Source organism: Dasypus novemcinctus, chromosome 5 (genome assembly GCF_030445035.2).
Source record: "Dasypus novemcinctus isolate mDasNov1 chromosome 5, mDasNov1.1.hap2, whole genome shotgun sequence".
Lineage (NCBI taxonomy): Eukaryota > Metazoa > Chordata > Mammalia > Cingulata > Dasypodidae > Dasypus > Dasypus novemcinctus.
This window is the reverse complement of record NC_080677.1, coordinates 14,618,173-14,847,702: the sequence shown is the minus strand read 5'-3', so window position 1 is coordinate 14,847,702 and position 229,530 is coordinate 14,618,173. Positions and strand designations below refer to the sequence as shown.

Sequence of the window (229,530 nt, the reverse complement as noted above, 5' to 3'; positions counted from 1 at the left end):
TAAATTAGAAATTATGTATTGGACTACTCATTTAAATTTTCAAAATCAAATTTTCCTAAGAAAATTTGCCTGGGGACATCCATGATTCAGGATTTACTTCGTTTGGTAGGTCTCTTTTTCTCTTGGCTGGGAATTAATGTTAATGAAGCTAAGATTAGAAATTTATCTGCAACCCTAAGTGCATTTGCTGATGATACCAATAAAGCCATAGCTGCCTAACAAAAGTCTCTTGACCTCCTTGCTCAAGTAGTATTGAACAACAGGACAGCCTTAGACTATTTATTGGATGAATGGGGAGATTCTATGCTGTGGCTAACACTGCTTGTACCTTGACAAACACTTTTGGTACTGTAGAAATTCAATTGCACAAAATTGCTGACCAGGCCATCTGGTTATCCAAGGTCCCTACCTCCATATCCTTTGATATGCTCAGAAATAGTTGACTTGGAAGTTGGGGGCCTTGATTGAGGAATCTCCTTCTGTCTTTCTTGGTCTTACCTTCCTTTCAGTCATCATAGTAGCCTCCCTGATGCTCCATATACCCTCAAGAGCCTTAAATGCCTTTTAGCAGTCACTGACCCATCAAATGGCTGTGATGTGACCTGAACAACAGAAACAAGAAGAAAGACAAAGAATGGATACCACTAATGAAACTGACATCGTTGCCTGCAACTTCTACAGGGAAACCAACTATTAATAAAACAGTGGTGACAGAAATGAGAGGAAGTCCAAAAGGTGGGAAATTATTCAAATAAAATAAAGGAGGCCATTACATTGGGTTGATTAACTTTAAACAAACTATGACCAACAAACAAACCCAAGTAATGAGATAGAAATTTGGGTGAAGTAGACTTTCTGGAAAGAAAAAGTCTGCTGTACTAGGAAGTAGAGCTTTAACATCAGCCAATAACAAACAGGCAACTTAGGAAGGGGTTTTCCATTAGAAACAGCCCAAAAAAGTCATGTAGCTTAGATATCCAATCAGGAAATTTTCCTCACTTGCTTCTGCATTTACCCTTTATTAGTCTTCCTTTCCATTCCCTCAGTAGAGCTCCTTACCACTTTTGATTTGATGCTGGTCAATTCACAAATCATTTGTTGCCCAAATAAACTTTAACAAAACTTCTAAATTGCCTCAGTTTATCTTTTGCAAGTCATAAGAGATAATGGGGGAAATTATTCCATTTGCAAGAGTAACAAATCATACAGTATGTAGATACAACCCCAACAAAAAATGCTCAGTTTATATTTTATTTAAAAGAATATAATTATTCTAAGAGACATAAAAGAAGCTTTCAATAAATGGAGAAATGAAGCAAGTTCTCAGATGAAAAGATTAGATACTGTGATTCTTTGTAAGTGAATCAATATATTTAACAAAATTTTAATAAATTTCAAAAAGATGTCTTTTGGAACTTGTTAAAATTATCCCAAAGTTCACATCAAGAATGTTCAAATAAGAATATGTAGGGAAATGCTGGAAAAGAAAATTTATAAAGAGAGATGTTTAAATGTACTATGAAGTATGATAGCTCAACATAATTGAAAAGAAAGTCTTGGAATAGAATTATAATATATAACAAACCAAAATAAGCCAAAATCTTTTAAATCATTAAATTTAAAAAAGACTATAAAATCTAGAAAGAAATAACATGTAAAAATTAGCTGATTTCTGAAAGAAATTAGCAGTAAAACAGTATTTAAAACATCAAAGAAAAATATTTTACTACTTAAAAATTTTAAAAATGTTATATACATATGCTAAAAGTGAAAAGACAACCTACAGAATAGGAGATAATAGCTTCAAACTATATATTATATAAGGGCTTAATATTCAGAATATATAAAGAACTTTTACAACATAACAACAAAAGGACAACCCAATTAATAAATGGGCAAAGGACTTGAATAGATATTTCCCCAAAGATAGACATTTATGGTGAATAAGCATATGAAAAGATGCCCAACATCATTAGCCATTAAGGAAATGCAAATCAAAACCACAATGAGATACCACTTCACATCCACTAGGACAGCTATTACTTTAAAAAAGGAAAATAAGTGTTAGAGAGGGTGCAGAGAAATTGGATCTCTGGTGCTCTATTGGGAATGTAAAACAGTTGTAATCACTGTGAAAAGCAATATGGCACTTGTTTAAAAAGTTAAATATAGAATTACCATATGTCATGGCAATTCCACTTCTAGGTATATACTGAAAGAAAGTGAGGGAAGCGGATTTGGTCCAACAGATAGGGTGTCCGCCTACCACATGGGAGGTCCAAGGTTCAAACCCAGGGCCTCCTGACCCATGTGATGAGCTGGCCCACACGCAGTGCTGATGTGCACAAAAAGTGCTGTGCCACACAGGGGTGTCCCCCGTGTAGGGGAGACCCATGCGCAAGGAGTGCGCCCTGTAAGGAGAGCCACCCAGCAGGAAAAAGGTGCAGCCTACCCAGGAGTGGCACCACACACACGGAGAGCTGACACAGCAAGATGACAAAACAATACGAGTCACAGATTCCAGGTGCCACTGACAAGAATCCAAGTGGACACAGAAGAACACACAGCGAATGGACACAGCAGATAAGTGGCGGAGGGGGGGAGGAAGGGAGGGCGAGGAAGGGGAGAGAAATAAATAAAAAACAAATCTTTTTTAAAAAAAAAGAAAGTGAAAACAGGATCTCAGACAGATACTTGTACAACAGTGTTTATAGCAGCATTATTCACAATAGTCAAAGTTAGAAAAAACCTAAGCATCCATCATCAAATGAGTGGATAAACAAAATGTGGTAAATACAAACAATGGAATATCATTTGGGCAAAGCAAAGAATGAAGTTCTGGACATGCTGCAACATGGAAGAACCTTAAAAACATAATGTTCAGTGAAATAAGTAAGACACACAAGGACAAATATTGTATGATGTCGCTTATAAGAGATGTCTAGAAATAGGAAATCCACAGAGACAGAAAGTAGATTAGTGGTTACAAGGAAACAGAGGAAGAGGAAAATGGAGATTGTATATTAGATGAATATGGAGTAAGTGTAACATCTTTTAAAAAAAAGAAAAAAGTGTTATATATAAGATTAAAAGACAAACTGGGAAACAGATAAAATGTATATCCTAAATATATAAGAAATGTGGAGGTTTCTTTGTGGATGTTTAATAATTGATTCACTTAGTTTTATAAAGATAGGACAAATAAGATTTTCTATGTTTTATTGTGTAAGTTTTGGAAGTTTTATTCTTGCAGGAATTTGGTCATTTTATCTAAATTTTCAAACTTATTGGCATAACGTCTCTTGTAATAGCTTCTCATTGTCTTTTTATTTGTTGATAATAGCAATTTGTGTCTTTATCTTTTTTTCTTGATAATTCTTGTCAGAGATTTACAAATTTTACTAGTTTTTTAAAAAACAAATTTTAGGATGTGTGATGCTTATTTTTATTTAATTTCTGCTTTGATTTTTATTATGTTTTTCTTTACACATTTTGGGGTTTAACTTGCTGTTCATTTTCTTACTTTTTGAGAAGAATGTTTAGATCATTAATTCTTAGTTTTTCTTTATATATATATGGCTATAGTTATCCTTCTATGAATGGCTTTTCCTGAATCCTATAAGTTTTTATATGCTGTATTTCATTACACATAGTTTAAAATATTTTCTAATTTCTATTGTGATTTTTTTCTTTGATACATGTTTGTTTAAAAGTTAATTGACTATTTTTCAAACATTTGGGCATTTTGTAGAGCTTTTTTGTTCATTGTTTTATATCAAAATGATGGGTAGTATATTAGTCAGCCAAAGAGGTGCTGATTTAAAGTACCAGGACTTTGTTGCCTTTTATAAAGGGTATTTTTTTTGGGTAGAAGTTTACAGTCACAGCGCCTAAAGAGTCCGACTCAAGGTACCATAAGAGGTACATTATCACCCAGAGTCATTGGCCACTTGTTGGAGCAAGATGGTGGGCAATGACTGCAAGGATTCAGCCTTCCTTCTTCCTCTTAAGGCTCTGTGGTCCCTGCTTCTTCCAATCTTACCTATAAGCTGGTATAAGGCTGGTCTCTCCCTGGGGCTCCTTTCTTTCCAGACTCAGCTGCTCAGGTCTGTTCACAAGGTCAGTTGTAGACTATCAGGCTCATTTCTCTTCCTGGGGCCTCTGTCATGTCTAATAAGCTGTCTCACTTCCTCTGTGTCTTTACCTCCATGTGTGCATCTGTTTTATCCCCAAGTGGGCTGTGACTCAACAATGAGTCACACTCTAATGACTAAATTATCTTAACATAATTTAATCAGATGGCTCAGCTGAATCTAATTCAATCAAAGGGTTATCATGCCAGAGGAACCAACCGGTTTACAGACATAATCTATATTTCTTTTTGGAATTCATAAATAATTCAAACTGCTACAGGTAGCATTTGATATGAGATTTGAGCTTAATTCCACTATGCTAATAGAATATACTCTACAGAATTTCAATCCTTTGAAACTGTTGAAATTTGCTTTATGATCCAGGACATAGTAAATAAATACTCTCTTTGCACCAAAAAGAATGTGATTGATATATGTATATAAATACACACACAAATTACATGGTTTATTAATTGTGTTATTTAAATCTTCTATACCAATTCCATTTAATTTTTTGTCTGTTTGTTCTATCAGTAAAACAAAGAAGTGTGGTTTAGAATTCTTCAGTTATCCACCCCTGTGGGAACTAGGGTTGGCAATTTATACCAAACCCAGCAAGTCTACCACAGTCTCTCCCTAGACTTAACCAACAGCATAAAAGAACTCAAGGAAGAACGCTGTTTCCCATCAACTTTGGGAGGATGCAGCCTCTGATGGCACCTGGCCTTTCTCACACTCATGGTCCAGTATGTCATGGATGGCCCCCTTTTGAGGCCTGCTTACCACCATCTTCTTTATCCTTTTAATGGGACCATGTACATTCAAAATTCTGATGAAGAATCAATGCCTTACTAGTCATCTGGCTCCAACCAGGGTGCTGCACCTATCTTCCTTCAACCACAAAAAATATCCAGGTTTTATACCTTGTCAGGTAGGCCCCACTCCCTCTAACCAGTAGGAAGTAGCTACAGAAAAATGACCATTGCCCTTCAGAGCTCCCTTAAGAATAAGGGTGTAAAACTCTCTGAGGGAGGAGTTGAGACATGTTAGCATATGAAAGGGGGAAGGTGGCTAAGACCGGCAGACAGCATGGCTGGCAGACAACATGGCCATGAAGCCCCACCCAGAAACCTCTGGAGGGATCTCCCAAGACCCTGTCCATAAGAATGTCATTTGGAATGAGAGGAAAAGCCCCAGATATCCTGAAAAGGCCTTACTGTTGGACCCTGAGAACTGACAGGTGGGGAAACCAATCAGAACAGCAACCAGCTGGGGCCCCACCCCCAATATTATGAAGGGGGAGGAGGAAAGACTTTAAAAAGGTCTGACCTGGGGCCCCAAGCACAGTTCACCCTGCAGTATGCCCACGGTCCATGACTCGTTCCATGTATTTCTCTTTTTCTTGTTTCTTAATGAACTCTTTACTCCCTTGCCTACCAAAAAACAAAAACAAAAACAAAACTTAGGTTATGATTATGGTTTTGTCTATTTCTCCTTTTAGCTTTGCTATTATGCTTTGTATATTTTGATAATATATTTTTAGAAGCATAAAAACTTAGAATTCTCATTACTTTCTATGGATTGGTTCTTTTATGATTAGGAAACATATTTCTTTATCCCTAGTAATGATTCTTGCCTTAAAATCTACTTTGTCTAATATTCTATAGCTATGCCAGCTTTCTATTAAGTGCTACTTACATGACATAATTTCCCCCATATTTTTACTTCAACCTTCTGTAACCTTCTATTTAAGGTAAAACAGGAAACATTTTTTAAATCCTGTCTACAACATTTGTCTTTTAATTAGGGGTATTTATTCCACTTATATTTAGTGCAAATAATACAAAAAAAAACCCTCTGTTTGTTGAAATTTACCATCTTACTATTTGGTTTCTACCTGCTCTATGTTTTTTTCTTGCTGTTTTTTATTAAATGGGTTTTAGTATTCCTTTTCCCCAATCTATTAACTTATTATTTGTCCTTATCCTGTTTTAGTTGTCACCCCAGAAATTATAATATGTATATTTTATTTGTTAAAGGCAAGTACTTTTATCAATTCCCAGGCAATGCTAGAACTTTAGGACATTTCTAACTCCATTTATTCTCTCCTATTTTGTGCTGTTATAGCATTTTAGTTCTATATATATTTAGGACCCACAAGAGATTTTTTTTTTATTTAGTTTCTATTAATTTATATTTACACTCATATTTACCTCGTGCATTGCTCTTCATTCCTTCAGACATCTTCATGATTCCATTTGGAATCATTTTCCATCTTCATAAACTACTCCTTTTAGAATTTCTGCTAAGGAAACAGCTTAGTCTTGTTATTAAAATATCTGGATTTTACTTTCAATTTTGAGGAATACTTAGATTTGCTATATAATCTAGATAGGCAGTTAATTTCATTCAGCACTTTGAAGATATTTGAAATTTCTAGGCGTCCACTGTTTCTTTGATAATAAGCTCTCAATCTTACTATTGCCTCTTTTAAAAGTAAATATATCTTCTTCCTCAGCATTTTTTTAAGATTTTCTTTTTGTCTTTGATTACCAATTCTTTACTATGTCTGCCTAAGTATGGTTTTGTTTATGTGAAATCCTCTTTTCACAGTATTTCTTGATCCTATGCATGTCCTTCATTAATGGGATGGTTAAGTTAATGTGTCAAAATGGACTTAAATCAGTCAGTTGATTGCTTCTAAGGTTGATTACATCTACAAACAACAAAGGAGACTGCCTTCAGCAATGAGAGAAGTCTCAATCAATTATTTGAAGGACTTAAAGGGAGAAGTAATGAGTTCAGTAGTCAGAAAGGAGAATTTCTATCTCTATTTCAGCCAACAAGCCTCTCTTGGGGAATTTCCTTCAAAACCTTCATCAGAGTTCCCAACCTGTAGCCTGTCCTACAGACAGGCTTGTCAAATCAGAATATGAGCCAACTCCTATAATAAATCTCATAATATTTACATACATACACATTTATATCCTATGAGTTCTTTTCCCAGCAAAACTCTAATACAGATTTTGGTACAGAGAATGGTTTTTGAGAAAAAGACTCTTAGGGATGAAATTTCTGCATTGATTCTGGGATTTGGGGAATTGGCTTTCTAATTGGATTAGATTAAAACCACTAATAACTGCATTTCCAATAATCAAGATGGCACTTATAGTCCATGGTGTGAAATGATAATAGAGATATGCAAAATATTATCATTGGATACAGCTATGCAAATGCTTATAAAGGACAAGGTTTTGAATGACAGTATATTTGATACCTTAACAGAGTTTTGTGGAGTTAAAAAGTATAATGATGCAGGATGGTTGTTCCTAAATATACTTGTTAAAGAAAAGGTTGAGCTTAAGGTTTCAAATTCCCAGCTCAAAGTGCCACATAAAAGACATTAAAGTTTCTATTTGTGTCCTGAAAGAAACTCTTATTTCTTATAGATGCAGACTTGAGATTTCTAGAAAAAAAATACAAAGCCTCATTGTGCAAATCGTTGAATTACAATATAAATTGAATTACCAACATTACAGATCTCTGCTGTTAAAGTGAGGGCATCAATCACCTTTCCCTTCCACAAGACATCACAACAGTACACTATAATGATGACATTACGCTGACTAGACCTAGTAAGAAAGATGTAGCAACTATGCTAGACTTAATGGTAAAGCATTTGTGTGTTAGAGGATAGGAGATAAATCCAACAAAAATTCAGTAAATTTACCTCAGTAAAGTTTCTAGGCATCCAGTGATACGGGGCATGCATCTGGTCCCCCCTAAAATCAAAACAGAGGCACAACATCTTGTTGGCCTCTGAATTTTGGAGGCAATATATTCCTCTTTTGTTTGTTTACTCTAGGCCATTTACTGAGTGACCAGAAAAGCTGCTAATTTTGAGTGGGTACTGGAACAAAAGGAAGCTCTGCAACAAGTCCAGGTTACTGTGCAAACCGCTTTGCCACTTGGGCCATAAGATCCGGTATATCCAATGGTGATGGAGGTCCCAGTGACAAATAGAGGTGTTGTTTGGAGCCTTTGGTAGACTCTTATAGGATAATCACAATATAGACCTTAGGATTAGAGAACAAAGCACTGAAATCCTATGCAGAAAAACACTCTCCTTTTGAGGAAAAGCTTTTGGCCTCATATTGGCCTTAATAGAGACAAATGCCTAACCATGAGCCACCAAGTTACCATGAGACCTGAGCTGTCCACCATGACCTGAATGATGTCTGACCACCAAGCTATAAAGTTGGGTGTGCACAACAGCACTCCATTATCAAATATAAGTGATACATACAAGACTGGGCTTGAGCAGGCCCTGAAGGTATAAGAAAGTTGTAAGAAGAAGTGGCCCAAATGCCCATAACCCCTACTCCTGCCACATTTCTCAGCCTGCAGCTATGACCTCTTGGGGAATTCTCTATAATCTGTTGGCTGAGGAAGGGGAAACCTGAGCCTGGTTTAGAGATGGTTCTGCGTGATATACTGGTACTACTGGAAAGTGGACAGCTATAGTACCACAGCCCCTTTCTGGGACACCCCCCAAGGACAGTGGCAAAGGGAAATCCTTCAGTGGGCAGAACTTTGAGCAGTGCTCTGGGTTGTTCATTTTGCATTTTGGAAGAAGAAATGGCCGGAGATGATTTTGTATACTGAATCATGGGCTGTGGCCAATGGCTTGTCTGGATGGTCAGGGACTTGAAAGAAATGATTGGAAAATTGGTTACAAAAATGTCTGGGGGAGCGGGGTGGGGCAAGATGGTGGCTGAGTGAGCGCACCTGATAATCTCTCCTGCAAAGAAGCGGCTGGGCAGCATTGGAAATTCTTCGGGACCAGGCTATTTCGGGATTTTGCAGGGCCGGAGGTGCCTGGACATCGATTTGGTGGGAAGGTAACAGAGAAAATTCGTGTATAAGATAAAATTGAGACTCTATTACACGGAGGTGGGGGCTGCGCGCGGGACGCTCCCTCCTGGGGTGGGCGGAGCTGCGGCACCGGCACTGCAGCGGCGATTCCTGGAGGCTCTGCAGTACTGGGGAATTCATAAGCCCTGAGCGGGCTATTGGGGGGCTAACACGGCAGGAGGCCTTCACAGACCGATTTGGGGAGACAGATGGGGAGTTTTATTGCGAGGTGGGGAATTTTTGATTGTGGACACAAATAATAGTGCTTCTGGCTAGAGCCTGGCCCCCAAGGCTGGCTGCCGATCTGCAGCGGCCTTAAATTGCTCGCAATAAAGAGACATCACCAGGAGGCTGTTTCAGGGACTGGCAGAGTGGGAACATCTGGAAGCCGATCAGGGGAATATTTTGCGAAGCGTGGGAATTTCTGTTTCAGACTCTGATATTGGCGTTTCTGACTGGAGCCCCGCCTCCGGGCCTGGCTACTGATCTGCAGCGTCATTAAATTGGATGCAGTGTAGAGGCGCACCCAGGTGGCTGTTTCGGGGGCTTACAGGGAGGGAGGTGTCTTGAAGTCGAACTGGTGATACAGCCACAGAAGAGACCCGAGTGAGAGGGTGAATTGCGGGGTTCTGACACATAGGTCAGAGTTTGTGGATGTGACCTCCCCCATAGGGCTGGCACCCAGCTGCAGGGATCCCTGAAGGCTGTGTTGCACTGCGGTGCTTCCAGGCTCCCTGTTAACCAGATTTGAGGTTGCCAGGTCTGTGTCCCCTAAACCCTGGTGGCCCACACCCCAGAGACTCACACCTCTTGAGTTTGCAATATCACAGACTTTCCATCCCTGAATCCATCACGCCCTGAGGTCCTTGAATGTCCTAGCCCTCAACGTTTGTGTTTTTTCTTTTTCATTTTTTTGTTTTGTTTTGTTTTTTATTTTATTTTTTATTGTTTTGATTGCTAACATTGCATTATCTCCTAGTCTTTTCTCCCATCGTATCCCCCAAAGTATTTTTTTGTTGTTGTTGTTATTTAGGGGGGTTTTTTGTTGTTGCTGTTGTCGTTGTTCTACTTCTTTTTTTCTTTTCCTTACTTGTTCCCCTCCCTTTACCCAACCCCTTTTTCTTTCTTTCTTTCTTCTCTCTTTTTTTTTTTCTCTCTTGTCCCTCATTTTCTTCTTATTTAAATTTATCTTAATTATACAATAGGTGCTGCAGGGAACACCTCACATTTGCTAGGTTTCCTCATCCTCCATTGCCTCATTTCTGTGTGAATTGATTTTGGCTACCTACACTATCCCCTTTCCCCCACATCTTGATATCCTCCATCATCTACTGTCTCTCCTATATTCTACTTCCCTTTCTTTGATCCCCAAATTGTCTAACTCTTAATTTCTAATACCTTTGTTTTGTTTTCTGTCTTTTATCCACTCTAGAAACTACTGCCTTTCTTTTCTCTTTCCCTCCTCACGAAAACACTAGCTTTTTACTTCATACCATATTCCCCCCATATTCAGTCGACTACCTCATTATAGGTACTCTACCTACTGCTATAACTCTACACAACTTACATGAATCTAATATCCATCCTCCAGGTCTCATATTGTTGCTCTGTTAACATTTATTACCAATACTACTTTACACATTTTCCTTTCTTACACAATTGCCTTTCCCTGGCCCTAATACTTTCCTTCAAAGTGAACTCAGCCAGCAATAAGAAATTAGAATAAGAAGAACAAAGTGACAAAGAGAAGATATAACACTTATGCAAAAACAACAGCTAATTAATCCCCAAGACTAGACAAAGAAGCTAAGGAACTGATTAAACCCATCAAGATAAAATGATGATCAGACAGCAACAAAAATCTACAAACCAAACCAGTAATCAGGAAAACATGGCTGAATCCAATGAACAAACTAAAAACCAGGAAGGGGAGCAGAACTTCACACAAGTAATTAAAGATCTCAGAACATATATCACAGACAAATTTAATGAAGGAAAGGAAGAGGTTAACAATATGAAGACAACACTTGGAGGGGAAATTGCAGACATATGCAAAAAGATAACAGATATGATGGGAATAAACACCACAGCTCAAGAAATCAAAAATACACTCACAGCAAATAACAGCAGATTAGAAGAGGCAGAGCAGAGAATTAGTGATGTGGAAGACAGTACATCGGAAATCAAACAGATAGTAGAATTGATCGATAAAAGGATAGAAAAAATCCAGCTAGGACTTAGGGACCTGAATGACAATGCAAAATGCATAAACATACATATAGGCATCCCAGAAGGAGAAGAGAAGGGAAATGGGTCAGAAGGAGTGTTGCAGGAAATAATGGCTGAAAGCTTCCCAAATCTACTGAAAGAGACAGATGTACATATCCAAGAAGCACAGCGTACCCAAACATCATAAACCCCAAAAGGCCCACCCCAAGACATATACTTGTCAAATTATCCAACACTCAAGAGAAAGAGAAAATTCTAAAAGCAGCAAGAGAAAAGAAAACCATCACATACAAGGGAAGCTCCATAAGATTAAGTGCTGATTTCTCATCTGAAACCATGGAGGCAAGAAGGCAGTGGTATGATATAGTCAAGGTACTAAAAGAAAAAAATTTCCAACCAAGAATACTCTATCCAGCTAAACTAGCATTCAAAAATTATGCAGAGTTCAAAATATTCACAGATAAACAGAAATTGAAAGAGTATGCTAACAAGAAACCTCCCCTTCAAGAAATTCTAAAGGGAGTTCTGCAGGAAGAAAGGAAAAAACAGGACAGGCAGAGTTGGAGGAGAGTGTAAGAGCAACAAAAAAGACAAAAAGAGAAGAAAAAAACAAGCAAAATATGACAAACACAAGTTTGTCAATCAAAATATGGCTAACATAAATAATTCCTTGAAAGTAATAACATTGAATGTCAACGGATTAAACTCACCTATCAAAAGATTCAGACTGGGACATTGGACAAGGAAATATGACCCATCTATATACTGTCTACAAGAGACACATCTTAGACCCAGAGATTCATGGAGGCTGAAAGTGAATGGTTGGAAAACAATCTTACAAGCAAACAATAACCAAAAAAAGGCAGGAGTAGCTATATTAATATCAGACAAAATAGACTTTAAATGAGAAACAACTGTGAGAGACAAAGAAGGATACTACTTATTAGTGAAAGGGACAATCTGGGACAAAAGAAGAACGAACAATCATAAATATTTATGTTCCTAACAAGGGCACCTCTAAATACGTGAGGCAAATGCTGGAAAAACTAAGTGAAAGAACAGATGCATCTACAATTATAGTGGGGGATTTTAATACACCACTATCAACTCTGGACAGAACATCTCAAAAGAGAATCACTAAAGAAATGAAATATTTGAACAGTATATTAGAGGAGCTGGATCTAATAGACATATACAGATCATTACAGCCAAACACAGCAGGATATACATTTTTCTCAAATGCACATGGATCATTCTCCAAGATAGACCATATGCTAGGCCACAAAGAAAGGTTTAATGAATTCAGAAAGATCGAAATCATACAAAATAATATCTCTGATCACAGTGGAGTGAAGCTGGAAATCCGCAAGGGCCAGAGTCCCAGATTTCACACCAAGATATGGAAATTAAACAGCACACTCTGAGAAAAACAATGGGTCAAAGAGGAAATCTCAAAAGAAATCAATGACTACCTTGAAACAAATGATAATAACACAACATACCAAAAGTTATGGGATGCAGCAAAAGCAGTACTGACAGGGAAATTTATAGCCATAAATTCATACATCAAAAAAGAAGAAAGAGCAAAAATTGAAGAACTAACTGCACATTTGGAGGAATTAGAAAAAAAACAACAAAGTAATCCAACGGGAAGAAGAAGGAAGGAAATAACAAAGATAAAAGCAAAACTAAATGAAATAGAAAATAAGAAAGCACTTGAAAAGATAAACAAGACCAAGAGCTGGTTTTTTGAGAAGATCAATAAAATTGACCAACCTTTAGTGAGACTAACAAAGAAAAAAAGAGAGAAGATGCAAATACACAAAATAAGAAATGAGAAAGGAGATATCACCACTGACCCCACAGAAATAAAGACAATCATAAGAGGATACTTTGAAAAACTATATTCCAACAAAAATGACAATTCAGAGGAAATGGACAAATTCCTAGAAACACATAAGCAGCCTATATTGTTGAAAGAAGAAATTGAAGATCTCAACAAACCAATCACAAGTAAAGAGACAGAATCAGTCATTAAAAACCTCCCAACTAAGAAGAGCCCAGGGCCAGACGGCTTCACAGGTGAATTCTATAAAACATTTTGAAAAGAACTAACACCAATCCTGCTGAAATTCTTCCAAAAAATCGAAACAGAAGGAACATTGCCTAACTCCTTCTATGATGCCAACATTACCCTGGTACCAAAGCCAAAGACACCACAAGAAAGGAAAATTACAGACCAATTTCTCTAATGAACCTAGACGCAAAAATACTTAACAAAATACTTGCTAATCGTATTCAACAACACATGAAACGAATTATACACCATGACCAAGTGGGATTCATTCCAGATATGCAAGGATGGTTCAACATAAGAAAATCAATCAACGTAATACACCATATAAACAGATTGACAGGAAAAAATCACATGATTATACCTATAGATGCAGAAAAAGTATTTGACAAAATACAGCACCCTTTCTTGATAAAAACACTCCAAAAGATTGGAATACAAGGAAATTTTTTGAACATGATAAAGAGCATATATGAAAAACCTACAGCCAACATTGTTTTCAACAGAGAAATCCTAAAATCCTTCCCTCTAAAGCCAGAAACAAGACAAGGATGCCCACTGTCTCCCCTTCTATTTAACATTGTCTTAGAAGTACTTGCTCGAGTACTGAGCAAGAACCAGATATAAAAGGCATTCAAATTGGAAAGGAAGAAGTCAAAATTTCATTATTTGCAGATGACATGATCCTATACATAGAAAACCCTGAGAAGTCTACAACAAAGCTTCTAGAACTCATAAATGAGTTTAGTAAAGTCGCGGGTTATAAGATCAATGCGCAAAAATCAGTAGCATTTCTGCACACCAATAATGAGCAAGCTCAGGAGGAAATCAAGAAACAAATACCATTCACCATAGTAAATAAAAAAATCAAATATTTAGGAATAAATTTAACTAAAGATGTAAAAAACTTATACACTGAGAACGATAGAAGACTGTTCAAGGAAATCAAAGAAGACCTAAATAAATGGAAGAATATTCCCTGTTCATGGATAGGAAGACTAAATATTATTAAGATGTCTATCCTACCAAAACTGATCTACACATTCAATGCAATCCCAATAAAAATCAACACAGCCTTCTTTAAGGAACTAGAAAAACTATGAAATTTATTTGGTAAGGAAAGAGGCCCCAAATAGCCAAAGACATATTGAAAAAGAAAAACGAAATTGGAGGAATCACACTACCTGACTTCAAAACATACGACAAAGCTATAGTAGTGAAAAAAGCATGGTATTGTCATAAGGAGAGACACACAGACCAATGGAATCGAATTGCAAGTTCTGATATAGAACCTCATATATATAGCCATATATTCGATAAAGCCACCAAACCCTCTCAACTGCGAGAGAATGGCCTATTCAACAAATGGTGCCTGGAGAACTGGATATCCATATGTAGAAGAATGAGAGAGGATTACCATCTCACACCTTATACAAAGATCAACTCAAGATGGATCAAAGACCTAAATATAAGAGCCAAGACCATAAAGAACTTGGAAAGCAGTGTAGGAAAACATCTACAAGACCTTGTATTAGGAAATGGCTTCATGAACATCACACCAAAAGCACGAGCAGCAAAAGAACAAATAGATAAATGGGACTTCCTCAAAATTAAAGCCTTCTGCACCTCAAAGGAGTTTGTCAAGAAAGTAAAAAGGGAACCTTCATAATGGTAGAAAATATTTGGCAACCATATATCCGATAAGAGACTTACAACTTGCATATATAAAGAACTCCTATATCTTGAAAATAAAAAGATAAACAACCCATTTAAAAAATGGGAAAAAGATTTGAACAGACACTTCTCCAAAGAAGAAATACAAATGGCTAAAAAGCACATGAAAAAATGCTCCAAATCTTTAGCTATCAAGGAAATGCAAATCAAAACTACAATGAGATACCATCTTACTCCCATAAGATTGCCAGCTATGAAAAAAACAGAAGAATATGCTGGAGAGGATGTGAAGAAATGGGAACACTCATCCACTGCTGGTGGGAATGCAGAAGGATCCAACCATTCTGGAGGACACTTTGGCGGTTTCTCAAAAATCTAACCATAGATTTGCCATATGACCCAGCAATACCACTGCTGGGTATATACCCAGCAGAACTGAAAACAAGGACACAAACCAATATATGCACACCAATGTTCACAGTAGCAGTGTTCACTATCGCCAAAAGTTGGAATCAACCCAAATGCCCATCAACAGATGAGTGGATCAATAAAATGTGGTATATACATACAATGGAATACTACTCGGCTTTAAGAACAAATACACTACAAACACTCGTGATAACATGGATGAATCTTGAGAACCTTATGTTGAGTGAAGCAACCCAGGCATTGAAGGACAAATGCTACATGACCTCAATGATATGAAATAAGCAAGCTGCCTCAGAGAACTAGAGACTGGAAGATAGGCTTACAGGAAATCGGGGGGTAGAGGAAGGATGTAAGCTGACATCTACATGGGTGAAATCTATGATAAGCTGGTGGTAAGTATGTACACAAGGAAGAGATAAAATGGGGGCATAGGGTTGCCTTTGGATGGGGCGTTGCAGGTTTGAGGGGGGCTGGGGATGGGCGGATGGGTAATATTGCCCAAGAAATTGGGAGGAGGGAGGGGCAGCATACAAACATAGGAGATTGTTAGATGTTCGTTGAAAGTAAAATGCTGAGAAAACCTTTTCAAAATATAATTAGGAAAATTACCTGTTTAAGATACTCAAAGGGGATAATCTGATGCAGGACAGACTCCTAGGGAATATCTGAATGCTCATTTTGCCAGAGTGGGTTATACCATTGGGTAGAGATCCATATAATAAGAGTGAAGGTAGACCCACATCCTGGGGAGGACTAATGCCATCAAAGAGAGGGAACTGTATCTCTCAAGAGAAATGGTGGTTCCCAGGGCATTAGGGCAGTTGAGCAAGTCAAGCCCACAACACTATTGCAAGTATCTCTGAACATGGCTCCTCAAGAAATGAACATTGACTGTTACTGTGGGGCCCAAGGGGAGGGGGAAATAGATATTGAATAGAAGGAACCAAAGTAAATGTGAGGGCAAAAGAAGTGTTTCACAAGAGTACACAAGGATGGATATAAAACATGTAATATTACACCAAAAACATATAGGGGATGACAGACTAATAATGTAAACCATAATGTAAAACATAGGATAACTAAAAAATTTAGAAAACTGTATAGCTTAATGTATAAACCACAATGTAAACACAAATGTTACCTTGTTAGAAAGCTATTGTCTCAATATCTGTACATCAGTTTCAGTAAATATGATATGAATAAGTTAAAAGATTATCGCTGTGGAAGGGAAAAAGTTTTATAATGGATATGTGGGAGTAATGTATATTGTATATATGAATTACTGTGATCTAAGGCTCTTGTGAAGAGAAGTTCAATAATTAGGAAAAAAGAAAAGAAAAAAATAGGATGTAGAATTTTTCCAAATCAATATGTATTCAATATCTAACCTTTAAACTCATCGCTATATTCCATTTTACTAGTAAGGGAACCTGACATTATATTGGGCTTCACTTTTCAGGAAGTTTTGGACCACAGAGTGGTTCAACAATGGCAGCTGAGAAATACTGGTATGGGATGTTATTGACAGGCAATGCATGGTTGACAGGGAGTTATACATGGCATGTGTCTAGGGTGCATGGAAATGTTTGGATATACTCATAGTAGAAACAATTAAAAACAACAGCTGGGGGGGTACTGGGTTCCTGGCCGGGGGGGGGAGGGGCTCTGTCGTGGTCCATAGGGGAGCAGCGGCAGTCCCTCAGGTGCAACGGTAAGGACCAGGAAGGAATGAGGGTCCAACAGTGAGCCCCTGATACTAATGACTATGCTTGTGGGCCTATACACCTGAAATAAGAACAAGGCCTAGAGCAGCACTGTGCCTAAGAGTTCCCTCCTGACAGCCTCTGTGTTACTCAAATTTGGCCAGTCTCGAAGCCAAACTCAGCATGTAAATGCCAATGCCTTCCCCCCAGCGTGGGACATGACACCCGGGGATGAGCCTCCCTGGCACCAAGGGATCACTACCAAGTACCGCTGATGACGTAACTAGAAAACGACTTTGAATTAAAGGTTCAACATGGACCAGCAGAATATCCCTGTCTACATATAATAACAGGAGTTAAAAATGCTGTTTGACCTAAAGTAATGGGGAAATGGGAAGGACAAATGAGTTCATATGGCTATGAGTCTCTAAAAAAGAGTCTGGAGGTTGTCAGGATTGCCCTTATGCACACCTGAGCAGAGTATCAGAGACAGATAAAGTAGATACAACCCCAGGTATTGGTTCTTTTGAGGGCTAAAGAGACCCACAGGTTCTATGGTCGTGGCAGATGGGGTTCACTGCCATGTCAATTGGCCCTTCTTTGGAGGTGGTGTTTCTGCGTGATAGAGCTGGACTCAGATGAGATCTCTTTTCACAAGCCTTTCATGCTACTTTACTGGAATTGTAGTTGGTGCTGGGGTTTAAGATATATCTAGGGGATTTGAATCTCTGGACTGACAATATGATAGCCAGGCCCTGAGCCTCAAAAGACTTCAGCTCCTACACTCTGATTTATTGGACTTACCCCACTCAGCTAACATGGAGTTGAAGAATGTCAACCACCACACCATGGAGCCTAGAGTGCCTACAACTGAAAGCAGGAGGATTGTATCCAGTATCCATGTGGAATCTAAGCCCCCTCTTGACATAGATGTGGAATGGACACAACCAAGCCAAGGTCCACAGGAAGGAGGAATACAGTAAGGATTAGAGTGGACTTAATGATATCCTATTCATGAACTACTGTGGTTAATAATCGAGAAAATGTGGCATTGGTGTGGAAAAAGTGGCCATGGTGGCTGCTGGGTGCAGGGAATGGGAGGAAGACATGAGATGTGGAGGCATTTTCGGGACTTGGAGTTGTCCTGGGTGGTGCTCCAGGGACAATTGCCGGACATTGAATGTCCTCCCATGGCCCACTGGATGGAATGTGGGAGAGTGTGTGCTATGGTGTGGACCACAGGCCATGGGGTGCAGCGATGCCCAGAGATGTACTCACCAGATGCAATGGATGTGTCATGATGATGGGGAAGAATGTTACTGTGGGGGGAGTGGTGGGGTGGGGGCAGTGGGGGTGAATGGGGACCTCATATTTTTTGAATGTAATATTTTTTAAAAAATAAATAAATTGAGTAGAATTTGGGAAAAAAACTATGTTTCTAGGAAGAAATCTAAAAATTAAAAAAAAAAAAGTCTGGGGGAGAGGTATGTGGATAGACTTTTCTGAATGGGCAAAAATATGAAGACATTTGTTTTTCCTGTGAATGTTCACCAAAGGGTAACTTCAGCAGAGGAGGATTTTAATAATCAAGTAGTTAGGATGACCCATTCTGTGGATACCAGTCAACTTCTTCCCCCAGCCACTCCAGTCATTACCCAACGGACTCATGAAAAAAGTGGCCATGGTGATAGGGATGGAGTTTACGCATGGGCTCAACAACATGGACTTCCCCTCACCAAGGCCAACCTGATTACAAATATTCCTGCATGTCCAATCTGCCAGCAGCAGGGACCAACACCCAATCCCCAATATTACTCCATTCCCCCAGGTGATCAGCCTGGTAGTAGGTTGACTACATTGGACTATTCCCATCACAGAAGGGGCGGTGAATGTTTCTTACTGGAATGTATACATGCTTCAGATTTGGATCTGTCTTCCCTGCATACAATGCTTCTGCCAGAACTACCATCCAGGGACTTACAGATGAGTAAACCATCATCATGATATTCTACACAGCATTGCTTCTTATTAAGAAACCCACTTCACAGCAAATAGAGTGTGGGAATGGGCACATGTTCATGGAATTGACTGATCTTACTATGTTCCCCAGTATCCTGAGAAAGATGGACTAATAAAATGGTGAAGGGAAGCAGATTTGGCTCAACTGATAGAGCATCTGCCTACCATATGGGAGGTCCAGGGTTCAAACCCAGGGCCTCCTGACCCATGTGGTGATCTGGCCCACATGCAGTGTTGATGCACACAACAAGTACCATGCCACGCAGGGGTGTCCTCTGCGTGGGGAAGTTCCATGTGCAAGGAGTGTGCCCTGCAAGGGGGGCCGCACTGTGCAAAAAAGGCACAGCCTGCCCAGGAGTGGCGCTACACACATGGAGAGCTGATGCAGCAAGATGACGCAACAAAAAAGAGACGCAGTTTCCCAGTGCCTCTGATAATGCAAGCGGACACAGAAGAACACACAGTGAATGGACACAGAGAACAAACAACAGGGAAGAGAAGAGAGAAATAAATAATAAACAAATAAGTAAATAAATAAAATGGTGGAAAGGCCTTTGGGAGACTGAATTATGGTGCCCAACTGGGTGGCAATACTATGCAGGGCTGGGGTAATGTTCTCCAGGAGGCAGTCCACTTTATGTGCTATTTCTCCCATAGCCAGGATTCATGGTCCAGGAATCAAGGGGTGGAAATGGGAGTGACACTCACTATTATCCCTTGTCATATGCTAGAAATATTTTTGCTTCCTGTCTCTGCGATCTTGTGCTCTGCTGGTCTACAGTTCTTAGTTCCAGAAGCAGAAGTGCTTGAATCAGGAGACACCACAATGTTCCACTCAACTGGAAGTTAAGACTGCCACCTGGCCACTTTGGGTTCCTCATGTCTCTGAATTACTGTACTGGCTGGGGTGATTAATATTGGTTATCAAGGGTAAACAGGATTGCAATTATACAATGGAGGTAAAGAAGAATTTACCTGGAATATAGAAAATCTCTTACAGTGTCTTTTAGTACTCCTATGCCTGTGATTAAAGTCAATGGCAAACTGATACGACCCAGTCCAGACAGGACTACTAACAGCTCAGAATCTTCAGGAACTAAGAGTTAGGTCACACTACCAGGCAAAGACCCACAGGCAGCTGAGGTGCTTGCTGAGGGTTAAGGGGATATGGAATGACTAGGGGAAGAAGGTAATGATAAATACAAGCTACAACCACAAAACATGTTACAGAAACAAGGATTGTAATGGTTATGTTATGTTATGAATGTTTTTATGTATACATAAACAAATACCTTTGTTTTCTTCCCTATCTGACCCCCTTATCATTAAACAAAAGTTGTATTAAACCTATGTCATAGTATTTAAGTTACAATAGATGAAGTTTAAAAATGACTATTACCCAAGGGCTTGCATCCTCTTCCGGGGAAAAAGTTAGTGCATTTTTGGTTGTACATAGGACAGCTGAATTATGTTAGGCAAAAGTATGGCTGTTAATGTTTTTATTAGGAAAATAAGTATGGTTTAAGGGGATATATATGGGTGCCAAGTGGACAAAGGGTGGACTATGATGGTTAAGCTCATGAGTCAATTTGGCTAGGTTATGGTGTTCTGTTGTTTGGTCACCACACACTTACCTGATTGTAACAGATATTTCATGGATTAAAATTAATAGTCAATTGATTGCATCTATGGTTACCACATCTACATTCAACAAAGGAGAGTGCCTTCAGCAATGAGAGAAGTCTCACCCAATCACTTCTGAAGTCAGAAAGAAGAATTTTTATCTCTACTTGGCTCTCAAGTTTCTCCTGGGGAATTATTGAACTCTTCATCAGAGTTCCAAACTTCTGGCCTGCCCTATGGAATATGGGCTTGCCAATCCCCATGGTCACATAAGCCAATTCCTGTATATATATACAGTCAGTTCTGTTTCCCTGGAGAGCCCTAATCAATACAATTAGTTTTGAAAAATGTTCAGACATTTTAAATATTGCTTATCTTTTCTGTCTCTCCTCTCTTTTGGTGTACCAATTACATGTCTGTTAGAACATGTGACCACATCTTATGTTTGTTTTATTCTCTTTTCTGAACTTTATGCCCTTCTATCTCCTGTTCATTTTGCATATTTTGTTTGACTTATTAGATTAACTAAGTAGGTCTATTAATTTTTTCTTTTTTACTAGAGAAGTTATAGATTTCAGAAGAATTATGCACAAAATACAGAATTCCCGTATACCTGCCCCCATTTTTAAAATTTTGTATTAGTGTGGTACCTTTGTTACAACTTATGAGAATATTATTATAATGTATTTTTAGCTATAGTCTATAGTTTACACTAGGGTTCACTTAGTGTTGTACAGCCTATAGTTGTTTTGGTTTTATAAAATTTTTGTTCTAATGGTGTTTATGTGTGATGAATCTGGACTCAGATGGGATCTCCCTTCATAAGACTTTCATGCTAATGTGCTGGAGGTGCAGTTAATGTTGGGGTTTAAGATATATTTAGGGGATTTGAATCTCTGGACTGACAATGTGATAGCCAGATCCTGAGCCTCAACAGACTCCAGCACCTACAATCTGATTTATTGGACTTACCACACTCAGCTAAGATGGAGGTGAAGAAGGACAACCACCACACCATGGAGCCTAGAGTGATTACAACTGAAAATGGGAGGATTGCATCCAGCATCCAGGTGGAATCTGAGCCTCCTCTTGACATAAAGGTGCAATGGACACAACCAATCCAGTGTCCACATAGAAGAGGTGGCATTGGATTGGGAAAAGTGGTCATAATGGACAAAGGGTATGGGGAAAGGCAGGAAGAGATGAGAGGTGGAGGCGTCTTCGGGACATGGAGCTGCCCTGGATGGTGCTTCAGAGGTAATTACCGGACATTGTAAATCCTCACAGGGCCTACTTGATGGAATAGAGGAGAGTATGGGCCATGATGTGAACCAATGTATATGAGGTGCAGAGGTGCCCAAAGATGTACTTACCAAATCCAATGGATGTGTCATGATGATGGGAACGAGTGTTGTTGGGGGTGGGGGAGAGGGGGGGTGGGGGGGTGGGGTTGAATGGGACCTCACATATATATTTTTAATGTAATATTATTACAAAGTCAATAAAAAAAAAAAATTTTTGTTCTAGCAACATATATACCACCTAAAATCTCCCACATTCAGATATATAATTCAGTAGTGTTAATTACATTCACAATTTTGTATTACTATCACCACCATCCATCACCAAAACTTCCATAACCTCAAACAGAAATTCTGCCCCAATGAAGAATTAAAGTGCCATTCCCTGCCTGCGTCCCAGCCCAGTAACATGTATTCTAGTTTCTGACTCTGAATTTGCTTATTCTAATTATTTATAACAGTGAAATCATAAAATATTTGTCCTTTTATGTCTGGTTTATTTCACACAAAATGATTTCTTCAAGGTTCACTATATTCTTTAACTGCATTTAATTGTTATTAAACCCATCCACTCTGAAGTAATTTTAGTTAGAAATTAAATTTCTTTTTAATTACAAAATTGCATCTTATTCTTCTTTGGACTTTTTAGTTCTCTGCTGAAATTCTCCATCTTGTCATTTAATTTCTTGAAGATATTAAACAAAATTATTTTTAAATTTGTCTTTAAACTTCCATATCTGGATTTGATGTTTTCTTTTTCCCTTAATTTTTAAGACAATGTGTAGGAGTTTGATATTGTTTATGACTTCCAAAAATAGATATTGGATTATGTTTGTAAACTGATCTGTTTCTCTGGGCATAGCAGATTTCATTAAACTAGAGGTTTCACTCTTACTTGATTAAATTATGATTAGGGCTTTGATTGGGCCACATCAGTAGGACCCACAGAGAAAACCACACTGCAGAGGAAAGAAAAGATTTGGAGTTTTGATGTTGGAGCCCTGGGAAGTAAACACACAGGAGAAGAACACAGAGGAATAAAGATGGCTCCATAGATATGGCAGAGGCCCCAGGAAGAAAGAAAGCCTGAGAGTCTACAGCTGACCTTGTGGAGAGAACAGAGCAGCTGAGCCGGGAGAGAAATGAACCTCAGGAGAGAGACAGACTTATCCCTGCCTACAGCTGAGATTGGAAGAAGCTAGGACCAAGGAGCCTTAAGAGGAAGACAAAGGCTAAACCCTTGCAGATGCTGGCAGTTATCTTGCTCCAACATGGGGCAATAGACTTTGGTGAGGGAAGTAACTTACACTTTATGGCTGGTACTTTGCATCAGCACCCCTTTGGCTGACTAAGACACATGCTTTGCATGTGTATTTTATTATAAAGTGCCAGACATGGTGTATGACAAATTGTATGATAATGTGTGACTCCACACAACACTGTTTTACTGCAAAGGGGATTACTTTTGTAGCTAGTTTTCAGTCCCTGTGAAGGCTGCTCTATTTCCCTTTTTCCCATGCTGTTAGGGTGTAGTCCTTCAAGGTTACTGAAAGCTTATAGAGTTGACCAACTCCTCTTTCTTAATAGGTCCTGTATTAGTCAGGTAAAAGGGGTGCTGATGCAAAGTACCAGAAATCTGTTGGCTTTTATAAAGGGTATTTATTTGGGGTAAAAGCTTATACTTACAAGGCCTTAAAGAGTTCAACTCAAAGTTCCTCAACAAAGTCTATTGCCATGTGTTGAAACAAGATGGCAGGCAACATCTGCAAAGGTTCAGCCTTCCTCTTTCCTCTTAAGGCTCCTGGGCCCAGCTTCTTCCCATCTCAGCTGTAGGCTGGAGGGCTTGTTTCTTTCTGGACTCAGCTGCTCTGGTCTCTTCACAAGGTCAGCTGTAAACTTTCAGGTGAATGGCTCATCTCTCTTCCCAGGGCTGCAGGATCAAGGCTGGCAAGTTTTCTCCTCTTCCATGTCTATGGAGTTCTCCCTCTATTCCTGTGCATCTTATTCTGTGTATCTACTTCTGTGGGTCCTTGATTGAATGTCTGTTTATATAGCCCACCAAGGGGATGGGGACTGAACCCTGCACACCCTAATGATGCAGTCAAATCAAAGGCCTAATCTTGATTTAATCAAGTAAATGTAAAGCCTTTGAATTTAAATCTATCAAAGGGAATCAGGCCCAGAGGAACAGATGAATTTACAAACATAATCAGTATCTCTTTTTGGAATTCATGAATAATATCAAACTGCTGCAAGTCCTAAACTCCAGTTGTTTTTGACTCCCCAACCCCATGAGACTGCTGAAAGATTCTTATTGTACGCATTTATTGAGTTCTTGTACTTTTCCTTTCTAGCAATTATTGCTGTTTTCAATTGTGTATTTTTTCAATTATTTGACTCATGGTCTGCCTCCCCCAATAAACCCCATGAGTGCATGGATTTCATTGATTTTGCTTACATTGCACTTCAGTCACTAGCTCAGTGTCTGCAGACATGTCAACTTGGCATTTAATAGTTGTTGAATGAATGAATGAAGTGAATGGATTATTAGGCCTAATTATTCCAACAAAACATTATCATAATGAAAGTTTCAAGGCACAACTACTCTGTTCAGTCCCTTTAACATGCTAAGCAGTTTCTTTTCTCAGGGCCTAAAAAGAGGTACTATTTTCTCTGTCTGAACCTCTTTCTACAATCTTTCCTGCAATAATTACTTCTCTTCCTTTCAGTCTCAACTTAAATGCCACTTTCTCAGAGAAATTTTTCCCAACTCTATATCTCACCCTGTGCTATTACCTTGATTTATGATATTCATCATGGATTTATTTCTACAGTTATATGGTTAATGTTCATGTCTCCTATTAACAAGAACTGTTTCTGTGTTAACTGCTGTGTCACTAGTGTCTAACCTGGTGCTGGTCACATATAGTAGATGCTCCGCAAATATTTGCCTCATAAAGCCTGGCACTAAAGAAAGCCTAAAAAACAGAAACTGCTGTTACCCAGGGGCTGAAGTGTGAGAAAGCAAGAGGGAAGAAGAGAGAACTTTAAAGTGACTCATGCTAAAAACAAACTGACAGACAAAACCATATTCACATATTCCTGACCATGTATTTTTCTTAGTCCTCTCACATGATCATTGGGGCAGCCCCCTTCCATTGGGCACCTTCTAGATGATTCTCATTTCTCTGAGCAAAAACACCTAGAGAGAGAGAAAGAGACTTGCTCTCTTAGCTAATCTCCCAAGTGTCAACCTAAAAGGTATTAATCATTAAGGCTTCCCGATCCCCTATCCCCAGTCCAGAAGCTCAGCCTCCTCCCACATACTCTTTCAACCAGAATGGTTAAGAGTTGATTCATCTTGAGCTATGTCAGGATGCAAAAACCTGTGCCCCATCTTATAGAATTAAGAATGGAAACAGTAAGTATTAGAAAGAACATCCTATGCTGTGTTGGTATAAGCAAGGATTAGGTAATAAAAATTATTATATTTCTCTTATGGGACATTTAATGAACCATTAAAAATATTAAAATTAGACACCAAGAAGCGTCCATGGCTTTATGTCAGTGGTCTGTGGCTTAACCTGCCCTCTTTGTATTTTTGTACAAGGTTTGAGAATTCTAATGATTTGCCTGATACTGTAGAAATTTAGCTGACTAGCTTATGGATTTCCCTTCTGTTTAGTGATTTCACTACAACCTGTGGGCTCTCAAATATTAATGTGTGAATCTTTAAACTCTGAGAACTATAGAATTAGTATACAATCAATGCTAACCTTGATTATTGGCTAACGTCATTTAGAAAAGGTGTTTTGTACTTTATAGGTAGCTCCATGCGAATAACATGGTTATTAAATTGACTTCAGTTGAAGGGGTATATCTACATTTGAGTGACTTAATTGAAGTGAATTTTCTATATAAAAGCAGGGTTTTGTAGGTGTCTCAAACGATCAATAATTCTCAAAACACAGTTTTCAGCAAAACAGCTGACTAAAATGGACTTTAGAAAGATGTCCTGTTTTTTTTTCCTAGGCATCTTGGTAAAGGTTCTGTAATCCTGGGCATATGAAAAATAGGCTCCTATGAGGAAAGAGACAAGGCTTCTAGAATATATCTAAGGGGATAATGTGTGGGAGTCAGAAAAATAGTAATAACCATAAGAACAGGTGATAAGGGTAGAAGGGAAAAAACATTTCCCCTGCTTCGCCTCTGTTATCTTTCACAGGACCACAAGAGAATGAGTTTTCCTAATTTCAAACCCTCCCTGTTTTCAAGGAGTGTGGCAAAAGTGCTGCCTCCAGATTCCCCTCTGGAGGAAGCGGCTTCGCGGAGCAACTTCCTAACCCACCCGGATCAGGGTCTCATCACACTTTCCCCCACACGGCCCAAGGACGCTCACAGCTCATACCACTTTGATTAACCAAAGGGTCAGCTTTGGGAACGCTCGGATGCTCAACAGGTACGCCAAAACCGACCGACACAATCCATCTTCCTGGCCCAAGGTTGGTGGTCTTCGGTGCTGCCGGGCGGCGGTGGCCGCAGCGCTCCTCGCTCCTTCTCCGGCTACAGAGGGCGCGCGTCAGACGCCGGGTGTGCGGAACCCGAGAGACGCCCGGCTAGGGGGCGGAGCCGGTCGGTAGGGCGAGGAGGGCCGAGCGGGGGCGGGGCCGAGCAGGGGGCGGGGCCGAGCAGGGGGCGGGGCCGAGCAGGGGGGCGGCTCGCAACCCACCCGGCGCCGGCAGAGCGCCGCGCGAGGGTGAGCCGGTGGCCGCAGGGTTCCCCGTCGGACGCGAGGCAGCCGGAGTTGGGACCGTTACCCGCCCGCAGCCCGAGGAGCCGAGCGGCAGGGGAGGAAGTGCGCCCGAGTACCATGATCCCTCTGGAGAAGCCGGGCGGTGGCGGTGCTTCCCCGTCCGCCGCCTCAGGCTCGGGTCCGGCGGTGCGGTGTCCCAGCGCGCTGCGCCGACCGCCGCCGCCCCAGGCCCGCGGACTGCTGACGGAGATCCGCGCCGCGGTGCGCACCGAGCCCTTCCAGGACTGCTACAGCCTAAGCCCCGGCCGGGAGCTGGGCAGGTGAGAGCGATCGGGGGCGGGGAGGGCGGGCCCCGGACGCGGACCCCGACCCGCCGGCGCCTCGGTCCGGCCCGCGCGGGTCCGGGGGACTCCGCCGGAGGCGCGTTGGTCGAGCCCAGCCCGGACGCAGCCTCTGGAAGTACCGGCAGCTGTCGGCGTGTTTGAAGGTGGTGGTGCCGGGGCCGATAAGGCGCGTAGTGACTAGGCACAAACTTAGCTGCTGGAGGCGATTAGGGCAGCTGAGGCTCCCCAGCTCCCCTCCGCCCGCCAGGCGGCTCGTCCCGGCGGCCCCGGCGGCCCGGCAGGCCGGAACCCGAGAGCTTGTGCGAGGGACAGTCTCTAACGACCGGGTGAGAAAAGAGGAAGGATTCCTTTCAGCCGGGGCCCTAGAACCTTGACGCCTTCCTCCGCTCAGGCCCCTACTTCATCTGTGGGGCTTTAAATGGTGATTGAACGTGCGGAGCAATTACGTGTGAACCACGTTCCTTACGGGGTGACCGTAGTATCACCTCTGAAATAAAACCGGAGGTTTGGAGTCAGCTTTTGTTTCTGCCTTTAAACTCTTGAGCATCTCTCCCTCTCCTTATGCTCCTTGATAAAATATATCGCAGTCGTGACAGCTTCCTTTGCACCAGTGTGGCGTTAACTTCTGTCAGCTTCCTTCTGCTGGCTTCATGATTTTCGTTTTCTTCGTTTTGTGCTATTTTAATCCTAGAGTTAAGCTTGGCTTCCTTCACAGTCTGGACCTTTTCTCACTTTTTTCTGCTTTGCTGTGAACCCGCTCTTGTTTTCTCCTCCCCACCCCAGCCCACGCTTTTTTTTTTGGTGGGGGTGGGGAAAGCTTACAACTTGTCCCCCCCCCCCCCCCCTTTTTTTTTTTAAGTGGAGAAAGAAGGTTGTTTGCATACTCTGCATTTTGTATGTTGAAAGGGGGGTGATGGAGTGATTTTTGTGGAGTTTGGATACTGGTTTTTCTTCCTTGAGAACCGTTTGGAGGTGTCAGAAGCGCAGGCTTTGGGGTCAGATTTGAGCTCATAGGCCATGTGTGCTTTGGGCTACTTACTTAGACGCAGTCCCCAGCCTCACTTTCCCTTTCTCATCTGTGGAATCTGTATAGTGTCAGCACATGCGTCATGGGATACTGTGAAGATTTCATGCCTGTAAAGCTGATACCACCCCACCATGCCCATAGCACTCTTTTAGCTAGTATCAAATGTTTGTCATGGTTGGCCAATAGTACCATGTAGTAATGAGGAAAGGGCTTGAAAATGACGACATCCTTCAACTTGAGTCTTGGAAGAGGCATTGGTTAAAACCAATGTTGATGAAAAATACTGCGCCTTACAAATTTTTAACTTTGAGTAATAGTTTTTTGGAGGAAGTGCCTATCTAGAAAATGTCTTAACTTTTTCCAAATGCTCATGAAGTAAAGATACTTTTCAGGAATAAGATTTACTTCAAGATGCTAGGTACTAATTGCTAACAAAGAAAGCAAGGTGGGCTACTCAGCTAGGTATTCTAATTTGTCAAAATTCCAGACATTCTAAAGTAACCCTGATTACTTGAAAAAGGAAATCTAAGACTTTCCATTATTTGGTTGAGTTGCCTGGCTTCATTCCACATAAAGGAAAACTGGTATTTCTTAACAGAAATGTCTTCAGGTGGCAAGCACTGTCTTGTAGACTTTATAACAAATGATTTCATCTGAAAAACCAATTTGCACCGTTCCAGGTGTTGTGGTACTGATTCCTCCAGGAATGTCCTTTTAAACTTTTGTTTTAATCTCTATTATAAAATTAGTTTGCCTGTAAAGGTTTGTATGTTTTCTTTTTGTTTAGTTTTATTAAAGGTTGTGATGTCTTCTACATAGTTTTTCTTAAGTAAGTTTCTTTACAAGAGCCTGAAACTGAAAAATAAAATTAATGTTTTTTTGTTTGTTTGCTTGCTTTTTGTTTTGCGCCTCCTTTTCATGAAGGAGGTATTTAATGCAGTCAGTGGTTAAGAACATGGGCTTTGGAATGAGAGAGTCTGGGATTGAATCTTGGCACTTTACTTAGTAGTTAAGTGGATTTGAGTAATTTACCCTTTATCAATTGACGGTCTCATAGGGCTGTTAAATAAAATACATCTAAAGCCTTAGGGCTATGTGTAGCACAGGGTAAGGACGAATAAATGTAACTCATTGTGTAGCTCAAATTATTATTTTACGTATAACCAAAAAGCAAAAATAAGACAACCTGCACAATCTCAAAAATATGCCTGTATCTCTGGTAAACAAAAGATGTGGGAACTGCTTAGAAGTCTCAGGAAGTAAAAAAGCTCTGTTTTGTGTTATAAGCAGGCCTTCTTAAATATTACAAATTTTGCCTGTATTTTATGGTTTTGAAATAATTGTGCTTATGCATACTCTTTTCTCTGGTAAGAGAAAATTTACCTGTTTTTACAACTATTAACTTCAGATGCATCTCTGATGTAACTCAATTGATCTCATATTGATATAGAACTTGCAAAATTACCCACATATTTTAATGATGTGGGAGGAATGAAAAAGGATCTATTCATTTTATGCTATGCCCTTTCCTTTAGTAAAATGGGGAAGAGTGTAAGAAGTCAACTGTTCAAACACAGACACAGATTTCTTTCAGGAGTACCCATTATTTTATCTTATCAGAAACATAAAACATTCCATGAATTGCTTGTTCTAAGAGAATTTTTAAGTGGTCATTATTGATTATGGAGTAATGACAGGATGTGATGTTAATCATGTTAAGAAATGTCAGAGCCTTTCATGTCTCCAGCGGTGTCCATAGCAACCTAAGTGTGGGTAAATATATGATGTAAAACTTCCTTTTATTGGTTAAAGCTGGACTTGTTATTCCTAAGACATGTTACCTTTCTTCGAGTCAGGATGTGTGCCAATGTAAACTACATTAAGATTGCATTACTGAGGCACAGGAGAAATGACCTTGGGTTCTGAGAATTTTTTCATAATGTTGTTTTCCCTTGAAGATATTGATAATACAGGACCAGAAAGATGTCTTTAGAAACTTCAGTTTATACTAACATCATATCAAATGTGTTTTATTCAACCTCCAACTTTTAAAATTCACAATATATTAATTTTATCTTAAGAAGGAAGAACTGATTTTTTAAGCCAAAAGAATAGCCTTTGTAGTATTTTTTTTTAATACTACATAATCATAATTGAATTTTCCTATGGGGGAAAAAGTGTAAATATGAGCTCCCTGCTGGAATGAGTACTTCATGATTGTATAGGGCTTTATGGTTTTATGAGTGCATTCATATGCATTTTCTGATTCAGTTCTCACCACAAGCCTTTTTAGAATGCCTCATTTTTTTTCAGGTGAGAAAACTGAAATGGGTTGAGTCTTACGAGAGAACTGAGTCAGGACTCTTCTAACTTTGAGTTTACTACCTTTATGCCACAACTGTTTCTCAAACAATCTGTAGTCTATCTTGTAGCTAAAAGCAGTTTGCCATTGTTTTTATGAGAGGATATGTTAATGAGTTCCAAATTGGAACAAATCCTTCAATCTCGTATAGTTCCATCCCCATTGGGTCTTATTGTAGAAAGGGGATGTCAGAGCAGTTGGAGATAAAAGAGGCAAGAAAGGATTTGCATCATAGAATAATAGAATGTTTAAGCTGAAAGGGCTTCTGGGGTGGGCATATTTTAGGAACTCTGTATTCTTTACCTACTTTGGTGGAAGTTGGTAATGATATCAAGTTTTGTACCTTACAACTATTAAATATTTAACTATATAGCATAAATTTTTAGTTATAATTTTAATAGTATGAATAAGGACAAGCCTTTTTAAAATGAAATCCCATGAAATAAAAGCCCATAGAACTAATTTTATTAATACCATAATTGAAATCAAAGTCTTTATACTCTTGCTGTTGCTGTAATTTAATACTTAGTGAGCAATGAGTTCTTTAGAAATAATCATCCTTATTAAATAATACTATCCATGTAGAAATTGACTTGTTTTAAGATGAATATTAAGATTTCTTGAGTGAATTATATTTAAAAACAATTTTGGGTAGTCTCATAATTTTGGATGGATAAAAGAAAATTCACTATGTTTGTGTTTAGCAGCAGAAATTACTTAGTAAGGATATCTTATGCTTCAAGGCAGATACCTCATTAAGTGAGTCAACTATTATAATTTTTAAAAGTTAGGACTTATATTAAAATTAAAATCTTGATTTTAACACACAGTAAACTATTATTCAACTATAAAATGGAATGGAGTTCTGGTATATGCAACTATATGGATTAAACTTGTTATTTTTCAAAGCAAATCATTTCTAAAGAGATTAAAAACAAGCAAAATAAATTTGATATTTCCCTTTATTTAAAATCTTAATTTAAAATGCACAAATTTAAGGATTTAATGAATTTCAGCCTCTGCAAAACTATAAATGGCAATATTTTATAAACTGCAATTATTGAACCAAATGCATTAGAAGACTAGCTACAATCATTAATTTGCTTATTTAGATAAGTAAGAAAAACTAGATTTATTGAGGGAATTCATGAATCAGAGAATTTGAATTAAATTACCTTCCAAACTCCTGTTCTAAATTTCTGTTTACAAATTACTATTGGTTGTATTGTAGCCCTGAAATTAGTTCCCAAAACAATAAGAAATAGCTACTATTTACTGATTATTGATCTTTTATCAAATGCCAGACACTTTAATGATCTACTTTTGTTTGAAACTGATGGCAGAGTGAGTTCAAGTGCCATTGACTTCACTTTACAGATGAGGAATCCAAGGCTCAGAAAGGATGAGTAAATTGTCCAAGATTGGACACTTCTAGGGAGAATTTAAAACCAAGTATGGGGAGCGGGTATAACTCAGTGACTGAGTGCCTGCTTCCCATGTACAAGGTCCCGGGTTCAATTCTCAGTACCTCCTAAAAATAAAAAAATAAAGCCAAGTATGATATCACAGCCCACCCCCCACACACACTCCCCTCACCTGCCCTCATCACTCATGTTATTTAATTTGAATGTGTTCACTGAGTTTTACACTTAAGGTCGACAGATAATTTTGTTTTTAGTTTTTTTGATCCTTTCAGGGCTAAGGAAGGCAGATAGTCTCTATTCTGGCTCTTGAATGGAACTTCTTCCTATTAAAGGCATCGCCCCAGTTTTATTTAGATATCAAACAAATATTTGTGTGCATAAGGCACTAAGCTAGATTCTGGAAGTTATTCTCAAACGTAACACATCAGTCACTGCCCCCTTTATAGTCAAAATGACACACCACAGGGAAAGATTAAATGCCACAGGAGAAGTTTTTATGGAAAAATAGTACTTGAGCTGAGCCTTAAAGAATAAATGTTAGTAGTAGTAAGGAAAGGTACTCCAGCCTTGACAATCCAACAAATAATGCACAGTAACATAAAAATTAAGTTAAAGAGAGAATGGCAAGTAGTCCAGTGTGTCTGGAATATTAAACTTCAAAGTGGTTAAAATTGCCATGAAACTTTTATTTAAGAACACAAGGAAAGGATATATATATATATGTGTGTGTGTGTGTGTGTGTGTGTGTGTGTGTTTAGAGATTTATTTAATTTATATCTCTCCCCTCCCCCCCTTCCCCATTGTCTGCTCTGTGTCCATTTGCTGTGTGATCTTCTGTGTCCACTTGCATTCTCGGTGGCACCGGGAATCTGTGTCTCTTTTCTGTTGCGTCATCTTGCTGTGTCAGGTCTCCGTGTGTGTGGTGCCACTCCTGAGTGAGCTGAGCTTTTTTCGTGCAGGGCTGCTCAATGTGGGATGCACTCCTTTTGTGTGGGGCTCCCGCCCTGCCAGGCATGGCACTCCTTGTGAGCACGTGTGGGCAAGCTCACCACACAGGCCAGGAGCCCCTGGGTTCGAACTCTGGACCTCCCATATGGTAGGCGGATGCTTTGTCAGTTAAACCATGTCTGCTTCCCAGGAAAGCATATATATACTTGGTGTGTTATTTCTATCATATTTGAGCATGTACCATGCTCATAGTGCATGTTACTATGACATACAAAGATGAAAAAGCAAGGAACTCACAGTCTAGCCGGGGAGAAGACTGTCATAATTATGACAAATTGCAACGTATCAGGCTAAGGTAAATAATATATAACAGAGATCTAAGCAGTGCACTTTATTGTAACCTAGACTCAGACAACATCCCGAAGATCTTTTTAATTTTGTTTCCTCTACATGCCACCCAAATTAGTGCCTACAGTTTCTGATCTTTCCCTGAACCTTATATATGCTATTATATGTTTGCCTTTTATTTGTAACTGAACACTGGAACTTATGTTTGGAGTCCATCCCATAAATAGGATTCTCTTTCCAGAGAAAGGTACTTTCACCTTCTCTTATCCAAAATATAATACTATTAACTTCCTCCCAAAACCTGGTATCATTCATATAATCCTTTTGTCAGTTGAAAGTACCAATTTACCCAGTAGCCAAGATTAAAAATCTAGAAGTCATTCTCAGCTTTCACCTCTCCCTTCTCTCTCATCTCTCCCTGCAACTTAATCTGTCAGGGACTGCTAATGAATCTTGACCTTAAATATCTTTTAAATGCATTCTCTCTTCCCATTCTCCTCTGCTGCTACTTTAGTTCATGCTCACCACCTTGAACTATTTCACTGGCTTCCCCATTTCTGTGTATCACTTGGCTATCTACTTTTCACAACATTATTAAAATTATCTTTTTAAAACAATTATCTTATTTCAAAAATTCTAATAGGTCCCCAGTTTTACTCTGATAAAGCCAAACTCCTTAGCAAGTCATACCTACCTAGAGATGCTCACCTGCCCTTCTAAGCATTATATTAAGAACTGGTAGTATTAAGCATTATATTAAGAACTGGTAGTACAGAGATGAATAAAAACCTAGTCCTGTATCTAGTGAGCTTGGACTGCTGGATTCAAGGCAAATACAACCTCCTCTTATTCTTTATGTAGCTTTCTTTTCCTACCACCTTGGAATATGTTTATTTTATTGATTAGTTCTGAATTGTATTCGTTTTTTATGCCCTCCCCCCACATGCTTAATGACCTGAATTCTCATGTTTTTTGTGGAGTAGTGTACTATAAATGTTTGTGAAATGAAAGAATAACCCAGAAAATGCTTTTAAGTCAACAAAGAAGACAGATAGACAGCGTAGCTCTTATTCTCTTGACTCTCATCAGCCCCAAGTCTCTATGTAACTGTAACTCTAGTGTCAGAAGAACATAATTTTGAAAGATGATAGTATTCTTTGGAATTAGTGACAATGAAATTCATTATATTAGGAATTCTGGTAACCCTATTAATACTAAAAAATCAACTGGCTTTTTCTAAGATTTAAATCATTTTTATGTACAAATGTGCAAAATTGTCATTTTTATGTATAACTGCAAAAATATTGACTAATCACTACTTAGAAGAGTGAATTTTGCAAATTTGCATTTTATTTGATTATAAATGTATACTATATAAATTCTTAAATGGTATTGCTACTTTAGTGATTCAATATGACCTAAATTTGAATCTCCACCAATGGGTATTCAGAAATTTTATTAAAATTTACCATCTCTGGGAAGCTGTCAACTTTAATGGTGAATGTTTTCATTTAATTCTAGGGGCAAGTTTGCAGTGGTGAGGAAATGTGTAAAGAAAGAGTCTGGAAAAGAATTTGCAGCAAAGTTCATGAGAAAAAGAAGAAAAGGTCAAGACTGTCGGATGGAAATAATTCATGAGATTGCTGTACTTGAACTAGCACAGGATAATCCTTGGGTCATTAATTTACATGAAGTTTATGAGACTCCATCAGAAATGATCTTGGTTCTGGAATAGTAAGTACTGTTTTCCTTAAGTTGCATTTGATTTTCTGTATAATTCCTTTACAGCAGGAGTTCTTAACAAGGGATCTGTAAGCTTGAATTGAAATTCAAAAAAAATACTATTCCTGTGGGGATGTGTTGGTGTGGGTATGATATATTTATTAAATAATACACAGTATAGTGTGGATTTAGTAAGGGATTTGTGGTTTTCACCTGACCGGCAAAGAGTTTAGTGGAATGAAAAACGTAAGAATTTCTGTTTCACAGGATGCCACTCACCTGTGAAAATGTGGCAGGACCTAGTTCCCTGGAAGTCTGAAAGGTTTTTCAGACCTACTTCATGTATTTCTCTTATTAATTTGACATGTTCCAAATTTGTATGAATGGAAGTATGTTAGATTTTTCATTTTCATTCTTCAATGAAATTCTTCTGTTAATATGGTCTTTTTAGAGGTATTCTGAAGAAGGTAAGTGGTACCAAGATAATATTAAAATAAAAAGCATTTTACAATCCCTTACGCTTTCATACAGTCTGAGTCAGTAATCTGTTTTGGAAACAAATGTCTTGATCCACATCATGTTTTCAATTTGTGTAAAGCATAGAAAACCACTTTAGAAAATGAAGAACAGTTCTTTCTCCTTACAAAATTGTGCTTTCCTTGCCAAAGGAAAATATTGATAGATTTGAGTATATTAAAAAGTTTAATACATCAAAAAACATAAAATGAAAAGATTAATTTGGGAAAAGGGTTCTAATATGCATTCAGTTAAAATAATTAAAATATCTTTATTATAACTAGTTCTTAAAAATTACACAAAAACACATCAACTTCTCAGTTTAAAAGAAGGTGTGTGTGGGGGGCAAAGTACATGAAAATAAATTCCATGTATATATATATACACAAATGTAAATGGCCTATACAAATGTGAAGAAATATTGATTCTTACAGTGTTATATTAATAAAAAATAAACTGCTAATTCTACCTAGAATATTGGAAAAATTACCACTGGATAAAAGATCTCATTTATATTATAGGTGGAAGTGTTAATTGGTATAACTTCTGAAGAGCATTGAGAAGAATGTATCAAAAGTCATAAAAAATATATATAATCTTTTTTTTTCTTTTTTAAAAGATACTTAGATTACATAAATGTTACAGAGACTATATAGGGGATTCCCATATGCCTGCTTCCCACACCTCCCACATTTTCCCACATTAGCAACATTTTTCATTAGTGTGGTACATTCATTGCAACTGATAAACATTAAGATGGATTGTAGTTTACACTCTCTCCCACTCAATTCTATAGGTTATGGCAAGATATATAATGGCCTGTATCTGGCATTGTAATGTCATTCAGGACGATTCCCAAGTCCTGAAAATGCCCCTGTATTATCCCTATTTTTCCCTCTCTCTACCCTCAGAACCTCCACTTATATATATATATATTTTTCAAAAGGATATAATCAGGCAGTTGTGCAAAGATGTGTTGGAAAGATATTCATGTAGCATTATCTATATGGCAAAAAGTAGAAACAGTCTAAATGTTTAATAGGAAAGGAATGGCTAAATAAGTGATAATGTCATAAAATTACTCTGTAGCCATTGAAAAAAATAAGATCTAAATGTATTGACATGGAAAAAAATTTTTTAAAAGAATGTTAAATAAGAGTTTGTTAAGCTCCTTATCTGCAAATTCATTCATCTATCATTTCTGGGTCTGTTTTTATTGATTTTACTATTGATTAAGAGTTGCAATTTGCACCTTTTTCAGATGTCTACTAATTTTTTAGATGATGCCATACAAAAATAGTTCAGTGGGAATATCTTCATTAGGTGATATAGATTCAAATGCACTATTGTCCTGTTTATTTTTTCCTTGATTTTTCTCCTTTTTTATTATCTTTTTTTTAAAAGATACATAGATCACACAAAATGTTACATTAAAAAATATAAGATGTTCCCATATACCCCCACTTCCTACCCGACCCCCACCCCTTCCACATCAACAACCTCTTTCATCAGTGTGGCACATTCATACATTCTGGAGCACTGCTACACAGCATGGATTATAGTTTACATTGTACGTTACACTCTCTCCCAGTCCATTCAGTGGGTTATGGCAGGATATATAATGTCCTGCATCTGTCCCTGCAATATCATTCAGGACAACTCCAAGTCCCGAAGATGCCCCCATATCATACCTCTTCTTCCCTCTCCCTCCCCTCAGCAACTCCCCTGGCCACTGTCTCCACATCAATGATAACAATTTCTTCCATTGCTAAAGTACAATAATTCTATAGTAGAATATCAGTAAGAGCACTCTAATCCATATTTTATTCCTCAATCCTGAGAACCCTGGGATGGCAATGTCTACTCCAACTCTAAATTGAGAGGGGGCTTATATCCCACATGACTGAATAACGGGATTCTCCTGCTTGCAGTTGTAGACTTACTTGGTTCCCTGGTGTGGTTGACCATCCTCACTTCCCTGTTAGCTGACCTGGATAAGTTCAACGAACCGGAGAGTAGGTGTTGCAACTCTGCTGAGGCTCAGGGCACACATGGCACATGGATGGTTCAGAGAGTCAAGTCTCCTGAGCATATAGCAACCCCAGCGCCAACCATAGGTTCAGTAAAAGTGACAAAAGAGGCATGTGTAGAGAGGTCACATCTGAGTCCAACTCCATCACACTCAGGAGCACAAATTCCAAAGTAGGGCCCACTGGCAAGAGCCATCTGTCATGACCATAGGACCTGGGTGTGTTTGTTGCCCTCAGGAGCACCACTACCTGGGGTTGTATCTGCTTTGGCTGTCTCTGAGATCCTGCTGAGACGTGTATAAGCATGACCCCTCTGATGACCTCCCGACTCATTTTGAAGTCTCTTAGCCATATTAACTCATTTCTCTTTACCATTTCCCCCTCTTATTCAATGTCTTTTTCTAGTTGTATCGCCAGCTGGTGCTTGGTAGAAGTATCTTAGCATTAGGGAGGCTCATCCCTGGGAGTCATGTCCCATGCTGGGGGAAAGGTAATGCATTTACATGCTGAGTTTGGCTTAGAGAGTGGGTGTCATATATATATATATATATATATATATATGTTTTTTTTTTAAAGATTTATTTATTTCTCTCCCCCTCCTCCCCCACTGTTGTCTGCTCTCTGTGTCCATTCACTGTGTGTTCTTCTGTGTCCGCTTATATTCTCATCAGGTGGCGTTGGGGATCTGTGTCTCTTTTTGTTGTGTGTCATCTTGCTGCATCAGCTCTCCGTGTGTGCAGCACCACTCCTGGGTAGGCTGCGGTTTCACACAGGGCAACTCTCCTTGTGCAGGGGCCACTCCTTGTGCAGGGGCACCCTTACGTGGGGGCACAATTCTGGGAATTGTTTACGTTATATTTCCCCACCAGTTCTTTGCCTAACCTGGTAGTTTTACCCTATGCATATACATGTAATTATTTTGCTTAAGTTTCTCGAGACCACTAAGGAGATTTCTGGAACTCTTCCTCTGTATAACTCCCTTCTTTCCAGTAGTACTCTTCCTATAAATTCCAATCACTCAGCCTCGCCAAACTCATATCTGGCTCCTCAGTTTAGCAAGGCTGCCATATTCGGCTTCAGTCTCCTCTTCCTGGACTGCAGTACACAAATTGCCTCCAAATAGGAAGCCAGGAAGTATAGTAAGGCTCACCTCATTTGTTTCCCTTCTCTCAGGGATCAGAGTCCTGCACTGCCTATTGTTCCAATGTCTGAAAAGAGTTGCTTCATATGCTTGGTAGCTTATGACCAAAGGTTATGGAAGGGGAGGTAGCTACTTGTCTTTTTGTGAGTGTACTGTATGTTTGTCACACCAGATGTCCTTCCTTACACGTGTCTTTACCCTGGCCAGGATTCACTCTTTACCATGTCATCTAATAGATTCCTATTCATCTTTTAAGGCCCTGAATAAATATCATCTTTCTAAAATTTGTTTCCTCTTCTTCCTTGCCAGTTAATCACCCAACAGCTAAGCTACCAAATCACTTGATATATAATTTCACACACATATTTTTATGCATATATATATATATTTTTCTCTCTCCCTCTGGTGTATGAAAGCTCAGACATACTTGTTTGCAATTCATTTCTCTATCTCCACCACAATGCCTAACATATTCAATCAATGTTTGTTGAATGTGAATAGTGAGGCAGTAAAAATCCAAGGTAGGCCCCTAAGCTGGATAGAAATGGAAATGCTAGTTCAGCTATTAATGAAAAAAAAAGAGTGTTTGGTGTCTCAAATTGTGAGCTATGATCTAGCCAAGACATGGACAACCAGGGAAATTTAGTGTCAGCCACTAAGCACCCTTTATAGGGCTATGAATAAGATTGACCAAGAAATACTTACAAAAAGAAAAAAAGAAAAAAAATACTTATCACATAACTTTCTAATAACTTTTCACATGTTGAAATTTAATAGTTCATAGTATTTTTGATAAAAATAGTTTTTGTATAAAATTTTTAAAAACTGATAAAACCTTATGGATTAACTTAATTTCTGGGTAATTTTAAAGTTCTGGAAAATAAGCACTACTAGAATATAACTATAATATAGTAGTAATAACCTTGCTATATTTCAGGTAGGTACAGCAAAACTTTTAGTGTTTAGCTTTTATTTGAAGGAAGGTGCTTTGTGTGAAGTAAAGTTAATATTCTTATATTTTCTGATACCCTACTTGATAATTGCGTTTAACATCTCAAATTATTTTTTTAGTAAAATTGTATTTAGCTCCATCAGTTAATATGACATTAGTTTAGTTAATAGGTAAAGCTTACATTTAGGCAGGATAAAATTATGTAATTACGTATTGTATCAAGAGGTCTTACAGATCATTTTAAGGCTAGTTTCTAAAGCTTATTATAATAGTCTGCTTTTGGAGTACATCCTTGACAATGTTCAGAAAACTGTATAGTTAGCAATATCTTTTTTGTGTATTTGTGTGATGTACTTAAATTTGGAAGAAAACAAGAAGAGGAAACCCTTTTGTTAAAACAAAAATTGTATACATTATAGTGGAAAGACTAGTAATAAATAGCCTTTAAATTTTAGATAAAAGAAATCCTTATATTTATGCAAATTGATTTCAAATGAATTTTATTATGGCTGCTAGTAATGAGCCAAAGGCCTCAGGTGAAAAATTGTGATTGGGAAACTTTCTGAACCAAAATGTGGTTCTTTGTTTCAGTTGAGGGACTTAGTACTGATAGCTGGCAAATTCTGGCCTGTATGTGCAGAGAGCTCTGTGGATTGTACATTACATCATGGAGCATCCCTAGCTGCTTGGGACTGAGTTGATGCGGATCATACTGTATTTTGCTTGAGGTGATGAAATTCCTATTGACAGTATATAGCACTGCCAGGCTATAATTTACTCTTTAATTTTGTTGTAAATGTTCACCATTTCCTTTAATATGAGTTGTGTATTACTTTAACTTTGCCTGGCCATTTATAGTTAATTACTTAGACATCTTTTTGATGCTTACAAATATGACTTTTTCATAATATAAATAAAATATAATAAGTCAGGTGTATAAGTGAACAAAATTGTATCAGTAGGTCTTATCAACCAATGAATTGTTTTCTTTTACCTTCATCACCTACAACTTTTCAGCTAAACTTCAATAGGTTCTTATCCAATTTTGATCTTTAAAATTGTGTTTTCTTATATGAACAGAATTTGGAAAATAGGTTGCCTGAAGCAAAAAAAGAAAAAAAGAGAGAAAAGCACTAAATTTTTTCATGAAAAGGAAATTAATATGTAGCTTTTGTTATAGTTACCTGACTTTTGGGTTATATATTTCATGTTAATTTTATGTCATCTTCATGGAGGCATTCCAGTATGTTTGTTTGTTTTTAACACATGAAGGAAGTTTTTAGTTAAGATATTGTTTGTCATTTATGGCAAGAAAAAATTTTTTAAGTATATAATTTCTGCTGAAGAGAAATGCAAATTAAATGAATGATGATTTAATTGGCAAAATTATTTAAAACACACACACACCCCTAACTGAGAATCTTTGGCCAGAATGTGGAGAAAAGTATAAAAATCTATATAGCTCTTTTAGCTATATAGCAATTATAATCTTTTTAATCTATTTAATCTATAAATCTAAATTTATATAGCAATTTGGCTCTATAGATTAAAATATTAAATGTACATACTCATTAGTCCAGCAGTTTCATTGCAGTTATCTGCCCTTGAGAACTACTGGCACATAGACAAAAAGAAACATGAATGTGCATTCTCATCACAAGATTATTTATAATAGTGAAAAATTGGAATAAACTAAATGTCCTTCAAAGGAAAATAGTTAAATAAATGTTGATGTATCTATTTGCTGGGATACTGTACAAGAGCTAAACAAATAATGACATAGGTAGGTAAATGTGATAAATATAAAATCATCATGGAAAAACACTAAGACATGTTAAGTAGGGAAAAAGAAGTAAAACAGTACATACTATATGTTACCATTTTTAAAAAATCCTTAAACTCATATTTATAAGCATTTAAATATATACAAAAGGCTCTAGAAGAATAGAGTACACCAAAGTGATAAAAGTGCACTGGCCTTCAAAAGGGGTCACTAGGATTGGGGAAAGGGTTTTTAGTGGAGAACTTTTGTTATAATTTGCTTTTTTTTTTTTTACAATTTTTTGAGTATTTTATAACCAAAAATTCTTGATAAATATTTGCTTGAAAAGTGTTTTAATATACTTTATTATTAAACCTTAGTTCTTGAAGTTTTTCAATTGATGTTTTATCTGGGTTTGAAATTACTTTTAGCTCACATTAGAGACTGAGGTAGGAGGGAGGAAAAGAATAAAAGTGAATTAATGAATGGATGGATTTAGGTATGTAGATGGACCAAAAGTTTACACAGACTCAAACTATGGTTTATTTATTTATATGAAAATCCTGGGGAGCAGATGTGGCTCAAGCAGTTGAGCACCCACCTCCCACATGAGAGGCCCCAGGATCGGTTCCCAGTGCCTCCTGAAAAAACAAAAACAACAAACAACAAGCAAAACAAATGATAAAAACAACTCAGGGAAGCTGAGTTGCTAGATTCAGTGCTTGAGTGCTGGCTTCCCACATAATGAGGTCCTGGCCCCCATACCTAAAAAAAAAACAAAAAACCTTAGTGTGTATAGATGTTAAGAACAAATAAGGCTAGATTTTTTAAATAGTAGTTATTTTCCTTATACTTAATATGTGTTCTTTCATTCTGTAGTGCTGCTGGAGGTGAAATCTTTGACCAGTGTGTTGCAGACAGGGAAGAAGCCTTTAAAGAAAAAGATGTTCAAAGGCTCATGAGGCAGATTTTAGAAGGTGTTCACTTTTTACATGCTCATGATGTAGTTCATCTTGATTTGAAGGTAAGATCTGATTACAGTTTTGAGATTGATAGAGAATGACACTGCAGATATAAAATATTTAACGGTGATTTTTTTTCATTTATCAAGTTTGCCTATTTTATCAGGTAGCAGGAATATAAGAGTTGAGACTTGACACTCCTCTAACCAATTATTTTCTTCAGAGATATTATGTACATGTGTATACATAGAAAGATAAATAATAATACAATACAAAAAAAACTCAGAGAATATTACTAGGATAGGTGAAGTCTTGGAAGAGGTAAGACTTGAGTTAGGCCTTCAAAAAGTTAAAATTTAAATAGGTAGAGAAGAATAAAATTACAAGAGGTAGGAATCCTTATGATGTATTTGGGGGAAAAATAAATGGGAGAGTTTCACTGAAATTGGGAGATCAGGTAAGCAATACTACAAGTTGAGAAAAAGACAGATTCCAGGGGTTTCAAATATCATGCAGAAAAAATGAAGATTTGTAAAGCATTTTGCAGGAATATTAAGCAGTCAGCAGTAAATAGAATAAATTAGAAAGTGGAAGAGATTAGAGTCAGGTAGATTTCTTATTTTAAATTGTCAAGGAAAGGAAGGGAGGAAAGAAAACACAAAGAGCTATACATCAGGAAGCAGATATGGCTCAACTGATAGAGCATCCACTTACCATATGGGAGGTCCAGGGTTGGAATCCAGGGCCTCCTGGCCTGTGTGGTAAGGTGGCCCACTCACACCTCCTTCCACTCCCCTTGCCTAGTGTTTCACATGGACTGAGAAGGGATGAATTCCTAAACTGATTTTATTTCCAGAAGAATAGAGAACGGGTGCTCAGTGGCACACAGTAAATTGTCCACTATGAGTATTCTTAGTATACTCCTTAGCATTTATATTCTTAGTCTGTTCCTTCAGGCATCTGTGATGGAAAAGACCCCTGCTGATTCTCTGATGGTTGTTCTCATATCAAGTGTAAGTGTGGCTGTGGGGAAATTAAACAGTCTCAAGCATAGAACACACCACAGTGACTCTCACAGTTCCTAATGTTCATTCCACTTAACAAAGATAGCCTTATCAGCCCACAGAAATGAGATTAGGAAGGAAGGTAACCTGAGAAGGCTGAAACCCCTGGACCCAAAACAAGCTTTCCTAATCTGAAATTCTGCACCCTTATCTCACTGCACATCTACTGATATACTTTAGCCTTTGCTATAGTAGGCCCTCTAATAGAAAGGAGAGGCTTTACGGCAGTGATTTTCAAAATTTGGTATGTATCAGAATCACCCAGAAGTGCTTGTTAAAACAGATTGCTAGGCTCCAACCCTGGGTAGGGCCAGGAATTTGCATTTGTATCAAGTTGCCAGGCGATCCTGATGCTGTGAGTCCAAGGACTACACTTTGAGAAATACTACTGTTATTGCACATTCCTTAATACTTAAGTCTACTGTACTGTATAAATAATAATTCTTAGTTATTACTGCATGAAGGAATACTCTTAAGGAAATCAGGTAGAAGGATAATAGATGTTCTCTTAAGTACTAGTTTCCTACAGAAGAAATAAGATAATTTGGAAGCTTTCTTATTCTCTTCTTTAAGATGTCAATTTAATTTCATTATATAAATTGTCTTTCCTCAAAGATATTAAATTTATAGCACAATGGCTGAAATGGACAGTGTGGCACAGTAGCCACACTAGTTACAGAGGCCTGTTTTGAAGGCAAATGTGGACATATATGCACCCATGTGCAGTCCCAGGATGTTAATGTTGAAGTGGCCTTTGAAATCACCTACCTAAAATCCTTCATAACATGGGCGAGCAACTAGGGCTTGGCTTTTTCCATTTAGACTATTATATGTACTAAAAGTTCAAAGATTCTTCTTGGGAACACTGTCCAGGAAAAAATGGTCTCTTTAGTCCAGACTTGACCACCCATATTTAAGAAGCCTCAGTTAGTATTGCCCATGCAGGATTCCCAAAGTAAATGTTTGTACTGTATCATTTTTCATATTGGGTTTTTCACACTTAACTTTGTAAAGTCATATACTTGTTTTAACTTTTTATAATTTACTCGTTTTATGATGTAACAAGTGTCTCCAGGAACAGACCCTGATTTAAACAACATTGTACCTATAGAAAATGAGCTTTCAACTTATGAGTATTATTAAGCTACCAATTAAGTAGCAAGTCAGACAGGTTGCCAATAACTGTGTGTCATGGACCTTTGATGTTACTTGAAAGCAGTTAAAGGTGAATATTAAATTCTTGAAAACCAGGTTCAACTGTGTATTTACAAGGAAATTACATCCCTTTCTCCCCAATACACTCAGTATAAAATCCTATTCTTGTCTCCTCAATACGTTTGGTACAGCGTTCCTTCCAGGTTTACTAGAGGCCTTGATGACAATGATAATGACTGTGGGCCTTTCATGTTGGAAACTGGACTCTGGGTTTCCTAGACCCAACGTGGCAGGCCGAGTTCTCTGCCTCTCTCCTGCCCTCACACTTCCCATATGTGCAGTCAGAATTGCCTCTCAGGGAACAGCTGCAGGGGCAAGGACTGAGATGGAGTGGGTGTAGCAGCATTGTAGTTGGGAATGATTCCTACCAAAAGGCTTCTCAGAGTCTTTGTAAAGAGAGTCCACTGTCTTATACCTTTAATAGCTGTTGGTCCAGTGAAAAGCTATGCTTATAATATTGACTCTCAGTGTCTGTAAGGCCTTTTTTTCCCTATAAGATCTTGAAAGACTAAGCTATAAAAAAGATCATTTCCCCACATTACTTCAAAACTAAATATATTTTCCTATATTTTAATTCTGTGGCAGTTGACAAGCCCAATAAATAGGGTAACTTTGAATTAGTAGACCGTTTAATCCCCAATCTGATTATAATCGTTAATTCCTGTCCTGGGAAAGATGGTCTAAGTTCGAAGAACTATTATAATTGCTCCCATAAAAGAGATAATTGATTCATTGGAAAATACATTAGTCAGTTTATTGTCAGATCCTGAATGATCAGTTTGTCAAAGACTGCTTTCCTGGAAATGAGTATGGGAAATTCTTTGAGGAGTAGCAGATGCAGATTAGAAGTATTTATAAGTCTATAAAAATAGAAAGGACAATAAACTTTTGTGATTGATGGGAATGCCCACTTGTAGGCATGTTAAATGTTACAGGACTGACAAATCTGAGGAAAAACAACTCAAACAAAGTGAAGGCAAAACTAAAACTCCCACAGAGACTCAGTAATTTAGTGTATTAGTCATTCAGTAAAGTGGCCTGCTTTTATCTTTTAGGGGAAGGGCCCACCAAAAAATAACACAAAGAAATCCAGTCTTAAAATCCATTGCTTTTTGTCTTCAAATGGTCTTCTAGTTAGGTCTTTCAACAATTCAGTTAACTTGTCTGCCCTGTTATATGTGTGGTAAAAAGTAGAGCAGACTAGGAACTAGAAACTGGGTTCTAATAAAAAAAATTCAATTTAGCTTTTTTGCCTGATAAAAGGTTAAAACTTTATGATACGTTAAGCCTTATTAAGCATAATAACTTCAACTTTATCTTGGTGATAGTTCAGTAAATGTTAAATGGATTATGGACAAAGGTGACAATACTAAGATAAATTAAAAATTCCCCATGAAGGAGAGAAAACAGACTTTAGAAAGATAACCATTGTCTATTTGAGGACTGTCTACAATTTCCTCTTAATTCCACTGTCGTTAAGTCCCCATTGGCCTTCTTTCTCTTACCACCTGGGATTCGTATTAATTTAAATAGAATTAAGTATTGTGTGCCACTACTTCTTTATCATGAACTTGATTTCCTAGAAGGTGGCTTATGCAAACTGTACATTCTGAGGTATTTCTTCTCTTTGTTCTCAGCACATATATTTCAGCTTATTTGAATCAGGTATAGTTCACCATCAAATTGACAGAGATCTAATTGTACCTATATTTTATTTAGAGGGCTAAATTCTATTTTTTTTTAAATTGCTGTGGTCGAAACAGGGTACAGTTGGTAGGGGCTACCTAAAAACATTAACAGCGAAATTCCATGTATCATCTCTAATTTTATGAGAAATGCATTTTTCTAGCAACCTCTCTCTCAACTGATTTTCATTTTCAGAATGTCCCTACTTTGGTAGATCATGGAGGCATATAACTGGATCTGGATTTCTAATATAGTAAAACTAATAATTTTGGTCCCACTCGTTACCACTAAACCAGTTACCCTTTGTATGGCAGCTATAGAAAACATTTCCTTGGGAATATAAAGTGTAAACAAAATTTAAAAGAAAATATTTAAGCTATTTTAAAGGAACAAATGGTATTTAAGAACATTCACAGAATGTGTCTGTTATACTGCACATGAATCTTAAGGAGATTCAGTAAAAATTTCCTCTTAGCAATACTGTACTTGGTATTTTGTATATACTAAAAAGGACAAACCATGTTCAATGATGAATATATTTCACTCAGCCAAACTCCTCCGATCTAATTTGAATAACTGACATGTTCTTAGTTTCATTAGTAAAATTAAAGGTATCTTGAGAACTCAGTCTTGAGTATTCATATCATGATGCATATCCTATTCATATCCATGATGCATATGTAGCATAGGTTGTTTCTGAAGAAATATCTAGAAGCTAATTAGTAAAGAGAAGATGTGACTTGACCAAAGCCTACAATAATTTTATCATTGAAAGGAGAAATTTATTCTAATAATGATCAGTAAATTGAGCGTCCTCACTCAGTCCTTTTTTTCATGATGAAAGGATTTTTTAAAAAGAAGTTTTAGATTATGAAAATTTTACATTAAAAATATAGGGGATCCCCAAATGCCCTACCTCCTTCCCCTCCCATACTTTCCCACATTAACAGTATCTTTCATTAATGTGGTAGATTTCTTACAATTGATGAACACATACTGAAGCATTACTACTAACTATATACTATAGTCCCTTCTTTTATCATTTAAAATTACATATTTGACTCACATTACATTTTTCTTGGGTAACACTTGCTTAGAGGGTATCAAGATATTAAAACCAAAGTGACCTGTTACAAAAATATCACTTAGCCTTTCAATTTCCTTCTTTACCTATTGTAATCTAGCTTATTCTCCCACCATTTTATGAAACATTACTGTCTCAAAGCTTGTTTGCTATTTTCAGTGGCCTCTTCTTAGCCCTTATTCTTCCAATGCCCTGTTTTACTGCCCTCTTCTTCCTGCATTTCTTACTACATTGTCCCTAGGTTCTTATCCTGTCTCTCAGATTGCTATTTCTTCATCTCCTTAATAACTCTTGTTCTTACCGCTTAAGTATAATTATCAGCCAAAATTCATCTTGGCCCCCTTCTCAACATATACTCTTTTCCTTGTTTACCTCCATGGTTGTCATCTTCCCTATATGCTATTGACCTCCAAAAGCTGTCTCCCAAGCCTTGCATTCTCTCCATACTGAATTTCCAGCTGTCTATTGGACATCTCCACCTGGATGTCCTTCGGGTACCACAGATTCTGGGGATTCAAAATTGAACCAATTGTCCTTTCTCGATGACCTGGCTATATCAAGTGAGAACATAAGCATGTCATTCTTCCTACTACTACACATAATCAGTCACTATGCCTGTAGATTTTAACATTGTAATGTATGGAATTTCTTTCTTCTTTTTTGTTTCATACTTCGTCATATCTCCCCTCTCTTTCCTCACCGTGCTCCATACTTTTAAAACAGGATAAAGGCACATTCCTTAGAATGCCATTTCCGGCCACATTTCTTGTATTGGAGAATAACTGACACATTATGATATACATTGGCTCACCTGGATATTTTTGCATGCGCCGCTTAATTTCCCTGGAATCTCCTTTGTCTCCCCTCTGGCTTTCTCCCATTTTTTCCCAGAAGGACCTAAAATCCCAGTGATTCCCACCCCTTCCCCCCACCATTTCCTTTCTAAGCTTATGTCTTAACCATACTCTCACCCTTTTCACTTCATGGTATTCTCCAACTGCACTGGACTTCTAGTTGTTTCTTCCCATGGCAGCTTGTCTTTGCCTTAAGGATTTTTATACTTGCTCATCCTTCTGCCTGGGATGCTCTCTGCCTATCCTACCCCCAAGATAGTCTGCCACCACTGACTGCTTCTTAATATTGTTCTTTCCTCAAATGTTGGTTTCTCATAGTAGTTTTCCCTGACTATCCTATATCAAAGAGTACAAATATGCACACGCACACCTAGCAGGCACTCTCATCCTTTATCCTACTCTCTGTTCTCTACAGAATTTAAACTACCTGAGCCTATGTCATTTATTTGCACTTATTTGTCCTTTTATTCCCATTGGAATGTAAGGCTCCACAAGAACAGGGAACTCATGCCTTGTTTCTGCTATTTCCTCAAGGCATTACCTCAGTGGGCAATCAATAAAATTTTGTTGAATAAGTGTGAAATCCTTTTCTTGCTTCAGGGTGTGCTCACATATCTCCTCTGTGATTCTCCAAGGCAGAATTAATCCCCCTCATTGCCTTAGCACTTTGTATATACTACTACCAAAAGCACTTATAATGCGGAACACTTAGTTGAGCCTCATAGGTCCATCTGTTTTCTCTTCTCATTATGACTCTGTCAGAAGGGACTTAATACTCATAGTACCACAATTCTTAACCCATGATAGGCACCCTTTACATTTATTTAATGGTCACATTTCTCCAGTCACTTAGCAGATATGAATGTGTGCTTCTGTGTGCTAGGCACTGGTCATTGGGAATTGATGACAGTTATCAGTTCTGGGCCTCAGTCCTCATAGAGCATTGTAGTGCTCCACATTGTTGAAAACAGTTATAATTTCCCTCACTGCCATCCTAGTCTTCTCACCCAGTGGACGCTAGGTATAGAATAGAAAAAAATGTATTCTGAGCAAAGCATATACCATATATAAAGTTCCAGGTTTGAGAGAGAACATGGCAGGTGTGAGAGACTAAAAGATGGCTAGTGAGACTCAGTTTCTCTGAGAAAGAGAGAAAGAACATTGGTATATTGTGAGTGCATGATGAAAAAAATGTATTAGGCAAAGAAAGGGAGGGCTTTCTGAGCAGAGGCAATGCACGTACAGTGGCATAAGATGTGAGAGTGTATGTCTTGTTTAGGGATTATAAATTGATTTGAAACACAGATTGTTTTTAGGAGCAGTGACAGGAGATTAATCTCAAAAAGGAATAAGGGCCAGATCATAAAACATTCTAGTGCTGTTGGGAGGTATTTGTAATTTGTCAGTACCAATGCTTTGCAACTTACCTTTGGAATTACCCTTAATAGCAAAAGACGGTAAAAGTAGACCGTTTCTGAAGAAAACACAAATTCTTCTTTCAAATCTCATATTTTATTTGAAAAATTTTAGTGAATTTTACATTGTAATCCATAATATATCTGCGTGGTGTTTTATGTAAAAATGTCTTACATTATTTTTAACTGGATAAAAATGACCCCAGGCCTGTTAGCCTTATCAATCATTGATCCCATGGCTTTGAGTAGCCCTTGCACACTATGGTACATATCTTTTATCCCTTTCTCCTATGAGAGTGTGTCTGTTGGTGATGAGCAACAGCCAGGCGGGGGAGTATCATGATCAGGTTTATATTATGGGAAGATTATTACATTGTACAATGGAAGATGGATTGAAAATGGCAAAAACTAGAAACAGGAGTCTGTTGAATTGGTCCAGGTAAGAGATAATTAAAGCCCACACTGTAAGAAGTGAAGATAGAGGGGATACTTTGAGATTTAGGAACTAAAATTGGCATTGCTGGTAATTTCACTACATATGAAAATGAAGGGGATGGAGCATTTTGGAATGATTTCCCAGTGTTTGGCTTGGCCATTGGGATTGGGAATATAGAACAGAGGAATCGTTTTGTGGGGTTGGAGGAAGCACCTCTGCCAAAGATGTTTCCTGAATTCAAATCCTATAACACAGTGGGAAATTGAGGTATGTTATATTTGGCTAAATGAAAGTATCTGATTTTAATTGGCTATATGAGTCTGGAGAAGGCTTAGAAGTCATCATAATATAAGTGGCACTTGAAGCTTGGGAGTAGGTGAAATTACTCAGATATAGAGTGGTGGGAGAAGAGGGCCAACCAGAGAGAAATTTTGAGCAATGCCAATATTTAAAAGAAGGACTGAGGAAAAAAAGTCAAATAAAACAATGAGGGATCTATAGAGGGAGAAAGAGATAGAAGAGGAAGAAAGGAAAGGAGGAATTTTAAGAACACAGGGATAGCTAGCAATACCAGATGCTCCAAAATCGTTGCATGCAAAATAGCATCTGAAAGACATCCATTGGATTTGGTGGGTTGTTGGTTATTGAAAATTATTGATGACCTTAATGTGGGTAGATTCAGTAGAAGGGGTAAAATCTAGATTTAGCTGGATTGGTAAGTGATAGCAAGTGTAGATAAGCATGTTTTCAAGGAGATGAGCTTTGAAGGAAAAGGAGGGAGGGAGTGTGCTAGTTAGAAAGAGATGCAGAGTCATGAGGGATACATATATGTGGTTCAGTTTGGTTTTCAAGATAGGAATGTAAGCATATTTATATGCTGGGGAGGAGGTAGTGTAGTTGAGTAAGTTTGAAAATGCAAGGTGTGTACAAGGCCTGGTACCTTATACATAGTAAAATATTTATATAATGAATCAGTATTTACTGTTAAATTTCATAATCGTTTTGGATTCTTCACAGATGAAATTTTTGTATTTTATGGAATACATGATCATGGTTTTCATGATTTTTGGGGGGTGGGGTATTATCTTTTTAGCCTCAGAATATTTTGCTGACAAGTGGATCTCCTTTGGGTGACATTAAGATAGTTGATTTCGGCCTTTCGAGAATAATAGAGAATAGTGAAGAGCTCAGAGAAATTATGGGAACTCCTGAATATGTGGGTAAGTATTCCTAAATGTGGGCTATTTTGTACCTGGGGTCAGGAATCACCTTCCAGTTAGGTAACTAACTTACAGTGTGAACAATAGCAGTGTCTGACATCTGACATTAGACTAAAATTCTACCATTATAGAATTCATTCCTTTGGATTAACTTAAAAAAGTGAATACTTCCAAGAAAGGTACCCAGTTGGTGATCCCTTTCCTGGGAGGCCATGAGAATTTGAAGGAATTACTTCTAAAGGAAAAGGAGAAGGTTTTCCTAATAAGTAGAACATCCGAATTTCTTGACAGTGGATGGAAGAAGTTCAAGTTGGTAATAACCATTGGTAAAGAAATTGCAAGCAGTGTGATTCAAGGCATTGAGTTGGATTGATGCAGGGTTGAGCGTTTCCTGAAAAAAGAGATTAGCACACATAACATTTCCTCCGTCTCTTCTTCCAGATCTGTGGGGGTTTTACCACAAACCGGTGATGAATATGATTTTGAATATTTAGTTTTTTCTGTATTTAGAACATTTTCATTCTGGTTTTTCATTGTAATTACCAGTGTTTTGGTCTTTGGATCTATAATGGATCAGGTCTTTTCATACACTAACCTTCCTATTTGTATACTTTTGGGAAGTCTTTTGGTTGACTGGATTATATCACTGAGTAAATTTTCTTTTCAAGGAGGATTTTCTTAATATTTAAGTGACAACAATTTAATTATCAACACATTTTATTTTTCTCACAACTCTGTACATGCAGTTTCATTGCCTTTGTGTGTGATGCAAGTCATCTGAGGATGCCCAATTTTTTTTTTTAATTTTGCTAACCAACTTATTGTTCATGGCTGGACATTTTATTAGGTTGATGCAAAAGTAATTACAGTTTTGCATTGTTGAAATTTGCCATTTGATATTGGCATATCTTCTTAAATAAATGTGGTTATGTTATACATCATTTTAATGTGCATTTCTTTATTTTTTTGCTAATGACTTATTACTTGCTATTTGTTTATTTTATTTATTTATTTATCTACCCATCCACCCCCCCTCCCAGTTGTCTGCTCTCTGTGTCCATTCGCTGTGTGTTCTTCTGTGACCACTTCTATCCTTATCAGCAGCACCAAGAATCTGTGTTTCTTTTTGTTGCATCATCTTGTTGTGTCAGTTCTCCATGCGTACAGTGCCATTCTTGGGCAGGCTGCACTTTCTTTCGCGCTGGGCGGCTCTCCTTACGTGGCACACTCCTTGCATGTGGGGCTCCCCTATGTGGGGGACACCCCTGCGTGGCACGGCACTCCTTGTGCGCATCAGCACTGCGCATGGGCCAGCTCCACATGGGTCAAGGAGGCCCGGGGTGTGAACCACGGACCTCCCATGAGGTAGGCAGACACCCTATCCATTGGGCCAAGTCTGCTTCCCTATATTTATTTTAGACTATGGAAATGATGTTAGACAAAAAGCAAATTCGAGTGATTTTTTTTCAGTTCAAAATAGGTCATAAAGCAGCAGAGACAACACACAACATCAACAATGCATTTGGCCCAGGAACTGCTTAACAAAAGTACAGTGCAGCATTGGTTCAAAACATTTTGCAAAGGAGACAAAAACCTTGAAGATGAGGACTATAGTGGCCAGTTATCGGAAGTTGACAATGACCGATTGAGAGCAATCATCGAAGTTGTCCTCTCAAACTACACCAGAAATTGCCAAAGAACTCATCATCGACCATTCTACGGTCGTTCAGCATTTGAAGCAAATTGGAAAGGTGAGAAAGCTCGATAAGTGGGTGCCGTATGAGCTGAATGAAAATCAAAAAATCGTTTTGAAGTGTCGTCTTCTCTTGTTCTATGCAACAACTAACCATTTCTTGATTGGATTGTGATGTGTGACGAAAAGTGGATTTTGTACAACAGACAGTGATGACTAGCTCAGTGGTTGGACCGAGAAGCTCCAAAGCACTTCCCAAAGCCAAACCTGCGCCAAAAAAAGATCATAGTTACTGTTTGGTGGTCTGCTGCCACTACAGCTTTCTGGAGCCCAGTTAAACCATTACATCTGAGAAGTATGCTCAACAAATCGATGAGATGCACTGAGAACGGCAACGCCTGCAGCTGCCATCAGGCAACAGAAAGGGCCCAATTCTTCTCCATGACAATGCCTGACCGCATGTCGCACAACCAACACTTCAAAGTTGAACCAATAAAACTATGAAGTTTTGCCTCATCCGCCATATTCACCTGACCTCTCTCGCCAACTGACTACCACTTCTTCAAGCATCTTACAACTTTTTGAAGGGAAAATGCTTCCACAACCAGCAGGATACAGAAAATGCTTTCCAAGAGTTCGTTGAATCCCAAAACACAGATTTTTACACTACAGGAATAAGCAAACTTATTTCTCGTTGGCAAAAAATGTGTTGATTGTAATGGTTCCTATTTTGATTAATAAAGATGTGTCTGAGCCTGTCATAATGATTTAAAATTCGTGGTCCAAAACCACAGTTCCTTTTGCATCAACCTAATAAAAGCTTCCTCTGACTGCAACATAGAAAATAGACCAAAGGTGGGACAAGGAGCAAGTAACCCCTGAACAGGCATTTATCCAAGTCGGAAGGGAAAGTGCAGCGGGCCAGGGTGGGCAGTGGGGAAGAAGAGTACTCTGTGACTGGATTTGAGAAAGATTTAAAAGATAAATTCTGTTAGATACCATGCTTGATTGGCTAGAAGGTGTGAAAAGAGGAAAGTATAAAAAATTGTCAGTGGTCATTTTTGAAATACTAGAACTTAATAGAGCATGGTGGTGTGAAAATTACAAACATCTAGTTAGACTTTATAGTAATTCATGTTAATCCAATTTATATGTTTATTTCATTTAGGCACACAATTTTTTTAAACAAATTTTATTGATACATATTAATAAAGCCCAGTTCATCCAAAGCGTACAGTCAGTGGTATTTGGTATAATCACATAGTTGTGTGCTGATCACTTCAGTCATTATTAGAGCATTTTCATTATTTCAATAATAATAAACAGAGAACAGACAAACAAAATTTTTCACCTCTTAATCTATGTATGCTTCCCCCATTGTATAGCTGCTTTTTCTGGCTAGTCTGTCCAAAGTGTATAATCAATGGCTTTTAGTATAATCACAATGTTGTTCAATTTCATTACTCCGAAAAGAAAGATTCCATACCCCTTAGCATTCCTTCCTTAGATCTACATAGACACTAATCTCATTCATCTTTATAAACTGATTTATATTTACATTTCATATAAATGGAATCACTCTATGTCTGGCCTACTTAGTATAAAACGTTGAGTTTTTTTTGTCTGATACTAGCATTTTGTAGTATTAACTTACATTTGTTCAACTTCAGAGAAAAACAGTTTTATATATTAGGCACACACTTTGATAGTGTCTCATAATCTGTGGTGCTTATATAAATTTTTTTTAACCTAATAGCAAATTAGAATTTTTTTTAATGAAATGTTTTTTGTTTTTTGTTTTTAAACTAGCTCCTGAAATTCTTAGCTATGATCCTATCAGCATGGCAACAGATATGTGGTAAGAGTTATCTGAGAAAAGTTAATCAAATTAGTTTCACAAAATTAATATATTATGTGCTAATTTTTAAAAAAATTTCTTTCTGCTTTAGGAGCATTGGAGTGCTAACATATGTCATGCTTACAGGGATATCACCCTTCTTAGGTGATAATAAACAAGAAACATTCTTGAATATCTCACAGATGAATTTAAGTTTTTCTGAGGAAGAATTTGATACTGTGTCCGATTCAGCTATTGACTTCATCAAGTCACTTTTAGTTAAGAAACCTGAGTAAGTATTAGTTAATATTGATCTTTGTCAGTTTTTAAGTGAGTAATCTGTTCCAAACAAAAGCAGTGAAAAAACCTAAATACCAAAATGAAAACATGAAAATGTAGGCATAATATCACATGAAACTCATGGTGTAGTATATCTGTTGAAAGAAAAAAGCAAATATGAAAATATTTTTAGAAAATGAGAACTACATGTGAGTATAATGGATTTTTAAGTTTTTCAAAATTAATGTAATTACAAATGTATCATGTTGTGAATGAGACTCATAATTTATAGTAGAATTGACAGTGAAATAACAGTTAATCCCTAACAGATATTTTCCATCTGTCCTTGGACTTTCAAGAGGAGTTTTTAAAGATAATTTACTTAAAATATTTTTCAGCATTGTGGGGAGTTGAATGCAAATGTCAAAGCTTCTAGTTTTATTTGGGAAAAGATTTTTGCTCTACAAAGATCTTATGCTCTAACTTTTTACCAGCTTTAACTGTATATGAATGTTTATTTTCATACAGAGATCGAGCCACTGCTGAAGAATGCCTAATACATCCCTGGTTGACACAGAGCAGTATTCAAGATCCTTCTTTCAAGATGAAAGGTGCATTAGAAGAAACAAGTGCCCTCCAAGAATGTGATTCCATGCCTGAAAGTAAATCAGAAATGGAGAAACCAGAAACAGAAGAATCAGTTGTAACAGAGGAATTAATTGTAGTTACTTCATATACTTTAGGACAATGCAGACAGTCTGAAAAAGAGAAAACGGAGCAAAAGGCCATTTCTAAACGATTTAAATTTGAGGAGCCTTTGCTACAAGAAATTCCAGGAGAATTTATCTACTGAGCAATATTTCCCTTGAGGACTTTTAAGATTTCTACATTGAAACTGTTCATATTATTTATGGACCTCTGGCCAAATGACACTTGTACTTAAAGTGGATAATCAGGTGTAATTGGTAGAAACTAAAATGACTTTGACAAGCAGGTAAAGTTATCTGTTTCAATGTTATTTTTAAGAAGGGAGATGTTTGCACCTTTTAATTCTACATCCTGTTTCTCCAGAATGAGAATTTGTGTGCAAAGATACTTGTATTCACTTTCTTTAAAAATCCAGTAAAAGTGCCAAAATTACATCTTTGTAAATCTATTTGCATTATTCATATGTGTATCAATATCTGATTTATATGTATATTGATATTTTTACTAAAATTGGTAATTTGAGGTTTTTTGGCAAGATTTTAATTTAAATTGAAGTGTTCCATGTTTTGAGACCTAGAATTATAGTTTGATAATGTCTTAATTTTGTTTTTTATTACTGCTTTATATTTGGCTGCTTCTTTCTCTGTTTTTGCCTAATACTTGTAACCTATCAGTGAAATCCCTGACTAATTTTTTTCTCTTCAGTGTCATTAATATGAGAGGTGGTAATTTTTCACCTGTGAGATTATTCTGGTTTTCAAGTCATGGTTAAGCAGCCCTGTAATATTAAAGCACTGTCGGATTTTCAGCCGTTTCCCTTATCATATCATGCTAGTCTGCTCTTTCACAGCTATATCCCTCCCACCTCCTCACCCTTCCCCCTACGTTTGTAACTTGATTTTGGTCACTTACAGGTATCAGTGAAATCTGACCTATACTATGGTTACTTCGGTCAGTGAGAAGACCCTACTATATTATTTTGTCTCCAAATTAATAAAATACCTTAGAACAGGAGAAAAGATACAAAGTATATTCATTATGACCACCAAGCCTCTATGAGTTTATCAGTCTTCAGTCTCTATTAGGAAAAGTCATAAAATACCAACATATTTATAAACCTTTATTTATCCACAAAAACTCTGACATTTGACACTGTCATTAAGTAGGTACCTTGTCCTAAAAAGACAAAATATATCCATCAGAGTTTGATTTGGATTGAACACTTCAATTGTACCTAGGTCCCACAATGAAAAGTAAATTCCTATAAAAAATGGAAATGTAAAGTGTATGATGAATAACTTTTAAAGTAACTAAACTTCTCACCAAAAAGTCTGATAGTACTTCCTTATCCTGTGTTAGGCTCATGGTTTCCCTTACACCCATTAATAGAATATGCCACTCTGCAGACTCTCTCTAATACCGTGACCAACTTAGGCTGTCCCTTTCTGGTCTGATTAGGGCATCACTCAATGCTTTCTTCCTACTATGATTTCTCAAATGTCAAAATCATGGCAATGACAGCAACTAATGACCTTGGAAGTGTGTGCAGTGTACTGTGCTAGACATACATATGGCCTGTAATCCTCACAGCCCTGCTGGGAGAACTCTCAGAGCCCCCAGAATTGTTTGTGGATAGACCAAATTGATTAGTCAGTACAAAAAATCAGTTTGTACTGTTTTTTCACCAAAGTAACTTTATTCATACAATTTCTTAGAAACTACTATTTCTAAATAAGTTACAGAAAAGGAAAGAGCAAATTCTGCCATAATGGCAAAGGTTTCCATGAAAACCAATGGCTACAATGTTAACCCAGACTTAAGTCTCTTGAAAAAGACACAATTTTAGGCAAAGTTTTACAAATAGCTCCCTCTCCCTACCTCCCCCAAGAAGGAAGGGAGGGGAAAAAATTACTTAGCATTGAATGACAGTTTTGTACATGATGAATTTGTCAAGTTTTAAAATTGGAATTGTTTGGGCAGCATTTAGACTTTTTCCAAACCATTCTGTATTCCACTCTTGATAAGTACATTTAATATAATTGCATTCGTAAAAAGGCATGTTTTCTTAACTGTTTTTGTAACTTAAATTTCAAGTGGTACAGTGCTTTTTAAAAAAATCCTCCAGAACGTACTTGTTAAAGGTATATCAAAGTTTAATTATTTATTTAATTTGCTATAAACAGAAATATGAAGTTATCACAATGTTAGACCAAATAAAATCTTTCTATTAATGACTTGCCAGTTAGCTCTACATTTATCTAAAGCTGTTAATGTTCATTTAAAAAAATTTATATTACCAAGTTTACAAAGGACTAAAACAGTACAATGGAGTTTATTGATAGTTTATAAATCCAGTTTTAATCATAATAAAATTCATCATTATAATACTGTGATGAGGATTTGTTTCTCAAACTTTTCAATCAAACTCAGCTTGGAAGAAAATTTATTAAAGAAAAAGTTATAAAGTGCAGTGAATGTGCCTCACTGATGAAAGGGGATGCTGATGTGGGAGGAGTGGGGTTGGGGTGCAGATTAGGGTATATCGGAACCTCTTATATTTTTTTGTTTTTTTAAAAAATTTATTGAAATATATCACTCATACATAAACATACATAAGTGTATAATAGTTGTGAACTTACAAAACAAACATATAACATCAAGCAAACATATATAACATCTCATGCTACCACCAATAACTTGCATTGTTTTTAAACCTTTTTAACTAATAATTAAAAAGCACTGTCAATATTACTACTAAACAAAGTATTTTCCCCCTAACCAATCCTATTATTATCTTTATATCATTTATGTATGAACATACATAAACAAGTGTATAGTAAAAGTTGTGAACTTACAAAGCAAACATGCATAACATCATACAGGGTCCCAAACATCAACCCTCCACCAACACCTTGCATTGTCATGAGACGTTTGTTAAAAATTATGAAAGAATATTGTCAAAATCTTACTACTAATCATTGTCCTTCTCTTATATTTGGTGTGTTTCTCCCCCCAACCTACCCTATTATTATTTTTTAAATATACTTTTTTTATGACAGAAGTTGTAAACTTATAAAACGATCATGCACAGGTGCAGAATTCCCAAACAACACCCCTCCATCAACACACCACAATGTGATGTGTCATTTGCTACAGATAAAATAATATCATCTGATTATTGCCATGTCCATAGTGTATATTTGGCTCACATTTTCCATACTGCCTCAGTATCAACACAGTACATCTTTCACATAGATGCAAGAATATTATTACTGCTAACCACAGTCCATAGGTCACTTCAGCTGTATTTTTCCCATGCTTCTCCACATTCCCAACACCCTGCAGTAGTGATATACATTTGGTCTAGCTAACAAAGGACACTCTTGCATCTGTACCATCAACCACAATTCTCATCCACCTCTTGGTTTACTGTGCTATCCACTTCCTAGATTATTCTCTAGCATTCTGTCAACTGGCATTTACATAACTAGACTACCATTTTCAGTCATATCCCCATTTATAAACTAGCTGTTACTGTGTGTTACCATCCACTCTATACATTTCCGCAATTTTACAGTAAAGCTAATTAAAACTTCTACATACATTAAATATCAGTAGTCTACTCAGTTCTTTTCTTATCTCCTTTAAGAAGCCACCATCTACCACCAGGTCTTGAAGATATTTTCCTACAATTTCTTTTAGAAGTTTTATGGTTCTTGCTTTTATTTTTTGGTTTTTTGATCCATTTTGAGTTAATTTTTGGATAAGGTGTGAGATAGGGGTCCTCTTTCCTTCTTTCAGCTATGGATGTCCAATTCTTTTGTTGCATGGATTGTTCTGCCCGAGCTGTGTGACTCTGACAGGCTAGTCAAAAATCACTTGACCATAACTGTGAGGGTGTTTCTGAACCATAAATTTGGTTCCATTGGTCTATTGTGTGTATCTTTAGGCTAGTAACGTGCTGTTTTTACCACTATAGGTAGATATTATGATTTAAAGTCTGGAGATGAGGGTTCCCTTTTCCTTTTTATAATGTTTCTGGCTATTCAGGACCCTTTACCCTTCCAAATACATTTAATGATTGTGTTTTCAATTTTTTCTTTAATGCTGGTGGAATTTTTATCAGGATTGCATTAAATCTGTATATCAATTTGAGTAGAATTGACATCTTGATGATATTTAGTCTTCCAATCCATGAGTATGGAATGTTCTTCCAGTTATTTAGGGCTTTTTGATTTGCTTTAACATTGAGCTGCTGTTTTCTGAATACAAGCGCTTTATATCATTAGTTAAGTTTATTCCTATTTGACTTTCATCTGTCATATTTTATTTTCGCCACTCTTTTGACACTTTGTTAATTTTATTGATATAATCTTCATTTCTAGACTCTCTTCCAGGCCCCTCTCTTCTGTCTTTTCAGGCTCTAGCACACCCTTTAGTATTTCCTGAAAATCTGATCTCTTGCTTAGAAATTCTCTCAGTTTCAGTTTACCTGTGAATATTATAATCTCACCCTCAGTTTTGAAAGACAGTCTTGCTGGATACAAGATTCTTGGCTGGAAGTTTTTCTCTTGTAGTATCTTAAGTATATCAAACCACTGTCTTCTTGCCTCCACGGTTTCTGGTGAGAAATCAGCACTTAATCTTATGGGATATCCCTTAAATGTTATGCATTGCTTTTCTCTTGCTGCCCTCAGAATCCTTTCTTTGTCTTTGGCATCTGACATTCTGATGAGTATTTGTCTTGGAGTTGGTCTATTCGGATTTTTTTGGATGGGAGTACGTTGTGCTTCTTTGACAGGGATATCTATGTCTTTCAATAGGGTTGGGAAATTTTCTACCATTATTTCCTCAGATATTCCTTCTGCCCCTTTTCCCTTTTCTTCTGGGACACCCATGACATGTATGTTTGCACACCTTTTGCTGTCATTTAGTTCCCTGAGACCTTGTTCAATTTTTTTCTATTCTTCATCTGTTCTTTTGTATGTTCACTTTCAGAGGCCATTTCTTCAAGCTCACCAATTCTTTCTTCTGCCTCCTCAAATCTGCTATTATATGATTCCAATGTTTTTTAAATTTCATTTATTGCACTTTTCATTCCCATAAGATTGCTATTTTTCCATGTATGCTTTCAAATTCTTCTTTGTGCTCATCCAATGTCTTAATATCCTTAATCTCTTTAGCCATCTCATTGAATTTATTAAGGAGATTTGTTTGAACATCTATGATTTGTTGTCTCAACTCCTTTATGTCATCTGGAGGCTTATCTTGTTCCTTTAACTGGGCCACAGCTTCCTGTTTCTTGGTGTGGATTGTAATTTTTTGTTGGTGTCTTGGCATCTGGCTTACTAGAGTATTCTAGGTGCAGTTTTTCTCTTTAGTTTAGGGCTTCCTATCCTTTCTCCCTTGCTGGTTGTGCAGTAGGAGCCAAGCATGTAGTTGGTGCTGTAAGCTGTGGAGACTCAAGCTGCCCTCATTGCTCCAGGGATCAACAAAGCTTCTTCCAACTTTCTCCTTTGCCAGGGGTAGGGACAATATCACAGCTATGTGGAATAATCCATGTACAGGCCAGGACTGTAGTTGCCCAGAGAGACTGATGAAGTTTCACATCCCTGTTTCCCCTGCCTGGGATGGGGATGGAGCTGGAGGTGTGGGCAGCAATCTATGCAGTGCGGGTCCCAGATGATCGCAGTTATCCTGGTAGACTTCTGATTTTCAGTCTATGCCAGCCAAAGTTACCTGCAGTTACCTGTATAGGCTGGTGCAGGGCACCTCAGCCTCCACCCCACCAGAGGCTGGGCTGAAGGCTAGGCTAGGGCTGTAGGCTGATCTACGTGAAAGAAACTGGTTCCTGAGGACACTGAGAGTTTCAGTCAGCCTGGCTTCCCTTCAGGCTGGGGGTAGTGTCAGAATGGTGGCTACTGGCCTCTTTCTGACCTGGGCTTGTTCTCACCCCAGCTGTTCCCAGGGTTATCTCTTAGCCAGCAAAGTCTACCAATCAGTAGCCGAAATCGGCAGCCAACCATCTCTTCCTCCCCTGTTTCTGGGAAATGGAATTTCCAATTCCCGTCACAGAGCAGCTCCTGGGACGGCTTGTGCCACCAGAGTAGGATAATCACCAGCCTCTGTGGCTTGGCCAGTAATTTCCCAGAGAGCCTGGCACAGGTCCCCTCAGCTTCCTCCCTGCTGGAGGTGGCACTGGGGCCTAGACTGGAGCTGCAATCTTATCTGGATGGGAAGAAGCCAGTCCCCACCAGCACTGGGGATTTTCAGTTCGCCCTGCTTCCCCTCATGCTAGACACAGAGTTAAGATGGCAGCTCCCGGCTTCTTTCTGGCTTGGACAGGCTCAAACTTTAGCTGTTCTCAGGATTATACTGTAGCCTGCTGAATTTCCTCATCAGTAGCTGAAATTGGTGCCCAACCGTCTCTTCCTCCCACGTTTTTGGGAAGTGGAGCTTTCGATTCCAGCCATGGAACAGCTCCTGAGGCAGCTTGTGCCTCCAGTGGAGGATGGGCACCGGCCTCGGCGGCGTGGAGCCTCTACTTACAAGTCTTCTCCGCAGACGGGCAGTCTCCTCCTTCCACTCCTTCAAAGACGTTGCAGGGTGCTCTTGTGGTCTCCTGGAGCCCCAAGCAGGTGCTTCAGCCAGCTCCAGAGAGCTCTGGGTGTTTGCTAACTGCCCTGTAGCAGGAGCTGTCTCTAGGAGCTTCTTACTCTGCCACCATCTTGCTGGTTCCTCCCTCTAATGTTTTTTTTTCTTTAAAGATTTATTTATTTATTTAATTCTCCCCCTCCCCCGGTTGTCTGTTCTCTGTGTCTGTTTGTTGCGTCTTGTTTCTTTGTCCGCTTCTGTTTTCGTCAGCAGCACGGGAAGTGTGGGCGGTGCCATTCCTGGGCAGGCTGCACTTTCTTTCGCGCTGGGTGGCTACCCTTACGGGGTGCACTCCTTGCACGTGGGGCTCCCCTACGCGGGGACACCCCTGCGTGGCAGGGCACTCCTTGCGCATCAGCACTGCGCATGGGCCAGCTCCACACGGGTCAAGGAGGCCCGGGGTTTGAACCACGGACCTCCCATGTGGTAGACGGACGCCCTAACCACTGGGCCAAGTCCGTTTCCCACTCTAATGTTTTTTAACGTAACATTTTGTGTCATCTTTTTATCTTTAAAAAAAAAAAGCCACACAGAAAAAAAGCGGTTATAAAGGTTGCTTAGAGAATGTTAGACAAAACATGAATTAGTTAGTAGTCCTCAGTAATGTAATGAGGGAAGGGCTCAAACCATTGGAGGTCAAACATATTTAGAAGTTAATAGTGCTCCATAGGCAGCAATATAGATTATTTTATATGGAGGGACAGCTGGTTAGCCAAAGTATCAACAAACTAATCCTAAGTACATTTTAAAATGTTGTAAAAATTTGAATTGGACTGATAAAATTTAAATTAACATAGCCAGTATATATTAAGATCACCTTCCAGTAGTACCTTCAATTTCTTGCATAAGTAGAAGCGCTAGATTAAAAATTTTTACCAGTAGCCTTAATTTCTAAGTATTGTTTTGTTCTGAAGATAGGGCTCCCTCCATCCCCCTGTAGGGGAGATGTTTACATACAACAGAATGAACAGATCTAAATCATAGTCTAATCAGGCTTGGTAAATGCATACCTTCTTTAAACCCACACTCCTGCAAGACAGAACATTTCTCTCAACCCAGAAAGTTCCCTCATGCCCCTTCCCAGTCATCCCCCTGCCCCAAGCAATCACAAATCTGATTAAACTGGTATAGATTAGTTTTCCTTATTTACAAATTTATATAAATGAAATCATGTAGTATGCAGTCTTTTGTGTCTGGCTTTCACTCAGCATTATGTTTTTGAGATTCGTCCAGACTGTTGTTGTACCAATAGTTTGTTCTTTTTTATTGCTGTGTAGTATTCTGTTGTATGAATAGACCACAGTTGATCCATTCTCCTATTGATGAACTCTTGGGCTATTTCAGTTTGGGGCTATTATGGATTAACCTGCTATGACTGTCTCGTACAGGAATTTTGGTGGACATGTTTTCATTTCTCTTGAATAAAAAACCTAGGGATAGAATTGCTGGGCCATACAAAGATGTACATTTACCTTCTTAAGAAACTACCTTACAGTTTTCCAAACCTGTTCCATTTTTGTTTTACTTCCTTGCCAATATTTGGTATTGTCTTTTTCATTCTAATGAGTATGTGGTGGTATCTCATGATATTTATTTTTATTTTTTTAAGATTTTATTTTTATTTACTTTTTTTCTTATCCTTAATATATTTATATTTTGAAAGATAGATTACATAAAACATTACACACAAAAAATATGAGATTCCCATATCCCCTACTCCCCACACCTTCCACCTGTCCCCAAATTTACAACTTCTTTCATTAGTGAGGTGCATTCATTGAAATTGATAAACATATTTGGAGCATTGCCGCTAAGCATGGATTATAGTTTACATTGTAGTTTGCACTCTCTCCCACTCCATTCTGTAGGTTATGGCAGAATATATAATGGCCTGTATCTGTTATTGCAATGTCATCCAGGACAATTCCAAATCCTGAAAATGCCCCCATACTACACCTATTTTTCCCTCTCCCTGTCTTTGGCACCTCCCATGGCCACTGTCTCCACATCAATGATATAGTTTCTCCCATTGCTAGAATCATAGTGAGTCTATAATAGAATACCAGTAAGACCACTCTAGTCCATATTTTATTCCCCAATGCTGAGGATTCTGGAATGGTGATGCCCACTCTACCTCTAATTGACAGGGAGCTTTGATCCCATATGAATGATGGATGGGACTCTTGCTTTCAGTTGCAGACTCTCTTGGTTCCTTGGTATGGTCATTGTCCATCCTCACCTCCTTGTTAGCTGTCCTGGGTGAGACCAATGAACAGGAGAGTAGGTGGTGCAACTCTGCTGAGGTCAGGGCCCAGCTGGTACTTGAACAGCCCAAAGATTCAAGTCTCTAGGCATACACCTACCAACTCCAGTACCAACTATAGGTTCAAATAAAGGGGAGAGAAGAGGCATATGTAGAGAAGTCACAACTGAGTCCAACTCGGTCACACTAGGGAGCATAGACTCTAAAGTAGGGCCCACTGGCAAGGCACCAAACTCCAGAGCTATCTTCCATGACCGAAGGACCTGGGTATCTCCAGAGACCTCAAGCCCCACTATTTGGGGTAGTATCTACTTTGGCAGTCCATGAGATCCTGCTGAGAGGCGCATAAGCGTTACTTCTGGGATGACCTCCTGACTCACTTTGAAATCTCTTAGCCATATAAACTCATTTGTCTGTACCTTTCCCCCCTTTTATTCAGTCTTTTTCCAGTTGCATTGCTAGTTGGTGCTTGGTAGTAATCTCTTGATGCCAGGGAGGCTCATCCCCTGAAACATGTCCCACACTGGGGGGAAAGTCATGCATTTATATGCTGTTTGGCTTAGAAGGAAGCCACATTTGAGCAACATGGAGGCTCTCAGGAGGTAACTCTTAGGCACTTTACAGCATTAGGGTAAGTTACAATTTCAAGAGCAAAGGCTCATAAGCATAGACGTCAAAATCAAGGGCCCATCAATGGACCATCCTTCTTCACTAGTCATTGCTCCTGCACTTGGGGAATTGTTGCTGTTCCATTAGAGAATATGGCAGAGCTCCCCCAGGATGGGAATTCAATATTCTTTTGGTTATTTTGTGAACCTCCACACACTATGACAATCCCACATGAACATTTGAACTCATTTATATACCTTATATATATGCCCAGGTGAACTTCTTCCCATATATTCCCTATCACTGACACCCCACACCAATACTCTTCCCCTGCCACAGTTGTAGCTCTTCTGTGATCCAAAACTTCTTCAAAACAAAGCCAAGATTATTGCCACATACAATTAATAGGAAAATGAAAATAATAATAGGTTTAAACCTAAGAAATAAAATACATAATAATTTAGAAAAAATTAAAATAAAATTTAAAAATTGGGATATTAAAAAATGAAAAATAGTAAAAAAAATTTTTGATGTTTTGCCTTTCATCACTCTAACAGCTGTTGTCCTGTATGTACAGTGACATTTTCTTCCATGTCTTCCCCAGTGTCTTTTTTTTTTCATTTTGTCTTCACAGAAATTTTAGGTCACAGTAAAGTCACATACAGAACAAAGGGGACTGCCATATACCCAACATCCTCCCCTTTTTCCCCCTTCCTGTGTCAATAACCATATATATTTTTTAAAGATTTGTCTGTTTATTTTTCCCTCTTCCCCTCTTTCTGCCCTGCTGTTTTTGCTGTCTGTGTTTTCTTCCCATTTTCTCTCCTCTAGGATTCACCAGGACTTGATCCTGGAGACTCCTGAAATGGAGAGATGTTCTTTGTTAACTGTGCCACCTCAGTTCCTGGTTTCTGCTGCACTTCACCTTGACTCTCCCGTTGTCTCTCTTTTGTTGCATCATCATCTTGTTGTGTGACTCACTTGTGTGGGCACTGGCTCACCAATTGGGCAGTCATACAGGCTTTTGTGTGGTCACTGGATCACCATGCAGGCACTTGAGCTCACCAGGTGGGCACTCACATGGGCACTGGCTCACCACATGGGCACACTTTCTCTTCTTTTTCACCAGAGGCCCCAGGGATTCAACCCCAGTCCCCCCATATGTAGGCAGAAGCTCTATCACTTGAGCCACATCTATTTTCCTCAATAACTGTTTTATATGTGAATGGTACATTTGTTAAAACTAATGTACAAATATTGAAACATAGCCACTAACCATGGTCAATGGTTTACATTATGGTCTACACTCTATACCATACACTTTAATAAATTTTTGATGAAATTCAACATGGCCTGTATCCATCATTACAAGATCATGCAGAACCCTTCCATTGCCCCCTGAATTATTTTTTTCTTTATTCTCCCCACCTCCCAGATGGTTCTTTTGTCTGTCTGCTTATTGTTTGTTTGCCTTCTCCAGGAGGCACCGGGAACTGAACCCAGGACCTCCACATGAGAGGCAAGTGCCCAACAGCCTGCGCCACAACCACTCCCTGCAGGCTGTCACATCTGCTGGCTTGTGGCATCTGCTCGTTTTGGCAGGGGCAGCATCTAGCTCATTGTGGCGGGAACGGTGTCTAGCTTATTTGCAACAGGGGCAGCATCTTGCTTATTGTGGTGGGAGTGGTGTTTGCTCTTTTAGGATATACTGGGACCTGAACCTTCCCATCTGGCAGGCAGGTACCCAAATGTTTTAGCCTCACTTGCTTCCCTCATGATAGTTTTAATTTTCATTTCCCTGTTGACTAATAAGGAACATTTTCATGTGCTTATTGGATCATTCATATATTTTCCTTTGTGGTCTGTTCAAGTATTTTGACCATTTAAAAAAAAATTGGATAGAGTTGTAGAAGACTTTTATATAGTCTGGATTCAAGTCCTTTGTCAGACTTATGTGTTACAAATATTTTCTACCACTCTATCACTTGCCTACTTACTTTCTCAATGGAATGAGTAGGTTTTAATTTTGATGAAGTCCAATTGATCAGTATTTATTTTATGGCTAATACTTTGTGTGTCCTCAGTAAGAAGTCTTTACCCTACCCTAAGGTCATGAAGACATTATATTTTTTCAGAAGCTTTCAAAGTTTTACCTTTTATGTTTTTACATCTGTGATTTTTTTTTTTTTTTTTGTATGGTGTGAAGTAGTGGTCAAATATCTTTGTTTTCCATAAGATTGTTCAGTTGTGTAGCATCATTTGTCAGAGAGATTTTCCTTTCCCCATTGAATTGCTTTGGTTCCCTAGTCTAAAATCATTTGACCACTTGTCCATCTGTGGATCTACTTCTGGACTCTATTCCATCCCATTGATCTATTTGTTTATCCTTTTGTCAAAACTTTATAATGAGTCTATATGAAGTAAAATAGGCCTTCCATTTTCTTTGTTTTCAAGATTGTTTTGATTTTTCTAGTCCTTTGCTTTTCCAAATGTTAGAGTCAGCTGTTGATTTCTACCAAATCTATCCAAAGAAAAGCCATCTGTGATTTTTATTGGGGTTGCATTTAATCTATAGATTTAACAATTTAACAATATTAAATGTTCCAATATGTAAATGTGGTATGTCCTTCCATTTATTGAAGTATTTAAAATTTTTGTCAGCAGTTTTGTAGTTCTCAACATAGAGATCTTGCACATCTTTCGTTAATGTCATTTCTTTATATTTTATGGTTTTGATGCTGCTATTTTGGATACTATTCATTTTTCAATTGTTTGCTTTTTTTTTTTAAGGTGGTAGCAGGCAAAGAAAAATGTTTTTTTGGTTTTATTTTATATACCAAAAAACACCCCACTGTCATTCAAATTATTTCCTCTTATAGATGATGTAACATTTCTCTCTTCCTGCTTTAAAAGGTTTTTTTGTCTTTAGTTTTTATTAAGTTTACTTTGTCATGGATTTCTTTGGGTGTATCCTGTTTGGGGTGTGCTCAGTTCCATGAATAATGTAGGTTTAAAAGTTTTGAGCCAAATTGTAAAATTTTTCAGTCATTAAAATTTCAAATACTTTTTTAGCCCCATCCTCTTTCTCTTCTCCGTCTGGGACTCTGATGACACAAATAGATAGATCTTTCTTTATAGTCCCACAGATATTTTTAGTCTGTTTTCTCTCTTTTCAGATCGGGTAATTTCTATTGTCCTAGCTTTATATTTACTCATTCTTTCCTCTCTCCATTCTGTTGTTGAGGCCATCCAGTGAGATTTTTATTTTGGTAATCATAATTTTTAGTTCTAAAATTTCCATTTGGATCTTGATGTCTTCCATTTCTTGCTGAGACTACTTTTTCATTTGTTTCAAGTGTGTTCATAATTGCTCACTGAAGTTTTTTCATTTCCTTTTTAATGTTGACTGCTTTAAAATCTTTGTCAGGTAATTCCAACATCTATGTCATCTCGGTGTTGGTGTAACCTTATTTTTGCTGGCATCCTGACTCCATATGGGTGTGTGTGGTAGTTCGGTCCTTTGTGGACCCCAGAAAATTGGGTTAAGCCAATCCATTTCTGTGGGTGTAAATCTATTGTAGGTAGGACCCTTTAATTAGATTACTTCAGCAAGGCACAGACTAGGGTAAATCTTAATCTTCTTAATGAAGTCTTTTATAAATGGGATGAATATACATCAAAATGTATATTCACAGAGGCTGAGAGCAAGGATACTGAAGGCCAGAGGCTGGAGTTGGCAGTGCATAGAGGCACGGAGAGAGGGACCCATCGCTGAGAGAAAAAGCCACAGACAGAACAGCCAGAAGCTGAATGCACAGGAGTCTGGAGGAGAAGGTAGAGACTGGCAGATGCCGCCACTGTACCCTGCCACACGGCAGGAATCTAGGATCGCTGGCAAGTGCATCTTCAGTGCAGGAGCTTCACCTGATGCCTTGATTTGGACATTTTTCTCAGCCTTGGAATTGTAAACTTGTAAGTTAATAAAACCCTATTGTAAAAGTCAACCTATTTCTGGTATATTGTCTTGGCAGCCATTAGCAAACCAAAATAGTGGGTAAGTGGGAGTGTCACCTCACTACTGTAAGGTTGGGATGAAGACTAGGGGCAGAGCAGGCTCACCACTCAGCTTCCTTTGACATCTTGGCAGGGAGGAATACCTCTCGACTGCTCCCCATTGGAACACATAGGGTCCACCAATGCATCGGGAAGGTGAGGGAGGATTTGTTCCTGTTGGATGGTGGTGGTTGAAGTGTGGGCTCCCAAAATCTGGGCTGGGGAGGGCATTCGTTACCTTCAGGTAGCATGAAAGTCCCAGCTCCCCACTTGGCCTTCTCTGACACCACTCCAGTGGTGGCAGGGAACCTCATTAAGGGAGGCAAGGGTGGAAGTCCAGGCTTCCCATTGGCCCTTTGCTGATGGGGGTGGGGGTGGGAGCCATGATTTTTTCCCATAGTGTCTGGCTAGAGTAGAGTTTAATTAACATGGTCACTGAAGAGGATGTGACCTGCATACAGAACCCTAACCTTAATGAAATAGGGGTTCCCAAACTTGTAGGCCTTGAACTCTAGGGGAAGGGGTGGTACCAAGCAAATGCTGAACACATCCATCATTACCTTTAGGCCAAATGTCTAATACATGTATTGCTGTTTTGAATGTATGTGTTTTAGCTTCTTGGCTGCTAAAACAAATACCATACAATGGGTTGGCATAAACAGTGGGAATTTATCGGCTCACAGTTTTGAGGTTAGAAGAGGTCTAAAATCAACGTATCATCAAAGCCATACTTTCTGGCATTCTAGGGCTGCCAGCAGTTTTTGTTCCTTGGTTTTTCTGTCACATGACAGCCTCTCCTGGCCTCTCTGGGTTCCACTGACCGCCAGCTTCTTCTATGGCTTTGTCTGTGTGTCTGAGTTTCACTCTGCTTATAAGAGACTCCAGTAATAAGATTAAGAATCATCCTGATTCAGTTGGGCCACACCTTAACTGAAGTGACCTCATCAAAGACCTTATTTATAGCAGGTTCATACTGACAGGAATGGATTACTTAAGAACATGTTTTTCTGGGTATAAAGCTCCAAGCCATCTCAGGTGATTAATCAAAATCAAATTCACATTTAAAGTGATACTGAATTCATAGCTTCTTGTCGGGTGTATATATTTTTCCAGCCCCATGATCTAATTAGTATAGCTTAATAATTTGGGAAGGGGTTCATAATAAGGTTTTGAAAAGGCTTTCATTGTCTAGAAAGATAGGAACCACTGAACACTGCTTTGAAGGAATATGAATAGAGAAGGATTTTTCCCTCTGTGCCTTCATTTTTGTCATTTGCAAAATGGAGATGTTTAAGCAGCATTATATTTACCATTCTTTAATATAGTAACTGCCATGCATCTCTCTCTCCAACTAGACTTTTCCCAAAGGCAAATGATATCAACAATTTATTGCACCCCCAACACACAGCACAATGTCTGAGACATGTAGCTAACTGCCAGAACAGGTTTATGGAATGTATCAGTAATACAAAGTGAAATGACACATCTTAGTCCTCAAGGATCCATATGGTCTAGTAAGAAAAATAAAGCATAGGGCAGAACAATACAATGTAAAATGTGAGGTGTTTGGGAGCAGGTGTAGCTCAGTGATTGAGCACCTGCTTTGCACATACAAGATTGGGTTCAATCCCCGGTGTTTTTTTCCCCATTTGTTATTCTGATGGTTAATTTATGTGTCCCCTTGCCTAGGCTGTGGTATCAAGTTGTTTGGTCACACTAGTGTAGATGTTGCTGTGAGAGTATTTTTTAGATGTGAACAGCTACAATCAGTTGACTTTAAGAAGTCTACTCTCCTCGATGTAGCTAGGCCTTATGCAATCAGTTGAAGGCCTTAAGAACAAAAAACTAAGGTTTCTTGGAGAAGGAAAAGTTCCGCCTTCAGACCACATCACCTTTTGCCTGCATTTCCAATCAATCTTACTGCCCTACAATTAATATTATACTATTTCAAATTATATACTAAGTTGCTTTAAGTAGCAACTGTCTTTGGAAAAGATGGTATATATATGATATAAAAAGCATAAGGAATAGTGTCAAATTAGTGAAGAAAATGGTTCAACACAGTGTAACTAAACTGCAACCCAAACTTTGTATCATACTCATCTCTTAATTGTTCTGGCCAGTGCCAGGGTCAGGAGAATCAAAGCACAAATGACTGACAATTTGCATGGTTTTTGAATACAGTCCAGTGATACAGAAACAGATTTTCGTGTTTGCCCACAGCCTTGATTTCCTAGATAGGCCCATACTTTTCTACCATTATTTCCTTTTTCAAACACTCTGTGATGTAACCCTCCACATTACATATCATTTCTACATCTGATATCCAAGTTTCTAAAACACTTCAATACTAGAAGCTATTTCAAGGTCATTTTTTTGTAAACATACTTCCAAGTTCCTCTTTTAAGGTGATATACATATTTACTCAATGGTTTTGATTTTGTAATGGGCTTAGCTATGTTCCCATGGCTCTCCCATGTGTTTAATGGAAACATTTGCAGTGTAAAGGGACTTTCTTAAGTATTTTTTTCATTTCAGAAAATGGTTATATGTTTCTTTGACATTTTCTTTTAAAGGCATCCTTCCTGACTAGGTTCTTGTGTCTTTCTTATTCTCATTTGAATCATCCAGCTGAAATTGGGAAGAAAAAAGTTGCCTTACGTAAGTAAAGAAATCTATAACCCAGCTTGATAAGGGGTGATTGGGTAAACAAGTGTAGAATTTTGTGGCAAGTAGTTCGGCCTCATTTTAAATTGTATATATAAAAATGCCTAAACCTAAATTAAAAACCTCTTTTCTTTTTTAGAAAGATATTTTAAATTTATTTTTAAAAGATACATAGATTATATAAAATGTTACATTAAAAAATGCTCCATATGCCCCACTCTCCACATCTTCCACTTTTTCTACATTAACAACTTCTTTCATTAGTATGCTACATTTATTGCAATTGATGAACACATTTTGGAGCACTGCCACACAGCATGGATTAGCGTTTACATTGTAGTTTATACTCTATCCCACTCAATTCTGTAGGTTATGGCAGGATATACAGTGACCTGTATCTGTCTTTGCAATGTCATTCAGGGCAATTACAAGTCCCCAAAATTCCCCTATATTACACCTTTTCCCCTCTTCCTGTCTTCAGCACCTCCAGTGGCCACTGTCTCCATATTAATATTTTTTTCATTGCTAGAATCACAATAAGTCTGTAGCAGAATACCAGTAAGTCCACTCTAGTCCATATTTTATTCCCCAATCCTAAGGATTCTGGGATGGTGATGCCCACTCTACCTCTAATTGAAAGGGGGCTTCGATTCCATATGAATGATGGATGGGACTCTCGCTTTCAGTTGTAGACTCTCGGTTCCTTTGTGTGATTTTTATCCTCACCTCCTTGTTAGCTGTCCTGGATGAGTCCAATGAACTGGAGAGTAGGTGGTGCAACTCTGCTGAGGCTCAAGGCCCAGCTGGCACAAGGACAGCCCAAAGATTCAAGTCTCTAGGACATACACCTACCAACCCCAGAGCCAAATATAGGTTCAATAAAGGAAGACGAATATGTAGAGAAGTCACATCTGAGTCCAACTCTGTCACATTCAGTAGCACAAACTACAAAGTAGGACCCACTGGCAAGGCACTGAACTCTGGAGCTACCTGCCATGACCGTAGGACCCGGGTATCTCCATAGCCATTAGAAGCCACACTATTTGGGGTAGTATCTCTTTAGGTGTCTATGATATCCTGCTGAGATCTGCCTAAGTGTTACCTCTGGGATGACCTCCCGACTCATTTTGAAGTCTCTTAGCCATATATACTCATTTGTCTTTACCATTCCCCCCTTTTATTCAAGGTCTTTTTCCAGTTGCCTCACCAGCTGGTGCTTGGTAGTAATCCCTTGGTGACAGGAAGGTTCATCCCCGGGAGTCATGTCTCATGCTGGGGGGAAGGTAATGCATTTATATACTGACCTTGGCTTAGTGAAAAGCCTCTTTTCTTGAGCTGTTAATTGTTAATTGTCATTAGGAGTAGATCTTCTTGAGCTAATTTTTTGAGCATGTTTCCTCAAAGATTTTGTACAAATGCTATGTTACAGCAAATCCCTGCCAGTTTCCTACCTGATTTGGATGAAATTACTTGACTTATGAAAAAAGTCTGGGGAGAGGCATGTGGACATTTGCCTGAGGTATCCTGATCTTTGTCTAATTCACCACCTTGAAAACTCAAGGTCGATGATGAGAATTTATAAAAGCATAGTCTTATTCAGTAAAGACTAACTCTGAATTAACTGAAAAACTACTTAACATTTTTTAAACCTCTTTTTATGGAATATTTCATTCATCAAAATAGAGAAAATAGTAAAATAAACCTCCATGTACTCACCAACGAGCCTCAGCAATTACAATTTTGTCATCTAAATTCATCAATGTGTGTAGTATTTCAATGCAAATCTCAAGTACCAAAAAAATTAATTTATGGTGAAAAGTCAGTACATGGTTTCCTCTGGGTGTGCAGCAAGAGTGGGTATTGACCAGAAAGGAGCTTGAGGGAATATTCTGGGGTGCTGAAAATGATCAATATCCTGATAGGAATACGGACTATATGGGTGTATGTATTTGTAAAAACATGGTCTTGTACACTTATGATTTCTGCAAATGTAAAAAATATATCAAACTTTAGTTAGCAGGGATTTTTGCTTTTGTAGTTAGTAATTCTGAAACACTTGTGTATTCTAGACTTGAGCAAATTAGTAAATATACTGAAGATAAGGGAATCCAGGTTTCTCACTGTTGAAGGGAATTACAAAGCTGAAAAGGGAGAAGTCTAGAACGAACTCAGGAACATGTGTGTGTGTGTGTGTATGTGCTAACACTAATACCACAGAGTGTAGTTTAAGATTTTTTGGCACCTCTTTTTATACCTTAGGATATATCTCGCCAAGGACATTGAGTCAAAAATGTTTTAAAGTCACTTGACATGTCTCTTTTCTCTGTGGTTCGTTTATTTCAATACCTTAAAATATCTTAGGGATTTAAAAAAAAATTTATTCTATTTTTAAATTATGTGAGAAAACACATGGTTTCTTCAAGGTCAAAAGTATAAAACAAGGTATATTCAAGTAAGACTAACTTCCACCCATTTCCAAGCTGCACCTGCCCATTTGTTTGCTTCTCCTAAAGTAAGTACTTTGGTTTTAGCTTATTCTTCCATTGTCTCTTTTTGAAAGTGCAGCTAATCTCAGGGGTTTGTAAGGGTTTAATTCTCACTCAAGCTCCCTGACCCCACTGTGTGTCAGTTTCTGGGTCAGCTATACCTCTGATCCATGTCATCTTCATTCCAGGGCTCAGGTTGTCCAAGTAGCCATTATCTGGAATATTACCAATCTCATAGACGATGAAAAGGAGGGTATGGTAGACTAAGGGCTGGCACTGAACACTTTGGCTGAGCACTCTTGCATATCACTTCCATTCACAATTCAGTGCCCAAATTCATGGCCACACCTGAGTTCCACAAAGCAGGGGTATACAATCCCCTATAGGGAAGGGTCTGGCACCAAAATATTTGGTGGAAAAACTATATAGTCTACATTATATGCCACTGGATTCTGTTTCCTAATATTTTATTCAGAATTTTTAGATCACCATTTATGAGGGAGATTGGTCTGTAGTTCTTTTTTTTCAGGAGGTCTGTCAGATTTTGATATCAATGCTATGCTCCATAAAATATCTTGGAAGTAAAAAATTACTTCCTTATTAAGTAAGCTGCAAGGTGACTGATTCTAACGCAGGATCTAAAGTTAAAAGATAAGTATTGTGGTGATGCAGTAGGGGGGAAGAAAAATCTGTCTTGAGGGCTTATTTAATACTAAAAAAAGCACTATTAGGCTAGATGTAATCTCTCTTGATATATGGATCAAAATATTTCTTTTCAAAGAGAAAAAGAAAAAAAATCCTTTTGGAAATTTCCCCTGAGGTGGAGGAGTGGGGTAGTTGAAGGTAATTAGATATGAAAAATACCCTCTCCTGAAAAGTCAAATTTCACCTTCCACCATCCAACCTGTGTCTGAGACACATGTTTTTAATATTTTCCAACTCCTACTTGTCTACCCTGGGTTGTAAAACGCCACTTTTCTTATGTACACATTCCTGACATTACGTTCAACTAAGCAACTTGCTGAACTCTCAAAAGACAAGCCTGGACTGTAAGCAGGGTTACTAAGGAGGCAAGAATCTCTTCGTGGGTGGAGATGGAGGTTTTCCCCTCAGCCTCCTTTGTCCCCTGCAGTCAGCATGCCTCCTAAGTGTACAGCATATTCTGACTGCATCCCAACGTGCAGCATAAACACTGCTTTACCTGAAAGGCAGGCAACTGGAAAGTATTTACCCATGTATTTCATATAGACAAACAGAAAACACCAAATATTCAAGTGGCCTCAGGCTGCTTCCAAAGCTGCTTGCTTCAGAGAACAGTAGAGATCCACTGTCTATTAAGCCTTGTCCCCACACAGGACCAGGGCCACAAATGCCAGGTTGGGGATATTTCATGTCTATGTAATTTGTTTTAGCTTCATCTCTGCAGTCTAAAAATTTATCAAAGCTGGGAGTCATAAAACCCAATCATGTCCCAGGATTAGGGAAGGGAGCAGTGATCAGAGGAGACCAATTCTAAAAGAAATGGAACTAAGGACAATAAAAATTTGTGATTCTTGTTAGCACAGGTTCAGGAGAGTCTCTGAAACCTTCAGTAACAGAAGAATTAAGTACCCAAACCTTTGATGGCCACAAACTGTTTCAGAAGCAAGTTTTGGTGGTGGCTTTCAACTATGGCCAAATCACCTAGCCAGGGCTTTATTTTGTATATCTACAGCAGTACCCTGGGATTGGCCAAATGCCTTATTTCTTGAGGTCTAGCTGTTGTTTTCCCCGCTTTGTTCAGAGTTGCCCCTTCTCCACTTTATACTTCAGTCCCATCACAACTCTCACATCCTCCATAAACCAGTTTTGGATTCCTCCTCACCCGGCTGCTCTCTTTTCTGCATCAGCTTAGCACCACTGCTTGAAGCTCTTTGGAGAGAGTGCTCTAATAACCTTCCTGGCTGGCCAGTAGCTGGCAGAGGGACAGTCAAGGCACAAGGGAATCACTACCCTTTGTGACAGTACTTTCTCATCTCCCTCCCACCATCTTTGCAATTCTGCATTCCAGGGAAGTCTGTCCTGCAATCTTTGGGCTCTCCTGTTTCAATTATAGGATGTGCTGGCAGCACCCACTGAAACTCTGCCCATGGCATAAAGTCACCTTATCCTCTGCTGACTATGTGTACCATCCCCGGTATTTAATGTGAGGCAGCGGCTGAGTCATGGTGATTACTGCATAGAAAGGAAGCAGTAGGCTGCAAATAGGGGTCATGCTGTGCTTAAAGAAAGGGAAAGAGAATGTCTACTGAAATGATCAGGTTCTCACTGTTCAAAATCACCCAGGAAGAAATTAAGTACATATATGGAAATAAACTAGAAAAAAATTCCCAAAATGGTTTTCAAATAGTAATCAAGGAGCTTTTTGCTGCAGAATACTATTTCCTATCATTTGGGTCAGGATAGCTTTTTCATTCACTGAAACCCTACACATACAAAAAAACCTGTCACTTGCTTTTACTTCAGAACAGAGGGTCCACCTAGGGTCTGGTTTTACTAAGATTTAGTCATAGCAGGGTAAAAACTCCAGCATACTCTAGAAGGCAGTAAGAGTTTCCAGAGGACAATCAGAATCAAAGCAATGTGTAAACATATATATACACACACACACCCGTCTAGTGTGCAATTGTTAAAAGCAGCAAAAAAAACCTGTGTGCAGTGTTCTACCATTTAGTTTAAAAGATTGTACATATAGCCCATAAACACACTAGAAGTGCTCCCAAAGAGACTTACTTTTTGCTGTATAATCTTTTCAAAGAATATGTATTTTTAAAGAAACAAACTCTAGAAAGAGAAAACGTCCAACAAAAGTCTCATTCCCCACAGCATATTTAGGCTTTTTTTTTTTTTTCTGAGAGGCTTCTCGAGTGAGTATTAAGAATGTAGGGAAAGTGCTCAGAATGTTCTTTATTATAAGCAATTACAACTGCATTAAGCCTAGTAATACTGAGAGTGGGTTAAATTGGCCTGTTAAAAGCAAAGATGCCAACCTGCTGTTTTTGTCAGTTCTGGTGCTCAGAGGGAAGGTCTTTTGCTTTACAACAGAGTTCCCTTATAAGAATAATAAAAGTCGAAGGTATGATTCTCTAAAATGTGGTTAAGTTGTTTGGAAAGCAGACAGATATGGATTTGTTAATTTCAAATGAAATTTCCTAAGGTTCATATACACATACACATTTTTTCAGCTTTCCCAATGTTTGGAATAAAAGCAACCATTTTGCCACTCTTCACTCAGGCAGACAGACAGCTGGTAACTAAAACAAGGCAAGAAAATAAAACAAAAACAAGGAAGCAAATTAAATATTCCAAAGTGATTGAGAATGCCCATGCGCTACTTAATGAAGTGAATTCAGGGTAAAGAGAAAGAAACAAAAGTGCTTGGTATTCCTCACCGTCCTGATATCAACAATTTAGAGACTTCTGCAGTACTAGCAAACCTAAGTGTGTTCATTCCTAGCACTGATAATTATGGGGATCGGGTGGACAGAGGAAAAGAAAGAGACAAGAACCAGTAAAAATCAACAAACAATTTATTATTAATACCGAATCCTTACTTTCAGCCTGTGCTTTGTTTTATTCAGAGCACTTTCAAATAAATTACCTCATATGCCTGTAGTAACAGTTTCTTACTAAGTAAATAAAAATCCACAACAGTTTATTATGGTCAAATCAGAACTCTACCAATATTCACATACAGTGGCACATGCCATTATCCCACAGTGGCTGCAAAGCTGGCCGGCAGCAGTGTCTGCTTCTCTTACAGGCTGGCGGGCACGCTTGGGAGACAAGGAAGACCACGCTTGAGGAAAATTTTACTCCTTTTGTACTTCATCACTATTCACCCCTCCAAACTTGAACACGGGGATGTGCTGGCCATCCTTAAGCTCTAAGAAGACCTCCCGAAGGTGCCACCTGAGAGAAATCAAGTTTCTCTCATCAGCAGAGCACTCAGGCTATGGTCAAGTGGGTGTTCAGAGGGGCAGCTGTTTGGAACAATGTCTTGGAATTTTTTAAACATTATTTGATGTTAGTGCTATCTTAACAAAAAAAAGGTTTTAACATTATTTTCACGGGCATCATTGTCAAGACAGGTTTCACAAAGAACGGCTGAAGTGCGAATGGAAAGGGAATTAGGCAGGAGAAAGGGAAGCTTATTTCCCTTTCCTAATTCACACACCAACCTGCCATTCCTGGCCTGGTATTCTGCCAGCTCCTCCACTAATCCCAGGCTGGGGGTTCAATGAGTCCAGGATGAACTAGGTGGGGGCTGCCTAAGGGCCGCCTGCTCCTTTTGTCCCCAGGAATTAAAATGCATCCTGGCTAGAGAGCAAACATATTTGAGAGAGGCTTCCCGTGGGGTAAAGTGAGTGGATGTAGGTATTGGCAACCAGACAAGAAAAGCCAATTAGTGGGGTGGAAGACTGAGGCAAGGAATGTGATGAATAATTCTGGAAAAGGATCCCATGACTTTATTCATTTGTAATGACAGAGGCAGGCGAGTTAGAAGTTATAACAGGGCATCAAATTATCAGAGATCTAGACCACTAAAACTGTATAAGGTTTTCAAATTCAGCAGCAGAGGATGATTCAGTAGGTTGACAATACAGCAGGCTGCACTAGATGAAATGTCTGGATTGAGCTAAGAGCCAAAGCACTAGTTTGTGGCCCAGGCGGGGAAATTTTCAGCTTTGAGCACTGAAAAACTAAATCGTATCATTACCACCCTCATTTAAATACAAATGAAAATGGGAATCTGGATTGTTTCCCTCGGAAGGTCTCACTGTTCCCCTACTCGCTTTAGACATACCTCGTAAACGGGTTGTCTCTGGATGAGCTGACGTGGAGGTAGCCCTCTGATTTGGACCCAGAGACAGGAATCTTCAACTGTGGGTATAAAATGACAGAAAGCAGAGATGCACTTGAATGTGTGGTTGTCACCTCAGAGGTGACAAACGATGCTTTCTAGAGCTCACCCTATTAAAGCCCATTGAGTTTCCACAGGCTCTAGTCGTTTTCTGGGAGTCCAGCTTGCTGGAGAATTCACCTGGTCTTCTCCGGGCTCCCTCCCCGTGCCCTGCCCCTCTGTGGACAGCTTGGTGAGGTCAGTGGCAGTCCTCCTTCTTTGCAAGGAGATCTTATAGGCCAAACCCGATGCCCCGAGTACTCAAAATTATTCAAAACTCCACTGGTAAAATGGAACAAAATGATACATGCAACAACATGGATGAACTCAGAAACACAGTGAATGAAAGAGCTTTAAACAAAAGAGTATATAATACATAATTCCATTTATAAAAAGTTCTAACTGTAGACTGCTGAAAAACAATTCAGAAACATGACTGCCTGTGGCAGGGCTAGGGGACATGGAGAAGGGACCTGGGATGACATAACCATCTATATCCAGACAGGGACTAGGGTCACATAGGTGTCTGAATTTGCTAAAGCTCACTGAGTGGTATTAGATTTGTGCCTTTCATAGAAATTCATCTCCCAGAAAAAAACAAAAAAAGAGGAACCATAAATAAATATTGAGCTCTAATTAAAAGGTGAAGTTCAGGGAAGTGGACTTGGCCCAGTGGTTAGGGCGTCCCCAACCACATGGGAGGTCCGTGGTTCAAACCCCGGGACTTCTTGACCCGTGTGGAGCTGGCCCATGAGCAGTGCTGATGCGCGCAAGGAGTGCCCTGCCACGCAGGGGTGTCCCCGCATAGGGGAGCCCCACACGCAAGGAGTGTGCACTGTAAGGAGAGCTGCTCAGCGCAAAAGAAAGTGTAGCCTGCCTAAGAATGGTGCCGCCCACACGGAGAGCTGACACAACAAGATGATGTGACAAAAAAGAAACAGATTGCCGTGCCGCTGACAACAACAGAAGCAGACAAAGAAGCAGCAGCAAATGGACACAGAGAACAGACAACTGGGGCAGGGGGGGTGGGGAGGGAAAGGGAGAGAAATAAATAAATAAATCTTATAAATAAATAAATAAATATATAAAAGGTGAAGTTGACATATGTTTGAAAATTACCTTGTAATACATCAAAATAAGATGAGGCAGGAGAGATTTGGCTAGATGATAAACATGGGTTAAAGCATAGAGCAAAATGCTCACTGTCAAATCTGGTGCAACTGCACAGATGCTCACAATAGAATTCTGTCATCACTTCTGTAGGTTTGAAACTTTTCATAATAAAATAGGAAAAAAAGGACAATTTTTAAAAAATGTTTAAACAGAACACTATTTTAAAAAGTGAACTGTGACCACAAAATTGGTAATATTCTGACCCAGACTACCTAGAACAGGTTTTCAAGGAAAATGAGTCAAGGCTCGTTTGGGAAAGAGGATGAGTTCTCGGTGCATTCTTTCTCTGCACAATACTGGACTGGACTCAGCCCTCAGGGAATATGCTGTCCAGATGCAAACATGTCCCAGGCCTGAACTCCTCAGGGTCAGCAGTGAGGTGTTTGCTAATGCTCCAATTAAAAAAATATAGCGAGTGCAATGTTTTTGGTTTCTCAGTGAAACCTGAAGGAGGCATGAGCCTTGCAGAGGGGATGTGGTGTGGCAACAGGGAAGCTGGCCATCAGGTACTTCCCAGAGGGACTTCCTGGGCCCCAGGTTACTGTCAAAGACACTTTTGTGGGCTAGGAGATGGTGCATCCCACCCACTCCAAACTATTTGGTATATCTGCTTTTCAAAATTCTTTCTTTCCTTTTTAAAAAACCCACTTTAAGGAAGACACAGGCTTTGGGAATTGGCTTCATTCATAGCCCCATGGAACAGGAAAAATAGTCTCTCCCAGAGTTCTCACATTCTGAAAATGATCCTTCAGGGTGCCATTTTTTGAACTGGGCTACAGCTCTTCTCTGGGGATTATAATTAAACAACAGTGTATAGTACACTAAGCATCTCTGGATGCTAAAGGGAAAAGAAAGGGCAGTAGGATTTTGAAAATGAGAATGCATGGATGATACATGTATAGAAGCATGGGCAGCTGTGCCTCTGTGGGAGGACAGCACACAGGGGCTGCTTTCTTTACAGGCAGGACCTTGACAAAATTAAAACAGGAGTGTCTGGTAAACTAGAATAATGGTAGGGACCAGTATGACAACGACCTCAGGAACAACGGAAACTTCTCACTAATGGATAAAGTAATAGAACTACAAACAGGGACTTTGGGATGGGACATCACCTTATAAATAGCTGCTGGTGAAGAAAGTAAGTGAAAGCAACCCTCCCAGAACATCAAAAGTATTCTGTACATTGGAAAAACAAAGGCTAGGGTAACAGGAGGCCCCAGGGCAGCTGGACCTTGAACTGCTGTCCTGTGCTCACAGCATTTGGCAGCAGCAGAAGCTGGGACCAAGCCACAGCCAACACAGTCCCAGTGTGGCCAGGGACTGGGGCTGAGGGGAAGGAAAAAAATTGCTCTTCTCAGCACCAACTACGCTGTGGTGGAAGGTCCGCCGAAGGGCAAGGCAGACCTGACCAGAGGAACTTTCCCACCAAAACCCCACTGCTTCCCTCAACTACTCACTGACAGCTCACCGGGTCACAGGATCACACAACTGAGACTGGAGGTGCCTTTAGCAAACATTTCCTAAGCACCAAAACCAGGCTGTGAGCCCTGTGTCAGGAGATGGCAGTTAGTGGCTGAAGCAGGCCCTGGCCTTCCTGAGCCCCCAGGATCGTGGGGATCCAACCAGGGGACCACCGTGGTGCGTGCCATGAGAGGGAAGCACAGAGGGCAACACCGCACCAGGGAGGGGGGTACCGATAAGCACATGGGGCCACTGGGGCAGAATGGGCACTCCCCGGGTCCTCTCGCCTGCCCTTTGCTGCTCCTGCGCTCCCTCCCTCATTCAATGCTGCAGCATCCCCGTTGACCCCTTCTTCTCCCAATGCACAAGCAGGCCCTCATCCCCGCCACCTCCTGATGCTCCAGGGCTACTCGCTGGCTCCTAAGTCCACCACCGTGCACACTCAGCCGCTTCACTCTCCCAAAGGTGATTACTGTGCCTGTCCAATCTACCAGGCCACGTGCCCTTAGCAGAAGATTTGAACACTGACTGCTTTTGTAGCATGAGAAAAATCCCATCAAAACCTTTTCCATCAAAAATAAATAACGGCAATAGAAATGATGTGAACGACATCACTCTTCTCCTCAAAATACCTTGGTGGTACCTGCTTCCCAAAGAATGCACTATGTGCTCCTTGCCTGAGGAGGTCAGTGGCCCTCTGGCTGGCTGGGCCCATGTGTCCTGCCCACACCCTCCCTTTCCTGCACCTCCCTGGCAGGGATCCCACCCAAGGGGCCCCTCAGCTACGTGCCTCGTGCTCACCTACTCCTCCAGCCTGGAATTCTTTTTCCCCAAAGACTTTCTTCATAACAGCCTCCCCGGCCACCAAGTGCTCCCTCCTTGAGAATTTGCTTCACCCTAATTCTGGCGTTTTAAACTGTGAACTCCCCGAAAGCCTCCTGCATCTCTGTATTCTCCACACAGCTTAAAACTATTCTCAGATTATAGCATGTATTCAACAGAATAATAAATGCATTTTATGTTCAGGTGGGTTTTATCAAGCTGACCTATACAAGAAGATACAATATAGCTCAAGAAAATGATAGGGAAGCAGATGTGGCTTAAGCAATTGGGCTCCTATCTACCATACAGGAGGCCCACAGTTAGATTCCTGGGGCCTCCTGGTGAAGGCAAGCCGGCCTACACAGCGAGCTGGCCCACGTGGAGTGCTGGCCCACACGGCAAGCTGGCTCGAGAGGAGCACTGGCACAGCAAGATGACACAAGAAAAAGAGACACAGAGGAGAGACAATAAGAGATGCAGCAGACCAGGGAGCTGAGGTGGAGCAAGAGATTTAATATCTCTTTCCCACTCTGGAAGGTTCCAGGATCAGTTCCTGGTGTTGCCTAAAGAGAAGACAAGCAGACAACAGAAGAATGCACAGCGAATGGACACAAGAAGCTGACAAATGGTGGTGGGAGTAGGGGTGGGACAGTAAATAAATCAATAAATCTTAAAAAAAAAAAAAAGGAAAGAAAATGATAGGAATTCTGCGCAAAATGGGTACAACCCCTGGGAATAAAAGTTTAGCATTGGTTGCAGATGACCTGGGGCTGACTGGCTATATGTAGATACATAAACATGTGGACGCATTTCAAGTTCGGAGTGGAAGTCCTGGCAAACCTTTACTGGTTATTTCTCTCCTGTCTGCATTTCAAGATGGAGGCCTGAGCATACACACCACCGCATTCCCTGTGATGTCAGCTCCTCAGATAGGATGAAAGTAATAAATACATAACATTATAAAAAGGGTATTAAGTAATATCTAGGGCCAGCTTTACATAGCAGATTTTTCTATCCCAAATCCTTAACCCCAGTTTCCTCTCAGGGTCTCTCCAGGTGATGGTGGCCCCTCCTCACTTTCGGGGGGCACCTGGCCTGCACTTCAAGGGAGAGCACATTACCTGGGCATAGGCTATGTCAACGAAGTTCTCCCTGTCAGTGAGGTGGAGGTAGTGAGTGTTGAGAGGAGGACCCAGGGCCTCCCGTGCCTCGGGGTGGCTCTGCAGATGCTCCAATGCCAACTGGTAATATGAAGTCCTGGAAAAAGTTTCTGTTAGAAAAGACAGTTATTTTGGTTTTTTCCCCCTTTACTGAACTTGAGTCTCTATACAAAGCTAAATAATACAATTCATAAATAAGGTGGAAACAGAAATGGGAAATTGACAGATCGAAGAATAATCATGGACCATCTGCTTCTAAACTGTCTATTTTACCAAACCAAGGCATGGAGAGGCAGTATCTGCAGGGAGGTGGTGGATGGCCTTGAACGATGACTTGACCTTTCCGACTTCTATTAACTAAGGGGTGTGACTGGATCTTCTCTAAGTTTCCTTTTAGTTCGAAAATCCTGTAACTCCATAACTTGCTCAAAATGACTCTGCTGGTCCAAGGCAAAGCTGGGGCCAGCCTCAAGGGCGCCTGGCTTCAGAACACTGCTCGTTCCACCAGGATGAGCTGCTAGACCAGCACAGAACAGACAATCCACAACATCTACACCAAAACCTTCAGGCCAAGAAATGAAAACACTCATGTGGCATGTGCACAGATTGAAGACAACATTTTGTGCTGATAAAGCTTCCTGGGGCCTTCTTAGCCCAAAGGCTGCTGGGAACTTTAGGAAGCACCTCCCTGAAGGTGTAGGTCCAGCTGCTACACCCTGTACGAGTCACTGCTCAGGAACAGGGTCAGGGAAGCCTGCCAGGTGGGAACAAGGTGGCCTCCCAGCAGGTGGATTGGCAGGGGAGAGCTCAACTTTACTGGATGACTTCTATAGGCAGGCACTGTTCTAAATAGTTCACGCATTTGCTCAATTCTCATGACAACCTCCTGCACAGGCAGTGTCATACCCCTCATTGCACAGATAAGTGACTACGGCCCAAGAAGGTGAAGGACCCTCACCCAAAGACACACAGCTAGTCAAGGGCTGTAGCTGGGATTCAACCCAGTGAGCTGGCTGCAGAGCCATGTTCTCAAGCACCTCGCAGGGCTGCCGAGGCGGCTTTTCTTTTTCAGACTGAGGGCTGATCTCTGGCCCCTAAAATGCACTCATTACCACTGGGGCCCGGTCCTGTCCTGTTGGCAAAGGGAAGAAAAGACTCAGTTTGTCCAGCTAGAACCATTCCTGGGTGTGCTCCTTCCTGGCCACCTCTGAACCCAGGGGCCTTGGGCCAACTCTGAGGCAGGTAGAGCATACAGGGTGGGGAGGACACCTTGCTCTGCTGTTCTGTATGCCGGTGACACTCTCTCACGTCCTGGGAAGAAGTTCTATTGCTGCCAAGTCAGTGTGAGAAGCCAAGCAAGGCAGGAATAAAGGAGACTCAAAGAAAGTCAGACCAGAAAATACTGCTGCCGTTTTGCCACCAGCAGCAGTGAAATGACCCTAAATCCCTTGGCCGCTGACAGTCACTGTGGCCTGTCTTTACAAATTCAAATTTGGGTACAGTGGGGCTGGACACAGCATCTGTTGGGACTTTGCTGTTCTGGGCTCTGCTTTTATTTTTTGCTCTCCACAGAGTTCCTTGCTCAAGTCCCCTCCTCCTTTAATTCACTATCAGAGCATGGCACAGCAAACAGGCTGATGCACTTGAGAAACAGCCAAAGTTCTCCCCACCTGTGAACCATCTGGTATTCCCCTTCCCTCTGTTTGTTCTTTATAAAATCTCAGAATCTTGATGGATGCCCTGTGTGTGTCCTAGGGGGAAAGTCCCATCTTGCTTTGAAAGCCTCTTCTGCAAAGGATCCTGGTCCTTTCCTTTGCACTTGTGGCTCCTCAAAAAACTGGGATTCTAGGTACTGGAGGAGGCCAGAGCAAAGAGAATGGCATACTGGCTGCAGAAAACACAACCCTCAGCTCCCTCTTCTCCTCTGAGGAAAGCACCTGAAGTTATCTCCCTTGATGGAGCAGCAGGAGGATGTTAGGAGGCCGGTGGTTCCACGGAGACACTTACTCTGTATAAGATAATACAGGAGGGCACCACTCCCACTGGCCACTGTGCCAGCGATCAGGACCAGTTTTCCCAGGGGCACTGACATCCTGCTTCCTGGAGACTTAAAAACAAAGATGTGGATTTACTGTAAGATTCAGGTTTGTTCCAAGGGCTTTTGCCTGGATGGGGCCCACAGGGAAAGTAGTGCAAAAGAGGAAGCCAACAAGGAGGCGCAGCCACTCTTTCTTTATTGGCTTCCTCTCAGAAAGCCAGGGCTAGTTCTGCAGCCAGAGTGAGAATGCCCTCAGAGGGTGGCCTGTGTCCAGAACCAGAGCCTGGGGGCCTTGCCGCCCTCCAGCTGGCTGAGCACAGTGCAGGCATTCAGTCCTTGCCATCCTGACAGACAGAACCCAGCCTGTGTGCCAAGCCCCACGCGGGCAGGAAGCACAACCACTTTGTCTCAGGCCGGCTGGTAAACAGGAAGCTTATCCTTTTGTGGCAAGAGCTGGTCTTGTAAGACTACGAATGAGCCAGGGTTGTCACTGGCTGCTTTCTTTCATATTTTAAAAACCGCCCCACCCCCTGCAGGAGGAAACCTTGGTTATGACTTTCAGGCTGAATGAACAGATGGAGTGAAGCCAGCTCAGCAAACCCAGGACACGGTACCCACCCCTGCCATTAACTCCTGTCCCTTGAAGGCCGGGGTAAGGTCAGAGCAGCACATGGGACTGGATGGAGCCAAGTCCCCTCTTTCCTGGTGGCCATATCACCACTGCTCACATCTGGCCCTGGACTTCTAGAAAGCTGTAAGATACCTGGCCATAAAACAGAGAGTAGGACCCTGGGTTAGATGAGGGTCACAATTCGAATGTTCATGGGGGCCAGATAAGTCACATAAATGGAGGAAGCAGCCCTCACAGGGAAGAACACACGCCCCAGCCAGAGGGGCCAGCATCTACTCAGCCCCAGGTAAGTGAGGCCATGGGGCCAAATCTTTGTGGAGCTTCAATTCTTCAAGAGGTGGCCCAAGTCAGGACTTAAATGTGAAATTGCCCAAATACGAAATGCTGACAACCAACAACAAAAAAAATAAAATACATCAAAATACATTTGTGAGTCAAATCCATTCTGGGGGTTCCCAGTTTGCTTTGACCATCATAGGGGAGATTTAGGTAAATTCTTCCTTGTCTGCTTTTGCTGCTATTTCTCCAAAAAGAAATGACATATTAAACAGAGATAGAAATTCCAGGTTTAGATCATGAAAAAGATGACCCCATAAGTGTTTGTGTCCGACTGGAAGATCTAGCCTTAGATTTTCACTGTTTCTTTAGAAAACCTAGCTTTTGATGTGACCAAAAGGGGTCAGAAGCATTGCGGCCTGGAAGTGCTAGTGAAGTGAGGTAAACTGATTGTCACTGTCTGCCTCTCTACTTTGTAGAGCAAGGATAGTGAGAATCTCTGTCTACATGTCATTTCTGAAACTGAAGGTAACTGAATGCCTTGAAGCCCTTTTGGAGAAAGTTCCTCATGTGGGTACTCTTTCTGGGAACTGATAATTAAACACTCCCTTGGATGGGACTTAAAAGTTGATCAGCACTATGCTGAAATAACATCTAATCAGGCTCAAGTATGTGGTCAAATTAGGAAGGGTTAAATTTTCTATTGCCTTTTTATCACTAATATACTGCTTTTTTCAACTTGGAAAAGCCTATGAAACCCCAAGCAAATGTATGGCTACTGCTGTGAGAGTTTCGACTGTTACTGCAGAGCATGTAAGAATATTTATCGAAGTTGGGGCTAAAGTCAATTAGAGTAATGTGTCTGGGAACAGCTTTTTCATTCTCATAATGAAAAATCAGAGCATCACCAAAGAATGCATTAGTCAGATCTTGCTTAATTTGAAGGAGAGCTCAACAGGGTAGGGTAAACAACATCAGCTAGGCAGAGTTTCCCACAGTACCCCAGCTTCTAAAGCCAGCGTGAGACACGAGGCAGAAATCATTCTGGATACAATGCAGCAAATACTCATCCCATCCTTCCTGTGAAGTGACATTCACGAATGCACAAGGAAGGCCAGGAGAAACCCATAACTGTTCAGGGGATGACTTTCACCTATTGCCTAGCCTGAATACCCTGGCAGTTCCAGAGGAGAACTTCGTGCTGGAACATTACCTTCTGGAACTTGGTGGCCTGGTTCACCTGAACACCATCAAAGGAAAGTGGTCCTGTAATTAGATAAAGAATGTATATTCAAGTCATTTTTAAAAAAACACCCAATTCACCTTAGTTTCTAGATTTCTACAACCAATATTTATCACCAATACTGGCTTTAGAACATGAACAAGAAGAGTTTAAAGTTGAAAACAAGCTTTATCTGCAAAGGCCTCTGGTTTTTCCCCTTTCTCTTCTGCCAAATTAGGAGGGGGGAAAAAGGTTGCTGGTTTCCTGTCTGTGTTCTTTGTACCTTTTGTTGCAGGAAACAGAAGAACAGTGTGGGCGTGCAGCTGCAGGTGCTGCACCCCAGTCCAGTGCACCCAAATACGGTGTTCTTTAGTAGGAGGCAAGGCCTGGCCCATAGAATCAAGCTCCCCAAATATAGCACTCTCCTAAGACCAGCATGTTATCAATATAAGCTGCGTGCAAAGGATTTAAAAACACCTTTGAGCAGACAGGTGTAGCTCAGTGGTTGAGCACCTGCTTCACATGTACGAGGTCCCAGACTCAATCCCTGGTACCTCCTCTATATAAATAACAACAACCAAAAAAAAAAAAACCTTTCAGGGGTTAAAAAGAAACGCTAGTACATTAAATGAACATGTGAACTGCAACCATCTTGACAATAATAGTTAACAGTTGGATTTCTTACTATGTGCCTAGAACACTTTACCTACGTTATACTCACTTAATTCTCACAGCTCTATGAGGTAGGAATGATTATTACCATCTTCATTTTACAGAGAAGTAAAGTGAGGCATGAAGGAGTTAAGTAATATGCCTAAAGTTCACTTAACTTATAAGTGGTAGGTAGAACTGGGGTTCACTGCCAGAGTTGGGCTCCAGGTTCTGTGCTCGTACCCACCATGGTACAAGGACCTTAAGATATCTGTGGTTTCAGAAAGATCAAAATATGGGGCAAAAGAGGTATGTGTCTCTGAATTTAAAATACATTTAGATAGTTCAGCAGAAAAGGCCTTGGCAGGGATGCCTTTCCACTATTTTTCCAGACAAGAGAATGGCTCATGCTTGTACTTTCCTTCTTTAGCTTAGCAAATGGTTACTGAGGGCTTGCTCTGGTCAGGCAATGAGAATATAAAGATTATGTAAAGATATAGAGGCATTCCCCTCATAGACAATTAAATGAATCATGACCACACAGAAAGGGCCGTCAAGCTCAGTCCCAGGCACCGTTCAAGCCGTTGGCATCCTGGATTTATATATTTTATTACAACCGACTATTTTCCAACACTTGAAGTGCCATAATGTGTCTCGAGGAAGGGGCAGGCGCCTGTTTCTAACCCACATAGAGGCGCCTTAAGGCCTAGCAGCAGGCTGGTTAGTGCAGCCACGCGGGGGTGAGGAAGTAACACCTAGGAAGTGGCCAACCTACCCTGCAGCGATGGGCAGGCAAAGTTTCACAGAGGAAACTCACCCCAGCAGACAAAGGTGAAGACGTGGGGGAAGGGCTTCAAAGCAGGCAGACAAAGGCAGAGCCACAGAAGTGAGTGTGCGTGTGTGTGTGTGTGTGTGTGTGTGTGTGTGTGTGTGGCAGCAGGGGGGATGAGGGAAATTAGGGTTGGAGCCTGAGGAAGGCCTTCTCCCCTAAGCTGGTGAATCCACTCTGTAGGTCAGTGGCTGCAGAAAGATCTTGTCAGAACTTACAAAATTGTGCAGGAGAGAGTGTAAACTATAATGTAAACTGTAATCCACACTTAGAAGCAATGCTCCAATATGTGCTCATCAACTGTAACAAATGTACTACACTAATGAAAGATGTTAATGTGGGAAAATGTGGGAGGGGGAGGGAGTGGGGCATATGGGAATCACCTACATTTTTTATGTAATATTTATGTAATCTAATTAGCTTTAAAAAAATTAAAACAAAATAAATTGATTTGAGGTCAATAATAAGTACATAGCAGTGAATTTAAGAAAAAAGAACAATCTCTCTGGGACAGAGAGGTTGGTAGACTGGGGAGAAGAGTAACAAAGCAGCAGGCCGAGCAGGAGGCTTCTGCCACAGGAAAGCAAAGCTAAGAGCAAAGACTAGATAGCAAGACAAGATGGCTTCTTAAAATATTTAGGCTAACTCTCATTTAGATAATAACCTGTACACCAGCCCATTTCAAAAAGAGTGATGGGGCTAACAAAGATATATATTACAGAAGAGAAAAAAGTAAGTGGATGAGGAAATGAACAGAAAACAACGTTAAGAAAAGAACGAGGGAAGAGGACTTGGCCCAGTCGTTAGGGCGTCCGTCTACCACATGGGAGGTCCACGGTTCAAACCCCAGGCCTCCTTGACCCATGTGGAGCTGGCCCACGTTCAGTGCTGATGCACACAAGGAGTGCCCTGCCATGCAGGGGTGTCCCCCGCGTAGGGGAGCCCTACGCCCAAGGAGTGCACCCTGTGAGGAGAGCTGCCCAGTGTGAAAGAAAGTGCAGCCTGCCCAGGAATGGTGCCGCACACACGGAGACCTGACACAGCAAGATGATACAACAAAAAGAAACACAGATTCCCGTGCTGCTGACAACAGAAGCAGACAAAGAACACGCAGCAAACAGACACAGAGAACAGACAACTGGGGTGGAGGGGGGAGGGAAGAGAAATAAATAAATCCTTAAGAAAAAAAAAAAGAAAAGAACGAAAGCTGGGGTGAAGGGAGTGCACCATATTGCATGCGATTTATTATATACCACACAGTTCCTAGAGCAGTGTTAAGGTCCATAAGGTAAAGCAAGCCAGTGAATAAAGAGGAATGCAGCACCGCCAGTAATACCTGGGGCCTGAGAAAAATTTCTTCCACGCTTCCTCAGAAAGAGATTATCTGATAAGGTGGCTGGTTTTTCAAATAACATCCCTCAAACTGAAAAAAAAAAAAGTGTTTCACTGCTTTCAAATGTCAATTTTTTATAACATCCTGCAATGCTGGTCACAGTCACAGTTAAAGATAAAACATAAATGTGCTTTCACAAGTGGCCACAAAAGTGAGGGCTCAAAAAGAAGTTCTCTTAATTGAAACTGTAAAAATCTGAAGTGAAATTCTCTGCAGGAAACTCAAGTTCGATGGTCTACTATGTAGGCAATCAAGAGTGAATTTATTTGCCTTACAGTTAACTGAGAGGAGGAACGGATTGTATACCTTCCTGAAAATTATGGGGCTTGAGAGCAACATGAAGGGGGAACAAAGTAGAAGCCGAAGTTCCCTCAGAAAACTGTCATAGGTCTGTTCTGACAGAGAAAGTGGTGACTTAGGCCCTAAAGCTCCAATGTTTAAAAGAAATGAACCCCTTTCAAGAGCCAAAGTGCAATGCCGGCAGAGTGCTCAAGTTGGCACAGAGTTGGAGGTTCGCCCTCTCTGCCTCTCTCAAGCCTGCAGGGAGTATCATTCAGGAGCATGGACAGAAGCAGTCAGAAGGTCCCAGCCAAAGGCAGGGTCCACAGGGGAAGCTGGTGCAAACAATGTAGGGCTCTGGAGGGCAGAGGCTACTATTAGGTATGTGCTCTCACCATATCTGCAGGTCAGAATCTTCTGGGGAATGGTTACAGTAACCAGAAGTCCTAGCTACTTCCCAGATCAATTAAAAATCACTCCACAGGAGGAGGACCCAGGCATTGGTATTTTTTAACCTCCTTGGATGATTCTAATCTGCAGCCAAGCTTGTGAACCACTGGTCTAAGGGAAACGAATCATATAAAGCTGCACCCTTGGCCTGAGTTTTGAGGTCTGGTCAGGCCATCCCTTAGGAGCTCCTGGGAAGTTGGGAATAGACACAGCTTTTTCTTCTATTCATGCCATCCTCACCTATCCCCCCCCAACCCCCCAACATATGGAGAGATATAGAGCCTGTGGCAAGAAATGGGCCAGACCCATCTTCCCAGAGATTCTGGCACTAGATGAGAGGTAGATCACCTAGGAGGGCAGGCCTGATGCAGGGGCTCGAGGAGAGAGCTGCCAGTGCCTGAGGTAAAATCCCTGTGCTTAATGAAGAGGTCAGCTTAGAGGGCCCACACCACAGGATCTTATCCCAAACCCAGCTGAGAAAGTGCTATAGACAAAACTGCAGACAAAGATCCTTGATTTTTAAATGGTACCTTTCTCACTGTAATATTTCTGAAATTAGGCTAAATCTTACCGAGTGAGTGTATTTATTAAAGGGATTCTTTTCACATACTATAAATGCGTTAGAAGTGGGCATTCCAGGCAGCTAGAGTAAGAGCAGGGCCAGAACATGTAGTGAACCCAGGACAGGCAACCTTCCCACATGCCTACCAAGAGGTTCAACACCACCGTCTTCTCTTTCGCTGGGCTGTGTGCTAGGACAGATCTCTCGGGCACACCTCTTTTCCTCTGGGTGACCTGTGGCTGGCAAGGCTTGTCCTATATCTGAGTGACTGCTACAGGTCAGATACTATGTAGGATGCTTTGCATTCACTTCTACTATTTCTTAGAATAACTACAAAAGCTGTATATTATTTTCTCCTTCTTGGAGCTAGGGAAAAGCCTCAAGAGTGGTTTTGAAACTTGCTCAAGGTCATGCAGGTGCTACATAGCAGAGCTTTTCAATGGATCTAGCTGAGCCACATAACACACACATTACAGACCCTGGATTTTAAACAGCCAGCTTCCCATATAAGTGGCACACGCTGTCCAAAGCCATTCCAAAACTTAATTGGCAGGAAGTCAATCACTGCTACTCTAGGATATCACTTTAATCAGTATATTCCCAAGTTATAACATTTGGGGGCAAATGAAGTAGAAGCAGAACTGGCAGCAGTGCAGTAACATTAATTTATTCCAAGATATAAAAACATTTCAAAGAGACTTAAAATCTACTTAGAAATTACCAGGAAAAGGAGAAGAGCTGGATCTTCCTTATTAAATGGACATGCTCACTCTGTCACCACCCTGGGAATTGATACCCTCCCAGTTTTTAAAAAAGTAAACCCTGGGGGGTGGGGAACCATGCTTAAGAAAATAAAGAGAAACTTAAAGCAGTGGGAATTAAAATCAAAATGAAAGAAGGAACAAATAAACTCAAAGATCAAGAATAGGGATAAAAAAACTGGAATTTCAGGGAGGGGAAAAGCATAATGGCAAAAATAAAGATACAAAAGAGCTAAACATTTTTACAGAATGAAATGTACCATAATTGAAGTAAGGGACACAAAAGGCTGATACCAAAAGATAAAAAGATGAATGCATGCAAGTAATTATGATAAAAGGCTAAGAAAAAAATTAAAAGACCAAGAAGTTAAAGCATTTAAAAAATTAAGTATAAAAATGTTTGTGCCAGGTTTTTAACTTAGTTCTAGCTCAGATTCTTAAAATAACTTGGATACTTCTAAAGGAAAGCTTTGTGTAACCTTCAATTCTGAACTATGATTAATTATGAGGGAAGCCCCCTGGCATGAGTGACTTTTCCTCCTTAGTTAAGCTGAGAAAAGAATGTTAATAAGAGGCTGTCCAATGTTCTTTCTACCAAAAGTATGTTATAATCCCAGGGAGGTGATTTTTTTAAAAACTCCTATAAGTTTTATTTAACACAGCTATTTAAATTAGGTAGGATTAACAGATATTCATTGAAAGATTGTCACAACTGCATTATATCTGCTACAGTACAAATTAAATTTAAAATATGTTTCATCCTCTCCCTTTAGGGAAATTCGGAAGGACCTAAGTGTAGGTGAGCTACTTGATCTACACTAGCCTACTTCCTTATTCACTACCAAGTTTCAACAATTGGATAGAACTTCTTTACACAATTGTTTTTTTTTTAAGATTTTATTTTTATTTATTTCTCTCCCCCCCCCCACCCCCATTGTCTGTACTCTGTGTCCATTTGCTGCGTGTTCTTCTTTGTCTGCTTTTGTTGTTGTCAGTGGCACAGGAATCTGTGTCTCTTTGTTGCGTCATCTTGCTGCGTCAGTTCTCCATGTGTGCGGTGCCATTCTTGGGCAGGCTGAACTTTGTTTCGTGCTGGGCGGCTCTCCTTATGGGGTGCACTCCTTGCATGTGGGGCTCTCCTACACGGGGACACCACTGCGTGGCACAGCACTCTTTACACGCATCAGCACTGCACATGGGCCAGCTCCACATGGGTCAAGAAGTCCCCGGATTTGAACCATGGGCAGGCTGAACTTTGTTTCGTGCTGGGCGGCTCTCCTTATGGGGTGCACTCCTTGCATGTGGGGCTCTCCTACACGGGGACACCACTGCGTGGCACAGCACTCTTTACACGCATCAGCACTGCACATGGGCCAGCTCCACATGGGTCAAGAAGTCCCCGGATTTGAACCATGGACCTCCCATATGGTAGACGGATGCCGAGCCATTGGGCCAAGTCTGCTTCCCTACACCATTTGTTTAATAGCTTCATTATTCCATGAAGAGGGAAGGCTGAAGAGGAAGAATTCTAGAAACTGGAATAAAGAATTTATATATATACACACAAGAATTTATATATATACATATATATATATATACTGCTGTGTGCTCAGCCTCTGGTTCTGGCAGACCCTTCCACCATGCCTCCCATGAGTACCTGGAGAGAGTGTCCCTGTGTCAATAAAAAGGATTAAAAAAATTTTTTTAAGGATTAATAAGGACCTTAAGAGGACACCAGACTACCACTTCCTGATACGACTTCATCAATGCCATTTGAAACACATTAAAGCAAAAACAAAAGTAGAGTCAGCTTTGAACATTAACACTTTGTAAAAGTATGGGAGAAATTTCCACTGACCACAGTGTAACTGAAGAAAGACAGAGGAACATGTCCATGGGTGACTGAACCTTTGCCTCTGAAGGGGAGCAGCACAGTTGCCAGAAAGTATGTGGGAAGAGGATTCAGCCCTTCACCTCTCTCCCCCCTCCAACCCCCAGTTTTAAGTTTCTAAGTTTGTAGAAATCAGGAAACAGGCGTGCCACCCCACACTGGGTGAAGACTGCCTTCAGAGCCAGCTTTTCTCCCTTGTCCCATCCAGCAGCTCTTTGTGGCCCTCCATCCAGAGACTACAGTGGTAGGACCCAACCCCACATGAAGCAGAAGCAGGACTGGCAGCAGTGCAGTGACATTAATTTACTCTAAGACATAAAAAGATATGTAGGCAAACATCAATTTGGACACTTGATTGGTTGTGGAAAGACCTTGTCTTTAAGAATGAGACACAGAACAGAGAGACACTATATGCTGAGAAGGAAAGAGAAGAAACTCAGATAAAGAGAGATTTCAAGGAAACTAAAAATGCAACAGCAGAACTAACATCAGCACAGGAAAGACACAGCAGAATTAACATGGCAGAAAACTGAGAAAACATAGAATTAACATGGTAGAAAAGCTGAATTCATAATGAGGTAGCTACATTAGAGAAGTTTTTCCACAATGTAGGATAAGAGGCCAAAAATATGAAAATGCAGAGTGAGAAGGTGATAAGCACAAAGTGTAGTAGAATTAAGATCTCCCAAAAGATCACTGTAATTGCTGTTAAGAGAGACTAGAGTTGGGAAGCAGACTTGGCTCAACGGATAGAGCACCCACCTACCACATGGGAGGTCCACGGTTCAAACCCGGGCCTCCTTGACCGGTGTGGAGCTGGCCCATGTGCACTGCTGATGCACGTTAGGAGTGCCCTACCATGCAGGGGTGTCCCCCGTGTAGGGGAGCCCCACGCGCAAGAAGTGCACCCCATAAGGAGAGTCGCCCAGCGTGAAAGAAAGTGCAGTCTACCCAGGAGTGGCGCCGCACACATGGAGAGCTGACAGAGCAAGATGACACAATAACAAAAAAGAAACACAGATTCCCGGTCCCGCTGACAAGGATATAAGTGGACACAGAAGAACACACAGCGAATGGGGGGGGGGGGGGGGGAGAAAAAAATTTTTAAAAAAGAGAGAGAGACTAGAGTAAACACAAGATGAGAAAGAACCATGATTATACTAAAAGAAAACTTGACAGAGTTGAAAAAAGACTGAAAAATGTGGATTCAGGCCATGATCCTGCTCCATCCAATGTGGTTTCCTGGTAAAAAATTTACAGTATTGAAAAAAAAAAATCCAACAAGAACCCAGATACTTTAAAGAGGCATATCTACAAAGGAAAATATATCAGAGGAGCCTTACATTTCTCTGCAACAAAATTCCCAAGGACAATAGAATAATAACTATAAATTTCTGAGGAGCAAAGGATATGATCCAAGAACTCTATACCCAAACTGTAATATCTGTTTGAAGACAGAGTATTATCTTGTATTATCATTTTGGAAAGAATGCAGACATTATATAACCTATATAGCCTTCCTGAAAACATTTAAGATATATTCCAGCTTATCAAAGAAAGGAATCAAAATTCCCCAGAAATAATGTTATATTAGGATATCAGCATACTCTGACACCAATTATATCTAAATAAGTATTATTTATATAGTTAAAAATGATTGAAAATATCTAGTTCTTTTTTAAAAAAGATATACAGTATTTAAATTTATAATATGTCCCGAAATTCCAGATATTAACTAAATATAAATGTGGGTAAAAGCAGGTTGGGGGAAGTGAAATCATGCTGAAGCCCTCATTCATCATAACTGGGTTACGGGTACTACTTTTGTCTTAAATACTGACAGAGAAATTGATGGAATTAAAAGCATGATATAAATTCACTACAGGAAATAAAAGTAAACAAACCCAAGCCATAGAGACACTATGGCATCAATTAAAATATTAAATGGGAAGAAGTTGAAACTCTCATTGTGAGAAGTAGGTTCCAAAGATGGCCCCCAGTATATCATACCTGGTATTTCTGTCCTCTTATGAAGAATTTGGGCTGGCTGGTCCTAGGGCTTGTTTCAACCAACAAAATGAGGCAGAATTGGCACAGTGGCAGTTCCACTCCTCAGCTTTAAGACAACCTAGCAGCTTCTACTTCTGTACTCTAGGGAGCCCTCAGCTGCCATATAAGAAAGTCCAGTTTCATGCTAAAAAAGACCACATGAAGAAACCATGTGAAGAAGCCATTTGGAGAAGGAGAGTCTTGGGACTAGATAAATACATGAAAGAGAGAGAGAGATACCCCATTACCTCAACAGTCCAGCTGAGCCCAGCCATTCCTACCAAGGCACTAGCCATGAGAATGAGCCTCTCATTCTAGCCACAAATGACTGCAATCCCAGTCAACATCTCTTGAAGTAGAACCATCCAGCTAAACCAAATCAACCTACAGAATCATGAGTGATAATAAAATGGTTCTAGTTTCAAGCCACTAAGTTTGAAGATGGTTTGTTACATAGCAATGGAAAACCAAACACCTTTTAAGAGCATTAAAAAAGGAAAGAAAGGCTGAAAAAAAAAAGTTTGGGTATTCAAGCAAAAGCAAAGTCAGGTGGAAACATTCAAACAGCAGTGTTCAAGGCAAAAAGCACTTAATTTGGACAAAGATAGATAAATACATAATAGCCATGAACATCTGATAGCAAATAGCATATAATGCCAAGATATATAAACCCCAAACTACTAAAGATACAAGAAAAAGATTATTTAAAAAACGATTATAGAAGAACCAACATGACACTTTCCATCTTTAGCAAATGCAATTAATGAAAAGGAATCAAGAAGAAAAATTTTGAATAATATAGTTTTTAAAGAATACCTTGCAAGGTTCAGTGTGTGTGTGTATCTGTGGATACCTATTTGTGGATACAGAGGCCTTCCAGTGTCTAATGGGCAGGATCCATCCCATATGAGGCTCTGCAGAACTGAGATAAAACATTGTCCTGTTCCTACTGCCCAGTTTTCTAAACACTTCCTGGAAAATAAAACTGTACAACTCTTGAGAGAACAAAGCAAGTGTAGACCAATAATTTCGTTTCTCTCCCTTTTTTTTTAGGGGGTACCAGGGATTGAACCCAGGACCTCATACATGGGAAGCAGGCATTCAACCACTGAGGCTACACCTGCTCCCCAATAATTATGTATCTTAAACCAACTTCTTCTGACCCGTAGTGGAAATTCCTCTCACAAGAATTGCAAGTCACTAACCATTATCTTTAATTTTGAATTTAAGTTTTTTTAATTTAAAAAACATTTTTTTATTTCTCTCCCTTTCTGCTCCCCCCCCCCCCCAGTTGTCTGCTCTGTGTCCATTCACTGTGTGTTCTTCTGTGACCGCTTATATCCTTATCAGCGGCTCCAGGAATCTGTGTTTCTTTTGTTGCGTCATCTTGTGTGTCAGCTCTCCATGTGTGCAGTGCCATTCTTGGGCAGGCTGCACTTTCTTTCACGCTGGGCGGCTCTCCTTATGGGGCGCACTCTTTGTGCATGGGGCTCCCCTACACGGGGAACACCCCTGCGTGGCAGGGCACTCCTTGTGAGCATCAGCACTGCGCATGGGCCAGCTCCACACGGGTCAAGGAGGCCCGGGGTTTGAACTGTGGACTTCCCATGTGGTAGGCGGATGCCCTAACCACTGGGCCAAGTCCGCTTCCCTTGAACTTAAGTTTTTAAATTAGAAGATGGAAGAACTCAATCAGCTTAGTGCCCTCTTCAATTAGAATAAAACAAAGCCAAATACGTTAACAGTTGTTATCCATTCAGTCATTCAATAAACATTTGTCAATTGCACCCAAAATGCTAGGCTCTGGAAACATAGCAGAGGTTCTTTTGTGGACCTTGACTGTAGTAAAAGCCGGACAATTAAATAAGATAATTTTAGTTAGTGATGAAATAAGCACTATGGAAAATGTAGAGTGACATGATAGAATACGAAAAGGAGGAAAGAACAATTTCAGCTGTGGTGGTGAGGGAAGGTCTCATTTGCACTGAGATTTGAAGGAGTCACTTGAAAACTAGAGGAAGGACATGAGGCATGCTAAGGCCTGAAGCAACCACATCTTGGTATTTTGAAGAAAAAGAAAGCAGTCTTCTGGAATGGAGTTTGGTAAAGGAGAGTTGGAAGGTAGGCAAGGGCTTCACAGTGCAGGTGTTTGTCAGGTATGGTAGGGAGTTTGTATTTTACTCCAAGTATAATGAAAAACTACTGAAGGTTCCAATGAAGGGATGACAGTCTGGCTCTTTAAAAAAGATTTTTCTGGAAGGGGCAAGAATGGAAGCAGGGAGTCTATTTAGATGGTTCCCGTGGTAGTCCAGGTAATAGATGAGGCTGACTTGGGTGGGCTTAAGCACTGAAGATGAAAAAAGAAGTAGCTAGACTTGGGATACGAAACAGGACATGATGTCTGAATGAACTGACAACTGAGGGAGGGTGACAGGAGTGATTTCACAGAATTTATCTTTATCTTTAAAGATAAATTATCTTTAAACCTCCTTACTAAAAATTTTGAGCATTCTAAAGTGCTATGCAGTTAGAATTTAGAAATAATAGACTTGGTGAAACATTTTAAAGAGCAAACTAGGAACTTTAATCTGATTACTCAAGATGCCTCATTTGTTTGAACAAAATACATTTCAAGGCCATTCTCTTGTAGATTTTAAAGTACAGCAAAAGATATTCAGTATTTTCCAGCATCAAACGTTTCATATAATGGACTCTAATAATCATTTTGCAAATAAATAAGGCAAACCCTAAAAAATGCTCACTTCAGCATTTCTATTAAAAGCCAATTTAGAAATGAAAAGTATTAAGGAAAATAAAATAACTCACAATCAATGATTAGAATTGGAATCAGGGAGGTTTATACTTGGCTCAAACTTCCCTGACCACCCACCTTTTATCTTCACAGACTCAACTCTTTTTTTTTTTTTAAGTGAAAGTTTTTTTTTTAATTGACTTTGTAATAATATTACATTAAAAATATATATGTGAGGTCCCATTCAACCCCATCCCCCCACCCCCCCTCTCCCCCCCCCAACACCACTCGTTCCCATCATCATGACACATCCATTGGATTTGGTAAGTACATCTTTGGGCACCTCTGCACCTCATAGACAATGGTCCACATCATGGCCCATACTCTCCTCCATTCCATCCAGTGGGCCCTGTGAGGATTTACAATGTCCGGTGATTACCTCTGAAGCACCATCCAGGGCAGCTCCATGTCCCAAAGACGCCTCCACCTCTCATCTCTTCCTGCCTTTCCCCATACCCATCAGCCACCATGTCCACTTTTCCCAATCCAATGCCATCTCTTCTATGTGGACATTGGATTGGTTGTGTCCATTGCACCTCTATGTCAAGAGGAGGCTCAGATTCCACATGGATGCTGGATGCAATCCTCCCATTTTCAGTTGTAATCACTCTAGGCTCCATGGTGTGGTGGTTGTCCTTCTTCAACTCCATCTTATCTGAGTGTGGTAAGTCCAATAGATCAGATTGTAGGTGCTGGAGACAGACTCAACTCTTTACCCATTTGCCTTTTACTTCTCTGGCCAAACTTACTCAGAGGATTACTGTAAGTCCTTCTCCCCCTATATGTTCTATATTCTCTTTGATTCTGTGAACCCCGAATTCTCCCAAAATCTTATTCATGTACCAGAGTTTAAGGCTACTATGATGATTCCCACATCCTCTATAGGCATCCCTTCTGAGCTTCAACCAACTGAATCAACCCTCTATTAAACACCTATACAAGTCCCCAGGGGAACTCCTGCCCCCACCCTCCCCCAGCCCCTGTCAGCTCTCCCCCTCCTGCACTTCCTGCTGTGGAGTATGGAACCACTCCAGGTGCCTAAGTAAAATACCTGGGAATTATCCTTATAAAAACAAAACAAAACAAAACAGCTACCATTTATCTACTGAGCACAGGAGATTCATGCCTATTTTCTAGTCTGTGTTTCATTTTAGGGTCCCTAATAACTAGCACACAGCTTAGGTGCTCAATAAGGGTTTGTGGCATTCACCTAAGAAAATATACAAGATCAGGAGTAGGCAAGGTAAAACAGTGGGATTCTGCTAAGAAACAGACCTGTCCCAGATAGAAAATACCCATTTCCTAAAATGCAATCCAAGAATTGATATGTAACTATACTTCTGCGCTTCTCAAAGTATGGTCCTTGCACCTTTGAAGGTCCCTGAGGTCTTTTCAGGGAACACAAGGTCAAAACTGTTTTCACAATACTACTAAAACGTTATTTGTCATTTTCATTGTACTGACATTTGCAGTGAAAATGGGGATAAACAATGGAAGACAGAAAGTAGATTATTGGTTGCCTAGGGCTGGAGGGTGAGAGGAATCTGAAGTGACTGTCTGAGGGTGTATGTGGGGTTTTCATTAGGGTTGATGAAAATGTTCTGGTACAGAACATATCTGTCTCTTTATATTTATAGCCATTTCATATGAATGGAATCATATAATATATGACCTCTGTGCCTGACTTCTTTCACTTAACATCTTTTCAAGGTTCATCCATGTTGTAGCATTCCTTTTTACTTCTGAAGAGTCTTCCATTGTATGGATATACCATATTTGTTTATTCATTCTTCAGAAGATGGACATCTGGGTTGTTTCCATGGTTTGGCTATTGTGAATGGTCCATTATGAACACTTATTTTCAATTTTTTTTGGTGTAAACCTAGGAATGCACTTGCTGGAACACACGGTATTCTATGTTTAACATTTTGAGGTACAGCCAAATTTTTCCAAAGTGGCTGTACCATTTTATATTCCAACCAGCAATGTATGAGGATTTAGATTTTCCACATCCTTGCCAACACTTATGTTTTCTTTTGTTGTTGTTTGTTGCTTTTATTGTAGACATCCTAGTGTGTGTGAAGTGGTATCTCATTCTGGTTTGTACTGCACTTCCCTAACGACTATATGTATCTATTTTAGGCCAGATTTTCTTCACATATTTCAACTAACACAACATATTATAACAGACTGAATACAGAAACAGGCATGAGTAGCTGGCTGTCTTCTATTAAGCTAGATACATCATGCTTTTAAAAATGTGAAACAAAGTCATTCTTCCCAGCTTTTTAAAATTGTTTTTCATAAAAAATATTCTTTATGTTAACATGTAACAGATTTATTATTTTCTTAAATTGAATATTTTAAAGTTCTCAGTATTAAACTCTAATACAGTAATACAATACATAACCCATATAAACAGAAGAAAAGGGATCCTAAATTTAAAAAGTCTGAGAATTGCTGCTTTACATTATAGAAAAAAGATGCCTAAATTTTCACAATTCCTCTACTCTCAAAATACCTCTACTATTCTAAATATTATCTTTGTCATAAATCAAATCTCATAGGTGTTAGAGTCTATTCAGTATATCGATCTTGTAACCAGCTCCTTGCTAAATTCACTTCCTAATTCTAAGAGTTGACGTAGGGGTGTATGTGTTTCCTTTTTTGGCATTTTCTTCATATACAACTATGTCATCTGCAAATAATCACAGTTTTTTTTCTTTATTTCCAATCCTCAAACTTTAAAAAAAAATTTTTTTTACTTTATTCCATTGGCAAGGATCTCTAATACATTGTTAATGAAAAATAGTGATTAAAGACATCCTTGCCCCAATCCTGATCTCCAGAAGAAAGCTTTCATTGGTTCATTGTTAGGCATGATGTTTGCTGAAAGTTTTCTGTGGGTACCATTTCTCAGATTAAGGAAGTTCCCTTCTATTCCTAGTTGACTAAGAGTTTTTACCATGGTAATCAAAGAATCGTATCAAATGCTTTTTATGCAACTGTAGAGATAATTATATGAATATTCTCCTTTATTCTGTTAATGTAGAGAATTATACTTAAGTAATTTAATAATGCTAAACCAAACTTACGTTCTTGGAATAAATTTAGCCTGGTCATTGTGTATTATCTTTTTTAGCTATTATAGATTCTGTCTGCTAACATCTTGCAGATAACTCTTGCGTCTGGTTTAATGATACCAATGTTAGACTTCTCTCCTCATAAAACAGGTCCTTTCAATAAATAGTACCATCCATTCAACAGAATATTCATAAGGAAACAAAATGAATCTTGACTTTCATCATTCATAGAAATCAGTCTCAAGTGGATTACAGATCAAAATGTAAAGAGTAAAACAACCTAGCCTCAAAAATGTAACATATCTTCATGTTATTAATATTTTTATGAACTTGAGTTATTTAGAAATTTTTTAAAAGAAGACACAAGAAGCGCTAACCATAAAGAAAAAGAAATTGGTAAACTAGACTACATTAAAAAATTAAGAGCTTCTGTTCATCAAAAGTTGATGACAGTGAAAAGGGAAGACTCATATCAGGAGAAGATATTTACAATTCACATAACAAAGGACTTACATGTGGGATATATATAATTAAATCCCACAAACCAGTAAGGAATAGACAGAAAACATAGAAAAATGGGCAAAAGATTTTAATAGCAATTCCCAAAGAGGATATCTAAATGGCCAAAAAAACAATAAGAGGGCTTAAGCTCATTAGTTACCAGGGAAGTACAAATAAGACATAATGAAGAAACACAAAACATACACCAGAATGGCTAAATTATAAAAGACCAATAATTTCATGTGTTAGCAGGGATGTAAAAATCTAGAAATTTCATATGCTGCTCATGGAATATAAGTTAGTACAAGCACTATGGAAAGTACTTGGCAGCATTTACTAAAGTATATGTATACATATCCAGTAACCCTAGCAATTCCATTTCTATGTTTATGTCTAATAGAAATGCATGCATGGGACATGACTCCCAGGGATGAGTCTACCTGGTGCTAAAGGATTACTATCAAGCACCAGCTGATAGTACTAGAAAAAGACCTTAAATAAAAGGGGGAAATGATAAGGACAAATGAGTTCATATGGCTAAGAGTCTTCAAAATGAGTCAGGAGGTCATCAGAGGGGTTGCAATGCTTACACACATCTCAGCAGGATCTCAGAGACAGCCAAAGTAGATGCAACCCCAGGTAGGGATGCTCCTGAGGGATACAGAGACACCCAGGTCCCATGGTCACGACAGATGGCTCTAGAGTTGCAGTGCCTTGCAAGTGGGCCCTACTTTGGAATTTGTGCTCCTGAGTGTGATGGAGTTGGACTCAGATATGACCTCTCTACACATGCCTCTTCTGTCACTTTTACTAAACCTGTGGTTGGCGCTGGGGTTGTTGTATGCTCAGGAGACTTGAATCTCTGGACCGTCCATGTGCGAGCTGGGCCCTGAGCCTCAGCGGAGTTGTAACACCTACTCTCGGTTTGTTGGACTTATCCAGGTCAGCTAACAGGGAAGTGAGGATGGTCAACCACCACACAGGGAACCAAGAGAGTGTACAAGCCGGAGAATCTCATTCATCAGCCATGTGGGATCTAAGCCCCCTCTCAATTTAGAGGTGGAGTGCACATCGCCATCTGTAGTAGTCAGCCAAAGGGATGCTGATGCAAAATATCAGAAATTGGTTGGTTTTTATAAAGGGTATTTATTTGGGGTAGGAACTTACAGATACCAGGCCATAAGCATAAGTTATTTCCCTCACCAGAGTCTATTTTCACATGTTGGAGCAAGATGGCTGACGATGTCTGTGAAGGTTCAGGCTTCCTGGGTTCCTCTGGGCTCAGCTCCTCTGTTTTATCCACAAGGTCAGCTGTAGACTATGAGGCTCTCTAGACTCTGCCTCTCTCCACAAGGTCAGCTGTAAACTATCAGGCAAATGGCTCTGTCCCTTTCCCTGGATCTCCAGCTTCAGCATCAAACTCCCACATTAAAAACCTTCACCTCTGTCCTTTGCCACGCCTTCTATCTGTGAATCCCTACCCACCAAGGGGTGGGGACTCAACGCCCTAATGGCATGGCCTAATCAAAGCCCTAATCATAACTCACTCATGCCCAGGTACAGACAGATAACAAACATAATTCAATATCTATTTTTGGAATTCATAACTATGTCGGTCTGCTACACCATCCCAGGATCCATACGATGGAAGAATAAAATATGGATTAGAGTGGACTTACTGGTATTCTACTATAGAACTATTGTACTCCAGCAATGGAAGAAATTGTATCATTGATGTGAAGACGGTGGCAATGGGAGTTGGTGAGGGCAAGGAAAGGGAAGAAGAGGTGTGATATTGGGGCATTTTCGGGACTTGGAGTTGTTTTGAATGATACTGCAGGAACAGATGCAGGATGTTATATATCCTGCCATAACCCACTGAATGGACTGGGAGAGAGTGTAAACTTCAACTCAAACTATAATCCATGCTCTATAGCAGTGCTTCAAAATGTACTCATCAAATGCAATGAATGTACCACACTAATTAAAGAAGTTGTCAATGTGGGAGAAGTGGAGGGTGTGGGGAGCAGAGTATACGGGAGCCTCTTATATTTTTTAATGCAACACTTAGTGTGATCTATATATCTTTTAAAAAATAGTTTAAAAAAAAGAGAAATGCATGCCTATGTACATCAATAAGCATACACAAGACTTTTCATAGCCATGTTAATTTAGAATAGCCCCAAAATGAAAATGTCCATCAGCAACAGAATGGACCAAAACAAACAAATCAAAACACCCTGCCATATATTCAGAAAATGAAATGAAATACAGCAATGAAAATGAACAAATGAGGATAAATATTAGAAATACAGTAGTAAGCAACGTAAGTCCAGATCCCAAATTTTGTGTATTGAATAATCCTCTTCATATAAATTCTTAAATCAGGCCAAATTTAAGATGTTATAAGTCATGACAGTTGCTACCTTTGGGGAGAAGGATAGGCAAAGTTTCTGGGAATAAGTATGGAGAAGCTTCTAGAATATTAATCATGCTTTATTTCTTGAATGGTATGTCTAGTACACAAGTATGCTCACTTTGTGGTAATCAAACTGTAAAAATGTGTGCTTTTCTGTAAAATTTTTAAGTTGATGTAGACAAGGCATACATTTGCTATATAGCTAAGTCATAATCTCCATGCTTAATTTTTAAGTGGTTACTTGATGCTCCCACACTCCCAGAATCACTCATACTTCTGCAAATGGAATTTGAATATAGCTGTATTATACTTGGTATTTCATCAAAAAGTCATCTAACTTTCAGTTCAGAGGAGGCCAGGGTGCAACTTTCTTTGGTTGTTCCATATCTGGGTTCATCTGACATGAGCCACCTCTGTCATGCTGCCCAAGTTCAAGATTAGTCATCTACCTGAATTGCACCAGTGGGGGAAATTAGTGACAGATCTGCCCTGGCTCTCAAGATCAGCCTCCACAGTCTGTCTCCAAAAAAGGTTGGTGATGACAACACCAAGGCAACTGGTGACTGGAAGGTCTAGGGATAATGATGAAATGGACTATTCAGAATACACAGGCCCAGATTGAGATGGTACCTCCTGCCTCCACCCTGATCATCAAAGCCTTGAAGGAACCACCCAGAGACAGCAAGAAGCAGAAAAACATTAAGCACAATGGAATTATCACTTCTCATGAAATTGTCAGCAATGTGCAACAGATGCAGCACCAATCTTTAGCTACAGAACTCTTTGCAGTCTGAGAGCTGCAAAGCCAATGTCCTTGACCCTCATGACATCATAGATGATAGCAACAGTGGTGCAATGGAATGCTCAGCTAGTTAAGTACTACAAAGGAAAATATTTCAGTAAAGGATCATTTGACAGCAAAAATAAAAAACAACATCTAAAAGCATGAGTTCTGATGAAGCCATTATCATTAAATATTCTATTTAATAGGACTGAAATATTTTACATGTTTTAATGCAGTTTCCCTTGTATAAGGAAGGAGCTTCAACTTAAGCTTTTAATTTAATATTCCAGCAAGATAGAAAACTAACTGGTTAAAAATGATGCCACTGTTATAAAGAAGTTTCTTGAGCATTATCAAGTCCACAAGGGAAATATTTGATCATTCAATGCAGAGAAGAAACCACTCAATGCAAAGAAGAGGGTATAAAAGAGCAGAGGCTCTCCAGAAGGCAAGGTCCCCTGAGCCTCATGCAGGCTCTGAATCTAGCAGGTACTTTCAAAGGGACAAGCAGAGGTCTTGTACCCAACATCCCCTCAGGGTCAGGCATTCTGCTTTCTACTGACTGTTCATACCTAGAATGTTCCAGCTTTAGAAGGTTAAGCTTTCCGCTTGGGAATCCTAATGTTTAACAAGTCATTGGGGGATTCTTTTGTAGCTCTACAAAAGATTCTTAACTACCACACACAAGCCTCCCAGGGTGAGGAGATTTTGTTCTTGAGTTAGGGAAGGACAAGCTTGGGGTGAGTGTATTACCACCATGAGGGTCATGAGAAGGAGAGAAGTGACATGATGAGGCAGAAATCTGTTGGTGGAACCCATACCCACCTCTGCACATCAGTGTCATGGGTGTTTGGGAGCCATTGTTCTCAGAGGCAAGGAGAACATGGTAAGCTCTATCACCCACAACGTCACCTACTTTCTGGTCAGTGTGCCTCTGAGTAATTCAGCCACAAGAAGGTCTTCTGCTAGTTCCTTGTTGGCACTGTCACCTCCTCCCTTATGGCAGTTTTCTCCCTTTTAAAACTAATCCAAGATAGTAAGAGTGATGGGGAATTGTCATGATGTTCAGAATTGTTGTGAGGCCCTCACATGAAGGATGAAAAGATAAATAATTACGCAGTCCAAAAAAGTATATATGTGAATGCCCCTGCAAATATTCTTTAAGCAACCTCGTAAAAGGAGAGACAAATGAGAATGCTTGGGAAAATCTCAGGAGGGTGAGATATTTAACAACCAAAGAACAATAATTATCAGTATCTTTAACTAATGCTTATTACTAGAGGACAAAAGAATAAGTTAATATTAAGCTAATAAATCAGTGATACCATGACTAATTGTATTTTTAAGTGTCCACTGTGAGAAAAAGTCACACCTTTTTTCACTAGGTAATCTTGAAAGATTACTGCATCTGACTTATCACTGTGGGGTCAGTTTGCTACTTTGCACAATCTGATGGTTCCAATGACAACAGAGAAACCCAGTGATTCTACTTAAATTTTTATTTCTAGTCTTACCTACAATGTTGGATTTTGTTTTCAGTGTCCAGCCTTTAAAATAAGCACACAGGTGGTTAAAATTAGAAGACAATTTTCTCTTCTGTGCTATTTCTTAAGAAAAGCACATATTGCATGAAACAAACAAACATCTTAAAATAAGGTCAGAAACATGAATTCATTTTTAAGGTTTTGCAAAAGTGTATAACGCTGACATCTTAGCTTTAGGCTAATGACTTCTGATACTGTAAGACCTCTCCTCCTTCTTCATTCTTTGGTAAAAGCACTGATGAGAGTAAATATTATTCTAATTTTATGAGCAGCTTCCACATGCCTGCTTCCAAGCATGCCATTGGCTAGAATCAGTTCTTTCTAACAGAATATGCCATAAAGCAAAACAGACCACTTCAGTTTAAATCAAAAGAAATTTATCATTTTGCTAGCATTTCCTTGATGTCCTCAATATTTTCCTTTTATTTTCAATTATTTCTAAATTTGGAAGTTCTCATATGGCTCTTCCTTGTTTGCAAGCATAATGGAAATCTGTGTGGTCAAATATAAGAAATGCTCATTTCAAAATATTCTTTTGAGGAGTAAGTAGCTCTGAAAGTGACTCCACTCTCATGCAAAATTATTCCATAACCCAAAAATAAAAACAGGAAAAAGGAAATAATTTTTACTGAGCATCTTTTGCACACCCAACCCTACTCTAGGTATTTTCCATAAATAATCCACTTCTAGTCACTACCTTTGTGAAACTGCCACTTACCAACCCACTTTTCAGAGTAGTGCCTCCCTTACTGGTTTGTAAAAATTACTACTTCCTTATCCTTCAAATGCCCACCTCGTTATGTTTATTCATAGGAAGCTTGCCATCTCCCAAGATAAATTACTGTTTTCTTTTCCTTTGTAGCACTTGCTAAAAAAGATGTAGCACATCTCCCAAGATAAATTACTGTTTTCTTTTCCTTTGTAGAACCAGCACTGACTGGTTCTAGCCACTGGGCATGCTAAGCCTCCATTATGAATATACAATACATAACCAAGCATGATTAGCAAGAGAGCATGCTTCGCTTAAACCCACCCCTTAACCTACATCATCTCACCCAATCCTTAGCCACTTCCTTTAGCCTACCTTCTCCCAAACTAGATAACACTCCCCTCACATCTTTTGCTTGGGGAGACAGTTCTGAGGTGTGCCTCCAATCTCTTTGCTAGTTGACTTTGCAATACTTTCTTTTCTTGAAATCCTGGTATCACAGCACTGACTCCTGGGCACATCAGATAAAGGAGCCTACTTGGGTGGTAACATTAGCATTACTACTATTACTATGAACCACAGTTTCCATGGAGTGGGGGAAAATAAGACATTTTCTAAACAAATTTGAGCTCCCAATCAAAATCTGATGTCTTAGATCAGATCACCAAACTTAGTGTTGCTTATCTCATATTATTAAAGGTCTTTAAGAAGTAGAGTTAAAATGGAAGAAAATAAATAAGTAATCCAAGGATTCTGCATGTGGAGAAAAAGAAATCATTTACATTCTAGGATTAAAAAAAAAATACAGGGAGCAGATATGGCTAAGTGGTTGAGTTGAGTGCCGGCTTCCCATATTCAATGTCCTGGGTTCAATTCCCAGCCCCAGCACATCACAAAAAACAAACAAATAAACAAAGCCCACAATGGCTCCTTTTGCTGTAGTCTAAAGAGAAGTACTGCTTAGGTGAACATTCAGATGCATCACTCTCCTTTACTTTGGGGGAAAAGGGACAAAAGCACAGCGTTATTCAGATGTGGACTTTCAAAGAGCTTCATAAGGAGTATTGATTGTGAGATGCAAAGGGCAGAACTGCTTTTGACTAAAGATCAGTATTTCTGAGGCAAGAGATTTCAAATACCCAGGCAGGTATTTCTGCCTTTGCTTGTTCATTGATTCATTCGGTCATTCATTTAACAAATATTTATGGAACATAGTGCATGTGCCAGCCACTGTGCCAACTTCTGAGACAAGGTGGGTGGTGGTGCCATTAACCGGGACCTGGAATAAATGAACTAAAAAAAAGTAAACTCTGTAACTATGGAACAAGGAAAAAGGAAAAACCAAGTTGTACAAACAAAAAATAAATATATCAAGCCAGAGCTTCATATTTTCAACATAACAGGTTAAGTCCATAAATATTACTAAGTAGTCATTTCGGTCAATTAATATCAAATCATTTGGCTTTACCCAGGACTTGCCCAGAAATCTTCTTAGTCCAGAACTTGAAATACTGGTTCTCTGCTGTAGGTAACAGGAGGGAGGTGCTGAAGTACCCATAAAAGACAGGGCAAGTTCTGAGACTGCTTCAGCTGGGAAAGCATGGGCCTGGCTGAGGCGAGAACCAAGTGCAAACTCGGCTGCATCAGGAGACACCATCTGAGTTTCTTGATAAAAAGGTCTAATCCAGAGCAACACGACTCTTCTCATTTCAAAACTATCCTAATGGCTCTGAATAGCATATATATTATAAAGGTATATATATATACATATGAATGTGTATGTAAAAAAATCATCATAAAATCAGTGCCCAAAAGTAATGAATTTATTTATTCAGCAAATCCCCACTAAGCACCTACGTGTTTAGCCTCCTTGCAGAGGTGAGACACACACAAAAAAGTATTAACTATTGTATGTGGCCTGAAGAGATAATTGCCCTAAAAGGGAAATGGGGCTGTGTGAAGAAGATATATAACCCACACACACATACATACCTGTCCCTTTCTAGTCAAGCATTTTATATTTCTCACAAAATTTTTCATTCCCCACCAAAATGTAAGTTTTAAGAGGTCAAGACTTTGTATTGTTCACGGCTATAACTCAACAACCTAAAATAGTGCCTGGCCCACAGGCTGTGATTAATAATTATTTCTTCAATGAGTTAATGACACCACAGTAAAATTCCCATTTAAAAATAACTGATGATAGTCCAGAAATAAACCCTTATGTTTACGGTCAATTGGTTTTTGACGAGAGTACTGTTATAGATTGAATTGTGTCCCCCCAAAAATATGTTCAATGTGGTTAAAAAGGGGAAATTTTAGAATGCATTTATGTTACTAAAATAAAAAATTTTAAAACAACTGTACAACACAGTGAACCCTAATATAAACAATGGAGTACATTTATAATTCTTTCTGTTTTTTGTCAATTTTTCAATTTTTTTTTAAATTTAATTTTTAACCTATCTGCCTCCCTTCCCCTTCCCCTCCCCCTCCCCGAGATACCTCCCTCATCTGTCTGCTCATCTTCGTCAGGAGGCACTGGGAGCCAATCTGGGACATCCCATGTGGGAGGCAGGTGCCCAATTGCTTAAGCCACATCTGCTCCCCTATATTTCTTGATAAGGTTGAAAACTGTCTGAAAGGTCTTTGGGAATGTAATGCAATATTTTCCCTTTGCAAAGCACAAGTTCATTTGAATAAGACAGAAGATGTATAAGACACACTATTTGATCTACTGCCTGTCCTATGTTCTATGTTAGTTACTTCTTGTGGTAACAAGTCTAAAGCTTGGGTGTTCTTTGTCAAGCTTTTGGTTATCTGTATAGCATAAGCTTGAAGAACTTTCCCAAACTCATGTGCCCCAGTAAGGCACTGCGAAAAGAAAAATACTATCCAAACTGTTCTTCAGTCATTCTCTGAGTTAAATTCACACCTATGTTCAAAACCACTATGTCCAGGTTTATTCATTTATACTGGGGCTTCCATTTACATAACAATGCTCAAAATGGTCTACGAGGAGGTCCTGAATTATTCTAAATGTAGGCATCAGTTGCCAAAAATAGAAACTTACTGCCAGTTTGCAGGAAGTAACCTAGCATGCCTTTATTCCACAAATCAAGCACCACTCAACAGGAGCTACCCAGGGACCAGGTTCAGGCCTACATAATCCACAACTCTCCATTATGGATCCTGGTAGTTAGTGGAGCTGATACTACTTCCATTTTCTTTCTTTTTTTTTTTTTGAAGCAGTTTTATTGAGATATATTCACATACCATACAATCTATCCAAAGTGTACAACCAATGGCTTTCCGTATAATCACAGAATTGTACATTCATCACCACAAAAACTTTTAGAACAATTTTGTTATTCCAAAAAAGAAAAATTCCATACCCTTAAACTGTCACCTCTCAATTCCTCAACAATCTTTTACCAATTCTGCACAAGTTAAGCCTCAGCTTTCCATTCACTAATTTCATTCGTTTTTCTGGTGGCCCATATTCTAGTTATTAACTCCACGAGATTACACAATATATTTACTTCATGATAACACAATCATACAGTATTTTTCCTTTTGTGTCTGGCTTGCTTCACTCAACATAATGTCCTCCAAGTTCATCCATGTTGTCATAATATTCCATCGTGTATATAATCCACATTTTGTTTATCCCTTTACCAGTTGATGGACACCTGAGTTGTTTCCATCTTTTGGCAACTGTGGCAACTGTGAGTAATGCTGCTATGAATATTGGTGTGCAGATGTCTGCTCATGTCACTGCTCTCAGTTCTTCTGGGTATACACCTAGTAGTGGTATTGCAGGTTCACGTGGCAAATTTACTTTCAACTAATTTAGGAAATGCCGAACACTCCTCTACAGTGGCTGTGCCATTCTACATTCCCACCAATAGTGAATAAGAGTTACTATCTCTCCACATTCTCTCCAACACTTGTAGTTTTCTGTCTTTTTAATAGTGGACATTCTAATAGGTGTAAAATGGTATCTCATTGTAGCTTTCATTTGTATTTCCCTAGTTGCTAGTGATGTTGAACATTTTTTCATGAGTTCTTTTGGCATCTGTATTTGTTCTTTGGACAAATGTCTATTCAAATCTCTAGCCCATCTTTAATAGGGTTGTTTGTCTTTTTATTTATGAGTGATTTTCATTTTCATGTGATTTCCAAATATTTTCTTCCATTAAGTTGGCTGCTTTTTCATCCTTTTGGCAAAGTCATTGGAGGTGCAAAAGTACATAAATCTGAGGAGGTCCCATTTATCTATATTTTCTTTTGTTGCTCATGCTTTGGGTGTAAGATCCAAGAAAACAATGCCTATCACAGAACAGTGAATATGTTTCTCTACATTTTCTTCTAGTAGTTTTATGGTCCTTGATTTTATATTTAGGCCTTTGATCCATTTTGAGTTGATTCTTACATAGGGAGTGAGACAGGGGTCCTGTGTCATTCTTTTGGTTATGGAAAGCCAGTTCTCCCACTAACGTTTGTTGAAGAGACTGTTGTGTTCCAGGAATTTGGACTTGGCAGGTTTGTCAAAAGGCAGTTGGCTGTAGAAGTGAGGATCTATTTCCGGACTCTCAATTATATTCCACTGATCAATGTGTCTGTCTTTATACCAATACCATGCTGTTTTGACTACTGTAGCTTTGTAGTATGTTTCAAGGTCAGGTAGTGAAAGTCCTCCCACATCACTCTTCTTTTTTAGAATGCTTTTGGTTATTTGGGTGCAATTTTCCTTCCAAATAAATTTGGTAGTTGCCTTTTCTATTTCTGTAAAGTAGGCTATTGGCATTTTGATTAGTATTGCATTGAATCTATAAATCAGTTTGGGTAGGGCTGACATCTTCATGTTATTTAGTTTTCCAATCCATGAACACAGAACAACTTTGCATTTGTTAAGGTCTTCTTTGATATCTTTTAGCACTGTTTTGCAGTTTTCTGCATATAGGTCCTGTATTTCTTTGGTTAAACTGATTCCTAGGTATTTCAGTCTTTTTGTTTCTATTGTAAATGGAATTATTTCCCTGATTTCCTCCTCAAATTGTTCAATATTAGTGTACAGAAACATTACTGATTTTTGCATTTTGATCTTATATCCTGCCACTTTGCTTAACTCATACATTAGCTCAAACAGCTTTGTAGTAGACATTTCAGAATTTTCTAAATATAGGATCTTTCTAATATAGGACTTTTCTTTTTTGGGAGATATTTGGTGGTGGTTTCAATGACTGGTTTGTTAAGTTCTTGTATTTCTTGTATCATCAGTGTATGCTGTTTGTGCATTTCTAGGAATTTGTTCATTTCATCTAGGTTGTCTAATTTGTTGGCATACCATTTCTCATAATATTCTCTTATGATCTTTTTTATTTCTGTGAGGTCATTCTTAACTTCCCCCTTTCATTCTGATTGATTTGCATCTTCTCTTTTTTTCTTCATTAATCTAGCTAAGGGTTTGTCAAATTTATTGATCTTCTCAAAGAACCAGCTTTTGGTTTTGCAATTTTCTCCAATGCTTTTTATTCTCAATTCCATTTATTTCTGCTTTAATCTTTATTCTTCTTTGCTTCTTCTTGCTTTGAAAATGGTTTGATGGTCTTTATCTAGTTTCTCCAGTTGTTTTAGATAGATCTTTGATTTTAGCTCTTCCTTTTTTTAAATATAGGTGTTTATGGCTATATATTTCCCTCTCAGCACTGCCTTCATTTTATCCCATTAGTTTTGATAAGTTGTGTTCTCATTTTCATTCACCTCAATATATTTACTAATTTCACTTATAATTACTTTTTTTTGACCCATTGATTGTTTAGGAGTGTGTTCAGTCTGTACACATTTGCAAACTTTCCCCTTTCCATCTATTACTGATTTCCAGTTTCATTCTATTATAATCTGAGAATTTCATTATGATCATTCATTATGATCTGTATAATTTCAATCTTTTTATACTTAAAGACCTGCCTTGTGACCCAACATGTGGTCTCTCCTGGAGAAAGATCCATGAGCACTTGAGAAGAACATATAACCTGCTGATTTGGGATGCAACGTTCTGCGTATGTCTATTAGGTCTAGTTTGTTTACCATATTATTCAAGTTCTCTGTTTCCTTGGTGATCTTCCGTCTAGTTGTTCTATCTAATTATGTGAGTGGTGTGTTGATGTCTCCTACTATTATTGTAGAGATGTCTATTTCTACCTCCCAGGTTTGCCAGAATTTGTCTCATGTCTTTTGAGGCACTGTGGTTAGGTGCGTAGTTATTTATGACCCTTATTTCTTTCTGGCAGATTGCCCCTTTTATTAATACATAATGGCCTTCTGTATCTCTTATAAAATTCTTGCATTTAAAGCCTATTTTTTCCAATATTAGTATAGCTACCCCTGCTCTTCTTTGGTTACTGTTTGCATGGAGTAACTCTTTTCAAGTTTTCACTCTCAGACAGTTTGTATCCCTAAGTCTAAGGTGAGTCTCTTGTAGGCAGCATGTGTATTTCTATCCATTCTAACAGACTATACTTTTTGAATGGGGAATTTAATCCATTCACATTCAGCGATATTACCGTAAACACATTATTTGCTTCCACAATATTATTCTTCAGTTTTTATGTCATATCTTATTTTCATCTGTATTTTCGGTCTTTTTTTTTAGGCGGTATCAGAGTTGAACCCAAGACCTGGGAAGCAGACGCTCAACCACTTCAGCTACATCCACTACCCAGTCTTTTTATTCTTTTGTTTCTTATCCTTTTTGTTATTCTTGCCTTCTATACTCTCCTCCAAGTCTCTCCTGTTCTTTCTTTCGGGCTGTAAGACTCCCTTAATTCCTTCCTGCCAAGGCCAATTCTTTTTTATGTATTCTCTTAGTTTCTATTTATTGGTGAATATTTTAAACTCAACTTCATATCTGAAGGACACCTTCACTGTATAAAGAATTCTCAGCTTGCAATTTTTCTCCTTCAGTATCCTAATTATATCATACCACTGTTTTCTCACCACTGTGGTTTCTGATATGAAATCCGCCCAATTTAGTCTTACTAGGCGTCCCTTTTATTTGATGGTTTGCTTCTTCTTTGCTGCTCTCCTAATTTTCTCTTTATCTTTGATGTTTGACATTTTGAGTAGTATGTATCTTGGTATGTGTCTCTTTGGACTTATTCTAATTGGGGTACACTGTGCTCCTTCGACATGTAATTCATTTCTTCCACGAGAGCTGGTAAATTTTCAGTCATCATTTCCTCAAATACTCTTCCTGCTCCTTTACCCTTCTCTTCTCTTTCTGGAACTCCCATGACACATATGTTGCTGTTCTGTTCTATATTGCTTATTCTTTCTTCTATCATTTCAAGTTTGTTGTTGTATGCCTCCAATGTGTTTTTGATCTCAACTATTATGTCTTTCATTCCCATAAGCCCTTTTATTTCTCTATTCAGGTTTTCAAATTCTTTGTACTCACTTTATCTTCTTGATGTCCTTTATCTCTTTAGCCATATTATCTTTCAACTCATTAACAGTATAGCACGGTGTTGATATACTATGTACAGTTAATTAAACAGCTATAATATTCTCTTATCAAATGTAAAAAAAGTACCACACTAATGCAGTGTTAAACAATAGGAGGATACATGGGAACTCTGTTTTTTCTGCCTGATTTTTCTATAAACCTATTTCTCCAATTAAAAAAAAGAAAAAAATGTTACAATGTCAAAGTTAAAAAAAAAAAGTCTTAACCCTTGGTTCTATGATACAATCATATATGGAAACACGATCTTTGAAGGTATTTTCAATTAGAATGAGGCCAAACTGGATTACAGTGGGCCCTAATCCAATATGATTGGCGGCCTTACAAGGAGAAAAATAATTGAATACATTCAGTAGGAGACAGACAGAAAGAAGACAGCCATGTGACAAAGGCAGAGACTGAGTTATGCCGTGGACTATTAGTAAATCACAGTCAGAAGCCTCTAGACTTCAAAGGGAGTATGGCTTTGACAACAATATGACTTCAGACTTCTAGCCGCCAAAACTGTGAGACAATAAATTGCTGTTGTTTTAAGCTATCCAGTTTGCGGCATTTTGTTATGGCAGTCCCAGCAAACTAAGACAAGTATCAAGACAATAAAAGAAGAGTCTTTTTAACAAATGGTGCTGGCCCACTGGATAGCCACATGCAATCGTCTCTTTGGATCCCTTTCTGACATCATATACAAAAACTAACTCAAAATGGATCGACTACCTAAATGACAGAGCTAAAGCTATAAAACTCTTAGAAGAGAACATAGGAGTAAATCTTCATGAACTTGGATTAGGCAATGGTTTCTTAGATACAACACCAGAAGCACAAATGACAAAAGAAAAAAAAGATAAATTTGACTTCATCAAAATAAACATACTTGCACAGCAAAAGACAGCATAGAGAAAGTATAAACAACTCACGGAATGGGAGATCTACAAATCATGTATTTGATAAAAGACTTGTTTCAAGAATATATAAAGAACTCTTATAACTCAACAATAAAAAGTCAAATAACAATAAGAAAATTTAAAAATTTTTAAAAGTCAAAAAAAATGGGCAAAAGATCTTAATAGACATTTCTCTAAAAGAGAGATACAGATGGCCTATAAGCACATGAAAATATGATCAACATTATTAGCTATTAGGGAAATGCAAATCAAAAGCATAATAAAATACAACTTTCACACCAACTTGAATGGCTATAATTTTTAAAAATGGAAAAAAATGTCTTGGTGAGGATGTGGAAAAATCAGAACCTTTTACACTGCTGTTGGGAATATAAAATGGTACACCTGCTATGTAAATAATTTGGCTCCTCTGTTCCTCCCAGTCCTATTGGGATGTAGCTCAAAATGTTAAACATAATTACCATATGACCTAGCAATTGCACTCCTAGGTATATACCCCAAAGAACTGGAAATAGGTGTTCAAACAAAAACTTGTACAGAAATGTTCATCGAGCTCTACTCACAGTAGCCAAAACAATAGCCAAAACTTGGCCCAATGTCCATCAACCGATGAATGAATAAACAAACATGGTATATCTATACAATGGCAGACAATTCAGGCATAAAAAGGAATGACATACCAATATATGCTTCAACGTGGATGAACCTTGAAAACACTGTGCTTAGTGAAAGAAGCCAGACACAAAAGGTCATATATTGTATGATTTCATTCACATGAAATATCCAGAATAAACAAATATAAAGAGAAAGAAAGCAGATTAGTGGTTGCCAGGGGATGGCAGGAGAGAATAGGGAATGACTGCTTAATATGTACAGGGTTTTGTTTTGGGGTGACAAAAATGTTCTAGAATTAGATGGTGGTAAATGGTTTTATAACATTGTACTTAATGCCAATGAATTGAACACTTTAAAAATCATTAAAATGGTAAATGTTATGTTATATGTATTTTACTACAAAAAGAAAAATCTCAATAAGGATTCTCACTGAATTTGTCAAGCAAATTTAAAATTTACCTGTATGATCCAGAAAACTCAATACTACTGAGAAAACTTAGCCTGCTAGATGTTAAACTTAATTATAAATGAATCTACAATAATAAAAACAATGTGGTATTGGTGCAGGGAAAGGCAAATTAACTTGGTGGAGCATATTAGATAGAACAGAATCAGATCCATGGACACATTAAGCTTGATAAATAACAGAGCACTTCAAATTACAAGGTTAAAAAAAAAGGAGACTATTTTTTTTTAATGGTGCTGAATAAGATAACAGTGAAATTGGGTTTTACCTCATATCATATACAAAAATCAACTCTGGATAGATTAAATACTTAAAATATAAAAGGTAAACTTTCAAACTTTTAGAAATTTCTTAAAGAAGACATAAAAACAATAATCATGAAGGAGAAGGCTGATGAATTTAACTAAATTAAAGGACTTCTGGTCATCAAAAGAGAACATAATGGGAAGAGATAAGGCACAGACTGGGAGAAAACAACTCTTATACCCATAATCACCCAAAAATAGTATCCAGAACATATACATAACTCTCATAAATCAATAAGCAAGAACAAACAACATAATAGGACAAATAAGAAAGAAACATAAAGGCATTTCACAGAAGACAAATAATAATAAACATTAGAAAAACCATTCAATCTCAGTAATTAGCGAAATGTACATTAACGACATAGAATAGTACTATATATCCCTTAGGCTGACAAAAATTGAGAAATATGACAATGCCAAAAGTTGTCAAGGACTTCTACTGAGAGGACCATAAATTGGCATAACCACTTTGAACAATAATTTGAACTATCTTTTAAATCCAACAGTTGCATATTCTACAACCTAATAGTTCTACATTAAGATTTATATCCTAGAGGAACTAATGTACTTGTGCAGCAGGAAATGTTTAAAAGATTGTTCATAGTAGTGTTGCTCAAAAACAACAAAAAACTGGAAAAAATTCTAATGCCCACTGACAGAAGAATGAATAAATATATGGTGGTGTATTTACACAAAAGAATATTAGATGCCAATGAAAATGAATGAACAACCATTAAATTCTATCTAGAAAACCATGGCAAGAACATGTAGGAACATAATAACAGGAGTTAAAAAAAAAGATACATATCATTTTTATAAAACCTCAAAAACAAGAAAAATTAAACTATTCGTTGCTTAGGGAAAATTGCTAACTGTGTAATATTTAAAAGGCAAAGGAATATGAACAAAATTGAGGATAGCAGTGTTTCTGATGGAGAGGTTAGAGGGTGGGATGAGAAGGTTAATATTGGTAATCTTCTAGTTCTTATATTGGCTGATGGGTTCACAGAAATCCATTTTACTACTAAGGCCTCACTGCTTACTTATGTGATATATAGATCTTTTTGTACATATTAAATAGCAAATTTTGAAAATATGAAAAATTAAATGTTAGCCCACTGGTCAAGAATTGTTAACCATTTCATTATATGGGGAAAGGACATAGTAGGATTCAACCATGTATATGCTGCCTGGTCTCAATGCAGAGGGACTTATATTTTTAAGGATAAAAAAGACTATAAGGAGTAAGATCAAACTGTTCATGATGACTACTTCTGGATCTTCATATTTATCTGTATTTCCGAATCTTCTACATTAAGCAAGCATTAAATGACTAAAGGTGTTTGCAGAACCAAGTAGAACTGCCAGTGAGCACAATGTCTGACATATATTTGCACTTTTGTCAAAAGAAATAAATTCAAATATCTCATTTTTTCCAAAATATGATAGTACTAGATTTGTTTAGCCATTTTATCTTAGCACAGTGAACTGAAGACCAAAATGGGATTTATTCTGAAGGGCCCACACAGTCCCTTGTGCTACCCATAGTTCATCTAACTCCTCATTCAGGTGGCATTTCACAAAGATATTGCAGACACAAAGAAGCCTGGAAAATCACCCATGCCTTTCTTCACTTAGTCTCCCTGGGCCTTTCTTACCTTAGCTATAAAGACTAAACAATACTGTTTTGAAGACTAATGGAGATAAAACCATAAAAGCAATTTCTAATCTGTAAAGGGGAAGAAGGTTTGCTGAGTTGCTCTTATTCTCCTATCCTTTTTGCTCTTATTTGCCTATCTTTTAAGTGTCTTGAGGGCATAATCAGGTTTTACTAATCTTTGTAACCCCAGTGACTATCAGAATTGCCTTAAATAAAGAAGGGATGTGATAATGGCTTCCTAAAGACTTTTAAAAAATATGTCTTCATGTTCCCCCATCTAATGATAGTGCTAACACTTCCATTTTACATATTATAAATCTTCAGCATGTACCATTGACTAATACGGTCTTTGATAAAAATCAAAACTATTCCTAAAATTCTCCTGAGTAAACTTTTCTTCTGTTTGATGTGTTTTATCTTCCCAACAAGACTTTATCTGCAATTAGAAACCCTGTGTAACTGACCTTGTATTCAGTATAACACAACGATTGGCAAGTTTGGAAAACATTTCATACATACATACAAAACAAAGAATTTTTTTCTTGCTATCTCCAAAAGTGAAAAGGGCCTTCTATAAGCTCCACAGCTTTAAGGAAGAGTTAAGGAAATTACCCTAAACAGAAAAAACTCCTGGTGATACTACTATGGGCAGTTTGATAAAAACCACTCCTTGTGTTACAAAAGAATGAACATAGCAACATGCCTTGCCCATAATTTCAGAATGATGTAATCCTAAAGTTGGAGGGTGTGATTTGTAACAAATGGACCTGAGTCAAGGACAAAATTTCCTTGTTGAATAGACTACACTGAGTTAGTCACAGAGGGAGTAAATATGTACAACTCAGTATCAGGGCTTATCTTCAGGACTTTAAAGGGCGAACTTCTCATGACCACCTGAGTTCCAACCAAGCCTGTGCTTTCCACAATTGAACCATGGCGTGACTATTAGGTGTTTTCTAAACTGCTGATAAACTGACAGAATTCTTGGGTGAAGGTAATTTCAAAGGCTAAATGCCATCGTACAAGATTATTTTTCAACAGATAGTACACTTTGCATTTTTCTTAGACACCCCCAACACAGGAGTAGTCCTTGCTTTTTTCTGACCCTACACACATGCTCAATGACATTTAGATGTACCAGGACCCTGCCAGGATATAGAATAAATAAGTGCAAGCCAAATATAGTTACCAGTGCATTCACTTTTTCTCCCCTGCTCAAGGAAAGAAAAAAGTACTACAAGATTAATTGTAGCTTCACCCTAATTTATATTGTAAAAGTAAAGCAACTGCAAATTTTATTCTTCAATTCTTAGATAAAACAAATTTCTTACCACAACAGCTCATGACCACTCACTACTCTAAATTACAAAGGGATAATGTCACAAAGAGAAAAAATCAGATTACACTTTGAGGGAAAAAAAGTACTTGCTACTGCTACATAATTCAGGAAGATTTACATGAAACATTTTATCAAGGAATCCTACACTGAATTCAAGTAAAGCCAGTGGCTAACCTCTACTTCTTGAATGAAATAATTAAAGCACTGCTTTGCTGCTTCCTTTCATTTTAAGAGACCCTGAACAGATTCCTAAAAATTACTACCCATCGGGTCTTACTGCTTCTAAGTCTCACTTTCAGGAGTCCTTGCCCACTCATGAATAAAATGGTAACGAGTAGTCAAAAATGAAATTTTCTGGGAGAAATAAAATGAAACATTTGAAGACAGAACTATTAAAACTTACTTTGTTTTTGAGACTTAAGAAAAGGGTAGGTTGCCCCTCCATCTATCTAATTAAATTTGATTTAAATAGGGGCCATTTTCAATTTGGGATTAAACCTGACTGACTACTGGGAGAAAAACACAACCATTAAAATGAGATGGAAATGCTTTAATGATTTCCATATTCTTGGGAAGAAAACTCTTTGTTTCACTTCCTAATAATTTAATACTTAGTATACTAAAAAGATGAAATTTAGACTATTGAATTATTTGGTTATATAAGAAAACATTTGTTGGTGAACTGTAACTTTCTCCCATGAAAAATGTCACCCCAAGGTATTTAAAAGCTAAGAATAAGCAATTGCCTAGGGATTATTTCTCTCTACATGTTTTATAGGATTACAGCATCACTTGTGCTCTCACCAAGTTGATTTAAACATTAATGAAGTTTCTTATTACCAGTAATGGTGACTGACATTTTACAGACCAACCCTACTATTGAAAACAACTTAAGCTTTATAAAGTTGTTTTTGTTTTGTTTTGTTTTGTCTAGGCCAGTAGGTTATTAAGAAAATGAGAGAAGAGAAATCGGGGAAAATAACAGATTATGGGTCCTAGGTAGAGAGAGGAAAAGGGATGAAAAGAGGTAAAGAGGGCTGATTTACAGACTTCAAATCCCCACTGCAGATTATAAATCCCCACATCTACTTGCGTGCTAATCCTGGCAGGGAGAGAAAAGGCAAAACAGGGCAAGAACAGGGCTAGAACAGGGCAAGGGAAAAAAGGAAAAAAGGGTATAAAGTATTTTAAAACACCTTTTCCAAAGCACTGAAAGACAAGACTACGAAATTACCAAATTAGGGAAGCAGATTTCGCTCAACTGATAGAGCATCCGTCTACCACATGTGAGGTCCAGGGTTCAAATCCAGGGCCTTGTGACCCATGTGATGAGCTGGCCTAAGCGCAGTGCTGATTGCACGCAAGGAGTACCGTGCCACACAGGGGTGACCCCACATAGGGGAGCCCCACGCGCAAGGAGTGCGTCGTGCAAGGAGAGCTGCCCCGTGCAAATAAAAAGCAGCCTGCCCAGGAGTGGCGCTGCACACACTGAGAGGTGACGCAGCAAGATGACACAACAAAAAGAGGCACAGATTCCCGGTGTCGCTGACAAAAATGCAATTGGACACAGAAGAACACACAGTGAATGGACATACAGAGCAGACAACAGGGCAGGGGGGTGGGGGAGGGGGGAGGAGAGAAGAGAAATAAATAAAAGATAAATCTTAAAAAAAAAAGAGCATACAATATTAAAGAACAACTTTATAAGAATAAAAAAAAAAAAGAAATTACCAAATTAAAAGGGAAAGGGGAAGGAAAACAAGCTCTGAAGTCACTTTTGCCCTAAATGGTATTTGCTAATCTTGGAAAATTAGAACCTTTGTTTTGACCAAGTGACCAAGAAGGAAATAAAGTCCAGGGCCATACAATGAGGGACATCTACACCATGTTTAAATACAGAGTCAACTAAAATGGTCATGGTGGCAGGTATTGCCTATCTACTATGCAAATAGTACAAGAGTAAAATAATTAGAACTCTTTCACAACAGAAAGACGAGGCCAAGCCATTATAATTATTTACACCGTGATGTACTGAATCTTTCTCCATATCCCTTCAAAATTTGAAAGTGATCATTGTAGGATAATTTTGGAAAGTTCTACTCTAAACACTCTACTTAGTATATATGTAGAACCTGCTTGTTATACCACAGCAATGATATAAACCGTTTCAAAAGTATGTAGCTTAATTCGTTTCCATATAGGCAAATGAGGGAAATTTTGAAAACATATCTTAACCACTCTAGCTTATATCCTTGAAAACAATGACCAGAAACTCTCCCCCACAAATAAGGACTTCAAATTTAGGAAAGTTGTGTAACTATGGATTCTTCCCCCTTTTACACATCATAATGAACATTTCATTAATAAAGGCAAGCAAAATTCACTGTTCTAACATTACTACGCATCCAAAAAAACAGTTAGTCTACTGAATTTCCCTTAGTTCTAAAAATAATAGCTAACATTTAGTGAGTTCTTACTATGCACCATGTACTGTTCTAAGTGCTTTACATGTATTAACTCATTTCTCTAAGGGAGGCATAATTATTAATATAGATAGGAAATTAAGGGACAAAAAAGTCAAGTAATTTACCAAGGTTTTTGTTCCAGATAGTATTTTTGCATAACAAATTATGCTCAATGTGATGGCTTAAAAATAAACTGATACTTATGAATTCTAGGGGTCAGGAATTTGGAGAGGGCACAGAGGTGATTGCTAGTCTCTGTTGTACAATGTCTGAGCCTTAAGTTGAGAAGATTTGACAACTACAGATGGGTGGGGGGTGGGGTAAGGAGCTGGAGTCATCTGGGGAAACTTTAAATTACCCGTATGAGAGTCGATACTATTTGCTAGAATATCAACTGGAGCTGTCAATTCTAGCACCTACACATAGCCCATCTCTGTAGCTGGGCTTTCTTCACAGCATGGCCCCTTCAGAATAGCAGGTCATCCTACTGGTAGCAAAGAGATCCAAAAGCAGTGTACAACGTAACAAGTTGGAAGTTGCACTGCCTTTTCTGACCTAGCCTCGGACGGTATGTAGCACTTTGGTCATATTTTATTGGTCACAAGCAAGTCATTAACCTTTGCAAATTCAAAAGGAGAGAAGAGAGACACCTCTTCTCAATGGAGGAATGTTAAGGTCGTAGACTACAAAAAGTATGAAGGGAAGGAGGTGTGGCTCAAGCAGTTGAGTGCCGGCCTCCCACATGTGAGGTCCTGGTTTGGCTCCCAGTGCCTCTTAAAAGAAAAAGCAAACAAACAAGGAGAAATAAATAATACATTTCTTTATTTCTGGGGGCACCTGGGCTGAACAGGGACTAAGGAAGCAGTGGTGGTGATCAAAGAAAGCTGTGTGGATAGGGCATTGGATCCAGAGTGCCTATTCTCACCTGCCTGGGCCTCAGTTTCCACATCAGCGCCGGGGAGTCTATGCTCTTCTGGCTGCCAGGGGAGTCTGTGGGCTTGGTGGTGGGCAGCTCTGGGATGCCTTCACAGGCCCTGTCCTGTTGGTTCCATCCCCTTCCCTTCTTTATTGGCCTGGTCTTCACCAAGGCCAGGGAGAGACCTCAGCTTAGGAGTTTCTCCATCCTGCCTGCTTTGTCTTTGAGGAGTCAGTGCTGCAGGGTGTTGTGATCTTGCTTGTCCATTGTCTGGAATTCACTGACACCTTCAACAAACCTAGAAATTCTTTTGCAATGATAGTACCTACATAAAATACAACTCAGGGCCTGAGATTGCAAGTGTGCACACCTTCCTATTCTATCTGCACCCTGGTCACCACTGGACCTATCCCGAAGATCCTGGTGAAAAAGCTGATGTCTGCCTTTTCACATGCAACACCCTCGACCATCCCCATAATCTAGGAGGGCTTCATTGTGTCTGGGGCCCGCTGCCTCCTCAGCGCCCCAATGCAGAAGTTCGTCCCATTCCTGGGGATTCATACCTTCAGGCTCTTCTCTACAACCATCTTAGCCAACGTGGAGCAGGTAGTGACTGGCAACACCACACCACATTTCCTGTCTGCTGCACCAACTATGCAGCCGTGACTGATTGCCGTCCTCATGGAATCAAGCAGACCCAATAACTGCATTCCTGATCAGGGCACATGCACCAGTAGCTCCAGCCTCACGGCCGCTGCAGAAACACCTTCCAATGCAAGGACACAGCCCTCAGCACCTACACGGTCACCTATACGATCTTACATGACTCTGAAGTTCAGTGCGGAAGGCTCCAGCCTGGTCTAGCCTTCACTCTGGTTCGACTAGTTCATTGGTTACCTGACCCATGTGGCCATTGTCACTTTCCTTATCACCCACCAGAGCCGGCTGCCCTCTGGCTGAAGGCTCTTCCTCTGGAAGGACCTGAGTCAAGCTCCCCACCATGGATGGCCCCCTCAGAAAGATCCCAAGGCCCGCAGGCACATTCAACACCAGCACCGCTCACTCCATCCAAGCCACAGAACCATGCTGCCCTGATGACCTGATCCCCAGCTGCCTATCCCCTGCACCTCCACCATGTGTCTGTCACCCCGCATACCCTGTCCTTGATTGTGATTAGACCCTATGCTCTGCAGCTGCCTCTGCCCACATCAACCCCCAGCCAGGGCCCCTCGTTGCTTCTAATGGGACTGGGGGGGAAGGGGCCAGGTGAGGTGGTGGACTTGGCCTAAAGCTGCCCACGTCTCTGCTGTGGAACCTGTATACCCCCAGCCACTCCCCATGTGCAATCTCTTCCCCACTTTCCCCTAACTCCCTATTTTTTAAAAAATAAACTTAGACTATACAAATGTTACATAAAAAATATAGGGGATTTCCAAATGCCCCGCTTTCCACATCTCCCACATATTCCCATATTAACAACATTCTTCATTAGTGAGGCACATTCACTGTAATTGAAAAACACATTTTGGAGCACTGCCACTAAGTGTAGATTAAGTTTACACTGTAGTTTATTTACACTCTCTCCCACCCAATTCTATAGGTTATGGAAAGATTTATAATGACCTCTATCTGTCGTTGCAATGTCATTCAGGACAAGTCCCAAGTCCTAAAAATACCCCATATTACACCTATTTTCCTCCCTCCCTGTCTTGAGAACCTCCAGTGGCCACTGCCTCCACATCAATGATATAATTTCTTCCATTGCTACAATCACAATAAGCCTATAGTAAAATACCAGTAAGTCTACTTCAGTTCATAGTTCATTCCCCAATCCTCAGGATTCTGAATTGGTGATGTCCACTCCACTTCTAATTGAGAAGGGACTGTGATCCCATGGGGCTGATGGATGGGATTCTCGTTTGCAGTTGTAGATTCTCTGGAGTTCCTTACATGGTCATTATACATCATCACCTCCTTGTTAATTGTCCTGGATGAGATCAAGGAACTGGGAGAGTAGGTGTTGCAATTCTGTTGAGTCAGGGCCCAGCTGGCACATGGACAGCCCAAAGATTTAAGACTCTTGGATATACGCCTACTAACTCTAGTATTAATTATAGGTTCAGATAGAAGGACAGAAGAGCCATGTGTAGGGAAACCACAACTGAGTCCAACTCTGTCACTCTGGGGCACATAAATTCCAAAGTAAGGCTCACTGACAAGGCACCAAACTCCTGAGCTACCTGCCCTGACTATAGTGTCTGGACGTCTCCAGTGTCCTCAGGAACCTTGCTATTGGGGGTAATATCTAGTTTGGCAGTCAAACAGATCCTGCTGAGACATGCATAAGCATAACCTCTGGAATGACCCCCCAACTCACACTGAAGTCTCTTAGCCATATAAACTCATTTGTCTTTACTTTTCCCCCTTTTAGTCAAGGTCTTTTTTCAGTTGCATTGCTAGTTGGGGCATGGTAGTAATTTCTTGGTGCCAGAGAGGCTCATCCCTAGGCTAACTCCCTATTTTTGCAAGGCTTGCTCATCCCTAGGCTAACTCCCTATTTTTGCAAGGCTTGGGGGTTCAGGGTACTGTGTCTCTGATTATGCCCAGGTTACCCCAAACCTGCTATTTATTAGGGGTGCGGGGATGGGCTTTTTCTTTCTTGAAACCTGCCTCTTTTGTACACTGCCCCCAAATCCCAGCCCCATTCAGATATGCCACTTTCCTGACCCCTCCCATTTTAATAAAGCCCTGGCTTCCCTTCTTTAAAGAAACACTAGCATAGGGTTAGAAAATACTAGTGCAGCCATCTTTGGAAAATACCATAGGCCACCATCTTATAGAGGAGATCTGCAGCATAGGCTTTTTTGTTATTTATTGAATTTATTTTATTTTTATTAAATTGTCTTTTTTTTAAGATACATAGATGACAAAAAATGTTACATTCAAAAATATAAGAGGTTCCCACATACCCCACACCCCACTCCCGCACTCCTCCCACATCAAAAACCTCTTTCATCAGTGAGGCATATTCATTGCATTTGGTGAAGACATTTTGAAGCACTGCTGCACCACATGGATTATAGTTTACATTGTAGTTTACATTCTTGGAGCACAGGCTCTTAACTACCATACGTCACTATTTTCTCAAAAGTGGCATTCTTTTTAGCACAAAACAGCAATGTTCTTGACCTGATGTGAAAATTTTAGGAAAAACTGTAATGCCATTCCATTCAGAATCTAGAATAGAAAAAAGGATCCAGCGGAGACTCAGTCCTATAGAAATTCCTATAGGCAACATTCCCTAAAGTAAAAGAAAGTAAAGTACATTCCACCAGTAAAAGAAAAAGCATGTTTCCTGTCATCTCCCCACCATGACAGTTTCCAGTAGTGGCAGGTCTATCACAGAAACCCCTGTGAATGCTTCTGGAGGAGGCAAAGGGATGCCCATGTATATGCTACTTTCACAGACTTGACTTTGGTCACCTTACCATCAACTGGTGCCCAATATTACAGACCCAACCCAAATCAGACCTTGATTTGCAGTCTCATTAAAAGAAATCAACAAATCTTTCATAGATAGGGAATCTATAATCCTAAGAGCAACTTAACCCTCTATTTCACATATATTAATACTTAATCAAAGCACACTATTAATTCCTCTGCCAATTTCAAATGGATTGGAAAAACTAGAGTGGATCTGAGAGAGCTGGAGAATCACGCTATGAAGAAATTCTCCAGTGTTAAATCTTCCAGAATCAGAGAGCTGGGAAAAAGCCAGGCAAATGAAAGGTGGCAGACTGTCTCTATGGATTAAAAACATCACTCCACGTTAGCCACCAAAAGAGGTTGATGTTTTAAAGTGGCAGTTATTACTTGGGTTGAGAACAAATACTTCCCATTAACAGTTCTTCAGAATACCTTGCTCTTAGAACCCCAGAGATAACAAGGAATTTCCATTAAATCTGGTTGTTAAAGATAACAAAACCAGTACTTTTAATGAAGGCTTGGTTGATATAAAGGAAAAAATTCAGATTACCTCCTCTCTACTTTGGTTTACACACTTGGTAAAAGTATGAAAACAAAAGTTCTGATGCTTTTGTGGTTTATATACAGGGAAACATTATTGAAAAATAGCATATTTGGTTAAGTATTACTTATTTGAAAATATTGGTTTAACAGTAATTTTTAAATGGAAAACTGCTTTTCAGGTTTAACTCTGTTTATTTCAAATATTCAAGTCAAACTTTTATTCTGAACAAAATTTCAATTTATACAAATAATGTGGGCTGGACTATTAAAACATTAAAACAACCAAACCAAAAGTAGATGAGACACTTCATGAATAAGCTCCCTATTAACACTGCCTAAGTAGATTTTTCCTGAGGTACTGCATTCTAGCTGAGCCTGGCTTTGTTTCTTTCGATAAATTAGAGAAGGGAAAAGGGAAGGGAGGGGTAGATGACAAGCACTCAGTCCATACCAGACTGCCATATGTCACTTTTTGTCCTTGACTGGCTCATTGATTATTCATGAATTAACTACCTGAAAAGTGCTATATTTATCTTTACAGCAGGACTGACAATTCAGTTCCAAGTATGTCTGCCTTAGTTTACAATGAGACATACAATTCTGGAGAAAAGGTATTAAAAAAGACACTGATATAATATAGGTGAGTTTTCATGTTGACACTGACCTGTGCCTTATTATTTTTAAATAATTATAAAATCAAAGGAAAAACGAATTACTCTCGGCTTTTAGAGCCTTTGGCCTCTAATGATTTCTATAGGGGCCTCAAACAAACCCTATTTCCTCCTACATTTTTGTTATCGATGGTCTTACTGTTTCCATTTCTTTTCTACTGTTTCTGTTTCTGGCAATATATTCTACTATTAACTTACCTGCTCAAAGCTACCTGATTCCAACCATTGCTTCCCCAGGATACATTACATCACCTCTAGCTCAGAATTTGCCTAGAGTTTTCTTTTCCCATCTACAGTAATTGCCAGAAAGATTTCATAAGTCATTCAAATTCCAACTTATTTGCCAGCATCTGGAAAAGACAAATTTTTTAAAAAGCATACAAAGAGACACTGAGCATTCATTACTGCCGCACAAGAAGATAAGGAAAACAAGCTTTTCAAGTACTTTGTTGGCTTCAAGCTTAAAACTACCACCACAAACCCACAATATTTGTGCTGAGAGAGAAAGATCAGAGGGAGAGAATAAATGAAAAATGTACCTAAATCCTGATCAAAACGGCAGCATCCCTGGAAAATTTCCCTTAGAGATAGCTAAATAAAAGGACAGATTAAATTTGCTTTGAGTTCTGGAGGATGATAAAGTCTAGAGAAAGACTCCACAAAGGCTGAACGGAAAAAAAAAAAAGGATGGACTTGCCAGTCTGATCCCTCTCACAAATAAGGACATAGCTCCAGTCCTGGCACCTGCTGCTGTGCGCACTGACCACAGAGCCATCCACGGCAGCACATTCAGGCATGCGGACCCACACACATTCAGGCCTAGGGAACCACACACGTTCAGGCATGGGGACCCAAGGCTACCAAGACCCAAAGCGGGGCACTAGCAATGGGCATGCATGCACATACAGTCCCCCAGAAACCAACCCTGTGTCGAGCAAGTATTTCGGTGCCATTTTCCCAACAGCATGTGCTCACTTGTATCTCTGTGCCACATTTAAACTAATGTATGTACATTGTGTTTGGGACATAATGCTATTACATACTTAATAGACAACAGTATAGGGTAAATGTAACTTTTATATGCACTAGGAAGCTAAAAAATTCATGTGACTTGCTATTGTGATATTTGTTTTATTGCAGTGGTCTGGAGCCAACCCCACAATATCTTTGAGGTACGCTTGTATAAAAACAAAAAGAACAGACCAGTATTCCCAGGACAGAGGACAGGAAGTACTCTGAGGTATGACTGTACTGATTCAATCTCTTTACTAGTTACTGTTTGTTGAGATCTATTTTTTGTATTGAGTCACTGTTGGTAGTTTGTGTGCTTCTAAGAATTTGTGTATTTCATCTAGGATATCTACTTTGTTGGCATACAAATGTTCATAATATCTTCTTTGGATTCTTTGCACTTCTGTGGCATTAGTAGTAATTTTCCCCTTTTCATTCCTGATTTTAGTTATTTGCATCTTCTTTTTTGTCAGTCTAGCTAAAGGTTTGTTGATTTTATTTTGATGTGCTAACTCTGGAAGTCAACTTCTCTCTCCAGACTAGGGTTTTACTGTAGATTATGTGTTAAGGCTCTTCTTCCATGCTTGGTCTAGTTTAACTTGTACCTCCTGAGCAGCCCGTATTTAATAGTTCAGATTATCTCAGGTGTTTCTGCACCTGCCTCTTGCCCTGGCATGCACAATAATTTTTTAAGATTACCCTAGTATGTATAACTGTTTCCCCTCCAGGACAGGATTTCCTTCCCACTGTTCTTCTCATGGGAGTCTTGAGCTGTTCTCTTTGTTTTGATACAGGCATATGTAAGATATAGAAAGACAAAATATTATTAAGAGAAAATTAGCTACAGGACAGGCAGAAACAGTCTGGAAAAAAATCTTCTAGGATTTAGGATACCAGGGGAAGGCTGGACCCTGCCCAAAAGAGAGAGGGACAAAAGAAAAGAATTGCCACAGCAAAACTGTGAGTCAGAAGCAGCTGCTGCTACTGCGGGAACCTCCCCCGACTAAAAACAACTGAATTCTCAGGCCTCTGGGTTGACAGTTACAAAGGGAGGTCCAGGGATTCCCCTCCCCAGGAAAGGGGAGAGAGAAGGGCCGTGCCATTGTTTGCCTTGGGAACCAGCTAGAGACTAAAGATATCCAGGACTAAAGAGATCAGACACTCTCAATCTCCCTCTCTACTAACCAGGACTGGTGTTGAGGACTCAGAGTGGAGTGAGGTGAGGTGGAGTGGAGGTATTTCCTACCTGGGAAAAAGAAGGGGGCTGCCAGGAAAGGATGGAGAACTGTCTCTTTCTCTGAGAAAGTTTGTATTGCCAGGTTCTTAGCCTACAGGCAGGAACCTGTATCCCATTGATCCAGTCTGTGTTGCAGCAAGCACACTCCACCCAGGCACTGAACTGAGGGCTGCCTAGAGCACCATCTGTTGGCAGAACAAGGAAGCGCACATAACGAAAAAGTAAATTAGAAAGCCTTTATTCTGGCCTTTATAGCCTCCTTCCCCAAGGCCCTAGAAAGTGGGTCTGCAACCCATTACTGGATCCAGGGCCCAGTTTTGAGCAAATAACAGAGAAAACCCAAAAGACCCAGGTTGAACCAAGAATCAAAGAATAGCAGTAAGACACATCCTCCCACCACTAAAACCCTAGAAAGAAAGAAATTGAGCATCTGAGTAAACTCACCATTCTAATCAGATGCCTAGACATCAGCAAAAAATTAAAAGCCATAAGAAAAAAATGGAAAACATGGCCCAATAAAAGGAATATATCAAACCCCAGAAGAGATGCAGGGTTTGAGACAACTAATTAAAGAGATGCACACAAATTTCAAAAATCAAATTAGTGAGTTGAAAGACAAAATGAGTAAAGAGATAAATGATATCAAGAAGACATTGAACAAGCACAAAGAAGAACTTGAAAATCTGAAAAGAACAATGGCACAGCTCATGGGAATAAAAGACATACTAGGTAAGATAAAAAATACATTAGATATACCAAATACCATTGATTGTCCACTTTGGATGAATTGTATGCTTTATTAATACATATCAATAAAATTGATACATTAAAAAAATTTACAAACATACAACAGCAGACTAGAAATGATAGAAGAAATAATAAGTGATACCAAGGACAGAACAGCTGAAATTGAAGAGAGAAAAAAGAATGGAAAAAATTGAGCAGGGGCTCAGGGAGTTGAATGACAGCACGAAACACAATGTACATATCATGGGAGTTCCAGAAGGAGAAGAGAAGGGAAAAGGAGGAAAAAGAGTATTTGAGGAAATAATGGCTGAAAATTTCCCAACTCTCATGAAAGAAATGAACTTATATGTCTAAGAAGAGCAGGTTACCCAAATCAGAATAAATCCGAATAGACCCACTCAAAATGTCAAACATGAAATATAAAGAGAAAATTCTGAGAGCAGCAAGGGAGAAACGAACCATCATGTGCAAGGAACGCCTAGTAAGACTTAATGCAGATTTCTCATCAGAAACCATGGAGGGAAGAAGACAGTGATATGATACAATTAGGATATTGGAAGAGAAAAATTGCCAGCCAAGAATTCTTTATCCAGAAAAATTGTCCTTCCTTCAAATATAAAGTCAGTATAAAATATTCACAAACAGAAACTAAGAGAATTCGTTAAAAAAAAATCCACCTTTGTAGGAAATACTAAAGGATGCCTTAGAATCTGAATGAAAAAGATAGGAGAGAGAGAGGTTTGGAGGAGAGTAAAGAAGAAAAAATAGCAGAAAGGATAACCAAAAGAGTAAAAAAAAAAACAGACAAAAATATGATGACATATGAAAACCAAAGAATAAAGTGGTAGAAGTAAATAATGCATTTACAGTAATATCACTGAATGTGAATGGATTAAACTCCATTCACTGACAGAACGGACATGAGCCAGACAGAACGGACATGAGCCAATCATATGCTTTCAAGAAACTCACCTTAGACCCAGGGATACAAACTGACAAAAAGTGAAAGGTTGGAAAAAGACAGTACACGCAAATAGTAACCAAAAAAGAGCAGGAGAAGCTCTTTACTTTAAATGCAAACTTTAAATGCAAAAAGTTAGAAGAGATACAGAAGGCCATTATATATTAATAAAAGGGACAATCCACCAGGAAGAAATAAGAGTCATAAATATCTATGCACTTAACCCGGGTGCCCCCAAAATACATAGGCAAACTCTGGCAAAACTGAAGGGAGAAATAGACAACTCTACAATAATCATTGGAGACTTCAACACACCACTCACATCATTAGACAAAACAACTAGAGAGAAGATCAATAAGAAACAGAGAATCTGAACAATATGATGAATGAGTTAGACCTAACAAACATATACAGAATATTGCAGGCAAAGTCAGCAGGTTATACATTCTTCTCAAGTGCCCATGGATTTTTCTCCAGGACAGGCCACATGTTAGGTCACAGTGCAGCTCTCAAGAAATAAAAAAAGACTGAAATTATACAAATCCCTTCTCAGATCATAACGCAATGGAAATCAACAATAGATGGGAAAGAGGTAAATTCACAAATGTGTGGAGGCTAAAAAAGCACATGTCAGTGGGTCAAGAAGAAATTGCAAGTGAAATCAGTAAATATATTGAGATAGATGAAAATGAGAACATAACTTATTAAAACTTACGGGATACAGCAAAGGCAGTCTTGAGAGGGAAATTTACAGCCCTAAAGGTCTATATTTAAAAAGAAGAAAGAGCCTAAATCAAAGATCTAACTGAACAACTAGAGAAACTAGAAAAAGAGGAGCTAAACAATCCCAAAGCAAGCAGAAGGAAAGAAATGATAAAGATTAGAGCAGAAATAAATGAAACTGAGAACAACAACCAAGAAAATGGAGAAAATTAACAAAATCAAAAGCTAGTTCTTGAGAAGATCAATAAAATTGACAAACCCCAGCTAGATTAAGGAAGGAAAAAAGAAAGAAGATGTAATAAAGATAATCAGAAATGAAAGAGGGAAGTTATGAATGAACCCACAGAAATAAAAAGGATCACGAGAGGATATTATGAGAAACTTTATGCCAACACACTAGACTACCTAGATGAAATGGACCAATTCCTAGAAATGCACAAACAACCTACACTGATGCTACAAGAAATACAAGAACTTCACAAACCTATCACATTTAAAGAGATTGAACCTGTCATCAAAAATCTCCCAAAAAAGAAAAGTCCAGGACCAGAGGGTTTCATAGTGAACTCTACCAAGCATTTCAAAAGAATTAACACCAACTTTGTTAAAACTCCTCCAAAAAATTGAAGAGGCGGGAAAATTAGCAAACATATTTTATGAAGCCAACATCACATTAAAAGAAAAGAAATATACAGACTAATGAACATAGATGTAAAAATTCTCAACAAAATACTTGCAAATTGAATCCAACAGCATATCAAAAGACTTATACATCACAACCAGGTGGGATTTATTCCTAGTATGCAAGTCTGGCTCAACATAAGAAAATCAATTAACGTAATACACCACATTAACAAAATGAAGGAAAAAATCACATGATAATCTCAACTGATGAAGAAAAGACATTCGACAAAATCCAGCATCGTTTCTTGATAAAAAGACTTCAAAAGATAGGAATAAAAGGAAAATTCTTCCATATGATAAAAGGCATATATGAAAAACCCAAAGCCAACATTGTACTCAATAGGGAAAAGTTGAAAGCTTTTCCCCTAAGATCAGGAACAAGACAAAGATGTCCACTGTCACCATTGTCATTCAACATCTAGTAGAGCAATCAGAAAAAAGAAAAAAATTAAAGGCATCCAAATAGGAAAAGAGGAACCAAAACTCTTACTATTTGCGGATGGCATGATCCTGTATTTAGAAAATTCTGAAATGTTTACCACAAAGCTACTTGAAATAATACATGAGATGACCAAAGTGGAAGGATATAAGATCAACATGCAAAAGTCATCAATGTTTTCGGATGCTAGTACTGAGCAATCTGAAGATGAAAATCAGGGGAAAAATTCCATTTCCAGTAGCAAGAAAAAGACTGAAATACCTTGGAATCAATTTAATCAAAGAAATACAGGACCTATATGCAGAAAACTACAAAACAATGCTAAAAGCAATCAATGAAAACCTAACCAAATGGAAAGACATTCCATGCTCATGGATGGGATGACTAAATATTATGAAGATGTTCAATCCTACTCAAATTGATTTATAGATTCAATGCAATACCAATCAGAATTCCAATAGCCTATTTTATAGAAATATAAAAGGCAATTACCAAATTCATTTGGAAGGAAAAGTGCACCTGAATAGCCAAAAGCATTCTAAAAGAGAAGAGAGACAGAGGAATTTCACTGCCTGAACCTGAACCATATTACAAAGCTATAGTGATCAAAACGGTATGGTATTGGCATAAAGAAAGACACATTGATCAGTGGAATAGAATTGGGAGACCAAAAATAAACCCTCACCTCTACAGCCAACTGGTTTTTGACAAACCTATCAAGTCCATGTTAAAGGGAAAAAACAGCCTCTTCAACAAATATCGCTGGAAAAAAAAAATGGATATCCATAACCAAAAGAATGAAAGAGGACCCCTATCTCACTCCCTATACAAGAATCAACTCAAAATGGATCAAAAACCTAAATATAAAAGCCAGGACCATATAACTACTAGAAGAAAATGTAAGGAAACATCTTAAAAACCTTGAGGTAGGTAGTAGTTTCTTGGACCTTACTCCCAAAGCATGTTAAACAAAAGAAAAAATAGATAAATGGGACCTCCACAAAATTAAACTCTTATGCACCGCACAGGACTTTGTCAAAAGGGTGAAAAGGAAGCCGACTCAATGGGAGAAAATATTTGGAAATCACATGTCTGATAAGGGCTTAATATCCATGATATATACAGGTCAACAATAAAAAGACAGGGAAGCGGACTTGGCCCAATGGATAGGGCATCCACCTACCACATGGGAGGTCCGCAGTTCAAACCCTGGGCCAACTTGACCCATGTGGAGCTGGCCCATGCGCAGTGCTGATGTGCGCAAGGAGTGCCCTGCCACGCAGGAGTGTCCCCCATGTAGGGGAGCCCCACGCGCAAGGAGTAAGCCCTGTAAGGAGAGCCGCCCAGGGTGAAAGAAAGTGCAGCCTTGCTCAAGAATGGCGCCACACACATGGAGAGCTGACACAAGATGATCCAACAAAAGGAAACTGATAAGGATAGTGCCACTGATAAGGATAGAAGCGGTCACAGAAGAACACCCAGCCAAAGGACACAGAACAGACAACTGGGGGCAGGGAGGGAAGAGAGAGAAATAAATAAAAAATAAATCTTTAAAAAAAAACAACAATAAAAAGACAAATGACCCGATTGAAAAATGGGCAAAAGACTTGAATAGATATTTGTCCAAAGAAGAAATACAAATGGAAAAAAACACACGAAAAAATGTTCAACATCAGTAATGATTAGGGAAATGCAAATCAAAACTACAATGAGATATCATTTCACACCTATCAGAATGGCCACTATTAAAAAGACAGAGAACTACAAGAGTTAGAGAGATGTGAAGAGATAGGAATATTTATTCACTGTTGGTGGGAATGCAGAATGGTACAACCTTTGTGGAGGACTGTTTGGCAGTTGAAGATGAATATAGATTTGCCGCGTGACCCTGCAATACCACTGCTCGGTATTTACCCAGAAGAACTGAGAGTAGTGTCATGAACAGACATCTGTACACTGATGTTCATAGCAGTGTTATTCACAATTGCCAAAAGCTGGAAACAACCCAGGTGTCCATCAACTGATGATGGATTAACATACTGTGGTGTATTCACACAATGGAATATTATGCAGTTATAATGAAGTTGTCAAACATATGACAACATGGATGAACCTGAAGGATAATACGTTGAGTGAAGCAAGAAACAGAACAAATAGTGTATAACTGTGCTACTATGAACAGAATAAATTGTGTAACATATTGCATGATTCCATTTAAATATAATGTAAATATAAATCAATTAATAAAAATGAAGTTAGAGTAGTAGTTATGTAGGGCTGGAGAAGGCATGCTAAGGGATGTGGAGTTTTTCTTTTTGGGATAATGAAATGGTTCTAAAATTTTTTTGTAGTGATGAATGCACAATATTGTGATTATACTAAAAGTCACTGATAATACACTATGGATACACCATATGGTATGTGAATATATCTCAATAAAACTCCTTAATAAATAAATAATTGTGCAAGAAAAGCCAGAAATAGCAGCTATGGTATTGTACAGCAGAAGAAACAGAAAGACTGAGAGGTGAAGAATTTTTGTTTTTCTGTTTTTTATTATCATTGAAAAAATTAAAATGTTCTAATAATGATTGAAGTGATGAATTCACAACTTTGTGATTAAACCAAATACCACTGATTGTACACTTTGGATGAATTCTATCCATACATATTAATCAATATGTATCAATAAAATTGATATGTTAAAAAATAATCTAGGGAATGTATAACAGTGATTTCAGTGGCAGATGAAGATTGTGGTTAGTAATAAATAAGAACAAATATAAGAAATATAAGAATGGTCTTCTTTTAAAAAATCTATGAATATAGTAATACATGTGGTAATTATAGCTAATATCACTTATGGATGAAATTTAATGGTAATATTTTAATATTTTACAACAAGGGCAAGAAGATATTTTTCCAATACTAAGAGACAACAATAGGGGGGTATAGGATTTTATTTTTGGAATAATGAAAATGTTCTAAAATTGACTAAGGTGATGACAGCACAACTCTGTGATGAAAATGAAAACCATTGAGTGTACATTTAGAATGGATTGTACAAATCATGGGACTTGTGTAACACAGGGAATCCAGTGGTGGAAGATGGACTATGGTAGCAGAACAAATATGAGAATGTTCTTTCATGAATTACAACAAATATGTAATACTAATATAGAATATTAATAATCAGGTGGATTGGAGGGAAAAAAAGTAAGGTATGGGCAACAGTAGTAATATTTTGACAATGCTCTTTCATAGTTTATAACAAATGTTTCATAACAATGCAAGGTGGTGGTGGTAGGGAGATATATGGGAATCTTGTAATGATGATATGCATGTTTGTTTTGTAAATTCACCAATTTTATACATTTATTGCTTATATATGTTCATGCATGAAGGACATACTTCGGTAAAATTTTATTTAAAAAAAAAGAACTTTATCAAGAAATTAAAAAGACAACCTATAAATACTTGGAAACCACTCCTTCAACCTAACAACAAAAAGACAAACAATACAATTTAAAAATGGGCAAAAGACCTGACTAGACATTCCCCAAATAAGACATACAAATGGCCAATAAGTTCATAAGACATCCTCAACTTCATTAGTCATCAGGGAAATGCAAATCAAAACTATGATGAAATATCATCTCACATTGACTAGAATGGCTAATTTTTTTTTTTTAATGGAAAACAAGAGTTGAAGAGGATGTAGAAAAATATGAATACTTGAACACTGGTGGTGGGAATGTAAAATCGTGTAGCCACTATGGAAAAGTCTAGTGATTCCTTAGAAAGTTAGGTATAGAATTACCATATAACCTGGAAAATCCACCTCTAGGTACATACCTGTAAGAAATAAAAGCAGGAACTCAAACAGCTATTTGCACACCAATGTTTTTAGCAGCATTATTCTCAATTGCCAAAAGGTAGAAGCAACCCCAGTGTCCATCAACAGATGAATGGATAAACGTGGTATATACATAGAATGGAATATTATAGAGCCCTAAAAAGGAATGACACTCTGATGCATATATTCCAGACCTGGATGAACCTTGAAGTCATCATGTAGAGTGAAATAAGCCAGACCAAAAAATGGTCAAATATTTCACGATCACACTTATATAAATAAGCATAATATGTAAGTTCTTAAAGTTAGAAACTAAAATACAGGTTCCAGGGGCTAGCTGAGGGAGGGGAAGGGAAGACAATAATTAATAGGTATGGCATTACCGTTTGGGGTGATGACAATGGGTAATGGTGATAGAGGCACAACTTCATGAATGTAGTTAACACCACTGAATTGCATATGTGAAAAGGGATAAAAAGGGAAATTTTAGGATGTATGTAAAAAACACAGCTATATATCTGTATCATAAAAATTATTTGAATAGATTCAATAATTTTAAAAAAGCACAGTGAGAGTTATACTCCAAAATTACAGGCATTTTCAAGTTGTATGATAGTAAACAAAAGCAAAAAATGTACACTAAAAGAAATTTTCCCTAGAGGTGCTCAATAATAATTTTGGCAAGAAAATTCAAAATGCATGGTAAACATTCTTTAACAGTTAACTCTTGAAGATGAAGACATAATCCAAAGAGAAAATAGCACTTCATAAACAGTTCCAACAAGTCACGGATTCCTCCATGTTTTAACTCAATTTATTTCTGGGGGTTCCTGGAAACTAAAAATCTCTTTATAATTCAAGAATGTTGCTAAGACTTGTACCTCCATTAACAGACAAGAAAATGAAGCAGAGACAGTCTTGGTGTTACAGAACTCCACCATGATGTAAGACTAAGTCATCAAATTCCTAAAGTAATTAAAGAATGAGGTCAAGATTAATGCCTGAGTAAACAAAAGAAAAAATATTCAAATACACTTTAATGCTTTTATAATTGAAAGAAAACAATCTTTAATTGAAGAGACACCCATGTTCGTGTATGGCTCTTTTACAGGAATATCACCTTCCACAAACCCCTAACCAGTTAGTTCCTTCTGTAATCCATAATTTTGTCAAATGCATCAAGACTCATTCAGACACCCAGGATAAAAACCTGGGCATCTTCTAGCACCCTTCCTTGATGTCACACACAAGAACAAAAATAGACCCAAAAAACCAAAACAAGGTGGAAATTGGCTGTATTCTCACAAAAAAGAGGCCCAGAGAAAGTCAGTCCATGGTATGGAAGTTCATAGTATCAGGGCTCTTTCCACTTGATGACCAGCCATTCTCAACAGGTGCCTTCCATTTCATGGTCCAAGATGACACAAGCTCCTGCTATCACGTGCACATAATAGCCAGTAGAAAAGAGGTGAAGGGCCCAATTTTTTCCATGACATTTTCTAGAACTGCACACAATGCTCCCATGTTCATCTCACTAGTCTGAATTTAGCCATATAGCCACAACAAGCTACAAAAAGAACTTGAAAATGAAATAATTTCAATGGGCAACAAAGTGCCCAACTAAAAATTAGGGTTCTGTTACACAAAGGAAAAAGAAAATGGATGCGGGGATTGGCACAGTCTCCATGATATCTCTCCTAGCCCACACAACCAAGTCTTCTCAGTTCTTCACCATTATTTACCTAAGAACACCCAATGCTCATGGTTGTAATTCACATCATCATCAACTTTGGCTTAGTTTACAGCATCCTAATAATGATCTAGGTAGAAATGAGCTGTTTCATTTGGGCACAGAAACTACAAAACCTATACCAATCATACTATTCCATGCAAAAAGATGGAAAGAATCATCTCAGTAGAGGCATCATGTCTTCTCCTTCAGGTTCATGTACACCATCAAGGCAAAGGAGCTCTCCTTTCTTCTTTTTTTGTCATTTATTTATTTTTTAATGTTACATTCAAAAAATGAGGTCCCCATTATCCTCCCACCCCCCTTACCCCACTCCTCCTACAACAACAACCTCCTCCAACATCATGGGACACTCACTGCACTTGGTGAACACATCTCTGAGCACTGCTGCGCCACACGGTCAATGGTTCACATTTAAGTTTACACTCTCCCCTAGTCCACCCCATGGGCCATGGGAGGACACACAATGCCCAGTAACTGTCCCCGCAGTACCACCCAGGGCAACTCCAAGCCCTGAAAATGCCCCCACATCACATCTCTTCTTCCCACTCCCCACCCCCAGCAGCCATCATGGCCGCTTTCTCCACCTCAACGCCACATTTACTTCCATCACTAATCACAACAATTCCAGAATAGAGCATTAGCAAGTACACTCCAATCCATACTCCACTCCTCCATTCTGTGGACCCTGGGATGGCTATGTCCACTCCACCTCTGTATTAAAAGGGTGCTTAGATTCCACTTGGATGATGGATGCAGTTCTCCTGTTTGCAGTTGTAGGCACTCTTGGCTCCCTGGTGTGGTGGTTGATCTTCACTTCTTTGTTAGCTGGCTGGGGTAAGTGCAATAAACCACAGTGTAAGAGTTGCAAGTCTGTTGAGGTTCAGGGCTTGGCTATCACATGGACAGTCCAGAGATTCAGGTCCCCTGAGTATACACTAAACCCCAGTGCCAACCACAGGTCTGGTAAAAGTGACAGGAGAAGTGAACAAAGATTACATCTGAGTCCAACTCCATCAAACTCAGGAACACAAATCCAAAGTAGGGCCAACTGACATGGCACTGAACTCCATCTGCCATGACCATGGAACCTGTGGGTCTCTGTAGCCCTCACAAGAACCAATACCTGGGGTTGTATCTACTTTAGGTGTCTCTGGGACTCTGCTGAGGTGTGCATAAGGGCGACCCCTCTGATGACCTCCCGGCTCTTTTTTGGAGACTCATAGCCATATAAACTCAGCTTCCTTTCCATTTCCCACTTTTATTCAAGGTCAAAATGCATTTTTAACTCCTGATATTACATGTAGGCTGAGATATTCTGTTGGTCTGAGTTGACCCTTTTATTCAAGGTCGTTCTCCAGCCACATCATAAGCTGGTACTTGGTAGTAATTCCTCGGTGTCAGGGACACTCATCCCCGGGAGTCACGTCCCACACTGGGCAGGGAGGCAATGTATTTACATGCTGAGTTTGGCTTCGAGACTGGCCATATTTGAGCAACATGGAGGCTTCCAGGAGGTAACTCTTAGGCACCCTGCAGCTCTAGGCCTAATTCTTATTTCAGGCTCTCCCTTCTTCTATGAAATCACTTTAAGGCTCTTAGAGGCAAGGTGGAAGGATTGACTGCAATCTGGTATCTGTGCGGTTCCTGGAGAATTATGCTAGGGTTCAGTGGTCAAAGACAAGGGTCCTCACGCAGCAGGAGATCTATATATCAGAAAACACTTTCCAGAATGCAGAAAGATGGGCTAAACTAAAAAAAAAAAAAAAAAAAATTAACAACCTAGAATCCTACACCCAGCAAAAACAACTTTCAAAAATGAAGGTAAATGAAATGCTTTTCCATATAAAAGCTGAAATAACGCATTGAAAGCAGATACTAAAAAGGTTTTCTGGCAGAAAGAAAATAATACTGGATGGAAAACTGTAAGTACAAAAGGAAATAAGAAGACCTGAAATGAAATATGGATACACTTTTCTCATATTTAACCTCTTCAAAAGTTAATTGGCTATTTAAAGCAAAAGTAGTAATGGTGTATTATGGGGTTTATGACATGTTGAAGTAAAAATATGTGGTAAAAATAGCACAAAGGACGGTAATGGGAATAGAATGGAAGTATATTATTGTAGGGATTTTAAGTGAAATAAATATTACTTAAAGATAAAATTTATAACTTAGAGTGCAATAAAGTTTGAGTAGCTGCTAAAAATAATAAATAATATGAGATATAGCTAATAAGCCAATAATATAGATAAAATTATCTCTCTCACACACAAATACTCTATTAATCCAAAGAAGGCAGGGAAAAAGGCAGGACATAGAGAAAACATACAGCAAGATAGTATATTTAAATTTGATCATGTTGATTATCAAATTAAATGTAAATCACTAAACACTGGGTTTGAAAGGCAGAATTAGTTCATGATAATGAACTTGTATTTTTCAGGTCTACAAAGACATGGAATATCTTCTTCCATATATAATAATTGCCTGGATATAGGGAAGTAGTTAATTCCTATTACATGAGGTCCTCACTTCACAGGGGACCAAGAAATTTTTCATCAATAATAATTTTCCTGCCAGAGAAGAAGGAAATGCAGACGTCAGAATCACGGATTCTTCCCTTCTGGTGACCCTAACATACAATCTGCTGAGGAGAAAAGAATTTGCAGTGAATTCAAACCTCCCAACTACATAGTTATTTTAATTCTAAAAGGCTGGGGAATTCAGTTGTCATAGCTAATATCATAGCACGTTAACCTAGTAAAGCTTCTGCAAAATTGAACCCCTAACACCAATTAATTCTATGACAGCCACTGGGCAATTAGGCCAAACTTGGTGTTGCATCAAGTCAAGGATTATACCATTTGCAGGAGTTAGCTGATGACTGTGTAGGCTTCATCTTCACAAACTGGGCCATCAGCTGCTAAGTCAGCCTAATAAAATTAGGTAACCAGGGAATGGCCAGCAGCTGCCTCCCCTGTCAAGTGAGAAATAAGATTTGTGTTTTAGTCTCTTCATAAATTGCAAAGCCATAAGCAGCTGCATTTGTAGCCATACAGGTAGTTTCCTCAGTAAGCATTACAAGGCGACAAAGGTAATTTCTTTAAGGTGTGAGAGCAGGGCACTTAAGAGTACTGGATCAGTGTTTGACACATTCCTGGAATGTGGCACCAACAGCAGAATATGGTTTCAAAATATTATGTAGCCTTTTAAAAATTACAACAAAACAAAACATAGGACTGCACAACACAAGCCTGCTATATATTTATACGTTTATAGTACAATTATAAAAATGTTCTTTCTTGAATTATAAGAAATGTACCATGCTAATGAAAGGTGTTAATAATAGAGTGGTATATGGGAACTCTGTATTTAGGCATGATTTGTCTATAAACCTACAACTTCTCTCATTAAAAAAATTTAAGCAGCCCCTTTCAACATTGGTTGCATTTTGTAAAGCCAATGTGCAAATGCCAAGGCGCTGTGAGGAAGGTCATGGTAGATTGAGAATGGAGATTCTCATAGCGGCTGCTGCATCCAAGGATCTAGGTGAGAAACATGGAGCCAGGATAGGTGATAAACCAATGCAATAATCAGTTGTTGAGGAAAGAGAGAGCCAAGTTGGGTCTTTTTCTGAGAAGTATAAGTGTTTATATTAGTTTTCTATGGCTTCTGTAACAAATTGCCACAAACTTCGTGGATTAAAAAAATTCAAATTTATTATCTTACAGCACTGTTTATCCAAAGTCCAATATGACTTTCACTGGGCTAATAAGACTGAGGTGTCAACAGGGTGTATTCTTTTCTGAGAGCTTTCGGGGTGAATTTGTTTCTTTACCTTTCCAACTTCTAGACGCCATCTGCTTTTCCTAGCTTATGGTCCCCTTACTCCAACTTTGAAGCCAGCTACTTTAGGGCAAGTCACTTTCACGTAAGTCGTTTTCAACCACTTCTCTCTGGTTCTTCAGATTCCCTCTTTTATGTTTGTGATTACAATGGGACCATTTAGATAATCCAGGATAATCCCCATATCTTAAAGTCAGCTAATAAGCAAACTTAAGTCCATCTGCAGGGAAACAGATGTGGCTCAACTGATAGAGCATCTGCCTACCATATAGGAGATCCAGGGTTTGAACCCAGGGCCTCCTGGCCCGTGTGGTGAGCTGGCCCATGTGCAGTGCTGCCTTGCGCTAGGAGTGCTGTGCCACACAAGGGTGGCCCCCCGTAGGGGAACCCCACGCACAAGGAGTGCGCACCACAAGGAGAGCTGCCCCATGCAAAAAAAGCACAGCCTGTCCAGGAGTGGTGCCACACACACAGAGAGCTGATGCAGCAAGATGACGCAACAAAAAGGCACAGATTCCCAGTGCCACCGAGAATGCAAGTGAACACAGACGAACACACAGCGAATGGACACAGAGAGCAGATGGGGGGGGGAGGTGTAAAGGGGGAAAAAATAAATCTTAAAAAAAAACAAAACAACAAAGCTCCATCTGTAAGCCTAGTTCTCCTCTGCCATATACACTAATATATTTAGAGGTTCCATGGATTAGGAATTAGGACATGGATATTTTGGGGTGGATCATTATTCTGCCCCACCAGTGTCCCTAGCAGCTTTCCACAGAGATTTCTTCATTACAGAATTGTTTAATCCCAGACTGGGCGTGGGGTGGAATTACCACAGATTGGGGGGAAAATGGATAACCACTGTGGTCCCAAGTCTAAGCCTTTATAGCAGCATTCAGGAAGAGGTGTGCCAAGGTTATCACAGGGGTACCAACCGTACTACAGATTGGAATGGCTCAGGAAAAGGGGGCTTGGGAGAGCATTACTGTCCAGGTACAAGAAAGACAAAGTCATAAGAAGGGGGTTTGGGGGAGTTGTTAAAGCAAAGTCCAAGGTTGAAGACTGGCTCTGGCACTAGCTGTAAGATCTTAGGCAAGTCCCTTAAATTCTGTCTTACTTTCCTGAGCTTTAAATGAGAAAGTTGATCTTAAGCTATTCTCTAAAGTCCCTTCCAAGTCAATATACTATGATGTAATATAATGGGGAAAAGGAAAAAAAAAAGACTAGAAGTTTTCTTTCCTTAAATTTGAAACCAGAGCTTAGCACTTCATTTTCCAATGGGAAGAGAGAATAGAATATGCTTCTCTATTTTGAGGCCAGATAAATAAAACAGTGAGAGGAAAAATCTCTCATAGCATCTTCATCACTTGAATTTTCAACTTAATCCATTTAAGTAAAAACAGTTAACAGATGACAACCTTGATCATTCCAGATATTAAAACATGAAAAATAATTATACTATATCAATAGGAAAAGAAAGAAAATTTTAGAAGATTAGCTCATCTTTAGTGTTGGGGAGAAAGGATGAGGAAAGGCAGAGAAACCAGTTCCTACGAAGTATAAGGTATAATTCAGAATGAGATATGAAACCAGTAATCAAAAGATTGGTAAACATCTTACAAAACAACCTTAAATAAAGAAACTGAATGAATGGACATTCTACATTATCTCTGAATACTGATTTTAAAAAGAAAAAGTACTGAAATATATTAAGTAGTTAATCTCTATTACAGGAGAATATTGCCCATGAAATGTGAATACTTAGAAGCAGTGGAGGAGGGGGAGGGGGGAGAAGCAGGCTTTCAAACAGCTAGCTCCTTATCTCTTCCGAAGGGACCAACTTCATCTACAACAAAGTATGGAGAAGTTTAAACCTAAAAGCATTCTCAAAAACAGTTTGTGGTGAAGGGAACTGGGAAGGCATTCAGAGATCTAATGAAGATACAGCCCAGACTGTTGGCTGGCTAGTTTGCAAGAAAGATCTGGGGTCTGGGGAATAAGACAGCTTGGAGGAGCCCTCCTGGGATCAGAACAAATATCAAACACTGACCTGAGTAACCACTAAGAAGGAGCCACATTTTTATTAAATTAGATTAGTCTGTAGAGGAAATTATGCCCAAAGACATTGTTATAAACAACAGTGCCATCAGTGAGCTGGGTGTGGTCAGAGAAAGGCTAGAAGACAGACCTACCAGTATCACTGTCATCATGTCAGTGTGACTACAATACCCAAAGCTGCACCTCCTTGAGGAGTAATATCAGACTTCACTCTGTGGAGAACCAGGTGAAGGAATAGACCACAAATAAAATCTGGCCTGTCACTAAACCAACAAACAAGCAAATGAAAAAGAAGAAATCCCAAGGGGTAGGGGTGGGGGTGGGGGAAGGGCAGAGGACCAGTCCCCAGAGTTGCTTTAAAAAATATCATTCCCAACAAAAAAATTATGAAACATACTAAGAAACAGGAAAGTATGACCCATACACTAAAAAAAAGCTGGATACAGAAACTAGCTATGAGAGCAATCAAATGTTGGATTTAACAGAAAAAAATTTCAAAGTTGCCATTATAAATACATTCACAGAACTAAAGAAAGACTAATTAAAGAAAGGGTAGATAAGATGACAAAGTTGCAATAGACAAATGATAAAGGGATAGATGGGAGAACTGGAAATTCATATCAAAAAGAAAGAGGACCCCTATTTCATACCTTATATAAAATTAATTTGAAATGGATCAAAGACCTAAATAAAAAGTAAGAACTACAAGACTCCTAGAACAGGGGCTCTTAACCTTTTTTGTTCCATTTGTTTTTGTTCCCTTTGTCAGTCAGGTGAAAATCATGGACCCCTTCTCAGAATGTAGTGGCAGATAGTTTCATGACACTCAACATCAGCATATCTTTAAATTAAATTTTAGGATTATTCAAAATTACCTTTTACTACTTTCCCATAATTTCAATACCTGATAACCTAACATGGCTCAACATCTGTTCAAATGGTCATTTTCGGCAAACATTTAGAAATCTTCGCCATCCTTACCAACCTTTTTGCAGGCAGTTATCCACCGTACTCAGAACACGCTACATCAAAATAAAATCATACTAAGTCCACACTATACTGTGTACTATTTAATAAATATATCATACCCGCACCAACATGTCCCCATAAGAATAATGTTTTTTTGAATTTTCAATCCAACCTAATGGACCCCCTGAAATCTTTCTGGTTCAGAACCCCTGTCCTAGAAGAAAATGTAGAGAAACATCTTCAAGATCTGGTGGTAGATGACAGAGTCTTAAACCTTATACCAAAAGCACAAGTCATGAAAGAAAACATGGATAAATGGGACCTCCTCAGACTTAAACAGTTTTGTGATTCAAAGGACTCTGTCAAGAAAGTGAAAAGGCAGCCCACTCAATGGGAGAAAATATCCAATAAGGGTTTGATCTCCATTCTATATGAATAGATCATACAACTCAACAGTAAAAGGCAACCCAATTTAAAAATGAGCAAAAGACTTGAACAGACATTTCTGCAAAGAGAAATACAAATGGCAAAAAGGCAGAGGAAAAAATACAACATACCACTAACTACTAGAGAAATGCAGATCAAAACGACAATATGTTATCACCTCACACTGCATAAAAGGGCCATTATTTAATAAACAGAAAACAATAAGTGCTGGAGAGGATGTGGAGAAATAGGAACACTGCTTCACTTTTGGTGGGAATGTAAAATGGCGTAGCCTCCATGGAAGACAGTTTGGCAGCTCCTCAGGAAGCTAAATATAATGCCATATGATCCAGCAATTCCTCTACTAGGAATATATCCAGAAGAACTGAAAACTGTGAAACGAACAGACATTTGCACACTGATGTTCACAGTAGCATTAATCACAATTGTCAAAATATGGAAACAACCCAAGTGTCTATCAACTGATGAACTGAAAAACAAAATGTGATATATACATATGACGGAATACTATGTAGCTGTAAGAAGAAATGGAATTGGGACATGTATAACAAAGGTTTCTTTTTGAGGTGATTAAATCGTTCTAAAATTTACTGTTGTAATGGCTGCACATATCTGTGGACATTCCGAAAACCACTGAATTGTACACTCTAAATGGGCAAATTGTATGTGAATTATAACTCAATTAAGCTATTAAAAATAACTGAAGTCTGGGAATTCAGAAATAAGTTATCTGCGCAATTTACACAGTAAGGCATGAGCTACCATTTTAAAAATATATAATTGATGCCTATTCTAAACAGTAAGTATGCCAAAAAACAAAAAACAAAAAAACCCTATATGGAACCAACAATTGATATCTTAGCTGGATTTAGGAATAGAGTATTGAGAGAGGAGCATGGAATGAAAGTTGTGGTTCTGGTTACAATGAATCTAAGTTTGTAGACCTGCACCTTCGTCCCAAGGCCTAGATTTGCTCAACTGCAAAATAAAAAGATTCTAATATTTGAGAAGGTGATGGCTAGTCATTTCTCATATCCACTGATGGCAAAGATTAAGAAACAAGCACATACTGACAAATTAAAGATCTCTAATGGATAAAGGAAAAATTTGATGTTCAAAGTGTTGGGGATTGAATCATGGCCCCCCAGAAAAAGCATGTTTAAGCACCAACCCTGATCCTGTGGGTATGAACCCATTTGTAAATAAGATCTTTGAAAATGTTTTTAGTTAAGGAGTGACCAAAGTGAAAGAAGGTGGGCCTTAATCCAATATGACTGAAGTTCTTATATGCATAAGGAAATTAGATGCAGGAGAAGCCATGGGGAGTAGCCAGAAGCTGGAAGTCAATAGAAGCCCAGAGAAGACACTGCCATGTGCAGTGCCATATGACAAAAGCAAGGAGCCCCAAAGTCTACCTCCAAAACCATGAGCCAATAAATTCCTTTGTTAAGCCAACCTATTATATAGTATTTGTTTTAGCAGCCAGGCAATTAAACAGAAAGCATTGTTAAATATTGCAACACACAATGAAGAAAGAATGCTTGCAAAATTACTTTTTTAAAGGCCAAAGGCCTATCTGGGAAAATTTAGCCAAAAGAGTGTCCTCACAATCTTAAACCATCATAGCTCACCTGATGTACCGTTTATCAAGCACTAAAATGCGGATGGAAATATTTCACTCTGAGCTGATCAACAGTGCACTTGAAAATACTTTTCTCAAGAAACTTAAATTACAGGTGACTTTTGCCAGTGACAAAAGCAGAATCTGACAATTCACATCTATTCACACTTATTCAATATATTATTCAATATATTTTACAGTGAAGAAAAACCATGGTGATCAAAACAAAGAGCTCTTCATGCACAAATCTAGCTTTCAGCTGCTTTACAACCCCAACCCCTACTCAAAACCCAAATCATACAGGGAAGAAGGCCTGAGCTGTCTGTGGTTGGGCAGTTCCTGTCAAAGTACATTTCCACTTGCCAAACAACTCATCTTCCATCAGTCACAGATAGAGCTGATGAAGGGCAGGCAGGGAAGGCTATGCTGTCTTATGTGCTCAAGCTGCCATTCATGTCAAGGGGCCAATTTTTGAGTGAAAAAAATATCACCTTGAATTTTTCAAGTCCTTTCTACATATACTGTGTACCTTAGGAGGAAGGCAGAAATATACACAACTGTGACTACTTTGATTTACCATATAACCTAAGGCTGGTGCACTTTGATCTTGAGAGACCTTGTTCTTTAACACAAGAAGAATAAAATTATTTTTAAAAATCAAATCTTCCCCATTGGAGGTGGCAGTGATTAGAAGTCGGCCCATGTGCAGTTTCTGGGTTCCAGTAATGTTCTGTTTTGTGACTTGGGTGCTCATTACATGTGTTCAGGTGTGTACTTTTCTATATTTATGTAATTTTTAAATAAAAAGCTCAAACCAAAACAAAAATCAATACTTACCAATAGAATAATGCATCATACTTATGAATAGGCAAATCACAGAGCAGGAAATCCAAGAGACCAACAGACTCAGAAAAGACACCCTACCCCTGTCGAATTCCCATACCCTTTTCAATGTGCCCTCACAAATACATGTCCATCATCCCTAATTACTTAACCCTTTTTCCAAACATTCTTGCTCGGCCTCAGTGGCTCACAACCTCTGACTCATTACAATCGCCTGGAAGCTAAAAAACAATTACCTATACATGAGTTCTACTGCAAAGGACTAGAGTCAGAATCTCTGGGGGTGGGACCCAGAAAATGGTATATCTACAAGCCCTCCCAGGGGATTTTCACAGGTGCCAGTGTTGAGAGCCACCACCCTGGAAACCTGCTTCTCATTGTCCTGCAGCCCTCTTCACAGCCATGGCTGTCTTCTCTCACACCCTCTTAACAATACAGGTTTGAAAAAGGGTAGGGGTCCTCCTTGGCTCTCATTGCTACTTCCAAAATACTGTCTTACATGTTTCCCTAAAATTTCAGCTATGAGCCTCATATTCTCAGACCACACCATCCCTACTTTTCTGGGTTACAGTCATCAACACTTCCTCCCACCTCATTCCTTAGAGATTTTTTAGCTCCTGGCCATGACATTCTCTCCAATACTGCTCTTGTCAAAATGCTAGAGGATTTAAAAATCTGCATAGATGGCCCCTGACATCCTCCTCTCCTCCCATGATCTGGTGCTCCACTTCATCTCAGCCACTCATTCCCAGTCAAACCCTAAAACTTGTCATGGTTACCAATAAGTTAACCCCCTCCACATTCCCAATTTCTAGTTTCCCACCTTCCAGCTAACACCTATATTTTCAGCTCACCTCCTCAAATTTCTTTGCTCCAATGTTTTTAAACCCCAGTTCTATAATCCATTAATCCTCCCACCTTTTCACTGCCCTTTACCCAGCTTAGGGTCCCTAATCCATCTTTATAATCTCTCTTCCTTTGCCCACACCCTCCACTATCCTGTCCCCTCTGGCTCCATCTTTATTACCTGGAAAACCCCAATCCTAGATAAGCCCTATTGGCTACCTATTCTGCACAGGTGAATTTGGCTGGAGGAATATAAGCAACTCTCCTGGCTGATCTCACAGAACACTTATGTCTGACTCCAAATGGGTATATGGCATGGCCTTGTCATCACATCATTTCCCCTAGTCACCTGGATGATCAGGCTGCACCTCTTCCTCTCTTCACCCATATACATCTCCCTCATCATGCTTACCTGATGACCGTGCTACCAAATTCACTACGTAACCAGAATCTATCCATTTACCTGCATCCACCTATGTTCTCTTCCTTCCTTGGCCAGCTGCTATGTACCAATGGTCTGTGCTCCTATTTAGGACCACTCCCTCCACTGCACAGGCCATTCCATCCACTTACTCAACCTCACCCCATCAATTCTCTCCTCCAGCCTAGACACCATCAATCTTCTCTTCTCTACTATATCTTCACATCAGCCAGCATACTATAGAAGCTCCCATCTTTTAAAAAAACCCTCTAATTCCCACATCTTCCTGTAGCAACTGTCCAACTTCTCTACTCCCCTTTAGAGAGAAACTTCTCTGAAGAGATGTTTCATTTTGCTGACTCCCATTCTTGTCTTCTCATTCTCAAGGCACAGCAACCTAGCCTTTAGTTTCTTACCCACACCACCAAAGCAACTCCTAGGAACGTCTGCAATGCTCTACCTGTTGCTAAACCTAAAGGTCAAATCTCCGTGCTCATCTGACTTGACCCATGAGAGACTTTGATACAGCCAACCCGTCCTACTTTGCAACTGTTTCTGCACCAGGGTTCAGGACACACTAGCTCTTGCTCCTCTCATTCCCAGCCCCTCCTTTTCAGTCACTTTTGTTGGTTAGCCTCTGCTCCCTGGCTTTGGAGAGCATCAAGGTTCAATCTTTGGACTTCTTTATCCAGTCTCAACTTTCAACAAGTCCTTTTTTTTTTTTTTTAAAGATTTATTTATTTACTTATTTATTTATTTATTTATTTCTCTCCCCTCCCGCCCCGGTTGTCTGTTCTCTGTGTCTATTTGCTGCATCTTCTTTGTCTGCTTCTGTTGTTATCAGCGGCACAGGAATCTGTGTTTCTTTTTGTTGCGTCATCTTGTTGCGCCATTTCTCCGTGTGGGCGGTGCCATTCTTAGGCAGGCTATACTATTCTTTGGCGCTGGGCGGCTCTCCTTACGGGGCGCACTCTTTGTGCGTGGGGCTCCCCTACGCGGGGGACAGCCCTGCGTGGCAGGGCACTCCTTGCGCACATGAGCACTGCGCATGGGCCAGCTCCACATGGGTCAAGGAGGCCCGGGGTTTGAACTGCAGACCTCCCATGTGGTAGACGGACGCCCTAACCACTGGGCCAGGTCCACCGCCTCAACAACTCTTCTACTCTGACATACACACCTCGACTTCAGACCCTTTGTACTTCAAAAGTGGTTATCCAACTGCCTAGCCAACCTCGCAAATTGAATGCTGAATAGGCTTCTAGAACTTCCTTGCTCAAAATCAAACTCCTAATTTTCTCTCTGCCCCAGACCTGCTTCTCCCACAGACTACATTCAGGGAATGGCAACTCCTGCCTTTCAGTTGTCAAAAACCTTAACACTTTTTCTCTTATGACCCATATGAAATACATCGGCATATCTGTTGACTCAACTTTCAAAATATAGCCAGACTCCTGCCATGCATTGGAGTCTGGCTATATTTTCCACAATTCTGGACTGTCACCATCATCTTTTGCCTGAACTATAGCAACAGTCTCCTCACTAATGTCCCTTAGCCTCCTTCAGTCTCCTTTCTACCCGGCAACTAGAGTGATCCTTTTAAAGCCTAAATAAGATTCCATCACACCTCTGTTCTAGGTAAAATGCAAAGTCTTTATCAAGGCTTATATGGCCCCTAATACTTCTTCCACTCACCTCCTTCTGCACACCGAGACACTAACTCTCTTCCAGCCACACTGGTCTTCTTGGGGCCTACAAACATGCCAAACATGAGGGTTTTTGTACTTGCTATTCCCTCTGTCTGGAATGTTCTTCCTCTAGTTGTCCACATGGCTCTCTTTCTATTTGTGTCACATCCTCCAAATCTCTGTTCAAATGTCACCTTATCAGTAAGTTCTTTCCTGACTATCCTAAATAATAGCCTCCATTCAAACCAGCAGTCTCTATATTGCTTATTGTTTTAATTTTCTCCACAGTATGTATTACCATCTGAGTACTATCTATTTTCATATCTATTCATTTTCTGCTTTACTTCATTAGAATCTGAGCATGCAGGAAGGACTGCCTGTGAGAAGGCACTTTGCCTGTCACTTAGTAGCATTCAGTGCAGCTGCTGAATGAATGATGCTTATACTCATTATTAGGAAAATGCAAATTAAGCAATATGAAAAAATATTACATATGGATCATATGCCAAAAATTTAAGTCTGATAAAATCAAGAGTGACCAGAATATGAAACAGATGTGTCTATACACTGCTGGTGGGAGTGTAAATTAATACAACTATTTTAGAGAGCAATTTGGCAGTATCTATTAAAACTGAAGATGCATGTACCCTCCAACCCAACAATTCCACTTGCATGTATATATCTTTGACTCTAGGGCATGGAGCAACTCTCTCCCAAGTAGGTGCAAGAATATTCACTGCAGCAATCTTTATAAAAGCAAAATAACCAAATTCTAAGTATCTATCAAAAGGAAATACATAAATTGTAAAAGAACCATACAATGCAAGACTATATAGCAGTTAAGACAAAGAACCAATCTATAAATATCTATAAATATCTATAAATATCAACATGCCTGCAGTTCAAAAACCACAATGGTGGACTAAAGAAAAGCAAGTGGTAGCAAAGTATGCATGATGTGATGCTATGCACATAGGTTACTGAAAAGATGGAAAACCAAACTACTTACATTTTTTGTTTATGGTTATACTTATATATAATAAATGTACCAGGACAGTGGTTATAGCTAAGGAGGAAAGGTAGATGAGAGAAAAATCGACTAAGGGAGGATTATACAGGGTACTTCCACTGTATCCATTTTATTTTATTTCTTAAAAAAGACAAAAGCCTAACAAGTATGGGAAAATTTCAAGAATTGATAGAAATGAATGAAAAGTGCATGGGTATTTGTTAAGGTATTCTCTAACGTTTCTGTATATTTATACCTATCCCCCGCAGACATGCAGATCCATCAAATTTAACATTTCACTACATCTGTCATATCATTCTTTCTAAACATTGGAGAGTAAGCTACATACATCATGCCCACTGAAAACTTAAGAACTTCCATGTACATTTCCTAAGAACAAGCATATTTGTTTATGTAACCACCTTAATTAAGTATAATTATCAAGTTCAAGAAATTTAATATTGCTATAAAGCTTATAGCCTATACTCTAGTTTTTTCATATGTCCCAATAATGTCCTTTTTGGGCATTTTGTCCTCCATTATTAGATCCAGTCCCACATCATGTATCACCTTTAGTTATTAATGTCTCTTTAAAGTCTCTTTTTTTAAAATTGTAGAACATATATACAACATGCACTTTGCCTGCTCAACCACACACAACAATGTTGTGCTACCGTCACTACCATCCATTATCAGAACTTTCCCATCACCCCAAACAGAAACCCTGTAACCATTATGCTTTACTCCTCCATCTCTGTCCTCACCCAACCCAGCAACTGTACTCTGTCTCTATGAACTTGCACACTCTAGTTATTTCATGCAAGAGGAATCATAAAATATCTGTCCCTCTGTATCTGACTTATATCACTCAACCTGTTGTCTTCAAGGTTCATCCATGTAGCAGCATGTATCAAAATCTTACTGCTCTCTAGGGCTGAGCAACATTCCCCTATATGTAGACACCACATTCTATTTATCTATTCACCTGCTGATGGACCTTTGGGTTACCTCCAATTCCCCAAGTCACTGTAAACAAGGCTACTATTAACACGGGTATACAAATATCCATCTAACTCCCTGCTTTTAGTTCTTTTGGGTATTTACTTAGAAATGAGATTGTCAGATCATATGGTAGAAGAACCACCAAACTGTTTTCCACAGCAGCTGTACCATTTTATATTCCCACTAACAATTTTCTAAGTTCATATTTCTCTGCATCCTCACCAGCACTTGTTACTTTCTGTTTTTTAAATAATAGCCATCCTAGTGCGTATGAGGTGGAAATATTAATAATTTTAATAAAGCATATTACATCCTAAGAAAATTTATGTGATAAAAATTTTGCATTTTTCCAATTTAATTAATAACAATGCCCAGCTTCTTCTAAATGATTGGTAAGGCTGCTGGGGTTTTTCTTAAAGCTCTGGAATTCCACAAGAGGAGGACTGGCTCAGCTTCATCTCCTTAAAATGGGCTTCAAGTGACACATTTCTATTTAAATATTAATAATCTGTGAACATTATAGCTTAAATGCAGTCTGAGGCAAGGGCAGTAGAATGGAAAATTCAGTTTCAGGTGGACATAGTAATAGGCACCAAGACTCACATGAGTTGCTAACATCACCAATTGGAAGAGACAACCAATATAAAGGTAGATTAACTGCCCTTTCATTTTGAGACTTGGGTTTCTGAATGCACAGCAGGACCAGTGATAACAATTCTACCTTCTCAGATAGTTTGTCAAAATCAGGAAATAGCTATGAAACTACAATTCAGTAGAAAAAAAATCTTCAGATTGCTGATTAATTATCCATACAGGATAAAAACCCAGGTGCACTGAAGTAGAATCCATGGGCAACCTAACTTTTCAGGGTCAAAACAAAATTTAAGAACACAAAATATGAAAAACAAGTGTTTAACTGATAGATAAATAAGAAGGTTAAATTAATTTCTGTGAAGTCAATACAACTAACTTGTAGGTAAGATAATTTTTTTTTAAATCTCAAAGGATAAAACTGATACACAATTCACAGGAACAGAAACATAAACCCAGCTCACTAGTATAAATCACAATGCCTCAGTACCGTGGTTTCCCTGCTGCCCTCCACTGTGAAGATTCTGAATACATGCCACCCAGTAATATTTATTTATACAGGACCTTTCAGAACCACAGGACAAAAAGCAGCATAAAACTTGCTATGCTAAATATAAGTTTAGCGAAGTTTTAAAGAGATGATATGCCAGGCAGTCATCAGCCAAAAATGATGATAGCCAACTAGCAAAAACAACCCGATTATGCTAATCGCTTGTATAAACTGTGTTAGTGGCCATGAGGGATGACTCATAAATGGCTTGCCATACTTGTGCCTGATCTTGGTACTCAGTTCCCAGTGACACTTATCTAAACTAGAAAGTGCTTTAAAAGTCCATTATCAGGGGAGCAGGTGTAGCTCGGATGTTGAGGTTCCAGGTTTAATCCTGGTACCTCCTTAAAAAAATCCATTATCAGTTGTTAACTAATTAAATAACTAAACTTCACAATTAAAGATTGCTTGGCAGGCACACTAAGCACATACCTTTCTACTACACAAATGATCAATATACAGAAGAGCTGATAAATTCATTCTGAAGAGTCCTCACCTTTGAAAGTCAGGAAGTTTCATCACCTCCTTATATTATCATAAACATTCTTGCAATTGTCAACCAGAAAATGACAATTTCCCAGAGCTTTATCTTAGTATAGAAGCAACATGTAGGACTAGGAAAAACTCAGAACAGGATGGGTTAAGAAAGCCACAAGTACATCTCAACTGCTTCCTTCAAATTATAAGGACATAAAGACATTAATTGAGACACTCATGAAAGAGCACACCCTTAAAGATGAATCCTGCACTTTGATACACTAGGATCAAACCCAGAAAAAAAATCACATGTACCCCTCACTTGGTGAACTTTATAGCGAGCACAGCAACATGGAGTATGTAGTTTATATGTCCCTGAGAAATCTGTGCATCTTTCTGGCTATATCCAAAGCAGTTATTATTATTCAATTAAAAGTTCTTATTCACTTATTAATTACAGAGTTAAAATTATGTCGTTTAAAGTGACAGTCGGATTTGCACAGCCAGCCTACTATTATTTATAAAAGGTGAAGACTTTTTTCTCTAACTATTAATTACCATGGGTGTGTTTTATATTAGCTTCTGATAGTTTCCAGACTTGAAAGATAGCTTAGATTCTACATAACTTTCCTACCACAGACAGCACCACTGTCACACAGCCACAAACAAGAAAAGTTCAACAATTTAGTAGAGAATTTTAAAAACTGATCCACTATGTCTTACAAAGAAGTTTATTCAATGCCTTAAAAGTTGTCCTACACATTTAGAATGCTGTTAACATCCCAACACCTAATTAGCATATCAAAACACTATCATTTCAGAACTAGACCTATCTTAGAAGTTATGGCCAGAGGCATTTGAGAAATATATTGAAAGAGAAATTAGGCAGGAGGTAGGGAATTCTTAGGGCACGGTATCAGTCTTTTCAAATATATAAACACAGGGCTTAGAACTATTTTAAGTATATTTTAACTTCTCATCTAGTAGGCCTACTTAAAACTTAAAAATAAGTACATTAACATCACCTTGTAAGCACTTTAAGAACAAGTGGAGACACTAAAATATTGAGACATGAAGTCTAAGTATACTTCCAGCAATAAAATAAAAATCAAGACTGTGCCAGCAAATCCAGGATGCACTATGGTTTTGATGAAGCCTGTCCAAATTAGACTATTTAGCGCCCTCTGGAGGCAAATTTGTTTTTCAAATTGGAGAAAAAAGTATGGACCACAATAAGCAATATAAAACCTCAAATCCGGGAACGGTCCGAGTAGTAAAATTCCAACATCAGCACAAATTAAACTTTTTGATAATCACTTTAAGAGCAAGTGAAGATACTAAAATAGTGAGACATGATGTCCAAGTATACTTTCAGCAATAAAATAAAAATCAAGACTGTGCCAGAAAATCCATGTGGCTGATAGATGCACAGGTGTTCAACAGACCATATTCTCTAATTTTGTGTGTTCCAAATTTCCCATAATAAAAGAGTAACAACAGAAAAAAATCGCCTGAGAGAACCCTGATTTGTCTCATGGAAATATTCTTTAAACCTAAATTTGTGCTTGAACCTATTTAAATTCTGATTTACTCTATAAGACTTCTAAGTATTCAGGGGTTAATACAAAATCTAGAAAAGAATGTCAATTAAATTTATTGCAGAAATTTTACTTATTTAAAGAAAAAAGGACAAGAGGGTAATGGGACTAAATAAGGACTCTTTAATCACCATTCAATTATTTTAGAAGTACTGGCAGACAATGAGATATAAAAAAGAAAGGATGTAATTTTCTTTAAAAACCACCATTATATGGTGCAGCCACTGTGGAGGACTGTTTAGCAATTCCTAAAGAAGGTGAATACAGATTTGCCATGTGACCCAACAATACCACTACTTGTATACCCAGAGGAACTGGGAGCAGTGACATGAACAGACTTCTGCACACCCAAGTTCGTGGTGATGTTGTACAGTTGCCAGAGGATGGAGACAACTTAGGTGTCGATCTACTAATGAATGGGTAAACAAACTGTGGTGTATATACACAATAGAATATTATGCAGCTGCAAGAAGAGATGAAGTCATGAAGCGTGATAGCATGGATGAACCTGGAAGACATTATGTTGAGTGAAGCAAGCAAGACACAAAAGGACAAATACTGGAGGCGGACTTGGCCCAGTGGTTGGGGGGGTGTCTGTCTGCCACATGGGGGATTTGCGGTTCAGACCCCGGGCCTCCTTGACCCGTGTGGAGCTGGCCCATGCGCAGTGCTGATGCCCCCGCCGAGTGCCGTGCCACGCAGGGGTGTCCCCGCGCCGGGGAGCCCCATGCACAGGGAGTGCCCCCGTGGGGGTGCCGCCCAGCGTGAAAGGAATGGTGCCACTGCCCACATGCAGAGCTGACACGGCAGGATGGCACAGCCAGGGGAAGCACAGATTCCCCTGCCGCTGGACAAATACTGTATGATTGCATGTTATGAACTAAATATATTTTGTAAACTTGTGGAATTAAGAACTAGAATATAGGTTGCCAGAAAATAGAATGAGTTAGAGAATGGAAAGCTGGGGGCTAACCTGTACAGAATTGGTACAAAGGTTGTTTATATCTTTGGAAATGAATAGCAAAGATGAAAACACAATATAGTGTTTGAAATTAGCAGAGCTATTACATGGATATAATAGTAGTTGAAAGGGAAAGTCTAAGATCATGTATATTACTAGAAGGAAAGCTAAAAAATGTAACATGGGATTGTAAAGCATAGTAAAACCTCATATGAAATACGAATATGGGTAATATTACTCATCTGGACTTCTAATACTCAAGGTGAATACTGTCCACTTTCAAAATTTATAAAAATGGAATCATTTAGTTTGCATTCCTTTGTACATGGGTTCTTTTGCTCAACATTATGTTTCTGAGATTCATACATGTTGATACGTGAGTTGAGTTTGTTCCTTTTCATTAACGTATAGTATTCAATGGTAGAAACACATACCTTATCTATTATACTGTTCATGGCCATTTCCCCCCCAATTTGGAGCAGCTATAAACAGTCCTATTCATGGCACTTGGTTGCACCTACGCACACCACTTCTGTTGGGAGTGGAATTGCAGGGTCATACAGTATGAATACAATCAGCATTAAAGAGAGATTGCCGATTGTGCAACTATGAACTAAATATATTGTGCAACATATTGTATGATTCCATTTATATAAAATGTAAATATAAATCATTTATTAAAAGAGATATTGCCAACCAGCTTACCAAAGTGACTGTACCAATATATACTCTACCAACAGTGTCTGAGAATTCCTTTGCTCCATCTTCCCACAAATTCTGTACCATTAGTCCTTTTACTTTTCGTGTTCTGATGGGTATGCAGTAGTTGTACGCCATTATGATTTTAATTTACATTTCTCTAATGACTTAGGTTGAATACATTTTTCTTAATTTTACTTAAGATAATGTGCCAATATATTTATGATGAAATTGGTAATTATTACAGTCCTTTCAGAATTCTAGAAAATTGATAGTGATTACTATTAATAAAGATATACGAGAACTTTGTGTCCTGAAGGTTTGATTTAGTTACTGCCTACTAAAAGCTCATTTGTTATAAAATGTGAGTCATGTCTTACTCCAATTCTAGAGATCCTACAGAGATGAAATGGAAAGAACTTTGGTAGGTAAAGGAGAAGATTCATGGACAACTCCTAGACATCTGGTTTGAGCAAAGGATGCTCAAAAAAGAGAACTAATATTTCTTTAGCAGTGTGGTAGGTGCTTGACAAAAATAGTCTCCTTTCATCCTCACAACTCTAGCAGATATTACTTTCCCAAATTATAAATGAAAACACTAGGAATAGGAGAGATTAAATAACTTGCCCAAAGCCAGAAAGTTAGAAAGTGCTGGATATCAGATATTAACTGAAAAAAACCTTCAGGTGCTAATAAGCCCTTTCCACCACAGCAAACTCTAATATCCACATGCTATTTGTTTCACAACTGAGTTGAAAGACTAGATTTTCTACCTAGGAATATAAAACAGACACCAAAACAACAGCCAAGCAGCTGTCAGGGTTCCATTATGACTAAATGAAGTAAATCACACAAGAGACTTTTGACACCACTGTTCTGAGCAAAGTCACCTTTGAAAACAATATTACATTTGTTTTGTTTTGTTTTGTTTTGAATTCACTTGGCACTTTAAGTTAAAAAAAAAAAAAAAGATGTTCAGATCCTTTATTCTCATTAGAGCACAAGTTAATATCCCATCCCATACTTTTACAACTCCATTACAATGACAGCAGAAATTTTGTAATTAGGTTTTAACATAGTCTGACAGAAATTAAGATAAATTATTACTGGCTTGGGAAAAGATAAAGGGATGACTATGCCATACCTTGGTGTAACTGGATAGCAAAGACCAATTTCTTTATATATATATGAGAGCAGAGTAAACACACATTGGGAAGAAATGACCCCACTTCATTCTGCACTCTTCGAACCATATCAGTGAGACTGTGTAGCACAATTAATGTGGACAACAGATCAACTGGAGTAATGATACTCACATTTGAATAATATTTATAATGCAGATTCCTGGGTCTTAGTTATAATGATTCTGGATCATTAGGTCTGAAGGTGGGGCCTAGGAATCTGCTTTTTAGAAAGTTTTCATTTTCAAATGCAAACACGTAAAGGAATATACAAACCATATATATGCACACATGAAAGGAAATTAATACAATAAACTACCATGTATTCACCACCCAAGTTAAAACAAACATTTACAAGGACCTTAGGAACCCCCCGATTCCATCCCTATCCCTCTCCTGGGGGAACCACTATTCTGACTTCCACGTTAATCATTCTCTTGTTTATTAGTTTTACCTCCAATAATATACAACATGTGTATTCCTAACCACTATATTCTTAGTTTTGAAAAACTGAATAGAAACTCACAAACCACAAAACACAAGAGCAATGATGCCCATGTAGACGAAGGCGCCTAGGAAAAGGTGAACTGAACAAGCCTCTATGGTTCTACCTAGTTGCAGCTTCCCAGAGTTTTTAGGACTCTTCTCTGGAGGAGTTAGCCAGAAAACATGCAAGTCAACCACAGTCAGGGCTTCTAATACGACTGACTTTACAATGGGAATACAGAAGGGAGAGCAGTCTTCTCTGCATCTTTTGTTTTTAAGCTCGCTATGGCTATCCTTACAGGACTCAGGAGAAGAGAACAATTTATTGATAGGTGAAACAAGTACCCTTAGCTGATTCAGACAGCAGGGCACTGAGGGGAACACAAGGTCAAGACAGGCTAAGAACAGATAATCTGGTCAAGCTCACCAGGAAATTGTCCTCTGGTTAAAATGACGGCAAGAATCTTGGTAATTACAGTCTTCAACGTGTGTGTCTTGATTCATATCCCTCCAATCTTGATGGGTTGCCCTCTACATCTGAAACAGTTGTCTTCCTGGAATCTCTCCATCATCATTCTGGGGACTCCACTCAGAGTCTCCCTTCTGAATTGGATTCCTGTTTTCTGTATCTCATGTCTTTATCTTTCTTAGTTTATTTTCACCCTTTAACAGCTTTAATAAAGGAGGGATGGGAAGTAAATGTTTTGAGACCTTGTATGTCTGAGAGTATCTTTATTCTAACTGGTCATGGCTTTGCTGAGTACATAATTCTAAAGTGAAAGTCATTTTCCTTCAGAATTTTGAAGGCATTGTGCCATTGTTTTCTCACTTCCAGGTTGCTGAAGATAAATCCAAAGCCATTCTGATCCTTTATAGAAAAGTTTTATTTTAATTTAATTCAATTTTTTTTTTTACTCTAAAATCATCTCTGACCTTCAGTGTTCTGGGATTTCCTTGTTTTCATTCATCAGGCTGGACATTCAATGGGAACTCCAACCTTCAATTTTTCTTGAATTATTTATTTCCACCTTTCCATTTCCCCTATCTTCTCTAGGAACTCAATCATGTAGATATTGGACCTCCAGAATAGTCTGTTAAGTGCCCTTTCTCTTCTTTCTCCTTTTTTTTTTTTCTTTAATCTCATTGCCTTTTTGTTCTACTTTTTGGGAGATTGCCTCAACATTATCTTCCAACCCTCCTCGAGTTTTCATTTCAGACATATTTCTAACTTTTCTGTTTGTTTTCTGACTACTCATTTGTATGATATCTTGTTTTTTTTTCATCCTCATCTTTTCCCTCTCTGAGAAAACTAAAAATTGGTGAGGACTGGAGGTCAAGGTGTAGGGAGGGGTGGTGGTGATTTTCTTGCTCCACAAAGTCCGCTTCTTCCAAACTGCTTTTTCTGTTTGTTTTCATTTCCATCATTAATCTTCAGTGTTAGAGGTTTTCCTCAAATAATTTGTAATCCTTGGCTGTTTGCTTACGATTAATAGTGGCCAACTAAAAAGCATATTTGAAGATCTGAACCTGTGGGTGGGCTCAGTGACTCAGAGCTTCAAGGAGCCTCCTATTTTGATCTTTTCTCTAGGGCTACTATGAAACCCCTGAAGATAACGTACCAATCTCCTGCTTGGCTGCCAGTATCCAAAGACAAGAGGAGGAATAGGGTTGGGCCAAGGAGACCTGCTCTCAGCGTTCAGTATGCATGTCATCACATCCCTCTATTTTCAGTCTGGTAATCACTATACTTCCCAATATTATTTCCGAACTGCGAATAGATATTAATATTTGTATTTTGGGAAGTGAAATGTGTTAATTCCCCAAGTCACAAATTGTTCTGTATTTTTCCTAAACTTTACTCACGTTTTTAACTAATGATGATTGTAACAATAAAGAATAAACCATTTTTCTGTTATAGGGTTAAACCAAAACTTCCAAGGGTTTTCTGCTAAAAAAGTAATAATAAATCCACAGCTTATTATTATTATGAACCTCCACAATATACTGTGACAAGATTATTATGTATTTCAAAGCCCTGTAAAATGATCTCTCTTATATAAACATGGGATAATAGAAAATATTTAAAGAAACACTAATGCAAAATAAATGCTGAATTAAAAAAACTGAAAGATAATGTTTACTATTTAAAAGTCATCATTCTAAAAATGAAATTTTAAAGCAAGCTAAACATTACTTGCCCTATCCATTAGTCTTGATCTTTGTTTCATGACAAATATTTCAGATGTAGAAAATTTTCTTTCATTTTGTGTGCACCTTGATCAAATTATGAATGCATCAAAAAGCATCATCAAGTTGGGTGTTAGGATACAAGTTGCTTCATATAAGCTCATTTACTTTTTTAATGATAAACTAATGGTCTGCTTACCCTGATTTTAGTTTTGCTTTGAAAGCAGATTTTAGATAATGTTCTGATTTCATGTCAGGGTATTCCACAACATCAAATCTTCTTCTTTTTGCAATTCTTGCGTTACGGTGGCAGGGTACAAGATCAATACCCTACAATCAGTAATGTTTCTATACACAAGCAATGAACAATCAGAAGAAGTCAAGAAAAAAATTCATTTTACAATAGCAACTAAAAGAATCAAATATCTAGGAATAAATTTTACCAAGGATGTCAAGGATTTGTATCCAGCTGTCTATAAAATATTGTTAAAAGAAATCAAAAAAGACCTAAATAAATGGAAAGGCACTTTATATTCATGGACTGAAAGATTAAATATTGTTAAGATGCCAATTCTACCCAAAGCAAGTTATAGTTTCAATGCAATCTCAGTTAAGATTCTAACAGCCTTTATTGCAGAAATGGACAAGTCAATCATCAAACTCATATGGAAGGATAATGGCCTCCAAATACCAAAGCCATTTTGAAAATGAATGGAGAGGACTGATCTTAAAACTTATTATGAAACAACAATAATCAAAAGCAGCATGGTACTAATATAAGGAAAGACTTATAGGGAGTAGGTATAGCTCATTGATTTGAACATCTCCTTCCCATGTATGAGATCCCAGGTAAAACGCCCAGTACCTCCTTTTTTAAAAAAAAGACAATTATACCAGTAGAATCAAATTGAGAGTACAGAAATCAACACTCATATTTATGGTTCAGTGTTTTTTTAATGTTCTAAATTTTTATTTACTAGTAGATTGTTTTTTAGTAAGGAGCCGCATCTAACACCTTGAGGAAGTACTTAAGAATGGGAGATAAGTACTTAAGAATGGGAGATAAATTCAACTGATAAATATAATTTCACATTGGTATTTTTTCCACCACAGTAAAATGTACAGGTGAAGTAAAAGAGAAAACATCATATGTATTTTATTTTGCTGCTCACAGTTTTTGACACAGTCAGACATTTATGACAAGTAATTGGGCTCCAACATTGAAAGGAAAGATCTTGGCAGAGAAGTCACCCACTTCAACCTTGAGGGTCATGCCATGGTGACTAGACAAATTGTTCCAATCAATAAATAAGATTTATTTATTTGGGAAGCGGATTTGGCTCAATGGATAGAGCATCCACCTACCAAGGTTCAAAACCAGGGCCTCCTGACCCGTGTGATGAGTTGGTCCATGTGCAGCGCTGATGTGCGCAAGGAGTGCCAAGCCATATAGGGGTGTCCCCACGCAGGGAAGCCCCACACGCAAGGAGTGTGCCCCGTAAGGAGAGCCACCCTGTGTGAAAAAAGTGCAGCCTGCCCAGGAGTGGGACTACACACATAGAGAGCTGATGCAGCAAGATGACAGGTCTCTACACAGGCCAGCACTCCTATGAGGACCAGAACTCTGCATGGGCCAGCTTACCATGCAGGCCACTGCCTTCACCAGCAGGTCCCCAAAATGGAACTCTGGACCTCCTATATGGCAGACGGGAGCCCAACTGCTTGAGCCACATCCACTTCCCCACAATCCATTCTTCATGAACCTCTTTGAGGTGCTGCTGGAGTTCTCTGATCAACCTGGCCAGCACAGCATTTACCTCTTTGTTTTTGCAGATAGCAGTCTGAATAACCTTCTTCTGTTTGAAAGACTGCTTTTGGACTGTTGGATGGAGTTTCACAGCTGGTACAGTAGCTGGCCAATCTACAGTGGTAGAAGGCTTTTAGTTTTTTTGAGCTTGCTTTTCAGATCTGAGTATCTACGGATGGGCTTTGATGGAGGTTGAAAATATAGTAGGTCTTGCAGCTTCTTTGCTGGACTACTTTCTGCAGCCTGGAAAGGGAGTCTCTTCAAATGTGGTGTAACTTGGCCTCAGATGCTTATTCAGACTGCTCCTACTGTCTGAAATCTTCATAGTTAGGCAGTTGTACTGGAGGCTTGGGCTTAGCCCTAGGTTTGCTGGTTACATTACGATGGGAAACCTGATGGAAAAGGTATCAGAGGGAGTGCAGGTGATTAGAAAAATCCTGACTTAGCAGCTGGCACAGTGGGCTGGAAGACTTTATTTAGCTCCAAGGAAGAGGGTCCAGAATGGGTTTTCTATGGCAGTGATGGTGGGGTGGGAAGGTCCTCACCCTTTTCATGGCCTCTTCTATGTAGGCGCTAGAGTAAGATCCAAATCTTGGTCTTACTTTTTGACTGTTGGAATCCTTAGGAGTTGCTGGATCCTCAGACATCCTTCGGTAACGCTTTATCCACAGTGCTTTTCAAAGCTTGTTTGTTATCAACAGTCACATATCGGATAGAGACAGGAAAGTCAGTCATATCTTTAAGAGATGTCACCTCAATCAGATTCAAGTTTTGGGGTTGGTGGTCTGTTGCTACTGACTCAGAATAAGAACCAAATAATGCACACTCCCACTTAGGCTTAGGAAAAGCTGCTTGCAGGTAGTCTGGCTCCAGATTTGCTGGCAGGCCCTCAGGTGGTAGCCGTTCTTCCAAGCCACAGTGAGATGAAACATAGAATAGAACTCAGGCAGGGTCAAGGCTCTGTTGCAGTCAGCATCACTGAGTTCCCCAATATATGAGAGTTCTGGAATGCAAACTTCTACTTTGGTGAAAAAACTGTTGGCCACAGAACCTGAAAGGAAGGAACTTGGATCTGGCTGAAGGGATCTGAACTGACTGACTTATTACTCTCGCTGTTCTTCTGATATCTTCTAGGGTTGGTCTGCATAATTATTACGTTGTCCTGTGGTTCTCTCTCCACTGAAAAGGCCCAGATAAGGGAAGACTGAAGATGAGGGGGCTTGGGTCCAGGATCCCCCGACCAGGGTCCCTCAGACTGGATAAGAGGCTGTAAACAGTTCATAAGGAGCTGGCTGTATCTGTTTAGTGCTGCTCCCCAGGTCACTGCAGCCATGGCTCAAGGGTACCCTCTGGTAATGCAGTGGGGAAGAAAGAGGAGGCAAGTGGTGACATGTTAGGAGACTATGCTTCGTGCTGTTTATCCCCATTATCTATCCTTTTGAAGGAATTTTTTTCTGTGGTTAAATATGGAATCTGAACCTTAGTTCCATGCAGCTCAGTCAAGGTCCTGAATCATATTTCACCATTGTTCACAAAGCAAGGCAGAGGCAATTCACATTTAACTTTCTAGTCACACAGGGAGGCCAGATTTTGCTACAATTAATTTCAGGGTAACATAAAACTGCTTTCCACCCTACAGTTCTGTGATTTGGTACAGCATCATGGCAGACAGCTGCGACTCCTAGAATAGGCCAGCCATGAGGCTGACGGCAGTGGTGGCCACACAGGGGTCCTGGGCTGTGGTACCAGCACAGCTTGTGAAGAGCTCAGCAGCAGCAACCCCAGCCACAGCCCTTGCCCACTGCCACCAGAAGCTCAGAAGGGGCCCAAATGATTTCTGACTAGGGGGCTAAGACCACTCAATTAGAAAGAATAGTCTCTTCAACAAGTGGTATAGGGAAAACTGGATCTCCATTTGCAAAAGAATGAAGGAGGACCCCTACCATCCACCCTATTAAAAAATTAACTTAAAATTCATAAAAGCCTATGTGCCAGCTGGGCCCTGAGCCACAGAAGAGTTGTAACTCCTACTCTCTGGTTCGTTGGACTTACCCAGATCAGCCAACAGGGAGGTGAAGATGGTCAACCACCACACCAGGGAATCAAGAGTGCCTACAACTGCAAGCAGAGGAATTGCATCCATCATCCATGTGGAATCTAAGCCCCCTCTTGATCTAGAGGTGGAGTGGACATCACCACCCCAGGGTCCACAGAATGGAGGAATAAAATATGGATTAGAATGAACTTACTGATATTCTACTATAAAACTATTGTGATTAGTAATAGAAGAAATTGTAGCATTAGGGAGGAGAAAGTAGCCACAGTAGTTGCTAAGGGCAGGGAGAGGACAGAAGAAATGTGATGTGGGGGCATTTTTGGGACTTGAGTTGTCCTGAATGACACTGTAGGGTCAGATGCTGACTGTATATATCCTGCCATAACCCACTGAATGTACTGGGGGAGAGTATGAACTACAAGGTAAACTATTATCCATGTGGTGCTCCAAAATGTGTTCACCGAGTGCGATGAATGTGCGGCAATGATGAAGGAGGTTGTTGGTGTGGAAAGAAAGGGGGGGGGGGCGTTACAGGAACCACCTATGTTTTTTAATGTAACATTTCTGAGATGTATATATCTTCAAAAAAATACAATCTACAAAAATGCTGGGGGTATGTGGGTGGGGAGTGGGTTATATGGGAACCTCTTATGTTTTTTAATGTAATGTTCTTTGTGATCTAGTAACTTTAATAAAAAAAAAATTCATCAAAGACCTAAATATAAGAGCCAGAACTGTCACTCTCCTAGAAGAAAACGTAGGGAAGCATCTTCAGGATTTTCAGGCAATGGTTTCTTAGGCTTTATACCCAAAACACAAGCAACAATAGAAAAAAATAGATGGGATCTCTTCAAAATTAAAAACTTCTGCACCTTAAAGGCCTTTATCATGAAAGTAAAATGACAACCTACACAATGGGAGAAAATATTGGAAACCACATATCCAATAAACATTTAATATCTACAATATATAAAGAAATCCTTTAACTTAACAACAAAGACAAATAACCCAATTTAAATATGGGCAAAAGACTTGAATAGACATTTCTCCAAAGAAGATATACAATTGTCAAAAAGCACATGAAAAGATGCTCAACATCATTAGTCAATAGGGAAATGCAATGAGATACCATTTCACATTCACTAGAAATGGCTCTTGTTCAGGGAAAAAAAAACAAACAGAAAATTACAAGTGTTGGAGAAGATATGGAGAAATAAGAACACTCATTCATTTCTGGGGGTAAAGTAAAATGGTGCAGCTGCTGTGGAAGACAGTTTGGCAGTTCCTCAGAAAGTTTTAAGTATAGAATTACCAAATGACTCAGCAATCCCACATCTAGGTATATACCCGAAAGTACAGACAGCAGGGACTTGAACAGGTATTTGCACACTGATGTTCAAAGCAGCATTATTCCCAATTGCCAAAACATGGAAGCAATCCAAGTGTCCATCAACTGATGAATGGATAAACAAAATGTGGTATAAACATATAATGGAATATTATTCAGTCATTTAAAGAACCGAATTCTGATACATGCAACAACATGGATGAACCTTGAAGACATCATGTTGAGTGAAATTAAGCCAGGCACAAAAAAACAATATTGTATGATCTCACTGATATGAAATAATTAGAACAAGCAGACTCAGAGTCAGTAACTAGAATATAGGTTACCAGGGGACAATGTGGAGATAAGGACTTGAGAGTTAAGGCTTAAAATGTTCAAAGTTACTACTTGAAACAATGGAAATGTTTTGGCAATCGATGGTGGTGACAAAACACTGTGAATGTAATTAGTTGCACTTAAATATATATATCTGAATGTGGTTATAAAAAGGGAACTGTTGGGTTGTAAAAATTAATAGAAAAAAATTTTTTTTTAATCCCTGAAACTGCATTGCACAAACAGTAAACCTTAAGTTAAACCATGCACTATAGTTAATAGTCCAATTACAAAATGTCCTTTCATCAACTTTAACAAAGGTACCACAATAACACAAGGTTTATATGGGGCTCCTGTATTTTATACATGATTGATTGTAAACCCAAGATTTCTCTAAAAATAAAAAAGATTAATGAATTGCCTTAGGAAACAAGAAATTTAGGACTGGGCTGCACAACTGCCACTTATTAAGGATGTCACAAAAGCATTTAAGGCCCAGATGTTTGTATGTTCAAATGTTTGTGGAGGCAAGGCTGAGACACATGAAAAATAAGGGTAAAACATAATTAAATGGTAGAACGAAATTGCAATAACTGTCATTTTAGACACACTGATTGAGAACTACTAAATAATGGTTATCCGCAGTTAGAGCATTACAGCTTCTCTACATTTCCTTTTCCACACAAAATCTGCACTTGGATGCACACATACCCCTAGAATAAATCTGAGAAATGAAAATGACAAAGTTCCTGGTTGCTATGAAAATATCAGTTCCTGATTTCTGTGAGCCATATGCTTTAATATATTGGTAACCACTGACTTATCAATAGGTCTCCCTGTATCTGTTTTCCCTATCTCTTCAATCAAGGGATAAAGAGGACACTAAAGGCTGGAGCACAGTGAACAAAAGGAAATTGACATGAGACAAACTGTAGCAGTAAGCAGAGAGGCCAGATTATGGAGAGCGGTGGATGTTGTGGGTCAAATTAAATATTTGGGGTTTATTCTAAGAATAATGGTAAGTAGTAGAATAGTTGCAAACCCAGGAGAGTGATATGATTAAATTTTACCTTTTTTTAAAATGGCTATTGGGTGGAAAATACATTCAAGTTGTGCTAATGACACCTTCTGGCAGACCAGTTAGGAAGCAATGTCCAGGTGAGCAGAGGGTAGTTTGGACTAGCTGGGGTGCTTAACCAGGGGTCCACAGACCCCCAATGGGTCTTTGGAATGATTTCAGGGCCTGTGAGCTTAAATTGAAAAAAAGCAACTTATCTTTATTTTCTCTGACCTCTAACTGAAATCTAGCATTTCCTTCACTTATAAATGTATGCAATAAATAAATTATAGTAGTATTCATTTTGCCTGACTGGTAAAGGGGCCCATGGAACAAAAACAGTTAAGAATGCCTGGACTAGAGTGATAGATGTTGAAATGAAATGACCACATTTGAGAAATATTTAGGAGGGAGGAAGAAAAGAATGTTGAGTGGCCTTCACAGTGACCCCAGATCCTGGCATGAACATCAGGATGAATGGGGATGCCAGTCTCCATGTGTGTATTAGTCTGCCAAAGGGGTGCCAATGCAAAGTACCAGAAATCTGTTGGTTTTTATAAAGGGGGTTTATTTGGGGGTAAAAGCTTACAGTTCAAAGGCTGTAAAAAGTCCAACTCAAGGCACCATAAGAAGTGCTTTCTCACCAAAGTCAGTTGTCACATGTTGAAGCAAAATGGCTACAGATCTCTGGCTAGTCTCTGCTTTACCCTCTGGGCTCACCTTTTCCTCTTGAGTTCCATGAGCCTCTTGAGGCTTCGTGTTTAAAGATCCTGTAGTCCTCCCTTTTCTGGCATAGGGCTTGTTTCTCAGGGCTTCCTACGTCAGTCTCAGCTATTCTGCTCTCTTCCCCTTCTCAGCTATCAGGCAAATGGCTCATCTCTCCTCAGCTGTTTAATGCTTCGCCTTTCTGTCACATGGCAGGATAAAAAATGTGTCTCTGTGAGTATCCATATATATCAGATCTAGCAAGGAGGCAGAGATTCAACCTGAATCATGTCCACTGATGTAGTCGAATCAAAAGCCCTAAATCAATCTTAACAGATAATCTAATCAAAGTGCCCCCAACTGGATTTAATGCAATCCAAGGGTATCACACCCAGAGAAAGAGATCAGGAATCCCTTTTTTTTTTTTTTTATTTATAAAACAATCCCAAACTGTCATACTCGGGAAGTGCACAGAGGCAGAGAGAAGTTGCTGGAAGTGTTAGGGAAGAGGGAACTGCATTCATGTTTTGAGTGGTTTAGTTTGAAAACCTATGAGTAATCCAGTGTGAACATCTTCCAAGCTCCTTCATTTCCCACTGAACAACTCCATTTTGGCATCTCAGGATGCTGGCAACAGAAATCTACATCTTTCTTCCACCTCTGCTCCATCTGCTGATTAATGTCATCCATCAGCACGGATGTTAGATGGGACTCCTGCGTATGATAGAGAAGGTTGGAATATAAAAGGCATCTGAAGCCTCAAAGATAAGGTTGTATGACACACAGATCAATCCAAAAAGCTGGAGCATTCTTGCCGCAAAAATTAACCCTAAGGAAAACATTAACATGTAACTCTGGAAACATTAAAAACCATCCAAAAGTAAATACAAACGTGTTTAGAGATACCTTTATCCAGACTGCCCTACTAGTAATATTACAAGAGTAAGATGGATTTGGGAATAGATCCAAGAAAACAGATTGAGAGTTAAATGTCAGCTCTCAATTAATCATCTTGTTTTACTGAAACAAACACTTAGAGCAATTACTTTGCAGCTGATTAGGAGTAGCATAAGCATTATTAATGTCTTATTATAGCACAACACTGCCACCTGTTGGAAGACATCACTAGTAAATGGTTTGGGTTTTTAAATCAATTTTGTGAGACACTTCTAGATCTTGCTTCTGAAAGAAAATCAGAAGGACAATATTAATTTTATCCTCTCTAGTTCATCACATATGGATAACACCCTTAGTAAAGAGAATAGGCAGAGATGTAGCTTTACTGCTTCCCACAACAAAAAGCACAGAACTTTATTTACTTACTGGTTTGGGTTATTTGGGTGAGGGGATGGTGTGACCAGGATAGCACCAGGGAGTTCTGGAAGTAATGAAACTATACTATATCCTGATTGTGGTGGTGATTACACAAATCTATACATGTATTAAAATGCTCAGACTGTAATCCAAAAGGAAAAAAGAAGTCAATTTTGCTTTATGAAAATTTGAAAAAGAGGATACAGAGGATAAAAATCCTCAGAGCTGTTTACAGAAAGGAGAAAAAAATAAGAAGTTAGAATGGAAGAGTATTCACATAAAACGTCAACAGTTACCCCACTTATAGCTCAAACAGCTGAGGCACAAATAAAATTAGCAAGTTCCTATCTGATACTAGGATGTTAAAATATTTAAATATGGCCTTGGAAGTGTTACTTTGTTTCTAAAGGCTACCTAAGTACACTTACAAGTCTTTCACATTGTCCTAAGTGGTCTGATGACAGATAATCTGTTACCAACAACTAGGAATCAGAATTCATCTTTGATTCTGGTCATCCCAAAAGAAGTCTTATAAAGGCATTCTTTGTGTGGCTGTGTTTGTCTCCCTCAAAAAGCTGTGGCATAAACAGGCCAAGCTGGATGCTTAGCATCTATGTAATCTTGGTATTTAATAGACGTTGGGTAAATTACCTATGAATCTAAGTGACATCACAATTCCGAGAGATTAGGAGTACCTCAATCTCAATCCAGTGCATAAGACCTAATGCCTAACACCATAAGGTACCAAGAGTCTGCAAAGAGAATAGAGATTACCCTATGAGAGCCCAGATGACAAATAAACCCAAACTGATAGCAAGTCACATTAACATGCATGTTCTTCCCGTTTCTCCTGATAATACAATTGCTACTTATTATGAGGTATGGGTTGTAATAGTGACAAGGGAAGATGAAACCAGGAAAGTTTATGAAATGTATTATAATTAGAAGGGGGTTTAGGGAGGGTAGAATCTACATAAATCCTCCACCCTTTATTCCTTAGTGCTGTACTTAGGCCATCCTGTTCCCAGGATCTGCCAGACAACATAAAATCTCAGTTTTCTAAGTTTTGGTGACCCATACTCTTACATATATTTTCCCCATTTCCAGGGTAGTCACAGTTATTGAGAGGGATCCCAGTACCCCAAAAAACCTTTAATTCCAAAAACTAGGGAGTGGGTGAAAAAAATAATAGCACAGTCATAATAAAGAATAATATTAGCTATTTCTCATTCTTCAAGTAATTAATGGTATGAGATATGTTTGCTTTAAAGGAGGTGAACTTCCCTCCTAAAAAGTGTAGTACTTACAGCACTTTCTGTGGTTCTGCCCATGTAATTACTAAAGTTGGGTAACTGGGGGATGGAGGTATAGGTATAAGCCGAGCTCATGCTATAAACTTAAGTGAAGAAAAATATTACATAAAAGTGACACAGTCTCTCCCAATTATATATAATATATATAAAGTTTCTTTTGCTTTCAACATGTCAACTAAGAGCTTCTCAGGATGGGGACAAAGCTATATATGGAACAAAATGGCACCAATCCTAGAGTAGCACTTTGAACTTTTAAAAACCAGTGGAGGAAGAGGGGCAATATGGCATTGGAGTAAGTGTACCCACATCATCTCTCCTATAAAAAATGGCTGAGGGGGCAAAATCCTGCCTGAGTGAGCCATTTTGGGAACCCACAAAGCAGGAGGCTTCAGGGCATCCATCTGGAGAGAGCACAACAAAAAGAGTGATTGCTCAAGGTGCTGCCAGCTTGCTTCATTTGCTATGTTTCCTCTTCTGCAATTTCCTATTTTCTGTGTGTAGTGATTTTGGCTGCCAATGCTGTGTCTTTTCCCTCCTACATCTTTCTATCTTCCACCTTCTGATGTTGCTCTTATATTCCACCTCTCTCTGTTTATCCCCCAATTTTTCTGGCTTTTTATTTCTAACACTTCTATTCTGTTTTCTACCTTTTATTAACTTTCTGGTTTTCTCTTTTATTTTCTCTTTCCCTCTCTCCTCATCACACTGGTCTTTTAATTCATGGTATATTCTTCTCCATATTCAGTTTCCCATTACCTTGTAAGTATTCCACTTTTGTATTCCTATAACTCAACACTGCTTACGTGAGTTTAACATTCATTCTCCTAGGTCTTATACAGTGCTTCTCCTTTTACTATCAATATTACTATTATACTTCTCTTACCTCTTTTGCTTTACCCTGGCTCTAATCTTTTTCCTTCAAGGTAACTTAGACAATCACAAAGAAATAGAATAAGAAGAACAAAGTGGGAGGAGGATGTGGCTCAAGCAATTGGGCTTCTGTCTACTATATAAGAGGTCCAGGGCTCAATGACCAGGGCTGACTAGTGAAGGCACACTGGCCTATGTGGCGAGCTGGCCCACGTGGAGTGCTGGCTCACTTGGAGTGCTACCCAGAAAAGGAATGCTGCCCCGTGCACAAATGCGGGCCCACGCTGAGACTGGCATAGCAAGATAATGCAAGAAAAAGAGACATAGAGATAAGAGAATAAGAGATGCAGCGGATCAGGAAGCTGAGGTGGTACAGAGAATGATCGCCTCTCTCCCACAACAGAAGGTTCCAGGATCGGTACCTGGAGCTGTCTAATGAGAATACAAGCAGACACAGAGGAACACACAGTGAATGGACACAGAGAGCAGACAATGGAGGGAGGGGGGAGAAAGAAAAAAGAAAAGGGATAGAAAAGAGAAAAAAGCATCGAAGAGAAAACTTAACACACACACACAAAATCAGCAACTAAATAAAACCAGACACTAGAGGGAGGGAGAAGCTAAAGAACTGAGCAAGCCCATCCGGATAAAATGATGATCAGACAACAAAAAAAATTACAAACCATACAAATAATTAGGAAGACATGGCCCAGTCTAAGGAACAAACTAAAAACCAGGAAGAGAAGCAGAACATCGAGTAACTAATGAAAGCTGTCCAAATAAATATCATGGACCAATTTAATGAAGTAAAGAAAGACATTAAGGATATTAAGAAAACACCTGAAGAGCATACAGAAGAAATTGTAAACATAATAAAAAGATAACAGATATGATGGTAATGAATGGCACAATCCAGGAAATCAAAAATACACTCTCAGCAAATAACAGCAGACCTAAACAGGCAGAGGAAAGAATTAGTGATATGGAAGACTATACATCTGAAAGAAAACAGAGAGTAGAACTGATAGATTAAAAAAAACAAAAAATCCAGCAGGGACTTAGGGATTTGAATGACAACATAAAATGCACAAACATACGCATTACAGGCATCCCAGAAGGTGAAGAGAAGGGAAAGGGGACAGAAGGGGTGCTGGAGGAAATAATGGCTGAAAACATCACAAACCTATTGAGGGAGATGGATGTACATGTCCAGGAAGCAAAATCCACCCCAAACAGTATAAATTCCAACAAGTCTACCTCAAGATATATACTTGTCAAATTATCCAATGCTAAAGACAAAGAGAAAATGCTGAATACAGCAAGAGAAAAGGGAGCATCAAATATGAGGGAAGCACAATAAGATTGAGTGCTGATTTCACATCTGAAACCACGGAGGCAAGAACGCAGTAGCCAAGGTACTAAAAGAAAACATTTCCATCAAAGAATACTCTATCCAGAAAAGCTGACTTGCAAAAATGATGGAGGATTCAAAATATTCACAGATAAACAGAAACTAAGAGAGTACACCAACAAGAAAACTACCCTTAAAGAAATACTAAAGGGAGTTCTACAGGAGGAAAGGGGAAAAAAAGAGAGAGACAGAGTTGGAGGAGAGTGTAAGAACAACTAAAAAGACAAAAAGAAATAAAAACAATATATGACCTACACAAATCCAAAGAAAATATGGCTAATGTAAGTAATTCACAGTAATAACACTGAATGTTAATGGATTAAACTCAACTGTCAAGAGACACAGACTGGCAGAATGGGTAAGGAAATATGACCCATCTATATGCTGTCAACAAGAACCCCAGCTTAGACCAATGGATTCAAGGAGGTTGAAAGGAAAACAACCTTACAAGCAAACACTAACCAAAGATGGGCAGGGAGAGCAATACTAATATAGGGCAAAACAGACTTTAAATGCAAAACTATTGTGAGAGACAAAGATGGACACTATAAATTAGTAAAGGGGGTAATCTTTCAAGAAGAAAGAACAATCATAAACATTTATGCACCTAACCAGGGGGCCTCAAAATACAAGAGGCAACCGCTGGAAAAATTAAGTGGAGGAATAGCTGCCTCTACAATTATAGTGTAGGTATTTATTACATCATTATCACCATTAGGCACAACATTGCACCAGAGAATTAATTTTTAAAAAAAGACTTTGAATAATATATTAGAGAATATGGACATAATAGACATATACTGAACACTGTACCTGAATACAGCAGGATATACAATCTTCTCAAGTGCACATGGATCATTCTCCAAGATAGACCACATGCTAGGCCACAGAGAAAGTCTCAATGAACTCAGAAAGACTTAAATCATACAAAATAACTTCTCTGACCATAATGGAATGAAGAGGGAAATCTGCAAGGGCCAGAGAACCAGATTAGGCACAAAAATACAGAAGTTACACAACACATTCTTAGACAAACAGTGGCTCAAAGAGGAAATCTCAAAAGAAATCAGTAACTATAATGAAACTACTGAAAATAACAATACAACATATCAAAACTTATGGGATGCAGTGAAAGCTGTACTGAGAGGGAAATTCATAGACATAAATTCATACATCAAAAAAGAAGAGCTATGGGAAACGGACTTGGCCCAGTGGTTAGGGCGCCTGTCTACCACATGGGAGGTCCGCGGTTCAAACCCCGGACCTCCTTGACCTGTGTGGAGCTGGCCCATGCTCAGTGCTGATGTGCGCAAGGAGTGCCCTGCCATGCAGGGGTGTCCCCCACTTAGGGGAGCCCCACACGCAAGGAGTGCGCCCCGTAAGGAAAGCCGCCCAGCACGAAAGAGAGTGCAGCCTGCCCAGGAATGGCGCCGCCCACACTTCCCGTGCCGCTGACGACAACAGAAGCGGAAAAAGAAACAAGACGCAAATAGACACAGAGAACAGACAACTGGGGGGGGGGGGGGGGGGGGAGAAAAAAGTAAAAAAACCAAAAGCCCCAAAGAAAAAAATAACAAAGATTAGATTAAAACTAAATGAAATAGAAAATAAGAAAGGACTAGAAAAAATAAAACAGCTGGTTCTTTGAGAAGATCAATAAAATTGACAAACCCTTAGATAGACTAGGAAAGAAAAAAAGAGAGAAGATGCAAATACACAAAATAAGAAATGAGAAAGGGGATATCGGGGATATCACCACTGACACTACAGAAATAAAGACTATCATAAGAGGATACTTTGAAAAACCATATGCCAAGAAGAAAGACAATTTAAAGGAAACGGACAAATTCCTAGAAACACATAAGCAGCCTACATTGACGAAAGAAGAAATTGATGATCTCAACAAACCAATCACAAGTAAAGACATAGAATCAGTCATTATAAACCTCCCAACTAAGAAAAGCCCAGGGCCAGATGGCTTCACAGATGAATTCTACCAAACATTCTGGAAAGAACTAACACCAATCTTGCTTAACTCTTTCATAAAACTGAAACAGAAGGAACATTGCCCAACTGACTCTATGATGCCAACATTACCCTAATAGCAAAGCCAAACAAAGACACCACAAGAAAGGAAAAATATGTCCAATCTCTCTGATGAACCTAGATATGAAAATCCTCAACAAAATACTTACTAATCATATTCAACAACACATCAAACAAATTCTACACAATGATCAAGTGGCTTTCATCCCTTGTATGCACAGATGGATCAACATAAGAAAATCAATCAATGTAATACACCACACAAACAGATCAAAAGAAAAGAATCACATGATCATTTCTATAGACGCAGGAAAGCATTCAACAAAATACAGCACTCTTTCCTGATAAAAACACTGCAAAAGATAGGAATAGATGGAAACTTTCTGAACATGATAAAAGGATATATATGAAAAACCCACAGCTAACATCATTTTAACAGTGGAATCTTACAATCTTTCCCTCTAAGAGAAGGAACAAGACAAGGATGTCCACTATTACCCCTCCTATTTAAAATTGTGTTAGAAGTACTTGCTTGAGCACTGAGGCAAGAAACATATATAAAGGCATGCAAATTGGGAAAGAAGAAGCCACAACTTCACTGTTTGCAGATGACATGATCCTATACATAGAAAGCCCTGAGATATCGACAACAAAGCTTCCAGAAATTATAAATGAGTTCAGTAAAGTCGCAGGTTATAAGATCAATGCACAAAAATCAGTAACATTTCTGTACACCAATAATGAGCAATCTGAGAAGGAAATCAAAGAAAAAATACCATGAACAGTAGTAAATAAAAAAAATCAAATACCTATGATATAAAAAATACACATGAATAAATTTAAAGATGTAAAAGACTTATACACATAAAACTACACAACACTGTTAAAGGAAATGAAAGAAGACTTAAATAAATGGAAGAATATTCCCTTTCATGGGTAGAAAGACTAAATATCATTAAGCTATCTATCCTACCCAAATGGATCTACAGATTTAATGCAATCAAGACAAAAATCAACAGCATTTTTTAATGAACTGGAAAAATTAACTATGAAATTTATTTGGATGTGAAAGAGGCCCTGAATACCCACATTGAAAAAGAAAAATAAAATCAGAGAAATCAAGAGACATGACTTTAAGATATACTACACAGCTTTAGTGGTCAAAATGGCATGGTATTGGCACAAGGATAGACATACCGACCAGTTGAGAGTTCTGATAGAGATCCTCACACACAGTCATTTGATATTCCTCAAGGCCACCAAGTCCATTCAACTGGGAGAGAATGGCCTCTTCAACAAATGATGCTTGGAGAATTGGATATCCATATGCAAAAGAATGAGAGAGGAATACCATCTCACACTTTACACAGGAATCAATTCAAGATGTATCAAACACCTAAATATATGAGCCAAGACCAGAAAGACGTTAGAAAACAATGTCGGGAAGCATCTATAGGACCTTGTAATAGGAAATGGCTTCATGAACTTCATACCCAAAGCACAAGCAGCAAGAGAACAGATAAATGGGACCTCCTCAAAATTAAAGCCTTTTGCACCTCAAAGGAGTTTATCAAGAAAGTGAAAACACAGCCTACCCAACAGAAAATATTTGTAACCATATATCTGATAGGAGCCTCATATCCAACATATATACAGAAATACTGTATCTCAAAAATAATAAGACAAACAACCCATTTTAAAAAGTGGGCAAGAGATTTGAATAGATGCTTCTCCAAAGAAGAAATACAAATGACTAAAAAGCACATGAAAAGATGCTCAACATCACTAGCTATTACGGAAATGCAAATCAAAACTACAATGAGATACCATCTTAAACCCATAGATTGGCAGCTATTTAAAAATCAGGGGATGGGAAGCGGATGTGGCTCAACCAACTGGGCTCCCATCTACCATATGGGAGGCCATGGGTTCACTTCCCAGGGCCTTCTTGTGAGGGCAAGCTGTCCCGCACCTGCAGAGAGCTGATGGCCCGTGCCTGCAGAGAGCTGGCGCAGCAAGACGATGCAACAAAGTAAGACAGGCAGACACAGATGAATGCACAGCGAACGACAGAGAGAGCAGAGAGCAAGCATGTGGTGGGGGAGGGGATAAATAAAATAAAATAAATCTTTAAAAAAAAATCAGAGGACTACAAGTGTTGGAGAGTTTGTGGAAGAATGGGAACATTCATCCACTGCTGGTGGGAATGTAGAAGGATCCAGCCATTCTGGAGGATAGTTTGGCTGTTCCTCAAGAAACTAGCTATAGGTTTGCCATATGACCCAGCAATTCCACTGCTGGATATATACCCAGAAGAACTGAAAACAAGGACACAAATCAATACATGCACACCAATGTTCATAACGCCGTCATTCATTATTGCTAAAAGTTGGAATCAACCCAAATGCCCATCAACAGATGAATGGATAAACAAAATGTGGTATATACATACAATGGAATACTACTCAGCTGTAAGTGAAGCAAGATAGACATTGAAGGACAAATACTACATGACTTCTCTGATATGAATTAAGTAAATCAAGCTGTCTCAGTGAGGTAGAGACTGGAAGACAAGCTTACAGGAAATAGGCGGGGAGAGGTAGGTTGTGAGCTAGTGCTCAAATGGGTGAAATCTACAATAAAGTGGAATTAAGTAGTTGTGCAATGAAGGGATAAGACAGGGGCATAGGGATACTATTGGGTTGGGCTCTGCAGGATTAAGGGGGACTAGGGTTGGGAGGATGGGACAGATGGTCCATGGAATTGGGGGGAAACTCAGGGGGAAGCAGATAAACACAGGAGATTGTCAGGTACATGGTTTAAACTATAATGTAGAGAAAACTCTTTAGAAAATACAATAAGGAAGGGTTATAGGTTTAAGGTGTTTGATGGGGGCATCTGACACAGAGTGCACCTGGGGCAGGCTTCTAGGCAATCTTGTCATAGTAGACTATATCAGTGGGTGGAGACCCATACAATGAGTGGAAAAGTGTAACCCCATCCGAGGAGGCCTGATGTTCTCAAACAGAGGGGATGGTCTCTCTCAAGAGCATGGGTGGCTCCCAATGGGGGAGGACAGACTAGTGTGTCAAGCCCTCAGCATTGTTGCAGGTATCTATGGATCTTGCCCTTCAGTGTGTCACTGTGGGCAGGGAGGGGGGAGAAAGGAATAGAGTAGATGAAAGAGGGGGTAACTGGTGGGCATTGGAGGTGTTCTGTATGATTGTGTGGTGATAGATGCAGGCCATGTTAAATTTCGACAAAAATTTGTAGAGGTTTATGGTCTAAAATATAAACCATAATGTAACCAAAAATTTATAAAAGTGTACAGTCTAAAACGTAAACCATAGCACAAACTATAATGTAACCATGGTTGGTAGCTATGTTTCACTATTTTTTAAATATTTGTACATTAGTTGTAGCAAATGTAACAAGCACATGTAAAAACATCATTGCTGGGAAGGGGGAAGGAGGGGGAGAATTTTGGGTATGTGGGAATCCCCCGTACTCTGTATGGAACTTTACTGTGACCTAAAACTTTTTTGAAGAGATATATTTTTAAAAAAGATGTAAGGCAATGAGGAAGAAATGGAAGAGATTGCCTTGCCACTGTAAACACAAGGCAACACCTATTACAGTGATGAAAAGCAAAATGTAAAAAAAAATGAAAAAAAATTAATTTTTCATTTTTTAATACCCCAATTTACTTTTTACTCTATTTTAGTTTTTCTAAATTATGTATTTTAATCGTAAACTTTTAACTTATCATTACTATTTCATTTTCCTATTAATTGAATTTGGAAATATATTAGGCTTCATTTTGGCAGAAGTTTTGGATCACAGAGGGGTTCAACTATGGCAGGGGAGGAGCACTGGTGTGGGCTTTCATTGATGGGGTTTGCAAAGGTAGGAGGGAGCTTTCCAGGGCATGTATACAGGGTATATAGATAGGTTCGGGTGTTCGTTGAGTACTAACATAGTGGGTAGAGTCTCACACAACTGAGGGAGTGCTAAGTTCCCATCTTGGGGAGCTTTGTTGTATTCCCTAACAGAACAGCAACAATCCCCCAAGTGTAAGGACAAAGACCAGTGAAGACGGATGGTCCAGTGATGGGCTCTTGATACTGATGACTATGCTTATAAGCCTGTATGCTTAAAATTTCAAGTTGGCCAAGAGGTGCAGGGTACCTAAGAGCTACTTCCTGAGAGTCTCCATGTTGCTCAAATGTGGCCACTCTCTAAGCCCAATTCAGCATATAAATGCACTACCTTCCCCAAAGCATGGGAGATAACTCCCAAGGATGAGCCTCCTTGATGCGAAGGGATTACAATCAAGCACCAGCTGGTGATGCAACTACAAAAGATGTTAAATAAAAGGAGGAAATGGCTAAAACAAATGAGTTTATACAGCTAAGAGACTTCAAAATGATTCGGGAGGTCATCAGAAGGGTTGCGCTTACATGTCTGAGAGAGAGCCAAAGTAGATATAACCCCAGGTAGTGGTTCTCCTGAGGGCTACAGAGACACCCACGTCTTATGGTCATGGCAGATAGCTCTGGAGTTCAGTGCCTTGCCAGTGGGCCCTACTTTGGAATTTGTGCTCCTGAGTGTGATGGAGTTGGACTCAGATTTGACTTCTCTACACGTGCCTCTTGTCACTTTTACTGAACCTGTGGTTGGTGTTGGGGTGGGTGTATGCCCAGGAGACCTGAATCTCTGAACTGTCCATGTGCCAGCTGAGACCTGAGCCTCAGCAGAGTTGCAATACCTACTCTCTCAGCTAACAAGGAGGTAAGGATGGTCAACCACCACACCAAGGAACCAAGAGAGTCTACAACTGCAAACCGGAAATTCCATCCATCAGCCATGTGGGATTTAAGCCCCCTCTCAATTTAGAGGTGGAGTGGGCATTGCCATCCTTGTATCCTCAGGATGGAGGAATTAAATATGGATTAGAGTGGACTTACTGGTATTCTACTATAGAATTATTGTGACTCTAGCAATGGAAGTGCAGGGGTCCCTGAAGTAATGTGCAGGGCTCAAGCCATGTTGCTAGGGAGGAACAATGTGCACAGAGGTGAGGGTGTGGTCAGTTGTGTCTGTACCTCCAAGTAAGCAGAAAGGAGCTGATGTCCTGATAAGAAGAAACTCTTAAGAAAACCCTCCTCAATGAATTTCATGCTTGAAGACCCCTGCTCTGAGAACAGTGACCTAGTTAATGCTTTAAATAAAGCTTGCGGTACCAGCTCGGGGCCTTGGCTTTACCATCAGCTAGCCCTGGCCCACCTGTCGCTCTAAACTTGTCTTTGTCTCTGTATGTCTTTCTTAAGCTCCTGTCACCTCCCCTCAGGTTCTCTGTTCACCCACGAAGATCACAGCAGGAAGAAATTATATCATTGATGTGGAGACAGTGGCCACAGGAGTTGCTGAAGGCAGGGAGATGGAAAAATACGTATGATATGGGCGCGTTTTTGAGACTTGGAATTGTCCTCAATGATATTTCAGGGATAGATGCAGGACATTATGTATCCTGCCATAACCCACAAAATGGACTGGGAGAGAGTGTAATCTACAACGTAAACTATAATCCATGCTGTGCAGCAGTGCTCCAAAATGTATTAATCAAATGCAATGAATGAACCACACTAATGAAAGAAGTTGTTGATGTGGGATGAGTGGGGGGTGGGGTGGGGGGGGAAATGGGGTATACGGGAACCTCTTATTTTTTAATGTAACATTTTATGTGATCTATGTATCTTAAAAAAGATAATGAATTTTTAAAAAAGAAGAAAAGAAAAAAAACCAATGGACTTTTTAATGCAATTTCTGAATCGTACCTGCTTTAAACACTCAGAGAGAAAACACACCAAAACATTTCCAATGATCTGAGTGGTGGGATTGCATGTAATTTTCAATTTTCTTCTTTAAAATTTCCAGCGTTATTCAGAATTTCTAAAATACACATATATTATCTTTATAATCAGAAAAGGAAGTAGGTCTGGTTTTGGTTGTTTTGCTTTTTGTTTTTTTTCAACCTATGAAAAAGTAACACATGAACCTCTAGAACCATCAAAATTAGATGTTCTGAAACAGTTAAAAGGCAGCCTCACACAAACAAACAACTTTTGGCAAATACTCTGTGGCAAAATTTGTCTTTTGTAAATACTACTACTTCTGACAGGGTACTCTACCTCCCTTAATGTAAAGAAATCCAACCCAGGGAACAGCACAATTCTAGAGCCATCCATAGAGCTTTAGAACTACATAAGTTTGCAAAACCACCTCTTTTGGAATATGCCATGATGGGTAAGGGGTCCAAAAAGACTAAAACCATGAAAGGCATTAGAAAGATAAAAAACTTTGCAGTTTAAAGAAGTTTTGGCTTTGGGAATCTATTCAGGTAAACCTTTTATTTAGTTCTAAATTTCAACCATTTTAAAACTCAAAGATTTCCAAGTCTTGAGATATAAATCTCCACATGCTTTCACCTAGGAAATGGCACATAGAATTTAAATTTTTAAAAAAGTATGATAATAGAAGCCTGAATTACACAATTATTCTTAAATTTCATGTTTTGTATGAAAAATAAAAAATACTGAAGCAAGAACCATAAAAGCCTAATTGGAATCAGGCCATAAGGGGATAATGAAGCCTTTGCCATTGTATGTAAAATAGGTAGATGCAAATTTCTGGGGAACTATGGTATGTAGCTTTCCTGAGATTCTCAAAATGTTAAGAATCCCTAAAAATATCTGAACTACTACTACTACTTTTAAACCAATGAAATGAGAAAAATAAATACCAAAATAATGTTAATATGATTTTGTAAAACTACTTTTCCTGGCATGCTCCAATCAGTACAGAACCAGCATAATGCTAATCAAGCACTGTACACAAACCTTCAAATCAGAGTCTGCTTGTGTGATATAAGTATCTACTATTTGGCGATGAACTGTCCAATATGGCTTTCACAAGTCTCCTGCAGTGTGTTAAACCTGAACAAAAGAATGAGGAAATCACTTCTAGGAATCTGTATGAAATAGAAAATTAAATGGACTAGCAAAGCTGAAGCGGTAATTTTTGCTCACAGCTTCTTCACAGCATTTTTTTCCTGGGTCTGGTCTTCCACATACAGTTGAGATCACTCACCCAACTACCCTCACTGACCTACGAGGTCTCCAGAAAGAGTAAAAAATGATCTTATGTTCCTTCATTTAGAGACTGAAACATGCTACAGCACAATGTAAGACTATCATATATCTGGTAAGAGATTTGTATCTAGACTATATAAAGAGCTCTTAAAACTCAGTAAGAAAAAGACAAGTAATTCAAATAAGAATGGGCAAAGAATATGACTAGACATTTCTTCAGAGAGATATATTGTTGTAGACGTCAAGAGAGGTTCAATTATTTGCGTATGGAAAGGCCAGGAATCAGTAATAATTTTGGGAAGGAAAAAGTAATTTATTTACAGCGGGACTGGGGAGCTTTCTGTACAAAATCTGAACCCTCGATAAGATTCTCGAGTTCCTTTTATACAAAGGAAGAGCTAAACGGTCCTTTGTTTCAGTGCTCAATAAGTTTGAATTAACACATATCCTCCACATCCTAGGTAAGCTTTTAGCGTGAACTTTATACATTCCACGTAAAGCTTTTAACACATTTGGTTTGCATTTTCCCTGAATATTTAAAGTTTATAGAGTTTGCATTGCTAAATTGTTTTCCCAGGACTGGAGTTGTTGCCATGGTTACCAAGGGCAGAGCTGCAGCTCTCACTGTCCCACAGGCAAAGCTCAGGACATGTACAGCTCAAGTTATCTATGAAGAGATGAACAGTCCCCCACCCATAGCCTATATTAATATAAATGGCCAATAAGCACATGAAAAGATGCTCACCATTATTAGCCATCTCAAAACCACAATGAAATACCACTTCGTAACTACTAGAATGGCTGTAATTAAAAAGACAGATAATAAGTATAGAAAGGGATGTAGAGAAGTCAGAACCTTCACATACTGTTGGTGGGGTAAAAAACCGTGCATCTGCTTTGGAAAAGTCTGACAGTTCCTCAAAAGGTTAAACATAATTACCATAGGACTCAGCAATTCTACTTATAGATATATTTCCAAGAGAAATGAAAACTTACACCCACGTAAAAACTTGTATACACAAATCTTTATGCAGCATTTTTTATAACAGGCAAAAGGTGGAATCAACCCAAACATCCATCAACTGGTGAATGGATGAATAAAATGTGGTGTATAACAATGAAATATCATTTAGCAATAAAATGAAATATCAAGAGAAGCTACAACATGGACAAACCTTGTAAACATTATGCTCAAAGAAGCCAGTCACAAAAGACTGCATATTGTGTGAACCCAAATGAACAGAAAGTAGATTAGTAGTTGCCTAGGTCTGGGGAGGGAGGGTGGCCTGTGAGAGGGAATAGGGAAAGGACTGCTAATGTGTACCAGGTTTCTTTTGGGGGTGATGAAAATGCTCTAAAATTGATTTTGATGGTGACTGCACAAACCTGTGAATACACTAAAAACCACGGAACTGTACATTTTAAATGGAGAATTGTACAGTATGTGAATTATCTCAATACAGCTGTTAAAAAAAAATACACCTCCTTTATCTCCTTCCCCCCACTATACCCTCAGCATTCATTAAATACTTGCTGAATGGAAGAATTCGTTTCAAAACTTTAATAAACAATTATAAAATCATGTTGTCCAAAGTGATGAAATTACTGCAGACTGACATAGCAGGAGCTGAGTGTATGTGTGCTTTCCATGAAAGGAGGTAAATCTGAAAAGGTCAACCGAACCCAAGACCTAGAAAGGAATTTAAACGAGCTAAGGAAATTTATTATTTTGAAGGCAATGTTAGAGCAAGTAAGATTTTGTGCAGAAAAATAACAATATCAGATCTTTTAACTGTGCTACTTTTATGTAAAGGTGAGCTACCCTAAGAAGCAAAGCAATGACTCACAGGTGAAGATGGGGAGGAGTTAAGGGCAGACTCCGAGAGAAGCAGGTTTCTGAATCTCCGCCCGCCCAAAACCCAACCCTCACACATACATATGCATGCACCATTCCTCCATTTTGAAAATTCCTTCAGCAGTCAGCTCCTTTTGGGAGGGTATCCTACTCAAGTGTGCTAAAAATATTGGCCACTGAACCAGAAAATTCTTTTCTACAGTCATCCGGACAAGGTCTTTCCTCGCCGTGTTGAAACTTCTTTGGAAGGACCCCAATTCTTCAGATGTGCTGTTGGGAACGCTCAGCAAGGACTGCAGGACAAGGGCACGTTAGCTTCCCAAGCCCGAAAATTCAGGGGGAGAGGGACAATCTGCGGCATCAATCACTCGGAGCACACCCAAGTGGGCCCCCAAGGCGCCAAGGATACACACAAGAGAGGTCGGGAAGGTGACCCAGGGCCAGAGGGAACTCCCCTTGCACCAGCCCCAACCTGCGCGCAGACTGCGGGGAACCGTTTCTTGACGGTGAGAGAGAGCAAGATTCCTTCTCCCCCAATTCCTAACCTGTCAGTGAGAAAAGCAGCGCGTTGAGGAAAGCATGAGCACTCCTTCCGGGTTGGTGGCGTCCGGCAAAAAAAAATTCCTCAAGGCGCGCGCGCCTGGGGAGGAGTAGAGACTTCCGGCGTCTTGTCGCCGGGTTAGAGCGCCAGGACGCGGCTAGCAGTTGGAGGACCGCAACCTGAGGTTTAAAAAGCTGACACTGGCCGCAGCGCTCCCCCTCGCCCCGTGTGCTGAGCTCCGTGACACGGGTTGGACTCACGCGGGAAGTGGAGTCGCTTTTTAGAATCCTGCTTTTTGCTCTCTGCGTTCCGTTAACCTCCCAGCACACGTCCAGTCCCTCAGAACTTTCCGAGAAAATTTAAAACCACCTTCTTCCAAGGATCTGGCGCTTCTTGCCTCCAAGAATGCAAAACCCCGGATCATCTGAGTCCCACTCCCGCTCCAAAGTCCATTAGGCCCCGTTTGGCTGAGAAATTTTCGTTTAGTCACCAAATATTTATTAAATGCCTATTGTGTACCAATATAAGGGTAAGAATTACCCTTAATTCTGAATGGTCCCTGTTCTCCTTAAGTGTAATAGTAAAATGGATGTTAATAGTATTTACCGCATAAATTTATGACAATGTAAAGCACTCTGAATGGTGTCGTTCATTTTAGAAGTGCTCAATAAATATTAACTATTTTTTTCCCCATCTTGTTCATTCCACTATCATCATCATCACCTTTAAAATAACAACCTTGAAGACCAAGTACCTTTCCTCCATGAAGTAGTGAATCTCACAGTGGTGGGTCAACTAAATTTACATAATCTAATGCTTCTTTAATTAAAAAATATTAATAACGAAAAGACAAACAGCCCAATTTTAAAATGGTCAAAGGACTTGAATAGAAATTTCTCCAAAGAAGATACTGAAATGGCCAATAAGCACAGGAAAAGACATTAAAAAGTATTAGTCATTAGGGAAATACAAAAATCACAATGAGATATCACCTCACATCTTCTAAATTTGCTGTTATTTAAAAGGTACAAAATAATTAGGTCTGGTGAGGATACTTGCAAGAGTATATGAAAAAATATAAACCCTTGTGTGTGGTTTGTGAGAATGTAAAATGGTGCAACCACTGTGGAAAACAGTTTGGTGTTTCCTCAAAAGATTAAACATAGAATTACCGTAAGACCCAGCAATCTCCTTCTAGGTATATATCCCCCAAAATTGAAAGCAGGGACTCAAACAGATATTTTCATGCCATTGTTATTCACAATAGCTAAAAAGTGGAAGCAACCGCAATGTCCATCAGTGGATGAATGAATAAACAAAAAGTGATATACATTAATACATGAAATAGAATACTCAGCCTTAAAAAGAAATGAAGTTCTGATACATGCTGCTACATGGATAAGACTTAAAGACATCATGTTAAGTGAAATAAGTCAGCCACGAAGGGGCAGATACTGTATGAATTCACTTGTATGAAATATCCTAAATACACAAAATCTTAATATTTAAAAAGCTGGTGGATCTGGGGGGTGGGGAATATCAGAGTTCTCTTTATGGGGTTTGTTTAATTTTTGCAACTATCCTGTAAGTTTGAAATTATTTCAGAATAAATAGTTTCAGGGAAAAAATTAGCCTAAGGTGGTAATATTCAAAGTCATTTGTCCACATATCCCTATGAGTAAAAAGAGTTAAATTATATACATGTACTACTATATTACTATAATACTATAAAACATTCCTAAAATAGAACTTAAAAAATAGGATGTGATTTTAAAAAAATACTAATAAAAGTTCTAGATGGAGACTTCTGGGATAATGGTGTTGTAGCAGGTAGGTAGGGCTCAACTCTGTTACAAAAACAACAGAGGAAGGGCAAAAAGCTATTCAAGAAGACATGGCCATGCTAAAAAAAAAAAAAATGTCAGCGTAGAATTTTGTAACCAGCAAAGCTGGCATTCCAGGACCTTCCCACATAGGAAGTTCTGGATCCAGTCCCCAATGCCTCCCAAAGAGAAAATCAAGAACAACAAAAAACAAGTGAAACAAGTGAAACAAATGAGGAAACCAACTCAGGGGAACCGATGTGGCTCAGTAGTTGAGTGCCAGTGTCCCACATACAAGTCCTGGGCTCAATCCTCAGTACCTCAAAAAGAAAAAAAAGGGAGAGTTCAAAATATTCATGGAAACAAATGGAGTTTGTCCACAAGAAACCTGCCCTTCAAGAAATACTACATTCCAGGAAGATGGTGGACTAGAAAGATGTGGTATTTTCTTTTCTCCAAGAAAAATAGCTAGAGGACAGGCAGAAACATCCTGGAAAAAAATCTTCTAAGGTTTAGGACACCAGGGGAAGGCTGTACAATGCCCAGAAAAGAGCAGGACAAAGGAAAAGAACTGCATCAGCAAAATATGGGTTAAAAGCTGCAGCTGCTACTGCCAGCACACTCCTCCACACTAAGGACACTTTTGAATGCTCTGGCCTTTGGGCCCACAGCAACAGACAAAGGGGACTCCAGGGATCTACCTCCCCACGAAAGGGGAGAGAGAAGGACACAGCCTAAGGCTGACTCAGCTTTTGACTCACAAATTTGGCTGACTCAGCTTTTGACTCACAAATTTGGCCTGCTCTGTCCCACGAGCCCTTCCAGGCTGGCTGGGGCCATGCCAGTGTTTGCCTTGGGAACCAGCTCAGGACAAAAAGAGATTCAATCCTTTCAATTTCCCTCTATAATAACCAGGACTGATTGTTGAGGATGCAGAGAGGAATGGAAATATTTCCTCCCCAGGAAAAGGGAAGAGGCTGCCAGCAAAAGCTGGAGACCTATCTCTGAGAAAGTTGGAATTACAAGGCTCATACCCTCCAGGTTAAGTACCTGTATCACAGTGATCCAGTCCCTGTTGCAGCAAGAACACTCAGAACACAAACTGAATGAAAGGGCTTCCAAAGCATGCCATCTGCTGACAGACCAAGGAAGTGCACATGAAGAAATTAAAAGTATTTACTCTAGACCTTTTATTTAAAAGGATTGTGGTAAGACGGTGATGGAATAACAGGCAGAGCTGGATGCTCTCACAAAAACTACTGAGAAAGAGCCAAAAGCTGTCTGAGGGAACTGCTTTGGGTATCAGCAGACTAGGACAGTGCTACACAAGTCCCAGGAAAGGGAGGGACAGAAAGATGAAGAAACCAAAAAGACAAACATGAGTTACCAACCCCCCACGGCAGCAAGGAGGTCTCCCCTCCCCCACCCCCAAGATATTAAGCTGGATAAAACCCATCTCACTATAGCCAACTGAGAGTGGAATAGGCATCTTCCTCCCTTTCACCTGTTTCAAGAGAAAAGGGAGGGGAAGTCAGGGTGCTTTTCTTCAGTGAATTCAACCAGCAGTGCTTGCTTTGAATCTCCCATCTGGAAATTGAACACAAGAACCCAGGAAAGCCGAGACTGAAACATCTCTATGGAAAAGTGCACTGACTAGTGCCATCTGCTGGCCACTCTGGACACTGCACGGACAAAACTTAATCTCTGTAACCAACCCCTCAGAGAAAAGCTGCACCCACTAGTGAGTTCCTAGCCTCACTACAGAGACTAGATCACTGTGATATAGGTACTTGCCTGGAGGGTGTGAGCCTTGTAATTACATTTTGAAAATGTAAGCTGGGCAGTTTTAAAGATTGAGAGTAAGTTCAACCAAATGGGGAAAAATAGGCAAGAGAGAAATTAGCCATCAGAGTAAATACACCAACATATTCAGATGCCTAGACATCAGCAAAAAATTACAAGCTATACTAGGAAACGGGAAGAAATGGTCCAGCCAAAAGAACCAGATATCCTGAAGAGATACAGGATTCCACACAATTAATCAGTGATTACACAACTCTACTTAATCAAATCAAAGAATTTAAGGATATTAAGAAGACACTGGGAGAGCATAAATAACTATTTGAAAGCCTGCAAAGAAAAGTAACCGACCTTATGGGATTGAAAGACACAATGGATAATATTAAAAATACATTAGAGGCACATAAGTACAAATTGAATTGCTTGAAGACAGAATTAGTGATTTTGAAGACAGAACATCTGAATCGGAAAGATAGGAGAACAGAAATAGAATGGAGAAAAGGGAATGCAGTCTTAGGAACTTGAATGACAATGCAAAATACATGAACATTCACATTATTGGTGCCCCAGAAGGAGAAGAGATTGGAAAAGGGACAGAAAGAATATTTGAAGAAATAATGACCGAGAATTTCCCAACCCTTATGAAGGACATAAATACCAAAATACAAGAAAGACAACATACCGCAAACAGAACAAATCTGAACAGACATACCCCAAGACAAACTACTATTCAGAATAACAAATATTAGAGATAGAGGATTCTGAAAGCAGCAAGAGAAAAGTAAAGTATCACATACAAGGGAAACTTGTTAAGATTAAGTGTCAACCTCTTGTCAGAAACCATGGAGGAGAGGAGAAAGTGGAATGATGTATTTAAGGTACTGAAAGAGAAAAATGGCCAGCCAAGAATTCTGTATCCAGCAAAGCTGTCCTTAAAAACTGAGGTTGAGTTCAAAGTCTTCACTGACAAACAAAAACTGATAAAATATGTTACCAAAAGAACAAATTTGCAAGAGATACTAACAGGGGTGCTACAGCCTGAAGGGAAAAGGCAAGGGTGAGAGATTTGGAAAAGTTCAGAAATGAAGATTATTAGGGAGTGTTAACTAAAGGATAAGAAGACAGGCAATAGAATAATATGCCAACAGAGAGCCAAAGAACAAAATGGATAAAATAATTTGAAGTTATCAAGCAGCCCTTCACATCTATCCAAGGAAACCTGAAATATGGAAAGAAGACCTTTCTTGGGCAAAAATGCTCCAGGAGCAGCAGAATGTGGCACAGAGGATTAAAAAGAGTGTATCAGCAGCAGAAGTAACAGATTTCTCACCAAAGTCAATTCCTGACTCTGACTTTGAGTGATGAGATTATTGCTGTTTGTGCAGCTACTGCTAAGACACAGAAGACAACTCCAAGAAATAAAACAATTGTTATTGTTTCTGCTTCTTGGACTGTTGAGTCTGTAACTGAGAAGGAAGATGGTACTCCCACACCAAGTGGCTCTGTTTTTATCAAAAAAGTGCTATTCATTTTCCTTCCCAGTAAAGAAAAATGAATAGCATGAATTATTTGAATATGTATTTTTTGATTATCATTTAATGTTTTAGAAATAGGGACATTTATTCTGGAGAAATAGGGCAAAACTCCTGTTTGTAAGATACATTTTTCAGATGAAGCATATAAATCTAAATGGTTGCATTATTGTATAGTGTTTGGACTATGCTTTGATAAGTTATGGTTCATACCTAAGATTAGAATTCTGAGCAAAATGTTTTTGATGTATAAATTTAACTTAATCCAAATATATGAATAGATACACTTTAAAGACACACCTTGAAAAGCAAATTCTTGAATAGTAAATAACTTTGTCAGTGTTATTAAAATGTTGACTTATTTACTTTTGCTTTTTGATAAAGGAAGTAAGTGACTGATTTCTCTCCTAAAAATATACTACTGTTACTGTTTACTCTGTTTTCCTTGCTTCTGTAAAGTTTGTCACAAGGCTTAAAGGATTTAATATTCATTTTGATTCAAAGTTGTGGTTTTGTTATATGTGAAATCCTAGAAAGTTCAGCTAAAGTGCATGCAAATGTGAACATTCTGATGTTTCTCTTAATTCTGATTTGTGCTTAAGTTTTTGGCTTTAAAGAAGTTAGAACAATAGTAGTTGCCACCTTCAGTAATTGTTAGATGTGTGAAATACTTATAAATTTCACAATGATGGTTTTATTTTTTAGATTATTACTTAGGTAGGTAAGTCCTTACCACAAATGAATCATTTTTAAAATGTGCATGAATGGATTTTACAGATACATCATAATAAATTGTACTACTACATTAAAAAAAATAGAGGATGATATGGGAGAGGGAGGGGGTACATGCAAATCCGTCATATTTTCAGTGTAACTTTTCTGGAATCTAAAACCTCTTTATAAAGTAAAATTTATTATATTTTCAAAACGGCAAATAAGAGAGGCTTTTTCTGACCTTTATGGCTTCCCTCCACAAGACCCCAGGAAGCAGGACTGTAACCTATTACTGGGTACAGAGCCTGGTTTTGAACAACTAACAGGGACAATCCTAAAGGCCCAGATTGAACTGGGAATCAAAGAACAGCAGTAACATACAGCCTCCTGCCACTAAATCCCTGTGAAAGAGACAGACATTGAGCATCCGAGTAAACTCACCACTGTAATTGGAAGGCTAGACATAAGCAAAAACTTACAAGCCATAATAAGAAAATATAAGACAGGCCCAAGGAAAGAATATATCAAAGCTCCAGAAGAGATCCAGTATTTGAGTCAACTAATTAACAAGATGCACACAAATTTCCAAAATCAAATTAACAAGTTGAAAGACAATATGGCTAAAGAGATAAACAACATCAAGAAGACACTGAGTGAGCACAAAGAATAATTTGAAAGCCTGAACAAAAAAGTAAAAGAACTCATGGGAATGAAAGACATGATAGGTTACATGAAAAACACATTAGGGAAGCAGATGTGGCTCAAGGCCTACCAAATGGGAAGTCCCAAGTTCATTTCCCAGGGTCGCCTGGTGAATGTGAGCTGACCTGTGTGGCAAGCTCATGCAACAAAAAGAGACAAAGAGAAGAGACAATGAGATACACACACACACAAAAACAGGGAGCTGAGGTAACTCAAGTGACTGAGTGCCTCTCTCCCACATCAAAGGTCACAGGATCATTTCCTGGTGCATCCTAAAGGAGAAGATGAGAAGAAAAGACAAGCAGACACAATACACACAGCAAATGGACACAGAGAGCAGAGAGCAAGTGTGAAAACAAGGGGGGAAATAAAAATTTTAAAAATCTTTTAAAAAGACACATTAGAGGCATACAGCAGCAGACTTGAAATGATAAAGTGACACCAAAGACAGGCCAGTTGAAATTGAAGAGCAAAGAACAGAGAGGAAAGAATGGAAAAAAATTGATACAGGTACAGATACAATGCAACAACATATATGTCATGGGAATTCCAGAAGGAGAAGAGTAGGGAAAAGGGGCAGAAAGAGTACTTGAGAAAATAATTGCTGAAAATTTCCCAACTCTCATGAAAGAAATGAACATATATGCCCAAGAACTGTAGCATACCCCAATCAGAATAAATCTGAATAGATCTACTCCGAACAAATACTACTCAGAATGTCAAACATCAAAGATAAAGAGAAAATTCTGAGAGCAGCAAGGGAGAAGCAAACTATTACTTACAAGGGCTGTCCAATAAGACTTAGTGTGGATTTCTCATCAGAAACTATGGAGGCAAGAAGACAGTGGTATGCAAATTGGATAGTGAAAGAAAAAAACTGTCAGAAGAGAATTCTTTATCCCACAAAATTGTCAAATAAGGGTTTAATATTCATGATATATAAGGAGATGTTTCAAATCAACAATAAAAATACAAATGCCCAATTAAAAAATGGGCAAAAGACTTGAATACACATTTGTCCAAAGAAGAAATACAAACAGCAAAAAAAAAACATGAAAAATGTTCAACATCACTAATAATTAGGGAAATGCAAATCAAAACTATGATGAGATATCATGTAACACCTATCAGAATGGTCAATATTAAAAAAGAGAACTATAAAAGTTGGAGAGGAACACTTACTTACTATTGATGGGAATGTAGAATGGTACAGCCATTATGTAGGAATGTTTGGCAGAAGTTAAATACAGATTTGCCACATGATCCTGCAATACCACTACTGGGTATATACCTAGAAGAACTGAGAGCAGTGACAGGAACAGACATATGCACACCTATGTTCATAGCAGCGTTATGTATGATTGCCAAGAGTTGGTAACAACCCAGGTGTACATTAACTGAGGAATGGATAAACAAACTGGAGTTTATTCACATTATAGAATATTATGCATCTATAAGAAGAAATGAAGTTGTAAGGCATATGACAACATGGATGAACCTGCAGGACATTATGTTGAGTGAAGCAAGCCGAACACAAAGGGATAAATACTGTATGATTATGCTACTATGAACTTAATATATTGTGCAACATATTGTATGGTTCCATTTATATAAAATGTAAATACAAATCAATTTATAAAGATGAAATTAGAATAGTGGTTATGTAGGGCTGGGGAAGACATGCTAAGGGGTGTGGAGTTTTTCTTTTTGGAGTAATGAAATGATCCTAATATTTTTTGTAGTGATGAATGTACAACATTGTGATAATATTAAAGCCAATGATTAAACACTTTGGATAGATCATATGGTATCTGAATATATTTCAATAAAACTGCTTAATAAATAAACCAATAATTGTGCAAGAAAGGCCAGAGATAGCAGCTATGTACAGCAGGGGAAACAGAGAGAGACTGGGAAGTGAATAATTTTCTTGATTATTTGTGTCTCTGTTTTTTGTTTATTATTATTAAAATAATGAAAATGCTCTAATAATGATTGAAGTGATGAATGCATAACTATGTGATTATATCAAACACCATTGATTGTACACTTTGAATGAATTGTATGCTTTATTAATATAAATGTATTTTAAAAAAAGAAATACTAAAGGGAGTTCTGCAGGTGGAAAAGAAAAACTGTAGAGAGATGACTGGAGGAGAGTGGAGAAAGGAAGATTATATAGTATGAATAACTAACAATATAAAAAAGAGAAATAAAAGCAAAATATGACATATATAAACTTAAAGAAAAAATATAATGTAAGTACTGCCTTGACAGTAATAACACTGACTGTTAATGGATTCAACTCTCCAATCAAAAGACACAGATTGACAGAATGGATAAGGAAATATGACCTATGTATCTGTTGTCTATAAGAAACTCACTTTAGACCCAGGAACACATGGAGCTTGCAAGTGAACAGTTGGAAAACGATTTTCCATGCAAACAATAACCAGAAAAGGACATGAGTAGCTATACTAATATCAGACAAAATAGACTTACAGTGCAAACTTATTGTAAGAGATAAAGAATGTCACTATATATTAATAAAAGGGATAATATATGAAGAAGAAAGAACAATCAAAAACATTTATGGGGAAGCAGATGTGGCTGAAGTGATAAGGCCTCCACCTACTATATGGGAGGGCCAGGCTCAATCCCTGGGACCTCCTGGTGAAAAAAAAGAGAAAGCATGCCTGCGCAGTGAGTCAGTGCCCATGTGGTGAGCCAAGTGCCTGCATAGTGAGCCAAGTACCCACATGAGTAGATGGTGAGCCTGTGCCCACACAAGGACGTCATGCAGCAAGATGATGATGCAACAGAAGAGAGACAAGGGGGAGAGTCAAAGCAAAGTGCAGCAGAGAACAGGAACTGAGGTGGCACAATTGACAGGGAATCTCGCACCACATCAGAGGTCCTCAGGATCGAATCCCTCTGAGTCCTAGAGTAGAAAGATGAGAAGAGAAGACAAAAAGAGAAATAGATACAGAAGATCACACAGCGAATGGACACAGTCAGCAAATACAGCAGGGTGATGGCAGGGGCGGGGGAGGGGAAAAAAAAAAAAACAATTATGCACATAACCAAGATGCCCCAAAAGATATGAGGCAAACATTGGAAAAACTAAGTGGACAAATAGATGCCTCTACAATTATAGCAGGGGACTTTAATATACCATTATCATTTTAGACAGAATATCTAGACAGAGGATCAATAAAGAAACAGATACCTTGAATAAATCTAGACCTAAGAGACATAAACAGAACGTTATACCCAAATACAGGGGGGATATATGTTCTTCTTGTGTGCATATGGATCATTCTCCAGGATAGACCACATAAAACATATAGTTGTTCCTGTGACAGGATAGGTCACATAAAAAACTCTCAACAAATTCAGAAAGATTTAAAGAACAAGAAACAAATCTCAAAGCAAGCAAAAAGAAGGAAATCAAGATTAGACAGAACTAAATGAAATTGAGAAAAAATAACACTAGAAGAAATTAAAGAAACCAAAATCTGGTTATTTGAAAAGATGAATAAAATTGACAAATCCTTAACTAGCCTAATGAAGAAAAAAGAGAGAAGATACAGATATATAAAATAAAAAATGAGGAGGGGATATCACCACTGTTCCCACAGAAATAAAGAGTATCATGAAAGGATACTTTGAAAAATTGTATGCCAACAAGATGGATAACATAAATGAAATGGACAAATCTCTAAAAACACAACTACATGGATAAAAAAGAAATTGATGAACTCAACAGAGTGGTCCCAAGCAATGAGACTGAATTAGTCATCAAAATCTTCCCAACTGGCAGCAGACTTGGCCCAGTGGTTAGGGTGTCTGTCTACCACATGGGAGGTCTGCAGTTCAAACCCTAGGGCCTCCTTGACCCATGTGGAGCTGGCTCATGCGCAGTGCTGATGCAAGCAAGGAGTGCCCTGCCATGCAGGAGTGTCCCCCACGTAGGGGTGTCCCCCGCGTAGGGGAGCCCCACACACAAGGAGTGTGCCCTGTAAGGAGAGTTGCCCAGCGCGAAAGAAAGTGCAGCCTGCCCAGGAATGGCGCTGCACACACAGAGAGCTGACACAGCAAGGTGACGCAACAAAAAGAAACACAGATTCCCGTGCCGCTGACAACAATACAAGTGGACAAAGAAGACGCAGCAAATAGACACAGAGAACAGACAACCGCGGTGGGGGCAGGGGGAAGGGGAGAGAAATAAATAAATAAATCTTTGAAAAACAAAACAAAACAAAAAAAAGCTTCCCAACTAAGAAGAGGCCAGAACTAGATGGCTTCACAGGTCAAGTCTACCAATCATTCCAGAAAGAACTAACATCAATCCTGCTTAAAATCTTCCAAAACATAGGAGTGGAGGGAACACTGCCTAACTCATTCTATATACCAACATCGCCCAAATACCGAAGCCACATAAAGGCGCCACAAGGAAAGAATACTATACACCAATCTCTAATGAATCAGGATGCTAAAATCCTCAAGATAATACTTGTTAATCATATTCAACAACATATCAAATGAATTATACCCCAAGACCAAGAGGGTTTTATCATTGGTATGCAAAGATGTTTCAATGTAAGAAAATCAATGAATGTAATACACCACATTAACAGATCAAAAGAAAAAAAGAATCACACAATCATCTCTATCAATGCAGAAAAAACATTTGACAATATACAGCATCCTTTCTTAATAACAACAGTAAAGAGGAGAGAAAAAGAAGGAAAGTTCCTCAATATGATAAAGGGTATAGATGAAACCCACAGCTAACATCATACTTATAGGGAAATGCTAAAAGCTTTCCTTCTAAGATCTGGAAAAAGAGAAAGATGACCACTGTCACTGCTTTTACTTAACATTGTGTTAGAAGTACTTGCACAAACACTTAGGTAAGAAAAGATATAAAAGGCATCCAAATTGGAAAGGAAGAAGTAAAAATTTAATTATTTGCAGATGACATGATGCAATACATAGAAAACCATGAGAACTCTACAACAAAGTTTCTAGAGCTGATAAACGGGTTCAGAAAAGTGGTAGGATATAAGATAATCATGCAAAAATTAATAGCAACAATGAGTAATCTGAGAAGGAAATCAAGTAAAAAGTTCCATTTCCAATAGGAACTAAAAGAATCAAATACTCAGGAATAAGTTTAACTAAAGATGTAAAGGACATGCACTAAGAACTATGTAACATTGTTAAAGGAAATCAAAGAAGACCTAAACAAATGGAGGAATATTCTATGTTCATGAATTGGAGGACTAAATATCTGTCCTACCCTAATTGATTTACAGATTTAATGCAATCCCAATAAAAATTACCACAGCATTTTTTCCCTGAATTGGAAAAGCTAACTATGAAATTTATTTGGAAGGGCAAGGGGTTCCAAATAGCCAAAAACATATTGAAAAAGAAAAATGAAATTGGATGAATCATATTACATGACTTTAAAGCATACTACAAAGCTACAATGGTCCCGTGTGGAGCTGGCCATGCGCAGTGCTGATGCGCGCAAGGAGTGCCGTGCCACGCAAGGGTGTCCCCCGCGTGGGGGAGCCCCACGCGCAAGGAGTGCGCCCGTGAGGAAAGCCGCCCAGCGTGAAAAGAAAGAGCAGCCTGCCCAGGAATGGCGCCGCCCACACTTCCCGTGCCGCTGACGACAACAGAAGCGGATCAAAGAAACAAGACGCAGCAAACAGACACCAAGAACAGACAACCAGGGGAGGGGGGGAAATTAAATAAATAAATAAATCTTTAAAAAAAAAAAAAAAAAAAAAGCTACAATGGTCCAAACTGCATGGTCTTGGCACAAGGATTGACATATTGACCAATGGAACCAAATTGAGAGTTCTGATATAGATCCTTGCATATACAGTCGACTGATATTCAACACGACCACTAAGCCCTTGTTGGGACAGAATGGCCTAGTCAACAAATGGTGCTAGTAGAACTGTATATTCATGTCCAAAAGAATGAGAGGGTTATCATCTCACATCCTATACAAAAATTAACTCAAGAAGGATCAAAGACCTAAATATAAGAGCCAGAACCGTTAAACTCCTAGAAGATAATGTAGGGAAGTATGTATGAGATCTTGAAGAAGGAAACAGTTTCATAAACTTTACACCCAAAGTACAAGCAATGAAAAATAAAATAGATAAAAGGGACGTACTCAAATTTAAAACTTTCATGCTTCAAAGGAGTTTGTCAAGAAAGTGAAAAGGCAACCTACTCAATGGGAGAAAATATTTGGTAACCATGTATCCAAAAAGAGCCTAATATCCAGCATATATTTTAAAAGCACTACATTTTTTTTTTAAGATTTATTTATTTATTTAATTGCCCCCCTCCCCCGGTTGTCTGTTCTCTGTGTCTATTTGCTGCATCTTGTTTCTTTGTCGGCTTCTGTTGTCGTCAGCAGCATGGGAAGTGTGGGCGGTGCCATTCCTAGGCAGGCTGCACACTATTAATAGCAATACTTCAATATCTGTACATCATTTGTAATAAATATACCATACACATTTAAAATGTTATTAATAGAGGAGAGTAGTAGAGGTGGAGGGGGTTGCGAACATGGGAATTCCCTATATTTTCTATGTGACTTTTCTGTAACCTAAACCTACTTTGACAATAAAGTGAAAAAAAGACACTGGGGGAACAGATGGAAGAAATTATCTCTGTATATAAAAGATAACACATTTTGTGTGATTTATGTATCTTCAAAAAAAAAGAAAAAATTTAAAAAAGATAACATGTTACAGTGATGAAAGACAAAATGTTTATACCCTACCTCCTCCCCCTTTTCCCCTTTCCCCTATTAATAACATTTTATACATGGGTGGGTGGTACATTTGTTACAATTGATGTATAAATATCAAAGCACTGCTACCAACCATGGCCAATGATTTACATTGTGGTTTACATTTTCGACCATGCACTTTTATAAATTTTGACAAAATTTAACATGATCTGTATCCATCATTGGAAGATCATGTAAAACAATTCCACTGTCCCCTAAATATTCTATGTTCCATCTATTCTATTCCACCCTCCTCCTCCCCTTAAGACTCATAGCAATCACCAAGCTTCACTCCTTGAAGAACAATATTCATAGTTACTTACAACAACATCGAGAGCTTGACATACTGTCTTGTCCTCCCCTGTTAGACAGTGCCTATGCTCTTGAGAGACTCCCGCCTATTTGAGAACATAGGACTCCCCAGGATGGGAGTCCAACACCTTCTTGTTCATTGTGTGGATCTACACTCACAGATACAATGCACTATGACAGGATGAACACTCACACACTCTCTAGAAGTCTACCCTAGTTGGGCCCTATCCCACATGTCCCCACATCCAACACCATAAACCAGTAACCCTCCCCTGCTGTATTTGCCAAAAGAACATTCCCAACATTGTAGTTTGAACAACATACCTGCAAATCTCCAGAGTACATCTGCTCCCTCCTCCGACCTTTCCCCCTCCCAGTTCCATGGACACTCCAACTCTCCTCCACCCTCACACACCAGCATTGCCTAAGCCAATAGCATCATTGCACCACTGTCATTCCCATCTACTGCACAACTACGCCCTTCCACCTTATCATAGATTTTGCCCGTATGGGCATTGGCTCACAACCTTCTACTCCCTTTCTGTCTCCTGTAAAACTATCTTCCAGACTCCAGCTCTGTGAGTCAGCTCAATTTGCTTAATTCATATCAGTGAGGTCATGTAATATTTGTCCTTCAGTGCCTGGCTTTCTTCACTCAACACAAGGTCTTCAAGGTTCATCCATGTTATCCCATGTGTTAATACTACATTCCTTCTTAAAGCTGAGTAATATTACATTGTATGTATTTTCTATTTAGAGTTTGCTTATCCATTCTTCTGGAGATGAACATTTGGGTTGTTGCCAACTTTTGGCAATAGTGAATAATACTGCTATGAACATTAGTGTGCATATATCTGTTTGTGCCCCTGCTTTCGATTCTTCTGGCCAATAGTGGGATTGCTGGATCATATAGCAGTTCTATAGCTAGCTTCCTGAAGAACTGCCAGACTGTCCTCTACAATGGTTACACCATTCTGTATTCCCACCAGCAGAGGGTGAGTGTTCCCATTCCTCCACAAACTCTCCAACACTTGTAGTATTCTGGTTTTTTTTTATAGCCTCCAGTCTTAATGGGAGTAAGATGGTATCTCATTGTAGTTTTGATTTGCAGTTCCTTTAAAGCTAGTGATTTTGGGCATCTTTTCATGTGCTTTTTAGCCATTTGTATTTCTTCTTTGGAGAAGTGTCTGTTCAAATCTCTTGCCCATTTTAAAAATGGATTGTTTATCTTTTTATTTTTGAGATATAGGAGCTCTTTGTATATGCTAGATATTAGGCACCTTTCAGATATATGGTTACCAAATATTTTTCTCCCATTGAGTAGGCTGCCTTTTCACTTTCTTGACAAACTCCTTTGTAGTGCTAAAGTTTTTAATTTTGAGGAGGTCCAATTTATGTTTTTTCTTTCATTGCTCATGCTTTGGGTGTAAAGTTCATGAAACCATTTCCTAATATAAGATCTTGTAAATGTTTCCCTACATTATCATCCACAATCTTTCTGGTCTTTGCTCATATTTAGATCTTTGATGCATCTTGAGTTAGTTTTTCTGTAAGGTGTGAGATGGTGTTCCTCTCTCAATATTTTGCGTATGGATATCCAGTTTTCCAAGCATCATTTGTTGAAGAGGCTACTCTCTCCCAGTTGAAAGGGATTGGTGGCCTTGTCAAATATCAGTTGACTGCATATACAAGGATCTATATCAGAACTCTCAACTCAGTGCCATTGATCCCTGTGTCTATCCTTGTGCCAATACCATGCAGTTTTGACCCCTGTAGCTTTGTAGTATGTTTTAAAGTCAGGTAGTGTGATTCCTCTGATTTTGTTTTATGGTTTTTTTTCCAATATGTCTTTGGCTATTTGGGACCCCTTGCCCTTCCAAATAAATTTTATATTTAGCTTTTCGAAATCATCCATCAAACTGTGGTGCTTTTTATTGGAATTGTGCTAAATCTGTAAATTAATTTGGGTAGAATAGACACCTTAATGATGTTTAGTTTTCCTCTCCATGAACAGGGACTATTCTTACATTTATTTAGATCTTCTTTGATTTCCTTTAACAGTGTTGCATAATCTTCTGCATATAAATCATTTATATCTTCAGTTAAATTTATTCATAGGTTTTGATTCTTTTAGGTGCTGTTGTGAATGGATTTTTTTCTTGATTTCCTCCTCAGATTGCTCCCTATTGGCGTACAGAAATGCTACTGATTTTTGCACATTGTTCTTATAACTGGCCACTTGGCTAACTCATTTATAAGCTCTAGAAGCTTTGTTGTAGATTTCTCAGGGCTTTTGAGGTATAGGACCATGTCGTCTCCAAATAGCAAAATTTTTACATCTTCCTTTCCAATTTGGATACCTTTTATATATTTTTATTGCCTAAGTGCTTGAGCAAGTGCGGTCACCCCTCGGGCTGAAGTGTGGTTTGCTGGCCTGGCGGGGGAGCAGCCGCGGCAGGCCAAGTCGCTGCCCCCATAATAGGGTGGCTGGTCGGACTCACCGCCACCCCTGAAGGAAGCTTGGCATGGGCGCAGAGTGCCCTTAGGTCTCCCCTTCTCGGCAGCCATGCTTCCGCGGCCGCCCCTCCTCCCGGATGGCACCACACGATGCTTGTGGGGCGGCACCCTTCTTCTTCTTTCTCCCTGCACAGGCGCAGGGCGGAAAATTCCAGTCTGCCCTTTTCCCTTCCCCCGACAGCAGCAACAGCCAGGCGTGGGCGGGAAACTCAAGTCTGCCCTCCACCCCAGCAACAGCAGCCACCAATCCCTAAACCCTGGCCCTTCCCCCAGCAACAGCAACAGCCAATCCCTAATCACCGCCCCTCCCCTGTCCAGTACCGCCCACTGACCTTTCGCCGGCAACCAATCAGAACAGGGCGTGGCTTCGACCAATCAGCCTTCCCCAGTCCCTATAAAACTGTTGCCTCTCCCTCAATAAAGTGGACTTGCGTGTTTACCTTGTCTCCGCGGTAGTTCTTCTGCCGTGCGCCCTCCAGTCCTGAGAGCCCCCGACAAGGGCCTGGCCTCCCTTGTCCCCAGTTCGTCGCCTGCTTCTCCGGGCGACCCCTTCGTCGCCGGCTTTGCCGGGCGACCCCGTCAGCCGAACCGCGCAACCCCTGTGAGACCAACCCCTCGTCTGCTGCCGGACTGACCCCTCGTCCCAAGTGGGACCGACCCCTCGTCCCAAGCGGGACTGACCCCTCGTCCAAAGCTGGACCGACCCCTCGTCCGCAGCCAGACCCCACCTCTACCGACCGAGCAAGCCGCCGCAAGCAAGTTCTTCTAAGAAAATATTAAATAAGAGTGGTGATGACACTGGGCATCCTTGTCTTGTTCCAGATCTTAGAGGGAAAGATTTCAGGATTTCACAATTGAATATGAATGTTAGCTGTGGGTTTTTCACATATACCCTTAGACTTGTGGAGGAAGTTTCCTTCTATTCCTATCATTTGAAATGTTTTTATCAGGGAAATGTGCTGTATATTGACAAATGCTTTTTCTGCACCTATAGTTTATCATGTGATTTTTTCCTTTTGATCTGTTTATGTGGTGTGTCACATTGATTGATTTTCTTATGTTGAACCATCCTTGCATAGTAGGGATTAAGCCCACTTGGTCCTGGGTATAATTTGCTGTGCTGTTGAATAGATCAGCCAGTATTTTGTTGAGGATTTTAGCATCTACGTTCATTAGAGAGATTGGTCTATAGTTTTCATTTTGCATGGCCTTTGTATTTGGCTTTGGTATTAGGGTGATCTTGGCATCATAGAATGCATTAGGCAATGTTCTCTATACTTTTCTTTTTTTGGAGGAGTTTAAGCAGGTTTGGTGTTAGTTCTTTATCAGATGTTTGGTAGAATTCACCTGTGAAGCTGGTGGAGAGCTGGGCTCTTCTTAGGTGGGAGGTTTTTGATGACTAATACTTTGTGATTGACCTGTTTCTTGTGATTGGTCTGTTGAGTTCATCAATTTCTTTCCTCAATGTTGGCTGCTTATGTGTTTCTAGGAATTTGTCTAAATTATCCATCTCATTGGTGTAGTTTTTCAAAATATTTTTCCATGATACTCTTTATTTCTGTGGGTCAGTGGTAATATTTCCTTCCTTGTTTCTTATTTTATGTATCTGCATCTTCCCTTTTTCTTTTTAGTCTAGATAAGAACTCATTAATTTTATTAACCTTCTCAATAAACCAACTTTTAGTTGTTTATTTTTTTCTGGTGCTTTCTTTTTGTGGATTTCATTTAGTTCTTCTCTAATCTTTGTTATTTCTTTCTTTCTATTTCCTTTAGGGTTAATTTGTTGTTCTTTTGCCAATTCTTCCAGATGTGCATTTAGGTCTTTGATTTTAGCTCTTTCTTCTTTTTAAATAGAAGCATATGGCTATGAATTTCCCTCTCAGTGCTGCTGTTGCTGCATTCCATAGATTTTGATATGTTATTTTCATTCATTTCCAGGTAGTTAGTAATTTCTCTTAAGATTTCCTCTTTGACGCACTGTTTGTCTAAAAGTATGTTGTTTACTGTCCATGTCTTTGTGCCTAATCTGGTTCATGGGCCCTTGCAGATTCCCAGTTTCATTCAACTGTGGTCAGAGAAATTATTTTGCATGATTTTGATCTTTCTGAATTCATTTAGAGTTGTTTTGTGGCCTAGCCTGTGGTCTATCCTGGAGAATGATCCTTGTGCACTCAAGAAGAATGTATATCCCACTGTATTTGGGTATAATGTTCTGTGTATGTCTGTTAGGTCAAGATCCTCTAATGCATTATCCAAGGTCTTTCTTTCTTTATTCTCTGCTGGGATGTTCTGTCTACAAGTTCCCTACTATAATTGTAGATGCAACTATTTCTCTACTTGGTTTTCCCCATGTTTGCCTCATTTATTCAGAGGTGCCCTGGTTAGGTCCATAATGTTTATGACTGTTCTTTCTTCTTGATAGAGTTCCCCTTTTATTAATATATATAGTGGCCTTCTTTGTCTCTTACAATAGTTTTACATTTAAAGCCTATTTTGTCCAATATTAGTATAGATACTCCCACCCCTTTTTGGTTATTGTTTGCGTGTAAAATTTTTTTTCCAACCATTCATTTTCAGTCTCCTTGCACCCATGGGTCTAAGGTTAGTTTCTCTAGACAGCATATAGATGGGTCATATTTCCTTATCCATTTTGCCAATCTATGTATCTTAATTGGATAGCTTAATCCATTAACATTCCATGTTATTAATGTCAAGGAATTACTTACATTAGTCATATTTTATTTAGGTTCATGTATGCTATATGTTGTTTTTATTTCTCTTTTTATCTTTTTAGTTGTTCTTATACTCTTCTCCAACTCTCTCTCTCCAGTTTTTCCCTTTTAATCTGCAGAACTCCCTTTAATATTTCTTGAATTGCAGGTGTCTTACTGATAAACTCTTAATTTCTGTTTACCTATGAGTATTTTGAACTCTCCCTCACTCTTTAAAAAGATTTATTTCTCCTACTCTCATTGTTTTTGCTCTTGCTGTCTGCTTTCTGTGTCCATCTGCTGTATGTTCTTCTGTGTCTGCTTGTCTTCTTTCCAGGCAGCACCAGGAACCAATCCTGGGAGCTTCCAGGGTGAAAGAGAGATACTCAATCTCTTACACCACCTCAGCTCCCTGGTCTATTGCATCTCCTACTGTGTCTTCTCTGCATCTCCCTTTGTTGCATTATCTTGCTTCACCAGCTGTCTGTGCAGGCCAGCACTCCATGTGAGCCAGCACTCCTGAATGGGCCAGCACACTGAGTGGGTCAGCACTCCGCATGGGTCAGCACTTGTGCGTCAGTGCTCTGCTCAGGCCAGCCCACTGCATGGGCCAGCCTGCCCTCACCAGGAGGTCCTGGGAATCAAACCCTGGACCTCCCATATGGTGGATGGGAACCCAATTACTTCAGCCACTTCCACTTCCCTCTCCCTCATTTTTGAATGCCAGTTTTGCTGGATATAGATTCTTGGCTGGAAGGTTTTTTCTTTCAGCATCTTGACTATGTCATACCACTGCCTTCTTGCCTCCATGGTTTCAGATAAGAAATCAGCACTTAATCTTATCAGGCTTCCCTTTTATGTGATGGATCTCTTTTCTCTTGCTGCGTTCAGTATTCTCTTTTTATTGAGGATTGGACTATTTGACAACTATATGTCTTGAGGTACACCTGCTAGGATTTATACTGTTTGGGGTGCACTGCACTTCCTGAACATGTATGTTCATGTTCCTCAATGGCATTGGCAAATTTTCAGACATTATTTCCTCCAACACTCCTTCTGTCCCCTTTCCCTTCTCTTCTCCCGCTGGCATGCCTATAACATCTATGTTTGTGTTTCTTGTTGTCATTCAAATCTTAGGTCCCTGCTGGATTTTTTCTATCTATCTGTTCTACTATCTGTCTGATTTCAGCTGTACTGTCTTCCGCTTCGCTGATTCTTTCCTCTGCCTGTTCAAACCTGCTGTTATGCGCTTCCAGTGCATTTTTTATTTCTTGCATTGTACCAATCATCACCATCAGATCTGTTATCTTTTTATGTATGTTTACAATTTGTTAAGTATGTCCTCCCAGTGTCTTCATAATATCCTTCCTTCACCATTAAATAGATTCATATTTGTTTGTACATCTCTGATTAGTTGTTCGATGTTCTGCATCTCCTCTTGTATTTTAGTTTGTTCATTAGACTGGGACATGTCTTCAATTTCTTAGTATGCCTTGTAATTTTTTGTGGGTGTCTAGACATCTGTTTATCTTGATGATTTATCATTTGGCTACCTTCTCTTTCTACTCCAGGGTTTTATATTGTTGTTATTTTTGGGTGTATGGTAAGGTTTCACTTGGACACTTCATTCCTCTATTTCCTTGCTGTTGTCTATGTTCCCCTGGGGAAAAAATTAGGACCAGAGAAAAGGAAAGGGATAAGAAGAAAAAAAGAATAGTAGTAATACTAATTTTTAAAAGGTATAAGAGGAACTATACAAGACTTAGGAAAATAAGTAATATGAGTAAAAAATCATATGAAATACAGAGGTATAGATTAAGAAAGTAGAATAAAAGCAAATTAGAAACAAAATAGAGAAAAATATAGAATGAAGAAGAGGTTGGAATGATGAGAAGAGAGGAAAAGAATAAAGAAAAAAATGAAAAAAGTAAAGTAAACAAGAAAGAAAACAGAGATTAAAAGAGAGTGAGTAATAATACCAAAAAAATTCAAGACCAAACATAAAGAGGTGGAATGAAAGAAAGACAACAGAAAAATAAAGGAAAGAAAAAAAATATATAGGGAGAAACAAAAGGGAAACACAATATCAAGAGACAAAACAGGGAAGCAGATGTGGCTCAAGTTATAGGGCTTCTGCCTACCATATGGGAAGACCTAGGTTTGATCCCTGGGCCCTCCTGGTAAAAAAGAAGAGAAAGTATGCCTGTGCAGTGAGCCAGTGCCCACGTGGTGAGCCGGTGCCCACACAGGAAGCCAGTGCTTGTTGAGCGCCTGCATAGTGACCAGTGCTCATGCCAGTGAGTCACACAGCAAGATGATGATGCAACAAAAAGACAAAGGGGAAAGTCAAGGTGAAGTACAGCAGAAACCAGGAACTGAGGTGGCAAAGCTAACAGGGAGCCTCTATCCACATCAAAGGTTCCCAGGATCAAATCCTGGTGAATCCTAGAGGAGAAAAATGAGAAGACCAAAAGAGAAATAGATACAGAAGATCACATAGTGAATGGGTATAGACAGCAAAAACAGCAGGGCAGGGGGAGCGGGGAGAGGAGGGGAAATCAATCAATCAATCTTTAAGAAACAAAACAGCAGCAAACACACACACACACACACACACCAAAAAACAAAAACAAAAACAACCCCCCCCCACACACACACACACACAAACAACCAAGGAAAACAGCCTTCCCTCTTAGGCCCCTAAGAAGCTTCTCAGACTGCCAGTGTTCACCAATCAACCACTCTGCAAGTAAAATAAGGGGGTGAAAAGGAATCTTAAAAAAAAAAAAACATACAAGGAAGCCTAAAACAAAAAGAATATCTATATGTTCCCTACCATAAGTATCAGCTGGATGCTTGATAACCTGGTGGATCACTCTCTGGATCACTTCTCTAAGCACACCTGAGAATCAAACCCAGGGATTCATATATGCAAGGTGGGAATTACTCCACTGAGCTAAACTGTCTCCTTAGGTTAATTAGGCTTCAGAAATCTATCTGCCCCCTTTCCCTGAGGCATTTTAGACTTCCACAGTTTGCTAGAGTCCTGTTGATTAGGTGCCTCTCCCCACCCCCTCTCTAATCTAGTTCCTCTCTCTCCCCTGGTGGGGGTGGATGACAGCCTGCCCAATCAAATTCCCCTTTCCCCTCTCCCTGTCGGTTCGGGGTCTCTTCTGAGATTCAAAGAGGGTTCAACTGGCCAAACTCACCACGAAGACACCACTCTCCACCCTGTCAGACCCCTCTTTCTCCCAGGGAATGCTCTCTCCCACTCCATTGGCAGCAACAAGCCAGAGGCTCCACTGAGGGCAAGGGTATATGTTCCCTTTCTAGCCACAGGGCAAGCAACTCATGGTTTTCCTTCGGCTTCTTTATCTTTCCAGTACCCCCATAAATGACTCAGAGCACCTTCCTGTTCTCTATATATCCAAAGCAGCTCCTTCAAATATGTCCTAGCCTTCTCTCTACTTTTTTTGAGAGAGAGCCAGACTCTGCCTACCTACTCTGGTGCCATTTCCCCCCTAAAGAATATTGAATTCCCATCCTAGGAAGTCCTGATACATTTTCTAATAGAGTAGCAAGAATCCCCCAAGTACGTGGTCAGGGCCTAGAGAAGGAGGACCGACCATTACACCAGTCACTTGATATTGATGGCTTTACTTACAAACCTTGTTCTTATGAAATTGAAACTTAGCTTAGCATTATATATGTCCCAAGACTTATCTCCTGAAAACCCCTTGTTGCTTAAATGTAGGCTCTTTTAAGCTAAACTCAGCCTATAAATGTACTACCTTCCCCCCGGGCATGGGTCATGACTCCTGGGGATGAGCCTTCCTGGCACCAAGGGATTATTACCAACTGCCAACTAGCAATGTATTTGGAAAAAGACCTTGACCAAAAGGGGGAAATATTAAATATAAAGTTATTATTATTATTTTTTTTAAGATTTATTTTTATTTATTTAATTCCCCTCCCCTCCCCCGGTTGTTTGTTTTCTGTGTCTTTTTGATGCGTCTTATTTCTTTGTCCACTTCTGTTGTCGTCAGCAGCACGGGAAGTGTGGGTGGCGCCATTCCTGGGCAGGCTGCACTTTCTTTCGCGCTGGGCGGCTCTCCTTATGGGTGCACTCCTTGCGCGTGGGGCTCCCCTACGCGGGGGACACCCCTGTGTAGCAGGGCACTCCTTGCGCGCATCAGCACTGCGCACGGGCCAGCTCCACACGGGTCAAGGAGGCCCGGGGCTTGAACCGCGGACCTCCCATGTGGTAGACGGACGCCCTAACCACTGGGCCAAAGTCCGTTTCCCTAAAGTTATTTTTTTTATGAAAAAAAAGTATTGTTCTTTTTTAAAAGATACATGGATCACACAAAATGTTATATTAAAAAATATAAGAGGTTCTCATATACCCCACTCCTCATCCTCCACTTCTTCCACATCAACAACCTCTGTCATCATTGTGGCACATTCATTGCATTTGGTGAATACATTTTGAAGCACTGCTACACCACATGGATTATAGTTCACATTGTAGTTTATACTCTCTCCCAGTCTATTCAGTGGGTTATGGCAGGATATATAATGCCCTGCATCTGTCCCTGCAATATCATTCAGGACAACTCCAAGTCCTGAAAATGTCCCCAAATCACACTTCCCTTCTATCTCCCTGCCCTTAGCAATTCCCATAGCTACTGTCGACTTGAATCTCTGGACTGTCCATGTGCCAGATGGGCCCTAAGCCTCAACAGAGTTGCAACACCTACTCTCCAGTTCATTGGATTTATCCAGGTCAGCTAACAGGGAGGTGAGGATGTTCAACCACCACACCAGGGAACCAAGAGAGTATATAACTGCAAGCAGGAGAATCCCATCCATCAGCCATGTGGGATCTAAGCCCCATCTTGATTTAGAGGTGGAGGGGACACCACCATTCCAGGGTCCGCAGGATGGAGGAATATGGATTAGAGTGGACTTACTGGTATTCTACTATAGAACTATTGTGACTCTAGCAATGGAAGTAATTGTATCATTGATATGGAGAAAAATGGATTTTTATGGGTAAGAGATTTCAAAGTGAGTCAGGAGGCAATTCCAGAGGTTACGTTTATGCACATCTCAGCAGGATCTCACTGACTGCCAGAGTAAACAATGCCTCAAACAGAGGGCCTCCCTGAGGGCTCTAGAGACATCTAGACACTATAGGCAGGGCAGACAATCTCAGGAATTTGGCACCCTGTCAGTGGGTCTTTCTTTGTAATATATATTCTCCAATGTAACAGAGTTAGACTCATTTATAATCTCCCTATACATGGCTGTTCAGCCCCTTTTATTTCAACCTATAATTAGCACTATGCATGTTAAATGTATGTCCCAAAGACTTAAATCTTCCATCTGTTCAAATGCCTGTTGAGCCCTGAATCTCAGCAGGGTTGCAACATGTACTTTCCAGATCACTGGATTCTGCCCAGGAAAACTAATAAAAGGATGATGATGGGCAGTGCCCATCCCAAAACACAGACAGTGCCTATTGTACAACTGCAAGAAAGACAGTTACATCCATCTGCCCCATGGGATCTAAACCTCTCTCAATCAGAAACAGACTGGGCATCACCATCCCCAAATCCTCAGGACTGAAGAATGAACAAACATAAGGCAGGAATGCAACTATGGACTTAAGCAGGCATATTGTTATTTTAATAATGGAAAAGCTTTTATAATTGATATATAGTCAGTGGCCACCAAAGATTCTGAAGGGCTGGACAGGGTAGGTGTTAACATGGGGCATTTCTGACACATTGGAATTGTCCTGAGTGACATTGCAATGATGGATACAGGTCATTATACATTTTGCCAAAACCTCTAAAATTGTGGGGAGCAAAGCATAAATTATAATGTAAACTATAGACCATGGTTAGTAGCAATGATTCAATATGTGTTCATCAATTTTAACAAATGTACCACACTAATTTAAAAAGTTCTTAATGGGGGAAAGTGTGAGGTATATGGGAATTCTCCATATATATATTTTAAAGATTTTTTTATTTCTCTCTCTTCCACACCCCCTAGCTGTCTGCTCTCTGTGTCCATTCCATGTGTGTTCTTCTGTGACCTCTTCTATCCTTATCAACAGCACCAGAATCTGTGTTTCTTCTTGTTGCGTCATCTTGTGTCACCTCTCCGTTGTGCAGCGCCATTCTTGGGCAGGCTGCACTTTCTTTCATGCTGGGCGGCTCTCCTCACAGGGCGCACTCCTTGCACGTGGGGCTTCCCTACATGGGGGATACCCGTGAGTGGCACGGCACTCCTTGCATGCATCAGCATTGCACATGGGCCAGCTCCACACGGGTCAAGGAGACCGGAGACCTCCCATGTGGTAGGTGGATGCCCTATCCATTGGGCCAACTCTGTTTCCCCTATATTTTTGATGTAATATTTATGTAATCTAAAGCTTCTTTTAAAATAAAAAATAAAAATTTTAAAAAACCAAAAAGTTTTATTGTTTTCTTCCCACATAACAATTAGATTGGCCTATTCACATTCCATTACTTTGGCGTTTACTGGTATAAAAAATGGCCTAAGGCTAAATTACAAATCCTTAGGCTAGCTCTTTTACATGGAATTAGTAGGAAATAAAAAGACTTTGAGATACTTGAATTTCAAGGACTATTTGAATGGTCTCTGATATTGGAAGAAATGAAAAAATGAAACCAGCATCCACTGATTAGTCTTTATGGATCTGGCATTGACTTACTCTTCTTATATTTCCAAAGAAAGAGATTAATTCTGTAATGCTTTACAACAAACAAGATTTCACAGAATAAATCAATCAGCTAACATGAAGCTTATGAGCCTTCATAAATGTACATTTCATACAATATTCATGGAAATTAACTCCAGATCAATTAGCTCCTGTTCCATATCAGAAAAGGAAGCATGAATTACTTTGTAAGTACAAGGGCATAAAAAAAGCTTTTCAACCTTTTACTTCAAATTCAGAATTTACATTTATATCCCTTGACTTAAATCTCCTAAAGTTTTGATCTAAAATTTAATATAGTAACAAAAAAAATCATTAATAATGTTGCTAGGTACCTATCCAATATTCATTTCCCCCATATTTATTTGTAACAAAACCTTGCTTTCTTTAGATAGCTCTTCTACTCCCAGTCCCAGAAAATTATGGTGATTAATCTAAACCAATCAGCAGAGAATTCCCCTGGAATGCCCCTGGTTATAGGTCAAGGAATGAGCAAGTGACACATGTTGGTTCAATCAGATTGGAGAAAAGGCATTTCATGTTTTAAAGAAAGTCTCTAACACTCTCCTTTCGACATAGAACTATCTAGCCCAAACTGCCACTGGCAGCCATCTTGCCAACTACAAGAAAAATCTCCTTTGAAATAAAGTTGGTGCTGAGGACAAACAAGTGAAGTGACAGAAGAGTCTGAGTTCTTAGTAAGATGACTGAGCAACTAATCATTCCAAACCTCAACTTTCTCTTGTCTAATTGCATTGGCTAGTACTTCCAGTAAAATATTTAATAGTGGTGACAGTGGGCTTTCTTATCTTATTCCTACCTTTAATAGCGTATCTCCAGCATTTTCCTATTAAGCATGATGCTGGTTATGAGGAATGAGGAACATATATTTTATCATGTTAAGAAAATACCCAGAAATTGAAATAATGGGGAAATTTTTGACATAGGGACTTTAAGGACACAAAGCATTGAACATGCCATTACATCTGAGTGCAAGAAGTATAAACCTAGACAATATTTACCTCGAAGACCTTAAGAAAATTAATATTACCTAAGAGATAACTGTCCTTTTTTACTTATTTTATAAACTACCACCATAAAATTGAGTCCTGACTTGCTTGCAAGAAATTCTGATATTTTTTACTTAAAAAAGATTACTGTCATCTTCTATAAAATATCTCCTTTAATCTAATGGCTTTGTCTGCTCTACATGTTTGTTATGGGAAATTGCATGGAACTACTATATGTTTGTTGTAGGAACTTGTATCTGTCCAAATATGCTGGTTATAAAAAATACAGAACATTTTATAACTATAAAAGGGTAAATTTATCAAGTAAATATAACAAACCCAAATATGTATGCCCCTAATAGCAGAAGTTCAAATTATATGAAGCAAAAACTAAAAGAGAATTAGAAAAATCAACAACTATAACTGGTGATTGTAACATTAATCTCTCAATAATTAGAATAATTACAAAAAAATTGTACATTTATAAAAGACTGGGGTAAAATAATCAACCAACTCAATTTATTTGATATTTATAGACTACTCCATAAAAAGCAAACTACACCTTTTTAAATGTACAGAATATTAAGTTTGATGATGGTGCATAAAAAAATTTGAATCAATTTAAATAGATTGAAATCATACATACTATGATATCTGACCATAATGTAATGGTTTTAAAAAGAAAATAACAGAAAGGTATATAGACAACTCTCAAATATTTTGAAATTAATAAAATACACCTCTAAATAACCCATGGGTCAAGTAGAAATTATAAGGGAAGGTGAAAAATATTTTGAACTGAATGAAAATTAAAAAAACACATCAAAAGGTATGGGATGCAGTTAAAGCAGGGCTTAGAGGGGAAATTATAGCTCTATTTACTTGTATTAGAAGAGCATAAAAGTCTAAACTAAATTATTTAAGCTTCCACCTTAAAAATTAGAAAACAAGATCAAATTAATGTTAAAATAAGTAGAAAAACAAAATAATTTTGACAATCAATTGAATAGAAATGCTCATTATTTTTAAAGACCAAAAAAATTTGTAAACCTGTGCTGGGCTGAAATGATTGATCAAAATAAAAAAGAGATAATACAAATTACCAATATCAGGAATGCGAGGAAAGAAATCATTACAGATACTACAGTCATTAAAAGAAAAAAAGGGTCTGCTTCCATTACTAGTCAAGTATTGAACCAACCCTGCTCTTTCAACCCAATTCCTGAAGGCCATTGGTTGGGGCTGTGGTGAAACCAAAGAATGTACTTAGCGATGAGTCAGACATAAGCTTTATTTGGACTTATGGACAGAAGAGTCTCTGATAGTGGCGGTCCAGGGAAGGAAGGTAGCACTCTGTAAAGAGATGGGAAAATGAGGGGCAATATAAGGTGTTTCAGAACAAAGACACGGGGTATGAGAACAGAGTTTCTGCTAGGGTCCCGTGATGTGCACATATGAAGTATGGTGATGTTATTGCAGGAATGAAGTTTTACTAACCTGAGGAGATTATGGTTTACTCTACCATCTATACACCATTTCCCTTTGGGGAAGGGTTGTTATCCTTTAACTTATGTCTAGATCATGCCGGGGGCTACGTGCTAAAGGCTTAGGGGGAGTCCTGGCCCTGGGTTCCTACAATCTACCCCAAGCAGTAGACTATGTTGACTATAGGACAAGCATTACATCTACATTCCACTGCAACAGTATAAGAGACAATAGAAAATAAGAGTCCTCCATCAAAACTAGTAGACCTATAAAAACATGTTGACAGGGCCAAGAAAGGGAATTAAACCAATCATATGGGGAGGGGGGTATGTCAACAGCTAATTCATCAATGTGCTGTATGTGCTCTTGCATATGATTTAGAACTTGTGAACTATTATTGGAGTGATCAGGAATATATACACAATATTGACTATTAATGATGGCACAGGTCCTACCTTGTGCTGCAGTAAGAATATCTAGTCATTCTTGTTTGTAAAACTACCTTTCGTAGTTGGGTAGTTTCTTCATTTAGTAAGGAAACTGCTACTTTTGAATCATTAAGGGCCTGAGCAGTGTGATTGGCTAAAGCAGTTATGTGTTTTTCAGTGACAATTGCTGTACCACTTGGCACAAAAACAGCCAATGGGTCGAACCACCAGGAGGCATGCTTTACTTTATACCTATCCTTGATCATTTCCCAATTACTAGGAATATGGGGTAATGAATAACATAGGGTGGCAAGAACATACAGCTGTCCCCATGTGCATTGTCTGATCCAGTTATAGGGCAAATATGGCCACCTGTTTTGCCTGCAAGTCCATAGCCATCATTTAGGGGATGGGTAGGTCCCAGTGAATAAGTTGTAAGAAGTCTGCCATTGGAAAGTACTCTTATTTTCTAATTTGACAGTAAAATTTCACAACTCAGGGGATAACCAACCCACATCATGGATTCTCTCTTGTTCCATGCAGACAGGGCAAGGTTGTCTAGGGTGACAACCTCAGCCATTAACCATCCTAAACCACCATATACAGAATATCCTAATAAAGGCTTGGTCTTATTCACCTGTTCCCTCGCAAAGGAAAAATATAATTACAAGTCTCATTGAAAGACAGCAGTTGAATTTTGTCTTAAATAAGGTCTTGTCAAACTTGTCGATGGGTCATATTCTACAATGCCATTACTGGCATTTTTTTTTGGTAAAATTGTGGTCTTATAACAATGTTTTGGGTGAGTCCTATTCCCTACAGGCTTAAGATTCCCAACCGGTGAGGCTGTATAGGCACTTACTTTTTCTAACCAGCTAACAGTGGCCTGCTGGTTGGCCCTTCCTACCGGGAAGGTCAACAAGAATCCCGTGGCAGTGTCTGTGACAGTGAAAGCATACCTTACCCCTTTTGAGAAGTGACATTTGCCATTGTGTTACTGGGGTCTGCACTCAACTGATATGTCCCATCTGGTGAGGTACTGGTTGTTGCAAAAGTAATTGTGGTTTTGCATTGTTGAATTTTGCTGTTTGACACTGGCATACATTCTTAAATAAATGTGGTTATGTTATACATCATTTTTTTATTTTTAACCCCCCCCCCCCCCCCCGTGGCTTTTTGCTTGCTGTCTGTTCTCTGTGTCCATTCACTGTGCGTTCTTCTGTGTCCGTATTTTACTTATTTATCCCCCCACCCCCCCAATGGCTTGCTTGTTGTCTGTTCTCTGTGTCCATTCGCTGTGTGCTCTTCTGTGTTTTTGCTTGTCACCCTTTTTGTTGCGTCACCTTGCTGAGTTGGTTCTCCACGGCGCCTTCAGGCTGGTGGCACTCCATGGTGCCTGGGCTGGTGGCTCTCTTCAGTGTGCAGGCAAACCTGCCTTCACAAGGAGGCCCCAGGATGCAGGGCCTCCCATATGGTAGACGGAAGCCCAACTGATTGAGCCACAGCCGCTTTCCTGTCATACATCATTTAAATGTGCATTTCTCACTTTATGTTTTTTTGGTAATGAATTATTACTTGCTGTTTATATTTATTTTAGACTATGGAAATGATGTTAGACAAAAAGTAAATTCGAGCAATTTTCTTTGTTTTCTCTCTTTTATTAAATGTTACATTAAAAAAATAGGAGGTCCCCATATACCCCCCACCTCCCTCACCCCACTCCTCCCACATCAACAACCTCTTTCATCATTGTGGGACATTCACTGCGTTTGAGTTTTCTTATTTGAGTTCAAAACGGGTTGTAAAGCAGCGGAGACAACTTACAGCGTCGACAATGCATTTGGCCCAGGAACTGCTAATGAAAGTACAGTACAGTGGTGATTCAAGAAGTTTTGCAAAGAAGACGAGAGCCTTGAAGATGAGAAGCATAGTGGAGGGCCAATGGAAGTTGACAACAACCAATTGAGAACAGTCATTGAAGCTGATCCTCTTAAACTACACGAGAAATTGCTGAAGAACTCAGCATTGACCTTCTATGGTCATTTGGCATTTGAAACAAATTGAAAGGTGACAAAGCTTGATAAGTGGGTGCCTCATGAGCTGACTGAAAATCCAAAAAAAAAAACGTAGTTTTGAAGCGTCATATTTTCTTATTCTATGCAACAACAATGAATCATTTCTCAATCGGATTTTGATGTGTGACAAAAAGTGGGTCATATAAATGACAACCAACCAACCATGACCAGCTCAGTGGTTGGACCGAGAGGAAGCTCCAGAGCACTTTCCAAAGCCACACTTGCACCAAAAAAAAGGGTCATAGTCACTGTTTGGTGGTCTGCTGCCACTACAGCTTTCTGAACCCTGGCAAAACTATTATAGCTGAGAAGTATGCTCAGGAAATAGATGAGATGCACCAAAAACTGCAATGCCTGCAGCTGCCATTGGTCCACAGAAAGGGCCCAATTCTTCTCCATGACAACATCCCACCACATGTCGCACAACCAACACTTCGAAAGTTGAACAAATTGGACTACGAAGCTTTGCCTCATCCGCCATATTCACCTGACCTCTCACCAACTGACTACCACTTCTTCAAGCATCTCGACAACTTTTTGCAGGGAAAAACACTTCTATAATCTGCAGATTGCAGAAAATGCTTTCCAAGAGTTCACTGAATCCCAAAGTATGGATTTTTATGCTACAGGAATAAACACACTTCTCATTGGCAAAAATGTGTTCATTATAATGGTTCCTATTTTGATTTAATAAAGATGTGTTTGAGCCTAGTTATAATGATTTAAAATTCACTGTCCAAAACTGCAATTCCTTTTGTACCAATCTAAATAATTACTGCAGTTGCTGGAGTGAACACGAAGGATACTTGTGGATGATGTCCACAAGCTGCTGGCGAGTGCCAGGCAGCTGGAACTGCTGGGCTAAATGCCACAGGGTCTGTAACCATGATGTCCACTTTTTTTGTGTGTGGAACCATTCTACCACACTACTTCTTGGTTCTCAGTGGTGTGGCTCTGTACCTTTGCATGGGCATCTGCTTCAACATTCCTGAGAGGGGTGTTAGAGGAGTGAGCAGGGATGTGATAGACAGTTACCTGTTTTCCACTGGCAGGTGTTCCAGATGTCCTTTCAAAGATCTCTCCCCCACAGAGGGTAGCACACGACAGTCCATTGTTCTTGTTTCCAAGTTGACATCCAGGTGGTAAAACCTTTGCAGACTGTCCAATTATAGGTATAGATTGTTAATTCGTTCCTGGGCTCATGTACTATAACCATCCACACAGCTCTTAATTCAGCCCCTTGATTGCTTTGCATGGTGCCCGTTTCCTGCTAAATAGTGTCAGTCCTAGGCTGCAAGCCACAGCCGTCCATACAGGAGGCTGTCCACTAGCCAAACCATCCATGGACCATGCATTTTCTGGAAATGTTCCTAGGCCTTCTTTAGTAGGTTCTTCAATGGCCACCTTGGGGGTTGTAATTTGGGCCAAAGAATCTTCTATATAAGACATTGGGCATAGGATCTCATGCATTTCCATACTTAAAGGGCTAGTGTTGAAAACACTGCACTGTAGCAGGTAAGTTTTCCACTTTGTTAAGGTACTTAACTGCACACTGCCAGAGCAAGGTTTGTTCCCAGTATCTGTGATCCACCCCTGGATAGGGATAACAGTCTTCAAACTGATCAGGGACTTTTGGGTTAAACCTTCTACTTTCAACAAGGCATTGTATGCAGCACATAGCTGCTTCTCTAAGAGGCTATATCATAATTCAGCCCCTTTCCATAATTGTGACCTAAACCCAAGGGGCAGTTGTTTAGAATGTTGCTTTTGCCACAAACCCCACCCAAAGCCAATATCAGTACTGGTCACAACTAATTCACAGGGTAATTCAGGATCCAACACCCTTAGTGCTTGAGCCTGTGTTACTGTTCTCTCTGCTTTTTCAAAAGGAGCCTGCTGGGGGTCTCCCCATTCTCATGCATGAACTTTTCTGATTAGTATATACAATGGTTTTAATATTTGAGCTAAATGAGGGGTGAACAGGCCCCAGTGCACCAACAACCCCAGAAAGGCTAGGGTTTTGGACTTTTGTGTTGTGGGAAAACATTGTGCTTATCAATTACAGCAGAGGGTATAGCTTTTGTCTTACATGTAAACAACACCCAAGAATTTGACAGAGCAGCCAGGGCCTTGCAGCTAGTCCCAACTGATTGCCCATCCCAGCTTTCAAGATGAGATACCGTTGTCTCTGATGCTTCTTTTAATTCTGAAAGAATATTGGTTAACATAACATCATCAATATAATGTAATAAGGTTACCCACAGATTTCTTCCACATGGCCAGATCCTTTGCCATGAGGCAATGACAGATGGTCGGGCTATGCAGATAGTCTTGAGGAAACACCATAACTGCATGGCACATATACTTAAATCCCATTTTATAGATAAGCAGTACTGGTCTTAAGCCAGTCCACATTGGTACAGGAAAAGTAGTTATTCAGAACCATCTGTTTTGATTGATCAGAGTGTCACAGTGTTCTTTTCTGATTGGTTAGCACCTGGGCTGTATAGATTCTTAAGAATTCTAAACATCACCCCTACAAATAAGAACACTGAGACTTAGAATAAGTACCTGCACAAGATCACATAATCGACAGCAAAACAGTATTTCAATTCAATACTAACTTTAAAATTCAAGTTCTAAATCTCTCTTCTTTTAAAAAACAAATCAGTTTTATTGATACATACTAATAAAACATACCATTCATCCAAATTGTACATCAGTGGTATCTGGTATAATGACATAGTTGTGCACTCATCACTCCATTAATAGAGCATTTTCATTATTTCAATAATAATAAACAAAAAACAAATAAGAAAATTCTTCACCTCTCAATTTCTCTGTTTCCCTTGCTATACATAGCAGCTACTTCTGACTATTCTTGCACAATTATTTATTTATTAAGCTGCTTTATTGAGATATATTCACATACTATGCGATCTATCCAAAGTATTTAATCAGTAGCTTTTAGTATACTCACAATGTTGTGCATTCACCACCAAAAATTTTAGAACCATTTCATTACTCCAAAAGAAAAACTCCACACTCCTTAGCATTCCTTCCACAGCCCTACATAACTGCTAATCTAATTTCACCTTTATAAATTGAAAATCACTCTCTTTATATTTCAAGTATGAAAACAACTTTCATAGTATGCTCTTTTCTTTTTCTATTTTCTGAGAAGATGACAGTGGTGCTGTGTGTTTTTTAATCTCTCTGAATCCCTGACCTGTGATAAAACAGAGGAATTAGGGAAGCAAAGTGAAAATGCCCAGATAACATCAACAATAAACTTGGTGACAAGGCATCCCCACAAACTCTTAAATCTGAGTAGGTAGGAATAAACCTCCAACAATAACAAAACTCGTTTGCTGCCAGCAGCCGTAGCAGGAGGAAACAGAAGAAACACTGGGTCTTCTGATATCCTTAGGAGTTTGAGAATCCCCACATTACCAAAGGTACTCACAGAGACCTACTCTGATTCAATCTGAGAACAATGACCAATCCTGCCAGGGAGTTTTGCAGACTCCAATTCCCAAGTAAGAGCCGGAGGATTGTGGTAAGATCAACGGTTTTGCAGCTGTCGGAGCCATGTGGATTCTTGATTGTAACTTACTTAAAGCTTACATTAAAGAGAAACTACTAGAAGTAGAATCCAAACTGAGTAACTCTAGAACAGAAGGGGCAAAAAAAGAGATCAAACGTAGGAGACCATTTCATGAATACAGCAGAAGAGGGAGCTCTAAAACCGTGAACTTTGGAAAAGACCTCTCCTCCACTAGGATGGAAATATGCCTTGCACTTAAACATGAACAATGAACACAACTGAATCCCATACAAAGTTATGAGAAAAAAAAGAATAAGGAGCAGAATAATAAGCATCTAGACAATGAAGCCATAAAAAAAATACATGCCCAAAAAGAGATGAAAACAATCACTAAAAAAAAAATAAGTAAAAATTTTTAAAAATTAAAAAAATATTAGCCAAAATTTTCTGAATTTGATTTAAAAACAATAGCAACAACAACCTATAGATCCAGGAAGCTCAGCAATCCCCCACAGAAGCTCAGAAACCACATCTTATTCCCCTTATAATCAAAGTAAACAAAAGGAGAAAATCTTAAAAGCAGAGGGAAGAAAAGACACAACTATAAAAAAAGGACAGGTGGCTTCTCTTCAGAAACATTGGAGAGCAGAAGAAAACAAAACAATACCTTTAATGTGATGAAAGAAAAAACTTGTCAACATAGAATTATATATTCACAATTTTTTTTTTTTTAGGTTTTCTTTATATATTCACATTTTAAAACCTCCTATTCAACAACGTGGGTGATAAGGAAATACAAACTGAAGTTACAGAATTTTTAAAAATGATAATGATAACAATACATATCAGAATCGATGGGATGCATGTAAAGAAATGATCAGAGGAATACTTATATGCACTAAATACTTTTTAAAAAAATCTCCTCCCCCCTACTGTTTGTTCTCTCTGTCCATTCACTGTGTTCTTCTGTGTCTGCTTGCATTCTTGTCAGCGGCACTGGGAATCTTTGTCTCTTTTTGTTGCATCATCTTGCTGCGTCAGCTCTCCAAGTGTGTGGTGCCACTCTTGGGCAGGTTGCACTTTTTTCACACAGGGCTGCTCTCCTTGTGAGGTGCACTCCTTGTCCGTGGGGCTCCCCTATGTGGGGGACGCCCCTGTGTGGCACGGCACTCCTTGCACGCACAGCACTGCGCATGAGCCAGCTCACCACAAGGGTCAGGAGGCCCTGAGTTTGAACCCCAGACCTCCCATATGGTATGTGGACACTCTATCAGTTGAGCCAAATCCACTTCTCTGCACTAAACAATTTTATTAATACAAATTAATGAATTAAATTCTTCAATCAAAAATTAAGAAAATGCAACAAAGTAAAGCAAAAGGAAGGAAATAATAAAGACAAAAGCAGAAATTGATGTAGGAAATTAAAAAATCAATGGATATAATTAGTAAGTCAAAATCCTATTTTAACCGTATTATTGAGATAGAATTCACTCAACATACAATTTACCCATTTCCAGTATACAGTTAAACAGCTCTTAGGACACACACAGAATTGTACATTGTGTGTAGCACTACGATCAGTCTTAGAACATTTTTATCACCCCAAAAATAAACCCACCACCCTTACCCACTACTGCCAATATCCGCATCCCACTCCAAGCACTAATCTTTTTTTTGGTACTGATAGATTTGCCTGTTCTTTTCATTCCACGTAAATGGAATCATGCAATATGTAGTCTTTGTGAGTGGCTTCTTTGACTTTGCTTAGTCAATGTTTTCAAGGATCATCCATGATGTAGCCTCTATAGATATTCCATGACTTTTTATTGTTGAATAAACCATGTTGAATAAAACAAGGCTGAGAGGGAAATTTATAGCTCTAAATGCTTACACTTAAAAAGAAGAAAAATCTCCAGTCAAAGACCCAACCTCACAACTGGAGGATCTAGAAAAAGAGGAGCAAACTAAACCCAAACAAGCAAAAAGCAGGAACTAACAAGATTAGAGCAGAGATAAATGAAATAGAGAATAAAAAAAATAAAATAGAAAACATCAACAAAACCAAAAGTTGGTTCTTCGAAAAGACCAATAAAATTGATGAACCTTTAGCTAGAGAATAAAGACACAGAGGATGTAAATGACTAAAACCAGAAATGAAAGGCAGGACATTACTACTGAACACACTGAAATAAAAGGGGTTATAAGACGGGTAGCATATATGACTTTGCATTTTCTTCTCCCAATCTTTCTGGTTCTTTCTCTTTCCTATAACAGGAACACTCCATTCCCAAATAGTAAAAAGGCAAGCTTCAGGAACTGGTTGTTTGTGAAAACCTTGCCTCATAAGTGATTAGCTTTTTCTTCCAGAAACTTTCAGAACAATTTGTTCTTTTAAACTGCCTGACAACCTTCATGTCAACAGATCTTTTATGTAGTCACTATGAATATGAAATTTCTGCCCTACTGATAAATGTGGTAAATGAACATTCCCTTGTTTCTACTCTAAGCTACATTCTCTAAAAGTCATGCTCCCCCTCATGTGCCTTCCCATCTGCGTGTAGACAGGCACTATAAAAGACACCTCTCAGGAAGCGGACTTGGCCCAGCGGTTAGGGCGTCCGCCTACCACATGGGAGGTCCGAGGTTCAAACCCCAGGGTTCCTTGACCCGTGTGGAGCTGGCCCACGTGCAGTGCTGATGCGCAAGGAGTGCCTTGCCACGCAGGGGTGTTGCCGGTGTAGGGGAGCCCCATGCGCAAGAAGTGCGCCCGTAAGGAGAGCCGCCCAGCGCTAAAGAAAGTGCAGCCTGCCTAAGAATGACGCCGCCCACACGGAGAGCTGACACAACGAGGTGACGCAACAGAAAGAAACACAGATTCCCGTGCCGCTGACAACAACAGAAGTGGACAAAGAAGAACACGCAGCAAACAGACACAGAGAACAGACAACCAGGGCGGGGGGGAGGGGAGAGAAAGAAAGAAAGAAATCTTTTAAAAAAAAAAGACACCTCTCATTTTGCAGTATATGGACTTCGTGCTCAGAACTGCCACCTCTCCTCCCATGCCAAGGATGAGGCATAAGCCCCCCCCATAAGCCCCCAATAAACGCTCACTTACTTGCCAAGCTGGACTTGGCTGAGGCATTTTTGGTCTGATGTATCCCTCTCAGTTTGCGGGGAAGTTGTGATTTTAGACAGACCCTCACTACCCTTGGGGAAAGAGGAAACCATGTATTGCAGGTCTACTAAGAATTAGAAAACCTAGATGAAATGGACTAACTCCTAGAAACACACAAACTACCCACCACTGACTCAAGAAGAAATGGAACATCTCAACAGAAAAATAACAAGAGACTAAATCAGTCATCAAAATACTCCCAAAAAAGAAAAGCCAAGAACCAGATGGATTCTTTGATGAATTTAACAAATATTCCAAGAAGAATTAATACCAATCCTGCTCAAACTCTTCCAAAATATTGGAGAGTACACTCCCTATCTCATTCTATGAGGTCCAAATCCCCTTCGTAGCAAAGCCATATAAAATTACCACAAGAAAAGAAAATTACAGACCAACATCCTTTATAAATAGAGATACAAAAATTCTCAACAAAATAATAGCAAACGGAATCTAACAGCACATTAAAAGAAAGATACACCATGAGCCAGTGAGTTTTATCCCAGGTATGGAAGGGTGGTTCAATATAAGAAAATCAATTAATGTAATACACCATATTCATAGAATGAAGAGGGAAAAAAATGAAACAAAATATGATCATCTCGATGCAGAAAAGGCATGTGACAAAATCTAGCACCCCTTTTGATAAGATCTAGGAATAGAAGGAATCTTCCTCAATTTGATAAAGAGCATATATGAAAAACCAAAAGCAAACATCATGATGAAAGTTTTCCATCTAAATACAGGAACAAGACAAGGATGTCCACTGTCACCACTGTTATCCAACATTTTACTGGAAGTTCTAGCCAGAGCAATCAGGCAAGGAAAAGAAATAAAAGTTATCCAGATTAGAAAGAAAGAAGTAAAACTGTCCATATTCAGAGATGACATGATTCTATATATAGAAAATCTAGATGATCTACAAGAAAGCTCCTAGAGCTAATAAAAACAAATTTAGCAAAGTGGCAGGATACAAGATTAACAGGCAAAAACCAGTGGTATTTCTATATACTAGTAATGAAAAATCCAAAGAGGAAATGAAGAAAAATTTTATTTAAAATAGTGACTAAAAAAATCAAATATCTAGGAATAAGTCTAATCAAGGATGTAAGGGACTTGTATGTAGAAAGTTATATATCATTGAAAGAAATTAAAGAAGACCTGAATAAATGGAAAGATAATCTGTGTTCATGGACTAGAATACTTAATATTGTTAAGATGTCAATACTACCCAAAGTGATTTACATATTCAATGCAATCACCATCAAAATTACAACAGCCTTCTTCAAAGAAATAGAAAAACTCACCATCAAGTCCTTATGGAAGCGCACAGGACTGAGAATAGCCAAAACCATTTTGTAAAAACAACAGAGCTGAAGAACTCCCACTTCACGAATTCCAAATGTATTACAAAACTACAGTAATAAAGAGTGGTACTGGCACAGGACAGACTTATAGACAAAAGAATAGAATTGAGAGTTCAGAAATAAACCCACAATCAATGGCCAACTATTTTTAACAAGATTGCCAAGTCCACTCATAGGGGTAAGAAAAGTCTCTTCAACAAATGGTGCTGGGAAAACTGGATATCCACATGCAAAAGAATTTAGCTGGGCACCTACCTAACACCAAATACAAAAATTAGCTCAAAATAGATCAAAGCCCTAAATACAAGATCTGCAACTATAAGCTCTTAGAAGAAAACATAGGGAAATATCTTCAGGACCTTGTATTAGTCAATGGATTCTTAGACTTTACACTGAAAGCATGGTCAAAAAGATGAAGAACAGAGAAATTGGACTTCATCAAAACTCAAATGTTTGTGCTTCAGAGGACATTATCAAAAAACTGAAAAGACAACTAACAGAATGGGAGAAAATATTTGCAAACCACATATCTGACAAGGGTATAATATCCAGAATACATAAAGAACTACTACAACTCAACAACAAAAAGACAACCTGATTTAAAAATAGGCAAAGGACTTGAATAGCCATTTCTCCAAAGAAGATATATACATGGTCAATAAGTACATGAAAAGAATGACCGTCATTGGCCATTAGAGAAATTAAAATCAGAACTATGAGCTATCACCTCATACTCATAAAAATGGCTGTTTAAAAAATGTAAAATAAATCTGGCAAGGCTGCAGAAAAAACATGAAACTTCGTACACTGTGAGTGGGAATGTGAAATGGTGTGCTTTTCTATTGTGGAAAAACGATTTGGTGGTTCCTCAAAGAAATTAAACATAGAACTACCATATGATCTGGCAATCCATAGTCTACGTATACCCAAAATAATTGAAAGCAGGGATTCAGACAGATATTAGCACACTAGTGTTCATAGCAGCAGCATCCATATTAACCAAAGGTGGAAGCAACCCAAGTGTCCCTCAGCAGATGAACAGATAAGGCAAAATGTGGTACATATATAAAATGGAATGAAGTTCTGATTATGTTGTGTGAAATAAGTCAGTCACAAAGGGGCAGACATTGTATGATTCCACTTGCATGAAATAGATGTACAGACTCACGTAGACAAAAAATAGAGTACAGTTTACTAGGGGCAGGTGGAAGGGGGAATGGGAACCTAATGCAAAATGGATTTAGGGTTTCTGTTGCAGCGATGGGAAAATTCTCGTAATGGATGGAGGTGAGGGTAGTGCAACTTCACGAATGTAATTAATCTCACAGAATGGTATGCTTGAAAGTAGTTAAGATGGGAAAGTTTGTGTTGTATATGCTTCTACAGTTAAAAGAAAAAAGAAAGACAACCACAAGCGACAGTTAAATGAAATACACGATCCTGGACTGGATCTAATAAAACGGAGGGAAACATACTCAAAGGCCATAGCTGAGACATACCAAAACAACAAAAAAATTGGAATGAGGACTGTAAGCTTTATATCAATGTTAAATTCGTTGAACTTGATAACTGTAGTTAAGGTAATTACATAATAGCTTTGTTCTTAGGAGTTGTACATGGAATTATTACGTGTTCAAGGAGCACGATATAGACAACCTACTCTCAAGTGTTCGGAAGAGAAATAAATAGATGATAAATAAGTAAATAGATGATAAAATATATGTGGTAAAATGTTAAAATTGGTGGATCTGGGCATGGGGGGCGTGTATGTGTGAGTTCTCTGAATGAGCGTTGTTATTATTTTTGCTAACTGTCCTGTAAGTGAGAAACTTCAAAATAAAACTTTCTTTTCTTGGGGGAGCCATTAACCCAAAACAGACCCCGCTTGTACCACGGAAGGAAAGCGGGGAAGAATGAAGAGAACCGCGATGTCCCCCACTAAGGTCACACCGTGAGGGGATAAGGGGCCACATGCCCGGCCCCACGCACCTGCCAGCGACCTCTGCCCCCTACGATCCACTCCCTCGAGTGCCCACTTGCCATGTCCAAAGCGGGCGCAGGGTGAGGGCCCAGAACTTCCACAAGCTCCGGCTCTTGAGCCTAAAAACTTCCTGCCTCAGCCAG

The 229,530-nt window shown here is 39.1% G+C and overlaps 2 protein-coding genes, 1 long non-coding RNA gene and 1 pseudogene across 9 annotated transcripts; 2 read left to right on the top strand and 2 right to left on the bottom strand.

Annotated features, from left to right (window-relative positions):
• The first annotated feature begins 26,793 nt into the window (after nucleotides 1-26,793).
• Nucleotides 26,794-58,266, top strand: STK17A (serine/threonine kinase 17a). The gene is made up of 7 exons (XM_004449087.5): nucleotides 26,794-27,172; nucleotides 34,827-35,039; nucleotides 42,308-42,452; nucleotides 51,238-51,364; nucleotides 54,867-54,915; nucleotides 55,007-55,186; nucleotides 55,702-58,266. Exons 1-7 carry the CDS (start codon nucleotides 26,970-26,972, stop codon nucleotides 56,024-56,026), a joined length of 1,242 nt encoding a protein of 413 aa, XP_004449144.1. The 5' UTR covers nucleotides 26,794-26,969; the 3' UTR covers nucleotides 56,027-58,266.
• On the bottom strand, nucleotides 55,740-191,524 carry COA1 (cytochrome c oxidase assembly factor 1). Of its 7 annotated transcripts, none has more exons than XM_023583221.3 (7): nucleotides 188,636-188,700; nucleotides 91,155-91,241; nucleotides 88,330-88,382; nucleotides 86,179-86,278; nucleotides 84,133-84,281; nucleotides 79,460-79,536; nucleotides 55,740-55,829 (listed from the first exon to the last, which is right to left on the bottom strand). In XM_023583221.3, the coding sequence occupies exons 2-7, from the start codon at nucleotides 91,231-91,233 to the stop codon at nucleotides 55,790-55,792; spliced, it is 498 nt and encodes a 165-aa protein (XP_023438989.1). In that variant the 5' UTR covers nucleotides 91,234-91,241; nucleotides 188,636-188,700; the 3' UTR covers nucleotides 55,740-55,789. The 7 variants fall into 7 exon arrangements, with proteins under 7 accessions (XP_023438989.1, XP_023438994.1, XP_023438988.1 ...); XM_023583226.3 differs by lacking the exon at nucleotides 55,740-55,829 and adding an exon at nucleotides 78,165-78,428 and having other exon boundaries at nucleotides 188,636-188,697; XM_023583220.3 differs by lacking the exon at nucleotides 55,740-55,829 and adding an exon at nucleotides 78,165-78,564 and having other exon boundaries at nucleotides 188,636-188,692.
• LOC139439014 (uncharacterized) lies at nucleotides 86,968-164,740 on the top strand. The gene is made up of 3 exons (XR_011648784.1): nucleotides 86,968-87,126; nucleotides 131,095-131,194; nucleotides 164,244-164,740. It is a non-coding gene; the product is annotated as an uncharacterized lncRNA (long non-coding RNA).
• LOC101444629 (ralBP1-associated Eps domain-containing protein 2 pseudogene) lies at nucleotides 165,974-168,348 on the bottom strand (annotated as a pseudogene).
• Nucleotides 191,525-229,530: the final 38,006 nt, after the last annotated feature.

What these genes read in the sequence shown, in the direction of transcription:
- STK17A (XM_004449087.5), top strand. Translation starts at nt 26,970, where the DNA reads ATGATCCCTCTGGAGAAGCCGGGCGGTGGCGGTGCTTCCCCGTCCGCC. An exon ending in GGGAACTCCTGAATATGTGG is followed by an intron (nt 51,365 to 54,866) that starts GTAAGTATTCCT and finishes TTTTTAAACTAG; the next exon opens with CTCCTGAAATTCTTAGCTAT. An exon ending in AGCATGGCAACAGATATGTG is followed by an intron (nt 54,916 to 55,006) that starts GTAAGAGTTATC and finishes TTTCTGCTTTAG; the next exon opens with GAGCATTGGAGTGCTAACAT.
- COA1 (XM_023583220.3), bottom strand. Translation starts at nt 91,233, where the DNA reads ATGTTATTTGAAAAACCAGCCACCTTATCAGATAATCTCTTTCTGAGG. An exon ending in AAATTTTTCTCAGGCCCCAG is followed by an intron (nt 88,383 to 91,154) that starts GTATTACTGGCG and finishes ATCTAATTACAG; the next exon opens with GACCACTTTCCTTTGATGGT. An exon ending in TTGACATAGCCTATGCCCAG is followed by an intron (nt 79,537 to 84,132) that starts GTAATGTGCTCT and finishes TTATACCCACAG; the next exon opens with TTGAAGATTCCTGTCTCTGG.